We start from the raw sequence: 286,629 nt of genomic DNA on the forward strand, positions 1-286,629 counted from the left end.
TATTGATTTCAGAGAGAGGAAGGAGGAGGGAGAGAGAGAGAGAAACATCAATGATGAGAGTCATTGATCGGCTGCCCGGGGCTCGCCCCCTGCTGGGGATCGTGCCCTGGCCTGGAATCGAACTGTGACCTCCTGGTTCATAGGTCGATGCTCAACCCTGAGCCACGCTGGCCGGGCCTTCCTGATTTTTTTTTTTTTTTTTTTTGCCTACTTGTATAAAGTATTTAGAGAGGTGTGTTGAAATTTGCAACTATATAATTGTGGATTTCTTTATTTCATCTTGAATTTTATCCATTTTTATTTCACATATGCTGAAGCTCAGGTATTAGGAGCAAAACCATTTAAAACTGTTATGTCTTACTGGTCAATGGGCCCGCTTAGAATTATGAGGTGACCTTCATTATTTCTGTAATATTCTTTGCTCTGAAATCTACTTTATTTGATATTAATATCGTCATTCTTTTGAGCCATGTGAACATTCTCCATGTCTTCATCCCTCTGTGTCTTTAGGTTTAAAGTGTGTTTCTTGTTGATAGTATCTAGTCGAGTCTTGGTTGTTGTGGCTTTTTTTCATTCTGACAACCTATGTCATTTAATTGGGATGTTTAAACCATGTATATCCAATGTAGATATTGTTATGGTTAGGTTTATGTCCATCATCTTCCCCTTTATTTGCCTCATCTGTTCTTTGTTCCCTCTGTCCTCTTTTTATGCTTTATTTTGGATTGAGTATTTTATTATTTTTTCCATCTCTTTCTTGGCTTATTAGATATAACTCTTTCATTATCTTAGTAGCTGACTTAGGGCTCATAATCTGCATCGTTAACTTATTACAGTGTACCTTCAAGTGATATTATACCACATCACACGTAGTAAAAGAACATCAAAAGAGTGTATCTCCTCCCCCCGCCCCCTTGGCCTTTACACTGTTACTGCGACATGTTTACTTTCATCATTCATCTAGGAGTTGTCAACGTCAGTCATTTAGATGTTATACATCCCCATAATATGCAACCTGATTACTTTGTTTAAACAGTCAGTTATCTTTAGAGACATTTAAATAATGAGAACAAGGGTTCATATATCTACCTACGTAGTTACCATTTCTAGCCCTCTTCACGCCTTTGTGTAGATCCAGGTTGCCGTCTCGTGGCATTTTCCTTCCCTTTGAAGGACTTCCATAAACATTTTTTATAATGAAGATTTAGTGGTGATTAATTCTTTCAGCTTCTGTGTGTCTGAAAAGACTTGTTTCAATTTCATTTCTGAGAGACATTTTTGCAGGCTATCAAAGTCTAGGTTGATAATTTTTTCTTTCAGCGCTTTAAGGATGCTGCTCCGCTGTCCTCTCGCTGAAATTGTTTCTGATGAGAAACTGGCCATCACTCTTATCTTGGTTCCTCTATGCCTAAAGTGACAGGTAGAATAATGACCCCTTGAAAATATCTGCATCCTGATTCCTGGAACCTGTGCATATCTCAGATTACATGGCAAAGAAGAATTAAGGTCACAGATGGAATTAAGTTTGGTGATCTGCTGGCCTTAAAATAGGGAGACTATCCTGGATCGCCAGGGTGGGCCCAGTGTAATTGTAAGGGTCCTTAAAGGTGGAAGCAGCAGGCAGGAGAAAGTCAGTCAGTCAAGAATATATTACTATGGAAGAAAGGCACAGAGAGACGCTTTGAAGTTGGAGGAAGTGCACATAATCCCAGGAATATGGGGGCCTCCAGAAGCTAGAAAGAGCAAAGAAATGGATCCTCTCCTGGAACCTGCAGAAAGGAGCCCTGCCTGCACCTTGAGTTCAACCCAGTGAGATTCACTTGGACTTCTGAGCCTCTCAGTTTGTGGTAGTTTGTTTTAGCAGCAATACACATAACATGTGTTTTTCCTCAGGTGGTTTTTAAGATTTTTCCCTTTATCACTGGTTTTGAGCAAATTGATCATGATGTACCTTAGTGTAATTTTCTGGGTGTTTTGTGCTTGGAGTTTACTGGGCTTCTCGGATCTGTGGGTTTATAGCTTCATCATGCTTAGAAAATATTTAGTTATTGTTCCTTCAAAAGTTCTTTTTTCTCTCCTGTTCCATTTTGGATAGATTCTATTGCCATGTCTTCAAGTTAGCAAATCTTTTCTCCTAAACTGTCTGTCTGCTGTTAATCCCATTCATTGCACTTTTCATCTCAGATATTGTAGCTTCTATCTCTAGAAGTTCGACTTGGGCCTTTCAAAATACCTTCTATAGCTACTTTTTCCTATGTAACTTTTGCGTATATGAAATACAATAATAACAACTGCTGTGATGTCCCTCTCTGCTGGTTCTTACATCTGTGTTTATTCTGGGCTGGATTAGATTGACTGATTCTTCTCATTACGAATCATGTTTTTCTGTTTTTTCCCCCCATTCCTGGTAATCTTTGATTGTGACTGTTACCTGGTTGGGTACTGGATATTGTTATATTCCTAGAACTCTTCTTGAGCTTTGTTCTGGGACGCAGTTAAGCTACTTCTACACGGTTTAGTCCCGTTGGGCCATTTCCCTTCTGGTGTTAGGTGACTCAGAGATGTGCTCAGGAGCTTCTTAGCCCTTTCCATGAAGGCAGGACCTTCCTGAGCACTCTACCCAATGCCCTAGGAGTGATGAGTTTTTAGGCTTTTTAAAAGTGAGTTTTTCAAGTTTCGCTAGTGAGAACACACACTATTCCCAGCCCGGTGTGAACACCAGGGATTATTCCCTGTAATCCGTTTTGACAGCTCTTTTCCTGGCCTTTGATAGTTTCCTCACCTGCATGTGTGGGTCAGTCCTCTGTTTTTGGGGTGCAGGAGAGACCCTTCGCAGGTCTCTAGGGTTCTTGCTTTGTGAACCTCTTCTTTCTTGCGTTCTCTGTCCTAATAATTCTAACTGCATTGGTCTCCACAGACTCTCAGCTCATTCCGCTCAACTCAGAGAACCCCCACAACTCCACCGTGACGCCTCATCTCTGAGACACAACCTGGAAACTGTCTGAAGGCAATAAGCCGGGGCAACCCTAGGGGTCAGTTTATTGCTTTTGTTTCCCTTCTCTTACAGATCACTATCCTTTGTTGCCTGATGTTGAGTTGTTGTTGTTGTTTTAGAAAACATTGTTTCATATAATGTCTTTTTTCCCCCTAGTGAGAGAGTAAATAATATTTATGTTTCTTTATCTTGACTGAATTATTGCCTGTCTTTGAGTTTATTAATTCTATCTTCTGTTGTGTCCAGTCTTCAGTTAAAACCAGACAGTAAGGTTTTTCTTTGTTAAATAGACGATTTTTAGAGCAGTTTTATGTTCACAGAAAAATTGAGCAGAAAGTACAGAGAGTTCCCACGTACCTCCTGCCCTAACCATGCACAACTTTCCCCACTACCAACATCCTGCCCAGAATGTGCCCCCACGTTGCTCAGTCATTCATCAGGAGCCTCCCAGGAAGAGCAGCAACCAGTAGCTGGAATATCCAGTAGCTGGAGGCCATCACAAACCATGCTCCTCCAAGCCACACATAAAAACCTTTCATGAAAGGAGGTCTGAATGTGTACACATCTTCACATCTGCTGTCTTGTGGCTGACACAGGGCACAGAGGAGCAAGTCCAAGTGCACAAGTGTATTTCAAGCCCCTGCTTATGTTATGTCTGCTAACACCCGACTGGCTGGAGCGAGTCACGTGGGCTAGCCCAACACCAAGGGGCAAGGAAGTCTGCTCTGCCCACAGAGAGACCACGACAAGAGTGGGCATGCTGCAGGCGAGCGAGGAATTGGGACCAATAATTAGACCGACAAAGGATGGAGGCTGTTTGCAAACTCTGGCCACACTAGTGACTCCTGTTCCTGAGACCGGGCGCCACAGACGGCTCTCAGGAAGGACAACCACTTGACTACAAACCAAAAGTCAGATTTGGTACCTGGAAGCCGAAACTGCAGCTTCAGGGTGGGAAAAGCCAAAGCACAAAGCACCCGCCACGCCCTCCCCCCAGAGCCCCTGCCCGGCAGCTCCTGGGCCGGCCAGGCTGCTGGGCGCGCCGGCCTGGTGGATCAATAGTAATTTAGGGTGCTGGGGGCTGTGGAGGCGCCGTCTGAGTAACTCAGATGAACTGAACTTGAGTGCCAGCTGCTCCCTGAGTCCTTGGGGGAAGCGCACGCACCGTCCACTTAGCGCTGGAGCCCAGCCATTCCCGGGCACCCCCACCCCTCCTCCTCCGCTCCTCTCCTCTCACCGGCCTGGGTGATCCTGCCTCTTCCACCGGCACCTCCTGTCCTGCCAGCTCCTGGGAGAATGGAGGCTGCAGGGCCTCCCCAGGCCAGGACGTGCTGCCAGGACGCCCTGGAGAAACTCTTCCCTCGCCTCTGCTTCCTCTGTTCCCTGGTGACCTATGCGCTGGTGGGTGCCCTGCTCTTCTCAGCCATTGAGGGTGGCCGGGACCTGGGGGCAGGTGACCCGGAGTTTGAGGATTTCTTGAAGGAGCTCTGCGGCCTTTTAAAATGCAACAGAACTGGTAGGTGGCTCACCTGGGCAGGAGGCCGGGTCTGGGGTCCCTGTGTGTGTGTGGCCTCCCCACTCCTGGGCAACCTTAGGCCACTGGCCTCTCCTTTCCAAGCCTCAGTTTTCTCCTCTGTAAATTGGTTATTACTGAAGGACATAAGAATGTAGAAGAAGCAATGAACACCCAGTAGCTGCTCTGGGAAGGCTGGCTCCCGGCTCCCTTCCCTTGGCCTCAGCTCCCAGCCCCACCTGGCCAACCCCCCGGAAGGGTGGGTGGTGAGAGAAATGGTGGGGTGCGGTGGACCAGTACTGAGTCGGGGCTAGGAGTGCCTAGTCTGCTCCCCAGAGCTATGCCTGCCCCACCTAGTTCACAGGGATTAGAAATCAAGGAACAATACAAAGTGGGCTTGGACCCCCCACACACAAGATAGCAGCTTGCCCCCTACCCTCCTACTTTCTATTTCAAACAGCCTTTTCTGTTGTTGGACTTGGGGGAGGGGGGAGAGATTGTAAGAAGACTTTGGGGCCTGTTTCTAGTCCCTGTTGCTCTTCAGCTTGCTGTGTGATCCCAGGCAGAGCCATTGCCCTCTCTGGGTCTAGGGCGCCAGACAGAAGGGGGCCCACAATCTCAGGGACACTGTGGGAAGCAGGTGAGATAATAAATAGGGAGACTTTGGAAGACACAAGGCACTTTCTATGTGTCCCTATTGGGTTTCATTTGTATTTAGTCACTTATTTCCACTAGAGGCAGGTCCTTTCAGCTGGGGCTGGCTAGAGGCTGGTCACAGGAGGCAGGGTCTCCCCTTCATGGAGAGGCCTCCCCCCTCCTTCTCTCTCCCTCTGTAGCAGACAGACACACGTCTGCTCAGCCCTGGAGATGGCTTCTGCCAGCTCTGCTGCTTGGATGCTCTGACCCGTCACTGGGCCTAGACTGTCAACAAACTCAGGGCTTTCCAAACCTGGCCACACATCAGGGTCGCCCAGGAGCTTGTCTAAAATGAACATTCCCAGGCTTTGCCCCAAATCTACTTCATCATGATCTCTGGGGCTGGGCATCTTATTTTTAGAAAGTTTCCCAAGTGATCCCAATGCAGAATGGTACACTACACAGAGCTGGTCCAACCCCACCTTCAATGGAGACTAAAATAAATGCTAGCTAAGTGCAGACCCCGTGCCAAACACTTGCTATGCATCAGTGCACTTAATCCTTACACCAGCCCTATGAGGGGGGTGTGAACTGTCCCCATTTTACAGATTAAGAAACGGAGGCGCTAGGAGTTAAGCAGCTTGCCCAAGGTCAGGCACTAGAAAGTGGAGCCAGGGATTCAACCCCAGGCACTTGGACTCCAGAGCTTTTCCCCACGGTGTCATCCTGCCTCCCTGATGGGGAAACTGAGGCTGAGAAAGAGGCTTCCTGCCCGCACCTGTAGGAAATGGTCAGGGTCAGAGCTGGGTCGAGAATGCAGGTGCCTGGACTCCCAGGCTGGTGCCCATTGAAAAGAGTAGTGACTTCCTGCTGTGTCCAGGCTCTGTGACATCCTCTTACCACTCCACCAGAGTCCAGCTGGTGGCTTCTAGGATCCCCAAACCCCCTGGCTGCCAGGCCAAAGGAACTACCCGAAAACCTCCCTGAGAAGCCAGGGCTCCCCAACTTGCTTCTGCCAGGCATCCCAGACACCCCCCAGTGACTGGTGCCCACAGATCCCAGTACAATCACCAAACTCCATCAGTAGTAATGACCTCCAGGAGGGGCGCGGGTTGCAGCCATATGACTTGCAGCTTGTATTTCATAAAAGCCTTTTGCTTTCAGTCTACAAGACCCCGTGAGAGGCAAAGCAGTGTGTCTGCCCCTCTGCAAGGTAGAAGAAACAAGGCTCAGAAAGTTCAGAAAGCACTCTGAGGCTGCATAACTGAGCTCAGGCTGGACCCTGGGCTTCTCCCTTGGGTGCTCTCTGCAGGCCCTGGAGCAGGACCTACCTGCAAAGACATTTAAAAGCAGGGCCCCAGAAACCAAGCTTTGGTGTTGATGGGGCCACAAGACCAGGGCGGGGGGAGGGGGGAGGGCTGCTGGTCCCTGGGGAAGACTCCCCTTTGCCAGAGCAGGGCCAGTCTTGAAGGGTGGAGCCCTCTCCCTCACTCCAATGTCTCTTTCTCTAGCTATGGAAGACAGGAAACCCGACCTCAGGGAGCTGCTGTCCAGGGTGAAGTCCCAGTGGTTTAGCATGTCTGCAGACTGGTCCTTCCTGAGCTCGCTCTTTTTCTGTTGCACAGTTATCAGCACAGTGGGTGAGTTCAAGGGCAAGGTTGGGCCTGGCAGAAAGACCTGGGGGAGGGGGGGAGGGGGGGACCTGGGGGAGAGGGTGGGGACCCTTGGTGGGGATGCTGGGACGTTAAATTCATTAAGTGTGGAGGGCCTACCCTGTGCCAGGCCTACTGTGCACTGGCAGGCACTGTTCCCAGCTCAGGGACACAGCTGTCCCTGCCACTGGCCCATAAGGTGCCTTTGTGGGAATTAGAAAAGAGCGCCCTTTGTTCAGGTGGGCGCGGCCCATGCCTGGGGGTAGCCCCCAGGGATCGAGGTGTGGGCTGGAATTCAGCCCCTTCTTGCCCCTCAGCTGAGTGCTCTGGTACAAAACGCCATCCGCCAGCCACACCTGCCAGCCCTGGCTCCTGGGCCAGAGGGAAGAACTCGGGACAACCACACGTGGTCAGCACGCGATATGCTCAGAATTTTGTGTGAGCAGAGTTGCGGCAGCTGCCCGAGGCTTGGGGAAGGTCCAAGAGGCAGGACCAGTGGGGGTGAGCACGTGTTAAAGGCCCCCTGTAGGGGTGACAGCTGTGAGGAGTAGGGGAGAGGGAGCCGGAGTCACCATCGTGGGGGGAGGCGAGGCATGAAGAGGACACTCCAGGCCCAGAGAACCACCTCCCCGGCCTGTATCCACCAGATGCACTCGCCTGTTCCCCTGCTCTACCCACCAGCTGCAGCAGCCAAAATGTCTCCAGACATTGACAAATGTCTTTGAGGGACAAAACTGCCCCCTGTTGAGACCCACTGAACAAATGCAACAATCATCAAAGCGCAGTCCCTGGACCAGTAGCATGCGCATCACCCAAAAATGTGCTAGAAATTCCAGTTAATTCTCAGGCCCCATCCTAGACCTTCTGAGTCAGAAACTATGGATGTGGGGCCCAGCAACCTGTGTCTTAACAAGTTCTCTAGGTGATTCTGACGCATGTGACGCGTGAGAAGAACTGGCCCGATGCCAGCCGTCTCAGCCCTGGCTGCGCAGCAGTCACCTGGGTGCCTTCTACCGGCTCCCGCACCGCGAGCCTGCCCCACCCAGTCACGTCAGAATCTCTATGGACCGGCCAGGGCATCGGCCTTTCTCAGAGCCCTCCGGGTGATTCTAACAGGAGTCCTGGCTGCGAACCACTGATCTAATGGAAATGCATTAGCTTGGTTTAAATCCCAAGAAAGCAATGCTATTACCCATGGTTTAAGTCAATTAGGACATCAGGCCATCCAGTAATTACAACTGGGAGAGGAAGCGGGGGAAAGTTCTGCTCTGCCCGTAATCAATAATGGTGTTTGAAGGCCCTGCTGGCATTGCCGCTTCCCGCCCTGCGTCTCTGGGTCACCTGAAGTCACCTGGCCTTGGTGCTGGGAAAGGCACACCTGGCAGGTGTGAGGTTGGTCACTCCCCAGCCATTTCCAACTGGGTCAGCCCCCTTGGATTAGAAAGTTAGGTGTCTGGACTATTAGCTACTCGCAGCCTGAGTGGAAAGGGCCCATCATAGCGGGATATATAAATGCGTTGTGAGAAATGATGTAACTTCCCACCATGCACTTCAGCACTCAGTAATCGGGACGGTCAACACAGTCCCTTCGTGGGGCTGGCTGCTCTCTGAGAATTGTTTCCGCAGTGCATTTTCTATAACGCGGCCTCTGTTCTGGGTTGTAAACACATCCCACCCAAGGCAGCCAAAAAGACGGTATTTATAGTTTGCTAAGACCACCCTTGCCGAGGAGAGCGCTCGCTGGGTTGGGCACGGGTGCTGAGGGAGGTCTTCGGGGGAGGGGGGCACTCCCTTGTTGGCTGTGGGTTGAGTGGCCCTGGGTAGGTCACCTGACTTCCCTGTTCTTTGTCCATTAAATGTGGAAATCATGGTGGTTGCCAGCATTAGGGGCTTTGCTATGCAAGGAATTTTGACTCCAAAAGGCACTTGACTGTATAAATCCGTAAGAAATGTGACATTCTTTTCTTAAAAAAAAAAAAAAATCTGATCCTCGGTCCCCATACTTGAAGATGGGGAATAGTTACTGAAGAGCATCTCCTGACTTTCCTTGGGGTGCATGAGAACTGGGGGACTTATGTACTGTGGAAGGCAGGGTGGCCCCTGTCTATGGGCCCTCCAGGCTGCTGCTGATGTCCTTAAGGGTGGGGCCCGTGACGAGCTTGGGCAGGGGATCTCTGCTGACACCCATGGCTGGGCCTCTCTGACCTGCCCCTGCAGGAGAGGCCCGGCTCCCTCTCTTCCCTGCTCGGGAGGCTCTGTCCACCGTCCTCGGTGACTACAGTCAGCTGCCCCTCTGCGCGGGGCTGCCCTGGTTTTAGCACCGGGAGTCCCAAGTTCTGGGAAACCCCTCCATCCTGAGCAAACTGGGCAGTTGGTCATTCTTTCCACGACCCACCTCCGTCCCTTGTCCTCCCTCTCCCTTAGATCCCGCGGCCACCATGGTCTCCTCAGTGGTTCTGGGCTTTCACCGAAGCCCGGATGAGAGGCTGACCTGAGGCCCCTTCTGCAATCTCCTGTCCCTGAGGGGAGGGCGGGAGCTGCTGGAGACCTTCAGGGAACAGGGAAAGGGAACAGAGTTTCCACTGAAACCCTGGGCGCCCCCTCAGCAGCTCCTGCCCCACAGAACAAACCTGGGATCCCGTTGGGAGTTTTAACCAATGTGGTCCCTGCTCCCAGCCCCGGTGCGCATACCCGTTGGGTCCTCACCACGTCCTGCTGGGTTGGAGGAGTGCGGAGCTCAAGGCCAAGCTTCCTAGAGGGCGTGACCTCTGCCTGTTCCTTGTGTACCCCCAACCAGGCTCACAAGAGCCTGGCATATAGTAGGTGCTCAATAAACCAGGCTGGGGGCCTTTGTTCTAATCGATCACCCAACGTTCTGCTCTTTTATGCACTGTCTTTAATCGCCATCTGTACTTCCAAACTCGCTAAGTGGAGTATGGAATTTGACTCATACCTGCCTCCCCCACCAAACCAGAAGCTCGGTGGGGTGAGATCTCATGTTTACTTTGCTCACTGTGACCCCAGCGCCTGCAGTCAGCACTCGATATGCACATACAATACACATACAGTACACATGTTGGCCCAGCCAACATGTGGTGCCTCTGGAACCAGCCAGGGTGGCGTGGGGTGCCCTGGGATGGGTACAGACTGATGAGGCCCATCGAGGGCCACTGCGCTTTCCCAGGACCCTGGGGCAGCGGGCAACCTGAGCATTCCTGGAGGGCAGAGCCTGAGACCAGAGTTTGCCACAAGGAGCTGCAGCCCTGGAGGAGCTGGGGCTCAGCCAGACTAGCAATTACCTTCAAATTAATTTGCATAATTGGGCTGGGTTTTCTGTATTAATCAGCCGTTAGGACATCAAAAATTAAACACAGGCATTACGTCCAAAAGCCTTCCCTCTGTTTGTTGAAGTCACCGAGCCTGCCCATTTGGAAGATCTAACTACCTGCCCTGTGGGGTGTGACGACTCCCTGCTCCTGCCCTGCTGTAGACATGAGGGTGGGGGGAGGGTGGTGGAAGGAAGGGGGCTTCTGGGGAGCATGGAGGCCTCAGCCAACCCCCTTGGTGCTCCTGACCCAGTGGAGACTGAGCCCTGACGGGAGCTGGCAGCCCTGGGGGTTTGACCCCCAACTCCACTCTTTATTGCACGTGTGCTCTTGGCCAGGGGGCTTCATGTCTCCGAGCCTCAGTTTCCCCGTCTGTGAATGGTGATAACAACACCCACCCGTGAAGGTTGGTTGACACCAGCCCACAGCGAGTGCTCAGAGGGCAGCCAGTATTTGCTCCTGAGCTGGACGCCAGCATTCATCTGTCGCCACTGTGTCAGGCCCTGGTCCCGCGCAGTCCTGCCTGCTGGTCAACAGACCAAGCAGGGACCGTCACCCTCAGTGTACGGATAAGAAACCTGAACATGTGAGCAGCCAAGTCACTTTCTAGTAAATGGCAGAGCTGGGTTTTGAAACGAGGTTGGTGAGATTCTAGATGCCAGGACCCGAGCCACTTCCCATCGCTCGTGAACGTGTGTGTCTGGTCCACTAAACCACAGGTGGCTCTGAGAGCAGCAGCTTTCCAACTTCCTCCTGTCCAGAGAACTACGCCCGCTGCTGTGCGCACCGTTGGCCATAACAATCGCCTATTATACAGAAACAAACACACCAAGGGGCCTAGGCGTCCCGGGAGGACGGGGGTGGCTTCTTAAAGCCACTGCCTTCCTGGGGGGCGAGGGAGGTGGTGGGCATGACCGCCACACCACCCGAGCCCTCTGCCCCCGCGCATCCTGTCCGAGGGGGGCTGGCTCGCCTCACACAGACGCTCAGGAACGCCACAGGGAATGACAGGCAACCAGCTCACTCCCACCCCGCGCTTGTCCCCCGCCAAGGACACTTCAGCAGGCCTAACCTTAGACGCGTGGATGAGTGTTTTAAGATGAATATTCGCTAACACATTGTGTCAAGTGTCATGTCGGGGAGGGGAAATGGCAGAAGGCCTCTTGAAGGCTTCTTGGGGATGGCGAAGAGCAGATACAAGCCCCGGCCGTGTGGTCTTTTTCAGGTTACAGCCACGTCTACCCGGTCACCAGGCTCGGCAAGTACTTGTGCATGCTCTACGCTCTCTTCGGCATCCCCCTGATGGTCCTGGTGCTCGCGGACACAGGCGACATCCTGGCAACCGTCTTATCCAGGTCTTACAGTCGGTTCCGAGAGCTCCCATTCCTCCGCCCTCCCCTGGCCAAGTGGTGCTCCCGACTGCTGTGCGGGACAGGGCCTGGCGCCGAGCCCCGGGACCAGGCCGTGCCCAGGATCGTCATCAATGCGCAGGACCCCCCGGGCCCCAAACCTGGCAGCTGTGCCTCTGGCCCGGGCGGCCACGTGGAGCTGCTCGAGAGGCTTCTCGCGGGGGAGAAGCAGGGCGACCTGGCGTCCCCGAGCCCGTCCTACTCCGTCATCAGCAACCTGGGCGAGGTGGGCCGCCAGGCGGAGCGGCTGGACGTGCCCCTGCCCGTGGTGGCCCTCATAGTTTTCGCCTCCATCTCCTGGGCGGCCGCCATCCTCCCGGCCTGGGAGCGGCGCCTGGGCTTCGAGGACGCCTTCTACTTCTGCTTCGTCACGCTGACCACCATCGGCTTGGGGGACACGGCTTTAGAGCACCCGCATTTCTTCTTGTTTTTCTCCCTCTACATCATCGTGGGGATGGAGATCCTCTGCATCGCCTTTGAGCTCATGCAAAACAGGCTGATTCGCATGTACAAGCATCTCCTGCTGTTCTTGGCAAAAGGGAAGTTTTAGGGCCCGCTGCAACGATGCAACGCCAGGCGCCCTGTCTCCTCTCTGCGTGAGGCCTGCGGCCGCTGGTTTGCTTGCCTTGTCCTTGGGGCAGTGCAGTTAAAACACGGCCCTGCCGCCTGTCCTCTCCTCGCGACTCTGGGGCGCTGATTTTAGGCTCCAGGCCCCTTGGGAATGTGGCCGATGCCCTTCGCATCAGGACATTAGACAAAAACCGTCTCCAGTCCCCAAAGTCCAATTTATTTCCCTGTCTTCGTTTTTAAAAACCGCCACCTTATGTAGATGAAACCGCCTAATGGAAGTCACGGGTTTTCTTGCAGCAAGAGAAAAAAAAATAACCTTTGTTCTTGCAATTTGTACTTTGTGCAAAATTAAAATCCTCCTGAGCTGCTCCCCTTGTAGCCTTTGCTGAAACAGAGCAGCCTCTTTTCTTAAATGACTGTGAACATGGGCCAGGTCGGCCGGATTCCAGTCCGGGCAAAGTACGCTGATGGCACTGAGTGGGACTGTCACCCGTGTTCACGGGGGCCTGGGAGGTTTCCTGACGGCCAGGCTCTGTGCAGACCCGTGTTCTCACCCAGCGGCACGTGACTGGCGCCTCCTGAACGAGCAGGCGTGTGAAAGTGTTGACGCCTAGGCGCACGGCTTGGTGCCCGAGAGGGCTGGCGCCACCGGCTCTCGTCCTGGACGAGACTCAGGAGTGAGCTGGCATGTGAATGGGCTGGTCTGTGTGGCAGATGCTGAGGCGCACCACCCAGCTGCCCTGTACTCCAGCCCCCTTTGCCCGATGACTGATGGCACCCAACCAAGGACTGATGGCACCCAGCTTCTTGCCCCTCCCAGGGGGTAACTCTGGGTCACATTCAACACCGTCTCCCCAGTTCCCCAGCTGAATGGAGCCTCGGCGGCTATGAGCACACCCTGGCCTGCCTTCCTTCATCTCCCTGTCTCACTTCCCACTCCCCTTGAGCTCACCCCTAAATGGCCCCCATGCACACGAATCCTTGTCTCGGTCACTCCTGGGGACCCCGGCCTGGGAGGGATGTAACAAGTCGGGGTATGAACTGGTTGGCACACCTAGTACCTAGCAATACAAGAGTCTTACTACTTCCACAGTCAGTTATGAGAGATGTTTGGTTGGAGGGAATCTGACTTTCTTTGAGAGAATCTTGGGAAAAACCAACCTGCGTGCAGTGATGGGCAAGATCAGTCAGCCGCTAGGTAAACGGTGCATTTTGCTCCAGCGTACAGAACAAAAACGGCAAGAACCGATGAAAAACCCCAGGGGCTCCCAGTTTGAAAATAAAGGCAGCACCTATGTTTTCAGGGGCTCTTCAAAGTCCAGTTCCACAGACGCCGAGTGCTCGTGCTTTTCCCGGCTCCAAGACGATCCAGGCTCAGCCTCAGAGAGCGGATGAGCTCCAGGCGGGGTGGCGTCGCTCAGCCAATCCCTTCCGGGGGAAACAGAAAGTCCCGTTCAAACGCACACGTCTATCGGGGACATACATGCAAACTAAGGTCACGGTCTTTGGCTAGCGGGTCCGTATGCTCCTGCAGCTCTGAGGACATGGCTCAGCAGGCCTTCCTGCTCTGCACTTCCCGCCCCTCTGCCCCTTGCGCCCCATATTCCCGCCCCCGATCTACTTCTCATTCCTGTGCAGGAATGTGAATTCATTCGCTCCCAGCCTCGCCTGGTCACCCGAGGACCTTCAAGAATTCAGGTGTCATTGGGCGCAGAAAGGCCCTGTCCCCCATGCACAGCTCCTCTTGGAACTTCGGGGACCTAGACCAAAGACTTTGGTGGTGGCGCTGTCCCAGATGCTGTGGGGGTGGCCCTGTCCAGTTGTCCACCAACCCAGCACGTGGTATTGTTAGCCCCTCCCCCACTTTTCTTTTTTTTTAATCAGAAGAGGCTGAAGTTCAGGGGCATTTAGCCAAAGAGACAGTGGGAGGCAGAGGAGGGAGGTAGTCATTCCCGGAGGCCCCAGATCTGGGGACCACGGGGGCTGCGAGGGGCGCTGTCAAGGGAAGGGCAGCCGACCGCCAGCGCTGCCTTGGGGGCTCAGGGCTTGAGGCTCGTGGGGTGGGGGAGCTGATGGAGGAACCGTTCCTGAACCAACATCTGAACATTGGGTGGGTGAGGCTGCCGGCGGCCCCCAAACCCTGCAGACTGGACTGCGCTTCCCCGAGTGGCCACCAGGTGGAGCCTCCAGACCGCACGGGCCGGCGCTCGGGGCCAGCAGGTGGCGTGTCCTCTGTGGCCACATCCCAGAGGCTCCTGGAAGGGACCTGGGGGAGCGGTGATCTCCGGCCGTGGTCCTCTGAGAGGGGACACCTCGGACTTCTGTCCTCACCACGGTCTTAGAGGACCAGGCTTCTCGGACCTCTGTCCCCCGCCGCGGACACTGGGGGAAGCGGGACGTCGGACCCATGTCCTCTGAGCAGCTTTCACTGGGGACGCTTAGGACTCTTGTCCTCGCCGTGGCTGTTCCCTATTCTTTAAATCACGTGTCCTGCCAAGCTAAGGTCAGGAAATGTGACCACTTGAGTCCCAGCCACTAGACAGCGGGTGTCTAGTCAATAGTCCCCTCTCCCATGGGTCCCTTCCTTCTCTGACCCACCAGCCTCACCCTGGCGGGTGGGGAGGTAGATGGTCTGAAGCTTGCAAGAGACACTTAGAAGTTTCTACAAAGCACAGGTGCCCTGTCCCACCTGAGGTCTGCTGGGCTGGAGGCTCTGGGAGTGACCCCCGAGAATGGCTGTGGTGTTGGGCTGTGGTTTGCTGTTTCTATCGCTGCCAGGTGATTCTCATCAGTCTGGGCTGAGAACCACTGTCTTACCGGAGGGCCAGGGCCAGGGCCAGGGCCAGGCAGGCTCTCACAGGGCCAGGAAGGGGCTTGGGGTGCCTGCTGCTTCCCGGGAGGGCTGTGGGGACACAGCTGGCTGGGTGCCAATCCTGCTATGGCCCTGCCCTGCTGAATGACCCAGACACTGGAGGCCTGCTTCTGGGTCTCTCCAGAGAGGAGAGGATTGGCCTGGGCAGCCCCTGTGGTCCTGCTGACCTCCGGTGTTTGGTGTCCTGCCTGCTGCTTCGATGGGTGGGAAGCTGAGGGACCTGGTCCCCCCCGCCCCGCCCCGGGCACTGGCCTGTGGGCTGCTGGGTGCATTGCTCCGACCTGGGCCCCTCAGTACCGACCAGGAACGGCCGTGTGGCTCAGTGGTGAAGGCCTTTGCCTGTGGAGAGGGGCTACCTTCAATCTTGGGCAGGTTCCTTTATCAGTCAAATCAACATAAAAATGGTACCTACCTCAGAGTTTTGTGAGGATCCAACAAGATAATCCACAGGAAGCGCTGTAGCCCCCAGCTCTGTGAGCTCTTTAAAAAGTCCTAGCCGGCCCCTTTACTGTGATCAGGTATCAAAAGTGGCGCGTTTCAGCTTTCTCTGCTCCGCCTCACCGCCTGGGGTTGGGAGAAGGGGGGTGGACTGGGGTAAGGGCCTGGACACTCAATGAGCCCCCACTGACTCTGGGCCGGTCCAATCACTCGGGCCCAGGGAGCAGGAGCAGTCTCCACCCAGGTGGGGCCCCTTCAGCAGCTAACACCCAGCACGCGTAGGGTGGGGGAGGGGAGCACGCTTTCCCAGCTGCCCACTTAGCACCCTGGGCTTCCCAGGCCCTGCTGTACCCTTCTGCCCAGCCTGCATCTGTCACCTTCTCTCGGCTCCCAAAACAGCACTTTCCCCGCTGAGCTCTCGCTCCAGCTGCCACCTGCGGCCCATTGTTCCTTCCCTGTCTCCTCTGCCTCCCTTTGGTCCCACCAGGTGGCCATTCACGCCATCCCCCGTGCTCCAAACTGAAGGCTGCCTCCCCAGCACCCCCGACTGGCGCGGCCAAGGCTGAGCTCTCATCTCGCCCCTGGGCCTTGCTCCTCAGCATCCCGGGAGCAGCAGCCCCAGCCCTCCTGTCGCTCAGGCCAGGAGCCCGGGGGGCTGCCCGACTGGGCTCGCTCCTCCCTCCTGCTCTGACTTGAGAGGCCCGTGTGCGGCTCTTAAGAATTCTCTCAGCCCTGAGTGTGCCCCCAGAAAGTCCAATTTCTCTGGTGTCAGGTGGGGCCTGGCAAGTGTATATTTTAGAAGCCCCCAGTGACTCTGGCTGCTAATTCATTCATTTATTCGTTCACAGGCCATTGTTCAGTGAGCAGTGTCCCAGGCTAGAGGTACAGCCTTAAGGAGAGCGCTTCGGATGTACAGACAGATAGCCGATGCTCATGCATATTTGCCGGGCAAAGGTGCATCCAGTAGGGTTGGTGACCCAGGCCCCTCTCCCCCTGACAGAGGAGCAGTAAGACAGCTGGATGACAGGGGCCAGGCTGAGGGGTTGTCTCTCCCCGCCCCCACATCCAGCTTCCTGGGAGCCGGGCACGTGCCGTGGCTGGCAGTGGACTGTCCAGGGTCAGAAGGCCCGGGTGGCTGGGCTGTTGCCATGGAGACCGATGTGCACCGGTTTAGCGGAGAACTTTGAAGTGGACTTGGATGCAGGACATCAAAGGGCACCTCCCTCTCAGGTGCAAGTCGTGGCTTCTTTTCACTGCCCTCGGCCCTTACTGCTCTTCTTTTGTTCTTGCCATTTAGATCAGAAAAGAAAACCCTTTCGAATGCTATAAATTCAAAACGTAGGCAACCAAGGGGCCTCTCTGAGGTTCAAGCCCCCCCTTTAGTCTCTTCAAAAAGCAATTGCATGTGTAGAAAAAGAGATGACCCTGCAAAGGTGGTCAGCATCGCCCGTATGTCACTGTCCAGCGAATCCAGTGGAGGGCAAACGTAGGTTTACAGTTAACCCAGCTATTGAAATCATCCTGACTGCATGTCTTTTTCCATATGAACAACTATAAACCCGCTTTTGCCCACCCCTGTGTTTACTGAGGACCTACTATGTGCCAGTGCCCAGGGGACTCAGAGTGGTACAATATGGACCAGGTCTCTGGTCTCCAGAGCTTATGATCAGGAACCGCTCCGTGCCTCAGTTTCCCCAACGTACAGCCCCAGGGGTTTCCATATGGTTTCTAAAGCCCAGGCAAAGTTCCCGCACTCACCCCCATTTTGGCCTGAGTAGATTTGCTTTGCTCTGTTTTATATGTTCTGCTTTCCTATAACATTTGTTTGAGGAAAGAACTCCATAACATTAAAAGGGGGAGGGGGATTGGGAATGAAAACCGCTGGCCAGGGATTCCCTGGGGAAAGCCTGTTGGGCAGTGCCCCCTGTCACCTTCCTTTCCTCCCTGGGCAGCACCACTACCCTCTCTCTTCTCAACAGGTGACCGAGTGACGTCAGGCCCGATTACAAAGGCCACCTGAGTCTTTCCCGAAAGCCACTTACACTGTCCGGGCAGGGAAGCGTGAAGTGGGCCTGGGACAGGGCGCTTTATTGACTGTCTCCTGTCTCGAGGAGCTGCAGGAAGGCTTTATTAACTTGGCAAAACCAATCTCATTTAAGGGCACTGCGCTGCCTGGGCCCACTCAAGGTTCAAGCGATATTTCTACCCCTAGGCCGAGTCTTCTCGTGTTTATGCCTTTAGTATGCACGTTGCCTTTCTCCCTCAAGGCCACACTGATGCAAAGAGCAAAGAGTCTGGGTTGCAGGACAGCTTCTAGCAAAACACCCGAACTGAGCGACATCACCCCACCCACGGGGGCTGCTGCAATGTCCTCTCTTGCCTCAACGTCACGGCGTCCTTCCAGAGATCACAGGCTCCTGGGTGCTCAGGCTGTGCCTCCCACTTCACTGTGCACTGTCCCAGGCACACAGTGGGCCTACAGTAGAGGCCGGAGGATGGGCCACCTGCTGCTGGGTGTGTAGGATCAGTGGCCTCGGTTTCAGCAGCTTTGGGGGACCCCTTCCTTCTGGTGATGTGTGTGTGTGTGCGCGTGTGTCCCTGGGGCACCCAAACACTGGCTTTGCAGAGAGACAACATTTCCTACAAGACAACAGTCAATATAAATCCAATTGGACATAATGACTGGATTTCTCTCCCCCACTCAGAGATGGTGACAGTGATTTCTCAGATGCCTTTTAGTTACAGACAAGTTTCTGAACAAAATAATTAGGTTTGAGTCTTTGCAGCCTGCCCTATTGGACTATTGATTACCCACTAAAATCTTCCCGGCGGATGTCTGGGTGTGCGGTTGGCATGGCAAGTGGGTAAAGACAGCTCTGAACAGGTGTGGGGGCCTCCACGGAGCTGGGTTCTGAGTCCGCGGTCCCTCCCAGAGCTCTCAGCTGCTGAGGATCACCTGTGGGCACCCACCTGTCAGCACCTCCAGTGTCAAACGTCAGCTGTCCCTGAAGCACCGAAGTCCAGGGGGCCAAGTTCCAGAGCTCACTGCCCTGACCTCACACCTGTGTGACCTTGGGCAAGGCTCTGTCCCTCTCTGGGTCTGCTTTCCTCTGTGGAAAAGGCAGCTGTTAAACTCAATAACCCCCAGGGCCCCACCCAGCACTGATGGTCTAGCCCAGTGCTGTCCAATAGAAATACCCCATGAGCCACAAATGGGAACCACACAGGAAATTTTCAACTTGCTAGCAGCCATGTTAAAAAACAGGCAAAAAGTAACTGGCAAAATTCGTTTTAATGATACATTTTATTTAACCCTATGTATCTAAAATATTGTTGTTTCAGCATGTCAACAATATAAAAATTATTAATGAAATGTTTTGCTGATTTTAAGAGGCAAGGGGAATGAAGACAGGCAGTGCGAGGCTGGACTGGGCACGTCCCATTGGGACTCTCTGAAGACATTTGGCATTATCCTAAGTGCAAGGCCACGGGAGGCTTTTAGGCCAGGGTGTGGCATGAGAACACTGAGTTTTTGGCTCTCTCCAGCAGGTGGGCGCGGGGGGCCCGTCGGGCAGCCACCGGGCGCCCCTGCCATGGTGCAGGTGAGCGTGGAGAGCCAGGGCACAGGGCTAATGAAACGCGCTCTTCACAGCGGGTGGCTCCTCTGCGGCCGCCAATTACAGCAAATGTCCTCAGACAGGTTAGTGATTCTATTATAGTGGCCCAACCTGGAGACCTGCATTTTACAGATAATGTTGCATGAAGCCAGTTAATGCAGTGATTGAATTATTAAGTTAGAGCGTCTATGACTTAATTTCATTGGCCGTCAGCGAGGCATCCTTCAAGTAAATTGACATGTGCTCCGCCGTCCCTCTTAAAACCGGTACAGCAGATTCGGTTACATCCTGTATGGAAAATGTTCCGTTACAGTACACAGAACTCAGAAAAGGGGGAAAGTGAAATGCTTTTTTTTTTCTAATTGGAGCTCATTTTTTTGTATGTGTTAAACAATGGACAGAGCTGGCTTCAAAGGGGAAAAAAAATGCTTATTGACTGAGGCAGATCTGGCCGAGACCTTCCAGGAGCACTTGGAAAGAATGTGAAGTGTGCTCCTTTTCAGGGTAAATAAATAGCAATTAGGCCAACGCGGTTGATGGTATTGTTTTGATCTTCTGTGTCTGCTTTTTGTCGAGGTGTTCCATCAGTTGTTGAGAAAGAGGTGTTAAATCCCCCAGTTTGGATTGTACAACCCAAGTTGTTTTCCCTCCCCTTATTTTTATATATTTTGAAGCTCTATCGTTGGGTGCATACATATTATAATTATTATGTCTTCCTATTGAATCGATCACTTTTATCACTGTGAAAACTTCTTTTTTACATCTCTGTTTGGAGTTTGTCTTTAAATCTATTTTATCTGATATTAATATAGCCACGTTAGCCTTCTAATGCTTATGGTTTGCATGGCATATTTTTTTCCATCCATTTACTTTCAACCCACCTGTGTCCTTATAGTTAAAGAATGTCTCTTACGGAGTTTGGACTATTTTTTTAAAAACCCATCCTGACAATTTCTTTTAATTGTGGTATTCATTTAATGCTTAATGTATTTCATCTATCATTTTATTTTTTGTTTTCTACTTGACTCCTCTGACGTTTTCTGCTCATCTGTTCCTCCTTTCTTGCTTTTTGAAATTATTTGAATACTTTATAAAATTATTGATACTTGATAGAAATTTAATTTTACTTTTCCTGTTAGCTGTTGACCCATTCTTTCTTGTATTATTTTTACAGCGATTGCCCAAGAGGTTACAATATCCATCCTTAACGTTTCACACTCAAATGTAGAGTTATAACAATATACCGTTTCGCACAGAATACAGAAATCTGGCCACTTTACAGCCCCATAGCCACCCGCATACTTTAAGGTAGAGTTGTTATAAGTGACACATTTACACGTGTCATAAATTCCTCAAGGCAGCATTATCATTTTAAATAGTTAAAGCTTTATAAAGAAAACAAAGGGGAAAAGACAAAAAACAAAATAAGACACCCCCCCCCCCAAAACCCCTCAAGTCTTGCCTCGTGCCAGACATCTACCTTTCCTGACACTCGCCACACTTCTCTGAGGACCTGGGTTTCCACCTGCTCTCGCTTCCGCTCAGCCTGGCTCAGGGCACAGCCCCAGCCCCGGGAGAAGCGGCCGCGAGTGGCCACAGAGCTCAGCCCTGAAAGCCTGCACCCCCCCCGGCCCCTCTAGGGGGGAGCCCCGGGACACAGAGTGGGGTTGATCACCTGCCTCAGTTCCGAGCAAGGCCTGTTTCTTGGCTTCTTTCCACTTTCCCGCCTCGTCCCACACCCCTTCTCCGGGTCCCTCCCCAACGAAGGCACCTGCTGGGTCCTGGGAATACATGGCCCTGACTAGGAATGAAGACCCCAAAAGGTGGAGGAGTTCTATGTGTTCCTGCTCCAGACTTCATCAAATCTACGCACAGACCGGCGGTGTCCCGCGTGGCCTTCTAGCGGCTACATGGTGCTCCTCCGCCTGTCACTGGTTGATCCCCTCGTGATGGAACCCGAGGCTGCCTCCTGCTCCCCTCTGCTGCAGACAACACGGCAGCGGCTGTCCTCACGCTTGTCCCCCTAAGGCCCCAGCAGAGCTTTCCCCGAGACATGGATGGAGAGTGACGGCTGGACCAGGGGTGCCTGCTGAGACCTGATTCCACCGCCAAGCACTCCTGGTTGCTCCCAGGAAGGCTGCACGGTCCCCGCTCCACCCCAAGGATAGGAGCCCGTTTCCTTCCCTCTTCCCTCGCAAATGGCATTTACCCAGCTTCCTAACTGTTGCCACAATGTAGCGCTTGTATCTCACTGTCGTGTTAATCGGCATCTCTCTGCTTGCTGGAGTGTCTGTCTCTCCGTGAGCCTGGTGGCCCTCCGGGCTTCCCCTTCTGGGAACTGCCTGTCTCACTCCGCTGGCTCTTCGCTGGGCAGCTTACCGCCTTCCCGACTCGTGTGTTAACCAGTGGGTCAGGTTTTGTTAGCCCAGGGACCTCTGAGTCTCTTCAGGATGCCTTTGTTCATTTCTGCTCTGACCCATTCTTCACATTTCACAGCTTAATGCCTGGGCGATACAATTGTTTTCCTTATATCCAAGTTCTCTGCTGCGGGGACACCTGAGGATTTTCCCAATGGACCACCCTACACCTTCCGCCTGCTCAGCACTTTCGTCTCCCCAGAGCCAGAGAACACTACGCTAGGATCACCCCCCTCTTAACCCCTTCGACTCTGTGAGGGGGGCCTCTCACCACGCTGAGTGACAGATGAGAAACTGAGGCACGTAAAAGTTGAGTAACATGCTGGAGTTGGCGTGGCTTCTTGTGTTCACCATTGCAGCCTTGCTACCAGAATGTGTAAGCACCCTGAGGACAGGGATTTTGTCTGTTTGGGCCGTTACTGTCTCTCCAGAATCTAGTGCCTGGCACCTAGACAGCCCTCAACAAATATATGTTGAATGAATGAATGAATGAATGAATGAATGAATGATAGACGCTGAGCTGTCACTCTCTAAGGGAATGCCTGTGCATTCCTATTTAATCCTAAAAACAACACTGCAGCAGGTCCAGTTAGTAGCCCCATTTCAGAGATGGGGAAGCTAAGGCTTGGAGAGGGTACATAACCTGCCCAAGGCCACTGATTAAAGAAGCAGCAGGCCGGGACCCCGGCATCCTGACTGGGGCCCTTAACCAGATGCCTCTGTGCCCCAGGGACGTGGGGGCGGGGCCTGCGTCTTGGGGTTCAGAAACTCCAGGCACTCTGGGGCACTCCACGAGTGTGATCCCCTTCACAGGCATCTGAAATGACTCCCGCCGTGGGCCCTCTCCTCGGAACTGGCTCTCCTCCCTGATTAATATTTAAGTTACACACATCCCGGGACACGCAGGAGTCCCCACGTCGCTGGTTACGTATCCAACCACCTTCCTCACACGCCAGGGGCACAGGGGAGTCTGGGAGGAAGCGAGGGGGTGGAGAGGAGGGCGCGCCCACCCACCCTGCTGCGCTAGGCAGCCTGCGGACACGGGTGAACCGAGCCCGGGCTCCACTGCAGGGGAACATTTATTCTAAGTGGCTTTCCAAGAAAATAGCTCCTGTTCCTCCCGCCCCCTAGATGGGCCTCCAGGGCCCTGGCTACGTCAGGATGGCTGCTTCCCTTCCGTTTGTAGAGTAGAGGGACCTGGAAGCCGAAGCAGACCCTCACCCCTTGGCGGTGCAGGTCACAGCCCCCAACAAGCATCCTCCCTGTCACCCATCTCTCTCTCTTTTCCCATTTCTTTTAAAATTACATTTATTGGGGTAAAGTTGGTTAGTAACATTGTATGTTTCAGGTGTGCAACTTTGTAAGTCATCACCTGCTGTGTGCTCACCACCTGGAGCCTAGCCTCCTTCCCTCACCTGGCACTTGACCCCCCCCCAGCGTCCCCTCTGGGGTGGCTCTGTTGCCTGGATCCGGGAGTTGCTTTTTGCTGAACGTCCCACATGTTAGTGAAATCATTCGGTCCTTGCTCTTTTCTGTCTGACCGACTTCATTTAGCATGATGCTCTCAAGATCCACCCGTGTTGTCGCAAGTGGCCCTAGTTCATCCTTTTTAATGACTAGTATCGGCTGTAAACAGGCACCACCGTCTCCATCACACCGGACAGTCCCCTGTCCCCGTTTCCACACCACCCGCGGGAGGGGACCCGAGGGCCGGGGGCTCAGGCTCGAGGTGGGGGGTGGGGTGGGGTGCAGAGTGGCTTCCCCAGGGAATAAAGATCTGTCCCTGGGTCCCCGCACCCTGCGACCCCCTTCCCTGGCACGGCCACCCCTCATGACCAATTTCAGGGACAGTGGGGATCTAAGAGCGGCTTCAGCTCCTACTCGGGGCCCCAAGAAAGCACTAAACCCTGACTCCTCACCTTGGCTTCTGACTCTTCACCCCGGGACCCCTGACCCTTAGCCCTGGAGCCCCCAATTTCTTTCCTCTGCGCCCCAGCTGCTTCCCCCGGGCGGCCACTGGTTGCCGGGGAGAATCTGCCACCTGAGGTCTGACGGGGAGCCGGGCAGGGCGGCGCGGGGCTGGGCGGGGTGAGGCCCCTCCTTGCAGCGACATTGGCCCCTCCCGCCCCCCCGGCGCCCCAGTCCCGGGCCCGGCCCCCGCCCCCGCCCCGGCTCTGCGCCGGCTGTGACGTCAGAGACGGACCCGCTAAACTGAGCTGCAGCTGCGGGGCGCTCGGGTAGAGACGGCGACCCCGAGGCGCCCAGACGGACGGAGCCGGCAGCGGCCAGGACAGGCAGCCTCCAGGGACCCCGAGGTAAGGCCGGTCCCGCTCCCTGACCGCAGGCTCGATGCCGGGGCGCGGGGCACAGCGGGGCCGGACCCGGGCAGGAAGCCTCCAAAGCGCTGCGCGCGGGGCTCGGGGCTGCGGGGAGAGCCGGGCGCAGGACAGTGCGCGGCGTCCCGGGGCGCGTTCCCAGCGCTCATGGTGGAAGCGGGACCATCGGGGCGGCGGGGGGGAGGGGGCGCATAGCTCCCCGCGGGACCATCGGGGCGGCGGGGGGGAGGGGGCGCATAGCTGCCCGCGGGACCATCGGGGCGGCGGGGGGGAGGGGGCGCATAGCTCCCCGCGGGACCATCGGGGCGGCGGGGGGGAGGGGGCGCATAGCTCCCCGCGGGACCATCGGGGCGGCGGGGGGGAGGGGGCGCATAGCTCCCCGCGGGACCATCGGGGCGGCGGGGGGGAGGGGGCGCATAGCTCCCCGCGGGACCATCGGGGCGGCGGGGGGGAGGGGGCGCATAGCTCCCCGCGGGACCATCGGGGCGGCGGGGGGCGCGTAGCTCCCCGCGGGACCTAGGCGCTCGCGGGGACGGTGCCCGCGGGCGTTACTAACCAGGAGCACAGCCGTGGGTGAGGGCGCAGTCGGAGCAGGGGAGCCACCGGTGGGACTCCGGGGACCCGCCGGCACCAGCCCTTCTGTGGCCCCGGAACAGTGAGCCTTGAGGGTGGGGAGAGCCCCGCGCCCGCCACCGCCCCTCACCTCTCGCCCCGCCCGCAGCCTGCACCCGCCCCCGCCCCCGCACCCGCACCCGCCCCGCAGCCCGCCCCGAGCCATGGCGCTGAGCGAGTTGGCGCCGCTCCGTCGGCTGCTGGACAGCCGTCAATCTCGGAAGCTCATCCTGTTCATCGTGTTTCTCGCGCTGCTTCTGGACAACATGCTGCTCACCGTCGTGAGTACGTACGGACTGCCCCCCCCCGAACCCCCCTGTCCCGGACACCCCTTCCCCCGCGCCCCGCTTACCCGAGCGCGGCCCGGGGCCCCGCTGGACCTGGGAAGGCTGGAGAACATGCTTCGCAAGAACACAGCCCTGGGGACCGCACGGCCCGGCCGGTCAGAGCCGCGTCTGTGGCTTCGCTTTCCTGGCGGCCAGTTAAAAATGGGACATCCGATAAGACCCAGAACTTGTGTTTCCTCCCGATAGTGTCCAGCTTCCCCCGCCCCCTCTCGCCGCAGTGAAAAAGATTTCTGCGAAGGACCAGCAATTCCCAGAGCCCAAAGTAACGCTACAAACCCTGGTGGGCTACCCGGAGAGGGGGCTCATAATCTGGTGCAACATCTGAGGGAACAAAGTAAACACCTGCCCCTCGCAGAAGGGAAGTAACATTTCAATATATTGTATCCTTGGGTCACTCAGGATGGAAACATCTCAAGACCATTTCAAGAGCAATTTGAAAAGTGTTCCTTTGTAGCCTTTGCCCTATAATGGATTTTTAAAAAAAACTAAATAATTTAAAGCCAGGTCTCTTAATTAGCTCCATTAACAGCAAACTATTTGGCTTGCTTTTTCTTAAAAATATCCAATTTTTTAATGAGTGAAAGAAAAGATTTTTTTTATTTCGACTCTCGGGTGGGGTATCTGCCCTCTCCATTTGCAGGTTCTCTCGAGACAGCCTCAGGGCATCCACTAGTCAGGTGGGCACCTCCGGGATCAGCAGAGATGCGAGGTGCACCCAAGTTCAGCGACAGGGGCGAGCTCTCCTTAGCGTTGAAGGTCCTGTTGTCACGCACATGCCCAAAGCTTCTGCTACAGCAAAAAGGTTTTTCTTTTCCTGTGTGAAAGTCTCCGGCATCCTCGAATGTTCCAGATAGGACAAAACTGGCCGATTCCCACTCAAGAAGTGGAGAGATGGAGTGTGGGCCTGTAGCAGAATTTCCAAATGATTACTCCCTGCAGGTTTATTTTTTTCTGAGACACACAACCGCATTTAGGTTTCTATTTCCTTTGCTCATTCAATTAAAGGTCTTTCGAGCCTCTTTCTGAGAAGCCCTGGCTGACCTGGGTCAGCACTGGCTCAGCCTCAGACCAGATCTTGCTTTCCTAAGATAGTCCTGTAAAGGGCCCTGCACCGAGGAACCCCAGAAGGACAGGGTTCCCTGGGGCCGGCCGGCGGTCTGTCCGCACAGCGACTGGCCCTGAGAGCAGGTGGAACTTCTCAGCATCCTGGGCCTTTGTCTCCTCCGGGGAGCTAAGAACTGTGGGGTTGTTCCAGTGTCCCGATGGGGATGGGGGTGCTCCTGGGGTTGACATACCACCTCTCTGCATCTCGCTGGGCATTTGACGTGACCATCACTTTTCCGGCATTTGTCCCAGGGAGGGTGTCAGTGCCATCACCGCCTCCCTGTTCTGCTCTCGTCCCCAGTCCCCATCATCCCGAGTTACTTGTACAGCATCGAGCATCAGAAAAATGCCACCGAAGCTCCGACCACCAGGCCAGCGCTCACCGCCTCCGCCTCAGGCAGCTTCCAGAGTATCTTCTCCTTCTATGACAACTCCACCATGGTCACCGGGAACAGCACCAGAGACCTCCAGGGGCGGCTGCCGCCCGAGGCCACCACGCAGCACATGGTGACCAACACGTCCGCTGGCCCTTCCGACTGTCCCAGGGAAGACGACCTCCTGAACGAAAACGTGCAGGTCGGCCTGCTGTTTGCCTCCAAGGCCACGGTCCAGCTCCTCACCAACCCCTTCATAGGACTGTTGACCAACAGGTAGGTTATATCACTTTGGCCGAAGAGTTCGGTATTTATACTGCTCCGAGCTCATTTCCCCCCCGGGATTCTGTTTCTCAGTCATTCAGCAGAACCTGGAAGCCAGTGGAGAGTGAGTTGGGGAAAAAGAATCCGGTCCCTTCCCCTTATGTTTCTGCCCGTGGTTAATTACAGTTTCCCGTTTGCTCTGCCTTCCGTTGCTACCTCTGTTGCTTAAAAAGCAAGAAAATATTAAAACAGTACGCAGAGGCCCTCCCCGAGTGGGAGAACTTCGATTCTGTCTACATGCCGGGTTTCATGCAGTTTTCTCTTCTCTCCCACCTCTGGTCCTGCGCACCCTCGTGGGAAGCCGAGGTGGCGTCTTTAGGGCTGGCGAGGTGAAGGCTCAGGGAGGTGGGCGGGTGGGGGGTGGGAACAGTCGGTGGTTCTGCTGCAGAGATGAGAGCCTTCGCGGAGGCGGAGGTCGTGGGCAGTGTAACAGGTCCATCCCCTGCTAGGTCCTGAGCCGTGTCCGCTTGCACACAGGGAAGGGAACTGAAGCTGTTTTCTGCATAATTCCAACGAGCTAGTAATGCCCCCAGTAATGCCCAAACTAGCTTTATGGTAACCTAGATGCTCTGGACTTTTTGGGCCCCACTGTTTTGAAAACTTGTTTACATCTCCATTGTTGGTGGCCTCCCAGCAAGTCTCTGTTCTTCTGCAGTGGAGGTGGCCCAGCTCCCTGAGGACTCAAAGCATAGGACCAGGGCTTGCAGTCGAGGGGAGAAGTGTCAGCTGCAAGGAGAGGGAGCCGTGCGGTGCAAGTGGTGGTGGTGGGGGTGGGGGGGCTGCTGTACACACAGTGTAACCCTGAAGGCAGAGATGCCAAAAATGGCAAAGGAGGGAGCACCCAGAGTCCCACCCGTGACAGCCTAGAAGCCTGACCAGAGACGGGGGTGGGGAGGTAGAAGAATATGAACTAGTGAGGGCAGAGCAGGGGGAACCGGGCAGACCCCAAGTGCTAGGCTGAGATAGGAGAGGGGTTTTATTGAGGGGCTACGTAGAAGCCATTAGACGTTCCAAAGGCAAGTTGGAGAGCCAGCAAGCCAAGCCCAGTTTCAAGCAGGTCCGCCCAGCACCCAGTGTAGGCTGGGAACAGGGAGGTCTTTACATCTGCCCAGGCTCTGGCCTTGGGAAGGGGGTGGGGGCAGGACCAGCAGGGTCCTTTGTTTCAATATTATTAAGCATTTTTAAGAGAGTAACAACAAGCGTTAAACCAAGCCTAGGGCTCTCCTCAGAGCGGCGTGTGACTGAGGGAGTGGGGCCGGCTGTGGGGCCCGGGCCAGTGAGAGAGGAGAGAGGGCCCATAGACCTGCCCTCCCCCAGCGCAAGCTGCCCTCGGACACACGGAGGTTGCAGGCACTGTGCCCACGGTGAGCTGGATGGAAGCACATTTTAAACTTTTGCAGTTTGATTTCCTGGACTGAGTAGTGCCATTGAGTCCATTTGGACGATCCTAAGCCATACCCAGCCACCCAGTCTGTGTGAAGCAATGTTATGAAGCTGCCACAGAAACTATGCCAAGCAAACGAACTCAGCGATGACGGCCTGACTGGGAGCCCGCGGAGGGGCACCCCTGGCAAGGCGGCCTTCGGGGGCTCCTCGCTTCTTTAGAGGAAACCCAGACAGTCCTCAGAAGTTGCAGGTGGTTTCCTTCCTTTTTCCAAGACTAAGAGCCCTTTTTAAATTGCCCCTGGTAGCCCTGGCCGGGTGGCTCAGTTGGTTGGAGCGTCACCCTGTGCACCAGAGGGTTTCGGGTTCGATTCCTGGTCAGGGCATGTGCCCAGGTTGCAGGTTTGATTCCTGGCGAGGGTGTTTCTCTCCCTTGCTCTCTCTCTAGAATCAATAGAAACCTATCCTCCTGTGAGGATTTAAAAAAAATGCATCTGGTATAATTACAGAACAGGGCTCAGGGGTTTGTATTGTGAGAAAGCAAACAGCTCCACTGCTATATGGGAAAATTGAGGACATTATTGTAATGATCCTCGCTGTTACCGTGCGCGCCAAGGTCATTAGCCGTATCATGTAATACTTAAACACTCGGCCGAAGGGATGTGAGTATTCCAGTCTTCCAAATGCCAGCGACAAATGAAAAGCTTTTAAAAAAGCCCTGTCCTGGTTTTGAATACTTTGTTTACTCCACGAGGAAGCAGCCTGTTCATGGCCAGTGAGACCTTTCTGTGTATTAAACACACCAAATGCGTCGACTTGCGGCCAACCCAAGGCTCCTGTCTGGGGCTCCGCCAGAAAGGGTCTTCCAAGAGAAAGCGAGCTTTGTTTTGTGACCTGTGAAATTCAGTATATTCTTACGGTGAGTAATCCACGTTGGAATTTATCTACAGTTAAAATGTTAAATCCTAGCTGGTTCCTCCAGCTGCTCAGCAAATTCCCAAATCACCTTCATCTTTTAGCGCTGCCTTGTAATATGGGAAATACAAATACGATCATGATTTGTAATTTTTCCAATATTTTCCAGTATTTAGCTCCCTAGCTCTGAATCTGGGGACTGGCAGCATTTCTGGGCGTTCCACGGTTCTGCTCCGCGGAGGGATAAATACGTTCCACTTTCCTTTACAGCATCTTCCCTTGTGAGCCACTGCAAATAGTCTTTGGTGTAATTTGTGCCAATCACATCCTCAATTACCAACAAGATGTGTGATTCACGTTTTCAGTGTTGTAAACAAGAGTGTTTAGAACAGCATTTTACAGTTGGTTAATATGTTTCTGATTAAAGAGTGGGTAAAAACACAGAGCGTCGGAGCTTGAAGAGACGTCAGCAAAGGCTTTGGGCCAGTCCCAGGAGTTTATAGGTGACGGAGCTGGCCGTTCAGGAGGACGTGTTGGCCCACGTAGCTGTAGGACTAGAGCCAGGGTGCAGCCTCTCTGTGGGGGTGTCTTCCGCCCTTCCTGTTTCCCCCACCTGCTTGCTGGTACACAGTTTGTACATTTGGCTACTAAAAAAATCAACAACGCAGGTCAAAATCTGTCTTTCTTGCATCTACTTGGGCTCTCTCTGGTGGTACCAGGCTGAACTAGTAAAGGCCCAAGCAGTGAGTTGACTGTTATTTGTAAGCAACGGGCAGGGAGTCCAGAAAAAAATCAGCCTGGTTTTTTGGACATGGACCTTCCCTCACCTCCTTGGCCCTAAAAAAATAAATAAATCTCTATTTCCAGCTGCTGATGTGAGCTGGTCTAGCTTCCTAATCTCTGCAGTGCTTTCGACAGTGGGGAAAAGGGAGGCCTCCTGCACCCCCAAAGACATGGGGGGAGCTACCTAGAGACAGGCAGCTTGGAGTCACTCCTTTCCAATGCCTCTTTTTTTAAAAATTCTCACCCAAAGATATTTCCCCCCATTGCTTTTCAGAGAGTGGAAAGTGGGGGGGAGAGAGAGAGAGAGAGATCAATGTGAGAGAGACACATCGATTGGCTGCCTCCTGCAAGCACCCCGACTGGAGTCGGGGATCAAGCCTACAACTGAGGTATGTGCCCTTGGCCGGAACTGAACCCTGGACCCTTCAGTCCTCGGGCCAACGTTCTAACCACTGAGCCAAACTGGCCAGGGCTACAGTGCCTCTTGATGGAAGCAGGGCCCACTCTGAAGTGAGACCCCCACATCACCACCCGACCTGCCCTGTGACATCCAGGACCCCGTGTTCGTGGTCTGGATGCTGCCCTGTGAGTGGCTTTCGTGGGTGGATGATCCGAGAAGCAGGCTGCCTGCCTGTCGTTTTAAATATCAGATCAGATCGCATGCCAAACCCTGAAAATAAAAAATTACAGTTCTTGGGAAGCATGTGAAGTGTTCATCCGGCTGCTAATATAATACAAGTAATTTCTCTTGGACTTACTCTTCTGGTACCATATTTTTACTGAAAAATATGTGACCAGATAGGGAGCAGAGGACCTTGAATTTGGCAAGTGTAGCGACCAATCACAGATCCTGTAGCACTTTCTGACGCCTGCCGGTGCCTTGGGTGCCTCGATTTCCCCCTTTGAGGCTCGTGTGACTTACTTTACAATCCCATTTTATTTATTTCATGATTGCCTTGTGAGTAAAAGGGGGTGGGAGGGTTTATATTAGCAACACCTGTTATCATTTGGCCCAGCCAGCGGATTTGACCCATAAAAGGAACGCTCCAGGCAGGTACACGATATGGAAACACCTTTACGTGTGTCTGTCCGGGAGTCAGGTTAAGAAGAGCGCGGCCTCGTGGCCTTCGCTGGCTTGGCCTAAGGGGTCGGTCGCCGTGGCGCCTGGAGCTGACGTGCTTCCGAATGAACTGCGCGGCGCAGGAAGGGTTAACTCCGGGGGCCGGGGCAGCTCCCGCCACCCTCCTGAGCCTGCCATTGTCTCGGTGGTCTGCTTTTTATCAAGCCAGCGACAGTGGCTTAATTTATTTCCATAGTTACCTAGTATATTTGAAAGCCAGTTATTTCCCCTCACGGATCGCAGCTAACATCTGAGCGACAGGAGGAGGCCGCGGGGCGCAGAGTCCCGACCGCATCTGCTGCTCTTTCCCCCCAGCCTCAGCCAGTTGGTCTCCAGTGGGCTTTGTAGGAAGAGGCAGTGACCTTTTCAGCCGCCCCGAGGACAGGGAGCTGGGGGGGGCACCTCGGAGAGAAAGAAATCCTTGGCTCATTAACCCCCCTGCGCACATCCAGTAGCCAAGAGGGACAGACTCGCCGAGGGCTACACCTGAGAATTTGGGTTTATTTACAAAACGATTGACAACAGACTCCCCGGGGTGTCCTGTGAATTTGAATTACCCCTCCGTTCACTGTGTTGCCCTCTGAGGAGCGTGTTGGGTTAATTCAAAAAGGAGATGTCACCTCTTGTCTCTTCTGGTGACAGTTTGCATCCCACTCTGCGTCCTTGCTTTTGTCACTTACCACGCAGGGGGAGCCACGGTCTGACAGGCCTGAGCGTGGCGCTTGGGTAGTGTCTCTGGCAAAGGTAAACCGGGCAGGAGCTCGTCAGTGATGAATTAGGGGCCGTGAGGTTTCTCCACTGACCCTGTCGGGGTGTATTTATAACAACGACAACTTCCACTGCTCTGCCCTTATTTCTAGGGATTCGGTATGTGATTTTTAGTCTTTTTTCCAATTGGATTACCTGCTCCCTGGTGCTCTGTGGAGGGTGACCGTGGGCTGGGATGACTCACCGGGGGGTGATAATGGGAGATTTGGTTAAAGGTCTGCCTCATCAGCTCCAGCTCCGCTGAGCAGCACTTTAATTGAGACGGCCTTGAATCCAGACAGGAGGCGACTCAGATGTTGATGACGAATGGCAGCCGAGGTTCTGGTCATTTAGGCGACATGGTGGGGAAGGAGGAATGGCCCTGGAGATCTGCCCATCGCTCAGTGGCCCCGGGGCCTCGGAGGACTCTCTTTCTGGGTGCTCGGGGGCCAGAAGAGGCTAAGGGTGGAGATCCGGGAGTGCGTCTTTGCGTTGGGGCTGAGCTGCAGGCAAAGGCTGGCTGCCCAGCACTCAGCGCTGCACCAGCCTTCAGGGCAGGGGGACTAGGAAGCTGCCTTCACTCTCACGCTCCATCCGTAGGGCAGGGACCAAGCTGTCTGCTTAATCGGCAGAAACAGAGAGGAAAGAAGGAAGAAGGCGAGGGAGGAAATGAAGTTTCCGGAGCACCTCTCTGTTCCAGGCACCCTGGTAGCAGAGCAATGTACACCCACATGTCATCACAGTGTCACCCAGTCCTGAGAGGTGGGCAGCGACGGGCACTCCGGGAGGCTGGGGCAAGGCTCGCTGGGTTGAGTGGCAGGGCCGGGTGTCCAGCCAGGGGTGAGATACAGAAAGGCCAAGGTCTTCCCACCATCCCATCCACCTGGTGGCAGAGCCCTGTGTGGGCAACGGTCTTGCGGAGCAATTAGGATGTTGAATTTTTGCCGAGTACACGAGGCCTGTCTTTCTAGGCTGGCCTCGCTGGGCTCAACGCGAAGACAGATTTAAAACATCTTGGCTCCCGATGCTTCTTAGATGCAGTGCCGTCGTCTCTGTGGCCGGTTGTATCCCTTGAGGACCTTTTACTAGAATCGTTTGATTGCAATCATCCCTTTGGTGAAGCTCTAGCAAAGATTATAATTAAAGAAATAATAATAAAATCAGTGACGGAAACAGGAGCCGTCTATTTTGGCCATGCTCTGGGTTACTAGGCAAGGTTGTGTTAACATTTATTCCAGAGACATTTCTGTTCAGAGTGGCAGCCCACGAATGTGTTCACACTCTAAGGCAGTCAAACACGGAAAGGTCACGCAGGAAGCGCCAACCACATGAATTTTTAGGAAAGTTGACTGAACGCTTGCCCGCCGGCTCCCAAGGGTGAGCAGGAGAGACTCGGCGTGAAGCCCTAAGAAAACACGGGGCCGGCGCCAGATTTCCCTCGCGGTTTTGTTTTGCAGAATCGGCTACCCGATTCCAATGTTTGCGGGATTCTGCATCATGTTTGTCTCCACCATTAGTAAGTGTCTCATGTTTGCCTCCTGAATGTGGGCCACGGGATGGGCTCTGATGGCCAGGAGAGGGGGTTGAGAACACGGCCTGGGGTAGGGGTGGGGTATTGGCAACACCTGCAAAGAAGTGGATAGAGAGGGGTCTTCATGGGTGGAAACACAGTGTGGTTAATTTGGAAATAAGCCATTGGGCTAAGGGCCTCGGAGATGCCTGTCTGGCTTGGTTTGGTCTCGGGGCAGCCGGCTGCGCTCACCGGGCCGGCCCTTTCTCTCCGCAGTGTTCGCCTTTTCCAGCAGTTACGCCTTCCTGCTGATCGCCAGGTCGCTGCAGGGCATTGGCTCCTCCTGCTCCTCTGTAGCCGGTAGGTGTGGAGACAGGTGCCTGAGTAAGTCAGTGCCCAGGGGTCTCCATCTGTCACAGGGCCACTAGCATTGCCCTGCTTGCCGGCTGCTCACGTTGTTAGCTGGATAATTCAGGGAATCAAGGGGGTTTGGTGGTGGTGATGGGCTCCTGCAGAAGGTCCCTGCCTCTCCTTGGGTTCTTGGTCTTATGTTTTCACGAATCTGGTGGGTTTGGGAAGCTCCCAGGTCTGGGTTTGGGAGGGAAGGCGAGTCACGGGTAATTCTTTCGGTGCTCCCAGAGCTTGGCTGTCGACGTTTCTTTTCCTGTTTAGGGATGGGCATGCTTGCCAGTGTGTACTCGGATGACGAAGAGAGAGGCAACGCCATGGGGATTGCCCTGGGCGGCCTGGCCATGGGGGTCCTAGGTGGGTAAAGTCCACGTGGAGGTGAACTGGGGGGAGCCTGTCTGGTGCTGGACAGTGACCGTCCTCCCTCTCTGACTCCTGGCTGACAGACTCCCGAGCTGCCCCCTTTTCACTCCCTACCTCCCTGGAGCCTTTGAAAAGCGGTGGAACCTTCCTGACACGGGCAGGCTGGGTCCCCCCGCCTCTACCCCCTAGCTTGCTGGGAACCTTGGGAAACCAGCCCCGGACCTCTTGGGCCCAGATGCAAAGGAAGGCTTGACCGGGATGGTCGGCCGGTACCTCCCTCCCCTCTCACACGTCCTCTGAGTTAACGGGGGACAGGAGCTCCCCTCCTCCGCGCCGCCCCCCCCCCCCCCCCCCGGCTGTCCTCCCAGACCAGGGGCAGGCGTCTTCCCCCGAGGAGATCTGGGCCCTCTCCCTTTCCGCGGTTGCATCCCAGCCTTCTCTTGGGGGCTCGCGGTTCCTGTCCGTCTGACGCAAAAGGATCGAGGGCCTCGCTGACCTAGTGCCCTGTGCTCCTTCACAGCTGGGGCCCTGTTTCCCTCTGACCTTTACTTTGGGGTGGCCCTTAGGGCCTCTTGCCCGTGTCCCAGATGTAAAGCTGCTTAGAGGAAGTGGCCTGGGCAGCTTAAGGCCACTGGATGTAACGTAGGGCGGGCGCCTCAACTGGCTTTTGGAACAAAACAGAGCAGAGTGCAAGAAACAAAAGGGTGGTCCTGGCGGGGTGGGGATGGGGGGCATCGCCCCAGGCCCGGATGGTTCTCTTCTCTTCCTCGCAGTGGGCCCCCCCTTCGGGAGCGTGCTGTACGAGTTTGTGGGGAAGACAGCTCCGTTCCTGGTGCTGGCTGCCCTGGTGCTGCTGGACGGAGGTGAGTCCACGTGGGGACCTTGGCCTGACCCGGGCACCTATGTTGCCAGGGGCTCGGGGCCACGCCTTGTGTTTTTCTCTCGCAGCGATCCAGCTCTGCGTGCTCCAGCCGTCCCGGGTGCAGCCAGAGGTAGGCGGCGGGGAGAGGGGGGCACTGCACGGGCCCCTTGGGTCTCCTAACTCCTGTTTTCTCAACAGAGCCAGAAGGGGACGCCGCTGACCACCCTGCTGAGAGACCCCTACATTCTCATTGCCGCAGGTGGGGCTCCCCCCCCCCCCATCCTTCTCAGTCCAGGGGTGGGGGTGGGGGGTGGCGAGGACCCGCGTTCATTTTGCAGCTGGAAACGCTGGGCTGTAGAAAAGCATAAAAGGCACCGGAGGTTAGATGTCATGAGAGATGGTTTTCTTCTGCCGTTAATTTCGGGCCCTCAGCCAGCCTCCCGGGTGGTTCTTCACTTGGGGCAAAGGGGTCTGCGTCAAGGAGACGCCCTGCCCCAGAGCTTAGTCTTGGGTCCAGCTTGCTCACTGTGTTTGCGGCAGAGGCCATCACTGGCCTTGAACTTCCAGGAGTCGCGGCCTCCCTGCAGGCGTCTCAGCTGGTGGTCTGACTCACCCTGACGCGTCTGAATAGATGGGGCAGCAGAGCCCCGGGGGGCACCTCCTTTCCTGAGAGAGGGCGTCCAGCTCAGCTGCAGCGAGGCCCGGCCGGGAATCACCCTGTGCCTTTGGGTTCCTGGCCTAGATGGACTCAGAGGAAGCCCCGGGTTCCATGGCTCTCGGGGAGGATCATGGCAGCGTCCATCCAAGGGACTGTCCCCTCAAGACCATCCCAGTGACACAGGCCTGGGCTGCCTAATGTGGGACCAGCCTTATGCTGCCTGGGCCTGGATGCTGTGGACAGCACGGCCCTTGGGGTCAGGCCAGGGGAGGGCAGCCCTGAAGTGTGGCTTCAGACCCAGCTGGGGTTCTCTCCAGCTAGGGCTAGGTTTGTCCAAGCAGGAGTCACGAGCACAAGGGGGCGGGGGGACCCCGGGAGCAGTGGGTGCACTCAAATTCAGCCCTTTTCAAAACCCCAGCCTGGTTGTGTTTAAGCTTCTGCTGCAGGATTGGTCAGGGTGGCACCTGTGTATCGCTGGTGTCGGTCCTGTCTGTTGTGCCTGGTGGCCAAAGGGTTGCAACCTGGTGCGGTGACCTCTTCATGCAGGGGACCCTCTCTGTGTCCCCAACAAGATGCAGGGAGCATTGCAGAGCCAGATGCCCTTAGAGCCCTGGCTGTCCCAGGTGGGGGTGAGATGAGTGGTGAGAGATGGGCCCAGAGATGTGACTGCCCACACCTGTGGCAGACACCTGGGCAGGCAGAGCAGCCTGGGCCCCTCTTGCCTCTGCCTTTCTTTGACCCTTACTGTCCCATCCCTGTTCACGGGGGGAGGTGCAGAGCCTCACCCAGCACCGACCGTCAGCCCATCAGCAGGGCCAGGCAGCCTCGACTGGGGACGCTGGGAGACAGGCGGTATCTCATTTGTACCAGTGGAATTTCGATGTATGGAGGTGACCGATGACATGGAGAGGTCAATACCATTCAAAGAAGAATTTATTACTTATGTTTCCCAAAGAAAAGGGGCATTTCATGTCACTTAGGGCCATGTGGGGAAGCACCAGGTTTGGTCAGAGGCAGAAAGGGGCAGGGGGAGGTCTAGGCCAGAGCCTTACTAATGTTTCCATGGGCCATGCAAGGCAGGGCAGGCTAAACTGCCATAGTATTGGCTACTTTAAATAATCCCGGCAGCCTTGGGGGCCTGGGGACTGTCCAGGTTGCCTGGTTCCTGTCCTGAATGGATTTAGGGGATGGGGGATGCTCGTGTGATGTATCAGAGCTAGGTACTGAGGGGTTCAGGGCGTGGGCTCTGGATCTCAGGGGAGATGTAAACAGTGCTGGCAGGTAGTTTGGCTCTATAGTGAATGTGAGTGAAACAGACAAGCCCAGGATCGAAGGAAGCGCAGAACGGGTGGGTGAGGGGAGCCCAGTCGTTGCAGCAGCATTTCTGTGTTCCGCCTTTAAATGTCACAAAGAAGAAAAAAATCTTTCTTCATTACGTGGGCACCTTAATCACGATTGCTCACTGTTCTCTCAGTCGAGATTTTAGCAAATGAGAGGTTCCTCGGCACAGCAAGGAAGCTCCCGGGACGGTGGGAACAGCCCCGTGTGTCTTTTTCCAGATGGCTCTACATTTCCAAAGGGCTGGTTATCACAGTGATCATGGACATTTGACAGAGACCCTATGTGCATAGTTGATTTAAAAAAATAAAATAAAAAATCCCACAACAGCACATCCACACTGAATACACTAGATTTTGGGGCATCATTAGAAATACCTGTGTTCATTGCACAGTAAAACGTAGGTACAGGGGCCTCAGGCTGCCGGAGCCTGTGTGTGGCCTGCAGATGGCCTGTGCTGCTGTGTGACCTCAGACGAGTTACTTCCTTAACGAATTAGAACACCTTTTCTTTGTTAATAAATCAGGAAAGTTAAACCACATGATCTCGAAGGCTCCTTCCAGTTCCAAACTTTATGACTCTGGGAATCTAGTTGTTTAAATAATAATAATAATAGTGATAAACCAACCCTCTTCACTATACCCTTGACCTGTTATTTTTTTCATACAAAAGTAGAAGTGCTGGGTAGCCAAGCCGGTGGTTCTGGCTGTGGGCAGCGGGGTTTAACTGTGTTTGGAAATGGTTAAGGGGCCCTCGAGATCCAAACCAGACGCCCACTAACCTCTTGCTCCCTTGAAGGGTCCCTCTGCTTTGCAAACATGGCGATCGCCATGCTGGAGCCGGCCCTGCCCATCTGGATGATGGAGACCATGTGTTCCCGCAAGTGGCAGCTGGGTAAGGACTGGGCCGGGCTCTCCTGGTTCTAGAACTTTCGTCCCCAGGGCGGGTCTCATCCCTGTGGCCCTGCCGAGCTGCAGGTGCCAGAGCAACAAAGCAAGCGACTGTTTCTGTCTGACACTCTGGGGCCAATGCCTTGGTTTCTGCCGAAGACGAGGCGCTTTATTGCTAACACCGGAAGCCGTTTCTCCCCATCTCCTTCCTCTCCAGCTCCTGTGGTGCTTCAGGCCTCCAGGTGTTTCCAGGAGGTGCCACGGGTTGGGCGGCCCACGGCTGGGAGAATCCCTAGCTGGCCTTCAGCTTCTTGGGCTGAGCTGCTTTGCTGCCATTTGGATGTCTTGGCTTTAACTGAGTCACTGCCCTGATTGAATGCACCAGACCCTGTGCAGCCACTTACGCTGCTCCCCCCCCTTCCTCGGCAGACACAGCCTGAGGCTTTCTTCATAAAGTCTTTGTAGTTAGAGGCCCTGGGCCTTCGGACTAGATTGCAGGCCGCCTGGTTTCCTCGGGAGAGCCCCAGGTGGGGCTCGTCCCCCAAGCCCCATGGTCCCCCTTCCACCAGTGAGGCCACCCCTCCCTCGCCCCAGAGAGAGACCTGGGTTGTTTAAGAGAATCACTTTTCTACACCTGTCCCGTGTCGTTGGCAGTGTGGTCTCTGTAGCATGTGCCCACCTCTGCCAGCGCCTCTCAGGCCCCTCTGAACTGTGGGTGACACAGTTCAAGGACATCCCCCTGAGGCGAGGATCCAGTGCACAGCCCTTCCCCAGAGGTCCCGGCAGCTCAGCCCCTCCCCGGCCAGGGTCCTGTGGGGGCTCAGGGGACGCCGTCTGCCCTGATGCTTCCCCGATCCTTTTTGGAGAAAGACGGTAAGATTGGAAATCAGAGCAGAGCAATTTCGTGAGCCTCATGGGTGACACATGCTGGCTCGTGCTGAACGCTCCTAGAACCAGTCACGATGAGCCCTGACGGCTGGAAGGCTCAGCCTCCTGGAGGTGCGACGGCTCCCGTTAGGCTCAGGAGAAAGGCCAGTGTGTCCTGGGAGCGGCAAGACGAGAGCGGCCCAGGCCCTGTGCATTTTGAGTGCAGCAGGCACCTAATTTTTTATTTTTTTTTTACCCTCACCCGAGGATTTGTTTTTATTGATTTTCGGGAGAGGAAGAAAGAGGGAGAGAGAGAGAAAAAAACCCCCACAGTGATGTAAGAGAGAAACACTGAGCAGCCGCCTCCTGCAGGTACCCAGACCGGGGACTGAACCCTCAGCCCGGGCATGCGCCCCGACCGGGAATCGAACTGTGACCTCCTGGTTCACGGGTCAGTGCTCAACTACTGAGCAACACCGGGGCTGGGCTTTAACTTTTATTTTTTTTCCTTATGTTTACGTTCCCTAATTTTCTCCATGCCTATTGTCCTACCGGATAACAGAGGGGGAGGTGACGGGCACAGAGCCACACGGGCCTGTGGGACAGCAGGTGCCCTGCTCGGACACTCGGGCGCTGCCGGTGGCTGTCCACGTGGAAAGCTCCCCCCAGGCAGAGATGGGCCAAGATGAAGGGGCCGATAGGGAAACGAGTTTCACGTCTGGAGAGTCTCCGCCGCCCTGAGCGTGGACGCGCCGTGCGGGGTCCGGCCTGGCTCCGCAGCCACCGGATATTAGCTGCTCGGGTGCTGGCCCCAGGGCTCCGTCTCCTCGGCTCTCATCGCCACCGTGGGGTCTCTGATGATTAGTTTTCCTAACGGCTGGCGGATATCAGCACTGATAAGGTGTCCTTTTCATAAATTTACAGGCGTCGCTTTCTTGCCAGCTAGTATTTCTTATCTCATTGGAACCAATATTTTTGGGATACTCGCCCACAAAATGGGGAGGTAAGCTGAAAACAACGCTCTCTTCTAATAATGCCATTCTTTAGAAGAATGCTCTGTGTTCCTGCCTTAGCTGTTACAAGCGATTGTTTTGATTTCCATTGAAAATTTGGACGGGGGCGGGGGGGGGGGGAAGGGACATTTATTGACGGCGTGTTTTTGTTTTCGTTTCGTAGGTGGCTGTGTGCCCTCACAGGAATGATCGTTGTTGGGATCAGCATTTTATGTGTGAGTAAAAGACAACATTTAACAAGGGGAAACGGCCTGTAAATAGGACTTTTGCTTTGGGCAGGATTCACCAAGAAATATTCTTTCGCAGTTTGAAGCGTGTTAATAATGAGTTTAATTACATCTTTTCTTTTCTTCCAATTTTTTAGCATCCTAAAATTTTTGGACAAGACTCTCCAAGGGATGTATTTTCATTTGATGTCAGTTGGAAGTTACCGACAATGTTTTATTATATATATTTCACCCCCTCACCCCCACCACCTTAAACATTACAATGTCTTAAACACTTAGGGTGACTGCCCTGAAATAATAGCAAGATGTTTTTCTAGAATAAAATGCCTTCTTCCAATGGCCAATGTTTACCCCAGATGAGGCCTTTGGGTCCTTGTCAGAAATGGCACGTGGACCAGGCTGGTCTTTCGCATCCGGGAGTTGACCAGGTTTTCGTGGTGCTTACAAACCCCGTTTCCGCCTCAACCGGAACGACTTGGAGGCTCTGGTCCTCCCCAAGCCCACCCTCCTTCCTCCTGTTCCCTTCAGAAGCGAACACCCATACCCGGCTGGAGAAAACACACTTTTAAGACTTTCCAAGATGACTCAGAGTCGGCTATCCTGCTATTTTGGCGTAACGTTTATTTCCTCTCACAGGTTCCTTTTGCAAAAAACATCTATGGGCTCATTGTTCCCAACTTCGGAGTTGGTTTTGCAATTGGTAAGTCACGCGAGCCTGATGCCCAAACTTAAAGCCGTTCGCCCCATTGCTGAGAAAGGTTTCCTCGGGCCAGGGCAGACCATAATTACCGAACTTGAGTTTCTGGAAGCTTGAGAGGAGGCCGTGGGCAGCCGAGCTCCGGCACAGCCTGGAGATCGTCCGCAGGAAAACGCCTGCTTCCACGCTCTGCTCGTTTGGTTCCCGAAAGCTGGTCCTTTCAAAAGCCCGCTATTTGCCGATGCCAGCCGGCGCGCCTGTGCCATGCCCGGCAAAGGAGCGAGCCCCCCGCGCGGAGCGGCCGCGCTCAGACCCGCCAGCCGACCTGCTCCGATGAGGCCGGGGCACCAAGGCGTCGCGTGTTTTTCATAAGGGTTGGTCCAGAGAGGGTGGGCTGGTGTAGTGGCGACCACCTGTGCCCGGGACCTTCACGGACGGAGGAGATGAGCCTTTGTAACGTGAGGAACAATCGGTTAATAGTTTGGGTGAACGGTACACTTAGAACATGCGGCTTGATCATGATACAAGCAAAAGCTGAGTCTGCCGCAGGCAGAGGCAGGAATTTAATCTTTGGTCCAGTAGAAAGAAAGAATGGCGCCTTGGGCGACCCCTCGGGCCGGGGTAGGTCCCCCGAGCGGGCCCAGGTCCTCTCTCGTGCCCTCGTAGCGTCGGTCACGATTGTGATTCGACTCTTCGCTTAACGCTCAGCTGTTTTGCCCTCCCGTGTCTCCACGCCTTGCACATATTCGGCGATCGGCAAATAACTGGTTCAAGGGAAGAAATTGCTGTCATCCTCCCGCCCCTGGGACCCGGGGAGGCGAGGGAACCGACGCTCGAGCGCGGCCCTGGGGGTGCCCACAGGCGCTGTCTCCTCGTAGCCGATCGTCGCCACCCCCGTTGGCTAGGTGGGAGAACCGGTGTTCAGAGAGAGAACCTAGCTCACCCAGCCGGGGATTTGAACCCACAACTCTGGACACATGTGCTCTTCCTTTATGCTTCCTGCCCCTGACTAGTCAAGAGACTGGAAACTACCACGTTGACTTTAGTTTCCTGAGTAGGGCCAGATGGTTCTGGTTCCTTCTGATCTTCCCGACTGTGTGAGGCCAAGGTGTGCGTGTGGGTGTGTCCACTGGTTGAGGGAGAGGACGGGTGTTCCAGAAACTGATGCATCGGGGGGCGGGCTAGGGGTCCACACGGCCAGTAAGCAGCAACCCGCTGGACCCGCAGAATGCAGGGGAGTCACCACCCCGTCGGCGGACAGGCCATCCAGACAGGACAAGGTGAGGCAAGGCGGGGAACAGGCAGATGGCGGCCCGGGGTCCAGCCACAGCCTCAGCTCCCGTCCATCGGCCTTCAGCGAGAGGCGTGCTGTAGGGAGTCCGCTCAGGTGGGGGGACAGAAGGGGCGGAGGCAGCAGGGCTGTGAGGTTAGGACACCGTCCTGACATTCGTCCCGTTTTCAGTTCACAACAGTTTCCCATAGACCGTGTCCCCTGACTCCGCAGGCATGGTGGACTCATCGATGATGCCCATCATGGGCTACCTGGTAGACCTGCGGCACGTGTCCGTCTACGGGAGTGTGTACGCCATCGCCGACGTGGCCTTTTGCATGGGATACGCCCTAGGTAAGGACGCCGGCTCCGCCGAACAAGCTCTTACCTCCGCGCAGGACAGAGAACGCGTCCCGCAAGTGATTTAAACCTTCGCATCTTTTTGCGTGCGAGACATCTGCAGAGAGCGTTATCTAATTCTCTGTTTCCTGAAAGGTCCTTCCGCTGGCGGGGCTATCGCGAAGGCAATTGGATTTCCGTGGCTCATGAGAATTATTGGAATAATTGATATTCTTTTTGCTCCTCTCTGCTTTTTTCTTCGAAGTCCACCTGCCAAGGAAGAAAAAATGGTAAGGCGATTTTAGGATGTATCGAAGTGTTTCTTGGTCACTGTAGCACGGTCTTTGGGATGGTTTCTTAATTCTAAAATGTATCCCTGCTCCTTTCTGGCAGAAGTCTCCGAACATCAATGGTAAGAGTTGCCCTTTGAGTTTATATTACACAGGGCAGCTACTTCTTTTACTGTATCCAGCATTATGTTTACAAATTTGAAGAGGAAAATTATTTTGGTACATAGATTAGCAGTCGGTAAGCTCTTTTGTCAATGAAAAGTAAACATGGGATAGTTTAATTTTCTGTGCTTCTTGAAAATCTTAAATAGATGTATATTTTTGCCTCCTGCACTTACTCCTAAGATTAGCCATTTCTGGTGCTGTTTGCCTTTCCCCTCGCAACTTCCAGTAATGATGTCTTAGTCATTACTGCCCAAGATTCTGGAGGTGGTTTGAGTGTAGCTAACAGACTCTATGGAAAAATATCGGATATGCAGCTTTGGGCACATGTGAGCATGGGTAACGTTGAAATTCATAGTTTCCTGGCCAGGATCATATCTGTAGGCAAGACAGAGTATAAAGTGTTCCTCTTCTGAACAAGTTCCAGCTTAGCGATTCTGAATTTGAATCTTGAAATGCGTGAGTCATTTTAACTTTCCTGATAAGCTCTCATAGCAGGAGGGGGTGGGTGTTGCTGATTTTTTAAAACATCAAATGGTGATAGATACCCATCCGGCTAAAAGAAGAGGGCCTCAGATTCGGAATGGGCGAGAGAAAGCAGGCAGGGGAGGTGGCACCTTTGGTTCGTGAATGGACGTGAGGTTCGCCTGCGAGGTGCTCCGGGGATACAGCCCAGGAAGTGGGTCTCGAAGCTTTGGCGATTCTTGAACTGCCCTTTTATGATTTTCTGCAAATAGTGGATTTAAAGACAGATGTGGACCCTGAAGTTAGGCGACACGCAGCCTTCGTTACTTTTGGGCTTTTTTGGCATTTATTAATTTGTTCACTATATCTGAAAAATAGATCCAGCACTGCACGCTTTATTATGTAGGATTCACCCGGTCATTTTGATTTACTCAATACCCTTTAGACTCAAAGAAGGGGCGTGGAAGGTGCTGTGGGAGCTTTCCCGCGGAAGCTGCCCCTTGTCCCTGCCCCCTGCCCGGGTCGCGGCCCCTCCGTGGCGCCCCACTGTGCGTCTCTCGGGGACTTACCTGTTCCTGCCTGGCCGTGTAAGGCCCTTTCCCTCTCGGTTTGCCTGACCCCAGCACACCGCCCTGCCCGAATCAGGGTCAGAAAATTCTCGGTGCGACAACTGGAAACGGTCATCCGGTCGCCGCCGCGTCACCTTGATTAGGGCGAATCGCCCACAAATGCCTCTGTCCCCCGGGAGACTGTTCAAGGCTCTCGGGAGACAGCGGAGGGCTGGCGCGGGCCCCGGAGCAGGACTCTCACGTGGGGACCCGCGACAGCGGCCTCGTAGGGCTGTTGGGGGCACTGAATGAGGATCGCAACAGCGAGCTCAGCCCAAGCCTGGTGCGTGAGAAGTGCTGGGTAGAGCTCTGTCTGCCCGGCGCCCCTCCCGCCTCACCCTCCCTCCCTCCCCGCTGCGAGGTGGGGGCCCCCTTTGCCCTTCAGGCCCCAGCCCTGCGAATGGCTGCCCCGGCCCGGGCAGCGGACGGACGCTGGGCAGCGGCTGCTGGCATCCCGCGGTGGCAGCGTGTGGCCCATCTGAGGGACGGGAGGAGATGGCGGGGTCGGAGGACGCCCAGGAGCCACACCTGAGAGAAACGCGCAGGAAGGGAAGAGACGGTCTGAGAGGCAGAGCAAGGAGGGCTCGGGCTTCCAGAAAGCCCCCTTCGCTGAGAAATGCCAGAGTCCTTAGTAAGTGCCCGGCGGGGTGAATCGTCAGCCGCCGAGAGAAGGGCACCTCGCTGCCCGCAATCGGTGCCGTGGTCGAAGGCACGGCGCGGGTGCCGCCGGGCTGGCAGCGCTGTGGGCGGCGGCCAGCAGTGCCGCCTGCTCCCCGGGGAGCCGAGAGCACCTCAGAAGGGGGCGGGGGCGGGGGCCGCGGCCGAGGAGGAGCTGATGACCGCCCCCCGGGTGGCGGCGCCAGGGCCAGCAGTCCCCGGGCGCAGGGGGACGGGAGAGCCGGAGCGAGAACCTTAGCAAATAATCCTCCCATCAGGCAGCAGTCTGCCGGTGCCGTGTTTGGACTTCGGCGATTTTATATCGAAGGGCCTGATGCTGTTTTCACGGGTCCCGAGTCCCACGGTCCTGAGCCCGTTTGTGGGCGCCCGAGTGTTTCTGCCACCTGGTTTCCTGGGTTTCTTTCTGTTTTTGTTTTATGATCCGTGTTGAGTGAGCAATACAGTGAAGAGGGAAAGAACCTGTTAACGCCAGTGTCTCAGCAAGATGAAGAAATAGCGACACGACCCTTCGAAGAAAACCGTGCTCCTGCCGTTAGACAGTTAACACGCAGCCTGCGGGCCTCGGGCCACCCCGCCCAGAACAGCCGAGGTCCGCTGCGGCGGTTTCCCAGGCGGAAGGACGGGCCTCAGAGACAGGGCACGTGTCTTACACCCGATTGTCGCCCAGACAGGGGAGCAGGTGGTCTGGGGCCTGTAGCTGGCTTTTCCTGGGCGGCTCTGGGCTCTCTCAGCATCTTTCCACCAAGTCCTTCCAGCTGTTTCCTCGAAGCCGCAGGGTGGGCTAGGATGGGGCCGCCAGGGGCCGCGGAGACTGTGTGTACTCTGCGTGTTATAATCTACTTAAAGAAACGTGTCCCTTTGCAGGGCACTTACAATGGATGCAAAACCATCACTTTTTTTTTTTTTTTTTTTTTAAAGATATGGTAGGTAAAATTTTTCTAGCACGCCGGTTTAGTGTTTTTCCAAGTCTTGAATCCTGGAACTCTTACATTTGATGCTTTTATGGTTTCACTCCCAGCTTCATATTTGCATTATGGTCACGCCCTGTTTGGTTCAACATGTTGGCACCTCTTTGGAGATCCTGACTCTGCCGTGTGGCTGGTATGAAACCAGGCATTTGCCAGGGCCTAGGGCTCCATTCTTGGTAACTGGGCTTTGCTCTGAGTCCAAAGCCAGACACCTTCCTCCCGGCAGCAGTGCACTGAGCGCTGATGGAAATGCCCAGGCTGCTCGCGCCCACTCCGCAGCGACCCACGCACTTGACCCACCCCCTTGACCCTGTTCACGCCTCTCTTCGTGGCACTGTTGGAAGGTTCCATGCCATCCAGCTCTTTAATCGTATGTAACTTTTAAAAAAAGTAAAACTATTGCACACAATCTTTTAAAAGAAGTTCAGAAGCCAGGAAGCTAGGTTTTAAAAGCTACATAATATATTTTTCAGGGAAGGAAAGGTCTACCTGAAACAGGCGGTGTAACAAGTGTGGTTTGGCTGACTTGATACATCCTGATCCTGATGGGAGGGTCCTGGTGCACGGTGTCGGTTGCCTCAGTTACTTATTTTTAGAAATGGAGCTCTTAATGAAATACGTGTATCAATCACTTGGCAGGAAGCATACTAAGAGATGGAGCTAAGTTTGCAGCTGGCCGTTGGAGCTGGTAGCCTAACAGAGGGTCAAAGATGTCCTTATCTTACCGTGTCACACAGGCAGATCACTGTGACATGGTCAGATAGAGGACTTGGGAAATGAGAAGTGGGCTAAGCACAGAGTGGAGTCCGAGAAGCTTATCAAATCTGAGGGACAATAACCGGGGGGAGGGGCTCACAAACGCCGAGAGACGCTACAACAGGCCAGTGCAGGATACATTTTAACCCACATAAATGTTTCCATTGAGGTTTTCAAACTGCACAGAGAGGTTATTAGAATAGTTTACACAGAAGAAAACTCGGACACACCCTGATGAGAGAATTCACTTAGTGTCACCCAGCGTCGCCTGCTGTCCTCTGCACTCTGGTGGTGCCACGGAGCTCTGCGCGAGGCGACTTTGGCTTAAGGCTGTCCGGACTCACATCCTCCCCCCTAGCTGTACACCCCTTGGTCAAGTTCTTTAACCTCTGTGTCGACATGGAGGGTTATCAACCCACCACAGGTGATTGTTGTGAAATTGAGGTATTTCATTGAAAATGCTTAGCATGGCCCTGGCGTGATAAGCATCGGCTGTGCTATCCGACTGTGCTTGGTCTGTATGTTTTCGGGAGGAATAGTGACTCCAGTGACGGTCAATTGAGGATCAACTGACTACTTTTTAATTTTCAGTAACAGGGAGGGCACAAGAGGGGTGTATTTTTTAAAAGTTATACATTTGAGCGAGAGTTGGGCAGCCAGGAGTTGGGGAGAGGTGCTCTGAAGGGCTGTTTGTGAAAAGATAAGGGCCCTGGGATGTCCCAGCCTAGGGAAACCTAAGGGGCGGAAGCAGCGGTCTTCAAAGATCCTTAAGGGCAGTCGGTGAAGATGGCGGGAATCAGAACCCGATCCACAAAACGGGAGACAGGTCTAGCCCAGCCTCAGGCGCGTTCCTCACGTGAGCGCGCCTCACTGGGAGAGCTCGTCCTAATTGCTGCGCTGCCGCAGAGAGGTCTGTGAACAGGAGCGGGACTGGGCGACCTCCGGAGACCACCCTCCTCCCAATTCCGATATATAACTCTAAATATAACTCTTCCTAAGTCTAACCTGCACACCCCTTTCTTCGTAGCTTACAGGCTCCCCTGAATTGACTCATGGCCCCTGGCAGGTATAATGAAAATGCTGCGGAGGCCGCTTCTGCTGTATCCTATAGCCTGAAACTTTCACTGAGTGTAGAACTCCAGGTTTTCTGGGCCAGGCACCCGGCAATTGCACCCAATGACTGGTTAACAGTGGGCGGGTGTATCCATCCATCCATCCATCCATCCATCCATCCATCCATCCATCCATCCATCCATCCATCCTTCCATCCTTCCATCCTTCCATCCTCCCATCCTTCCATCCATCCATCCATCCATCCATCCATCCATCCATCCATCCATCCATCCACGCACACACTAGTAACCCTTAAAAAGTCGGTTAAAACCATCTTATCTTTATGAAACAGGAAGTTAATGTATCTGCACTTTGCTCTCTTCTAGGCTATTCTCATGGATCACAACTGCCCCGTTAAAACAAAAATGTACACTCAGAACAATGTCCAGTCGTATCCGCTAGGTGACGAAGAATCTGAAAGTGACTGAGACCCTCAAAAGTCATCACAGTATGTCATCGTATGAAGCAGTGTTTCCAGTGAAATGACTCACCCAGAACCGTCTTAGTCACCCCTTCATCCCAGGTGAAGCAGTAGGACCACCAAAGGTTATCATTTCTTTCCCAAGGTTATGATCGACTGCCAACAGCCTTATAAAGAAAAAGCAGCTTTTCTAGGGGTTTGTATAAAGTGTTGAAAACTTTATTTTATGTATTTGGTTTTATTAAATATTATACAATATATTTTGACGAAATAGATATAGTGTAAATCTATAAATATTTGAATCCAAATCAGATATAATTTTTTAACTTACATTCACGAACACTTGGGCAAAAAAACCTTGTATTTTTTCTGAATACTGGTAATGCGTGTTTAAAACGAAAGCACACATTATCTCCGAGACACTTCCCACAATAAGACACTAGAAGGAAGTCTGAAAAGCAAGACAGCGTATGGTTACATAGTGACACTGAGTGCTGAGTTACTCAACTTGTAATTATCATCAATAGACGCGAGTTAAAAGCTAGTTGTCTCAGATGCAGACGTGGAGAACTTGAGTCAGTTACCTTGTGGATTTCTCCATAAATCCTGGCTGGCACTAGTTACCTATATGTAATCACCTACCTGGAAGCAGCTGGTTGTAAATTATGTGTTTACATGTCATGTGGTTGGCAGCAAGCACTGAAGCCAGTAAGGGAAAAAATAGTACATGTTCTGAAAGCAGAGAAAAGCACCCACATGAACAGTTATGAACTAGCAGCTTTCCCTTTAAGATACGTACTTGACTGTCTTACTGGATGAGAGAAAACGGAGGGTGGATGTACCTTGTCACGGTTGTCGAAGCATGGCAAGAGAGGTCAGCGTCTAGTTCAGGTCTTAGAAAATAAATTTTAAAGGCTAATTAATAGCTGCTAAGACATAGAAGAAAAAAATCAGACTATATCATCTTTGACCTGTTTGGAGGTCATCCAAGTGTTTCCTAGGGATCTATTAATTTTGAGTTGTCTGAAGCTATTATTTCCTAGACTTCTGAAAGGTGTTAACATCAATGTGAACATTTTTAAATGCAGAGGAAGGAACGAAATGATGTCTTGAATCATGTTAGGAAAACAGGTGTAAGCAACAGGGTGGTCAGGACACGCCCCCTTCCAGGCAGGAAGAACCCCAACACCTAAAGCCGTCCCTGTGCTCCCGCCTCTAGTGCTGTGTGCTGTCGCTTCTCCAAGCTGCCGTCCGCGCCCTCGGTGCAGCAGCAAGTACTGTTTGTGAGCGTTGTCGGGTTTTGTACGAGGTGACCGGCGTGCCGAGTGCGTCGGGCCTCAAGTACCTGTTACCTCTGGAACTGTAAACAAACATTACCCACCGCCAGTTCTTTTGTTAAGCTAAAGCTGTTTTAACTCGGGCTGGGAGCAAAGAACCTGGGCAGGGGGACCCCGCCTTTTCGTTCCCGGGGCAGCTAAGGCTTCCCTCCCCTCGTGCAGCTTCCCTGCGGGGCTGGGGCGCAGGGTGCTGGAAGCAAACGCGCCTCTGCTCGCCCCTCGCCCACTCGCGCTGGGCCGCTCCTGCCCGTCGGCTGCCCCGGGGGGCGGCTCGGGAGGTGCGCTCCGTGAATTTGAGGCGGGTTCCCCGCTTCCACGGGGGCCCTCAAAACGGTGGTGCTACACATCAGTTGGTTCTCTTAGAGGGCTCGTGGCTCCCCAGCCCCGGGGCCATAGAACTTACTATTGTATTTTTGCCTTGAAGATTTCAGTATCTTCAAGAATGACTGGCAAAGGCACACCCGCTGCCCCCCCAGGGACGGGTGCCCTGAGAGATGTGGGGCTTCAGAGCCGCTGGAGCGATGGCATCAGCTGTATATGGGGGGGCGGAATTGTAGGGTCTTTCATGTGACTAATATTCTGGGGCAAGCCAAGAGTGGAGAGAGGCTTTAAAAAAAATGATGTGAGAACAAAGAACATGCAGCTCCGAGTTTCCTTGAGCAGAGGTGGTTTTTGTTTGTACCTGGCAAAGATACAAAACCTTAATGAGGTAGCAATGAATATTCAGTTCTTTCTTCTGACTGCTAAGTGTACCTGCTGTCGTGTTTTAGCTAGTCTACTTAATAAATCTTCTGAACACTCCTGTGCCTGTTTGCATTCCTTTCTAAACCAGACATCATTGTTGGAATCAAATACGTAAGGTATTGTTTTGACTGTTGATATTTAATTAAAAACTGTTCTCTGCTTGCAGGCTTCAGGTAAAATCCGCTCCAGGTTAGTGTGAACCATACACTTTGGCTTTGAAAATGTTTTAAATTGAACTAGTCACATGTCATCAATGTGGGAAAACTCAGTAAGTTATCCCTGTATCTCTACAGTTGTATTATTTTCCTGACTGCTGTGAACAAATATATCTGATAAAAATAATGTGGCCATTTGATACAGTGGGCCCTGCCCCCTGGCAGTCCCATGAAACTTGTGGTGTGCATGTGTATCTTTCAGGAGTGAGTCTAGTTTTAATCAGATGTTTAAGCAGATCCATGGCTTAAAAAGGATTAAAGGACCCCCCCCCCCTTTTATAAGGAACACTATTATCTCAATTTAGAAATAAAGACAATACATTTTTAAATTAAAGTGGTTTTAAATTTACTCACTTTTAGGGCATTTAAGATTTTATCTTACTATTAGTAAGAGCCAAATATTTTCAAATTGCCTTTCAAAAAATTCAGATATACTTACATTTACAACCTGGAAGTACCCTCAAATTTTTAGCTGTTTTCTTTTTTCAAAATCACAAATGGCCACATAGTATTCAACTAGTTCTGATATTAAAGAATATAAGGCTTAACACTAAGAAACGAAGCATATTAATTCTGTTCCAAAACAGTGCTAAAATGTTGCTCAGCTTGATTGTCTAACCCAATCATTAAATACCAATGTAGAAAACACACTTTAAATAGTCTAATTACTAACAGGTAGCAGAGGCAAATCCATAAATAAAAAGAGAGTAAACCCAAAATTTAATGCTTAGGCAATTTTCAAAATAGCAATTTTGTTTAACTGGACTGTTGAGCTTGTCTGCATGGCCAAATTATACCAGGCTCTACTTCCACAGAGATGCAGCAACCACTTTTTTCAGATGTCATCAAATGAAGATATTCTTGTTTTCCGTGGTAGTTTTTATTTATTATTTTTTAGCTATTGATAACATAGCATGGCAGCAAGATTACATCAGGAGTTTAATATAATACAACTGTTTTCACTGAAGCCTTGTACCTTCCTCTCCCTTAGGCTATTTGGGGCGTTCCCCTTGCACTGAAGTACAACTGTGATGCCTCTACTGCTTCTCCCACTGTATATATAAAATATTGCACTACAGTAAAGGTATATTTTACAAATATCATGAGCAGCATTACTGAGCTTTCCGTAACTGTGGCTCTACAGATTTAAGTATCTTTGAAGTACAAGTCGATTTTTATGAAACCAAAGCTTTGCATTAATTACTCTGAGGCTCTTTGAAAAGCGTCAGGTTCAGCAGCATGCTTGGATGTCACTAGAACTTCCATGTACGATCCATAAACACCAGCCACTCAGACATTCCACCTTCCAGGTTATCAATGGTAAGTTATGTTTTATAGATGAAAGCTGGTTATTACACTGGGCAGATTGTTTCAAATGTATGTTACAGAACAACATTTTAGCTTTCAGAGAATTTCGTGTATACAGACTTCTATAGCAGGGTTCTTTTAAAATGCAAGCATGCTTAAACAAACAGGGTATACACAGCTATATTTTTGCTATTAACTTGGCCAAGGAAGTACTGTTTCCTAATATTTCATTTAATAGCAGAAATGAGAATTGGCTATTCATTTTTAAAGTGGAGTAAATTTTCTACCCTCAAAAATGTTTTTATCGCCCATATAAGTCATACCTTTTATTTGAATAGCTTTTTACTGTTCAGAGCACTTAGTTTTGCTGTTGCTTCCCTCACAACAATCCTGTGAGGTAGAGTAAATCTTGAGTATTCCTACTTGGGAGCTGGGGAGACTGCGACACGGGGCCGTTTAGTGGCCTGCTGACGGTCATACAGTTCATTCACAGCCAGTGAAGAGCTGGAACTTTCACTCTCGTATCACACTATGCCTTTTTCTGCCAGCCATACAAGCCGTCCCATCTAGTTTTAAATTCACGTCAGTTTTACTATATATCAATGATCATAGTAGTTACCTACAAAAGGGAAAACACATGCGTATCTTTTTATAGGCATATGGAAGGACAAAACTTTCATGGAATACCAACAGAGGTCAGGCTCACGTTTTCCCTCAGCCACGTGTTACTGGAATCCACAGGATGGACCAAGAATCAGAGTAGATCTTCATTTTCAGAGAACGGGTCCCAATTCCTACGTATACTGTCTATTTAGTTAATTTTCCTTTTTTTAATGAATGAAGATAGTCTGAACTACAGAAACATTCAGAACAATCACCATTCCTTTAAGCCAGTAAGATGTCAGACAAAGCAATAAATCTATTTTGCATGATTCTTTCACAACAGTTTCCTGCATGAAAACATTTCTAAAACACAAACAGCCCAAACCAGTATCAACCCGGTCATTTTAAGAACAGTCCTCTGAAACTTTGTGTCCTTGCACATGCTTTATTTCTATGGGAGAACGGAAGATGAAAAATAATCATAAATGTTTAGAACTTCCATTGAAAAGGAAAGCAACATTTTGAAAGATTATATTTCAAAATCCTACTGGTTGCTGTTTTTTAGTAATCTTGTTATCTCTACAAAATTCTTTTTCAACTACATCCTATATTTACTCCTTGTTACATTTTGTTTTTCAGTGCAAGCTCTTCAAGTTATTCATTCACTATATTCTTACTATACTTCAACTCACAGAAACTTTAGAAAAAAATTTCAGAGGCATAGAAAGCAAGCAATATATGTGAAATTTTTTTTACTAAATCAGCATAACTGACTAAAGCCACAGTATCTGCTTTCATGTTGTATTTGGCAAAAACAAAACAAAAAGCACCCCCAAGCCCCAAAATAATAAAAATCTCAAGCAAGTAGGATGACAAACTTCATAACACAAAGTAAGATTCAAAACCTGTTCCCTCAACGATTGCTGCTGTCAATTCGGCATGCAGCAATCTTTATAACCGTGATAGAAATAAAAATATTACAACAATCTGGACAGTATCCTACTTAACACTAATTCAAAAAAGAGGAAGGAAAATAGCATGAGACATCAACATACATAAATATGAAACATCAGCTTACATAATTCCATAATTAGAAAAAGGTAAAAATAAATTAGTAAAAATAAATTCCAAGTATAAACCCAAAAGGCATAGCTATAAATGCAATCTGAAACAACCAATTTAGTGAGCTGGTCATGTTTTTGCTGGAACAACCTTTTCATTCTTGCTCTTTAACACAAGCAAATAACTGGAGAAGCAGGCCAGTGCGTTATAAGAGGGTTTAAATGTGGTTATATCTGTGGTACTTGAGATGCAACTTTCCCCCAATCACTTGGAAGTTTAAATAGACTGTCACACAGATTCAGATGGGCCAAATAAGTCATCTGAAATGCTGCTGAATGGCTGAGAGTCTATTAGTTGGGTTATTTCATTATCAAACTCTTCTTCTGTGTCATCTGTGTACTTGCTTATTTTTTTAGAGTGCTGGTCTAAGGACAGACTTTCTAAAGATTCGATATCTTCAATGCCTGCTCTGTAGTGGATCATAAGAAGTGTCAGAGCTTGTAGTCTTTCACCTGACTTACCCAAAGCAGCAGAAAGAAGTGATTTTTTCCTTGTATCAGTCGTCTCTTTTTCTTCTCTAAGAAGGGAATTGTTATGTTCCAACTCCTGATCAATTTCATTCTGCAGCTTATCCAGCATGAACTCCAGTTTCTGGATCCTCTCCTCTGTGGGCAAGCCCCTGTACAGGTCACGGCCGATTTCTTTAACTGCAATGAAGACACTGTCATCCAGGCCACCCTCCTTTCTCACTAACTTTATTCCTGTGTTGTTTCCCCGTTTAGAAGGACTGTTTGGACCACACACCTCTGTGTCACTGCCTTCATTGTCTGATGTGTTGGGTGTGTGTTTTGGTGAAGGTTCTACTAGATCAGTTCCTGGTTCAGAAAGGCGAGTTTTAGAGACTTGACGCAAATTTAACAAACGAGAGCTAGTATTGATAATGTGCCTTGTCAGGCCTGTTGTTTTATTGACTGACTTGCTAGCTTCGGCATCAGTACGAGCAGGCAGGCCCAGGAGGGTTTCCTGTCCTTCCAGCCTGAGGTTTTTCAGGGTCCGGTCTATCCGCCTCTCAGTTGCTCCACAGAGAGGAATCTCGGCTAAACACTTTTCCTGGCATTTTTTATGGCAAACATAGGCACAGATCATACACTGGGAAGCGGCTTTAGTCCACACTTTTTTCTTGCAGTAATCACACCAAGTTGGGTTCTGGAACTGAGTATCCTGGAAACTATGCTTATTTTCTGTTAAACCCATCTGTCCAACGAAGTGCTCCTCTTTGGGTAAGGCAGAGACTTCTTCGACCAAATGAAATTCTTTTTCTTTCTCCAAGTTACTAACTATATGGTGGTCCATTTCTCCTTCTTTCAAATACTTGAAGTGAATAGTAATGTCACCAAAGCAAAATTTGTCATTGAATCCCTTTTGCATACTCAGGTTGCGGAGTGCGGTTCTCGTGACCATGGCCTTCGGTGACGGGGCTTCCAGTCTGAACTTTGAAAGGTACTCCATGTTTGATGTAGTTAGGCATCCTAAAGCCACCTCTTCAAGCTTTAGGCTAACATGCCCCAAACAGATGAGCCCCCCCAACTTGAAAGGATCCCTGCACCACAGGGCAATGTTTAAGTACCGGTGGCAGGCTTCTATGTCAAAGAAACAGGTTGCTCTGGCTCTTGTCCATTTTCCTAGCTTATTACGATAGGGGATTTCTGAAGATTCCCACGTTTGCGGGTCATCCGAACTGTCCTTAGGAGGGCAGGGGCTTTCTGAAGTCCAGTCCTTCCCTGCTTCCTGCTTTGCTAAAGACTGCTTAGATGCAGCTGCGTCCTCCACGTGATCCGTGTTCTTTGCTTGCTTTTCAGTAGGTTTATCTGCAGGAGGAGGAGGCAGCAGCTTTTCTGGCTTTTCAACAAGACCATCTGGCTCCGCCTGACCTGGGGCATCAGCAGAAGGCAAAGGAACTTTCATTTGCGGTCGTGGTGGCACGGGTGGTTTGAAAGTGGATGGTTGGGTGGGTTTTGACACTTGTGCTGGGTCTGTTGTCTCAGAAGGTTTTAGGGCTAAGGATTTGTTTCCTTCTTTGGATAGAAGTTTGGGTGGTGGTGGTGGGTGACTTCCTGTAACTAATTTACGGTTTAAAACTGGTGATATCGTTCCAAGGGGTCTAACTGAAGGTGTTGTTGGAGTACGTTTGGGACTATGACTTGCTGATTGCGCCTCATCTTTGAACTCATTTTGTGCCCTGACATCACTTGCCAAGTCTTCAAATTCCAAATCCAGGTCTCTATTTTCAGTGTCTACTGCCAACCCAGTTTCCTCTTCATAATTTGGTTGGCATGAGCTTGACAGAAAGTTTTCTTCCAACTGTCCAAAATTATCTTGCAGAACTGCACTCTGATTACTCTGGCCAACAGGCCTCTCATAATACACCAGGACTCGGTCCCCAGCCTGTTTGATGAGCTTCAACACCTGCAGTGTAGATGTGATTTTCACACCTGTGTTAAGATTTTAGAAGAGAAAACATAAATTACTGAAATGAGAATTACCTAAATTGCTAAATATAACAGCCATTAATTCATGATTATTTGATGAGTGAAAAAATAATATGGAAACCTCCAAAATATATTATTGGCTTTTGGAAGCATCTGTGTACTGATTCTCAAACCCTGAGAGCACTGATATGCTAGAACTGTTTACCTTTTTAAACCAAATGATGACACGAAAATCCTTAGGGGGCCCAGCTGGTAACACCTAATTGCTCCCCATTCCATCCCAGGTTTAAATGACACTTTCTCAGTTTAAGTGAGCAGAGTGAGACCTAATGAAAAGGATTTTATTAAGGTTAAATCAGACTTAGAATGATGGGAAACTGATTCTACTGAAGGAAATCCCAAAATATACCAGGGATTATAAGCAATTGGTTCAAATTAAGAGGCTGATGCTTGAAATAAACTTTGAAAAATACTCTTACAGATTCTTTTTGTTAGCTTTACCCATTGAACTAATCCTTTTCAAACCAGAAAAAATAAGGCATAAGTTGCCTCCAAGTTGGTTACTATCTGCATCTACAGTGACAATATCTAAAGTTTTCATTTTAATATTTTCTAATAGGTGCTACATTAACATAGTTCAAAATTCAAAAGGTACAAACGATGTATACTGAAAAATCTCCCTTCCACCTCTGTCTCCTAGCAATACTCTTCCTTCCTTGAGGCTATCAAAGCCAGCAGCTTCTAGTATGTTCTAGAGATTTTCTAGGTATATCATTTACAGGCTCCATTTGTTTCCTGCCCTTTCGCTACCCTCCTCCAAACGGTACTTACCCAAGCTATACCTTTCTGTAGGACTTAGTGAAAGGTGAGACATGTTTTTGCTTTCCAGAGGTCTTAGGACCATCCTAAATAAATCAACGTCACACCAGCCCCATCTAATAACCGGACCTTAGAGCTCCTCAACCTAAAACCTCTCCTGCTGCAGCTGCCCAGGGAAGACCATGCTTCAGACCTGGTAATCACTTGGAGCTTGTCCACATCACTTGGAAATTAATTTCTGGTCACAATCTCCTATTTTACACCTCTGACAATCCTGTCTGCTAACTGGATCTGTTTTGAGGTAATTTCCAGATCTAATAATACCTCCTTTGCTCTCATGGTCCAGCTGGTTCTCCTGATATCACCTGCTCTTCTCCCCGGCCTCAGTCTCAAGACTTCAGTGATGTTCATATCAGGATTTTCTATTCCTTTGCCCTGGCTCTTCCCTCTTCTACATCTACCTGTCTCTCTGATTCCCAGCTCTGCTAGCCCCACCCTCCCCCTTCTCCTGAGACGACTGCCTGATCTAGCACCAAGTTACGCTCTCTATCTTCAGCAAGGCGTTCAGTGCTGCCTTAGCATTCTGTTGAATGGTCTCTGAACAACTGAGTCTCTAAAACACCAGCTTCAAACCTCTCCTAGTCACCTGAAGCCCACTATTCCTGCTCTTCTATTCTGTGGATGACATCACCTAATTTACTGGAAAGGTCAACAAGCAACCACCCTTTCTTCCTGCCAATCATTTTTAGTACTAACCTATCTCAGAAGAGGGAGTATCCCTTTCTCCTTGTACTCTGGGTCCCACTCTCCCCCAAACCATATCCTTCAGCAGTTTGCTCCATCAATTATCCTTGCTCATACTTTTATTCCCTTCCTCCTGCTTTAAAACTGTTTTCATGCCTAGCCAGGCATGGCTCAGAGGTTGAGCATGGACCTAGGATCCAGGAGATCGCAGTTTGATTCCTGGTCAGGTCACATGCCCGGGGTGTGGACTTGATTCCCAGTTGGGGGCATGTAGGAGGCAGCTGATCAATGACACTCATCAGTTATGTTTCTATCTCTCCCCCTCTCCCTTCCTTTCTCTGAAATCAATGAAGATATATTTAAAAAAACACACAAAAAACTGTTTTCATGACACTGTACTAATTTGGTTCAGCTCATCTCTCCTCTGCCTTTTCTCCACCTATACCTGCCTCTTGTATGCAAACATCCCCATGGTTTTGTCTGTCATTGGTTCTCTCTGCCTTTCTGCCCTCTTCCTGCATCACAACCACTTCATTAGTTTCAACTATCAACTCTTCCTTTGTCTCCCCTCTTGTCCTACATTCCCAACTACTTCTGGAAATCACTACCTGGATGTTTCTTTGACACTACAAAGTCAGTGTAGTTAAAAACTCTCTTTGATCTTCTCATGCTCCTGTCCTCATTACTATGTGCATCTACTTGCCACCCTCTCAGTTCAACTGACACGAGTCCCAGAGATGGTGGACCCCCTACTCAGCTGTCAGTTCTGTCAGAGTTCCAGTCCACCGTCATCTCTTCTTCAGACCCTCCGATCACTGCCTTCAACTATAGTAATGAACAGCTTTTTACTATGATCCCCCACTCACACCTTCCCTATTTCAATCACCCAACATATTGCTCCCCAATTTTCCTAAAGCTTAGGCTCAAAAACCTTTGGCCTATAAACTCATCACACAGAAATCCAGAGCTTTCTAACATGGCTCTTCATGATTCATCCAGCTTTGACTTCTACTACTTCCCTCTAACCACACTTCCCAGCAAAATTGCAGTTTGACATACGCATAAATGAAAAATAAGTCCATCTAATGATCTGTAGTAGGCAAATACTTCACCCAATCTAAACCCATTCTTTGTGACTTAACACTTGCCCTTCCCCAGCCACCAGGAGCCACGTGGAGATGGCCACTGTGCCTCTTAGAACTGGTTGGCCAAATTGGGATACCTTTTCTTTTGGAATATTTCTAATATACACAAAAGTAGAGGAAATAGTAAAATGAACTCCATTACTGAGTTTCAAATAAAACAAACATTTTGTTAATCTTATTTCAACTGTCATGAATCCCATTACTAAATACTCAAAAAGTTATTATAGACCCATATAAATGAATTATAGCTATAAAAAAATGAATAGCACACCTGCCCCTTATCTCAATTTTTCAAAAAATGTTAGATATACTTTTCCACTCAGCACACATTTATATTGTTTGGATTTATTTTTTATAATAGATATTTACTACTTGTGTAAAAACAAAAACCTTTCAAAAAAGTACATAAGAAAAAAATTAATTTTATCCTGTAGGCAAAACCAAAACAGGGTATGTGTGCATATTAAAAATTTTATACTGAATTATGGTTTTAAATGGGAAAGAGTAACTCTTATGTTTATGTTAAACAATTAAGTAACTGATGAGGTTTATTTTATGGCTTTGCTATCCTAAGTGTCTATGGCATATGTGTATTTATTTATTACATTTACTGGGGTGACACTGGTTAATAGGATCATACAGGTTTTAGGTGTGGATTTCTGTTACAAAAGCATATGTGTTTTAAATTAAATTTTAAGATTTCCTTCAGATTTTTATTTATAATAAAGTTATTACTTTCTTTCCATTATAAAAATAACATGTGCTTATAAAAATAAAGAAGAGAGGAAAGCTCCCACAGCTTTCTCTGTAAATGTGAAGTATGCTGCATATTAGCAAAATTACCTCCAATTGCAATCAGTCGATCTCCTCGCTGAAGATCAGCAATTGCAGCAGGCGAGTTGGGGGCCACAGTCTCAATGATCACATGCCCAGCGTACCCTTCAGTTGACTGGACAAGGCGAAGTGTAAGTCCGACACTTTGTAAATTCCCCTTAATTAATTCAACCTTTGATAAAGGGGAAAAAAATGAAGACATTCAAAGGATTCATAGTAGTGGAGTGAGAAAACATTAACACACTGAGAACACTACAGTTGATATTGACTTTTGTACCACGATGACTATTATTACAGACAAATAGAGGAAGGAAATTTTTATTGTGACAGTACACACAACACATATAAATCTCAAAGATGTGCTGAGTGAAAGGAGTCAAACACAAAAGACGATATACTCTAGGATTCAATTTGTAGGAAATTCTGGAAAAGGCAAAATTATAGTGACAGAAATATTAATACTTGCCAAGGACTAGGGGTTGAGACTGAATATTGAGAGCAAGTAGCACAAGTAAAGTTTTCAAGGTGAAAGAAATATTCTGTATCTTGATTGGGGTGAAGGTTACATGACTATATACTATTACCAAAATTCACCAACTGCACATTTAGTGATTTTACTGTATTTAAATTGTATCTTATTAAAAGCTATTAAAAATAAAGCAAAAACAAAACCTTTAATAGGCCATTTTTGTCTTAGGACACTTAAAGATACAGATTCCCACTAATTCATTCAGATAGCCCTTGGTTTTCCAATATACTTAAGCCCTCCACCTCAATGCCATAACAACCACCTTTAAACCCTGTTTCTGTTTTTAGTTATTGTAGGGATTACCTTCTTTTCCTCTGGATAATGCATCATTCCTTAATATATCAAATTTTAGAGTACCCATTGCCTTATCATAACAGGTAAGGATGTTAGCCCATTCTCTTTTCCCCAAATTACAGTAGAGTTATGTCACTTTTTTCAGTTTTTCTACATAACCTCTTTATAACTTTAATTAGTACCTAAACACCCTATTTCTTATTTCATTAATTACAGACAATTTCCCTCTTGATATTAGGACTTCTAGCCTTCCCTATCACCTCTTCTCTTTGCACATTCTACCTTCTAAACTCTATCATCAAAGTTAATAGCTATTATATTTATGTTCTAACTCTAATTAAGCCGTCAAGGTTGACTGATTCTAAGGCTAAAAATGAGCAGTGTTTATAATATTATGACTAGATAAATATTATTTATTACTAATCTGGGCATCATTACATTTTCTGTCTTGTATAGCCTTTTGTTTTTCTTGGAGGTTCTGTTTTCTTTCAACAACATAGCTTTCACTTTAAATGTAGGATTTATGTAAGTACAGCTTCTGCAGTTAGCTCTTAAATTCATTTATCCCTTCATTTACATATTAAATTATTTAGGATCCAGTTGAGGGGAAGTTTATCCCACCCCGACTCCTGCCAAAAAGAAGCCAGCTAATAAATGTAGAAAAATGATCAGATTAGAAAAATCACCCATTTATAACACCCACCCTGCCAAAGTTAGAGGAACTGTTTTAGATTTTTAAAAAAGACAAAGTCAACCTAATGTACAAATTTTGATGAGATCCTAGTTTAGGGGAAAAGCTATAAAAAACATTTATGGGACATTGGGAGCATTTTAATAGAGACTGAAAATTAGGCGAAATTAGGGAAATGTTAATTTTATTATGTGTGATAATGATTATGTAAAAGTCCTATTTTTAGAAGGCTCATACTGCAATATTTAGGAGTGAAGGATAATTTTTACAACAATCCTTGCCCATGATTTTAGGCAAATGTTAACTTCTCTAAACATAACTGCTAAAATGAGCTATCTCCACATAGATGTAGAGCTATGAAAACGTTTAGTGTCTATTTACTATTAATGTTATTAGTAAGACTAAGCACTACTAGTCAAAAATGGGGGTGCAAAAGGAAATTTAAAAACCAGTCTATTATGAATGAACTCAATATACAGCTAAAGAAATAAGGCAAACATGAAATAAACATTAAAGACATCAGAATATTTAAACTATCTTATGTCATTCAAATATTAATTTACTTTTATAGGATCAAGACTGAGAAGCTAAAATAATTTTATGATTAAAAAAACTTATTAGAAAAGACAAAGATGGTGACTAATGTCACATTTAGTAAGAGAATAGCCAGCTGAGACACAGTGGAAGGGTAATGAGCTCAAGCATGTCTTTACCTCCAAAGAGCAGAGATAATACTGAGAGTGGTAAATATCTACTTATTCACAAAATAGCTTCCCTAGGCAGGAGACTAAAGACATGTCAAATGAAAGGAAAAAGAAGGGACCATAAAAGGAACTGCAGGGAGAGAAAAATTGTATTTCTCATGGGCAAATAAAAGCATAGTAAAGGAAAAATGAACAGGAAACTGTATTACACTGTCCTCTGGGTTGATCATAAATCTTTATTAAAAAAGCGGCGAGGGGCGAGGGCATGAAAGTGGAGGCAAAATATCTGAGATAATAAATACAGGTATAGACTGTGGAGGGGAGGCTTTCAGTCACCCCCAACCATCACCATGTAGTAACTTCCTTTCTCCTAAGAAGTCCATCAGATGTTTTTAGGTTCTACCAAAATCTGGGTGTTTCCCTCTTCCAGAAGCTAAACTATCATTAAGGAAAAGTTAACATCTACAGAATTTTTGACTCAAAATCTTTTTACGTTTCTGTTAGAGAGTAAAGACAAACTGGTTCCCGAATGTCCCAAGTGAATATATAGACTTCTGCTGCAGGGGAGGTCATAAATGGGGTCATAACATCCCTCCCCTCTGAAATAGTCATCAGGCTACATCCATGGAATTCGCCTGGAAGTTTTAGGCCAAGTCCTTCAAGTCCAAGTCCTTTAAGTCCAAGTCTGTAGCTATATAAGTTATATAAACTCCAGGGTCCTGAGACTGCTCAGAGCAGAAGGACCCTATCTTTGTCAGAGGGTTGGAAGCATGGTGGCCATTATCTAAATATTAGTTAGCATTGTTTCAGAGAGCACCTAAACTATATTCTAAGAATGAAGCACAATGTGCCACAGACATGTACGGATTAGCTGTGATGGGAATTCGGGGGAGTGAAGACTGCCTCTGGGTGAGTGGTCTGGGGAAGGCTTCATCTAAAGGTCACATATAGGTTACATCTTAGAGCATGAGGAGAATCTGAACAGATAATCTTGGAGTTGGAGGAATGGGTATGGGATAGGAGAGAAGAAGCTATCATTTCTAGGCCATGGTAATACTGTAAGAGCAAAGAGATGAAGACAAGAGTTCAGGGCGCATCTGAAAATTAAAACCCTCATGATGATACCAGTTGAAATTTTAATGGGAGAGAAAATTTCTATTACAATTATGACAGAACAGCAGCATTTTCACTGAACATACTAGCATCCTATGTATTCTGATTATCTAATAGATAAAAAGTCCTACAATATGTTGTCTTGCAATAAATGTACAGAGTTTGCAAACATCTATTAATACCTGTTTGCAATAAACATGTTCCTTAAACTTGTATTTTGTGACATGACTGATATTTTATAAAAGAAGAAATGAAGTTGATAATACTTATTCAACACTTACTATATGTTTACTAAAACAGACACTAATGTTTGCCAAGGTCTTCACACTACTCCTCAGTATGGTTATAGTGGGAACAGCCCTGCTTATATGACATGGTTCCACTGCTCTGCTTCCTTAGACGGCCCAGGGGCATACACCCGAGCCAAGCTAGGCCAATCAGAGCTCCTTCCCACATGGTGGGGATTCAGGTTCCGAGGTTCCTTAAACAGAATAAAGATAAATATAGCTGAAGGCACCTGTATATCTTCTTACAAACTGGGAAGTAGAGAAAGGCAGTCTGCAGAGTGAAGAAAGCACTTAAACAGCCAGGAACAGAGAGGAAAGAGAGGCCTGACAGTGGTTTTGTCTTTGGCCCCAGTTTGTTTCTAAGGCCTGGCTGCAGTCCTGCTAAAAGCTATGCAGAGCCTAAGACATGCAACCATGAATAGTGGCCCTGACCCCGCCCGTGGGGCCCATGAAACTACCATGATATCCTCAGAATAAGTACCCCTTTTTGCTTAAGCTAGTTTTAGTATCTGTTTCAAACAGGGTCTAGCTTACCAGGCATTGTGTTAGAAACTGTTACATACAAAATCTCATTAAACTCAAAGTGCTATATTTATCAAACTAGAAAGCTACAAAAATATTATAAAGGTAAAATATATTTTAAAGGATGTGGTTTAGTCTGTGTCAACTGGCCTGAATTTTGTTAAAACCAAAAGGTAGCTTTCTATCAGAGTAGAAATACTATTTCTTGTGTTTTTTGATACAGCATACATAAAAAAGTTTATCAATTGTGAAGAATTTCTGACACATACTAACTGTGCAGCAATTACAAGAGCTAAACCATGAGTCAATACACACAAAATTGGAGACAGCCTGCATTTAACTTCCCCAATAATGTCAGACACAGTTAAAAACTTCTAGCTATATATGCACGTCTATCTTGTGGAGAGCAATTTAGTAAAAACACCAAGATAGCCTTTAAGAGCCCTCACACTCTGGCATCCCTTTTAGTCTTTCTTAAACCCAGGGGGGGATGCCTTATTTTCACCTGGGGAAAAAACAACATTGATTTTTTAATCCCTTCCTAACATGGACATAATTTTATACAATGGACAAAAAGAGGCTATATTTTAATGACATCAATATAACTCTTTTACAAACTGTTCTCTCCTATACAAGCTTGTAACACTGAGGGGGAAAAAAACCGCAAGAAAGAGTAAAAGAATCATTAAGTGAAAGAAATTACTGTGATCAGGTATACTTTAAGCATTCTTTCATTAAATACGTTTCTGAAAAAGACATCATTAGGACTATTTTGGTAGACTAGTGGGGCAGGGAAGAGAGAAATGACACAGTAATCTGTATACATATGTACTGATGCCAGTATAAAACTGAACTTTTAACAGCAGGCTTTTAAATGCAGATGACCATTCCCAGTCTTTCTGGCCCATAATGTAAATCAATACCTATTCTATCAGAATTCTCATTATATTATAATAAAAATAGATGCCCATGACCTTCAGGTGCATAGGTGTGTTCTATAACATCTCTCCCCAAAATGGTGGCAACATTTTCAGAAAGATCAATTTTCAACTAAGAAACACACTTTAACGTAACCTATAGCAAAGCTACTAAGAGAAGTAATGGAAAGAAATGCACTAATTGATTCATTCATTCTAACACTGAGGCACTGTGTGTGGGGTGTGGGAAGTAGAACTGTGAACATCACAGATGAGTGAGCTTCCCTGGCTTTATATAAGCAGGAAAGCTAGCCATGAACAAATAATTACCATAATACTTGTGTGATTTAAAAGGAGTCACCTAACATTTAGAGAGCAAAGAAGATATTCCTAAAACACAAATTTGACACTGGAGGACGAGTAGGAGTTTGCCAGAAGTCAGAAGTGGAGACAATATATCTGACCAAGAGAGCAGCGGGTTTGAAGGGAGGTGAGAACTAGCATGATATATTTGCAGAACTGAAGAAGGTTCAGTATTATAGTTCTTTGACAAGCTCAGTCTGTGAAGAAGGAGAGATTCTGAGTTCATTCAACTTAAAATATCTTTCAAAGGAAAGCATATCAATTTCACTACCAATTTCAGCCCAAGATGGCCAAATAAATGGTAACTATGGTATAAGAAGCATTTGAATGTGGCAATTAATGCTACAATGTGACTGAAAACTTGAATGCAAATAATATTTAATCCATGTTGATCCATTCAAGCCCCCTTTAAAAAACTCCACGCAATTTCATGAATATTAGCATAAGAGGGATTTTTCCTTAAAAAAACTGAAACGTAAAATGTTTAAAAATGTGTTTCAAATTGTTTCAAAAGTTGTTTGATGTAAAACTTACCCCTCACAAAAAGTTTCATAAAGATACATGTATTTGTAAACCATTAATGCTCATCATTGCATAGGCCACTTCTATAATATCTATATTCCCAAAGCTCAAGTGCTCTAAACCTAAAACTCACGTTCATGAAGCACAAACCCAGGGAGTCTGCAAATAGACTTCTCCCATGGATACATTTATTTGCTCAGATTGATCCCAAATGGGTAGTTATAAAAGATACAACACCCAATTTCTGAATGCTTGAACATAATGGGCAAAATGGTGAGAGGTACAGAAATAGGTCTGACTTGGGCAGCACAAGTGCTGACTCCAAGTTCCTGGGGAAGCTTAGCCCAGCCAAGCTGCCTGCCCAGCCCCAGGGCCAGGACCCAAAGGGTAAGGTGTCTGGACTACTTCTTTCCCACCTACACAGGCAAATTGAAACCTAGTTTTCCTTTCTCCCTTCTTTCCTTTTCCAGTGCAGTGGTTGCTGTGTTCATGAGAATATAATAGAGTTTCTTTGGTCAAAGTAACCAAAACTCTACATGCTAAGGATTTCCAGGTGACAAAAAATTTTTGATGGGCCACTGTACAAATCACCTTTACTTGGCTTGCTTTGGGATGTGGCAACTTAATTCTGAATATCAAGGACCCAGGCAGTTATGTCTAGTACATTAAAGATTTTTTCCCCCTAACTTTGAATTACAACTGAGAGGTTAAGATTTCTAAAACTGGAACAACTTTTATATTATATAAGTTACTGAGCTGTTGGAAGAGGAACGTCTATGTACAACATGCTCAGCACAGAGTGTGTTAAAAGATGTAACTGTCTGGCCATTTTATTGAACACCACATGTTGGATCAATTTTATTATGGTTACAGGGCACAAATTACTGCCAGGCTAGGGGACCAACAGCTCACTGTCCATCTCAATTAGAAGCAGCAACAAGGCTGCTGAAGATCTAGGGCCAGATTTCATACCATCCATCACCTTTAAAAAATCAGAGCCATAACTGATGATCCTACTAATTCCATTAGTGCCATGCTAAAACTGACAAGGAGAGCATATTCTTTTTTCTGTATTAATTTTCTCCCCTGCTCCTTTTCTCTTCCTTTCCCTCCTTCCACATACACACAAACACACTTGAGTGTGAAGTAACATTTAGCTCAATTCTGAACTGAATGAGTTAGAACTAGAGCACTATTGCTCAATTTCTGCTTATAACGCACATTTCAATAAATTATAATTTTGAAAGCATTTAAGATCTTGCTTCCTAGCAATGTCAACAGTTTGGCTAAAATAAATAAACTCTTACAAAACTTCAAAAACATTTATAATTCTGAAATGTTAATAAAACAATTTCTAGGTTCTAGAATGAAAAAGGAAACACTTATGAAAAGAAAGTACTGAGTCTCTGAAGGGTCATTCTGTATCAACCTAACCTACTTTTAAGTGCAAGCAGTTTTAACAGCACAGAAGATGCAAACTGAAATATCTCATGGGACTTTCAACTACTGGGTAACTATGTATTGTTGCTTCCATGGGCTCAGCTAAATTCTCAGTATCTTCCATTTAGGTCAGTCATTCTAAGAGAAAAAAGGCAATACTATATTGGTTAGCTATCTTCTTGGAAACTGTCTCTTATCAGTAAAGAGGGCTCACAATTGGACGTACATGACCATACCCCCCTCCCCCCCGGAAGTATAACTCTTGAAACAGACATGGTATCTCTTGGTATAAAAATTACTATCAATTCCTACAGAACTTTTCAAAGAAGTGTCATTAGTTTAATTCGTAAAGGTTTAAGTCAAACAGTTCTTAAACTCGTAAGCCAGATAAATGGGAAAGAATCTGTCAGGTAAAGACAAGTGCTACTACAGAAGGTAAATTTTCATTCTCCTGTCCTAAATGATGGCAAAAATTACATTTTTAAAAAAGAAATCTTAAAGGGACATATTTAAATAGTACATATTAACTATATCTTAAATTCTCTCACATGGATTTTACCTGTAAATATTTGTCAGCAGAATAGCTCAATTTTCAGTAATCACCTCTTAGTGGAAAGTTAAAAACAAAAACAAAAACAAACAAAAACACTGAAATCAGCCCCTTCTAAGCACTAGGGCAGATCCGAAATTCTTTTTTAAAGAAAAACTGCAGTGTCTGGGATGCCTTGTACTTAAGTATTGGGTTTGAATTCTGGCTCTAACGCTGACTAGTTTTGTGTGGTCTCAGGCAAGCGATTTAGAATCTGAGTCTTATTTGTAAAAAGGGGATACTAATATCCTACACCACACTGGGCTGTTGTCAGATTAAATGAAACCAAGGGAATGAAGGTCTAACACAACCCAGGCACTTCCAGTATCTCTCTTCAGGTGGGGTAGGAAGACTTCTGGGGTAAAAACACAAATGATGCCCCTCAATCTTCACACAGAATGCCAGCGTGGCCACCTGATTACCTGGTCTCTACAGCAACTGGATGGTAAATTAAGGCTGCATCTTTTGGTCGCCTCATTTGAGAGACAACAAAGACACGGAAATATGCTGAAAAAGTAAAGTCCATTATACAAATACAACTGACCTAAGAAGTCTAAAGAATAAGATGATCCTCTGTCCAGGTTCAAAGGCTGTGAGGAAAATAATCACAGTCAAATGATTACCCTGCAATACACTTAGGCTTTTTCTCTGTCTCCTTTTACATCTGATTGAAGTCTCCACTAATGTTTTGATTTGAAACTAATTTAAATTTTATACAACTATTCCATGAAATAAAAAGCTCTGAAAAGTATGCAAAGTCTGACGTTGTTATGGAAACAACAGAGTGGAACACTCGCCCTTTTCAATTCCTTTGTCAAATAGAAACAGCTCTGATTCTGAATCACCAAGTCAACCCTCAGCTTTATAGTTATCACTGCACTTCTGCAGGGTGATTTACTTCTTACTAAGGAAGTGTGAGGGCTTAGGGACAGATTGTTTACTTGTTTTTTATAACTTTTTATCTTGAAATAATTTCAAACTTACAGAAAAGTTGCAAAAATAGTACAAAGAATTTCCATTTATCCTGAATCCAGATTTCTCAATTGTTAATGTTTTGCTAATTTGTTTCTCTCTGTCTGCATTGATTTCTGAACCATTTGAAAATAGGTCGCAGACATGATGCCACCTTACCTCTAAATATTTAAGTGTGTATTTCCTAAAAAGGACATTTGCTTATATAACCACAGTACAATGATCAAAGTCAGAAAATTAACATTGACACAATACTATTATCTACTCTGAAGACTTTATTCTAGCTGGAAAGCTATTTTAAAATGTGTACCAATTATTTTTGCAAAATCTTTGACCAAAGAATCACTTAGATCAGGGGTTGGCAAACTACAGCCTGTGGGCTGTTTTTATTTTTTAATTTTATTTATTTAATCCTCACCCAAGGATGTTTTCATTGATTTTTAGAAAGTGAGGAAGGGAGGGAGGGAAAGGGGGGGTGGGGAGGGCAGTGATATGAGAGAGAAACATCGATCAATTGCCTCCTATATGCCCCCCAACTGCGGACTGAACTCGAAACCTAGGCATGTGCCCTGACGGGGAATGGAGCCCAACCTTTTGGTGCGTGATTTGATGCTCCAACCAACAGAGCCACCTTGCCAGGGCTGTGGGCTCTTTTTGAAGAAGTTTTATTGGAAAAGATCCACACTTGTTTATCTGTTGTCTCTGGCTATTTTAGAAGTTAAAACAGCAGAGTTGGGTAACTGTGATACTGACTGGCCCACAAAGTCTAAAATATTTACTATAAAAAGTGTGCCAAATATATAGATGATATAGTATTATACACTTGAAACTTCTATAATCTTACTAACTAATGTTGCCCCAATAATTTAAAAGAATAAATGTGCATGAATGTACATACATACACTGACATAGATTTCTTTACAACATATAAAAATTGCAAAAAATCTACTAAATGTTCATCAATAAGTGATTAGTTAAATAAATTATGATACAGAACGGGCTAGATACCATGCAGACATAAAAACAATGACAAATGTATATGGAGATAGAACTATAAACATACCCTGTGTATAGTATGCATGCTGTGTTTACAAAGTTCTCCTATAAAGATAACAGTGGTCTCTCTGAGTAGTGAGATTATGGTTGACTGCACTTTTCTTTATAGCTTTCTGAAGTTTTCTTTAATTGGGCAAAAAAAATATATAGCTCATGCTTATTTCCAAACATATATCACTTTTATCTTATAGAAAATACCAATTTTGTTAGAATATGTAAGTTTCCTCAAATTTCATAAATGAAATTTCATCACAAAAATTAAAACTCTGCTTCATGATACCTACTTCCCTATGTTCAATGGTTTTTTACTTAGATTTTTAACAATATTCTCAGTGTTGCTCAATTTATGAAAGAGAATTCACAAATTGTTCATTTAGAAAACAAGCCATCTGTCTATACTTTAAGAAATTGCTTGATAGCCCGGCCGGGCGTGGCTCAGCGGTTGAGCATTGACCTAGGATCCAGGAGATCGGGGTTTGATTCCGGTCAGGGCAATGCCCGGGCTGCGGGCTCGATCAATGACTCTCTCATCATTGATGTTTCTATGTCTCTCTCTCCCTCTCCTTTCCTCTCTCTGAAATCAATAAAGATATATTTAGAAAAAAAGAAATTGCTTGATAATCTTTAAAGAAATATAATGAATTAACCAGAAATAGTCTTATTTACAATGATTAATAAAATGTTATCTCTTCCAGTATGGAGCATACTGTTTATATAAAACAGCTTTCAAATATAACCACCTATTTGTTTAGTACAATCCAGTATCAATGTAAATCAACATGTTTACAAATGGGAAACACAGCTGTCCCCAAACCCACTTTAAACTCTATTCATGTTCAATATTTATGTGGAGAAATACTCAACACCTCATGGAAAAAGACTGATTTAATAGGACACATGAATTAAGCGTTGTTGTTGCCCTTTCCACTTGTCTGTTTGAAGACAACAATTTCCACCTACTTTTACATTAGCCTGTTCATTTTAAAGTACCTTCAATTACTTCATTTATAGTAAAATGCAAAGGTGAGTGCTAGAGATCTCAAGCAGTTTAGTATGATGAATTACTTCTTCCTGAATGTTCTAAAACTATGCTATTAGTTACAAATAACTACTTTTTTCCTATGCTATGACATTTACACTCTTTATTCCTAAATTCTTAATTTATCTTAAACCTTTCTGAAATTTAAATGTTTGTTCATGCTTCATACTCAGCTGAAACAGCAGCAGCTAGTTAATCTCCATCCTTCTTATAAAAACCCTTAATAAACTTGCTGATCTTAAAGTCACGATTTGGCCCTCCTGTCTTTATTTATTAAAAAAACCCAACCACACACTATCCCATGATTGAGGAAGCTATTCCTCTGTTCTCCTTTCAGGAAGGATTTAAAAGAAAGTGGGGCCAGGGGATTTATAGAATATACAAAATATCAGCACTAAAAACATAGAAACGTGGCATTTAGGTCAAGTTCAATAATAAGTTTCTATGTGCCAGATACTGTGCTGTTTTACAGAAACTTAACCCTTATACTGTTACTATTATCTCTATTTTAGAGATTATAAAATAACTTGTTCGTAGGCATAGAACTAGAGTAGAAGAACCCAGATTTGAACGTACCATTCATGGAGATCATACAGTAATTAAGAACACCAGCTCTGGAGTCATACTGCCTGGGTTTGCAGACTGTCTTTACCACCTGCTAGCTGGGGATTTGGGTAAGTTACCCTCTCTTTGTGTCTGTGTCCTCCTACATAAAATGGAGATGACAATGGGGGTTGTTATGCCTGTTCTCATGGGGCTGTTATGAGAATTAAATGGTTAATGTACATAAAGTCTTAAAATCATGACTGGCACTGAATACATGTGAGCAGGGAGTTGTATACGACTGCAGGATCTCTGATAACACCTCTTTAACATTTTCCTAAATTGTTTATTTTCTAGTTCTGCATCCGACATCTAAGTGTATGACTCAGAAAATGAGCTATTTGGCTAAGTGGGTTTCTATGGGGAGGGGCTACTGTTCCTTGAATAGGATGTTTAGCTCATGACAATGAATGGATTAAGTAAATCAATTTTACTTGGATCACAGAATACTGGAGAGTCCTAAGAAATATAATCCAAAACTTAAGTTTTATTAATATTATTTCCTTAATTAGTTCTCAAAAGCTCTTTTAAAAGAATATTTAGAATCTTAGTACTTCATTATAAATCCATTCTGGTTCTTCTTAATCTACTCAAAAAAGAGATCTAAAAATAGAGCACATACCCCAAGTAAAGTGTTCAACTTCCTAGATAGGATGTTAAAACTTCAAATAGCAGCACTGAAAATATAACAACAAAAACAAAAACAAAAACCAATAGGTCAGAGCAGCACATGGAAAAGTTCCCCCTCTGGATTGGCTTCTGGTGATCACTGCCTCTAACCTCTAACCCAGTGTGTCCAGAACAAGACCACTCTTCCCCTTTTCTTGGCTCTGATCTCTCTGGCTTCTCTCTCTCTCCAAACCCCTCCATTTCCAGCTGTGTCTAAGCCACAATAGTCTGTTTTCCATGTTCATTGCCACCATTCTGGTTCAGACTTCCACCACCCCTCACCTCTACTATTTCAAATCTTTCCTTTGTCAAATCATTCTTGACTTTACCCATCTGCTACTAGATTTAGTAAACATATTATTTATTACCTACTATATGCTGGGTACTGTGCTAGACATTTTAATACAGGGCATCTCATTTATTCCTTATGTAACCATGTGAAGCATTATTAGTCCCATTTTACACAGGAATAAAGTACTGTATTTATGGAAGAGGCAGGTTCAAGGACTTTAAGATCATGCTGCCAAGGAGTAACCTAGCTAAGACTCAAAATTCAGAGCCAAGTCTGTCTAAAAATAGATTATGATGAGATCACTTTCATTTTAAAAGCCTCCATTATTTCTGCTGTCTTGGAATAACAGCCAAACTTCTCAGCCTGGTACTTAGAGTACTTCTATAATATGGCCCAACTCTTTATTATTCCTGTTTTGCCATCTTCCTCCACGACGGTAGTCTTTAACCAACCTGGACAACTCACTGTATCCTAAACATACTCAAATATTTCCCCCCGTTATTTGGGTTTACCCCATGTCCACCTTGCAATGTCCTGCCTACCATCTCAAAATCCTGCCTATTCTGAGACGCTTGGCTCTTTCCTGACCTTCCCAAATAATGCTCTCCCCCCCCCTTCATTGGCACTCCCTAGCACTTTATTCTGAAACTCTCTTAGAGCACTCACATGCCAAAAGTAATACTGAAGCTCACTGCTCTTCTGTGCAGGAAAGCATATTCACACTGCCTTACACCTCATACTCAGTTTCTTCTTTCTTGTGCTCACAGTGCCTTACGCTGGTTTAATATGGAGAGTTGATGTTTCTGTATTTTAACCTAAGTTCCTACTCTTTATAAAGTATTTCAAGATCATATTAAATACACTTAGAAAATATAAGACAGAGAACTGCATTCCTCATTTTTAACCAAGATAAACTTTAAGAGTGGAAATACTACATACAATTTACTAACTAAAGCTCAAAAGCATTTAATTTATTTAAGAAGTCAAATTATAGAACTTATATGTGGTTAAAATTCATTGAGTCCCTACTGTATTCGCAAATATTATCAAAGTGAACTAAACCAGAGTTTTCATAAAAACTGACATTTTCAAAAAAGCTTTATTTGCTTTAATCTTTCTCTTCCTTTGATGAGATTAAGACTGTAAATGGCAAATGGTTAAATAGAAGCACCAAAATGCTATCTGCAAGGCATCTGGCCTTAAACAAACATGCCAAAATGCCAACTCAGAAGCAGCTTGCCTAATGTATTTATAAATTTCTGTGTCTCAGATGTTCTTACTTGAAACCACAGTTCTTTAGGGAGCTTTCAGACTCTTTGTATGTATATTCAACAATTTGTACACAGATCTGGACACATATTCAGTAAGACTTCTAAAACTCTCCAAAGCTAAAAGGGAAGTAAAATTTTAGATCACACAGTCATTTTATTTAGGCTACATTAAACTATACACATTGAGTTAGAACTTCTTTTCATGCTTTTAATAATGGCATTATTAACATTTTTTAACAAAGGGAATATTGAGCAGTAAATTTCATTCTGTGGACTTCCTTAATCTAAACATTTTTATTTGGTTAAGACATACATCAGAGATAGCTTGAAGGGAGAAAACAGACGGCAATGTGACTAAGTCACACTGAAACCTGAACGTCTGGAAGAAAAAGGGGTGAGGGCGAATGTAGGCTCATGGCCAGACAGACTGCTTCAGTCTTCCCAGAACATTTATTAAATACCCACTAAATGCCAAGTGCTGTGAGCCAAAACAATCATGGTGTATGCTGTAAAGGAAGATATTGGTGGAAATAACACTGATCAAATTTTCATACAAATATAAATGTGAATTCCCTACTGTGATTAGTATTACCAAAGAGTTTTATGCTCATTAGGGAAAGTTTCCCAGAAGAGTGATGACTAGTGAATCAGTCAAGGTCTGATGAAAGAGAAAACACAAGTATTTGAAACAGAGGGACCCGAAAACAGGGAAATGGCTATTCAGTGATAGAAGAACTGAGAACCAAACAGGAGACAGTGAACCAACTCAGATATTAGCAACAGTCAGAAGTCACACCCAACCCTGGGCTGGAAGGACAAAGGGAGGATGTGTATTAGTAAGGCCAGGGGCTGGAGCATCAGGCAGAAGCTGGAAGCATGGTGGGCCCGTCCTGTGAGAAGCACGGAGCCATGGAGGAGAAACAGTGACTGAGAGTCTTGTCCAAGGCGGAGGAGAGGAAAATACCCTGCTTCTCTAGTCCACTCCCATTTCTCACCAGAGCCTCACACTGGTCCAACCCAGCTGAAAGTCAGCTGACAGGAAAGCCCTGGAAATACAGCCAGTAGAGGTAAGCCTTCTCATGACAGTGCAGGGGAGGGCCCAAAATGTCCGAGGGCAAACAAGCTAGGGTCTGGCACCAGCAGAGATCTGAAGAATGGGGGTCGGTATAGGTATGAATGAAATGTGCTGGTGGAAGGAGGCACATGCACAAAGGCTGTGCAGGAGACGAGTACGGCAAGCAGGAAGGAATGAAAGATGGCCAACATAGCTAAAGCGGAATGGGAGGGAAGCAGCGAGGGCTGGAGAGAGAGGCCAGGCCAGAGGAGACTCAGTCGGCCTCATCAAGGGATTTGTCCTTGTTCCAGGAGCTGTAAGGAACCACTGAGATTTAAGGAAGCAGCTGATAGGCTCAGATTTGTATTTCAAAACAATCACACATCTCTTGTCCCAGGTTCAGGACATTCACATAACAACTGCAACTTGCCAGAAATTCTACTAGGTGCGGGACACACAGCATTAAAAGAATACAGCATATTCATGCCCCAGGGAGGTCTACCAGCAAGAATGCAGTGTGCAATGCTATTAAAGACCTTTTAAGCACCCTCCTTTCAGTGTGTATCATCCGATTTTCATCAGGAACGTGAGGTTTATCTTCATAGCCTCATAGACTCAGTTCTTTGCTCAGTAAATTTGTTGATTGTCCTACTGTTCACTTTTTGTATTTATATGCTTCCATTAATCACTCACCCACCTTTGTCTTTTCAGCTGAAGATCACTAATTTTTCCCATCCATTTATCTTTATATGGCTATCTCACTTCCAAGGTAATTTTAGTTCTTTCTCCCCACCCGATCCAGCTGTTATAAATTTCCTGTACTACAGAAACCTGAAATGCACAAATAACTTTGAGAAGAATTTCATGGTTTTTAAACAAGTATATTCATTTTAGGACATCTACTCTCATGAAAAGGTGAATCATTCAGGATATTACACCTGGTCAAATTTACTGTGTCCCAAATTCTAAAGACAGATCTATCAGGTGATTTGGGAAACTTTGCTATGAATCTTCATCAAAAGCTTTCTGAAAGTTGAAAATGCATTTACTATTTCCATTTCTTCTACATACTTGTTTAGCATCTTCATATTCGACAGGAATGATTTCCGTATATTGTGTTTTCTCCCAACTGATTACCTCCCCTCTATCAATTTTTCCTCTCTTCAGCTGCCCTAACCTTTACTCTAGAAGTAAACAGAGACTCACTGGGCTCTATAGTAAGGCAGATTGCCTCCAAATCAGGCTCAGTCTTGGACAATTGAACATGGCTAATCTTACTATGAAGGCCCTTCCATTCAAATCCTATGTCCCCATAGTTTCAGAGCTCTTCTTGACACTGTTTTAAAATGATTCCACTATCACCACTCCAAACTGTCTCCTAATTATCAGAATACCATTCACAGTCCAGTTTTTGTTAGAGGTAGTGAGATTTAATAAAACAAGTATAGATTCTACAAGCAGAAGACTATGGCTCTTTGTATATGGCTCTTTGTATTTCACAGACTCTAGGCATCATCTCCTCAAACAGCTCTTTAATTTTAAGTACATGAAAAAAATTGAAGGAAGCCTGATATAAATTATTTCTCTCTCAGAATCAAATCCTTTAAAAATGAGGGAAGCAACAGTGGAGAGAAAGAGAAGTGCCACTTGAGTCAAACAAAAAGATAAAGTCCAGAATCTAGGAGGTGAATTATTCTGACTTCCTACTTTTGGGTATAGCTGACCCTATCTAAAGCTCTTAGCAGTTGCCAACTGGAAGTTGCCAATTGATACCCTATAACCCTCTGAAAAGAATATACTCATTCTAATGAAGAATTCCAAGTTATCACTTATAGACTCTTCCCAACAGTTAGCTGACTGCTCTTCAGGGATTTATTACTTCTTATTTTTCGAGCAGGTGTGAAATATCATGACATCTAGTGCTTTTCACCACAATTCCCTCTGGTACCTCCCTGTTGGGCTCCACAAGACATGAAGTGCTTCTGCTTCTATTTATACTGAACACGTGGCTGTTCCAGTATCTCTCTTCTGCCCATCTAGTACATACTATGTCCAAAGGACCCAAAATGTTCTTTTCTAATTCCATCTCCATTTCAAAACAGGAAGAAACCCACATTCTTCCTTCCTCTTTGATAGGAACATATTTATGCCAATGTACTAACTTTACAGTTATTTGGATTTTTAACATTCTGTCTCTAATCAAAGAAGGAAAGGCTTGGTTTCTTATAAAAGACTATTGCTTTCAAGTGTCTGCAGAGGAAGTAGGGTCAGGATAAAATGAACATTAAACAGCTTGTTTTTAAACTTAAAACTCATTTCATCCTTTTATTCAAAATGGAGAACACAAGGGAAAGGAGCTGACAGCAGAGCTGGCTACCAGCGGGCCCCCATGCCTTTCCCTCCACCCCAGAACTCCCAGGTTCAGAGGTTCCACAGCTCATTTTCATGGTGCCCTCCCTTCTCCCCAGCTGGCCTCCAGCATTCCAGGCTGCACAAGGATACAGCAATCTGTCTGAAGAGTGGAGTGGCAGCGTGGATGAATGAGAGATGACACAGATGGCACAGCAGGGCAGGTGAAACAGGCAGAGAGGAGGTAAGAGCAAAGAGCATTTACTCGCAACCTAGTGATGTCTAGAACCAAGGGTAAAGCAAGTGGGTGACCAATGGTGAGGAAACTCCAATTCTGGGAAAGTAACACTTGGGATCTCTCTCTTTAAAACTGTGTGTGTTTATGTGATATTTATATGATCTGTTTGCTTTACCACACACACAATAATGATTATGTAGCTTTAATATGCTTAATATGTCAGATTAAATTACTGTGAATTTTATTTGATGAGCACTATAAATTCTAGAAATATATAGGTGTCTTTAGAGTTTCCTACTGAAATATCAATCATTGCCTGGAAGTTTTAAAAAATTTGAACTCCTTAAATTTGTTCATTAGTGAAAGGGAAGCAAATTATCATCGCCAAACCTGCATCACTATGGAATGGAAATAAACTGCCTGGTCTCTTTTGGTGTAGGTGAACATATTTTTAGTACTGACTTTGTCATTTCTTGCAAGATATCCTCTAATTTTTGTATAAGCCTATTGTCTAATTTATTTGCACCTCTGCAATCATATTTAATGGGATCATCATGAGGAATCTCTCATTACTTTTAAAGAACACAAAATACCTCATTTATCCCATGAGCTCTTTTATTCTGCAAGTGAGATAACTGACCTGAGTGTCTGATTTTGCCCCAAACTTCCCTTGGATTTCTAATAAGGTAGAAAGTAGGCTTTTGCAAGCTATTTGTTAAATTATTCTTTTAGATTATTCCCTGATATACCAATTTAAGAAAAATTACCTTAAAAATAAAAAGTCATCAAATAGATTTAAATTTTTTTCTTGTGGCGAGGCTGTGGACTGACCACCGAAAAGGCATTCATAACCCATTTCTCTTACCTTCTACTTCTACAAAGGCTGAAAAATGAAAATGAGTCCCCATACTTCCTTGCTGCTGGGGGAGGCCATGTGAATGTGACTCAGTTCTAACCAATGAGATATAAGTGAAAAATCCCTGGGTGGAGCTCCCAGGAAAGAATTTAAAAAGGACAAGACCTGGCTGGCACGTGCCTGTGGCATGCCTTACGCCTCACCCCTTTTCTTGAAAGGTGGATACCTAGGGGTGCATTAGAGGTTTCGCAACTATGAGAACAAAACCCCCATGGGATAATGAAGTAGAAGAGCCAGGCTCCTTGATTACATACTGAGAGCTTATCACACAAGACAAATAATTCTCTTTTTTGCTTAAGGCACATTCATTAGATTTTGCCAATAATGCATTACAATTGTTCCATTTCCATTCCCAACATTTGTGCAAGTACTACAAATCTAAAGCTTTCCATCTATTATTATTTTTTAAAATATATCTTTATTGATTTCAGAGAGAAGAAGGTAGAGGGAGAGCGAGAGAGAGAAACATCAATGATGAGTCATCGATCGGCTGCCTCCTGCACGCCCCCGCCAGGGATCATGCTCACAACATGGGCATGTGCCCTGACCAGGAATCGAACCCCGATCTCCTGGATCCTAGGTCAATACTCAACTGCTGAGCCACACCCGGCTGGGCTTCCATCTATTATTGATCTTCCCCTATTAATGGCATGATAAAGTACATTATAATGCTTTAAAAACTCAAAGGTATATTTAAAATATGGAAGGAATTAAGTTTCTTTCATTCTGCATATTGACTGAAATTAGTGACTAAATTTCAACATTTAAAAAACTAACTTACACCTGAAGATCGTATTTATAAAAAGATAGCTTCCAAACTCATCAAATACTTTAGCATACTTATTTTTTAATGATACTCTTTTCTATTCAAGTTTACAATATATTCCAAATTTTCAAATCCTATCCTGCAATGTTTTATGTAGTCTTGAAGAGCATTCTAATTCTCCTCCCTAGAGTTATTAAATTCAGACATATGTAATTTAATGCCTGAAGACACTTAACTGCTGCTGACATTTTCGACACCAGATGTAATTAGTAACCTAGAATTATTTCTCCAAAACTACCTATGATATATGCTAAGATCTAAAATGATGACTCAAGATTAAAGTCTTACTAATTTTTGTTATAAAATATTAAAGCTGTCTAATCTTATATAATACGGGGAACTGAAAAGGGCAATAGCAATGCCAAGTTATGACTATTTCATACCCGGACAAAACAATAATGCTTTTTCATGTATTTATATATTTCAGAACAAACTGTAAAGCTGGTTATTTTATTCCTCTGAGGAGTCGCTTCAAATTGGCTGAAATGTAACTTAAGGCATGAACAACCACCAAAAAGAGGGAGAATTTTCTAAAAACCACCATTTTGACCATGTCATACACATATTCAAAATCTTCCATAGCTCCCAACTACTTTCATAAATTTGAGCTCTGTGGGCCAGCACATCCGCCCTTCCAGCTTTACTTCTCCCTATATTCCCACCTGATCAAAATTACTCTATTTGTTCCAAAAGAATTTCACACTGCTCACTTTTTATTTAAAGGTGTACACAACAATTATTACATAAAGACACTGGAACAATGTTGAGAATTGTGACTATTTTTAAAAATGCTATGAAGAATAATAGACTATTCTAGAAATGCCAAAAACCACATTACTACTAGTATAAAACAGCTAGGTAAGTACAGTTCAAAAGTACCTATACACCGGTATATATACTAATGACATAAGAGAGAAATAATTTTCCTAAATATTGGCTATAAATAATAATCATATGATTGGCTATACTGTCACCAAGAGCTAAATGTGATACAAACAGATAAAGACCTAAGTTATGAAATAAATCTTTAAAGAATTCAACTATAATTTATTCCTGCAAAAAACTATTGATGTGCTAAATATATCTTATGTTTAAAAAGACTAGAAGTAACCCCAGAGAGATTTGGGAATTCCAAGAAGCACCCTTATTATAGTTTTATTATTACCAAACCGATAATATTTCAGTATATGCTTAGTATATGGACTATATTTTCTTCAAAATCAAAAAAGGCTGCAGGTTCCTTCATGGCATAAACTTTTTTTCGACTTCAGACATAAAATCCTGAGATTTTACTTCCAATACAAAACTTCATGGGCTCAATAAAGAAATTCAGTAGACAACATTTTGATAAATACTCTAAATCTTTAACAGATTACTAGATTTATGCAAATTCCAAGAAGTATATCATAAATCCTATTAAAACTTCTATGCCGGACATTCAGAAATACCAACTCAAATTTGGGGAAAAATTAACTAATAACTAGTGACAATTTTTGTTTATTTAAGAACTCAAAGAACCCAACAAGCCCAATTAAAACATGTTGAAAATAAAGCAATTTTTGTTTATTTTTAATTCTAGCACTTAAAATATTTTAAAAGCCTTCACATTTTCCCCGCAAAGTCTTACAATTTAGGTGGCAGTCTCTTTTGAGATATAAAAAAGAAACCAGAACGCTGTCTGTCTTTCACATGCCAAAAGTACATCCCAAGTCTATTCTATTCTCTCCATGGTCTTGCCTACCACCTAAAGTAGCCAACACCTCCCCTGAATGCCTCTTAACTGATCTCTCTTTAGGTTTACTCTAGTCCTCCTACAATCCTATCTTTATATAGGCAAAAATTTTTTTATAAAATGTACACAAGGTCTTGTCACTCCTTATCTTAAAACTGTCCCAGCACAAATAATAAAATTCTAACTCCTTGTCATGCTCTATATGATTAAGCATGACTCCACCTCACTTATCATGCTCTAGCTACACGAGCTTTCTTTCTGTTCCTCAAACACACCTGCCTTCACCTCTGCTATTCCCTTTGCTTGAAATGACTTCCACTACCCTCAGTCCTCCAAACTTGCCACATGGCTCACTCCTCCTGAGTCAGGCCTCATCTCCAGTGTAAGGTTTCAGATTTAGCGAATAAAAATAGGGGACATACTTACACTAAAAAAATTATGCAGTTTATCTTAAATTCAAATTTAAGCGGGCATTCTACTCCAGTATCATCTTTTTAGAGAATTTCTTGATTACTGCCAATCTAAAGTCTCCTTTGTCATAATCCTATTTTCTTCATTGTCCTTGTCAATTTCTGGAAATTTCTTTGCTTACTTCTTTGGTTTATTCATTTACTGCTATGTTCTACCTCCATCCTATGACGTGTAGTTCACCTCCCCACTCTTTGAACCCTTACACCAAACCTCTACCCTGTGTTAGCACCACAAAAACTGTTTGGACTGTTTCTTTAGCATCTAACACAGTGCCTAGTACAAAGTAAGCACTCATAAATATCTGTTGACTGAAAGAATGCTCTGAATTTGTATGCTAAGGGGTTTAGAATTATTTCTAATTCCAAACCTGTGAAACAATTTCAAAGTTCTGGAAGGAAAATTAGTCAGACTGGTTTCTTATGCAAGCAAGCAATCTGAATACTATAGTTTTATGTGATTAATTTCATTACTGATGTTGTACTATAACAAGACAAATAAATAAAAGCTGTGCATAATTATCTGCACATGACCAAAAATAACTAGGAATACAGAAATATTCATAAAAGCATGCCTACAGAATACAAATGTAAAACTATGCAAATCAATTTTACCGTCTTAATAGAACTCCTTTGTTTTTCTTCCCAAACACCACTGCTCAACTCAAGTGTGCAATGAATATTTGCCTCTCTGTCATAGGATCCAAAAATGAGTAATCTGCAGTATAAAAATAAAACAAGGAGATTATTATACCAGTTATGTACATTAAAATTTTTCTTTCAGATCATTATACCAAGAAGTAATAAATTACTCCATTACTACTACAATTTTGGTTACAGAAAAAAAATGAAATCAAATATTTGGTAGACCCTCTAGTGGAAAAGTGAAGTAAAGCTAAAATTAGGTGAAATTCCAGGATAAGCTGTTTTTCAGCAGCTAAATCAAAACAGAAAGTAGCATCTACTTATGAGAAAACAAATTGACCAGATGTCTATACATAGTAGCAAGAGTTATAGATCTTCGAATCAAACTGTTCAATTTAAAAAGTTGTAGAATAATGCCTACAGTATAATAGCATCTCTATACAAGTTAAACAGATGTAAAATAGTACAATATAGTTGCCTATGAACACACACACACTTCTCAATCTACTAATGTGACGTTGGCAAATTAATTTCTCTAAGCCCATTTCCTCCTCTGAAAAATTCAGGGGAAACATAGTATTTACTTCTCAGAGCTGTTGTAAGAGCAAAAGAAAATGCATGCAAGGCATTTAGCACAGTGCGTAGCAAACAGTAAGTGCTCAATAAATGTCTGTTATTCCTATTATCTTGAAAACAATTATCAAGGAATAATTGCATCACCTAATTTTACTGCTCAATATCCGGAGTCTAAAAAAAAAATCTCAGTTCTGATCTTGAGACGATAGAAAGCAGTTATTATCATTGAAGGGAAAAATGTTGCCCACATGTCCAACAACTTCTACATTATCTACTTCTAAATCAGAAGGTAAGTCTGTCAATATGTTTTAGTAGTAAGCTTGAGAACAGCTTTAGTACTAATAACATCTCGATTACTACTCCATTACTTTATCTCTACATGACTATCATGGGGGTAGGAGTGCGTAATGAAAGAAAAATGGATAAAACACATTAGAGTAGTATGAGAAAACTGTTTCCTAAGGTTGGAGACCTCAAGCAAATCATGTTTATGCCTCACAAACTGGCTTCATGAACTGAAAAGCCTGAATAAAGTCATGGCAAAAAAACCCCCCAAAACCCTGAATTTAAATAACTTTTAATCTTAAAAGGAAATTTACACAGTGCTTAACAGTCTATTGCCAAAAACATTAAGAAGAGTCATAATTATAAAATACTAAGTTTAGGAAAATGAGAATTTTCATTTACCAAAGCTTTGCTGCCACCATCTGTTCAAAAGAGCGAACTACCTAAGGGACTTTATTTCTATGCAGAGAAGGCTTGTGCATCAGCTAGTAGCTCCCAAATTCCCAATAGATATTAATCTTCAGAATTCAGGAACAAGAAAACACAATTCTTGGATTGTGCAATGGTTCTCTGGATTAGGCAATGTTTTTTTGTTTTGTTTTTTAAAAATATATCTTTATTGATTTCAGAGAGAGGAAGGGAGAGGAAGAGAGAGAGATAGAAACATCAATGATGAGAGAGTCATTGATTGGCTGCAGCCCACAACCTGGGCATGTGCCCTGACCGGGAATAGAACCCCGATCTCCTGGATCCTAGGTCGATGCTCAACCACTGAGCCACGCCCGGCTGGGCAGCAATGTTTTTTAAGATAGGACACCAAAAGCACAAGTACAAATAAGTAAATGGGACTTCACTGGAATTAAGATTTTGTGCTTCAAAGGACACCACCAAGTAATCGAACAGATAATCCACAGAATGGGAGAAAATATTTGCAAATCATGTGGACCTGTGTCCTTGTTCAGGACCTTAAATCTCAACAAAGAATTTAGAGCAACGCACTCTGAAGACCATCAAGCTAGATCGGGGAAGGCTGTAGCCCTCTGAATATGTAGTGATGGGGGTAAGGCTCCTCTGTGCTAAAAGAGGTCAGGGGCTGACTGACTGGGATGTAATTTCTGCACACAAAATTGAGGTGTTCTAAATGAGAGAGAGTCTACTGCCAAGCCTCACAGATATTGCTCCCATCAGAGAAAAAAAATTTCTCCTGAGCCTCATATCCTTCCATTTTTTATAGGAAACTGAGTTCCATCATAATCTTATGAGACCACTGTCATATATGTGGTCCACCATTGACCAAAAAGTCATTATTCAGCATGTGGCTATACAGTAGTTGACCATTCACCCCCAATCTTGGGTAGTGTAGAGGAGACTGCAAATAAATCCTGAATTCCTTTTAGTAAGTATGTTTTCTGTACTTGTATAAATAAAGCAATTCTGAAACTATTTGAGATGTATTACAGAACTAAGCAAATGAATAGAAGTGCTGATGTTACTGGAGCCAGAGTTCAAGGGATAAAAATATGAAAGTGGAAGAAGAAAGAACCAAGGCAAGGAACAAGGAACAACCCTAGGATGAACTGGAATTGGAAGTACTGGGAGAGCTTATGGTTTCTAAATTGTGTATGTGTATATGTATGTGTATACGTATATGTGTAAGTGTCCATACCTATATGTATTTCACAACTCTGTCTGTTGAAGGGAACTATGAATACATGAAGTAGCAGTGAATGACCCAACACCCAGATCTTGATTTTTAATATCATACTCTATTAGAAGGAACCCAGGCTCCTTGGTAAAATAGCTGATTCTAGGACTGTTGCAGAAAAAATACAAAATAACAGCTTGTTATACCAGAGCCAAGTTTGAAGGGGTTCCTAGTGGCCAAATCAGGGACAATTCACACACAAAATAATTAGTACAGTAAAGAATTATAACCACTGAAAAATACAGGACTCTATGAGTCTGTGCTGGTAACAGATAATTGGGGAGTAAGGTAGGACTCTTGGTAACAGAGTAGAACATCAACTGCTATAATTTTCTGTATTTGTGTTAACATTAATTTTTTTTAAAGTGATGTATTTTTGGAACCCAGTAAAATAAAATGACATTCCAAAAGCTGCTGAGAAAACAGAGGCTTTAAGAACAGTGTAAGTCTGACTCAGTGAAGAAGTGACCTTAATTAGAATCTTCTATCTATAATTAGGACAGGCTATATCCTAAATATACACTTTAGAGTACAGAACTCTCAAACCACAAACTTTATAGGCTTTGCCTTCACTGAATATGATCTTAGTTTGTTTTTAAAAATATAACTGGTTGATAAAACCAGGCAAAGAAAATGTATTCATTACTTCATTCAATGTCTTTTACATAAAGATGTATGTGACAAATTCCTCCTAGAATGTGATGCCAAGTTTCTCTCCCCCTGAAGAACATGCACAGTTTATCAGAGAATGAGAGCTAAGTTATCCACTGTTTCCTTTGCTGCCAGAAAATTGATCTTCTCTTCTCTATATGGTTGTTTTGAATCTAATTTATCTTTTCTGCTTAACTGCACATGGGAATATGTTTTCTTTGCAAAATACTTCAAATCCTTTATGACTATAAATTAAAAAATAGTTTTAACAATATGATTGTAACACTAATGTGCATAATTAAGTCTTCTAATAGAAGCACTACAAATACATAATTGAGTTTATCAGTGACTTAAAAAATCAAGTTTAGTTCAATGCAAAAAAATAAAAATGGACTGTTAGAACCAATTTTTACAAACAAAATTGTGTTTCCACCCCCAAACTTTTAATTGGGAAATTCAAAACTCTATTTCAGATCATCGGAAAAGAACCCCCCTTTACAATGTGAGGCTCTTGTAAATTAATAAAACTCAAATTCCAGTTCTCACAACCAAATGTGCAAAAGAGATCAGGTTTGTTTAAAGATTTGCTTTCTTCTTGATGAACACTATGATTACAAATTAAAGCATAATAATAGAAGCTACATCTACTGAAGGCTTTCTATGCGGTCGGCACTGTGGTTTATTTACCTATCTCTTAGGTTAGTTACTGGCAAGGTAGCAGCCTTGCCCATTTTACAGATGTGTAACTTGCCTAAGTACATATATCAGTAAGGGTACACAGCTAGGACGTAGAGACAACACTTTCTGATTAAAAAGTCGGCAGTATTTCCACTTCATGTCGCCTCCTGAAGCATAAAGTTTCCAGTTGTATAGTAACTCCAATATTTTCAATAAACAGTTTGTTTTCTATGAATACTTCTAATTTTTTCCTCATTGGCAAAGGTCACTCTCAAAGCTTTACAATAGGTAAGTTTGATGAATGAATAAATAAATCACCTTCTAGGCTATCTTTGCAGGTTTGGGGATGGGTGGATGAGTAGGTAGATAGGAATTAACAACAGTAGAGTCAAGAAATTTTGTGCAAAGCTGCTCTTCAAATGTTTAGAAGTTGCTATGATTATTTTGGACAAGGAAATCCAGTAAGTATGATTCTGATGCCTGTGGATCTACAATAAAGTTCACTGGACAAAAAAGAAAGCATCAGTTCAAAATTTCCTTTGACATAGGCCACTTGAAAAACGTCTTAAATGTTAACATAATTATATACTTATTTGTTTTCCTTCTTATTGAATTTATTGGGGTGACACAACATAATTGTATATTTAATACTTAGGCTTACCATAGCATATTAGCTTAGCTACTTCATATTCAGACTTGTGCAAGCCAAGTTTTACTGTATATGTTATTTTACTGTACAATGAGGTTCCTTTTTACAAAATTTACAGCATTTTTAGTCTTTCTTTGATAATTCCTTTTCAACCAAATTTCTGACATAATGGTGCACAAAAATGAGTCACTCTAAGAAACAAAAAATATTTATCATATTATTAAGGTATTCAAAATTAACCTAATTATTAGCAAGGACACAAATACACTAGATACAAAAAATATAACTTGTATACTCAAGTACTTGTTTTTATTATGAGTTGGAAATAAAAATAGAAATGAGAAGTACCAATTAAGTGGTATAAACAAGTGTCACAGAAATGTAGCACAAGGAAAGTATCCTTGTACTTGGAATGATTAGGAGACATATTAAGGATGTAGCTTCTGAGGTGAACCAAGAAAGGTTGGTTTCAAGGAGCAGAAAATGGGGTAGGGCTTTCAGTAGAGAAACGGTGGGGATCCACACATGGGGCTTGATACTTTAGAATATCTAAGGCAGGGGACAGTGAACTGTGGTTGTCTATGGGCCAAATCCAGCTCACTGTTTGTTTTTCTATGACCAGTGGGCTATCAGTGGTTTTTACATTATAAAAAAAAAAAGTTTTTATTGATTTTTTTATAGAGAGAGAAACATCAACATTGATTGGCTACCTCCTGCACGCCCCCCACTGGGGAAGTGCCCTGACCCAGAATCAAACTGGTGACCTCTTGAAAGGTCACCCATGCATTGGTGCATGGGTCAATGCTCAGCCACGGAGCTACATGGACCAGGCAAGTGTTTTTTACAGTTTTAAATGGTTGAGGGGAAAAAATTTCATGACACACAAAAACTATGAAATTCACATATATATAAGGTTTTACAAATACACAGCTATGCCACACCCATTGGTTTACCTATGCCTATCTCTGACTGCTCTCACATTACAAGGCAGAGTTGAGTAGTTACAACACAGCCCACGTAAATCGCAAAGCCTAAAATATCTACAGTCTGGCCCTTTAGAGAAAGAGTGTGCCAACAAGACCTATGTGGCTCAAGTGAACTACTGCAAGTGAGGGGTGGACAAAGCAGCTAGAAAGGTAGGAAGGATATGTAGGCCCTGGCGAGGACTTGAGTCTCTATTCTGAGAGATGAGGGCAGGCATTAAAGGGTTTTAAGTAAGAGTCCGGCTAGGTGGCTCAGAGGGCTGGAGCAGCATCCCATAAAGCAAAACGGCTGAGGGTTAGATTCCAGGTCAGGGCACATACCTAGGTTTGGATTCAATCTCTGGTCAGGGCAGGTACAGAGGCAACTGACTGATGTTTCTCTCTCACATTGGTGTTTCTCTCTCTCTTCCTCTCTCTCTAAAAAGCTATAAAAACATATCCTCAGGTGAGGATTAAAAAAAAAGAATATTAAGAGAGTGACAATTAGACTTGCATTCTGAAAAGCTCATTCTGGTTGTTATACTGATAACCAGTGCTAGGAAATAAGTGTGGATCAAGAACGGGCTCTGTAATAAATCTAACCGAAAGTAACCTCACAGAGTGATCTGATCATAGATTCCTAACTGGGCAGGTCATGGTGAGTAGTGAAGCCCTAGACCTATAGAAACGTCTACCTTAGCCTAAGCAAGCCCTGTCCTTTGTTCTTGTGCATTTAGGTTAACACACCTTCAATATACCAGGGTGATTCTCTTTTTTAGACTCTTCAGAGGCATAACCACCCTCAAGGGAGCACATAATCTTGTTAACTATCCCGAACCTAGTTTTCTCCTGCCTTCATGTAATCTTCCTGACATTTCCTCCTTCATTCCAACTGTATGAAAGACACTGCAAAACTGTCACTCTCTGGAAGATCTGAGATCTTGCTTCTGGCATGTCATTAGTTTGGCTCAAATAAACACTTATAAAAAATTCTTTACAGGTTTGGATGTTCTTATGTCGATATAAATAAGAAGGTTAGTATGGTAAGCAATTCAAGAAAGATATAAACACAGCTTAGACTATGGGGCTGGCAAAGTAAAATGAGGAGGCTGGACGAGATTATATTTGAGATCCATCCAGGAAGCTCTAAAATTTCAAGCATCACATGGGTTCCCAAGTCGGATTTTTCAACTTTCTAAGGTATTTTCAATGATCACAAATAATTCTCAAAACTGTTATGCTATGAACAGCTCTCCTATAGGTAGTAAGTCAGATATGCCAACAGAGCATCACGCATCTAAAAAGTTTGGGAATCACTGACAAATAAATGACACCCCCTCACCCCATTAGAATGCTTTCTAAAGCATGGTTTATATTATGTTTGCAAGCTAGAAAGGACTATTTTTATAAAATTTACAATTAAAGAATTTACAGATAATACAATATAAATTAACACAGAGGGGATAAACACAAATACTACTTAAGCATATTTGACTGCACTTTCTTTCCCATAATGTAGTAGCGACAAAACAAAGACCATACCTGCTACATTCTAACAATGTAACTTTAAGACGGCCTTCAGTCAGTGCCCACTGTTGTATATGAATATGCTCTTCTTCATCTTCTTCAAATCCTTGCAGGGTTTGGAATGGAAAAAACGGCTTAAACCTGAAAAAGTAAAGATAAGTCTAAATTTCTGAATAATAAACACCACAGTTTAAAGCACAACAAAGCCTACCTGTAGGAAAACAACACAACACAAAACAAACACCTAATACTGCCCAATAAAACCAATGCTTACTATATGCTCCCAAACTAGCAGCAAATGGTGTCTTCTCTGCGGCGCCAGACCTCCTGGTTTTTTGGTGTGCCCTCACCAACAAGGCAGGACACTTAGAGCAAAGAAAAAGAAAATCTAGAGGTCACCAGGTACCAGGACAATTGGTTCCAGTGAGGCCTCACCTTGGCTTGCAGACAGCCATCCTCCTGGCCTTTTTTCTCTACACACATACTCCCTATGTCTTTCTTCTTCTCATAAGGACACCAGTCCTATTGAATTAGGATTCCATCCTTATGATCTCATTTGAACTTAATTACCTTCTTAAAGGCCCTTTCAAGTACAAGTTACATTAAGGGTTAGGGCTTCAAGATATGAATTTTGGAGGACACAATTCAGTCCACAATAGAACTCAAATGTAACCCCAGAGCCCGGTCTATATTCCCTGGGGCTGATTTGATTACCACCCTGCTTTCTGCCAAAACATATACTCTAAACCCAACCTGAAGGTACCTGACAAGGACACTCATGGTTTCACATAAATTATTGTGCTTGACCCTCATAGTAACATGGAGATGCATGGTTACAAATCAGCTCCTCATTTCACAAAGATAAGGAACAGGTTCAGAGAGAACAAAGAGCCTGCTGGAGACTGCATCCTTTATTAAAAAGTTACAAGACATGTAACATATACACCAGCAACATGAAGTCATAAAGCAAGAAAGAAGAAAGTGATCCAGAAAACAGTGGATCCAAGTCAAGAAAGCTATGATGTCCTAAACCCAAATGATAGGTGTGTGGCAAGCCAAGAGAGAAGCCCACTCTAGGGCAGGTGATGAAAGCTCTGGGAAGATCTCTAGGAAATAAGGGGAATAAATAGAACAGACAGAAGGAATAAGAAGAAGAGGTTAACTTTCCAATTAAATCTTGAAAATTTAATTAAGGTAATTAGGTAAGAGAATAAAAAAATTGCAGCTTGACCCTAGGAACATACTGCTTTGAATGGTACAAAGATTTTGAAATAGGAACATAAAGAAAACATAAATCTGCATTTTAGGTCTGCAATAAAAAATTATATAAGCATAATTATAATGTAAATAATAGACCAATGAATGACCCAACAATCCCACTCCTAGATATACCCAATAGAAATGTACACAATTGTTCACCAAAAGATCTGTATAAGAATATTCCTAACAGCACTAATCCAACAGTCCATCAACAAAGGAAGGAATAAACTGAGGTAGTCACACAGTGGAATACTCTACAGCAAACACAACAAACAACCCACATCTATACACAATGGATTAACCAACTACATCTACACACAAAATACAGGGATTATCTCACAAACATACTATTACGTTAAAGAAGGTAGAAAAACAATGAGTGCATATGATGTGACTCAATTTATATAAAGTTCAAAAACAGACCAAAAAAAAACCACCCCAACAAAACCAAAAGCAATGGTGGTAGACGTCGGGATAGTAGCTACTCTTAGGCAGAGAGGTAACTGAGTAGTGAGTAGGTGGCATATATAAGGGACTTCCTGGTTGCTGGTAATATTCTATTGCTTGTTCTGAATGCTGCTCTGTTTGTAAAAAAAATTCACTGAATTGAATTTTTATGATTAATATACTTTAGTAAAAGTTTAAAACAAAAAAACATTAAATTTAAAAATGTGAATTGCTTTGGTAACATTTGAAAAAATGTATTATTAAATTTTACACCTACAAGAGTAGCTAAGCCTTCTTCTCATCAGTGGACCTGAGAGAATCTTTTTTAACATCTAAAAGATGTTTTTGCTCCAAGATGTTTCAAGATTGCTCTATAAGCACCCTGAATACCAGCTGGTGACAATTCCATCACATGGCAGCAGAAAAACTGTTTGCAAACACTATGATCTTTAGAGAAAAGGGTTTACTACACACCCAATATAAAAATATCCTGAGGTCTAAATCCTCTCTTGACTTCAGCATGGGCTTGTGTGTCCTTGGCAAAGTAATAAATCTGCTAGAACTTTCAGGTCAATAAAAGAGAAAGCTTTCTAACAATTAGAGTTAGTCGCAAAAGGACACAGCTAGCTCTTTGCATTGCATGTCTTCTATCTCTAGAAATATCCAGGCAGAGACTGGATGAGGCTTTGACAAGCAGGGAAGGTGTTGTGAAAAGAGCACAAAATTCAGAATCATACAAATATAGATTATAGTCCCAACTCCTAGAGATTTATTTCAAAATAATCAGGGGAGCGGAGTGTGGAGAGATATAGATAAAAAGTGGCCACAAATTAATCACCTGGCTATGGATAATGGGGGTTCACCGAACTATTCTCTTAACTTTCCATAATGAAGAACGGGAAGAGATCTGAAACACCTGGGTTCTCTCTTCTTGTTTCTCCTCTACGCTTTCCTGAGCAACATCATTTGCTCTTACTGCTTCTTTAAGTTCCATATATTGATGCTTAAAAGTAAATTTAAGTTCCACATATTGATGCTTAAGAGTAAATTAAACACCTTTTCTTCAAATTTGTTCCTCCTCCTGTTTTCTCTTATTGTACCACCAATTACCTAGACACTGGGAAACCTGAAGTTACCTGTTATCTCTCCCCTTCCCACAGCCAGCGAGTTCTACATCCATTCCCCTCCATAATATTTCTAAAATTCTCTTCTGCGGTTCTTCTGGGTTTCCCATTGGCCTGGTTCAGATTTTCATGATTGGTTAGAATGTTGTGATATTTGAAATTACCTTTCTTCTTAAAAATAGTATTTTTTTAAATCAAAAACAAAAGCCTCTTCCTCCTCTCCCCTCCCCTCCCCTCCCCTTCCCTTTTCTCTAATAAAAAGCTACCTCACATGACTTATAAAGATTTAGAGAGTTCACAGATGTGAAGCACTTAGTAGAGATCCTGGCATATAACGGACACACAAATCCTGGTTTTCTTCTTTCCCTATGCTCACCTTTTATCAAACTGGCTTCCTCACTGAAGCTCGAAAGATATGGCACAATACCCTGATCTGTCCCTTTGCTATTTCTTCCACCTACACTGTACTTCCATCCCCTCTCCCTATGTCTAAAGCTAAGCTGTCCTTTAACAGTTAGCTCAAATGTCATTTCATCCCTTCAGTAACTATGCTTACTTGGGAACAGAGAGACCAATCAAAGTGAGGCACTCAAAGACTACAGTCTTACTGCAGGCTCAGAAATACAAACAACACTACATCCTGCCTCAGGAAGAAGGTAGAACAAGCAGCTACAAATGAGCAACTGGGAGTTCTGTGTGGTTTTTGCCTTTTAGTCTCACATAAGAAACTACCAAACATAAGTGTGCTCCAAATTCTCCTAAACCAAATATATAAACTAGATAAAATTGGGTGATCATTTTTAAAATGTTACTTCATTTATTGTTCTTTAGAGACACCTCAGTATTCCTTTAAATGAGTCCCCCTGTTGCATTTAAATATAATTACAAAACCTCAGTTAGCCATAACTTTATGACACACATTATTATGTAAAGTATGGTATACTAATATAAAAGTAGATGTAAACTAGAAAGAAAACAAAGTACAAGTGGTTCAAAATACTCTTAATTTCCTTATGTATTGGTAAATCATGAGTCTAAATTTCAAATTTTCAATTTTATTTATTTCAATTGATATTAAATTAAGAAGACAATTCATACATCAAGCTCCTCCATGCTTACTAAGGTTACTACTGTCACATTATTTCTCCTAAGAGACTGCCTGCTAACCACTGTGATCCCATAACTAGCCCCGCATGGTAAGCTCCTTTTCACTGTTAAGTTCTACTTCACCTTGAAACAGAACTCTCTGTGTAACTTGCCGCCCCTCCTCTGCCATCTGGTAATTGCTTCCTCATCTGTGTTCTAAAAGCACTTCATACACACTTCCATTATGCCACTAATCATCCTGTTTACATGTCTGTCTCTCTCTAGCTCTCCCCAGACCATGCCCTCCTCCCAAATAAATTGTGAGAAGCCCAAGGAAAAGAAACACATGATAGGTAGTACAGAACTGTGGTTAAGAGCAGACTCAGGAACCGAACAGCTGGGCTTAGAATCCCGTTCTGCCGCTTTCCAGAAAGATGACCTTGGAGCAAACTCTGACTTTAAGCCTCAGTTTCTCATATGCAAAAGAGGATCATGATTATACCTCTACCTCACAGTGCTGTGATCAAGATTACATGGAATAATAAAAAGCTCTGAGCATCCTTCACTTCTCAGCTTCTTCCTGACAAGGCAACTTAAAGAAGTGCCAAGCACACAGGTTTTAGAGTCAGTACCTGGTTTTGAATTCTGGCTCTAACACTTACTAGTTCTGAGACCCTGGGCAAGCGACTCTGACTTTGTGAGCCCATTTCTTCATCTGTACAAGATAGTTATTGTAACGGTTAGGTGAGAAAGTTCATATAAGCATTTGGCACAGTGAGGCGCTCTAGAAATATTTCCTATCACACTTTCTATTTATTTATTTTAAGACCGGTCTCCTAGAGACATGTTAGACAGCAAATGCCTTCCCTACTGCAAGGAATCATTTCAGAACTCAGCATTCACCATGTATGATGTTCAAGGTCATAGCTGTTTGTCTTCCTCAGATTTCAGATTCCACATGGCCATAATTTCAGTTACCATACTAGTTTTTTTTAAACTTTGTGTTCTTTGTGAGGATGTCAAATTAACAATAGGCAATATGGCTCCCTACCCTAAGTATCCCTTTCTACCTTTGTGTCATTAAGCTTTATAACCAAGGCTTACATTAAACTGAATATTAAGAAACTGAATTACAGAAATCAATGGTGAATTGTTCTGTTTATGGAATTCCCTGGTGTGTACTATGCTGACAAGGTCCATACTTAGGAAAGTGATTTTAATTTCTGTGCTCCTAAGGAAAAAAAAGTACTTCAGAATAGTTATAAAGCTAAGAACAAGGGCAACAAATACTGTTACAAAAAACCTTACCCCGACTCTTCCACATATCCTCTGGGGAAATGTTCCCTTTCACCCAAACCCCTAATTCTGCATAGAATAATCATTATCTAAAATGCTTCACAATTTTCTGAAGTGGTTTTATATAAACGCTGAACAAAAGAGTGATAATAGAGGCTGCAGGTCCCTCAGAATAGAACTCAATAGCTGGTGACTCAAAGGTGAGTCAATGTTAACTGATATCCTGTGCACCAGAGATAAAGTATCAAATGAGTTGCTCAGGGAACCAAAGTAATTCTCTTGACCATGTCTGATAAATCTCTTTATGTTCATCATGACCCATACAGGAGGGTTTCTTACCATAGCCTATGATCAATTAAATTAAAATTCTCAGTTTTCACAAAGTTTTAAAAAAAAGGGTGGGGGGCAGAACCATGAGAACTGTCCTCAAATCCAAATCGTCCCATTCCTCTTTACCTGCTCCCCCAACACATGCCTTTAAATAAGTGAATATAAAAATTACCACTTTATACGTTTCTAGCACATCTGTAAATTATATACTTTCATATACATCCTTGATTCTCATGACTCATAACAATGTACAGCCCTTTAAATCTTATTTTACATACGAAGAAACTAAAGATGAGGAAGTTCAAGTGGCTTTCCATGGTCACATAGTAAACAGTTCAGTCAATGCACCAATCCACTCAATCCTGTGCTCCTTACAACACCAAGGTGTACAAACAACACTATAAATCAACTGAAAGTTATGTATGTGTCTAACAGCTATTAAAGCTGACTTAGCAAGCGAGGCAACAGGAGCACCTACTTTACATATGGTAAAAATAAGTAAGCTTCAGGTTAGACCAGCAGTTCTCAAATATTTTGTTCACAGAATCCCTATACATTTTTAGAAGTTAGTAAGGACTCCAAAGAGCTACTGTTTATGTGGGTTATATCTATTGATATTTACATTAGAAATTAAAAATAACAGTTCTAAATATAAGAATAACACAAGCTCACATTCCATTAGCTATCAGGGTGATGTCATTACACATCATGTAACCCTTAGAAAACTCCGTCGTACACTTGTGAGAGAATGAGAATGAAAAAGGCAAATAATATTTCTGTATTATTACATGAATAGTTTTGACTTGATAGACACCCTCAGTCCAAGGGTCTTGGAGATCCAACAGAGTCCCCAAGCCACACTTTGGAAACCACTGAGTTAGACAGTAACAACTCTTAGCTATGGCAATTCTTAAGTTCTAAGTTGTAACCCATTATCTTACTTTAAGTACATCATTTCTCACTACTAGATTAAAAGTCAATCTTGAAGAAAGCAAGACTGTTTTATTTATTCCCTCTCAGCACCAATTCTCTTTGCAGTGCACAGTGCCCTGGACAAAGATGGTATCAAACATTTACTGAGTAAAGTGAATCTCTTCTGACATTTAGTGGATGCAGGAAGAGGAAACATCTTAAGGCAAAATTATTACCTCCCTACTATGGTAAAGACAATGAACAATAAAGTATATAATACAGAAGACTGATGTTCTAAAGTGAGTTAGGTGTATCAAATGGACAAAAACTCCATTCCAGGTATGATATAAGGAACAGCAAAAGATCTGAACAAGAGAAATGAGAAAAAGTTAATACTTTAACTATCCAGCTTTCTCATTTTTCTCTATCCCAATAAAGTAGCAAAGTTCCTTCTGATGTATAAATGATTTTTAATTTTATCTGTATCTCTGCTTCTCTTAGTTCATAATTATAAATCGGAATTTATTAAATGAAAATTTTTTAAAGATGATTTGTACTGCATATTTGAGAAAAATTCCTGCATTAGACCTATGCAAAAATAACAGAGACGTGAATAATAATGCTACCTGATATTTACATAATTCTTTTCTCTAAGAACTTCAACAACTTTAGATTTTTATTTCACCAGTCTCAAAAATAACAAGTTGCATGATTTGCCCAAGGACACACTAAATGAACAAATCAACAGTAATCCCAGAAATAATATAGAAATAGAAATTCCTCATGATGTAATCCTACTGTTTCAGGGCAAGAGGCTGCATTACTATGCTTAAGAGCACAAAGTATCCCCAAGATTCCAACAATTATTACCTTAGGGTCTGGCCTAATAAATTCTTGTTGACTGACATGAATCTTGGAATAACTGAGTCCAAATTCTAACTCTATAGTGCTAAAAAATTCACATATTTTTAGTAATTTATCCAAATATTTTAAGAAAGCAATTTACTAAAAAATAGCCTATAATTTAGGTAAATTGTATTTATGGGCACTATTAAAGACTAAAAGTGTCACAAAATTTCTCATTATACTTCATTAATATCAAAAATATCTGAAATAAACTCTGTTATCTACCACTCCAGCATTAGGGGGGGAAAAGCCATATTTTGCTACAAACGTATTTTAAATTCTTCCATGTGAAGAGTGTTCTAGTCCTGATTAAAATCTAAAGTTAAATACTGAGAACTAATAGCCTTTTCAAATATTAAAATAAACCAGACATTATCTGTCCTAAATTTTACAGAAAGCAGTATTATACTTAATGGTAAGAACAAAATAAGATTTTCAATGCATTGTAAAAATACTTATCATACATACAATGAAATTAGCTATAACAGAATGACTTTTACTTCAGCCTCAGCAAGTTTCACAGAACTAAAAGCTTTGAATTATTTACTTGCTTGACCAAATGGGTAAGGTAGCAAGATTGTGTAGTCAGCAACCACAATCATCCCTAGTAATGAGTGTGAGTATAATATAGCATTCATGAAAGACTACTGTGTGCAAGTTGGTATATAACACAAACACCAGATACACTGTTTTGTAGAAACTGTACCTGCATGAAATAGTTGTGTCTAAGAACAGAATACAGTAATTTTTCAAAATACAGAGTCTTGTAGCCAGTTACTAAACAGAAATTACATTGCTCCGTTATTGCTACTTACGATTTTACAGAAAAAAACAGTAGTCACTTATACAGAATATACATGTAGGATATGGAATTGATCCTAGGAGAAACACCAATTTATAAACATACTTAGGTCACAAGTTCCTGCTTCAAATGACATATATACCTTACCAACAAACCAAGTACATATAACATGTACCTAATACAAAGTAATAAACCCAACTAAAACATTTTTACTGTGTTAATCACAGAATTTTTGTGTTTAAGTATATATCATCAAGAACTAATTATGTTGGGAAGTGGGAAATTTTCTAGCTCTTTTACCAATATAATACAAATCAAAGCACAGACATTTCAGTATTCTATCCAGCATATCATCAGCTCCATTCCTCCTACAATACATGAAGAATTCATGGGCATAAATACCCAATGTACCGATTAGAGAAAAAATTCATTCTGCTGATTGCATAAAAATAGGTAATTATGCACTAGACCTGTGAAAATAAGTTTTACTGTTATTCTATAACAATCCAAGGAAAGTATAATCTACAGTTTATCTATATTGACCTTTCCTAGGAATATGGAACTAAAAATCGAGGCTTCTGGAGTGTCAGAGAAGATTGCAAACACATTCATGTTTTTGCTTGTGTATGGAAATGAGAGGAGAAGAGAAGGTGTTCAGAAGATGCCCCACAGACCTTGAAGTTAGCATTGTCAACTGCGGGAGACGTCAATCAGCATAATGCACTAGGGTGCATGTGTGTAAGGGGAGGAACACTCCTTTTTAATACGGATTTTACAATGAGAATTGTATTAAATATCATCAACCTGTGTTTATGACAACCTTCAACCATTAAAAGGTTAAATAAGATATGTTCCATACATTTTAAGAAATTTAAAGAATACAGGTATTCATTAGATCAGCTGAATTAAAAGTCCCAATACTTCAGTTACATGGCTGAGTTTACTCTGTGAAAATTTATCAAGTGTATACCTAGGATTTGGGCAGTTTCTGTACATACACAAACACATGCATACACATATATATTATACATCAAAAATAAGTTTGTGGAAACAAAAACAAAACCACAGCATTTAATGGACTAATGTGCTTTTTTATAGTCAAAAGGTGATATTTAAACAGGGACCTGAAAAATGATGGGGTGAACATTCTGGAAGAAAGACTAGCCCTTGTGATGGGCACATGCCTGGACTGTGAGAACAGCCAGGAGGCCAGAACAGACTAAGTGAGAGGAAGAGTTATAGAAGACAACATCAGAGAATGTAAGAATGGCCAGGAGTAGAGTACGTCAGTGAATGAATTAGACCCATACATACTGCCTGGAGGAATGTCCATATTATACTTACAGCCCAATATGGAGGGTAATACACACATTAACATTATGCTCCCCCACTTTATTATTAAGGAGAAAGGGAGGAGATACAGAGAGAGGCACCTCTTAAGTATAAGAGGTTTGTATATGTGTTTCAGCATAGAGTTAAGTGTACACCTCAAACTCAACATTTTCAGGAGGATGAAATTAAAAGGGAGAGGAATACATTTTTAACTTCTTTATACTCTGAAGTACTATTGCAAAAACCTAGCCCCCCCAAAAAAACTTGAAAAGAAAAAACCTAGTATCTACACAAAGATACAGATAGAAAAATGTTTATGGTGTCATTATTTATACTAGCTAGAAACTGAAAAACAATCATCAAGGAATTGGTTAACTCATGGTACTTCTGATCAATGTAATTCTAAGTACCTGTTAAAACAAATGAAGTAGGTATATTTAGAAAACCCAAGATATAGTAAGAAAAAAAAGCAAGATACTAACATTGGGTACCAACTATGATTCTGTTTTTATAAATTTAATAAATTAGAATACATTTAGAAAAAAATATGGATGCACAGTCCCCAAATTTAACAGTTTTCTTTAAAGATATTAGAGGAGAGTTTTCACTTTGATATTTCATATTTTCTAACTGAACTTTTACAATGAGCTTATCCCTCATTTGAAAGAGAAAAATTTGTAATATGTCACCTAGCGAATGTCTGACATATATCTAATAAAGTGTCTGAAATATCTCTAGCAAAATGTGACAAACGTAGGATAATCAATAAATATGTACATTCAATTAGGTACTAAAGGAAAGATACATTTACTCAGCAGGTATTGTATATGTGACATTTATTACACCCAATTAGACAGGTATTTCCATTTCCAGGTTATAGATATGGACACTGAGACTAAGGAAGATAAGGCCTTCTGTCCAAGGCCTCTTGCTCAGTCTAGTGCTGAAGTCAGGTACACATTATGCCAAAGCTCTATCGACTAGAATAGACAACTTAAGTACTGCTCCATAGCCTCAACCCTAAAGAATGAACCCATTCTCTGGTACTGGAAGTCTCTACTTGGCACCTGCAGTTCTATGCATCTGAAAGTAAGTAAGAACATTCACACCTCCTTCTCTAGTACAAATACAATGAGGATGCGGTTTTACTCAGTCTTAGCAATGTGGCAAGAGACTTTAGAGGTACTCTGTAAAACTTCTGCTAATGACCAGGTAGTTGCTTTATGACTTGCGAATCAAGCGTGATATGCTCTGATGCAATGCTGACTGCTGTTAGGTCCTGTGACTCCAGGAAGGAATAAAGGAATGTTTTAACAGCACTTGTTTCCTGGTGACATTATTCTGAGAAAATGGAGAATGTGATGGGAAGAAACATTAGGTATTTAACTTCTACTTCTAAACAAGGTATTTAGTGGTAGAAACTCTTACTGACCAACTGATTCAAAATGTCTCAGCCTGCTACAGGGAATCTTAATAAGAGGGTGGAAAAAAGAGACAGATTGCACTTTATTGGACAGAGAGTTTTGTGTTGTTTTTTTTACAAATGCCTGAACTATGTATACAAATCCTGTATACATTCCATAAAGGCCAGAAAAATTATGAAGAGCTTAGTACTTATTTTAGCATGCTAGTGTTAGTTATATGTATGGGAACAAAGATGAATCTTCTGTTTGTGTTTACTAGTCAACCTGAAGTCTAAGGACCTTAGACAGATTTTGAGGGGACTATAAATTTCAGGAAATTAAGTGAAAATTTATTTATGCATTTTTCTGCAGATTATCCAGTTTCCATTAGTTGTCTAAAAAGGCAGGACTCTCAAAAAAAGGTTTAAGAGTACCTTTCAACGTATCTGCATATTGTGCTTTCTTTCGTAGGCATTTAAGCAGTTTTTCGTTTTTTAGGGTTTTTGTTTAAAAGTTTAGAGCTGGGGTTAGCAAACTTCTTTCTTAGAAAGGGCTGAATAGTAACTATTTTGGAATCTGTGGGTCCATATGGTCTGTTGCATATTCTTATTTTCTCTTTCTGAACAACTTTAAATGTAAAAACAATTCTTAACTCATGGACCTAATAAAGCTTGCGCGTAAGCCCTATCTCTGCAGAAATAACACAGCATGGGCTTGGGAATCCAGGTGTGTTTTTTGTTTGTTTGTTTTTTTAAGACTTTCAGAAAGTCACTAACCCCATTAAGCCTCAAGTCTGCACATCTGTAAAAATTACCAACCTCTCCTACTGTGATTGGGTGAACATTCCTGAAGAAGGATTAGTAGTTTTAACTACTGAGATAGCAAGTGTATAGAACTGCCCACACAGTACCTGGCATCCAGTTAGCAAACTGATTTTATTATCCTTGCCTCTGCCTTATATGATAGATCATTAGTAATATTTTAAGTCAATATTAAGTGTTTGATCAAGCGTGCTCCTCCAATACAATCTACTTCATAACCACCTCCTTTGGCTATTTCCAGGAACAAACTGGGGTTTTCCTGGAAAGCCAACAGACCTGTATATTACTGATTAGAATCTAACAGTCTTCTCGTAATTACTCTTCTCTCTTCAACGTGCAAATCAAATTTCTAAAGCAAAGATTTACTCGATCAATTCATTATTTTCCATCTAAATGTTTTAAATGCCTAAATCACAATAATTCAAACCAGCTTTAAGAAAACCCAACTTGCAAGAAGTAAAACCAGCAATAAATTGAAGTGTATTTAGGTATTCCAAGGAACCTACGGTCACAAAATATTATACCACACATAGCAAGCAGGTGTCTGCCTTAGCAGAGATACTGATTTCTGCTCTTCCTGTTTCTTACATAACTGAAACGCTTAAATATATCCAAATGTCATTTCCATGAGCTTCGATTGTTGTTTGTTTTCCCGAGAGCATGAAATGTGTCATAACCACTTTTATCACCTTCACCATATTCGCCACACTAGGTACTGGTAGCCTTCAGGAGCAGCTGATGAAAAGAAATGACTTTTTAAAACAGCTTGTCTCCTAATTATCTCAATGATCTTCCAATTCCTTTTATGTAGAGATATTCATCTGAGCCGCAGTACAAGAAAAAGCACAACAGATAAAAAATTAGCTACTACATTACATCATTACTCAGAACAGCTAGAATGCTACACTATGTCCTTGTCTCTATACTCCAAAATAGTTTTTAACACTAGGAAGTAAAATTATAATTCCTATAGTCACTAAGAATTGTAGTAGATATTTTAAAGTATTTCTCAACCTAAGACACTTTTTAAAAGTTGTCGATATATAGAAATAAAAGTGTAAAAGAGTAAGTGAATAAATACAGTATATTACAGTTAACTTTACAAATGATTTTGTCAGCTTCCAGCAATTTACTTGGAAAATTTTTAAGAAGATATGGATTACTCAAAATCATCTTTACCTCAAATAATTAGTAAAATAAAAAAGCAATAATTAACATTAATAAATGTTGTACTTCCCCATCTCAAAAGACTGAAGAAGAAATAACTAAGTTGCAAACCACATTATAGAATGAGACTTTCCAGACCAAACCTAATTTTGTTCTCTGAAATAAATGGTATACTTAGAGAAGATATAAATATAAATATAAATATGAACAAAGCTCTATCTAACTAAATACAATCTTTAGTGAGGATAGCGGTCCTCTTCTATCTCCAGTCACTAATAATATTTAAAAATTTCCAGAAATATTTATCAGAATGTTTTTCAAGAGTCAAAAAGCAGTTCTAACAAAATACTCATGTTCAGAAGACATTCTATCAACCTGAAAAGTGACATTTCCCTCAAATATTTGTTCCATACTCATTCATTAAATTCAAATAGTGTTAATAAGTAGATGCACGCCCTCCCTTCCTTACTTGCAGATTAGAGAAGTGAAAAGTAGCCATTATCTACTTCTTTTAACTATACTGCAGAAAAATGAAAAATGTTTCAAAAAATCTAAAAAATATTTCTGGCAGAATGATTTTTTAAAATTCAACATTATACTGATATTATCTTTTATAAAATAAAATTGCTCAATGAAAGTTCCTTCAAAACTATAATATTTAAAGAATTAAAAATTATCACCCTCTACTATCTAGTTATTAACTCATCTCCTTTTCACTGACTGGCAACAGTAACGCTCCCCATTTAGTAAGGGTCTCAAATTCATATGACAACAGGCCAGGCAAGTACCATAACAAACAGGTGGGAACTATAAACTATGCATAAGAGCTTCCTGCAGCTGCTGCTAGACTCCATCTCTCCATCCTGGTATTGCTAAGAGGAATGCAGCCCTGGTGCCAGAACTTCCCATTTTTCCTAAGAGAAGCCAGAAATTCAAATCATCAATAATCTTCCATTTTTAAATGTTGGCAATTAAGAAACAAACAAACAATAAAACACTGTGCAGTGCAGGCCAAATAAAACATATTAAGCTGAATATGGCCTTTATAGTATGGAACCAGTGCTAGCTACACAGCAATAATACTTCTAGAACCAGAAGCCTCAGTAAAAATCTCAAATATTTGTATCCCTGACCTTAAACTCCTCAGAACTATTATACTCATATTTCATGTTGAAGATGATCCATGTAATCAAGAACATTAGTGGTATCTTTCTCTCTTGAAGACTGATTTTTGGGTTAATTTTTTAAAACTACTACTACTTTAATTTACTATTTTAAAATATATATTTTTAGAAAAAAAATCAAAGCAATTAACAATAAGGTGGCTGAATTTAGAATTACATTAGTAAAATTAGAATTATAATATGTAGAAAATGTATACATACTAAAACTCATTTTAAATAATAATTTGCTTAAACCATGGCTCAGCGGTTGAGCCTCGACTTAGGATCCAGAAGATCTCGGTTAGATCCCTAGTCGGGGGCGTGCGGGAGGCAACTGATCAATAACGACTCTCATCATTGATGTTTCTATCTCTCTTTCTCCCTCTCCCTTCCTCTCTGAAATCAATAAAGATATATTAAAATATATATATGTATGTGTGTACACACACACACAATGCTTTACAAACTGTGCTAGCAGGGTAAAATGAAGTATCAATCAGCTGGGTCCTTAGCAACCACTTGAGCTCCTTCATATCTCTAGATGAGACATCAGGAACTGGCAATCCTGATGGGCCACCTTCACCTTAGCAGCATGAAAATGCAAAAACAAATGAAGGAGGGAAGTGACAACACTGTTAATTGGCAAGTTATTTCTGTTATATAATAACAGTGCCAAAGGATTCTAAGACTCAACACAATTTTCTTTACTGCTTTAGTTCTACTAAGTAGATTAGATGGCTAACAAGGATAAACTAGCAAGACCTTCTATTTGGAAACAAAATCTGCTGGATTAAAAAGAAATGCTATATGGGGCAGCACCCAAATATTTAATCCCTTAAGAACAAGGTGGTATAGTTTAAGAGAAATGCAGCCTAGCTTTATCAGAGCTGGCTTTCACCACTTGACAGCTGTGTGACTTTAAGCAAATTATTTAACTACTCTGAGCATTATTCCCTCATCTATAAAAAAGGAAACACTAGCTACTTTAATTTTCATTATGAGAATTACAATACATCTTAAATGTGTTTTAATTCATTCTTAACTGAAACTTGAATCTGCTCCACAACATCAGTTTAAAACACTTCGGGTAAAACAGCTACACAGACAAGAAACTCAACACTTCCTAAAACAGTCCTGTCCATCCTCACACTTCTATCACTTTCTTTTACTAAACTAAAATCAGCTTCCTAGTTACTTCCACCCCATTGACCACATTCTAGTTTAAATCTTATTAAGTATAGCTAATTCAATTTTCACTAAATTCCAAGTTCCACAGAGGTCGAGGCTGCTCAGTATTAAAACCCCAGCACCTAGAACAATAAGCACATAGTAAGTATACAATAATATTTACAGATTGAGTAATACATTCTGTGCAGTATTTATTGACCTTTGAAATGCCTTCTAATATAAAGAGCACAAATGTGTCCATTTCTGGAGGTGATCATTTAATGTTTGAGGTTTAAAAGTTGAAGAATCACACATAATCAAATGCATGTTTTTTAAAAAGTCCCTTCAGGTAAAGAAAATGAAAGCAATTTGGCTGTATTTCAAATGATGATGCTATTCAATGATAGATGACAAAGATTCTTCAAAGCAATAGACCTATTAATGGCTTCATAACTCCTATTCACAACTTTCTTCAGATTTAACTGAATTCTAAGTCTAAATTTAAAAAAAAACAAAAAACCTCAAAATGAATGCAACCTCACTGCCACTGACTATTCTGCAAATAACCCCCAAACAACAAGCCAGTCAAATTTTATCTGACAGATACCCAGAAAATATCCAAATCGAAGTTATGATAGCAAGTTTTCTCACACTTATGTTCCAGGGCTTAAAGCAGGTTCCCTAAACTATGTCCTACTTGACAGAACAGGAAATCAAACACAGTGAACAGCCAGTTCACCACCTGCAAATCTATGGAAACATTTCCATTATAAAGTAAATTTCTCCTGACACCTGACAGTTTTAGTTTTAAGCTGTTACTCTGGGCTATTAGCCTGAACAAGACATAATTAGTAAGGTAAATCTGCCACATACACAAGTCAATAATCTAACCCAAACGTAAAATATTTCTGGATTATCTGGGTGTCATTGATGCTTAAGATTGATAGAAAATTAGTGATGTAGATAGAAACAGGCAAATTCCACTAAAGAGCTCTAGGTAAGGCAAATACTAGATTGATATAATTTTATAATAAAGAACAAAATCCAAAAGAGCCAAACATTTTAATGAACACAAAATTATAGGACAGAAAGTGAAATGAAATATTCAGCTGTTTTAGAAAAAATAGCCATATATGACCCTTCCTACTCCAACAACAGTCCTTCCCCGGGACCAAAGTCTGGCCCTACAAAACTTCCTTTTCCTTTCCACTTCTCCTGTGGTAATAGAACAAAACAGAAAACCAAAACACACACACACACAGAACAGACAACAAAAACAAAACTTGTACATTAATCAAAACACTACATAAAATTAAGCCACCAGATACAGGAGGGCTTGAAAAAGTTAAAATCACTATCTATCATTACAATACTACCTGCAGGGTGATGTCAGGTGCTGTGGGAGGAACTTACAGCCACAGAGCTGACACATGACGGGCAGTGGGGGTCTGTGCTGGAGAACCTATCCCGCCCGAGGGCCGGTGACATTAAAACAACACGCACAGTGAACGACAGTTTACAACTTGTGGTGGCAAAGTAGTCCTTTACAACAGCTGCTACCTCTGCCCGGGAAAGCTGTCATAGCAAAAGTGGCCTGCAGTGGCAAAACATACCAGTCCTGGGCTACCAGGTATTTTCCCTGCCTGCACTCTGTGACCAGGGAGTTTCTCAACGTGGCTTCGGTGATGCTGCAAAGTGCCCTCAATGCAGCAACCACACACAGAGTTTCTCAACAGCCCCAGAGCCCACTCCTGGGGATTAGGGTGCAACTCCCTTCCTCTTTCAATACGCTGCTTCTACCCACACCGCCCGCACCTGGTGCCCCCAAGGACACGCGAAAAGGTTTCCAGCTGATAGGGACGCCCTTCGAAGAAAAGGTGTGCGCTGCTGGCCTCCACCTAGGGCCCTGTCCAGCGTGGGGAAGATCCCTGGAAAAGCGGGACCTGGGACAAGCCTCTGCCCTTCCCACTGCACGCAGGCAGCAGCCTCCCGCCCAAGCCCGGCTTCCCAGCAGCGAGGCCCCCGCACCTGTGGGATACCTACCCCCGCCCCCCGCCCCTCACCTGATCTTGTAACTCGGGAGGGTGTGCTTGCGCTTGATGACTTTCTTGAGCTGGTTGACGATGATGGAGGTCAGCTGCGGCATCGGCCGCCCTTCAAACTGGGAGCGCACCTCGAAGTCGATCAGCGGGTCCTCCACGAAGGAGAAGAACCAGTGGGTGAACGGCACGCGGGTGAGAACGAAGCGCAGCCTCCCCACCACTCGGGACAGCTTCACGAACAGGTAGGCGGACTTGCCGAAGACCAGGTCCACGTCGATGGCCAGGTGGAACCCCCCGTGGTACTCCACCTCCGCCTCAAAGGCCAGCTCCTCGGGGGAGGTGGCGGGCAGAGCCTCGCCCTCGGGGCCGGCGCCGTCGGGCTCTCCAGAGGCCGAGGGCACCACGGGCCGGAGGAGGCGGATGGTCTTGATGAAGGGCACGGCCTCGCCCAGGAACACGTCCCGCAGGCTCAGCCCCTCCAGCAGGCGTCCGGCCGTCTTGGTCTGCAGCAGCTCCTCGAACTCCACCTTGATTTTCTTGGTGACCCAGCGGCGGGCCAGTGCGGTGTCCCGCAGCTCCCGGAACAGGAACAGGATGGTGGCGTTGAGGAAGTAGCAGGTTTCCCGCGTCGGCGGGGCGGGGGTCTCCGGGGTCGGAGTCGCGCCGCCCTCGGGGGGCCCGCCGGAGGGCTCCTCAGCCCCGCCGACGCCATAAAGGTACTCCCGCAGCGCCAGGCCCGGCACCGGCCTGATGTAGCGGAAGCCGTCGCGCGCGCGGGCGGCCTCGTCCGGCGGCGGCTCGGGCTGCTTGCGGTAAAGCAGCAGGAACTGGGTGAGGAGCGTGAGGAAGGAGCCCAGCACGGCCGACGCCAGGATCATAAGCAGCAGCCCCATCCCGCCAGCGCCGCCGCCTCCGCCCCGCCCGCCCGGGCCACTGCTCCCGCGCCCACAGAGCGGCTTTCTTCACGCCGCCGTCCCCGCTGCCTCCATCTTGAGGACATCGGGCGGCGGGGTCCGGGCGAGCAGCTCCCTGGGCCTCGTCTGGCGGCTCCGGCCGGCGCCGTGCGACGCCCGAGCCTGCGGCCGCCCGCGGCTCCTCAGACGCTCCGGGAGGAGGGTGCTTTGGCGGCGGCGGCGGCGGCGGCCTCTGGGGGCGGGAAGGGGCGGGACGGCGCTTCCCTTCGGCTCCGCTCATTGGCTAGACGTCGCGTGACGTCAGTAGCGTACTCGCTCCAGGCGCCGTCGCCTGGCAGCCGGCGCCCGGGCGCGCGTACGCCGGTCCCTCGCCCCCGCTGGAGCGCCCTTCCAGCCCCGCCCCCCACACCGAGGTTCGGATCCCCGGCGTTCCACGTGGCTGTCACTTCTGAAGCCGCCGTCCACGTCCGAGAAGTTAAGTGGAGGCAGCGGCTGGAGGGTAAGAAAGCCGGGCGGAGGCGGCGTGGCGAGGTGCTGACCCTGGTCGTCCCGTTACCTTCTAGCGCGCCCCTCCCCCGTCGTTGGCCGCGGGCCCTGCGGCCGCCTCAGCTGCGGTTCGCTGCTTCCTCCCGCGCCGCGGAGATGTGGGCTGGCGGCGGCTCCCGCTGCAGGCGGTGCCGCGGCGGCTCCGAACCGGCCGTGCGGAGGCTTCCTCAGCCCAGGACTGCCCGCCTCAGAGCCCGCGGGCGCCGACCCACCGTCCCGCCAGCACACGCTCCGCGTCCGCCGAGGGCGGGCCCTGGGAAGGAGGGACCGAGGAAAACCCGTGTGAGATTCACCTCCTAAGTGGGTGTTCGAGATCGAAACGCGAAGGAAGCAAAAGAGCTGGGACAGGAACGGTGAGTGCGATGCATTTGCCAGATGACTGGGAGATGGATGGGGGCGTACTGGCAAGCTCTTGCAGTGGCTTAAGGCCCTGGTGTATTAATTGCCACCTTTAGTCCCGCCACGAGGCAGCTGTTCACCCCTACCCATTTTACAGATGCAAACACCGAGGCACAGAGGCAAAGAGAGTTGCCCAGGGTGACGCAGTGGAGCCCGGCTTGTGTCACGCTGAGCCCCAAGCCCTGGGTCACGGCTCTGTTCCGTGCCACCGAGACTGCTGGAGTTGGAAGGGGGCCTGTGGGTTCCCGGATGCACAGGAAGGGGGAGCTGTGGGGGGGCTTCAGGGAATTTGCACAGGGTAGCACCCTGCCCGCTGAAGCCAAAGAGGTGACAGAGCCAGGCTGCCCAGCAGCACTGTTAGTCCTTAGGCCTGTGGCTGTTTGCTTGTTGCATCACAAAGGCTTATGTGGCTCCAATCACGTGGACACCACAACAGTTCCACCTCTAGTCCCACAAGGGTCAGATAGGACACACCTAAGAGTCAGACAAGTCCTGGCTGGCCCGGAGGAGCCAGGGCAGGTCTCCCGTCTAGCCCTCCAAGATCTTCAAGCCGGTGTTTTGTCTTAGACGCTGGGTGACTCTCAGACAAAAACAGGAGTTTGGCCGCATTCTGACCCAGGTGCTGAAGCAGGTGCAGAACTTTGGAACCACGCCCATTTTATCTTGCATCCAGGTGTAAGACCAGATGGCTCCTTTACTACAAAAATGTAAGACAGGTGTCTGCTGAAGAACTAGGCCGAACCGCCACATTGCACATCCTAAGCAAGTCCAAGGCCCTCCTGGGATTTCTGGGAAGTTGAGGCAACTTCTGTTCCTATGGTCACCTATGGCTCTTGACCTCTGCTTCTGGGCTGCTGCCTCCGTTCTGCACTGACGCAAATGGAAAATGTAGACCCCTCTTCGATTTCCACCGAACGCCTGATTTATAAACTGTTGTAGAAAATGTCACAGAAGCTGGAGATGGGGTGAAGCAAAGGAATAGTTCCTCAGGTTCCTGCGATACAAAATCCTCAAACTGTATGCCGCCTTGCCCTGCATCTTAAAATAGTATTCAGCCACCTCCTCGCCCACAAGGAAGGTGGCTGTTCTTCCTGGGAGTGAGTCCTCAGTTTCACACTCCATCTCACAGGCTCCTCCCTCTCCTTTTCTCCTCTCACCTCTTTCCTACGCCTCAGATTACCTCTGGGAATCCCAAATCTTTGAAATCCATTATAGATTCATTTGGTTCCCCAGGAAAACTTGTCTCCTGAGGAGCACACTCCAAATCCACAAAGGGACTCAGCACACCTTTTGGGAAGACAAAAAAAAAATATTTTCCCTTGTGTTAAAAATGGGAACGTTAATTGAACACTTACAATAATAATAGTAATATTTATAGAGGACTGACTGTGTGCCAGGCACAGTGCTGAGCATTTTATGTGCCTTATCCCATTTAAAAATCAGAATCTCAGCAAGTGTTGGTCTTGTCCTGCCACCCCACTAGGCCTGAGGTAGCCAGTCCAGCCCCCAGCTGGCTGACCCCATCACAGCCCATCCGGGCAGTCCACTCCATGGTTTCAACCTGCAGATGTCTGCCAGCTTGGGGGCTTTGCTGTTTTTGCCTATCACTAGGTCATCAGCTAACCTAGGATTTCTTAACCTCAGCACTATTGCCATTTGGAGCTGGAAAATTCCTTATAGTTGGGGCTGTCTTGTGCATTGCAGGAGGCGATGCTGTGTTAATAGAAGCTTATTAATTTTCATGGCATTCCCTGGAAGAATATAAGTTCAACCTTTTTTTCCCCTTTAATATTAATGCTGGTTCATAGAAACTCAAGAATCTGAGAACTTTTGCCCCAGCTCTGAAAATCCATGATTCTGAGTAGGTATTTGAAAGAAGAAGGTACTTCGCTTGCCTGCTGACCTTTTGATGAGGTTTCAATGACATCATTGAAATTAAGCTGCCCCAACAGCCTTCCTGGGAAGTATCCATTTCAAGGGTAAAGGCTGTTGAATACTGGAAGATGTAAAACAAGCATTCTCACCAACTAGAGAGAGGCATGGATCACTTCTGCTACTAAACTCTGAGTCCTTCCTGGTGACCAGCAAATAGGATGAGAAAGACAAAGCATGTGAACATGGGGAGTTTGGAAGTAGGGCGAAAACCAACTTGATAAAAATATATTTATATATTCCTGTGAAATAATGTAAAGATAGCAAAATGTGAAAAGCAGAGGAGTTTAGAATGATTGCCTGAAAACGATACATTAAACCATTTTGTGAACTGTCAGAATTCAAATTCATTTTTGAGCATCCAGCATGTGCCAGGTTCTGGGGATACTGAATGAATAGGACAGAATCCCTGCCTTTGGGGGTGCCAGGTCCAGGTGGATGCAAACACATACCTACAGAACTGATGTTAAGAACTCTCCCCTCTCCCCTCTCCCCTCTCCCCTCTCCCCTCTCCCCTCTCCCCTCTCCCCTCTCCCCTCTCCCCTCTCCCCTCTCCCCTCTCCCCTCTCCCCTCTCCCCTCTCCCCTCTCCCCTCTCCCCTCTCCCCTCTCCCCTCTCCCCTCTCCCCTCTCCCCTCTCCCTCTGGCTCCAGCCCCACCCAGTATCTTATCTCTATATCTCTTTGCAAGTCTGTTCCCTTTCCTCCATAAGGCACTTGGTTCCTAGTTCCTCATAGCTTCAGCATGCAGGCAGCTTTGGAAGGCACCAGCACTACACCCAAATCTAGAGGGTCCTATATTTCTGGTGCTACTGTGACCTGTATTTCAATTTCAAGTGCTAAAGGAGATACCTCAGATGAGCTCTACTAATCCTACCATTTATGCACAAGGGTCTTGCCTCTTCTGCGCTGCTGGTGGGTAGAGCAAGTTCTCCAGTGATGGGGAGAGGATTGAGAATGAGCACAGGTGGGCAATTCTAGGTCAATAGGGGATGAAGGATTAATTTTGACTAGGGAAGGTGGGAAGTTTCTTGGAGCAAATGGAATTTGCATTGGCCTTTGGTGATTAGAAGAACATTTTAATCAGAAGAAGGCCAAAGCTCAGGAGTTGGAAATCCAACAGAGTTTAGGGACATTGAGACCAGGATGGCTGGAGGGTACTTTGAGTAGGGTCATTGCAGAAGGAAAAGAGACAGAAATAAGAGAGTAAGTTAGGATTGAGCCAAATTGTGTAGGGTTTGAATGTCAGGGTAAATGTGGCTTCTATTTTGCAGTCTTTGTAAAGTTGCCAAAGGTTTTTAAGCAAGAGCATGGCTTTAACCCTTTTCCTTCCACCATCTAAGTCATCCTGTTGCTAGAGTGATCTTTCTCTAGTACAAGTCTGATCTTGTCACTTTGTGGCTAAAAATTCTTCAGTGGCTCCCTACTGCTGTATTAGTAATAATGGCTATCATACATCAAGAGCATAGTAAATGGGAAGCATTGTGCTTAGCCTTTAGAAGCATTTACATTCTCAAAATTGCCTTTTGGGGTACGTAGCATCATCTCCATTTTATAGATAAGGAAACAGACCTGTACTGCAGGTAAATAACCTGATAAAGGTCACTACCTTAATAAGTGGAGGAGCAGAGATTTGAACAAGCTCTGTCTGACCCCAAAGCCTCTTATTTTAGGGCAATATTCTCTTAGGATACAGTCCAAACTCATTAGCATGGCAAATCACACTCTTTGTGATCTGGGCTTTGCTTATACTTCAGCCTCCCCTCCCACATGCTCTCTGTCAACAAATCCTGTTGGCTCTACCTTCAAAATACATTTGGAATTTCACCACTTCTTACCACATTCACCATCCTGGTTCAAGCACTGTCTTGGGCCTGGATTACTGGAGCAGACTCTTAACTGACCTCTCAGCTTCTGTCCCTACCACCCCTATGTCTGTTCAAACACAGAAGCCAAAGTCACCATGTTAAAGCACAAGTTTGATCATGTCAATCATTTGTTCAAAGACACTAGTGGCTCCTGTGATGGGCAAAATAATCCCCCCATAACCCCCAAAGATGCCTATGTCCTAATCCCTGTGAGAATTTTATGTTACATGACAAAAGGGAATTAATGTTGCAGATAATTGCTAATTAAAGGTTGCTAATCAGTTGACCTTAAAATTGGGCGATTATTCTGGATTATCCAGTTGTGCCCAGTGTGATCACAAGAGCCCTTAAAAGTGGAAGAGGGAAGCAGAGGGAAGATCAGAATGAAATGATGTGGGAAAGACTCAACCCAGCACTGCTGGCTTTGAAGATGGAAAAGGGGCTAGGAGCAAGAAATGTGGACAGCCTCTAGAAGCTGGGGACAGCAAAGAAATAGTTCCCAGAGAGCCCCCAGAAAGGAATGCAGCCCTGCCAACACCTTGATTTCAGGCCAATGAGATCTGCTGGAGGTTGGGCTTTTGACCTCCAGAACTGTAAGACAATTATATCTGTGTTGTTTAAACCCCTACATTTGTGGTAGTTATAGCACCCACAAGAAATGAATACAGTTCCCACCCTCAAGCAAGGTAAAAGCTAAATGACCTTGCTCCTGTAACCTCTGAGGCCTCACCTGCCACTTTCCACCTCATTCGTTCTTTAAGCACACAGGCCTCTTGCTCCAGCCATGCAACTCTGTAGAATGCATGCATGATTTTGAAACTTCAATTTCCAGAAGAAAGAAAGGAGAGGTAACTTGCCCATGATCCCCAGCAAGGACTTGAACCCAGGACTCTTGCCCAGCTACCAGTAGGTTATTATTTCTATTGTACTTAGCTTTCACTTCAGCTTCCTCCCCAGAAAGTCTTGTGACTAAATCTCCTCTGGCCACCTAGTAAAGTGTTTAAATTCCTTTCCAATGAGGGAATCTTTATGTTGCCTGTGATATTCTTTTGCCAGAAGAGTAGTTCATTCCTTTCTTTGTGAAATTCAATGACAGAAACAGTTCTTTAAAAGAGGAAGAAATTTCCAGAGCATCTGATTATACTGACCAAAACAAGCAAATTCCTTAGGAGAAAAGACAAGCCTGGCTTTCCTTCAGCCAAGGAGATTTACTGTGTGGATTTCTATTTATACCCTGGGACATAGAGTGAGCTACATGGAAACCTGGATACGTTTCTAAGTATTGTTGGCAATATCAATCTGAGTGCAAACAGCCCTCCTTTTTTGCTGACCTGGCATTGCTATTTCCAAACAAGAAGGTCTGATTCGTAAGCTTTCGACCACTCAGTGGCGGGCTTCTGCTGGACATTTGTGCCGAGTCACTTCAGAGCTCGCTGATCAGCCTCCCTGTGCCCAGCCAGTAGGTGTTGCAGGCTGTTCCAGGACTGGTCTCTAGTTCAGTTAGCTCTGGCCATGAGAGCAGAAGTACCTTTCCCTACAGAGCTTGTGGGTTCTGGCCTGGCAGATATAGCAGGCCTATCCTGTTGTTTGGATTTTTTTGGGTTTGTTTGTCTAGCATTCCTTTCTCTTGGGAACTTACCCTTCTAGGTTGTGCTCTTGGGGTTCTCATTTCCAGGCCCCTCCCCTGGCCTCAAGGATAGGCATGTGACCCATGTTTGGCCAATTTATAGTACCCAATCCCTTTTGACACTGAGTGTTCTAGGGAGGGTGGACATGGGACTCAAGAATCCCATCAGAATCCAAACCCAAGAAGAATATACAGACTACAGGAAGTAAATTCTTTCCTCCTGCTGGGGTGGCTAACCTTGGGAGAACATGATTCTGGAGTTGCCCAGTGGAAAATGCTTGTTTGTGCAGGGAAGCTAAGCAGAGTCAAGCAAAGATGAAAAGCAAATGGAGAGATGGTTCTTGAGATGGTGAGTCCCTGGTTCAAGTGCTGCAGGCTCTGTTTTCTGTTGCTCTTCTTGCATTCTCTGCGCCTCCCCACTTCCCTTCCCAGTGATGTGAACCGATATATTCCCTTCCTGCTGTATAGAAGGCTTAGATTCTGTTTCTGTCACTTGCCCCCAAAGGACTCTGGCTAATACAACAGGCTGAGGTGGGAAGAATCTGATAGGGCCCCTGCCACAGGTGAGAGCGGGCTGAGAACTCATTCCTGCAGAGAGTAATGCCAGTTTCCTCAAAGGGGTCTTTGGAGGGCCTGGCCTTGGACATTTCAAAATGTAAGTATGTATTTGGCTCCTGAATGTTCCTCATGAAAATCAGATCCTATTGTTTCCTGTCCCCTTCCCCTTTAAAACACATTGACGGCTTCCCACGGCTGTGAGGATAAGGGGCACAATCCTTAAGAGGCCGACAACGCCTGACCTCCATGGTCTGGATCAGGGGTCTGTACATGTTTTCCGTAAAGGGCAGAGAATAAATATTTTGGGCTTAGTGGGCCATAAGGTCTGTGGTGTTTTTTCTAATCCTCACCTGAGGATATTTTTTTTCAGAGAGAGTGGAAGAGAGAGAGAGAAAGAAACATCGATATGAGAGAGACGCATCGATTGGTTGCCTCCTGCATGTGCCCCAACCAGGGCCAGGGATCGAGCCCACAACCGAGGTACATGCCCTTGGCTGGAATCGAACCCAGGACCCCGACGCTCTAACCACTGAGCCAGTCTGGCTAGGGCTGAGGTCCGTATCTTAAGTACTCAAGTCTGCCATTGCAGCCAAAAGCAGCCATAGGCAATAAGTAAAGAAATGAGTGTGGCTATGCTCCAATAAAACTTTATTTATGAAAACAGGCAGTGGGCCATAATTTTGACCATTTTCTCATCTGGAAGGTCTGGAACCTTGCCCTCCATTCATATATCCAGCCTCACAGGCCTCCAGTCAGAACCTTCATGCTCCAACCCACAGGCTCCCTCTCCCACAGGGCTCTCAGCCTGGCATATTCTCCTGAACCTGTAGATTCTTAACCCCTACTGCCACCCAGATCACTGCTCAGATGCTGTTTTCTCAGGTAAGTCTTCCCTGATACCCTGAGACTGGGCCAGATTCCCCTAGTAGGCTTTCCTGGCGCACTCTACCTCTCCTTCATGTTATTTGTGTCATAGCTGTAATTTTCAGTCTTTCACGTTGATTTGCTACCTGTCTCCCCACAAGATAATAATTTCCATATGTACAAGGCCCTGTCTGTTTTGTTCAGTACCTAGCATAGGAATTAATGTATTGTAGTAGCATAATATATGTTTACTAAAAGAAAAGGGCGGGGGAAAGGGTGGAAGGAAGGGAAGGAGGGAGGGGAGGAAGAGAGATAAAGAAAGATGCAAGGAGGAAAGAAGGAATCAGTCCTCTCAACCTGCCTGTTAAATGATGAGCATTCAAGAGCAAAAAAATAAATGGGTATTTGTCTTATCTGCCAGTTGTTGAAATCAGTAGATTGTGAAGACTTGGTGACACTGGTGGTCCTTCTTGTCCATTCAGACATTTGGTAGCATTTGGTGCTGGGGATGTTCCCTGGAGGTCACATTAGATCTCAGCTTAACTGTGGAGTTGGGGACTTTTTTTGCAGCCCTTTCTCCCAAAATCCTGACCCTCCCACATTGCCTTCTGTGTGTCCAAGTTCTCTGTAAGGATTCCAATCCAGGTCAGCTCTCCCAGAGTGCCCTTTCCCAAAGTCACTCAGACCTCCTGGGTCAGATCCCAGCTCCAGGACTTAATGGTTATATGACCTTGAGCAAGTCACTTAAGTCAGCAAACCTCAGTTTCCTCTCTGTAAAGTAAGGATAATAAAATTACCTATGACACAGGGTTATTGAGAGAATTTAATGAGGTAATATGTAGAAATTAATTAACTTAAAGTCTGACATACTTGGTGTCAGTGAGTTAACTAGTAATAGCTAAATTTTAGAAAAAGAACAATCTGATTACCTAATTGAAGCAATTGGGCCCATCCTTAAAACATAGAGTACAAGACTAGAGTACATATGCTCTAAATGTTTAAAAATGATAAATCAAGCTGTTAAATTGAATTTGTCTTCTCCTTCTATATTGACAAATATGGCTTTATAATGGCAAACTTATTTTAAAAATTGATAAACTATAGTTTTAAATGACTGAAAGTTGGAGAAATATCAAAGACAACCGAATTCAATTATTATTGTACATATGCTGTTGATGACCCAGAGATATTTGGCTGAGTGATAAAATAAAGGCATATTTTATGATTTATATGTTATGTACAACTTATTTTTTGCTTCCATGTCAGAAAAAAGTCACTAGTTATATAATTATATTCAAAATAGTCACATAATCTCTGCGCCATTGACACTAGAATCTAAAGGATTAAAATTAACATATGTAATTATATTCAAAGAGTATCAAATTTGAATATATTTCCATCAAAAATGTAAATGAAAATAAATGTTAATAAATTTTCTTCTAAAATGTTCAATTGTTATTTTTTTTTTAATGCATGAAAAATCTCATAATAATGAATAAAAAATCAAAATTGTTTAAATAAAGCTGCAGTTTTTATTTGACGTTCAATATCATTAACTTTTAATAAATATTTTTACAAAAATAAAACTAAATTCTAGTGTTCATTCTTTTAACTTAGTTGCCAATACAAATAATCAGCGTCATATTTCACTCATGTTATCCCTAGATTTACAAATATATTTGAGTAATGTGAATTTTTTTTTAGGGGAAAGCACAAACACAGTCTCCCACTGCCATGCAAATCAGGTTTCTCACATTTTCAGAAATCATAGGGGTCAGCATACCAGGAATGCAGTGGGTGAGCCTCCCCCTGGGAAAACGACCTTGGTGATCATAGTATCTCCCCTACCAGGAATGTAAGACTTGTTTAATATTATGGTATGTTTCTCAACTGCCTGTGGCACTTTTTTTGTGATTATGCTAATTCATCATTCCTTTAGAAACTACAAGTGGAACACAAATAAAAGGAAGAAAAAGATGCTCAGCAGTGGCTAAAACGATACTGTACTACACAAAAATCTATTTAATTCATGCTGTCTGAGAGGAAGGAATTGACAAGTTAATTAATTTGCCTTTTCTGTTGTTAAAGGCTCTTACCACTTAAACCCCCTCTGCCCTCTGAAATACTATCTCAGATGTTGGCAGCAGCAACCCACAAACCTTCATGGCATTGGGGCTCAGTAGCCTTGGTTTTGAGGGACAAAAGGCAAAATGTGGAAAAGTTTTCCTTGAGGCCCGAGAGATGTGTTGATTCCAAGAGTGGATGTTTAGTTTAGGATTAGGGGTACTGATGTGCCAGTTCTGAGCACTAGGACCCAATTGACAGAAGCATACACATGTTCTTTAATGTGTGTGTGAGAGAGATAATGTGGGGTTCTCTAGGACAGGGACCTCTTTTCTCTGCCCAGGTCTTAGATCAGTATGAAAAGGAATTGCATGGGTAGGTCATTTGGGGCGTTTGCATTATAACAAAGATTTGTGCTTAACCCTCAAAGAATTTCTGGGATGAATGGGGCCTTAGAAGGCAATTTTGAGCCAAGGAGATAGGTGTGCAATGCCTCCTGCCCTCACTGTTCTTACTGCCCACTACACATCAGAAGAATGGGGTTCTTCAGCTAAGCATACTCATTCTGACTGCACTCTGTATGCTTTAGCTAAGCAATAGTAGAGCCACAATTAAGTAACAAAATACTTAGCAAGCAAATGTTTCAATTCTTTCCTGATTGATAGCAGAGTTTCAGGGAGGCACTTTGACAAGTAACTTAATAATAAACACATCAAAATAAAATAGAACTAATGAAAGAAGGATAAGATACTGATGTGCAGAAAATGCCAACACTTTTTTTTTTATCAGGAAAAAATTACCAAGACATTTTGCTCGTAAGTGCCTACTAAAAGCCTTTTTAAAATAAAGGTACCGCTAATGGGCACCCTAGTACAAGATAAGCTCTCAAATAAAAATGAAGGTAAATATAGAATTCCCATTTGACAAAGAGGAAATTGAGGCCCAGAGAGGCTAAGCAGCTTGTACAAGGTCATACAGCTACTAAGTGGCAGGGACAGTATTCCAAGCTAGGTTCATCTGTGTCCAGATTCTGACCCGGTGACCACCATGACACACCAGCTCTCCGTTCCTTCTATCCCACAACCAGAGGAACCAAATAATCAACGTTAGCAAAAATTCAGTACAACCCCTGGCTGAGCATCTTTCTTCTACTTACTCTTCAGGTTCCCCCCAAAGACAAAGAAGTCTTATTAGCACTGTGCAAATCGTTAATAGCATGTGTTAAAGTGTTAGCTTAGGTTAGAAGATGTTGTAAAGCAACACTTTCTGACTACCCTATTCCTATTTCCTATTGGGTAAAAACCTGACCACTGAATTTTGAAGTACCTCTTTCCTCTAATTACAAGATGTTGACTTGCTTCAGCTTGCTTTTGAACTTCAACGAACTTTACAAGGTTACTACTACAAGTTGAAAAAGTGCCAGTAGGGCCTTGAGTACAGTTGACCCTTGAACAACAAGGGTTTGAATTGTGAGGGCCCACTTAGATGTGTGTTTTTTTCCAGTAAATACGTACAGTACTGTGAATGTATTTTCTCTTCTTTATAATTTTCTTAATAACATTTTCCTTTCTCTAGTTTACTTTATTGTAAGAATACAGTATATAATACATATAACATACAAATATGTTAATTGACTGTGACTTTTATTATTAAGTTGTACAAGTTCTTTATATTTCTGGATACAAGTCCATTCTTAGATTTATGATTTGCAAATATTTTTTCCCATTCTGTGACTTGTCTTTTCACTATCTTGATAGTGTCCTTGAAGTACAAAGTTTTAAAATTTTGATGAAGTCAAATTTATGGAGTTTTTCTTTGCTTGCTTGTGCTTTTGGTGTCATGCTTCAGAAACCATTGCCTAATCCAAGGTCACCCCTATGTTTTCTTCTAGGAACTTTATAGTTTTAGTTCTTGTATTTAGGTCTAATCCATCTTGAATTAATTTTGTGTGTGGTGTGAGATAGGGGTCCAACTTCATTCGTTTTCATGTAGATATCCAGTTGTCCCAAACCGTTTGTTGAAAAGATTATTATTTCTCTCATTGAATTGTCTTATACCCTTTCCAAAAATCAATTGACCATAAATGTGAGAGTTTATTTCTGGATTCAAATTCAAGACCTCAGGGCCTTTGCATAAATAGTTATTTTATCATGCCTTTTCCTTGCCTTCCTGCCAGACTGCCTCTTTATTCTTAAAGACTCTTTATACTCTCTTCCAGGCATTATGACACCCCTTCCTTGGACCTCATTGTCCTTGGCACATACTTTTATCCTTGACTCTGTCACTCCACAGGGTGCTTAAATTTGCTAATATGTCTATCACTCCAATTAGACTGTGCTTCTTGAAGGCAGGGACTATATTTTATCTGTCCTTATTACTCCAGGCCCAGGAATTCCAAGTGTGTTGAATGAATGCCTTGGATACATTTGGTATATGTAAACTATGGATAGAAGAGTAACTAAAATTTTACAACCATTAACCCTGGAAAGCACATCTGTGGGCATGTTTTTTATACAAATTGAAGAGAAGCTTTGACAATTATTAAATCCATTGAAAGGGTTTGATTAATTAAGAGCCTTGTCAGGCTTTATACATACATATTTAAAAGAAACCCATTTGAGGACCTGAGTGCATTGGGCAAATAAGCCAATGGTTGTCAAAACTTCTCTTTTGCTGGAGCTCTATAGACATTGACCTAGATGCTCATCCAACCCCTAGCAAATTCTCTTTTCATTTGTGCTAAAGCTACTTTCCTCAAGTCACAGTTGGGCTCCTTACATCCTCTGATACCTTTGGATCAGTAGGTGGAAGATGCTCATGAGTTTCAGATGGTTTTACCCTCACTGTCTTACTGCCTGGATCAGATTAAAATGTCTTTGGACTGAAGACAATTTAAGAACTGGCTAAGAACATCGATCCCACCCAATTTAGACCACATGCCTTTTTATAGTCATTCCCACCAGCATGAGAGTGATTAAGACTCTAGATTGATGAGTATACGGTACTTTCCACAGAACTGCTCAGCTAGGCAGACCTTCCATGTTCTTCAGTTATCTCACAGTTCTCTGGGATTGGTGTTGGGACGGATCCCTTTCTTAAAGAAGAGGAGCCAACTTGTCTCTGGCTAAGGATGGTTTCCCATCACAGCATTTACTACTCCATTCATGTATCCTAATGAACAAAACTGACACATACTTCCAATGTAATATGAAGGTTAGGAATCTTCCACTTTGAAACTATTCCACATGTCTCAACTATGCCAAGGATCCTTCAAGGACTTCATCTTACTTTTAACCACAAAGCCACTACAAATGGCTTTGCCTTTGTTTTAGAGTTCAGAGGTCACACGTAAAGCTTGAATAAATTGCACTTGGTTTGTGAAATCAATAATTCTTTTATTACCTTCTACTTTAGTCCCAAACATTTTTATTAAAGCATTCCTAACTGCTTGCTCTATTATCAAAACAGCAAAATTTCAGAAGAGACTTTAGAGCTACGATCTATTAGAAGCAACAAAAATCCACTTAGGAAAACCCGAGTTGAGGAGAGTGGGAGGAAGAGCTTGAGCTGAATGCCCTCCCCTTCCTCCCTTGGGGGCAGAGAGAGGCCAACAGCCTTACTCTCATGGAGTTTCCTTCACATGGAAATCTAGAGACTCACCACTCCCAAAGTTTTTCTTAAAGTCAAATAATTTTGGGAAGCACTGAGCTAACCTCTGCTGAGCAAAGTCAGTCCTGACCGCAGACCAGGAAGCCTCTAATATGTGTGGTTTTCTCTAGAGGCATTTGACCGTGGGACTCTTTCTTCCCACATCATCTCTTTTAAAGGTTAGTGTTCCAGGGAATACACTTTGGGAAATGCTGCCTGACAACTTGCATAAGAGCCTAAGCCCTGGGTTGGCACATAAATTCACACTCCTTTATCCATACAAGTGTTCTTAGAAGAGACAGAAGAGGAGAAGACACAGGAAGAAAGAAGGCCATGTGAAGATGGAGGCAGAGACTGCAGTGACGTGGCCACAAGCCAGGGGATGCCAGGAGGCGCCCGGAGCTGGAGGAAGCAAGGAAAGAGTCTCCCCTAGAGATATAGTGGGAGCATGGCCCTGCTGACACCTTGATCTCAGACGTCTGGTTTCCAGAACTATGAGAGAATAAACTTCTGTTGTTCTAAGCCACCCAGTTTGTGGTGGTTTGTTACAGCAGCCAGAGAGTACTAATACATCAGGAACAGAAATGTACTCTAACTTTGGCAGCAAGAGGGGTGGAAAGGGCATTTTCTAGAAGGGCACCAAGGGCTCCCGTGGATTCCAAGGACAGGAAATTCAGGCTGGCTTCATTACGGACAAGGACCAGGCCTAGAAAGTTGGGAATTGGGTGGTGCTCTCATTTGTGGCCACTTGACCTTTCTCCTCTTGTCATTCTTCTGTCTCTATCTGTGGGATGGTTCTCTGTAGTCCTTCATGCGTGTGGTCAACCTGACTTGCCTTCACATCCTATTTCAAGTGCACAACAGACCAACAAGTAGCTCTGGGGCCTGATTCCAAATTCCAGGGACAGAGAATCCCTCAGCCTTGGTAGAATCAACTCTTGCCTGGGGTTGAGACGCTGTCTGGGGGCCTTCGTTTGGGGGTGAGGAGGCTGCTGGCAGATAATCTTGAAGGTTTCTATTTGAATGCCAAAGACAGTTTGAAGGGCAGACAACATCCATCTACTCACCAACCTGACAGGTTGGGGAGAATCTGACCTTTCCGAACTTCCTCCCTGCATTAGCCTTCTACCCTTCTGTCTCCACGAACTCCTCTCAGGCGCGACCGCATCATATTACTGCAGGTGAAAAGCCGTCCATTAGATCCTCTTCCTGTTCTAACCATGAAGTTCATCTACTGGAACAAAAACATTATTGATTTTTGTCTATTGCAGTCTTCTGAAACAACAAATTTGTGCTACTCTTGGAAAAATATTTATTCGGCTTTTCTTGGACTTAGATCTTAATTTGTAAAAGTATTTTCATGCTGCCTTTGAAGGGCTCCTTTAGGCCACGTGGCACTGGAGATATTTAGAGGTTGAAGGAGGGCCTTTGGCTGTAATGCCTTTGATTAGCAAGGCAAAGCCTCAAACCAACAGAAATCCAAGCCAGGCAGGGCTGTGGTAAAACAAGAGAAACGGGTTCTGGGGAGAGTTCTCTTCTTTGAACTTTATTCTATAATCTAGGAGAATTTGTTGAGTGCATACTAATTGCTGGGCGTTAGGCTAGAGCTAGGATTACTGAGGGCAATGAGATGGACACTGTGGGTCCCACATGGAGCATTTGGCAGTGGGACAGGCAGGCAGAGATAAAAGAAAATGATGCCAAGTGAATGCACAGTTGCAAGCGATAACGAACAGCATGGAGGAAAGGTGCCTAGTGTAGTAAGAGGAAACAAATCAACAATTAGCCCAACGGGTCAGGGAAGGCTTCTCCGGGGAAGGCAGCTTTCCCTGAGATCTGAAGGGCGAGTAGGTGTTTAATGAGATGAAGCTGACAGGAGTGGGGAGGCAAAGGGAATATTGCATGCAGATATTCATTATGCCATCCAGGTAGAAACTCATAAAATGTAAATTAGAGACATGTACACTTACAGGCCCACAGACTTGGGGAAGGATGAGATGTCAGGCAGTCACGCTCTGCTTTTTCACTCTCTGTAGATACAGGGAGCTGCACGAGGTTCCCCACCAGATCTCCGACCTCCCTAGAGCACTTTAAGAGGCTCCCAGAATCCCTGGCCTTGTTGAGTGCCCTCGGGGCTCTGTGTGTGTCATCTAGAGGGTTTCAAGGAGCTCTCAGTCTAAGGGAGCCTGGGCAGACAGAAAATGACAAATTTTGTGAGAAAGGAAATAAATTATGAAAACAGGAGCTATTTGGTTTCCTCTTATCTCTAAAGGGAGGAGATGGGATTCTTGGGGCATGGGGAGATGTCCTCCTGAGATTTTCCCACCTGAGATATGCCCATGTGAGGTGTGCCCACCTGAGGTCTGCCAGTCCTCCTGAGAAGGTCACCTGGAAGAGTAAGTTTCTTACCCTAGGAGCAGGAATCAACGTGGGCGAAAGTAGAGGCCATGAGTAGGGGACACTTAGCTTCTCCCTAGGACACTTTCGTGGTCTTTCCTAATGGCACTCTTCTTCCTGTGTGTCCCTGGAGCCAGGGTGTCCCTCTAGCTCATGGCCTGCTTTATAATGCTTTGCCAACCCATCTGTCTCCCCAGCTGGTTGCTGGGCTACTCAAGGGACTGTGTCTTTTTCAGCTTTTGTTGTACCTGACATTTACATGATAAACATTCAGTACAGATTCGTTAAAGGAATGAATGCATGGATCTTATTAATTGGTACTCTGCTTTAGTCCCAAACATTCTGAGACTGAATCATGGTGCCTAGAAGTAGATGAATGCGATTAAATGAAGGGCATTGTTCACATTGCCTTGTACATTAGTGGGTGTTCAATTGTGACTTATCGAATGGGTACTTATAAATATCTCCATGTTAATGCTTCATTATTTATATGGAGCACAGTTTATTTCTTAATGGCATCGATCTTGGAACAAAGCAGCACTTTGGGGCGGCATTCACACATCCTCAAGCTAGTTATCCCAGTGAGGCAGAGATCTCCCCATTACCACTCTCTTTGTACGTAAGACTACATACTTCTGCCCTTTGATTAAAGATAGGACATAGTGGGGTTTTTTGGGGTTTCTGTTAATCTTATACCTAACTCTTGTAGGTCAGGACATCTGGTTCCCCTAGTGTGTGTGTGCGTGTGTGTGTTCAGGAAACAAAGGCTGAACATCATTCTGCAAAGGCAGTTGAGGTTCCTGTATCTCCTCCTTGCATAATGAGCCCTGGCAGTTAAGGCTGCATGAGGGTTGGCAGGGGTGGCCGCTTGCCAGCATGGTCTGTGGCCTTTGGATAAACAAACATCAATATTTATCAGAGCTGCACCAGTGTGCTTCCTCGGCTACTGGAACAAGGAGACCTCCCTGTGCTTGTATATAGTTTTCTCTGTAGGAGATAAACATTTGGGGCCATTAAAGGGGGGAAAAAAATGTTCGTACTCCACTCCCCAGTTACCTGGGCTAATTTACCTCACTAGGAGGCCACGTAATTCATTAATAAAATACAAATACAAACCAAGGGAAGAAATTGCCTTGTTAATTGACTTTTGCAATACTAATCTAAGGCTCGCTGGCTTTAAACATTACCTAGCAACTGTGCTTGTACCACACACTTTAGAGAAAGCAGAAAGCCACCCAATACAAATGCTTGAAATCATTTGTAAACAGACACTCACCTCCGCTGGTCCTCTCTAGGAATCTGGAGGTGGAGGCGACCAGAAAAAGAGACACAGAGATGGAGATAGATTCAGCTGTCCTAGAATACAGCCAGACATGCTACAAGTGAAGGCTAGACTGCGCTAGGCCATGCTGGGTTGCGCTGGGCTGGGTAGGGTGCTGCCAGGCTCCCCACCCCAGCCCAGATGGCTGCAGAGCTTGATTAGAAACAGAACCGCTGGGCTTCGCTGACTGGTCCAATTAGGAGCAAAGTTCGCTGGTCAAACTAAATCTTGCCCACTGACATCCCTAGGCTAGGCTTCTGTCCCTGGTGCTCTGTGACCATTGCCTATGGAGAAGACCTGGAATTGTTGTCGGTTCGTTAATAATGAACTGGGAGGAAGAGCTGAGTGATGAGGCTTCACAGGCCGGCCTCCATGGCCCAGTGGATCTTGGATTTGGATCCCACTCACCCTCTCTCCCCCTGTGACTGCCAGCCACCCACTCCTACCTGTATGGAGCTGGGATTCCAAGTTCATGAACGTGACCTAGGCGTGAGCACACTCATCATTTCCTTTGAGTCTTCAGTGGGGTCACTTGGATGACAAACCCGGCTCCTCCTTAAAGAAGCCACACACCCGTGGCGTGAGGAGCCATGCAGATGTCACTGGGATTTCATAGGCGAGGCAAAGGGGAGACTACTTGCTTGCCCCACAGCACGCAGCCTAGTCTTCCTGCTTGACTTGTCTGTTCTCCCCAAGGTCCTCCTTGACTGCTTTGCCTCTGGGACTTTCCCTCTCTGATCTTGCCCTTGGGAGTCTTCTAATTTCTCTCATTCTTTTCTTTCTTGATTAAAAGAATAAAAGGGCCCGGCCAGGCGTGGCCCAGCAGTTGAGCGTCGACCTGGGATCCAGGCAATCGGGGTTTGTTTCCAGGTCAGGGCACATGCCCAGGTTGCGGGCTCGATCCCCAGTGGGAGGCATGCAGGAGGCAGCCGATCAATGACTCACTCATTATTGATGTTTCTGTCTCTCCCCCTCTCCTTTCCTCTCTCTGAAATCAATAAAAGATTTTTTTTTTAAAAAAAAAAAAAGAAAAATAAATAAATAAAAGGAAGAATACTGGATCTGTCATAAGAAGCTCGAGATTCCTTTTTCTAGTCTGTAAAATGGAAAGGATAATTCCTACCTCATAAGGTGAAAGGGAGAATTAAGTAACTGTGAGCTCTAAAGCATAGTTTTTCCAACGTGACCTTTGAAGTCAGTTTAATGGGTTCCCATCAGCATTAAACAAATAGGGTGAAATAGGATAGAAAACACCAGAGGGCATTGCTTGTAGTAGGGGTAAGTTTTATTTTGTGAATCTTTTCTTTCAGTTTTATATATGTACTTGCACCACTGTAACATGAATTTTTTTTTTTAATATACCTTTATTGATTTCAGAGAGAGGAAGGAAGAGGGAGAGAGAAACATCGATGATGAGAGAGTCATTGATCGGCTGCCTCCTGCACGCCCCCTACTGGGGGTCGAGCCCACAACCTGGGCATGTGCCCTGACCGGGAATCGAACCGTGATCTTCTGGATCCTAGGTCAGTGCTCAACTGCTGAGCCACGGCTGGCGGGCCTAACATGAATTCTTTACTGTCTGTTATGGTGTAAAAAGAAAGAAAAGAAAAAAGTTTGAAGTATTTGTCATTAAATTCACCTACAGCCTTGAGTTGGAGTTCTCTTGGACTTAGGGAATGAGTCACAAAACCCTAGTGTTGAAAGATCAGGGACCTCTGATTGAGCCCCCTGCCAAGAGGCTATGACATCACACAAAAGGCACATTCTGGCAGCCCAGGGACTTAATTCTGTTCATAAATATTTTTGTTATGCTCACGGAGCCCTTATAAAAAACTTTGAATCAATTACTATCATTTGGAAATCAGGAGATAGGACATGAAAATATAGATTTTCACCTTCTTAGGCAATGTGGAACATTTGGCCATCCCAGGCATCTTTCCTGCTGTCTGTCTCTCACCTGCCGCCTCATTTGTCTGCTGCCTGGGCTCGGGAAGCACTGACGGCTACTCCTTGACCTGGAGTCCTTCCTGCCTAAGGCTCAATATTTGTTTTAAAGAATCACAAAGCTGGAGGGTTTCTTTGGTCCAAACCCTCATTTTCAGGTATAGGAAACAGGCCTGGGGAGGAGGTGACTCAGAAGGTCACAGGGGTCAGTAGTGGTGCGGATGGGAAAAGCTCCCAGGTCTCCATCCTTGTGGGTCAGTGCTCCTGTTCAGCCCTAGCGAGCAGGTGGCCATCATCCTCATAAAAGCTGAGACTTTCTTAATCACCTTGCTGATCGGTCATGAGATAACTCGTGCCTGCACTTACGTTAATTTTAGTGATTTTAAACACCTTGCTGACTGGTCCTGGTGGGGAAAGTAGCTGGCCGCACCGGCAAGTTCTGGCTCGAAACAGCTGGTCAGCAAGGCTTAAGAGATGTGTTTGATTCACCTCAGAGGGCAACAGCCCTCACTTTTTCCCTTTGTCTAGGCCAAGGCAAATGTTTGCAAAAGTAAAATTAGATCCAGAGTGGTTCCTGCTTGTCTTACAGCATACTTACATATCTGTTTTTGCCCTCCGTGACTTTTCCTTGTGGTTTTCTGTGGCTACAGCTACTTTGGGTGTAGCTTCTGCTGGTGGAAGAAATCCAGGAAACAGAGTCACCTGAGTGGGCATTTGGAAAGGACACGTATCCCCCACGTTGTCTGGCTATTTGCTTCACCTGTTGTAGTTGAAGGACAGAGAAAACCAGCGTGGTGTGCATTTTTTGTCAAGTGTGGTCACAGACAATGCCAGCATCAGCAGGCTGATTCCTCGAGAAAGAAGGTGCAGGGTGGCCCAGATGGGACCGTTCTCAGAGAGGGAGGCTACCCTGTGTAGGGCACAGGGCCAGGAACTTGACAGATATTTTGGTCATTTTAAATTTTTAAAAATTTGTTTTGCATTATAAAAATAGTCAAACATACACAAAACTAGAAAGAATAGTATATGAACCTCCATACACCTATCACTCAGAGTCAGCGTTTATCACGATTTTGCTATGTATGCTTCTTAACAGCCCCCCCCTTTTACTTTTACTTTGGTGTATAATTTACACAGAATAAAATGCATAGATCTTAAATGTAAAATCTGATGAGTTTTTAAACCTTTATTATTTTGAAATAATTTCATACTTACCGAAGTCACAAAAATAATAGAAAAAATCCACATACATTCTTCAGTGAGACCCACCAAATATTAACAAATTACCACATTTGCTTTATCATGCATTACACACACGCACACGTTACTATTATTTTTCCAAATCATCCTTGGGCCGATGAGTTTTGCCAAATATTTACTCCCATGTAATTATCACTCAGATCAAGTTACAGAACATTCAGTAGCCCAGAAACTTCCCTGGTGCTCCTTTCCACTTCTCGTTTTTTATTTCTTTTCATTTATTTCATTTAATTTTCATTCTCAGTTTTATCACCATAGATTAGTTTTACCTGTCCTTGAACCTGATGTAAATGAAATCATCCCCACTTTATTTCTGCTTAATTATTTTAAAGCAACCCCCAGATCTCAGGTTATTACATCTCTACATACTGTCTAAATATCTCTAAAAGTTATGGGCATTTTTTTCTTACATAATCACAGTGCCCATGGGATTATGTAAAATGTCTTCATAACAAGCTACTATGATTATCTTTCTTCCAGGTGAGCACACAGCCTCAAGGAGGTGCAAACACTTTCCCAAGGTCACCCAGCAGGTAGCTGGTGGAGAGGCAGTCTTCCTTCAGAGCCTGTACTTTTACACCTTAGTCTCTGCTCTTGGCTCCAGGCAGGGTCCCAGCAGAACTGTGTGTTGCCTGTCAGGAATGGGAAAGGCTGGCACCTGTATAGAACCTTTCTTTCCATTCCCCTCAGCTGGGCCCCTGCAGCACATGACAGTCCCCAAATGCACTCACAGTGACCTTCAGATCACACCTGCCCACAGGCACACTCATCCACACCAGCATGTTTTACGAAGGCTGCCTGCTGCCTCTTATGCCTCTCTGTAACGACTGAAGAAAGAAAACACTTGGCCCCCAGTGGCTGCTGGGCAGACCAGATGGGAGATGTGTTTGAAGGCTGCTGAGACCTTCCCATTCATCAGGATCCAGACCTCAGAAAGGTGCTGAGACAAATTCAATGATCAAAATGCAGAAAAGACACATGCCTTTGATATTTGAGATCGTATTTGCAAACGAGTTTTAAAAATACACAAATCTACATTTATTAGAAAACAATACACACACACACACACACACACAAACTAAACCCACAACAATCTGTTCTTTCAGAAGACAATTAGGTAGAAACAAGTCTAAAAAAGTATCCCCACCTCCAAAAGTCAATCACAGAACTTAACAGGAACAAATAACTTATTGTAGGCCTTAATCAGCTACTAGTAACCACAGTTTTATTCAATCTCGTAAATTGTAGGGTCCTTGTAGCAACTAGGTAAGTCAAACACTTAAATGTATTCACAAATTAAACCTTATACTCTTCCCAGAGGACATATTTGCTTGGTAAAAATATCCTTATTGCTAGTTTCTAAAACAAAGATTGGATAGAGCTATTTAAATGGAAATAGACTTTCAACAAAAATATATTTTCCAATAACTTAGAAATAGAATCCTCCCCACTTCTCCACCATCAGCTTCTTCGTTCTCCACATGGTGGGCCAGTTGAATATTAAAAGAGTTTCAAGAAGCTGTGTTTCCTTTTTAGACAGAGAGATCAAAAGAAGGAGCTCATAGACTGCGTGATGGGGGACAGGAGGACTGAAGGGGATGGTTGAGGTCCCAGCATCCCTCCTTCTCTCCCTTCTAATGCGCTGTCTGGCTCCTTTGTAACCTGTTTTATGCACTAAACTTCTGTATAAGTTTGCCTTGGAAAACCACTGGCCTCCTTGGTCTTTTTCTTTCTAGGAAAGTCCACGCAAGGGTGTGTAATTCCCTGGATTGTCAGTATCCTGCAGTCTTGGGAATTCCAGTCTGATGCCCATGGACTTGTCACCATGGTGCTGTTTCCTCCTCTGCCCTCACCCACCTCCCCAATGACTTCTTGGTATCCCAAGAGGGAAAGTGTGATTTATTATGGGAGCCAGCAACACATGGAGACTTGAGAGGCCTTTAAAAGTTATTTATCTCACCTGGCCGGCATGGCTCAGCGGCTGAGCATTGACCTAGGATCCGGAAGATCGGGATTCGATTCCCAGTCAGGGCACATGCCTGGGTTGCGAACTTGATCCCTAGTGGGGGGGTGCAGGAGGCAGCCCATCGATGACCCTCTCATTATTGGTGTCTCTATCTCCCTCTCCGTCTTCCTGTCTCTGAAATCAATAAAGACATATTTAAAAATTTTTTTTTGTTATTTATCTCCTCCCTTTCTTCCTCCTCGTCATTATTATTGTAAAGATACATGCTCATTGAAAAATTAGTAAAACAGAAAAGTCTTCACCAAAAAAGCCTTCATCATCTATTGCTTAGAGACAAGAAGGTGTATTTTTGTCTTAAACATTTTAAAGTGCATTTCAGCATAGCCTAGATCATACAGTATCGACAACTTTGTACCCTGCTTTTTTCATGCAAGCATTTTTGCTGACTGTATAATATTCCATTATGGGAATGTACCAAAATTTCCATACAAGTGGGGGTTTGCAAGAGGATTTTCCTTTCTATGAAAACTTCTTAAAACTCTTCCTAACCTTTCACTGGGGAACTCATTTCTATGGCATGAATCAAGGAATGTGTCATTTTGCACACAGCCCATGCTCATGAGGACAGGGCACTCAGCCACAAAGAAGCCCAGAGAAGAATGAACTTATAAAGGCGATTCCTATGGAGCGTGGTGAGTGTAGGACTGAGGTCTGTTACCCAGGAAAGTGCTCTAGAGTTCCCCCCAGTTAGTGGAGCTGGAGCACCTTGGCTTCTCTGCAATAAATTACTTCCTTGGAGCAGTTTCCGGAGAGCTTACTGCCCTCTCATTAATCAGACCTGTGCTTCAAGCTCTTGAAGCCTTTCCCAAGCCTTTATTATTCCCGCCAAAGGGCCCAGAAAAAAGTCCCCTCTTCTCCCTGCATCACCAGAAGCCGTGCCCTAATATACAGCACTATAGGGTGTCGTGTCCAAAAGGACTGACAGAAACATTTGTCAGATGCTCTCTCTGCACCGGGCCTGGTGCCAGGGAATTATGAGATTTCATTTAATCCTTATGGTCACCTTATGAGGCAGGGATTGTTGTCTCCACCTTGCAAATGAAGAAAGTGAGACTCAGAGCTCGAATTTCTTACTCAAGGTCACCTCCGTGCCTGAACCTCGTGTCCTGCACCCCAGCCTCTTGGCCATGATCTCAGCTGCATGGCTCCTCGCTTTGTCGATCAGGGATCTCTTCCTCCACCTCACCGTGATCCTGACCTCATTAAACGCTTCCTCCCAGGCCGTCTCAGCACCAAAAGCAGAGAAACACCCTTGCCCCCCGCCCCCAAAAGACCTCATGATCTCCCCAGAACCTGACAGTGTTCAGGGAAATGGAACAGGAAGAACTCTCTAGAGACAGGGCCTTTTTATTTTATTTCATTTCACAAACACAATGAGAAAAAAATTGTGCTAATAGGATTGCCAACTCAGCAGGCCTCGGCAAGCACCAAATAAATATAGAGCACCCTGGCACACCTTGAGATTGATGAAACAACTCAGGAACAATGACAGGCAACCAGAAATTAATCAGGAGAGTTGCCTTGTACTAAAGGGAGGGGTGGGGAGAGCACAAGTGTGGGGCTGCAGCCACGATGACCAACTCCTGTTGATTTGTGCCTCTTGTTCTTGGGGCCCCCACCACTGCCAGGAGCAGAGGACGCGGCTGCGTGGTTCTCTGGGCTGCCTGAGTGCTTGCTGCTCTGACCTCACCAGCTCCTCCTCATACCTGCAAAGGAGGGGTGGCTTTGGTCCAGGGGTGATAAACCCTCTGTGGTCCTGAGCCCTGCCCTCCAGGCCTCACTGGGAAGCACAGCGCCTTCTGGGCCAGCAGCTGTAACTTGGGGCTGAGGGACCACGGCCAGCCTCTGGACTGCTCTCTGCCGTCTCCTGGGTTGGGCTGAGGTCATGTGCATCTTTTCACACATTGCCCTTCCCTTGTCTTATCTCTGTCCTCTGTCAGGCCACTCACTGCGGTCAGGGAGCTGGTGAGTGAGTGGCTGGAGTCTGCTGGGGGTGGCAGAGAACCACAGCCTGGGCCTCACACAGCGCTGCATCTGCAGGTCATCAGTTTCCCCCTGTGGGTCACAAGGCCACAGTCTCATCCTCTCCAGCCAAGTTTATTTTCTAGCCCCATTAGGCTGTCTGGGTGCCTGATTTTCTGGTTGTATGTGGAGAGAGCAGAGGGATGCTCAGGTTTGGCGGGAAAGTTGAGACTGTAGAGAAATTGCCATCCAACAACTGCGGAGGGACAGGAGTTGGCAGGGACCTGAGAGGCCGATCAGCCCATCCTGTCTCACTGCTTAATAATGCTGCAAGTGGGACAGTTTGGTTTTGTGTTCACTTATGAAGAGATTGAGCCTCTTAGCACTGTGAAAGTAATTGAAAAGGCAACGTGGAAGTCAAAATCATCAGGCACCAAACTGCAACAGGTAGGATCAGGTGGGCCAACTGAACAGCGCTTTGAGTAGGGCCAGAATGCCCACCCAGAGCTGGTGTCGCTTCACGTCCTTCCTTTGGCGTTTTCTTTGCTCTGGATAGTATCTTGGAACTATTCCAGGTCAAGGCTAATTTGGCAACAGTTTTCCTCTTGGACAGTTGGGCCCCACTCAGTCCAGGGCCCCACATTTAGAGTTTCCAAATGCTGACATCTTTAGAAAAGACGTTCATAATTAGGCTTTAACATTCTTCTATAATGAGTGCTTAGGCACATGACATCATTAAATCTTAATAGAACTGGGTGTGGAGACGTTGTGGAATCACCCGGGGTCACAACACTAGTTACACACCAATTACGCCTGCCTTGAAGTCCTGGGTTGGTGGCCCCCCCACTTGACTGACCTCTTAGCTTTACCAGTGACTCTGTCCACACATGACAGCAAGCGTGGCATAACAAGCCGTTTTACGGGAGCCTTCTGCACCCAGTGTCTGATCTGCACAGCAGCCACGAGATGGCCTGGACATTTTTATTATGACTTGTCAGCATCCTTTACTCTCTTTCTCAGCTTTGCTCCCCTTTTTCAAGGAACTGCATCTTATTCCAATGAATGGGTCTAGGGCCATAGCCCTAGGTCCCGCCTCCCACCAAAAATCAAATCCAACAAAAAACAAGGAAAGAGGGCCAGTTGTGGTACTTCAGTCCCGTGGCTGCAGTGATTGGTTCAAGGATGTACTGTGACCCTGCTGGGCTAATCAGAGTTGATCTCAGGGATTTTGTACTTTGAGCTGGAGGAATGGCCCTTTTCCTCTTGGGCAGTCACTGTGCACACGTGAGACCAGAGCTGAGGGCAGCCAGTGCTCCAGCCTCATGGAGAAAGCAGGTTGGGGAATGAAGCCAGAGGCCAAGGAGAGAGAGAGTCCTGAACTGTTGGAGGCCCTCATTTTGATTCCTCCGGCTCCTCCTGCCAATATGATTCTCCTTTTCGTCAGAGCCAGGTTGAGTTCACTTTCCAGGACATTCATGCAGAGAGCTCTCAGCGGGAGGCCAGCAGGAGCGAGTCCTGGGGCAGTGGTGAGGTTGCATATAGGCTGTTTTTAGAGGCTATTAAAGGAAATGCCCCTATGGGTGATATGCAAAAAAGTGTCTATCTTTGTATGATGCAAATGACAGAAAACGCCAGCTTAAACTGGCTTAGACAGTGGAGTTAATAGCTAGGGTAATTTAGAAGTCTAGAGAAGAGCCGACCTTCAGGTGATGCTTGCTCCAGGTTCTAATGATATCCCTGAGGTCATTTTTTTAACCCTCTAATCTGCATGCCTCATGGTTCACAGAATGACCCCAGAATCTTCCCCTTATGGTGGCAGCATGCCTCAGTTTGAGGGATGGAGAGGATATTTTTACCACAGATTTTGCACAAGCGCTGGATTTACTGTCCCTGGGTGGTCCAGGCTGTATCAGTCCCATGCTTGACTCAGCTCCTGGCCTAGGAAGGGGGTTATGTCGCCGGGAGGATGGGAGGCGATTCCACCCAGATTCCATGGCAGAGAACAGGGGAGAGAGAATTCTCTAACGGAAAATAGAATACTGTTGGTGAGAGAAGCAGCGACTGGATGTGCGGACAGAGCAGCACATGTCCACTGCCACCCTTAGTACCGAGGGCCACCGTGTTAGACAGACCTAGGCTGGGAATGGCTGAGATCCTCGGGGCAGACAAGCTGAAGTGAAGGTTTTAAAAACAACTGCAGAAGAAGCACACTTGGAGTGATCTGCAGGCCCTTTGCCAAGGGATGTCCTATCACATGGCCTAGGTGGCCATCTGGGGAGCTAGCAGATGATACCCGACCCAGCCTCCTTCCTGACCCCCGGACCCCATGCAGTAGCACAGGATTCTTAACTTTCGCTCTCTATTGCTAACTGGGGTCAAAGCCGTGTCCTCGCTCCAGCTCTCCTAGCCTTCTGCATTTCACCTTCCTGGGCTGGGCCCTAATTAGCTATGCACAGGCCTGTCTGTCTTTGGCGGAGGGCAGGCTCTTTGGAGATAGGAATGGGGGCCATGTTTATGAACCCTTCATGCTGACACCTGAGGCTCCAGCAATGTTTGCTGAATCAACATCGTTAGGGTTTAGGCTAACTTTTTGAGCCTTTACACCCCCATGACAACAGTCATTGGACTCAGCTGCTGTAGGAAGAGGGCGTGACCTTGGGAGGGTTGTCTCTAGCCAAGGGCAAGTCCTGGAGAAAAGCTCAGCAGAAAGCTGATAATGGGCTCAGAGATGTGATGTGACCTACTAATAGTAAGTGACATCAGCGGGGAAGAGCTGAGACTTGAACCGTCTCTTCATTCCACATTCTGTGGCCTTTAGCCTCATAGTTGGCTCCCCAGCTTCAATCGGTCATTGTCAGCCTGTGTTTTCTTACTTGAGGACAGTGGTGGGACCCTAGAGGCTGAGAAAGGACAAGAAGCAGTTTTCAGGGCCACTCGCACTATCAAAGATACGGCTGCGGCTGGCCTGGTATCCTCAGCAATAGGATGGCAGAGGCCATTTGGGGACTAGCGGTTGTCCGTGTTTTTTTCTCTGTCTCTCCTTGAGGGCTCCAGTTGAGCAGTCAAAATGTGTTTTGCAAGTTCCGTAAAAAGCCAGCAGGGTGGGCGTGAGGGGAATCTGCGTGGGTGGCGAGCGTGGGGCAGATGATCGTCAGCCAGCTCGGCCTGCCCTCAGCCATACGTGCAAGCTTTGGCTTGTCTCACCTCGAAATGGAGTTTTCGCAGGGGGAAGTAGGTCAAAGTAGACAGATACTCTGTTTTATGAGATGGCACATGACTATTCTTTCACGCGGAGATTCTTTTAAAATAATCCGTGATGGCAGAGCTCAACACCATGATCAGTTTCTGTTTCCACTATAAATCCGGTGGTGGAGGGCGATGGTGTCTACCATTTTATCTTTTTCAGCGCTTAAAATTGATGTTTTTCTTTTTTTGAAAAAGGAAGTGGTTTTTGTGTATGTTTTACGAAACTAAGGGCCTGGACATTTGGAGGATGGTTTAGCAATAGGAATTTAGGCAGGAACGAAGATATCAAATAGGTGTCAGTTCCTCTGCCAACTTTGACCCGTTAGTAGATGAGCTGAGTGTTAGGTTGAAGACAGTTCTGAGGCCATGTCCAGCATCCGCGGGAAAGAGCTGTGATCGACTAGTGATGTCGGTCTTGAATCCTCATGTGGGAGGGGACAGCTGGGAGGGACCCCTGCAACAGTCACCGATTAACTAGAGTGAGCTTATCTGTTTTCTCCTAACAGGAGCCCTTACCTCTTTGCAGCATTTAGTAGTTTCAAAAGCACTTTTCATGCGTTTTATTTTCATTTAACCATTACAGCAACTGTGTGAACTCAGTAGGGCTAATCTGTTTTCATATTAATTAACTTGTCTGTTAAGTGTGTATTGAGCAATGACTGTCCTAGACTGTGGTAGATTCTCTCTGAGGAGGACCACCACCATTTTCTTCCCTTCCTGTCCATGCATGCTGCCCCCCACCAAGAAGTGGAAACGAATTCCCTTCCCCTCGAATCTGGGCCGTGCTTAGTGATTTGCTTGACACATTGGATGCACCTGAGATAATGTTCCGAGACCTCTAAGGAAAGGTCTTCAGAAGCCTTTCACTTTCAGCCTGTGTCTTCCTGAAATGTTGGCTTTTAGAGCCCTGATCTGCTACATAAGAAATGTGACTGTCCTATGGAGAGGCCGGGAGGCTGGAGAGAGGGGCCCAGCTGAGCCCAGACTTCCAGCTGTCCCACTAAGACACCAGATAGGTGAGAAACCACCCTGGACCCTCCGGCAAACTATAAACCACTGTCTTTGGGGGCTGTGCCCATCTCCAGGTGAAAGAGGTACAAAACACGGTGGACCCTTTGAGGAAAGAGGGTCCGAGAAGAGGCCTGTGAGGAGCAGGACTCCCAAGCTGCCCCCGAAGGGGAAGTGTCCTTGGCAGGCACAGGAATGAGGGCTGGAGTCAGGGCCGAGCTGTACTACTGATTTTCCCTTGCAAATTACAGGCTGTGGCTCTGGACCCGGAATTCCCAGTTTCTAACCGATTGGCCAAATCCAGTAGCCCTGGACCAGGTACACCTAGGGGAGACCACTTTTGAGATGTTAGCATCCAAAAATAAATTCCCTTGGGAAACTCCACGGGCAGCTTGACCCTCAAAAAAGGGACTCATTAGGAGCTGGGGAGCTGCTAATTGCCCTGTGCAGCCAAGATGCGGTGCTGCCTGATGAAAAATAATGAAGTCGCTAGAAGGCACAGCTCCCTGCCTGCCAGGCTCCCTCTGCTCCCTCTTCCTCCCCCTCCCACCCCAGGCGCTGGGGCGCCCCGCTGCCCCCGCCCAGAGACCCTTGCTGTGGTGTTCAGAGACCTGTCCTCGTGCAGTCAGATTCTCAGAAAGAACACACAGAACTCTACTGTTTCGCCGAACTGTAAATGCATTCATCTGAAAGTTATGTTTACAAAGCTATAAAGATTAAATCACACAGAGCTGCCACTCATCTTTTCTTAGAAAAGTCCCAAAGCTCAAGAAACGCATCCAGTCTCAGGAAAGCCCTGACTTGCGGTTGCCGTGGGGACGCCCACCTGCTCTGCCATGGCCCTACCCTGGAATGGGTCGGTTGAGGGCTGGAGGACAGTGCTGCGGGGCAGAAAGCGCTGGAGGGGGGCTGGGAGGCCCGTGCTCTAGTCCCAGCTTCAGTACTAACCAGCTTCTGAAACTGGAGTGTGAAACGATCGATCTCAGAAGACTTTTGTCGCAGGCACATTCCTTCTCAACACAGTGCCTTTAAGGGGTCCGGGCTCTAAGAGTATAAGGGGAGCTGGCATGCGAAGCCCCTTGGTAGTGGGGGCGTCCTCTCACGTGCAGGTTAAGGCGGGAGGCCCCGAGTGGGGCAGAGGCCTTCTCGCTGCTCGTGGCCACCAGGGGGCAGCACCTAACTATGCTCAGGCAGCTGGCTCTGCCTCCTGGGACTGGGAATCTGGAGAGCGACATCCGAGGTGGGCTCCCGGCCCAGGGTTTTCAGGGTGGCAGCCGCTGGGCTGCCAATGCAATGGCCGTGGTGGGGAGTGTCCAGTGGTGCCAACAGTGACGTCTCAATCAAGCTCTCCCTGTGGCACAAACACCACTGCCCTCTCCCTGTTGGCTTCCACGGTCCTGCCTTTTTGTCTCCACTTTTTGTGCAATGTTGTGAGCCACGCGGTACCTTCATCCGTAGCTTCCATCAGCTTCTCAAATGGGCCTCTGAATAGTCAAGTGTTAGAAGTCACAGCTCTGTAATCTTTCTTCCTTTAAGAGCCGAGTTAGCCAAGGCTCTTTGGGTTGCAAGTGACAGAAACCCGATGTAAGCTGACTTGAACCAATGGGAATTTAATGCTGGAGGAGCTCAAAGACCTGGAGGAAGCACAGCAGCTTTGGGGGGCTTGGGGCCTGGGTTCAGGAACACATTGGTCTCAGGATTCTCTTCTCAATGCTGCTCGCCTCTGCCTTTCGTAAATTAGCTTTCTTCACATACTGTAGAAGGTGGCACCTGGCAGCCCTCAGTTCCTCCCCACCTCCAACTCCACATTAAAAATCCTGAGGAAGGATCTTGAGCTCCCTGTGTTGGATTTTACACTCCCCAATGGAGCAGCCACAGGGCCAAGGGAGCTGTGTCCTGGGATCCAGTGGGCTAGGCCGGTGGTCCACCCTTGCGTTCTGTGGGGTGGAGCACAGAGATGGTGCTCCTGCCAGGTGCCCATCATGGGAGCAGAGGAGGAGCAGTTCTTCAAAGGTGTGTGTGTGCGTGTGCACGTGTGTGTGCGAGCTAGACAGTGAAAAATGCCAGACGTCTCCTACCAGTGTTATTGCCATTTTACATGTTAGGAAAGTGAGCCTCTGTACATTCAGAAGGAGGCAGGGTTTGAACTTGGGTCTCCAATTCCAAGTGTAGTGTCTGTTCTGCGTCTCCTCCTCTGCCTTTTTAAGTAGTTGCTGAAAAATTTATGAAAGATTGCGTTATGCATAATCTTACTTTTGGCTCACACAAGCGTCCTCAAAGTGTTGTGGTTTATAAACAAGGGTCCTTAAGCAGCCTTGGGCCCTGCCCGTCACTCACAGAGGAAAGTGCTGCTCAGCTCCCCTGGTCTCTGGGCCGCTCTGAGAGCTGGTGGGCCCCTCTCTCCCACTGGGGTGCAGGAAGAAAGCCTGGTTCTAAGAAGAGTTAAGCAGAAGATTCCTGTGTTAAGCACTTAACACTGGGCACTTGCTAACAAGTAAACATCTGATGAGATTAGTTGTCAGATAGTTATATGACGCGATAGGTATATGATAGTTAATCACAGCTCTGAGTCAGAGTCCAGGGGGTGGGGCCGCAAGGTCCTGGCTGCCCCTGGAGGGGGTGCGGTGCAGCTTCCTCTGGGCGCTTCCACGGGCTCCGCTGTTTGCTTATTTACATGCCTGTTTCAGTCTCTCCCCACTCCCCCCAAATAAGCTCCAAGCAAGGACTTTGCCTGTTTTGGTCTGGACCAGTGCTAGACACCTAAGAGCTCAATAAATGTTTGTTAAATGGATGGATAGACGGAATGGAGGGGTAAGGAAAAGAGTTTCTAGTGAAAGTCCTAGAATGAGATATTTTGAATTATTACATCTGGTAATTCCACTCAAGTGGCAGTTTTATTTTCTCCTGAGTAGACCGAATGTGCCCAAACGGAGCAAATCTGCAAGGACAGGGCCCTAACCAGTTATGGAAGGCTCCCTGATAAAGGCTCTCCCCGCCGCCCCCCCACAGCTAACTTCCTGCCATAGGACGCCCGGCTGCTCTAATTGACCTTGAGTGAGGTGGTGTTTACAGCTGCAACTTAGCAGCATTGATCTTGAATTGATTTAACCGGGGTTTGACAAGGAGAGCTACAAGAACAGAGACAAAGAACCCCTTGCATCGAGGACTTCACACCATCCATTCACCCCCTTTGCTCCACACATTTAATGTGTATGTGCTTTTAAAAAAATAAACAAACAATTAATGAATTACTGTAGAGAGAGAAGAGGAACTGGGCCCAACTTTCTCCCAGCAGGAGGGCAGATTGTCTGCCCAGGGCCCTGAAAGCGCATTCCCTGTCCTCATTAATTTTAACCGGAGGGTCTGTCCATTCCCCCGAGAGTGGGCAGCTGATCTGGGCTTGGTGGGCTGGGGCTTTGTCAGCGATTGTAAACTCTTTGGATCCGATTTTTTGGTGGCAGCTCCAGCACTTGGCAGGGCCCCCGGAAAGAGCGGAAAACTTGGGTTCTCATCTTGGCTCTGCCTGGCCGAGCTTGACTGTGCAAGTGACCTCGCTTTTGCAGCCTCAGATCACTCATCTGTAAAATGAGGGGGTTGGACAAGACCAGCAGTTTCCAAACCTTTTATTTTTTTGCCTTGGAATCTGTTCTTGAAACAAAACACTAACTGGGCCACTTCCCCCCTCTACAATACATGAAAACAACGTTGAAAAAAACAAGCAGGGGTAGGGAGAGGCAGCAAGGCCCCATGCTCCCCCGCCCCCGATTTCCAGCCTGAGAGGGGGGCTCCAGGGAACCTCCCAACCTCTGCAGTACACAGTTTGAAAACCACTTCAGGCTCCCGTCCAGCTCTCATTGCAAGGAGCCTAATGCTTGTAGCAGCTAGTAACAGAAACCTGACATAAAGGGTGTATGCAGATTAAGAGGTTATTTATTCATTGACTTGGTAACAAGAAGTCTGAAGGCAGGCGCTCCAGGGCTAGCGTGGCAGCTCCCTAGCATCACCCGGGAGAAGAGGCCCAGGCTCCTTTTTACCTTTCTGTTGCATCGTTTTGAACACATGGCCGCCATCCTCACATTTGGCTCATGGTCAAAACGTGGCTGCCGAAGCGCCAGACATCACATTCACATTCTATATAAGAAAAAAGGAGGCAGGGGAGAAGGGCAGACAGGCACATACCAATTCAGTACACTCCCTGTGAAAAGCTCTCCTGGGAGCATTACTGGGGGTCCCAGATGACGGCCCCTTGGCAAGAACTGTGTCACGTGACTACTTCTGGCTACAAGGGAAGCCAGAAAACGTTATCATCATTATTTTTTAAAACCCAGGTATATTGGCACAAAGCCTAAAACCGGGGTTCTGCTAATGACAACGGTAGGGTATGGGGTAGGCCACAGGGAAAAACCAGCACAACAGCTAACATCCACTGAGCGCTTACACGGTCCAAGCACCATGCTGAGAATTTTCTATGAATTATCTCATTTAATTCTCCTAACTGCCCCGTGAGGTAAACACTCGCCATTTCCGTTTTATAGCTGAGGATGTTGAAGCTCAGGGAAATTAAGCGACTTGGCCAAGATCCCACAGCAGTAAGCGACGCAGCCAGGATGTGAGCCCAGGCCCTCAGCACCAGATGATGCACTCTGATGAAGACCATGCAGTAAATTACATCCGGGCCTTTCAGTGCCGTGTCAGCATCTTTTAAAGAGGGGGACACAAAGCACGCGCCCCCCAGTGCCAGGGCCCCGCCTCTCCTGCTCCCCTGCGCTTTCTGTCGGTCCTCCTCCGGCTACGAAGGCCGCGGTGACAGACTGAATTGGCTCTGAAGCATTTACCAGAAGGTAAGTATTTTAGATACGGTTTGGAGGGAGTTCAGGGGAAACCTTTTCAGGGACTTGACTTGCAGGAATGATTTATGAAGCAAGATTAAAAGAGCTGAATATATGTGGGCTGGCACGGTATGAAAAGTGAGAAAGGGAGGGAGGAAGGGAGCACAGGAGTGAAAGGCGCAGACAGCCCTGAGCGTTCCAGAAAGCTCGGGGAGGGCGCAGCCCTGAGAGCAGGGGTCAGCGCTCAGGTCCCGTGAGGAGGGGGAGCGCGGCCCTGGCCCTACAGCCAGGCGCTTATTCAGGGCTCACCGCGCTCACGCTGCCATGGGGGGTGGGCCGGGCCCTGCCTTGGTGGCGCTTAGGAGCCAAGGGGCAACATTCGCCTCTTTTAATAGTTGTTCCAATATTATCCCCATTTCGCAGATGAGAAACCTGAGGCAGAGATGGCTCCAGGGGCTTCGGGCCCAGGTGATATCCCACACTGCCAGTCAGTGGCAGGTCCCGGAATGGGGACGGCATCAAAAGTGGCATCTTCACTCAGCACAGCAGTTGGCACACAGTAGGGGCACAGTAAATGCCGTCTCTCCGTATCTAACCAGCTTATAACCAAAGCCGCAGAGACAGCCCCTTGTTAGGATTTCTCTTAAGGGAAGTTTAACTTCGGTTTTAGTTCATTCGTCGGGAATGAAACTTACCGAAGAGAACATGGAAACGTAGGCCTCTAAGACCAAGGGGCCTGCAAACTAAACCCTCCTGGGCCAGCGCGGAGTGAGACGGCTGCTAACCTGTGATTTTATTTTTAATTGAATTTGCTTTTATAAGGGGGGCTTTCTCGGGTGTTGGTAGCATTCTATATCTCCACCTATTCGTGAAAATTCAGTGAGCTTTTTCAGTTGTATACTTTTTATTGAAGTATCCTAAAGAAAGGCTTTAAACAACAAGTGGCTTCTTCAACCGTTTGAGGTCCTAAGCGGGCATTCTGGCTAAGACTGTGATACGGCAGAGACCACTAGGTGTCTCCCAGTGTCACTCTCCCTTTCCTTTTTAGAGGGAGACTGGTGCTTGCTAACAGGGCCCAGCCCCGCTGGAATAAACCCTTTATCTCCCAGCTTCTCCTGCACCTGGGTGTGGCCGGTGACTAAGTGCTGGCCATTGGGATGAAGGGAACTGTGACATGCATCCCTCAAGCAGTTACTTGAGACACCTACCATCCCTTCTTCCCCTTCTCTTCTTGCTGGGTTGAGAGCAGATAAGAGGGCTGGAACTTGGCAACTGTCTTAGTCCAGGAGGTGGGGACCGTGTTGCAGACAGTGGCCCACAGGGCAGCTGGTCCCTGAGTATTATGGGGCATCCACCACAGCCCTGAATTGTTTTCCAACAGATTTCTTTTTACAAAGGTTAATAAACTTCTAGCTCACTTAAGCAAATGTTTTGGGTTTTCTGTTTATTTGTGGCCAAACTTAATCCCAATTGATGTGTGTGGTGGGCCAAATTCAGGTTATTTCAAGGCGGGGAAGAAGAGAGTGTGATCAGCTTCAACTCTGCTGGTAACACCTTTGTTTCTCAAGTGGTACCGGTGGTGGGCATACAGCTGTTAATGATGTTATTTATACCTTTTGTATATCTAAGTAACACATATTAAATCTCTTAAAAAGACACTGGTAAAAGAGGATCAAAGCAAGACCATGAGATACAGAAAGGGAATCAACTTTTGGTGACAACTTATGGCTTCACCCAGGCCCTGTGTCCAGATTAGCTTTGGTGTTAGGGCAGGGGTGGGGAACCTTTTTTCTGCCAAGGACCATTTGGATATTTATAACATCATTCGAGGGCCATACAAAATTATCAACTTAAAAATGAGCTATGAAAAAAGCTCCTAGACGTATTGAATTTTGAGTCTCACCTGCGGTTGCCTCGGCAGGGCCAGACCGAATGATTTCCCGGGCCCTGTGCGGCCCACAGGTCGGACGTTCCCCACCCTGTCTCGGCCTGTGTGCAGCCTCTGGATGAGCCTCATGGGCAGAATAAGCAGGGCTTGGAAGGCAACGGTGGGTCCCGCCTGTGAATGCCAAACCCGGTGTTTGGAAGCGAGAAGAGAAAGAAGAGCCCAAAGGCTGGGCACCACCCCCCTCCCCACGCCGCCGAGCCCCCATCTGGGTTAGGTCGACAGGAAGCTCTCCCTGCACACAAACCAAACACCTACTCACCCCATCCCTCTGTTACCGTCAATCCTCACCTTCATTTTAGGGGGGGGAAAGTATTTCACAAAATATATTTTTATTGCAACAAATTCAACAACCAGATGTGATTAAAGTAAGGCATGGATACAAAGCCTTCCCAGATCTAATCCCACACCTCAGCCAAATTAAAGGCTGGCATTCCAGGGGGACCAGGCTGAAGTCTCCAGCCACTGGTGTCCCCTGCCTGGATAATGCCCGCAGGGACTGTAGGCTGCAGTGGCTGGGGAAGGGCTTCTGCAGCGGAGAGGGGAGGCCTAGGATTTATAACTCTGCTGCGCCCTGGGATCAGCATGCTTCAGAAGAGGCCGACTGACTTCTTACCTTGATCACTTCTCAGCCTATTGGCCACATCCCAGCAGGTGAGGCCCCAGAGCCCAGGAGGCTGCTTCCTCCCAACTTTGTGATTCTTTCAAAAAACAGCAGCAGCACCAAGCACCCCTGAGTGCCATGGTGATAGACATCACAGAGACACACGGACAGATAGGCATCTTTGTGGGACATCTTGAGTCTGATGAATCACATGTCAGGAACTGGCACCCTGAACCTCAGAGCATTCAAAGTTGCAGCAGCGAAAAGAGCTTGTGGCAACACGTATGCCCATGCTGTGCCCAGGTGGCTGTGCAGCGGGCGGCTCACCTCATCTCTGCTTGGGTAAATGATGTAAAACCTACGTTTACTCCATTTCCTGGAGGAGCTATGGAGACCACATTGCTTGAAACAGGAATTAAGACAGAGCCTGCCAACAGCTTTTTCTTGACTTTTACAATGAAAAAAATAGAAAAGTGTTTAGTTTTACTACTGAATTGCTTTACTGAAAAGTTGAGAATTGTCTAGCAAATTCAGACTCCCTGTGTTTGACTCAGTAAAAATGTCTTTGTAGTAATATTTATATGCACCAAGAATGTTGTTAAATGGATTTTTGCATGGATTGTCTCATTAAATTCACAAATTAAACCCCAGATATCTGGTAAATAGGTAATAGGAAATAGGTAAAATTATCCCCAGATTACAGATGAGCAAACTGAGGCTTAGAGAGGGCTTAAACAACTACCAGAAATTACGCGCCTACACTGGTGAAATGTGTAACTGAACGCAGGCAGGCTGACTTCAGTGCCAGCGCTATGGGCTCAGTCAGTGTGGCGTCCTGCCCCTCTGGAGTCCGAGGGGAGCCCGATTCAGTTTAAGTGTGTGGAAGGAAGGTGTGGGCATTCGTTACAGGAAGATCAGCATCATTCTAAGGGCAACTAGAACCAAGAGGTGGCCTCATAGAATTTTTTGTTATCCTTGTGTAACCTAAGATGCTTTTTGCTGGTGAAACAAAACAAAAGAACCCAACTGAAAAACAGCCACAAAAAGACCTAAACAATGATTAACCAATAAGGAACATTTACTATCTGACGTAAACAGAGATCCAGAGATGAGGCCACTCCAGGGTTGATTGACTTAGCGGTTCAATGCCAAATGCAAGGTTCTTGCCATGTTTTTACTGTCATCTTCAGCATTTTGACTTTTGTGAGATTGTCCCCATGGTCACAGGTGGCTGCCATCAATCTCACACAACACTGTCCAAAGGCCAGAAGATCCCTTTTGAAGAATATGGAGCTGATTTCCTTTTATGTCTCTTTTTATACCATAACCATGCCACGTATCCATTCCTAAGTCAATCACTGGCAAGGAGAATAGAATTACCACTATGATTGTACGCACATTAGAATCACTCGGGGAGTTGTTTTAATTTTTTATTATTTTTTTAAAGTATCTAGGCCAAGATCCCAGTCCTAGAGACTCTGCTTTAACTGATCTCGGATAGGATCCATTCATGAGTATCTTTAAAATCTCCCAGACACTCTAATGTGCAGCCAGGGATGAAAACCCCTCATTTAGGTCAATCAAGATTCCTCCCTGGAAAACTAAATTTCATGGCCCAGCCTGCTGTGAAACATATGTTACCTGATTCCTGAACAGAACTGAGGTCCTACTTAGCAAGAAAGAACATGGAGAGGTGGACCAGGGAAAGGGATGGCTGTTGGGCACGTCGCCAACATCTGCCACACCCCTTCACTTCTCCCTGCACATGGAGACTGGGGTTCTGGCGGACTTACAGCACAGTTAGGAAATTTTTTCTTTTCTGGCTCATCAGATGCCTCAATGATGCAATCACTAGCTGAGGTCACACAAGGAAAGGAGAAAACGAGAGAGGAGGGGGAAAGGCCCCTATGGTTCAATACTTTTGCGAGTAACAGGGAAGCCAAACTTTGGTTTTCTCAAAGTGTGGTATCTGACCATCGGGGCTACTTAAAATTCGGATTCATGGGCTCTACTCCAGACTGTGGAACTAGGATATCTGAACCTGGGACCTGGGGACTGGCATTTTAATAGACACCACAAGTGGTTTCCTATATACTTTCGAGCTTAGGAACAATTGAGTTAGATGTAGCAGAAACAAAGAAAAAATGGTCAATGTTTTTAATTTCTCCTGGAGGAGGGAGATTGAATATTAGCTTTTTTATTTTGTTTTGGGTCCCAGTGATTTGGGAAGATGGAAATGCTTGTTTTAAAGTTGGCTCATGGGCCCAAAAAGAATCAATTTTGAAAATGAATGGGGTGATGACCGCTGAGTTGCCTGGAGGTGTCCCCAGCACCAGGCCCGCTTCGCCGTCTGAGAAGACAGCACACAGTGCCCACACTGAGGAGGGCCAGGGCTGGCTTCTGGGTTGCTCTTGGCAGCCTGGTACCGGATCTGCAATGTGTGTGCATGTGGATGTGTGTCTGCGTGTGGGGTGGTCCTTCAAGGTTCTCATGAAATACTGGAAGTACTGTTAATCAATAAGCAGATTTTTATCCTGGAACAAGTGAAATGGAAACAGGTGGCTGAACGCACTGACTTTCTAGGTCAGGCCTGGCCCAGCTGTGGCCCTCCAGGTTCAAGGCCTCCAGCTTCCCCTAGTCTCTGCTGTGGAGGGATGACTCTGATCATGCCATGTCGCTGGGTCCCAGGCTTCCCGTGGCCCAGAACTGCCAGCCACAAGCGCTCCAACATCTGCTCCCTTTGACCTCTGTAGCTGACATCCCTCTGACTGCTCTGCTGCGTCTCCTCACTGAACACCTTGGTCTCCCCTGTAATGCACCATGCTGACCACCTGGGTCTCCCCTCTGCTCCATCACTCTGAACACCTGGGTCTCCCCTGTAACCTACCACAATGAACACCTGGGTCTCCCCTGTAATCCACCATGCTGAACACCTGGGGTTCCCCGAATGCCTCCATGCCATTGCTTTCAGTTCCTCCTCTGCCTGGCCAACCCTGAACTCATTCTTTAATTCTTACAGTGAGGAAGCCAGCCCTGTCCAGGAAGCCAGCCCTGATCTCTTCTCCCCATGAAGGAATACTCACTCCCACCTTTGGGCTGCAATGGCACCTGTGAGGACTTCCATGGGCACACTTGTGGCCCTTTATTGCATGGGTATGGGGGGGGGTGTCTTTCTGGCCTGGAGAGCAGCAAGGGGCCCGTCTAGTGCTTGTTGGTGGACTGATTGATGTTTGGCCCAGACACCTGTTTAGAGCCGTATCTAGGACATCCTGGGTTGCAGAAGAGCCTCTCCACCTCCATGGGAACCAAAGCCCAGGGGAAGTGCGTCTTCCCCAGTCACCACAATCCTCTAACCCTAACAAGTAAAAATAAAAAGCCAACCTCTGTTGGACTTAGCCTTGTAAGAAGCTGGAGAAGCTTCCCGGGCAGGAGCTGGGCTGCGGGGAAGGCTGAAGGCAGCTTCTTCCTTGAGGGCCCAGGAACCAACATGGTGGAGAGGAGGCAGGAAAGAGGCAGGAGGAGAGGGCAGAGCGGGGGGGAAGGCTTCCTAGGAACCGTAATTTTTGCAGCAGTGTCTTCTCTTTCATCATGAAAGCACCTCAAAGTAGGCGTCACTCTTCTTCCCATCTCAGGGAACACCAGCTCCGTGGGTGGACTTGAGCAAGTTCCTCAGCAGGCAAAGGAGGCCTAGCTTGGGCCAGTCTGTGTTTTTAAAATCAACTGGAAGGTTGGGCCCTACTGGTGTGGCTCAGTGGTTGAGCGTCAACACATGAACCAAGAGGTCCCTAGTTCGATTCCCGGTCAGGGCACATGCCCGGGTTACGGGCTCGATCCCCAGTGGCGGGCGTGCAGGAGGCAGCCGATCAGTGACTCTCTCATCATTGATGTTTCTATCTCTCTCTCCCTCTCCCTTCCTCTCTCTAAAAATCAATAAAAACATTTAACAAAATAAAATAAGTGGAAGGCTGGGTCAGGCATGCAGTGACCTCCCCCTGAGGGAGCCACCTGGACAGGGAGGCTGCTCACCTGTCTGGGAGATGGATCCAACCTGAGTGGAAGGATAAGTGAGACACTTCCAGAACCCAGGTCACCTCCTGGCAGGACAGGCCAAGGCTCCCAAGGCTTCATCCCAGGCCTGCCAGGTGAGCGTGTCACCCAGAGGGCAGTGTGGGCAGAAGGCGGGTGGGTCCTGACTGACTTACAGACTCATTGTGTGCAGAAGAGCTGGAGGGAGCCACAGGCCTCCCTGTCCACCCTGATCCTGTGCAGCTCACATTGTGACAGGTACCACAGTGTCACCCTCAGTCCCCTCGCTGTGTATTGTTTCAGTTCTCCTGAACAGAAGAAAGGAAACCGAGATGCACAAAAATGAGATCATGGCCAAAGTCTAGGGTTTGTGTGTTTCCACAGCCCCGTGTTTGTGCCCAGCTTCCTGCCTGGAGCCGGGTGGCTGGTGCCAGACAGGAACAACCTGGAGGGCGTGTCGGATCCGTGTTCCAGGCCCGGGCACCTGGGGCCTCTGGGATGGGTCGGACCGTCGGAGGAATCTGAGTGCCGGAGCCTGCAGCAGCCACGGCCTCAGAGGGGAGGATTCGCATGAACGAACCGCCCAGACGGAGGGCCCTTCCCTCACAGGGGTCCTGCATTTACAGCAGCAGCTGGGCGCCCTCCGCAGGCCCTGCCCTGGCCTCCCTGGCAGGCAGCCTGGTCTCACATGGTAGAAGTGAGCTTTAGTTGGAGCTATAAGGCCACCCCTGGACCCAGGAGTTCAAAAAGAAGAGAGGCAGGAGGAAAAGAGCGAAGAGGAGAGGGATGTTCTGCCGCCTCTTATCTGAATGACCTTGACAAATGACTTCACTCCACTGAGCCTCAGTCTCCGCGTCTGCAGAATGGAAGCAACGCTGCCTGCCTTGCGTAGCTGTCCAAGGACTGAGCATATATAAAGTACTCAGCTCAAGCCGGGGCCACGGCCGGCGCTCAGGCAAGGGGCTGTTATTATTAATGGTGTTCGTGCTATGATTCGAATGCATTTGTCTCCTGCCAGCTTCCAGGAGAGTGCTGGGCTCACGGGGGCAGCAACTGTCTCTCTCCCTCACCTCTGCATCTCTGGTGCCAAGACTGCCTCGCCAGAAGCTGGCATTTGGTAAATGTCTGTTGGGTTGAACCCAAGGCTTATTCTTCATTGTTATGTGGCACCCTGCCCCGTTTCAAAGCCTCTGAGTATGTTACTGTACTTGAGTCTTGCCAAATGCCCGTGGGCCAGGCAGAGCAGGCGATAGGATCATTCCCATTTTATAGCTAAAAGGAATTGAGGCTTAGAGAGGTGAGGCTTCCTGCCCACGTCACGTGGCTGAGCCGAGCTGAGTCAAGTCACAGCCACTGTGTGTGAACACCGTCCACACAAAGCAGGAGGTGCTGCAGTGGGCTGAGTTGGAGATCCCCAGGGAGACAGGCCCTTCACCAAATCCCAAGGTTTCTTGCCCATAGATTCAGCAAGGGCTTCAGAGAATGGCGGAGCCTACGTTATCTGGTCACACTGATCTCGGCCCCTCTTCCTCCCCAGGCTCAGCCCTGCTCTCGATCTGAAGTGGATCCCAGCTGGATGCTCCTGGCCCATCAGAAAGGACCTGGGCAGCCACAGAAACTTGGGAGCTGTGTGGATTCCAGGCAAGGACTCCCTGGGGCAGTCGGAGGGGCTGGAAGCAAGAGGCCTTCCCGGGCTGTAGAAGACACCCAAGGTCTGTGTCCTGGCCTGGCTGACGGCCTCACTGACAGGTTTATTACCAGGTTTTATGCCTTCCAAGCTTAGTCACTGCCTTAGCCAGTCTGCTGAGAAGCAAACACTTAGCAAAGCCGTGACCCAGATGCTAAGGAGGGAAGGGCACACCCTCCCTCAGCAGAGCTGGCCTCCAGAACCAGGTCTGGGGACACAGGAGGCAGCAAGGCTGGGCTCATAGTGTCGTTCTGTGACCCACCCAGCTGTCCTTTATTTTCCCAAAGCCTTCACTACTTAGTCTTTGGGGTGTAGGAAGCAGATGCTTGGTCCCACCAGAGACAGCCTGACATCTGCCTGATGGGTGTCTGAGGCCCTGTCTCCAGGCCTTCCTTGAGAGCTGAGCCTGAAGGAGTGAAGGAGGGAGGGTAGGGACATCTTCTGGCAGATAAACCAAACTCCCTCCTAACTTCCAATTCACATGCTGACGATGGAAGCCCAGACTCTGACCCAAACCAGTTCAACCTCAGATTCGGGTTCCTGTCGTTTCCATCCACGTGGAACCTATTAAAACCAGAAGCCTCTCCAGAACCTCTCTAGTCTCGACTCAGGTCTGCAATCCTTTGTCTGCCTGGGGACTGGCACAGGCCAAGCTGTGCACTGCAGAGTCCTAGGAGAAAGAGGAGCCCTGGCTGCAGAGCTGTCCCTCTGCTGTAAGGATACAGGACCCTGCTGGTGGCCTTCCCTCCAGCTCATTTAGGGTCCCCTCCCCGTGCTGGAGAAGAGGTGAGGTGCCCAGTTAACTTGAAGCTTGCTCCAACCCAGAGTTGGGCTCTGTGGCCCATAACTTTGGTTGGGGAGAAAGAATTTGGAGGATCCCATTGGACTTGAGTTGGTTTACTTGCCCAGGTCCTTTAGAAGGTAGCGTTAGGGTGACTGGGTCACATCATGTGCTTTCATGCTGCAGGTGCTCACTGAACTTTCACCTGGATCAAGTCACCTGCGTCACTCACCTGACTGTGACTGTAGGAGCCTCACACCGATCTCCCTGTTGGAGTGATGGCTCCACTCCAGCCCCTGGGAATGAAAATAGTAATAGTTTTTTTCCTTTGTTCATCTCTCTCTGGGATTTTTATCTTCTTAAATACAATCCAGTTCCTTTATTTCTCTTTCTCTCCCAAACATACACTGACGTTTGTGAAGATTGCTCTTGGTATCTAGCTAATTATAATACTGTAAGACCTGTAATGCTATTGAATGGGGACTGAAAGTTCACACACATGAAATGTGGAAAGGCATCATTAATAAGCTTACAAAATGACTGGGGTGAGCCAGTGTAGCTGTGCAGCCCCGGGCTGCTGGACCCAGTCGTCAATGATGTCACAACTAAATTTCCATCTCACAGGAGCGCCTCATCACAGGATTTTACTAAAGAAGCACCGATACCTACATTTTGGACTTTAGCCCCAGGAAGTCCTAGATTTAAATTTCAACTCTGCCACTTGCTAATTTTATGACATAGTCCCATGTATAAACCCCAATTCTAGTTTCTTCATCTGTAAAATGGTAGAGAATGCTACTTGCCTCATAAAGTTGCTGTGAGGTTGAAGTGCTGTATTAGCTAGCTGCTGCTGAGTAACAACCAACCTCCACATATCAGTGACATACAACAATGAAATATTTATTTTTAATAGTTCTGGCGGTGGGCTGGGCCCAGCTGTTGTTTCTGGGCTTGGCTGGGCATCTCTGCTTCAAGTTGCATGTCTGACTCCTTTATGAATCTCATTGTGGCCTCAGGCCAAAGAGGCAGCAGCTACCTGGGGGACTCTTCCCATAGTAATGGCACAGACACAAAAAGAGGGCAAATCCCAAGTGAGATCAACATTTGAATCAGTAGCCTGAGTAAAGCAGATTGCCCTCCTTACAGTGGGTGGGTTTTATCTAATCAGCTGAAGGCCTTACTAGAACAAAAAGGTTGGCCTTTTCACAAATAAGAAATAATTCCTCCTGCCTGGCTGCTGAGCTGGGACATCAGTCTTTTCCTGCCTTTGGACTCAAACTGAAATGTCAGCTCTTCTTGGGTCTTGAGCCTGCCAGATTTTAGATCAGAACTGACTCCTCTTGGTTGTTTTTCTGGAGAGCCCTGACCAATATAGGCCCCAATTCCCCAGACTCCCTTTTGTTCTGCTCGTTTGGTGTGTGCTGGTGCCCAGGAAGGGCCATGAAGAGGAAAACCTCCCCACCAGGAATCCAGGCCCATTGGTATTAAACCTCTTATTTCTGCTGTGTCATCCCCCCTGGCTGCCTCCCCATCATGTTGCTGAGTCCTGCTCCTGGGTGGGCAGAGTGATCACCAAAAGAGGGTAAACTCGCATGGAGGTGTCAGTCCCCAGAAGCACAACCTGAGTCACAGGGAGACGTCCACAGGGCTGGGCTTGGTGGGTGCTAATTTATGTCACTTTCCCCAAAGCCTAGAGGCTGAATGTCAGGGCTGCTAATCCATCTCCGAATGGCTCCTAGCTCAACTCACATGGAATTAAATCCAGAATTAAAATTCAGCGCTTGTTCTGGACTCGAAAGGCAGACTTAGCTGTTTTCCTTGGGGATAGAGAGACGCCAAGGCTGGCTTGGGAAGTGTGGCCGAGGCAGTCTGCAGCCGAGGGGCCGTTGGGTTGATGGGCGCCTGCTGCGTGTTGAGAGGAGACAGAGGCCCTGTCTCCGCAGGGTTTACAGATGCAGCTGGGGAGCCTGGAGGGGCGCACAGGAAGCTAACGGACCCTCAGACAGGAGAGAGCTTCCCGCCCACCCTGTCAGCTCTCCCCGCAGCTGGGGGCACCCATACTCCTGTCCTCAGAGCTGCCACCTCCCCCTCAGCCTTGCATTAGGTGGCTGCCTCATTTTCTCCTAATTTTCTAGCAGTCGCTTCAGAGGCTGCCTGTGGCCATGGCAGGAGGAAGGTGGAAGCCAGAGGGATCCAGGTGGGAGGCCAGCCTGCTCTTCATCCCACTCAGCTGTGCCCTCAGGCTCGCTTGCCTGGGTGCCCAGTGTATAACCCCAATCCGGGACCCCATGCGGGGGCCTCACTCATGACAGGAGGTGGCCCGGTGAAGTGGTCAGCTCTGGGAGACCTGTTAGGACTCACATCCCAGCTCTCCCCTTGGTAGCTGTGTGAGCCCAGGTCAGTTCACGCCTGTGTGCCTCACTTTCTGCATCAGTAAAATGGGAAGGATAATGGTTTTTACCTTCTGGGGTTGTTCCAGTTAATGTCGTTAATGGATTAAGTGAGTTAAGACCATAAAGCACAGGGTCATGCTTGTAGTAGGAACTCGGTTACGTTAATTGTGATCTAATTAGACCGATTACTCACAGGTGGCCACCATGGCCTCACTCATCTGTTAAATGATATTTGCAAGGTGTTACCCGGTGCAGGGGCCTGAGCAGATTCCCTGAATTCTCATTCCTTCCTTTTCTCTTTGGTGAATGTCCTTTACGCTCATGTTTGGTTGTTTAGAGAGAGATTCAGCATTAACCCATGAAGTCAATGACCTGTAATCAGGAGTGGAGACACCTTGGCCTAGAATGTTGCCTTGTCTTGAGAGGCCCAGCAGCTGGGGGTAGGTTCTGCTTGTTCCCAGGATTGGGAGTTGCCCAAAGGCCTGGCCTCCTACTGGTCCAGGCCCTGTAGGCCCTACTAACTTAGCCATCTGTACGTCACGGTCCCCTCCGCGGTGGGACTCGGGACCACCTCACAGAGGAAAGCCCCAGCCCCGGACACCACCACCAGCCCAAGATGGGACACCAGTTTTCAGCTTTCCCTTGCTTCAGAGCGAGCACCACTGTTTCCCTTCTGATTCAAAGATAATCTTTGTCTCCCTTTTTCTTTGGGTACTTTCGATGATTCATTTTATGTGTGAACTTGACTGGGCTGCAGAGTGCCCCAATATTTGGTCAGACATCATTCTAGGTGCTTCTATGAGGGGATTCTGCATATGAATAACATATTTAAATCGGTAGCTTGAGTAAAGCAAAGTAAAAATTGCCTCCCTTGATGTGAGTGGGCCTCATCCAATCAGACGAAGGCCTTAAGAAAAAGGTTGACCTGCCTCTGAGTACGAGAGAATACCCTGTCTGACTGCCTTCAAACTGGGATTGAAGCATTGACTCTGGGACTAGAACTCACACCGTCCACTCTCCTGGTTCTCAGGCCCTCGGACCCAGACTGGCTCTTCTGAGTCTCCAGCTTGCCCACTGGCCCTGCAGATCCTGGGACTTGTCCGCCTCCATGATCCTGTGAGCTGGTTCCTTACAATAATTTCTCTGTGCACTTCCTATTGGTCCTGTTCCTGGGGACCCTGACTGACACAGTGCCCTGCTCTGGCCGTCCAGGGGCCTTCCTTTCAGGCTGCACAGCCCCTCCCACCATTTCCCCCCAAGGACCAGGGGCCGCCTGTGCGCAGGGCTCCTCCAGTACCCAGCACGCCCATGGGGCATGTCGCCTGACACACCCCTGCTTGGGACCCCTCCTGACCCACAAATGCCTGGGTGACCAGGGACCTCCACTTGGCATCACTGCCAGTCCCCCCCACATCCTGGCTTCCCCGGCTGGGAGGGAACCAGGAGACCTGCCGAGTAAAACCCATCCTAGAGCCCTGACCTGGGTGTTGGCCAGAAGATGGTGCGAGAAGCAGCCCTGTTACAATTAAGGAAACGAATGACCTCGATTGGGAGACGGTGTGTGTCCAGTTGACTCTCCAGCGGGCTGACCTTGCGCGTGAGTAGAGGTGGCCTTTGGGACGCGGTTTTCCTGGTGCGGGCTGCATTACTGGATGTCAGCTTCTGGTCCTCAGAGAGGGGACATAGCTCCGCTGAGGCAGTCTGCGGGGACGGGGACAGCTAGCAGGGCTGACCACCGGGACTGAGGCCAAACACAACTCGTTTCACACGGAGAGTAAGCTGATTTGTTTTTGTTTTTCAATCGGCCTCATTAAAACTGGCTGCGGGACCTGCGGGAGCAGCACACGGCGAGGCTTTCAAGTGCTCCTTCCGCTGCCCACTCGGGTCCAGAGAGCCTCGCAGCTGGCCGGGCCCTGGGGACTGCCCGGGAGGTGACCTGCCCAGGCCTGGGGGCAGTGTCCGGGTCCGGTCCCCCCCTTCTGCAGCTCCCTGGAGCAGGGCCCTTTCCCGGGCCTGTGGCTTCCTTTCAGGGAACCTGTCGTTTTCCATCCTCCGAGCTGGCCACCTCCTCAGCTCTAGAACACACCAGCCGCCCTGAGCGTGTTCCGGGGTGTCTGGGAGGCCCCGGGCCCCCTCAGGAAATCCGCAGGTCACATCTGTTTCCATCATGGACTATTATGACACCACCCTGCCTTCCCCCCCCTCATTCTCTCACCACTGTGCGGTGAAGTTTTCCAGAGGCCGTGTGACCTGTGATGACGTCATTACCCTGATGGCCGATGAAATGGATGCTTGTGGGTTCTTGTTAAGCATTTCTCAGTTTTAATTATGAGTATGGGCAATTTCAATAGATGTGGAGACCAAAAAGTTGGAGCACCTCTGTTCTGGATCTCTCTGTCTTTCTCCGAAGTGAGGTACTGCATTTATTGTAGTATTTTTTCAGCCGTTTAACGTATAAAATTGTGCTACCATGCATGGGATTCGTGTCTTATAAAAGAGACCCTAGGGAGCTCTCCCGCCCTCTGCCCTGTGAGGAGAAGGCCCTTCTGTGAATCAGGGGGCTGCCAGCACCTTGACCTTGAACTCCCCAGCCTCCAGGGCTGTGAGAAATACATTATTGTTGTTTATAAGTGACCCAGTTCAATACTTTTGTTATAACAGCCCCAAGCAGACCAAGACAATGGTACTTCCCACACAATGGGAAGCAACAGAGCTGTTATAAAAGAACAACACAGGTCCACACCTCATGAGCTAGAACAACACCCAGGGCATATTGCTCACTTTTTTAAAAAGCAAGTTTAGGCCTGGCTGGTGTGGCCCAGTGGCTGAGCATTGGCCTAGCATCTGGTTCAATTCCTGGTCAGGGCACATGCCCAGGTTGTGGGCTCGATCCCCAGCAGGGGGCTTGCAGGAGGCAGCCGATCCATGACTCTCATCATTGATGTTTCTCTCTCTCTCTCCCTCTCCCTTCCTCTCTCTGAAGTCAATGAAGACATCTTTAAAAAAAAGCAAGTTTAGGAATAATACGTGTCCCAGTTTTGTCTGGGGAAAAAAAGAAGCCAGTGGGTCAATGTGGTTTTATAAGCATTTAAAAAAAAGTGATACACATCACAATTGTAATCCTCAGAAGGGTTAGAGAGGGGGAGAGACAATGGGCTGAATATTTACGCTATGATCTGCTTCTATATTTACACAATAAAGGAGGAAAAACCCCAACTTACTCTCAGGTGGAGCTGCCATTCTAAGCAGTGGCAATGTGTCCCGGGCTCTCCAGATGCCTAGTATTTTTTTTCGAGTTAAAGCGGACATCCCAATACCTAATTTTCTGCTCCAATCCAAGAAGCGCCTTCAGAACAAGTGTCCGTGCATGTGGACAGGTGGGTGGGGGCAGGGGGAAAGGAGTGTCCCCTCAGCCCACCCCTGTGATCCCTTATCCCACACATCTCCATGCACAAACCCTCCCGAATCACCAGAGGAGTTGCAAAGAGCCAGCGCTGAAGATGGGGATCCTGTGATAGAGGCCGAGTTTCCACTTGCAAAGGGAGTAGGTGGAAAATTTGACAACACCCCGGAGACAGCTGGCAGAGTCCCAGGAAAGCTTAAATTATCTCCAGGCTCAAACTTTTCTGGTAGAAACTTAAATTCTTGCCCCCTTGCGTGGGAGTCCAGCTGGCAGAGGGATGTTCAGTAACATTGGCCCTGATGGCCACGGCCACGGCCCACGGCCACTCCCACGGGCCAAGACCCCCCACTTCCTGTCTCTCTGGGCCCTGCTCCCTCGTTTCCTGTCACCCCACTTCCTTTCTCAGTCTCCGCCTCCTGTCTCTCCTTCTTTCCTGTCTCTCCTCACCTAACCTGTGTCTTAACCTGCCACTCAGTGTCCCAGGAGCCCAAGCCCCTCTTGGCCTCACCCCCACAGAGCTGGCGTCTTAGGGAGAGAATCATGCCCAGGAGGGCCCCCTCTGGTTCCACTAGGCGGCATGGCTTGGAGTTTTATTAGCTGGATTCCTTTCCTGGTTTCGTTCCCCCCGCCCCCCCTTCCAGGGTGAGGTCAGGCTAGGAGCCAGAGGAGGCTTTGAGCAGCTTCTGCACCAGGTGAGCAGGACTTGGACTAAAAGGAAGAGACTAAGGGAGGGCCCAGGCTCCGCAGACGGGCTGGGCCGCGGAGAGCAGATTGCTCAGGTTTCCCAGGCTTCCTCAGCCCTGAGGTTTAACAAGGGGCGATCAGCCAGGGGCTCCTTGAACAATGCCTGCCAGGAAGGTTTCTAAATCCCACTCCCCCAGGGCCCTGGCCGGGGCCCCAGCAGACTGGGACGTGGGTCATTACGCATAAAAAATATTAAATGAACAATGACTCTCTGCACATAAGTGGCAACTTTCCACTGGGCAGAGTTTATTTTCCTCTTGAAAAGCTAATGAAAACCAGTCATGGTGAAAACCCCAGCCAAAGAAGAAGTTGAGGCTTTCACTCCTTCCACAGGAGAACACCAGGTTCCGGGTAGTTCTTCATGGAATCTAGACCCAGGGAGAAGAGGGGGCTGTGTCACTTGGGGTCCCCCAGTCTCCTGTTGGAAACTGGGCCTTGGGGACAGGAAGCTGAGTGGGGTAGCACTGGCTGGGGAGGCAGGGAACATGCTTGTTCTTTGAGGGGGGCGGCGATGCCTACCCAGAGGTGAGTTCCGGAGCATCCAAATATAGCAGGAAAGTCAGGGCTAGAGGACCCCCAAGAGATGGGACTCAGCTCAACACATCTCACTTTCCTAGCTGTTTCTTTCTTAGTTCCCCAGGCTTCAGTGGGTGCAGGGGAAACCTGGGCTGAGTCTAAAATGCTCCAGGATTCACGTGCTCTGTCCATGGCTTAATTTGTCAGCTGCTTTTCCCTTTCACCACGCTGCGTTCCTGGGGGTGCTGGGCCTAGTGGGACCCTCCTTTCCCACAGGGGGCGCTGCCCCCAGGAACCTGCTCTACTCCCTCCACTCAGGACACTGACAATATGGCTCACTTCTACTGGCCTGTGATCTTTTAGATGCTCTCTCCCCTACTTAGCAACCTTCAGTGGCTCCTTGTTGCTTCCAGAAGTTCCACTCTTTTAGGCTGCCTTTCAAAGCTCTTTATTACCTTGCCCTGCCTCTCTTTACAGCTAAAACCTGTGATTCCAGAATTAAACAAAGGACGGGTGCCCCCTAACTGTACCCTTTCCCAGGCTGCCAGATTGGGTCATTTACATCTGCTCTTGTTGGGCAGTAGTTGGGAGGAAGCAGAAGGGTGGCTGAGCCGCAGCAGCATCCTCCACGCCGCCTGACTTACCCCGTGTTTCCACGGACCAGCAAAATCGACCTCAGCTGGGAGCTCGTCAGAAACGCAAACCCCCAGGCCCGACCGATGGAGCCAGGGCAGCATGCACGCGAGAGAGTCAGCTAGGCCGGAGCCGTTTGTACCGAGGGCCCACAGCCTGGTGGCCTCTGGCACAAAGTCCAGCCCTGAGCAGCTGCTGCTTCTCCCGCCCCGGAATGTGCGCCCGGCATCTGACCAAAGGACCAGGCTCCCCGGGCGTGCACCGTGCTCCTGCTCCCCCGGCCCCCTTCTCTCCTCTCTCCTTTCCTGAAACCCTCCCACTGCTCACACTCCGCCTTTCTTCAGCTTGTACTGAGAGACCTCGCTGTTTGCTGATTGAACCAGTGTTTGTTTCCTTGGAAGCGGGTTTTTAATTCAGGGGAGTTGTTTGTGCATCTATACTGTTGGCAGTTTTATCAGCCCTTGTGGCCCTCTGGAGGGAACCAGCCCAGGCCTGGTATGTGCCCTCTGGCACTGCAAGAGCAGAGAGGACGCTTAGGCTTCCAAAGGGTCACGCCTCCCCGCCCCTTCCTCCGGGTCCTTCCTCACCTGCGTAGCTGCGCAGACCAGGCACAAAGGAAGGCCCTCCCGTCACACTCTCCATCTCCTACCTGCTCGGGAGAGACTACAGACATATGTCAATGACAACACAGTACAATCCAGTGACAGCCCAAGAACTCCTAAATCTTCCAAATAGCTGCCTGCGCTTCCTCTGGCTTCACATCCTGGCATGTGAGGGGACCCGCCTCCTGGTCCAGCCCCTGCAGCTGCAACCCAGTGTCTGCTCCTTCCAGCTGCTTTGGGAAATGCTGGGGCTCCAGGTGCCCGCCTCTCCCAGCCTCTTTCCAGGGTGGGTTCCACTAAGGAGCAGGGGTCCTGGGGTGCTGGGGTAGGCAAGGGGCCCAGGGCTTTCCCAAATCCAACTTGCAAAAGTTCCTTTGGCTTTCCACTCGGAAAAACCAACCAGCCAACCAATGAATACATCTAGTGAGTCTGCTGTAGGGGTCCCAAGGCAGGACAAAGAAGGGCTCCCAGTGGTTAGGGCTGTGGCAGAGAGATGGTGTCTCTTTCCCAAGCAGCTCTATATGGGACCTCAAAAAACAAAGATCTAGACCTTTCCTTGAGCACCTAGAAATTTGGCTTCTGCCCTCAGGTTCAAGTTGAAAACAGTGGCTGGAATTCTAGTGTCAACTTTGCCAGAGAAGGGGGTTTGGGGAAGCTCCTCAGAGGACACGACACCCCGGTTGGCTCCTGTGGCCCCAGTGTTTGCAAAGGGCTTTGTGAGCCAGTGGCTCTGTGAGGCCTGTCATTATAGGTGCAGAGAGGCCAAGGCTTTGCCTCTAACCCTTTCCTACTTTAGAGCAGAATCTTTCAGGTTGAGTGGGAGAGGCCAAGTCATTTAATAATTCATTTCTTCGTGAAGCATTAATCATCTTTCAGAGCCTCCTGCCTCTTTTCCCAGCTGACCCTATAATTATACAAAGCAGGACCATTTCCTTTCCATGGCTGGCTCTCCGAAGCGAGCTCCATTAGTCCGGGTCCATCAGAAAACAGATGGCACACTCAAAATAGGATAATTTACAGAGTCCTTAAAAAAGACGTGGGCAGGATATAGGGAAACCAAAAGGCCTAGTGCAGGATACTGGAGCTAAGGACTGGTTATGGGGCTCTCACCAGCCCTGGGCCTGGGAGAGGGAAGGGGAGAAAACCTTAAGGGAAACTGGAAGGAGGCAGTCACGTGGAGAGGGTCACCCCGAGGGGAGGTGGGGCCTTCAGCTGAGGAGTACAGCCAGCCTGAGTGACCCTGCGAATGGGAGCCAGCGATGAAACATTCTAGCCGCGCTCTCCTTCTCTCCAACCTTCTGCCCAGCCCTCCCCTTCCCTCTACTACCACTCACCCAGCCAGACCAGGGGCCAGAGGGAAAGAGCCTGTTCACAGAGTGCACACGGGCCAGCTCGTGGGCAGAGAGCAGGCTGAAGGCTAAAGAGCGAATCTGGACGGCCCCGGAGGAGACACCTGGCACCTGAGCCTCTCTCACACACCAGGACCCCGCCTGACCGACTCCTTCGTGAGGCTGCCGTCCACAACCGTCTTCACTGTCCTGTCGTTATCACTTGGCATCGTCTGGATATGTTACCTGTCAAACCAGATTGTGGGCTCTTCGGGGAAAGAGTCTGCATCTTACCTTGCATTCCACCCTTAGCCCTGGGTCCCCACCCCACCCTGCACACACAGGTACTGTGTGTGTGTGTGTGTGCCCATATCAGTGAGGACAGGTCAGATTATGATGCAATAACAAGCACCAGATCTTAGCGGCTTTACACAATATGTTCACACTACCTGTCCTTCACAGGTCAGCAAGGGCGCTCTGCTTGTCCTTTACTTTGAGACCCAGCATGGCTCTGTCTTCATACACGTGTCCACTATAGACAATCAAGTTCTTTACCAAAAACACCAGATGTAGGATCCTCCATTCTACCCAACCTATGTACAGATATATAGCTCAGTCATGATTAAAACCAATTTCCTATTCTAAAAATATCGACAAAAGGCAGGAAACCTGTGGAAGACAGAAACAAGAACAAAGAACAAAAACAAATAAAAAAACAGTAACATAAATGGCAGATATGAATCCAATGATATCAACAATCTCTTTAAATGTCAATGGTCTAAATATCCCAATGAAAAGACAGAGATTCTCAGAGCAGATCAAAAAACAACAACACACAAAACAAAAGCCCCAAACTGTATGTTGCCTACAAGAAACTCACTTGAAATATAAAGATGCCTATAAGTTAACAGTAAAGGGTTGGAGAAGGCTATAACCTGCTAACATTAATCAAATGAAACCAGGAGTCACTGTACTGATTCCAGACAGAGCAGGCTTCAGAGCAAGGACAGTCTCAGAGAGGGGCTTGCATAATAGGGGTGTCGCTCCAGGAAGACATAACAGCCCTTAATGTGTATGTGCCTAACAACAGAGCATCAATACACATGGGACAAAACAGGATATAACTGTAAGGAGAAGTAGAAGAATCCAATATTAGAGCTGGAGACTTCAACACCCTCTATTAGAGATGGGCAGGTCCAGCAGGCAGAACATCAGTGAGGACACAGCTGAACCCGACAGCACCATCAATCACCCGGATCTAATTGATGTTCAGAGACTAGCTCATCCAACAAGAGCAGAAGACACATTCTTCTCAAGCTCACATGGAACGTTCACCAAGACAGAGCATATTTTGGGCCATAAAACACACTTTAACAAATTAAAAAAATAGAAATCATACCATGTCTGTTTTCAGACAACAGTGGAATTAAACTAGAAATCAATAACAGACAGATAGCTGGAAAATCCCCAAGCACCGAGAGATTAAACAACACACTTGTAAATAACACATGGGTCAAGTAAGGAATCTCAAGAGAAATTAAAAAATGTTTGGAAAACTAAATGAAAATGAAAATGCAATATATCAAAATTTGTGTGGGATGTAGTAAAGCAGCTAGTAGAGGGAAATTTATAACATTGAACACATATTAGAAAAGAGGAAATGTTTAAAGTCAATACTCTACGCTTTAACACTAGGAAACTAGAAAGTTAACAAAGAACTAACATGGGAGAAAACCTAGATAATCTTGGGTATGGCACTGACTTTTAGATACAGCTTCAAAGGCACCATCCACAAAATAAATAATCGATAAACTAGACTTCATTAAAATTAAAAACTTCTGCTCTGTGAAAGACAATGTCACGCTACAGAGTGGGAGAAAATATTTGCAAGAGATTACATTTGATAAAGGACTGTTGCCCAAAATATACAAAGAACTCTTAACACTCAACAATAAACAAACAAACAACAAATATTGGCAAAAGGTCTAAACAGACTTCACCGAAGAAGACACGAAGATGACAGAACAGCTTATTGAAGTGCATCTCACGTCAGATGTCTCCGCGGAAACGCAAATCAACACAACAGTGAGGTTCCACCGCGCACCCATCGGAACGGCCCAGACCCAGCCCCCGGCACCTCCAGATGCCGGCGAGGTGTGGAGCAGCAGCGACAGGAGCTGCGAGCCATGTGCTGCAGGGGATGCAAAACGGCACGGGCACTTAGCAAGAAACTTGGCAGTTTCCTACAAACTAGCTATGGTCCTACCATATGACCCAGCAACTCACGTCCTTGTTATGTACCCAAGTGAACGGAAAACTTATGTCTACACAAAAACGGACGCACAGATATTTGTAGCAGCTTTATTCATAACTGCCCAAATTTGGAAGCAACCAAGATGTCCTTCCGTAAATGAATGCAGCCCACCCAGGCGCTGGAATATTATTCAGCGCTGAAAAAGGAGCGAGCCGTCAAGCCATGAAAAGACGTGGAGGAAACGTAAATGCATATGAGTAAGTGAAAGAAGCCAGTCTGGAAAAGGCTGCGTAGTGTATGATTCCAACTCTATGACATTCCTGAAAAGGCAAAGCTACAAGGAGTAAAAAGATAGGGAGTTTCCAGGGGTTAGGGGAGAGGCAGGGATAATTAGGCAGGGCTCAGGGGATTTTTAGGTCAATAAAACTATCTAGTATGAGACTACAATGGTGAATACATGTCATTATATATTTGTCCAAACCCACAGAATGTGCAAGACCAAGAGTGAGCTCTAAGGTGCACTGTGCCCTTTGGGCAATCCTGAGGTGTCAACGTAGGCTCGTCAGTTGTAACAAATGTACTGCTCCGGTGGGGGTGCTGCTGATGGGGGAGCTTTGGGGGCAAGGGGTATATGGGAACTCTCTGTACATCCTGCTCAATTTTGCGGTGAACCCAAAACTGCTCTAAAAAATAGTTTAATAATAAAAAGATACAACTACAGTCCAATATCTCTCATGAATCTAGATGCATACATCCTCAACAAAATATTAGCAAATAGAATCAGTTATGCATTAACAGACATTCAAGACTTGGATGATTTAATGAGCTAATACTTCAGAGTTAAATACGCAGTACTTAGTTTCAATTGTCAGCTTCCTCTTTGGCCCAATAACTCACTAAGCTTCCGTGTACTGATGTGACACAGAAAGAATCCACGGAGTTTAGGATTAGCATTTGTGTTTAGTAAATGAAATATATATAAAAATATTGCCATCCGTATTTGCTTCAGGTTTTTTCTTAGAGAAATAAAATGGTACAGATGAAGCTAAACATCTAGTTCCATATCTCTTTCCAGGGAACATTACCCTGAAGTTGTTAGTGTATATATTTCTGGTAAGTGTTTTAATAGCATTACTATTAAGATACATGTTAAAAATTTTATAGCATGATTTGTGCTTTTTTAGCAAGCCTAAATGGTATTATGCAGTATCTCAGTTTCATTGGCATCCTCATAGCATGTGTGTGTGCGCACAGAGAGAGACACCCACAATTTTAACAGCTGGGAGCACAGGGGCCATGTGCTTTCAGAAAGTTGAACACCTGCCTTGGAAAGTGGTCCCTACACAATGCCAGCTAGCGGGACATCCTACTAGACTGTACACGGGTGCGGGCTCATAGTCATGCCCAGAGCCTGGACCAGCACCTGGCACGAGGTGCTGAGTAAATATCAGGAGCGTGAAGGGCAGGTCCCTGCAGTCCCCTCACCTACTCCATGAGGCGGGGACTGACCTTCCCGTTGGAGCAGAAGCTCAGCGACGGTCGAGCGCTTGCCTCCAGGCCCGAGCGGGGAGGTGGAAACAGGATGGGGAGCCACACACGGGGCCTCCGAAGTCAGAGGCCTCTTACCTCTCTTGACACTGGGCAACTGAGTGGAGTCGTGACGCTGGGGTTCCAGGAGACGGTCGTCTGCTGCAGGCAGGCCTGTGGCAGGCCTTACCCAACTCTGCACCCTCTGTAGGAGGCTAGGGCAGGGGCGGGCTCCACGCCCAGGAGGGTGTGCAGCAGAAGTGGCAGGAGAAAAGACATCCAGGGGAATTTGTAGGATGAGGGGAGAACAGCCTGAGGCATGTGAAGGGCCAGGAGGACCCTGTCCCGGGCCTGGGGCGGGGCGGGGAGGAGGGAACCTGGGGGACTCTGGCAGGAGGCTCACTTGTCTGGGCAAACAGCCACTTTACTTCGGAAGCAGGCTTGTGGGGCAAGGTGTTTTTCTTTCTGAGGGGCACCGGCATTAAAGAAGGAAGCATCTGATCACTCAGTGAGTGTCCGCTCAGTATAACACATCCTCACACCCACACCCCACACACCCACCTTCATATACTCCCACGAGCACATGCACAGCCCCCCCCATCACCCTCGACACATATGGTTTGACTTAATTTTCCCCATTTTATTACATAGTCACTGAATGAATGAAGAGAATAGCTTGAGTTTTCGAGAGTATTTGCCAGATGTCTTGGCACTGTGCTGCAGCTTGGCTTCTTCTCCGACCCCAGAAGAGCGTCTCTGAACTAAAAGCCAGCGTTAAGGGCTGCGTGTTTGTGCACCCTCCCCACCCCAAAACTTATATGTAGAAGCCCTCACCCCCAGAGTGATGGCATTTGGAGGTGGAGACACTGGGAGGTAATTAGGGTCACATTAGGTCATGAGGATGGGGCTCTCGTGATGGAATTAGTGGCCTTCTAAGAAGAAGACAGAAAGGAATTGAAAAAGGACCATGTGAGCACAGCGACAAATCAGCCCTTTACAAGCCAAGACGTGGGCTCTCACCTGGAACTGAATAGGCTGGTACTTTGATCTTGGACTTCCCAGCCTCCAGAACTGTGAGAAATAAATGTCTGTTGCGTAAGCCACCCAGTCTATGGCATTTTGTTACGGCAGCCCGAGCCGGTCAGGACAGCCAAGATCCTTAAACAACAGCACCCAAGACCCTGTCCTGTCCAGCCCCTCTCCCTCTTTCTGATCGCCTCTCTGATTTCTCTTCCCTGGCTCGCTTTCTCCAGCAGCCCTGGTCTCCTTGGTGTTTCCTGAATGCACAGAGCACATTCCCACCCCAGGGCCTTTGCACTTCTCCCCATTCTGCCAGGTATACTCCTCCTCCTTGGCCAAGTCCTTCGTTTCCTTCCAGTCTTTGTTCAAAAGTCACCTTCTCAATGAGGCTGACCCTGAAAACCACTTAAAACTGCAACTCATTTTTCCCCAGGACTTTCCATTCCCCTTACATGTTCTAATTTTAAATTCCCCCCCCCCCATGCACTTATCACTCTAACATTTGGTGTTCTTTATTTATTAGGTGTATTGTTGATCGCCTGCTATCCCCTGCAAGAATGTAAACTCCAGAAGAACAGAGATATTTGTCTGTTTTATTTGCTGATGACTTCCAAGTGCCCAGAACGACGCCTGGCGCTCAGTTCCTGCCCAGTCAATACTTTTTGGTTGACTGAGTGAGCCTCTTGGCCTCTGGTGAAACAGCCGGCCTGCCGGGGAGACGGTGTCATGCCAGGACCACCCAGCAGATGGCAGCCGACGAACGCCAGAGCCCGCGGGGCCTCTCCTTGGAACTCAAGGTTCCTCCCAGTTAAGCCTAAGATAACCCAGGAGACAAAATCAAGTTCAACTCTCTCTTACGGCCGGCTCGTATCCGTGAGAAACACGTACGCAGGGGGCGAGCCGCGAGCTGAGAAAGCCTTTATCCAGCCCAGGAGGCTGTTTACCCACCATTCGGGGAAAGCAACGAAAACAGCTGCTGAGAAGAAGCGAGGTCAGGGTCTTCCCACGGTGAGGAGGGGGGCGACGGAGCGGCCGCTCGACCTCAAAGGGCCGAGAGTGCCGCCTGACCACTGCCGCTGAGGCAAAGAAGCAGCGCTAAGAGCCGCCACATCCCGGAGGTGGGAGTTCCCCGTCTTCCTCTGAACAGGCAGAAGACGCTGTGTCTCGGGAACCTCGAGTCCCCCGCTGGACGCTCTCTCTGGGCCCCGGCGCTTCTGCTCCCCGCGCAGGCCGGCGTCGAGCTGCAGCTGCATCAAACCCTTCGAAGCCGAGTCCAGGGAACCTACCTTAGATCAGATTCGGCCTGCGGGTGTGTCAGGTTAGGGGAGGCTCCCGGGCAGATACTGCCGGCGAATCGGAGTCTCCTGACCCAGAACTACCCAAGCCAGCTGGTCGACCTGAACACTGCCCCGTGGCGTGAGCTAGCGTTTACTGGGCACTGCCCGTGTGCCAGGCGTGTGCTGAGGGCATCGCCTGCATCGTCTCATTGACACTCAGAGCACCTACGTGCAGTCCACACTGTTCTTGTCCGCATCTCACAGATGACACGGACCGGTGTCACTCGCCCAAGGACCCTGGACGTGGCTCTCAAGCTCCCCCTTAACCACTGGGAGGGAAAAACCTGTGGAGTGCACCACGGATCCTGATGAACCTCTGAGAACACTTTATCCAGCCCCTTCTGTTTGCAGGCGGAGAAGCTGAGGGCCAGAGATGGGAAAAGGCTGGCCCGAGTTTGCACAGAGAGCTGAAAAGCCCACCCAAGCACCATGCACTAAGATTCATTCACCCTGCACCTTAGCGTTCTGGGTGAGTATTGGGAGGACACCCTAATCCCTGAGCCACAGACTCTTATTTAGCATTTTCCAGATTCCAAATTTGCTTCAGTCCCTGTTGGCCCTAAACACTTCTGCATAAGAGCTTGTCAAAACAACAACACATCTCTTGTTTTCAGAGTTTCATCAAATAGGAGACTGTCCAGCTGGGATCACTGGCTGCTCATGATGTGAATTTGGGTTTCTGCAGCTCATTAGCTGGTGTCCTTGGTCAAGACACTCAGTCTCTGAGCTGGTTTGTTCCTTGGTAAAATGGGGATACCAATATTCATGGAAGGGCCTATTATATTCCAGGCCCCCGCCGTCCAACACAAATATAATGGGAGCCACAAATGCAAGCCACGTGTAATTTTACATTTCCTAGTGCTCACACTAAAACTAGATGAGGGAAGCAGGTGAGCCAAAGCACTTGACATGCACACAGCATTATTTTCATAATTTCATTTAACCAGTATATTCAAAATGTCATCATTTAATATCTAATTAATGGGCAATTGTTAATGAGATACTTCATGTTTGATTTTCACACGTCTTCAAAATCCGGTGTGCATTTTGCACTCACAGCACACCTCAGCTTGGAGTAGCCACGTTTTAAATGCTCAATAGCCACACGTGGCCAAGTGGCTACTGTGTTGGACAGCACGTGCCAGGCCTTGATAAACATTCTGAGCACAGAGCTCTGTGATTTCTGAGTGTGTGCATTTGCATCTTGACTGGGACAGGTGGTCTTCATTGCAGCCTGCAGATAATCTGTTGGGACCTGACAGGTCTGGAGGGTTTGAGTTTGGATCCAGCATTGGAAGGTGATCAATCCCCACTCCTCCCTGCTTGGAGCAGGTCCCTGGGTGCCTCCGAGAAACTTCCCTCCCCAGAACCATTTCCTCCAGCTTTACAAATAGGACTTTGGCATCCTCTGCAAATACCCACATCCATTTGGTGCATCAGGAGTGTTTGTAACAACTGCACAACAGGCCGAGATCCAATGAGGGTGAAGAGTGGAGACCAGGGTGAGGTGACAGGAGAGCTGGAGGAACTGTGTTCTCCCTGCCCTGTGGGGCCCTGGGGCCCAGGGGTCTGGTCAGCGTGGCACCTGGACGCTGTCCCTACTTTCCAGTTAGCTAATTTTATAAATTCAAAACACAGCATTCATGTAAATCGGTGCAGCTAGAGAGCAAACTCTGGGATATTTTGTTAAGTGAAAGAAGCGAAGAGCAGAATATGGTGAGCCAGTGTGGAACACGAATGCACGGCCTGTGTCAGGAAGGGTGCAGCAGTGACTGGTGGGGGGCGATTCAGGAGAGGAATTGCAGCAGGGGGCAAGGGAGGCTGACTTCTCATGATCTAACCCCTGGTAATATTCGCATTGCACCAGGAGTATTACCGCTTTTCTTCTTTTATGAGCATGCAGGACATTTTCAATTAAAAATAAACTAATTAAAATATCCTTCCCCCGCTCCATCAATGACAAAGGAATGCATGGTCGTTGTAGATCACTCCCAAACCTGGAAGGAAGAGCAGGAAAATGCTGTGCTGCTTCATTGCTGGGCGTTTGAGGACCCAGAGTCCATACCTAGGGAGATGGTTTGCTCTTAAATTAATTTTCCATGTATCCCCACTTAAGCATCTGTTGGGATTTAATTGGGTGAGAGGAAAAGACCAAAGGGGCTACTAATCCATGTGAACACACATGCACACAATAAACAAAGCGTCCCCCCCACACAAATGAAGGGCTACCCATCACCCTCAGCTTCACACCCACATATAGCAACTGAAGGGTTTCCACCCAACACCTCGCAGCCCTAGCCCAATGCCCAAAGTTTTTCACACCCACAAACACACGTACCAGGAGAACCAAGGCTCTTTACACGCATGTACCCAGCAACTGTGTGCTTCACACACACACACATACACACACACACACACACACATCAAAGCACTTCATATACACACTCCAACAACCAGAGTTCACACCCACACACACGTCCCTAACAACCAAAGCACTTCACACGCACCCCCCAAAATTTTCCTACCTCAACCAGTGCTTCTTACCCTCCCCTACAGACCCCACCAACCAAAGCCCTGCGCCTCCCGAAAGAGAAAACCCCAAGCACTGGGTTGTTCACGCAGCCGCTGGGTACTTGAGCACCAAGGCGTCTGCTGAGACTTTCTTTTCAGATTAATGACAGAGCCCATGGAGGGGGCTCCGATGACGGGAGAGAGCAGTTACCCCGAATCTTTTCTATGCTGATTAGGGATTCCGTCTCCAGCCTGCTTTGGCTCCCGCTAAATCTTTTTCTAATGAGATGTGGCTTAACCAGATCAGAGGGCTGAGAAAAAAGTTGCAATTAACTTTAAGAAGAAAAGGCGTGAAAAAGAGGAGGGGGCAGGGAAAGGGGCTGGGGCTGGCAGCCAGGAGGGCCCGGAGGGCAGGGAGATGCTCCTGGGGTGAGGGGCATCCGACCCTCCTGACACTATGCTCACTGCTCCAGGGGTTGCAGAGTTTAGGGAGGGTCCCCTGCAGTTCCTGCTGGGTCAGGCCTCCCGCCACTGCGGCTGGAGGGGCCTGGAGGGGAGGGCTGGGGGCGCTGGGTGTCCTGGGCTCTGGGCCTTCCCTTCCCTGCTCCGCACACCTGACACCTGGTGGGGATGGTGGGGAGAAGGGACTTCTCAGCTGTGTCTTTCACACTGAGCTCTCCCTTCTTCCTGCTCACTCCTACAAAGATGGGGCGGGGGGGGGGGGGGGGGGCTCGGCCACCTGCCTCGACCCTCCTGGTCCCCCAGGTGGCAAGTCAGCCCTCAGAGTTTTCTCAGGTCTGCTGGGCTCAGCTCTCCCCCGGCAGCCAGAAGATGGCCAGGGCCTGGGCCTGGGGCGCTGAGCTGCAGCTGGGGTCTCCCTAACACCCCTCGCTGTTCCCGGGCGCACGGGGATCCCGAGTTATTTTCACATGAGCTACTTAGAAGGGCGGAGAAGGGTCTGCGATGGAGACATTTCATATTGAAATGGTCAAAATGCCTCACGTTTCTGGAAGCGACAGATTGATCTTCACTTGCGTCTCTATCGATATCCTCAAGCTTAACCCATAGGCACGTCCTCTCTCTGGTGCTCAGATTCTTCGTAGTTTAAGAAAAATGGGGGTGGGGGGGTGGGAATCAATCTCCCGGGTCTCTGCCAAATCCCGATGCTCTGAGATCCAGGGGAAAGCACAGACACAGTCTCCTGGTGTCCCGATTTGAGTGATGACACCCAGTCCCTGACTCCCATGCTCCGCTCTGAGCGCCCCCAGGACACTTACACATCCCTGCCGCTCTTATCCACGTGGAGACCAGTTCTTACCCTAGTTGGCAATAAATATCCAGCAATGCCTGGGGCAGCCTCCACAGATCTCGAGGCTTCTAACCAGCGCTTGTGGTGGCGTCTCAGAGAATAAGTTGCCACCTGCCTGCCAGCCAAGCTGGGACCCCAGGCTCGGGTCGGATGGAGCTGGGATAGGTGGGTGGATAGAAGGCTGTAGGGCATAGTCCCCATTCTCTTTGGTTCCATGAAGTTATATGTGCTCAAGGGGTGCAGGCAGATGACCCAAAGCTTTATTTCTCTTTTGTTTAGTCTGTTTCCCCAGAACTTCCTCTCCCCACGCCGTGGACCTCCACCTGCAAATTGGAAAGGAGTTTTACTGCTCGGCTGGAGACTCATGGGAAAAAGAGAGTCTGGGGCCTCAATCTCGCCCCACCCGATGAGCCTGCTTGGTTTCCAAAGGGTCCTTGTGTGGGCCACCCAGGGACCCGGTCCCCTCGGTGGGGTGTTTTTGGGTGGCCCCTTACCCAATAAGCCCTAGAGATGATACCAGCCAGGGGACAGCTGAGCTAAGCCCATTTGTCCTGTGTCTAAGTTCCAGGGAGGTCAGCCTGTTGCCCAGCCTCGAGGCCCAGGAATTTCCTTAGCACCTGGTTCCCCGGGCCCCCAGTCAGCCCTCGTCTCTGACTCTGCCCTCCCCCTCCCCCTCCCCCTCCACCCCATCTCCACCTCCACCTCCACCTCCACCTCCACCTCCACCTCCACCTCCACTCTACCCCACCTCCCCCTCCACCTCCACCCCACCTCCACCTCCACCTCCACCTCCACCTCCACCTCTACCCCACCTCCACCCCACCTCCACCTCCACCCCCACCCCACCTCCACCCCCACCTCCACCCCACCTCCACCCCCACCTCCACCTCCACCTCCACCCCTACCCCACCTCCACCCCACCTCCACCTCCACCTCCACCTCCACCTCCACCTCCACCTCCACCCCACCTCCACCTCCACCTCCACCTCCACCTCCACCTCCACCTCCACCTCCACCTCCACCTCTACCCCACCTCCACCCCCACCTCCACTCTACCCCACCTCCACCTCCTCCTCCACCTCCACCTCCACCCCACCTCCACCTCCACCTCCACCTCCACCCCCACCTCCACCCCACCTCCACCTCCACCTCCACCTCCACCTCCACCTCCACCTCCGTGTTAGCTGCTGGACACAATCCTGGCTTTCTCCTATCTCTCCCTGCTGTCGCCAACCTAATAAGAGTATGTGCTAGAAATACTAGCTGGAGTGCGAAGTTAGCAATTCTTCTTAAACGTATAGTAAGGTCAGATGAAAGGAGGGGGGGGAGCACAGAAAACAAAACACAAAACCCCCGAAACAGAAATTGGACACAGGAGGGCAGATGTAGGCTGAACAGGAAGTGCTGGCCCTGGGCTAAATGAAACAGCTGTCACCATTGTTCTGGACTGAAACTGCCTTTGCGAGCTCCACCGGCCGGGCTCACAAAGCAGATGTTAATAATTACAGCACATGAAACGAAGGGCACGGGATTAGGCAAGTGACGAAAAAGAAATGGTACCGGTAGATTTATAACTCGCTCAGGCAAATCTGTTTGGGCTTGTGGGGGTGGGCAGGGCGGCCCCACTGCAAACGCCCCCCCTTCCTAGTTTGGCATTTTGGCTCCCGGGATTGCCTCAGAATCGGGGGGATTGTGTAGGATGTTTGAGGGGGATGGCGGTGGAGGCCTTTCCTCGCTGCGTTTCTGGGGACCCTGAACCCACAGGGCCACAGCCCATTGCCTTTGACCTAAGGGAAAAGATCAATTCTCAGTCCCAACACAGGTACCAAGGGGGTCTCTGGGCAGACGAATCCTGGAGCCGATGGCTGCTGGGAAAGGGGCCGGTGGACACCCATCTGGGCGGCCTTCCGTAGAGCTCCTGCTTTTCCGAAGGGCTCACGTTGGAAATCCAGGAGCTCGAGTTCTTTGCAGCTGAAACTGATTCACACTTTACAGCCAGCCAGCCCCCGGCCTCGGAGGAGGCAAGGGAGAGCGGGCACAAAGCTGGGACGGTGGAAAAAAGGCATCGAAGCAGGTTTCTTGGGCTCACAACAGAGCTAGAAGAGGCAGAGGGTCTTCACGTGTTGTCTGAACCGAGCTCGGTGCTTTTCCCTGGGAGCCGGAGTTGTCAAAAGCAAAACAAAACAACACACACCGACTCGCATCCGCCCGAATCCTCCCATCCCACCACCCCCTGGAAAGGACGTCTCCGGGAAAGGTTAGAAAGAAGGTAAGCCATGTGTTTGCCATCTTTACGCCTGATATGGAAACCATATGCTTAAATACACTCACAAACATACTTAATATAACACTCTTTTATTAAATGTGGTTTTATAAACGCTCTCCCCAGCCAGGGCACCTTGGCTGTGCTGGAGGCTGGGACTTGGCAAAATAATCTTCCCGCTGTTACATCTATTGATACACATTTTTGGAAAATGAGTCTGGGACCCTTGGAAAATAGACTGGTTCTGATTATTATTGCAAGCGGGAAGGGGCACACGAGGGCATCTTTTTTCCTCTGATAAATTAAAAGGACTGTAGCGGGTGCTTTCTGCAACCTGTAAAAGGGCAGGGACATCTGTGATTCATTTAGCAGCTCCTTACAGAAGATTTATTTGATTAATTCGGTCAGAAGAGAGAGAATATGGATTTTCCCCCGCTCTGAAAGGCACATACGCACTCACACATGCACACATGCACCCACCCATGGGTAGACATCTCAGGAATGAAAAATGACTAATCGCGTTATTGGAACTGGCCAGCGCCGGGCCTGGTGGAGAGAGAGCTGGCCCCCACCCCACTGGTGGGAGGGCTGGTTGCAAAATAGATTTAATATCCGTAGGCCCGATGTCACCCAAGAGTGATCCTGAAGAGTAATTTTGTGGACACTGGTTGCTCTCATTAAACGCCGGGCACTGGTGCCAGCTCTGTGCTGAGCACTTGGCCTGCGTTGCCTCATTGCACCATCACAGCTGCCCCTCTCGGAGGGGGCACGGCGATCATCTTTTCACAGACGGGAAGGCCTCTCCATTCCCCACAGAACCCTGCTCAAAATTCTTTTCACTTTTTTCAGACGGTATTTGGCTTTCTCAGGCCTCCATGGTGAAAACAAGTGGACAGAGGCCACCTCTTGAGTTGGCCGCACAGTGGGTGATCTCGGAAGGGGTCCTCCGGCTTGGCTGCGCTTTGTGCCCTGAGGGTTTCAGTTCAGTGTTGACAGAGGAAGACTCTCTTCTGGGCTTATGTGTAGTCTCAAGGAGAGCTGGCCTCCTACGGCCTTGGTTGTCTCTAATTTGAATGGCTCAGTCCTAATAGCAGTTGTCCATAGACCACTGTCAATTCATGGTAGGTAGGAAGAGCCCTTGGAATAGGACCTTGGAGAAGGCAAAGAAATCAGTGGTCAAGAGGAATCTTAAAATCATGCAAGATCTGAACCAGAGAGGACTCTGGGTATCAATGTCAGGAGTGGCAAATACAGGGTATCCCCCCAAAATGTATACACAGTTATTAGCTGATAGCTCAACTGATGTTTCTTTCTTCTCAGATTTAACCCATTGGAATTAATAATTATTCAAAGTGTGTATACATTTTTTGGGGGACACCCTGTATATGTCATGGAAATGTGCCACTGCCCTCCCGTGCTTAGAGCAGACATTGCTGATCGGGCCCAGCTTACTCTCTCCCACTAACCCTCAAAATACTTCTCGACACATCTCTCCAGGCAGCTCCACCAAAAGAATGGAATCAGGGCATAAGCTGAAAGCTGTTTGCAGTCCCTTCCAGCCGAACGTTCCATTTTGTGGCAGGAGAAAGGGGCCCAGAGGGGAGGCGTGAGCTGCGCAGCCACGAGGAAGCCAGTTGGGAGCAGCGGTTCTCTGCCTCCCTCCCTGGTTGCTTTGCGTCCACACCAGGGGCTGGTGGAAGCCAAGGTTCAGTGGGTCATACACCTCTGTGTTTTGCTGAGTCTCTGCCCTCCCCTGTCCCCTCCCCTCCCCTCCCCCTAGAATGTCACTGAATCTGCTCTGTGGATGGGATAAAAGGCGTCCCCTGGAAGGCTGCAGAAGATTGCGATCTCTTTGTGACTTTAAAATGATTCACTCCTAAACTGGGACAGAATGGGGCTGCCTGAACCCACAACATTGGACCATCCGACTCCTGAGAGTCTAGAGAGAAGTGGGAAGCTTCCGTTCGGAAGTGCTAGGGTGGGCAGACAGGCCTCACTCCAGCCTTTTCCTCCGCTGGCTCCCTCGCTGGACCACAGGGAATGACTAGAACGAAGGCCACCAGGACCCCTAGGCTGGAGATATGGAGCGATTGTCTCGGTGGCTGCAGGATGTCACCTTGTCCTCAGACTTTGCAGAGAGGCGAATTTCTCTGTGGGACAAATAACAGGGTTTTGTGAAAGGAAGGAGGGGCCTCCGAGTTCAGAGGCCCCTCCGGAGCCCCTTTCCTGGTGGTTCTTTCTGGGACCTGATCTTAAATGTTTCTTAGCCTGGTGTAGCCCAAGAGCGATTTGGAGCTCACTCCCCAGTTCTGCTGAATGTCTGATTGGCGGCAACAAGCTTTGCCATAGAAAAAGCTAAACGGAGGACCAGGGCTGGTTCGGAGACTCAGCAAGTGGGGCTGGAACAGCATGTGCTTGGAAGGAAGGCAGTCACGGCACGTTGACTCCTAAAGTGCTTGTCACTACCCCGTTTAGCCAGGCTGCCTGCCGGGCCTAAGGGGACCTGCCTGAGGAATGGACAGGGGTGAGTGTAACTTGCATCCAGCTGTTGGGTTGCTCCTGGGCGTTTGCGTGATTTTTGAGGAGGCTTGGAAACACTTTGCTGAAACACGCCTTCTACAGTCGTGTTTACACTCTGAATTACAAATGCAGAGTGGAGACAAGTCTGCTAACAGAGTCGCGTTCTAGCCCCGAACGGCCTCTGGAGGAGCGCAAATATTGAGTTAGTGAGCCCCAAATAATGAGGGTTTCCCAGGCCCGAATGATACTCTTTGAAGGCGTTTGTTGACCAAACATATTTGTTGAATAGGTGCTTGTAGTGTGGAAGTGGTTTTCTGGAATGTTCCTGACGGAGGGGGATGATGGAACAGGCTGGAGGAGCTGAGTCTGGGCGGGTGGGGGTGGGTAACAGATTTGGGAGGCTCTCCATGCGCCATTGTGGATTCCACTTAGGGGTGAATGAGCAGGCTGAGGTCTGCTGGACTTGCCCCTGGGGACCCTAATAACTGGAAGGAGGAGTCCTATGCCCCTGGGAATTACAAACGAGCTCAGTGGCCAAGCAGGTGCTCCAGTCCTGGCCTCTCCACCCGCATCTTGCTGGTTCACCTCAGATTGTCATATCTTTCTCGGCCTTCATATCTGCTCTGTCATCCCCCTAAGTCAGGCTTAAAGGAGACATTGCTAGTGGGAAGCCTTTGAAGAGTGGAAAGGTGTCTGCAGAGGTGTTATCAGTACTATGGGAGCACAGTAAAGTTGGCATGGTTTAATGGCACCCATGACATTTCCTATACAGGCTGGTGGTCCTGGGGCAAAATGATTGAAAGTGTCCTGGAGGGAGGGAAGGCCCTTACTTCATTTAATAAACACCTTCAAACAGCACCTGTGTGCCAGGCCGTGTGCTTGGGGTGGGGACAGTAATGCATAGGAAGAGAAAGTCCCTGCTCCCGTGGGGACAGACAGGAAATAGGGAAACAAAAGCGACCTTCCTTAGGCACTTAAACGGTAGTTATTAATTTAAATGTCAACAATAGAGGATTGGTTTAATATATTTGAATATACCACACTTTGGACTCTTTTATAGCCAATATATATGTGGTTTTTGAGGAATATCTAATGACACAGGAAAGTGCCATGGTTCTTTCATTCATTTGACAAACATTAGCTGAGCACCTACTCTGTGCCAGGCTCTGTCCTGGGCCCTGGAGACGGAGCAGGGAGCAGTAGAGGTGAGCAGACAGGCTCCCCGCTGTTCTGGAACTTCTATCCTATCCAGGGAGACAGATATCCAAACAGGGAGAGGTCAGCTGGAGACAACAAACAGGCCATGGGAGAGGTGCCTGGGAGGGGCGGAGGGGCTGCTGTAGCCTGAGTGGTCAGGGAGGGCCTCTCCGAGGAGGTGACCCAGAACTACCAAGAACTACTAAGAAGATGAGGAAGCTTTGTGGAAACTTTAGGACTAGCTAGTCTTTCTTTAGTGCCACAAATGGGGAGACTGAGGTGATGTGGCTTGTTTCGGAGGCCGGTGGCAGAGTTAGGAGAGAACCCGGGACCTGGGTGCCCTGGACAGCGCTTTCCCCCTGGTGTACCACTGTGGCTCTCAGCAAGTGTCCCTTCTGAGGGCTTTTATGGACCCAGGGCCATGCAGAGGATGTGTCTCTCCATCAGGCAGGCCTTAAGGATTTCTGGAGGTCCTACATCATGCCTGGTGCTAGGCCCAGAGCCACGAACAGTGTAACAGACCGAGCCAGAGTGAATCCACACCTACGCAAGAAAGTGAAAGCAGCAACACAAAAGAGCCTGGGTGTGGACACAGGGTCCCGAGATGCCACATGCAGGAACAAAGGGGTCCCGGGAGAAGCGGTCACTGCAGCGGGGCCGGGAGATTGAACCCACTTTTATTGACAGATGACTCCTCAGCCCCCAGCTCCTGGCATGGGAACCCAGGGAAGGGAGGGGATCTTCTGTCTTGCACCCAGGCTGGGGGTGGCCCAGACCTTCAAAGAAGCCCCAGCCCGTGGATGCAGCCACAGGAATGATATGAGACCAGCCTCACCCCTGCTCATTTCTGTTCCTTGTTGCTCTGCTCCACTCCCCCCACCCCGCTGCCTTTGATCTCAGTCCCACTGAGCTTGGCCTGGTTTGAGGTCTCCTGCTGTGACGCCCCAGGCTGGGTCTCCAGCTCACAGGGACTCTCTCTCTGTATCGCAGCCGGATCTGGCCTCCTGCCTGCTGGGCTGTGGCAGTGGGATCCCTCAGGACCCAGCGGGAGGTAACAAAGGGGAAAGGTAACGTTGGGCCAGAGCGGGGAGGGCTTTGCAGGCCCAGGGCAGCTAGGCTGACGCACGCGCACGGATGGGTGATGAGAGCCATCTAGTCCCTGGCCATCGGGGTGGCATGTGAGACCTACGAGGGGTGGTGGTAGGTGGGTAGCCAGGAGCTCAGGCTCTGGGTGGGACCTGTTGGCACTGCGCTCCAAGCCGTTTTCTCCCTGGGTAGCCATGGCCAAGGTCCTTAACTGCTGTTGCCTCAGTTTGCTCATCTGTAAAACAGAGTTAAAAGATGAGCCACGTGCTAAGGTTAGTATGAGGGTAAAGGAGGAAATATATGGCTCATTGCGATCACTCTGCACTGTGGCCGTCACTGATGCCCAAGTCTCAGCTGCCGTTAAGAGGAAGCGGCCGCCTTGGAAGGACGGCCACCGCGGTCCCTGGAGCCTCCTTCCTGGCCTCTGCGTGGAGCCGTCTAACTGCCGCCCGCCCGCGTCGTCTGCCTTTCTCCTCCGGCTCGGGCCCAGGTTGGGGCTGAGGGACCGCCGCCGATTCTTCCTTCTTCCTGCGCCCAGCCTCCTCCTGCCCTGGCTTCTCCTGCTCAGAGCTGTCCCGCGGATCTTCCAGCCCTGCTCAAAGTCCTCGATCGCTCCCCGTGACCGCAGAGGAACCTGCAACCTCCTCAGCTTTCCATTTAAGGCCCTTGGCAATCTGACCTTTTCTCCACTTTCCAGCCTTGGGCGGATCCAGAAGGTTAAGCCTGGCTGTGAATCTGGGCTCCACGGCATCTGAGCTGTGAAACCTTGGGAAATGTACACAACCTCTATGCGCGCTGGGTTTCCTCTCTATAAAATGGAAATAATCACACCTGCCTTACCCACTTCCCGAGGCTGTTTGAAGGTCAGGTGAGTGGGGATGCGTATGCTGTTTGTACCTGGAGAATGCTCGCTGTGTTTGGACCTCACCGTGGTTTCCTTTCTCTGGGCCTGTGTTCTCACCGCGCCCTCCGCCTGGAGTGTCTTCTTCCATCTGAGGAATGTGTGGCCCCAGAAGCAACAGTGGGAGGTGGGTTTTGAGGACAGGCTCTGAGCTCTGAGAGCTCGGTCCTTGGCTCAATAGAGAGAGGGAGCAGCTGGGTCACAAATGTCCCCAGGGCCCTTTGTTTTTTCGTGTGTTGTCTGAATGGGTGCATCGTTCAGAGCCCAGGGCAAGCACCATGTCCTCGGTGAAGCGGCCTCATTTCCTGCCTGAGACGGTCTTTCCCTCTCTTTCCTCTGTCATGCTGCTCAGGCCTCTTCAAGCACCTGTGACGGCCTCACTCAATGCCTGTCTCCTGTACCCGCCTCATCAGCTTAGACCGCAAGCTCCTGGAGGGCAGGACTGCACTGGAGCCAGGCCTGGGTTTCCCACAGCCCCTTATTACCCCCCCAAGAGGGGCTTGGTGAGTCCATATTAAGAGGATAGGTGACTGGGTGGGTGGATGGATGACTGTGGGTGGGGCCGTGGTGCGCTGAAACCACAGAGATGGGCCTGATCCCCACCGGGGCCTGTCCTATGGCCCTGGATGACTTTGCCGTTTCCCATAGGTGGCCCAAATTTCCACAAACATGATGGATCCAGAATGTGTAGGCAGGAGGGACTTAGGGGCAGAAACCTGATTGGAGGTTGGGGAGGGGGCTTATTGGAAAGCTGTTATGCAGAGCACACACTCACACATATACACACACACGCACACACACACTCACACACACACACACACACACACACACACACACACACACGCAGTGCAGGTTAGGGGTGGGGCTAGTTCCACAACTACACCAAGGACTGTGGATGAGTCAGGACCGTGCCTGGCTCTGGTTGGGGGGAGTCTCCCAAGTGCTTTCCTGGGAGGGGGGTGGGGAAGAGTGGGGTTGCCTGGGAGCTAGGGAAGTGACTCCTGGTGACCTGAATGGTGTCCCCCACATGGGAACACCTGATTTATTATCAGGGACTAAAACACACGGAAGAACAAAGGGCCCTGGGGACATTTGTGACCCAGCTGCTCCCTCTCTCTATTGAGCCAAGGACTGCGCTCTCAGCGCTCAGAGCCCCTCCTCAAAACCCGCCCCCCACTGTTACTTCTGGGGCCACACATTCCTCAGATGCTGCTGAATCCAAAGTATTTTAATGCCTGATATCTATCTCCGTATGGGTTTTTGTTTTATCATGAGGCCACTGGGACTTTTTTTGGTATCCCTTTGAAACAGATGTCAGCAAAAGCTTCCAGCACAGATCAAGGGCAGGTTAAGGCCTTTGAGATGGGTCTGAACGTCCCTTTAACATCATACAATCTAATACCCAAATATACCTCGAGTCGTTGCCCTGTTTTTATAAGAAGCTCTGAACCATATGTTCGGGAACTAATTAAGCATACGAATCAAGCCGGGGATCAGGTGGAGCTCTGTTTAAATATCTTAACCTTTTATGATTATCTTAATTTAGAGAAAATTCAAAACACATTCAGAAGTCTTAGAAAACGAACTAACTAGGAATTTACTGGCTGGTTTCTTTTCTTGATGTCGGGATCATTGCTTTATAAGCCTGGCCCGGATTCCTGGGGAAATCCTCTGTGCTCACAGCTTCCCAGGAAATGTAGATATTTGTGGGCCTGGGAAGCTCAGGAGGGGCCGCACCTGACTCCCTTCCACCAGCAGCTCCCCCCCCAAACCCCTCCGCTCCCATGTCGAAGCCCAGATGTCTCCTGTTTGCCAGGAGGAAGGGGGTGGGGGAAAGAGTGAACTCTGAACCTGGAAGTTTTATCTTTTTTAATAAAATAAATGAAGTATGAAATGAATTGGTGTGAAGTGGTCCTATAGCCCATGCTGTGTTGGGGGATGCCGTGGAGGGAGCTCAGGCCAGGGGCTGAGACGTAAACGGCACAGGTCTGGCTCCATATCGGTGGCAGGTGGCCGAGATTTCGAGAAGGCAGGAGCTGGAAGCTGCCCCCCTTTTCCATTCCCGGTTGATTCTGGTGGTGGAGGGTGGGGAGCCTGGCCAGCGGGTCTCTGGCTTCTCTAGCTCAGGTGAAAGAGGTGCTCGGTCCGTAAGGCAGGTTTACAGTATGTGTACTTACCAAATCCGATTGACTTATAACAAGGTCTTGTCTTTTAGCTGTTCATTCAGTGCATCTTTACTGAGCACCTAGGAGCCAGGTTGTTCTGGGCACTGGGGATTCAGTGAGCAAGAAAGACACAGTCTTGCCCTGGCCAGTTTTGCTCAGTGGTTACAGCGCTGGCCCACAGACCAAAGGGTCTTGGGTTCGAATTTAGGTCAAGGGCACATACCTCAGTTGCAGGCTCGATCCCTGGCCCTGGTCGGGGCATGTGCAGGAGGCAGCCAACTGATGTGTCTCTCTCACCTCGGATATTTCTCTCCCCCCCCCCCCAAGACACTGTCTTTACCAGGATATTAAACCACCTCTAACACAGGGGCCCAGGTAGTGTGTACCAAGACCAAATGCATCTCAAAAACTCTTTTTATTAATGATCTTAGAACCATTAACCCATTAGAATAGGGTTTCCAGATAAAATACAGGATGGCTAGTTACATTTTAATTTCAGATAAACAACAAATACTTGTTTATCCTAAGTATGGCCCAAAGATTGCATGAAACATGCTTATACTAAATATTTGTTGTTTATCTGAAGTTCAAATATAACAGGGCATCCTGTATTTTTATTTGATATATTTTGCAACCCTACTTTAGCAAAAAGACAGATCAGTGGGGGTTGTGTCTCCATCTTGGATGTTAAATACTAATTTTGGAGGAAGGCAGCCAGGTAATAACCTTGTACCAGGCCTCTTTACCTGTGTTATTTCATTTGGATCTCACCACAGCTCCATGAAGTCGGTTCTATCGCCATCTCCACTTAGCTTATGAGTACATGGAAGCTCAGAGAGGTTAAGTGACTTGCCCAAGGTTGCCCAGCCTGGGCTCTTTTCATGGCACCCCGACAGCAAGCTGACGATTCTCTCCGCAGAGCTCTTCTGCCCCTGGCTTGCCCTGGCTTCCCGCAGCCTCTTCCCCTTTTTTTCCACAAACGTTCAAGGAGAGATTGGCTCCTGTCAGATCCATGTCACTGCCGTAATGAAAACCACCACCCAAGCCCATGAAGGACGAGGTCTGTCGAACCCTAATGAGAATGGTTCCGATTATGCAAAAAGCAACCTCATGGTTATTCTAATGTTACAAGTAAATATAAAACATTTAGAAATACTTGGCTCGGGCTGTTTTTTTCAAGTACAGATGTCTGACTCCCTGCCAGTTTATTATTAAAAATGCTACGGTGGTTTGGGTACAAAGATTGCTGTAAAAATAAAAGCTGATGCACTCCGAGCACTCCTTCTGACTTTGCAGAAAAAGTCAGCAACCGGGAGGCCGGAGCAGATGGTGGCTAATGGCAGCTCTACGGCGGGTACCCCAATATTCAGTTACTACCCTGCCCCCAAACCTGCAGATGCTTCCCACTGAACTTCAAATCCTAGACCGGCCCCCCCTTTCCCTTGCTTATTGGCTTCGTTAACTGTCCACACATTTGCACTTGGGGTGCCCCCCCACCCCAGCTCTTCATCTGGCTGGTTCTTCCCAGCCTCCAGCCTCCGGGCCTTCTCCGACCAGCTCTCTGGCCGTGGTGTCTTCCCCCCGCCCCTGGCCACTCTCTATCACATCACTCGGCTTATTTCCTTTATTTCCCTTATGACTCTCTGACATTACCTCAACTTTCTTTCCCATCAGAAAGTAAACCCCGTGAGGACAGGGACCCTGTGTGTCTCGTTTCCACACTTTGTCCCCAGCACATACAGCAAAGTTAAGCACATACCTAGTAGTTGCTCAATAAATGTTTGGTGAACAAACAAATGGATTTACCAAAGCCCCTGAAATCTTACATTGTGTTATCCCCTCTGGGTCCATGGGCCAGAAGGAAAGTGGCAGCTTCTTCTACACATTTTAACCAACTCATGGAAAACACCAGAACGTGGGGGCATCGCCTGCGAGCGATGGTTTTGAGGCCAGCAGGAATTTCCAGGATGGCAGGCCGACCTTAGCAGTGGAAACTGCTTTCATTTGCTATAGCATTTGCCTATGTATGAAGGAGAGTGTGAAAGAGCTAAAAGCCTGAGGGGGTTCGGGTGCACCAACGTAAATATTGTCAACCTAATAATCTTCCTATTCCAGGCAAATGCGTTGATGTGGCCAGAATAATCTGGGGTGTGTGGGGGAGGGAGCATTCCCTGGAGGCTTGGGCCTTAGCTGGGCCTTCAGGCTCTTCACACACTTGGTCCAATCGTCCTTGATTTCCTCTCACATCCCTCTTTATGCAGCCTGCGTTCCCGGGCCTGAGCTATTTCTCCGCCGCGCCTCCTGCCCGCTTTCCCACACCCGCCCCTTTACGCTCTCTGTGCCTAGACCTGCCTAGAGCCCTTTCCCCGTCTGGCCAGGTTCAAAGGTCATCATCTTCTTAACCCTGGATCACGTCTACCCCTACCGGGCAGTGGCCTCTCCCTCTCGGAACTCCCTGGGCAGTTTTTCTTTTCCTTATTGTGTTCTGCTTGATACCAAGCCCAACATCAAGCTCCTTAAGGGCAGGAGCTGGGCCTCACTTCTCTGGCCTCCACTGCCCGGCACAGTTCTTTCTGTGATAAACAAGTTGATGACATTTCTTGGGCCCAAACAGCCTCAAGTTGTTAACAGGGGACCATAAGGGGGCAGTGCCAGGACACCATGGCTAAGGCCATAACTGGACTGTCCCATGTTTCCCCAAGACGTGAGGGACTTAGTGATATGACTTATGGAGTGTCTGCAGGAACCCCACGTGTCCAGACGGAAGGTCCAGAAAAACAGGCCCAACTTTCCCTTTTCCATTCAGATGTTTTCCTTTTGGGTGGCCAAAAGCCTGAGACGGCTGAATTCCTGGGCGCTCTACAGGCCTCTCCCATTCCCAACTTTCCCAACTGTTTTCTTCCAAAACCCTGTCCAAATGAACAGTCCCTGAAGAGACTCGAGTGCTAACACCGAACACATGAGTCCCGAGAACAGAGATCTGAGCGGGAACAAATGCCCGTGGTTGCCAGGTGAATGCGGTCAGACACACGGACATGCACATGAAGCGAGCCCAGCGGGTTGTAGGCGGAGTGTGGATTCCGCGCGGGGTCCAAATTCACCTTTAAAAGGATGGCAACTGGTTTCGGAGAATCTCACTCCTGTAAAGTCAAGGATCCCCCTTTCCGCATGATCCAGGAGAACTGGGAATGTTCTGGGAGCAATGTGGTTTCAAAATGAAGCCCAGGACAAGCTTTTGATCTATATGGGGTACTACGCAGGCATGCGCACCCCTGCTCAATCGACAGGCTAAATTTAAACACTCCCCTCGTGTACCGCGTCTGGATTTATGATTTAGCTTTGGGACACACACATCTTTTGAGCTTTCTACATATATAACACATGGAGAGGTGAAGTGGGAAGCCCTGTGATCTTTCTAAGGCTAACACCCAAGTGTGGCCTTGGCAGCTTCAGGCCATTGTCATATTTTCAACAAGTGATCGCTGTTAGCCAGCGAACTAGTAAAAAATGTTTCCCCGAACTCATTGTGAATTGCAACAGGAGGAAACACTCCATCACGGGCAACTGACACTAATGTATTCTATTAGATTTTCTTATCATGTTAAAGAGCATATTAAAAGGAAATGTTTGGGAAAGGGATGCCATAACGCGGTATGATGGATTGAGAATTCCTAATTTGGAAAAAATGTGCTAAGACAACATGATTGATGGGAGTGACCTACTTTATTTTATAGGAAAGTATGAGTTGCCTCGGGCTCATTGGTACACATATTTGGAAAAAGTTGTTTTTTTTCCACATTAAGTTTTTATTAACATTTTCAAAAGAGCAGAAACACCATAGAAGGATATAAGCTGCGACTTGTCAATGCAGATGTGTTTGCAGTCGTTTGCTGCTTAGGAAAACGTACCCCTTGCTGGAAGGGCTCCTGAATCAGGAGCTTCCTGCCGGGGAACACCTGACAGGGAGAAACATGACACCCTCCCCACTGATAAAAAATGACAGGGAAGAGCCGTGTTTTAAAAAGCACAAATGGAGCTTCTGCTACTTGGAGGTAGCAATCTCTTAAGAAAGATTAACATTTCGTGGAGGCTCCCGCCACAGGGAGCCGGGGATGGAGGCCGAGCTAACCGCCGTATTTCCTCACATTTTAGAAGTTGTAGCCCAAAGCTGAGGCTCCCCATCCCACAGAGCCGCTGGGTCTGGAGGCCGGGAACTCTTGGGTTTATCCCAGCAAGAAATGCCTGGGATGATGTTTATTGAAGAAAGTGGACTATGGGGAGGAAATGTGCCTTAAAAAGTGGAGGTGGGAGAATACACTGGCATACGTTTCCTGAAGGGAAATTTGTCCCCAAAGACTTAGATTTCTGCACGCCTTTGGGCCCAGAAATTCCACTTCTAGAAATTTCTCCTAAAGAAACAACCATGAATGTTTGCAAAGATTTAGGTAATAAGATGTTCACGTTTGTAATATTAAAAAGTGGACTCGACCTCCGTGTCTGAAGTAAGGGATTGCTTAAATAAATCCATGCATTTAATAAAGCTGTTAGAATGATAACAGGAACTCATAATGTGGAAAAGGTGGGTTAGAAAACGATGCATATTATGATGCTATTTGAACAGCTGTAAATGCATAGGGTCTACTTCAGTGGATGTTTTATATATGATACTCTTAAATATTTATTAGTATGATACAATGTGTAGCTTTCAAAGTGTTAAGAATGACTATTTCTGAAGAGTACATTTTACAAACACTGTCTCCTTTTGTATGTTTTCACTTTCTACAACAGACACTCTTTACTTCGGTAATAAGTAAAGCAGTTATTAAATGGAAAGTCCGAGAGTTTCGGCTGATTACCTAATAGAAACAGTAACAGAGAGTTCACACAGATTCCCAGACGCAAACTAAATAGTTTTCTCTTCTAACAGCAATAACCAATGGAAAACATAAAATGAAAGATGATTCCATTCCTTATAGCAAAAATAAAACAAAGCATAAATGACTCAGAAATATGAAAATACAATCACTAGTTCATGCAAGAAATAGCTAAGACTTGTTTACAAGCAAATATTGCAGTTTATCAAAGAAAATCTAAACCAAGTAGATTCTTGCAGTTTTGCTTGGGATGACCAAATATCATGACTATTTCAGTTCTCCTCCAACTTCGTTTATAAGTTTTATGCAATGCCAATACAATTTCTGGTGAAAAGAACTGGCACATTTATTCTAAATATTATCTAAGAAAATAGATACGGGAGAATTGACAACTTTTACAAAACAAGAGAAACCAGAGGGCGCGTGCCCTCTTGGCTTTTAAAAGATATTACAAAGTCAGAGTAATTAATCATTATGATAATGCTGCAGGAAGATTGAAGAGATTAACGAATGAAATAGAGTAAAACCGGTTCCCGGGGAAGCGATGAACATGCGGGGACCTAGTATGTGACAGCTCTTCTACTTCTCCTCAGCGGGGAGAGGCCGCTGCTCCCTGGACAGTGTGCGACCAATTTGTCATCCACTTGCCGGGGCCAGGGGTGGGTTTCCCACTCGTGCCTCATTCACAGAAAACAACTGCAAATGCATTGAAGATGCGCACATTTCAAGAATTATAAAAACTGCCAAAGACCCATAATCCCATGATCTTGAGAAAGAGAAAGACCTTTCTTGAAAAGAGATAAACCTCAGACTCCTTAAAGGAAAACGCTTATCAATTTTACCTGCATAATTATTTAAGTCGTTGGTATGGGAAACGCACGCTACACAGATGACAAACTCGGGGTGGTGGTGGGGGATGTAACTCGCGTGACAAGCAATCGACTAAGGTCTTTACTACAGAAGGCGCTATTTTCAGACAAGAAAAAGGCCATCGCTCCAATAGAAAAACTGGGAAGATACAAGCCAGTTTTACACGGAATAAATACAAATAGCCACTGCACGTGCCCCCCCCCCAAAAAAAATGATGTTCAACCTAATCATCAGTTTAACATCAGAAAGATGATTATTTTCATTCATCGCTATTGACATCTGAAAAAGGAACGACAATAGTCAACGTGTTGAGGATGTGAAGAAATATTTTGGATTCAGTCATTTCATTTCGGGGGAGGTACCCTGTGGAGATAGACACAAAGCCACGCGGTGGATGCGGGAATCCCGGGCCATCGAGGGAGGGGGCAGCCTCTACCCCGGGGGGCGCCCGAGAGACCGAGCCTCCTTGGGGTCCCTGGGAGCCCGCGGATCTGTGTATCGGAACCACGCCACGGTGGACTGTCAATGGTGGTGGGACGGGGAGGCACCGTCTTTGATTTTTCCCTCTTTTGTTACCTTTACATCTTTTATGATCATGTGTGACTTTTATAAAAAAAGCAATGCATGTCCTCCCCTCGTGCCTAGAGAAGGGAGGTGTCTTGTCCAAGGCTGACAGCACATGAGGACCAGAGGCTCTGGGTCTCCTGATGCCAACGCTCCTGCAGCCTCCAAAGGAGCCCAAAGGCACCCTGCAAATGCTACCTGCTGCCACCTGTCAGGCTGTGACCACCCCATCTCCCGGCGCTCTTGGCTGGGAGGGGCCTATATACAAGGCATTGGTTTAATGGGTTTCAGGGTGGGGCCTGGACCCGCAGCAGTAGTGGGGCCTCCCCAGCCCCATCTCCAGGGGCTGCTAGCCAGTACCTGCACCAGCTTGCCTGCTTGCCTCGTGAGGGAAATCTTGGGAGAGAATTTACCCACCCACCCTCAGTCCACGGAAGCCAGTTTCCCCTGCTGGAGACCGGCCTTGACCAAGGGCACTGTGGAATTTTCTGCATCGTCGGGACGACTTCCGACCCCTGGCTCCTGACTCGGTGTCTGGCACGTCTGGGCCTCCTCTCTCCAGCAGCTTTCGCTCCTTGGCAGCTAAGACTGGTTGGGCTGATTCTCTGGGGGCCCCTGGGAAGGGCACAGATCTGAGCATTCTCAGAGGGTATCGTCCTGCCCAGGAAAGGCTTCTAACCCCTAAAGCCTTGGTCTGTAAACCCTACGTCTGACTGATCCACACTGTGCTCCCACGGTGTAGCTGAGTGCCTGGCACACAGCAGGTGCTCAGTGAAAGTTTGCAGAATCAGTGGATTGGCTGTGAGAACCCAGGTGCCATCTCCAGTCCTTCTAGAGCTCGCCTTGACCTGGGGCTCTCCCTGTCCCCACCTCAGAGACTTTTTCCCCCTACTGTGGCATGGGGTGGGTTAGTCTCTAGGACTGGAAGCCACCCAGCCTGGGGAGGGGCTCTACCAGCCTTATCTTCAGAACAAAGGAGCTGGAGGAACAGAGGCCAGCTTTACCTAAGAGATTTAGAGCGAGAGGCTGCAGAGAAATTCAGGGGAGTCCCCACACTTCTGTTCTCAGGCCACCTTTCTAGCAGTTTCACTGGCTTCAGCATCCCCAAGAATTTGATTCTGTCATGCTCCTAAGGCCAGGGACCTTGCTTTCACATGGCGGGTGCACGTGAACAGATGCGGTCTCCTCTTGTAACAACTTGCCACAATAAAAATCAGAAGTTCAGGATTGATAATGATGTTCTAGGCCATAAAGTTCCTCCGCTGGAGACCCAGAAGCAGGGAAGACCTGCCCAAGGTCACAGAGAGAGGCAATGGAACAGATTCGGCCAGGGTGCACCGGCTGGATTTCAGAGGTCGGCCAAGGCTAGGGCCAGCTGGCTTGGCTGGGTTTGGGAACCAGAGGTACCCTGTTGGGAGTCACCCATCACATGCCAGAACCCCCGCATTGGCTCGGGCCAGAGCTCAATTACTGCTGGGAGAGGCATGATGCTCTCATAATGAAGTCATATCTATCGCAAAGATCCTGAAGCGACTTAACTGTGAGATAATTACATGTGCCTCAGAACTGGGAGATCAAGGATTTCCATCCAACATCCCATGATGCTCTTAAAAAAAAGGTTTCACTATAAACTGCAGGTGGGGTGGGGAGAGGCAGGATTTCTGAGCCAGGACACCGTGTTTTAATTCCACCTTTTATGCTCTGGCATCATCTCATCTGTGTGTGTATATCTCTCTACAGACATTAAAACATTAAAGGAGATTAAAAGAGCAACAACTGACATCCATACTCATATTGTTATAACTCAATCGTACCCACATGCGTGTGTCTCCTTGTTTAATTACACAAGCAATGCGTAAATGCCCTCTCGTTGTCAGAAATTAACATCACAGTCAGTAAAAGTACGGGGCCCACGCCTCCCGATGAGTTCTGTTCTCCCCTGAAGTAGTTATCCTTCCATAACTTTTCTCTGGTTTAGATCTAAGTATCCACATGTAACTATATATTAGAGTGTGAGTAAAACACACAAACAGGTTGTGTTTATTTTAAACATTAATGGGATAATATTATGTATTGTTCTGGAACTTCCTTTTTCTCCTTTTAACAGGTCTTAGAGATCTTTCCATGACACTACAGATAGCCATCTCCATTTTTTAAATAGCTGGATAGTTTTCTGGAGTATGAAAGCTTCGTAATTTTTTTGTATCAGTCTCCCATTAAGGGACACTTAGATCACTTCCAATATTTCAATATTACACATAGTGTATGTGCGTGTGTGCGTGCGTGCGTGCGTGTGTGTGTGTGTGTGTGTGTGTGTGTGTGTATATATATATATATGGCTTCCTGCCTCTCTCAAGTGGCTGATTAGTCTTTTTATTTATGTCAGCAGATGTCCTACTGGGGAATGTCAGCTCCAGGAGGACAGAGAGTTTGAGTTTCCTTCACTGCTCCGTGCCAGAACAGTGCCTGCTCAGCATGTTACCATAAATATTTGTTGAATGACTACTTGATCAGCAAGAGGAGAACACAGCTGAAAATTAGTTTAACGATGAATGCCTGTCTAAAGCCACCACTTTACAAAGGAGTTTTTATACCCTAAGCACATTCCATCTTCAGAACAATGCTGTGAGGTTATCAGATCCTGCACTGTCATTACCCCTGACTTACCGATGAGAACAGCATCAGGAGGGAAAAACAGGAGGTTTTATGTCTGGGCACATTAAATAATAGTCCTCTAGTTTCCTAACAAGTCCTTGAAGGCAAGGTCCGTAATTCACTAAATCTTTAACCCTGTTAATTGCAGGTCAATTGCAAATTTCCTTATGAATGGTAAGAGCACAATACCGGTTGAAGGAATAAATATGTGGCCGTAAGTGGTCCTATAACTTCTGCAGGCACAGGGCCCCCTAACCCACTCTGCTTCGGAGACAGTCACCAAGCTGTCCCGAGCCAGCTTGCCCACCCGGTGACTGGCGAGGGGAACGGCCTTTTCTTCCTTCCCCAGCGCTGGGGGGTTATGCTCTTTCCTCTCTCACTGCTGGGTCAAAGCCACCTGGGGCAATCCCTCTCCCAGGCTTATGTAGGTTCTAAATGTTCTTTCCTTTTCTCTTTGGAATTGCAAGTCTTGCCTATCTCTACTCCCTTCAAATGATGTGAAAGTAAAAAACACACCACCGCCCCAGTCGGGACTGAGAAGTCAAACTCATGCCCTGATCGCAGTGACAAGGGCAGGGCATTTTGAAGTGGAGTCGGGTCTGGGGCCGTTGCCCTCCCACGGGCCCCACGGGCCCACAGCCCCGCACGGTCTCTCCACAGGCCTCAACCTCACTCCTTAGCCCCTCAGGGCTCCTTGTTTCAAAATGTGTTTTCCTTTGCCAACAAGCATTCACTCTATTTTTCTGTTTTATTATAACAACCTCTATCGCAACACCTATGTGATTTTATTGCACTTATTTATTTACAAGGTAGTCTTCTAAACAGTGAGCTGCTTGAGGGAAAATATCATGAGATTTTTATTTTTTTATTTGAAAATCCCAAATGCCAATAAACTGCCTGGCAGAAAGCTTGTATATTTGGGGTGGGGGGAGCAGATTTAGCTTTCCTCTCATTTTTTTCCATGGCACACAACCACTATAATTCAATACGCTTATGTTCCTACCAAGCTTAAAATTCTGTATTTTAGGAGTAGGCATGTAATAGATTTTTGGGAGGAGAAATCTGGAACCTTGACCACTATTTACAACATTGTTTCTATGAAGTATGACATTCTGAGTCCTAGATGGTAACTAAGAAACTTTTGGAATATCATCTATATGAAAGCTAAGATCTTGGATCTTCCTTCCTGACTCACGTTTAGATTCTTCTTAGGCTTCAAGGGACCCCCACCCCTATCAGAAAATGCAATGCATCAAAGAGAAGAGTCTGGTAGATGGTGAGGCCCAGCAGGATCTTAAGATTGCATCTCCTTTTAAAGGACCCAGCCCCTTGGATTTTTTTTTTTAAATCCTCACCTGAGGATATTTTTCCCATTGCTTTTTTGAGCGTTGGAAGAGAGACAGGGAGAGAGGGAGAGAAACATCAACGTGACAGAAACACATCAATTGGTTGCCTCCCGCACGCATGCACCCCAACCAGGGCAGGCGATAGAGCCTGCAACGGAGGCATGTGCCCTTGGTCAGAATCGAACCTGGGACCTTTCAGTCCTTGGACGGCGCTCTAACCACTGAGCCAAACCGGCCAGGGCCCAGCCCCTTGGGTTTAACTGCAGGCCTGCAAGGGGGTCTGGTGCTGGGAGAAGCTGGTGTATGGGGTGGGGGCCTGGCATCCCTCTCTGAAGAGTTCCAGGTGTTGTATGTGTGGCTTGTCTTTTTCTCTCCTTCTCCACCTCCCCAGTAGGACTTTTGCTATAATATCTGTTCAAGATTCTTTCTTTTTTCTTTATTGAGATATAAAAATTTATAGTAAAATACATAGATCTTAAGTATACATAGATTTTTATAGTAAAATACATAGATGAGTTTTGGCAATTGTATACATCTGTGTACTCTTGGATGAGTTTTGGCAATTGTATACATCTGTGTACTCTTGGATGCATTTTGGCAATTGTATACATCTGTGTTACCATTGCCCACACTGGGACAGAGGGCATTTTTAGCACCCACAAGGCTCCCAGGTACCTCTTCCCAGACAGTCTTCTCCCAGGCAACCTCTGTTCTGAATTGCACATTCAGTCACAAACTTCACGTAAACGGAATCACACATAGCGTGTTTCTTTCCTTCCTGTGTTTACTAGAACAACAACAACAATGTGTAGACATAATCTAATTTCTAATGTGTCAAAAGTTAACATCCCCAAATGTTTGACAGTGGTGGCCTCTGGCTAGTGGGAATTTAAGCGGTTGTTACTTTGTTTTTTCACATCTGGTCTAATATATATATATATATATACACACACATCATTTTATAATAGTGAGAAAAAAATAAAGATTTTTTTCGTGGAATGAGGGGACATGGTTCTTGTGGAGAGGGAGTAGCGAGGTTCAGAATGAGTGTGGGATGGAGCCCTGGCACGGCTCTTGCTAGTGGCAAGGTACTTGGTCCAACATCTCAAGGTCAAAGACTCCTCAAGGCATTTCCTGTCTGGATTCTTGGTTATCCTTCTGGGTATGGAACCATTTGACCAAAAGTTTCCTACAACCTCAAACTCTTTCCTTTGGATCTTAGCAAAGAAGAAACATTGTCTAAAGCAAGGGTTAAACATTCTATTAAAATCATGACAAAATACACACATGTAATTTTAAATGTTTGATCACACATTTGAGTTTTAGCAAGATGCATAAGGCAAATGGTTCTAGAACAACATATATAATTGCAGATAAAATGTATATATACTCTATGGTCTCTGAATATCATGTGAACACAGATAGGGGGCAACTTGTTGTTGTTTCCTTTATGGCCCTGCAACACAGATGGGTGGAGAAAGAATGGGTATAAGAGAGGCATAAATAAAGAGAAAGTTTTGAATCCTGAAATAATATTTGCAGGAACACTTAAAACAAAGAGAAAACAACCTAGCAACTTCACAACAGAGGGCAAGCCTAACTCTGTTGGTTAAATGGTCCCATATGTGGTGTCTGCAGAGCCCGGAGGCTTAGAATGGGCTGGCCCGGGGCTGGTGCCAAGGCTCTGGGTGAGCTGGCTGGGCGGCGAACAAGTTGTTTAACCTCACAGAGCCCGTTTCTGCCTCTCTAAACTGGGGTATTAATGGCAATATCCACCCCACTGGGTTGGTGGGTGAGGTGACTGATGTGAACTGAGCAGGGCCTTTGTAAACCGTATACCCTACCTGTAGGCCAACTGTATATTGTGCCTGCTGGACCTGGAGTAAATGCTCTGAAAGAATGTGAGATCCAGGCTCTGTATCCCATGGTTGTTGACTTTTGGGGGGACTTCACAGCAAAGTTTTATCTCCTTCGCCCTATGGGCTCAGAGCAGGGGCCGAAACATGGAACTGGGATGCTAACACAATTAGAAGAAAGTTTTCCACCACACTGGGCATCGGCAAGATGGATCACCTGGACTGGGAAAATATCACAGACAGGCCAGATGTGCCAAAGCCGATCTGGGGGAGACGCACATCCACATGGTTGGCACGGCGATCAGCTCTTCATCTGAAGGGCTTGGCATCCTGTGTGTGTTCAGATGCCTCCCAGGCAGCCAGGCCAGAAGACTGCAGCCATTGGGTAGGGGGAGGGGCCGGTTGTTTTATTGTCAACAACAGGAGGAAGATCTCCCCCTTCCCCATCCCTAGCTCATCTTAGGGAGCCTGGGAGCCCCATCACTAGACAGGGCAGGGAGGGCACAGCCTGAACTCTTCAAAGCCCACAAAAACCTTTGCCCAAGGCTGAGGATTGCACTAGGTCAGAGGCAGACTCAGGGTCTCCCTGAACCTGGGGTTTTGCTGGAAGTGGGGAGCCCAAGTCCCTTGGTGAGGCTTTAGCCCAGTTTCACTGTTTTGTTCCACTGAGGTTCCCCAGGTAGCCATTGAGAGGGGGTGCTTAAGGAAATAAACAGCCCCCCCCCCCCCCGCACTTGGCGGCCTCTGCCCCCTGTTTCCCCTTCGCTAGGTCTAGGTCTTCCTGCCCAGCCCCCCCTCCAACTTCCCTTCCTGGCTCCCAGGCCTCCGAAGTAGCCGCCTCTGTTATCTGTCGAGTTAGGTTATTTCCCATTTCTGATCCTTTAGTGGGCCCTATCTGACTTCGACTTTTTTTTATTTTTATTTTTCCCTCCGTAAGCTGGATCCCTGGTGCGGTTCTTGACGTTTAAAGCGGCGCTAACATGGGGCATCTGAAATCCCGGCTTTATTTTCCTGGGCCCACCTGGCCCCGGCCCTCCCGCCGGACGGAGCCCCCCGCTGCCCGCTTATTTTAGCTTCTGAATGGGTGTTAGAAGCGGGCGGCGGTGGGGACCGCCTGGTCTGCAGCGCTCGGGGCGCGCGCGGCTCTTCCCGGCGCGGAGCCCGACGCGCGGAGCCCGACGCGCGGAGCCCGACGCGCGGAGCCCGACGCGCGGAGCCCGACGCGCGGAGCCCGACGCGCGGAGCCCGACGCGCGGAGCCCGACGCGCGGAGCCCGAGCGCCGCTGCGCCCCCGTCGGCGCGGAGGCCCCGGCCGGCAGCGCGGCGTCTGGAGCCCAGAGCCGGGGTGAAAGGCCTCGGCTGCGCTCCCAGACGCCTCAGCCGAGCATATGCTGCGCTCCCCAATTCATTTTTAATTCATGACATCAGTTTAGGGGCCGTCGGAGGCTCTAAACAGCCTCTCTCAAAACCAAAGCAACCAGCACAGCGTCAGCGAGGAGCAGAGGCGGCGCCGGGCCCAGGACGCTGTCTCCTCGGTCCCCAGGGGACGGGCATCTGGTAAACCACGTTTCAGAGGGGACCTGCTGCCCCTCACCGCCGAGTTAACATCGCCCCGCCCCCCCCCCCCCCGTGCCGAAATCGGACTCCAGGGTATTTGTTATAAAGACATCGCCGATGTCAAAGTGGTTTCGATTAGGACTTTATAATGTTGCATTAAAGCGATCAAGTGTGTACTTGCAGGGAGATTAAAGGCGCCTCAGATATTTTTACACATATATAAAAGGAGAAATATATAAACATATATATATATATCCGGAACTATATACAACACACAGTACATTAAATATGTAATATAATAATGCCATATAGGAACTAGATGTTAAATACATGTTAAATAGTATATAATATGATGACACCATATAATATACATTAGATGTTAAGTAACATACAATACAAAGGGGCCGTATATATAATATATTATAGATCACACATACAGCAAACTGAATGTCCTTCCTGGAGACAGTCAAGGTGCTGTAGGTGGGTTTCGCGGAGCCTGAGCTCAGTACAGGGCGCCTGCGAAGGAGGGAGGCGCGCAGGACCAGCCCCTCGCCCCTTTGCAGGCCCCCACAAGCCCAGGTGTCCTTGGGGGTGGACCGGCTCCGCTCTGGGGTAGCAGAGTTAACAGATGATCGCTTTCTTACAGAGGTCACTCCACTGGGGAGAGGGGCACCGTGGCGTTTGGAAAGGAGACCCGAGGCCGTCCTTCCCCACGTTCCCGGGAAGGCCCGGCATTTGCCGTTTGGTCCCGGGGACCTTAAACCGAAGGGTCCCGTCTCAGATACATTAAGACAAATTAAAGGGCCATTTTCCAACGTAGGCATTTAGAGGCAATTTGGAAATGGAAACGAATCTTCATATGCAAGGCTTGGGCGTGGCAGGGCCCTTCAAAGCTGCGGTTAGGGCAGCTAGGAAGCCGCGGATGGGCTGCGAGGAGAGGCTTCAAAGCCGAGCAGAACGCGCAGTTAGACGTTTTTATTCCCCGCGCACATGCAAGCACCGCAGCCTAAGGATACCTGCCGCCTGCGTTTACGCTTCTCACGCTGGGGAACCGGGAACAACACCGACAGAGAAGCTACCCTAACGAAGGCCGCCGTTTAAAACGCGAAGGTGTCTCCGTGGCCGGCGCGGGCCTGCGCGCAAACTGAAGCGGCGTGTGAATGCCGCTTCCTCCAGGCGCAGAGCCGCTCTCCAACCAGTTGCCTGGGGAATGGGCGCGCGTGTTAAACGAGGGCTCTTTTCGATGGGAATGCGCAGTGCCCCTCCTCGGGGCGGCTTCCGGACCCCAGGCCCTCCTCCGACCCCCAGTGCCCGGCGAGAGGCTCGGGCACGAGCCCGGGGAGCGCCGGGCCTGAGGCGCCCGCCGCGCGAGCAGCTTTTATTTGCAGTCTCTTTAGCTCTCCAATTCCCCTTCTTCTCCCTCCGAGCGCCCTGCGGCGGAGTGTTAGACAAGCCCTGTCGGCTGTGGGCTCTCACCTCAGAGTCAATATTATCTCAGATGGGCACAATAGACTGGAATGAAAAGCTAATATTGAACCAATGAGGTCCCTGCCCGCGCCGCCGCGGTGCCACCCTTTGTTGCGCAGCCCTGGCCAGCCGCAGGCTGCGGGCTAAGCGGAGGGCGGCCGAGGCCCGGCGTTTTCGGGTCCCCCCACCCCACCCTGCCCCCAGGAGCGGGGAGGGGGAGCACACGCCGACCCTGGCAGAGGTCTCGGAGGCGCAACCTGGCTTCGATCGCCTGCAGGCGCCTGAGTCACTTCGGGCCTCACTCCCGGTCGCTCCTCCAGCCACCACAGGCTGGCCGCGAGGGCTCAGCGGGGCCGTGGGGGAAACGGGGCGCACGGGGTGTCCCGGAGACGAGAGGCAAATTAGGGAGCGGGGCCTGGTGTGTCCCAACTCCGGGCGCTAAGGGCCCGGAATGTGAGTGGCCGGGGAGAGAGGGCGGCTGTGGGCCCAGAACCAGAGGACTTTTTGCTGCTCGCTTTGGGGTGCAGCCTGGCCACCTTCGGTCCCCCAGGGCTGCCCCGTGAGGGAGTCTCCGCAGGAGGGGGCGGTCTGTGGACCCGTGAGAAAGCTCCCAGCTCGCGTCTCCCTAGCTCAGAGCTAGGGACGCAGGGCGCTGGACAAAGCTTTGGGGCCTCGGTGCTGGCTGGGAGGGGAGCTCGGGCGTAGTCCCGTTTTCCATCCGCCTGGCAGGCACCCTTGGTGCGCATCCCCGGAGGTTTCAGGGCTGCTTTGAGTCGCCCACAAGAGCAACGCGGGGGTGCAGAGTGCACGGAGTCCCGGTGGCGGCCTTCCAGCGCCCCCGCCCCCCCCCAGCCCTGCCCTGCCTGCCCCTGAGCTCTCCCTCCGCCCTCTAGTCCTATACCCGGGGCTTGAGTCCGCAAGAAGCGACTGGGGAAGAAAGAGCGCCTGAGGCGAGGCCTGAGCCTGGGAGAAGTGGCCTGGAGGACAGTGGTGGGCAAGTGGGCTCAAGCAAGCCCGGGGGTTACGCTGCAGGGCAGCCTGCCAGAGCCTTGCCACCAGACAGGGTTCGGATGCCCCTGTCCGCCTGTCAGGGCTTCTCCCCCTCTTTTTCTTTGGCTTGAATGCAGGAGTCTGGCAACCAGGGTGGGTGGGGGGCAGAGGGGAGGCGGGGATGTCCCAGGGCTCCTAGATGGTCAGTGCATGTAGGGCCAAAGGAGAGAGTGCTTTGTGCAACCTCTCTGGTCCTCAGTTTTCTCATCTGGAGAGTGGGTACCATAACCCCTTCCACACCACACGGTGAGGTTCACTGCGATTACCGGTGAGCACACGTGCTTCTAAACGCTAAAACTCGACACAGGTGAGTGGAATTGTTCTTTTCAGGCTTCCCCGCATTCTCCCCAGGTTTCACGGAGATCTTCAGCGTCCAAGAGTTAAAAAGCCTCCAGTTTCCTTCTTTCCTCACATGGCCACAGTCCCCTTTCTAAGCCCCAGCCCAGCCACCCCCCCAGTCCAGAAAATGGGGAGGTACTAAGAGAAGTAACAATCAATTTCCTGAAAGAGGGGCCAGTGGGATGCCAGCGTTTCCGAAGCCACCCCTAGCTGCCGAGGAGGACCGCCACTTAGAACTCCAAGAAGCTCCTTAAAGGACTGGACCCCAAGTTACAAAACTGGCGACTAAGAGCAGTTTCAAACGAAAAGATGGGGGAGAAGGCTGCAGAGGCGTGGGAAGGGGCATCCCTCGCCTCCCGGGCTGGACCCTGGCCCTCTGGAGGCCGCCCTCTCTGCCTCTGGGAGCACCTAGCAACAGTGATGCCCTGTGGCCCGTGGGGCCGCAGCTTCTGGGGCTTTGGAAAGGGGAATGTGAGAACCCACACGGGGGGCAGGGAGGGCCGGGGAGTCAGAGCTGTCTCCACCCTTGCCCAGCTCGTCACCCGAGCAAGAGCACCCGTGTTCCCTAATGCGTCTCTCTGTGTCCAGTCAGTCTGTCCCTCCTCTATCCTTGCTTGGCCTTAGACTGTCATTTGAAGGCAGGCAGAGGGAGAGAGACCGGAGCTTTTTAAATTCTGCTTCCTTGCTTTCAGCAGTGAAAGCCGGTGTGCTGAGGGACTGATGAGCTTCCATGCCCTGAAGGAGGTATAAAGTTCCACCGGGAGCCTGCGTGTGGCTCCAGGGGTCAGCGCGGAGCGCCTGGCTCTGAAACCTTGGATCTCAACACGGACAGACCCGGGGAGACCCAGACGCTCAAAGGCTCCTGCTAACGCCCCGAGAAGGACAGCGGGGTTGACTGCCGCTGGGGAGCAGAGGCCGGGACCAGGGTCCGCACTCTCCTGCTAGGGCTCAGCCCCCCAGGTGCACACTCTGAACAGTTATTGGGTTGATGCCGCGCGGGTTGCCAGCGGCCCCATGGCCTCACCTCCCCGGAGGAGCTAGGCTGCCCCGGCACGAACCGGGTCCAGGCGCTGCAGGGGGAAGGGGCGCGATTGCCTGCGCCCCCCCGGAGCCCCGCAGTCAGGTGATCAGAGGCCACATTCGCAATAACAAGAAGGGCCCCGTCTCAGGACGCCCTCGGCCCGCCACGAGGGGGCGTGAAGCTGAGAGAGTCGCCCCCGTCGACCCCAACTCTTCTGACTCCATCCCAGGTGGGGCCGGGGCCGGGGCCAGGGCCAGGGCAGGCCAGTATGGGGCCCATTTTCGGGGCCTCCGTAATCTGGCCGTGGGATCTGGAACCTCGGGCATGGAATTGCGGCCCCATTGGCGCGGTGGCTAGTCATCGCCCCGGCACAGGAGATCTTGACCGCTTCGTCCTTTGTAGAGCAAAACCTGTCCCCCTTTCTGGCATCCCGCGGAAGGAAGCCCGACTCCCCGTGAAGCTGGAATTCTTGCGTGGGTGGCGAACTCTGCAGCGGAGAGCTGGAGCTGCTGGAGGGAGTAGGGCCGCATCTCCAAGTCGTCCTCTCTCCCTTCTGGGGCCTGGGTCCCTCCTCGGGCTTCCTCTCCTGGCTCGGGCTGCCGTCATGCCAAGAGCCTGGCAGTGGGGCGCAGCCCCAGCCCTGCCCGGGTGCCCGCGACTCAGAATCTCGGCGGGTATCCGCGCCCGGCCGTCGCCACTAGGCGCCGCTGCGCGCACGCGGATGCGGGGCCCCGGCCGCCGCGCCCGCCGCGCCCGCGGCCTCTGGGGAGGAGGCCAGATAAGGATACGATGTAACAATTTTCAAACATTTATAAGATATTAATTTTTCTTTTCGTTTCCTTGCCGCTGCCCTACACGCTCGAAGAGGCCGAGTGACTGGAAATCACAACGGGATGAAGGCATTTTTAACCAGCCCCCAGGCCTGCCCACCCCGGGACACCTTTGGAAGGCCCAGGGCCCGGGACAGGGCTCACCCTTCACTGATGCCCGAGCTTCCCGCAGCCTGGGGGCGCACAGGCCCTCGATGTACCAGCTCCCCAGCGGGTCTCAGCGGCTGCGAGCTGGGCGTGGCAGAGGGCGTGGGGGGCTGGACCGCACCAGGCCATAGCCTAACAATAATAATATTCGATGAATAATCACTGCGCCAAGCATTAGCTCACTTAACTCCTCTCAACAACCCTTAAGATACTGGTATTTCCTTTTCACGGATGACAAAACCGAGGCTCAAGAACGTGAAGGTCACACAGACACTGATCTAAGGCAGCACCTGGGCACGCACTCACCCGTTATACCCCACCGGCCACCTAGGAGCGCTGCTGTTTGCTCCACCAAAGACACAGGGGCCTGGCCCGGAAACGCAGAGCAGGAGGTTTTAGGCGATCCCCAGAAACCTTTGCCTTTTGATGCCTCCCACTAACCAGGAACCCAGGCCTCTCTGACCCCTACACCTCCCTAGGGAAATCCTGGCCTTTTGGGGAGCATGAAGAGCTCGGGGCAGGAGTGTGAGACCAGCAATAACTCATGTTTGTACAACTTTATTGTTCAGTCTTGAAGCCCAGCAACAAGCCCTGGAGGTGGGTAGGTAATAATAGTAACAGCAACATCCAGGGCAGGAACTAACTTTTATTGCAGCTCATTGTGTGCTAGAGGCTGCCTAACCGCTTCGCTTGGCTTATCTCATTGGACAGCCCCAAGGGCCACTTCACAGAAGAGGTAACGGAGGCACAGAAAGGTTAGGTAACCTGCCCAAGTTTACCCAGCGTGACCTTTTTTTTGTGAGGGGCAGAATAATAAGGTATATATATATATACATATATATATGGTAAAATTCACCCTTTGTAGTGTACAATTTGTTCTGTGAGTTCTGAAAAACGTGTACAGGCGTGTAATTACCATCCGGAAGTAGAGGGGTCTATCATTCCCCCAAACTAGGCCTGACGCCTACCCCCCACTGCCTTGCAGGTGGCATTGGCTGTATTTTCACAGATGACTAAGCAGAGGTCCCGAGAGGTTGCTGAGTTGCCCAAGATCACTCAGCCAGTGAGTGTCAGATCCAGGATTAGAACCTTCCTATGTGTTTGTTAGTCCAGCTGCCCGCAGACTGTAGATTCCTGAATCTACAGAGCCCAACCCTCGGCTTGGGTCCTGGGGAAAGGGAGTCCCTCACTGTCTCCGGAGCGTCAGAAATCCCCCACTCCCACTGCACACGCAGCCTGCACAAATGTCCCCCATTCTAGGGCAGCCAAGGAACAAAGAGGGGCCGGATTCTGCGGGGCCAGAACCACCAGTAAAGTGAGCACAGCTGCCCAGTCCAAGGACTGGAGGCTAAAGGAGTCCAGAGTGCCCAGGGCCCTGGCTCTCTTCCACCTACCAGTCTGGTTAATGAGTTACTTTCCTACTTTCCTAGTTAATTCCTGCACCCTCCCTCGTGCCACTCCCCACCCCCCAATAGGAGCCGGGGCTGCTCGAACCTACTGGAGCTTCTCCAGTCTGGGCGCTTGAATTAGCATAGATGGCCCAGCTTCCAGGGCTTCCGAGGCCCGGACTCACTGGAAGGCCCACGTTTCCCTCATGGGGGCCCAGGCGAGGCTTGAGGCCAGTGGCTCCGGGGGCAGAGGAACTGGCAAGCCCTGCTCTCCCCTAGGGGGGCGGGTCCTGGAGCCCACAGGTGCCACACCCTTGCCCACCTGCCCAGCAACTAGAGTCCCTGGGGCAAACCTGACCCTCTCAGGCAGGTTTTGTGAGGCGGGCGGTTAGTGGGCAGTGGGCAGAGGATGTTGCTGGAGGAGACCCCTGTCTGTGAGCTGCCTGGGCTCTCTGCCCCTGGAAGGAGAGGCTGAGGCGTCGGGGCTCCAAACTGTCTCTCACTCCCTTGGGACACTCCAGACACATCATGGCCAAAGGGGGCTAAGGGCTTAAAGGGGTACCCACAACACCTTAGAGCTCAGCCTGAGAGTTTTAAAAGAGGGGAAACACCCTCATGTATCACACACTGTAGAGACACTGAGGGATCCCCTCAAGGTCATCTACTCTTATACCCTCAGTCAACTTCACTAACACTAACTGTGCAATAAATGGTCACTGCCAGTCCTGCAGCCAGGGTTTGGCTTTTAGTGCCCCCAGTTTTCAACGTGGAGCCTAAGGTCCAGTTTGCAGGGCCTGGCCTCAGGGTGCGCCTGGCTATTCAGCCCTCCTGGGCAGCCTTCCACGGAGAAGGGGGCTCTCTCTCCCTTTCACCCCAGGATCCTGGATCTACAGCCTGCCTAAGCTGGATGTTTTCTTTCGGGCTTTGGAAATGGAAGGCTGACCTCCCCCTCCCCTCCACCCCAGGCCCACTGGCTGACACAGCTAAAAGACCTCCACCTTTCCAGGTGGCTTGGGGATGGATCCCTGCCAGCCTAGACTGGCCTGGCCTGGTGGGGTGTCTGTCCCTAGAGCCTAATGGGAGGAGAGGTTTGCTGGACATACTATTTTTGGAGGTTGGTGGTGCAGGCCCCAGGGAGGTGGGTCTTCAAATGCACCACACCCCAAGAGGCTGGATCAAACACTTGGCATCCTTGGGTCTGGAAAAGGTTGGGGGTGTGGGAGAGGGCTGCAGAGCAAGGCCGTGAGTGCCCAGTGAGGATGGCAACCCAGTCAGGCCCCCTACCCACAGCTGGCGTCAGAGGTCCGCAGCCTGAGGCAGGGGCAGGGTTTTCTGTGTGAGGGCAAAGCTGAGGCCTACACCCGCCTGGTGTGTGAATGTGCGTGTGTGCGAATTTTCCAGGGAAGGCAAGAGGAGGGGAGGGGGCACCCCATGACCTCCACTGGGCCCTCACTAAGCACACGCCTAACTCGTCTCCTGCCTGGAGAGTTTTCTGAAAGGGCGTTTTGGATGATCTCACCCCCACCCAAACCACTCCGGGAATACAGAAGTGGAGAGACTGACACGGACAGAAATACACAGCAGGTAAAACCAGAGAGGGCCAAGGGAGACCCCAGGGCCGGGAGGCAGGGAGCTGGGGAAGCAGAGAGCCAGTCCCAAGGACGGGGCGCCTCCACGGATAACTCTGGTGGCATTTCAGCCTCCCGCACTCGCCTTCACTGGTCGCCCTTCCCACTCGACTTTTCCGGGGGTCTCAGGGCAGCCTAGTCACCAAACACGGACACGTCTCCATCCCTAAGGGAATCCACGGAACGGTTTAAAGGGCGCCAGATTTCTTTTTTATCGTTAATTGTAAACGTGCAAAATACCTGCTGGTACTTCATTTTTGAAGAATGTAATTGGCAAAAAGGAAAACACACACACACACACACAAAACCAGGAGGAAAAATAGGCGGCTGATGAATAGATAATAGATCTTTAACCACCAATAAACAGAGAGCAGCGCCAGCAGCCCGGGGGATGTGATCATAATTATGCCGCCGCGCGAGCCAATGGGGACGAGGGAACTCGGCCCTAAAATCATCCCAAAACCGAAGGCGAGCTCGAAAATGCGGACACGGCCTGGAACCGGAGACGCGATCTGCACTCCCCAGGCGGGAGCCCTGGGTTTGCCCCGCAGCCCGCCCCTGGGACGACAGAGGGCGGAATAATAGCAGAAATAATAATAATAATAATAGAAATAATAATAGCAGCAATAATAACAATACCACCGCCCAAAACTAACGACGACAACGGAACGACCGTAACAGTCTATCACACAGCCTGTCCCCCGGCCTCGGGCCCCGGCCCCAGGTATTACGCAGGAGCTGCTTTGGGGAGGGCGGCGAGCACCCGCCGCGGCACCGGGGCGCGCGGGGCGCCCTGTGCCCCGCAGAGGCCACGCTCCGTCCGCGCTCGCAGACGGTCAAGCGGGACCCAGGGTCGCAACGCAGCGACCCGGGGACCTCGAGGCCGCGCGTGGCGGGAGGACCCCCGCTCGCAGGCTCCCTCCTCTCTGGGAAGCCGCCCGGAGCTCCGCCAGCCCGCGCGCAGAAGCAGCGCCGCCCGCTTACCCTCGCGGTGCTCCCGGGGCGATCCCAGCTCCCCCGACGCGGGGCCGCGGGGGCGGCGGCGGCGGCAGCGGCGGAGCGCCAGGCGCGAGGAACCCGGGTGCCTCTGTCTGTCCGTCCGTGCGTCCGACCGGCTCGGGCTCCGCGGGCTCGGGATCCCCGGGGCCGCCGCGGAGGCTGCTCCGCCCGGGGACTCTGCAGGGACCCCGGTGCCGCGGAGGGAGTGGCGGCGGCGGCGGGGGCGGCGGCGCGGGCGGAGGTGGGGAGGCGGCGGCGGCGGCGAGGCCGGAGGAAGGAGAGGCGAGGCCGCCGCGGGCGCCGCGGAGAGAGTGAGCTGGGCGCGCGGGGCGAGGGCGCGGGGCCGGGCGGGCGCGGGCGCGGGCGCGGGAGGCGCGGCGGGGCCGCGGCGCCGACTCCGTTCCACTCTCGGCCGGGATCCAGGCCTCCGGGTTCCCGGGCGCTCGCCTCCCTCTGACGCACTTTAAAGAGTCTCCCCCCTTCCACCTCAGGGCGAGTAATAGCGACCAATCATCAAGCCATTTACCAGGCTTCGGAGGAAGCTGTTTATGTGATCCCCGCACTAATTAGGCTCATGAACTAACAAATCGTTTGCACAACTTGTGAAGAAGCGAACACTTCCATGGATTGTCCTTGGACTTAGGGCGCCCTGCCCGCCTTTTGCAGAGGAGAGAAAACTTTTTTTTTTTGCCTCCCCCAAGAAACTGCCCCCTCCTCCCTGTTTCTAACTCCGATCCCCCCCCCCCACGCCATCTCGCCAAAAAAAAAAAAAAAAAAAAAAAAATTACCCCAATCCACGCCTGCAAATTCTTCTGGAAGGATTTTTCCCCCGTCTCTCCAGGTTGGGCGCGTTTGGTGCAAGATTCTCGGGATCCTCGGCGTTGCCTCTCCCTCCCCCCTCCTTTCCTTTTTCCTTTCCTTTCTTTCTTCCTTTCCTCCCCCCACCCCCACCCCAAACAAACAAGTCCCCAATTCTCAGCGGTCCTCGCCGCGGGCAGCGGGCGGCGGAGGCAGCGCGCCACGGTCGCCGCGAGCGGGGAGCCCCGGGCGCCAGCTCCTCGGCGCAGCATGTTCCAGCCGGCGCCCAAGCGCTGCTTCACCATCGAATCGCTGGTGGCCAAGGACAGTCCCCTGCCCGCCTCGCGCTCCGAGGACCCCATCCGTCCCGCGGCGCTCAGCTACGCTAACTCCAGCCCCATCAACCCGTTCCTCAACGGCTTCCACTCGGCCGCCGCCGCCGCCGCCGGCAGGGGCGTCTACTCCAACCCGGACTTGGTGTTCGCCGAGGCGGTCTCGCACCCGCCCAACCCCGCCGTTCCGGTGCACCCCGTGCCGCCGCCGCACGCCCTGGCCGCCCACCCCCTGCCCTCCTCGCACTCGCCACACCCCCTCTTCGCCTCGCAGCAGCGGGACCCGTCCACCTTCTACCCGTGGCTCATCCACCGCTACCGGTATCTGGGCCATCGCTTCCAAGGTACGTGCCACGTCGCGGATCTGCAGCGCGCCGCATCCCGCAGACCCCGGGCCTGCTCGCGGTGGGCGCTTGGCGAGGCCTGCGCGGAGGTTCCTCCCGCTGGCGGGCCGCGCGCCCTGTTCGGAAACTGGGCGGCGAGGGGCCAGGCCTGGTGTTCGTCCCCAGCTGCCAAAGCTGCGGCCAGTTTTGGGGACCGGACTGCGGCCGCAAGTTGTTCCCGAGCGCGCTCGGGTCCAGGCAGGCCGGGGCAGCCGAGGCGTCCCGCAGCCCTCGGGTCCCCAGGCTCTGCGTCTTCTCGGCGATGCAGGCGATGCGCTCGCCGCCTCGGCTCCAAGGGGCGAGGACTGGGCCCGGCCGCTGGGCGCCGTGGGCCGCGTTCCTCCCAGCTCGCCACCCGCTCCGCGTCCCTTCCGCTTAGACCCAGGACTTCCCGGCCTCCGACTTTCTTCGGGCGGCGAGGGGACCCGCGCGCCCCGGGCACAATCACGGGGTTTGTTTTTTCCTGCTGTTTGGAGGCCCCGGAGGGGCGGGAATCCGAGCGGGTTGAAACCTCCGAGGCTCGGCGCTCGGAAGTGGGGCGCCGAACGGCCGCGCCGGGAAAGCAGGTTCGGTCTGTTTTTTTGTTTTGTTTTGTTTTTTATTTATTTTTGTTATAAGAGAAATGAGCCGAGTCTGGAGAAGGACTGGAGAAGATCCTGTTTGGGTGTTTTCCTTTCTTGCCATTTTATTTATTTACTCTGGTTTGTTTGTTGTTTTTCTCTGGGTGAGGGTGGGAAGAAAGTTAGAACTCCAAGGAAAAGCGGCGAGTAATTAGCGGAGCGCGCGGAGCCGCGGAAAGACCTACCTCCCGCGGCCGCGATCGATCCTCCGCCGCGGGTCCGCTCGTTAACCCTTGGCGTTCCTGCCGGAGCCTCACCGGGTGCGCGCCACTCCGCCCCTAATTTAAAAACACGAAACAAAACAAAAACCACCGTTCGCCTGAATTCCCGGATCAGATTTGCCTCGGTTCCCACCCGAACTGTCAGTTAGCTTTTCTTTGTTTGGGCTTTTAGTGAATTTATTTATTTCCCACCCTAATGAGAAAACCCGAAACTCTGGCTCTGCTCGCAAAGTTCGGGGCTTCTTTCCCCCGCTCCCTGCGGGCGCCGCGCGTGGTCCCCGCCCCGGGCCGGGAGGAGCCGGGATCGTCTGGAGCCTCGGACGGCGCCGCGGGGCGCGCGCAGCGCGCTGACTCCGGGTTTCGATCGCTCCGCTCGCGTCCCCAGTTCTCTGGAGCCGGGCAGCGGGGGAGCCGGGTCCTCGGGACGCAGAGGCGGCAGAAGCAGGGCGCGCACCCGTCAGCGACGTTTCGGTCGCAGTCGGGCTTAAAGACCCGCCCGGCCTCTGCAGTTTTCCAGAGGGGAAAAACTTAAAGTACATAATTTGAAAATAAGTTCTCGAGAAAACTCTGGGTATCGGTCCGTGGCCTCTCCACTCCCGCTCAGAGTTCCCGGAGAGGTTGGAAAGAAAAGGAAGCGGTTTCTCTGGGTCATGGGCTCCCATGCCCGGGCCTGTCCCTGATGCCCCGGCCTCTGTCCCCCGTGCTCGGTAGCGAGGCCCGCGCGCTAAGGCGGCTGCGAAGTCCGCTGAGGCCAGGAGCCTGGGGACTGGCCCCCCAGGGGCGGCTGCAGGGCGGGTGCCGCACAGGTAGAGCCCGGCTGTCCAGGCCGGGCAGCCGGGCCGGTATCTTCTGAGCGCGACTCGGGAGGGTGCCCGGCCCCCAGGGGCCGAGCCGCAGGGGCTATGGAAAGGCCCTGAGCGCGGGGTCCCGCGGCCCCGTCTCCTGAGAAGCGCGCGGCCCGGCCAGGGCGGCCCCCTCTGACGGGACTTCTGCTGTGTCCCCCGCAGGGAACGACACAAGCCCGGAGAGCTTCCTTTTGCACAACGCGCTGGCCCGAAAGCCGAAGCGGATCCGAACCGCCTTTTCCCCGTCCCAGCTTCTGAGGCTGGAGCACGCCTTCGAGAAAAACCACTACGTGGTGGGCGCGGAGAGGAAGCAGCTGGCACACAGCCTCAGCCTCACGGAAACTCAGGTGAGCTGGGCCCAGGCGCGGGACCCCCATCCCAGATCTCGGAACCGCGCAGCTGGCACAGGAGCGCAGAGCTCAGAGAGGGCCCTCGGCAAAGAGCCCAGGAGTTGGTTCCACGCCCCCCGCTCAGGGTGTGTAGGGTTCGAGGTGCCAGGCTTCCTTGGCCTCCAGAAGGGGCTGCAGGAGCCTCCCCGCCCCAGGCTCTGGGGGGCGGGAGGGAAGGCCTGGGTCGCTCCTTCTGTCGGCTGGGCTTGCCTTGCAGCTCCTGGCTAAGACACCGTTGCACTTTTGGTGAAACTTTCGGTGAGAGTCTGGGGACCCGGCTGGGATCCCGGAAGAGGGAGAGAGCTACGGGGTGTCGGGTGTTGAAGCTGGAGTCTGGGAATTGGTTAAAGGCAAGTTCTGTGCGACCGCAGGCCCACGCTCACACCAGTTACTCCCCTTGAAGGAATCCGAGAGTCAGAAGGCAGAGGCCATGCATCCTGGGTGTGTCCCTAAAATCGGAGAAACGGAGCTGGAAGGCTGCGGAGAAGGGCCGCCTCTGGGACAGACCCTTGCTGGGCCGTGGGGCCCTGAGGCCGGCCTGGCTCTGGCTCTGGCTCTGGCCTGCCCGGGGCGGGGAGGGGGCTCGGGGCTACCGTAGGCGCCACTGTCCCGAGCCGCAGGGCGGGGTCGGCGTTCCCAGGAAACAGTAACGTTTTCTTGCAGATTAAGTTGTAACACTTTTTCTGGGAGGTGCAGAGAGGTCGAGGCTTTTGTTTTAAAACGTTCCCCGGGACAAAACCGAGGAGGGCCTCGCGGGTTGGTGCGGGGCAGGCACAAGGCGCGGCCCCGGCTGGTTTCTCCCGGAGAGCCGAGGCGGCGGTGGTCTTTGTCCGCCTCGCTGCCCACGCCGCCCGCAGGCTTTGTGTGCGTGTCAAGCCCCGAGCGCACGGAGGCGCGCCTTGGGCGAGCGCCGGGGAGAAATGAACCGTCCTCCCCCTCAATTAGCAAACTCAAAGCAAATTAAACTCAGCCTTGTTCCAGCTCCGCTTTTTCAGGGGGCACTTGGGGGGACTGGGGCCGTCGGGGAGAGCGAGCTGGGCCCTGGGCTGGACTCTCCGACGAGGGAGCGGAGCGGCCTGTGGCGGTGCCCTCGGAACAGGGCTCCCGGGCGCGGGGATGCAGCCACCGCCGTCTCCTCACCTGCACCTCAGCGGTGGAGAAAGTTTGGGCGGCGTTGCTCTCTGGCCTGGTCCCCGAATAGGGACCCGCCGCCCAGGCTCCCCAGGGGGCGATGGGGACTGCGGCCCAGCGATTCCCTTCCTCACCCCCAGACCTGTAGCAGCGGCTCTGGGCAGGCCAGGCTGCCGGGGAGCCCTGGCGTAAGGGATGTGACCAGGGTGGAAGCTTGGCCCTGTGCCGTCTTGGGGCTGGTCAGGAGGGGGCAAGAGAAGACTCTCCCTCTCTTCTCTCCCCTTTCTCAGTTTCTTTCTTCCTCTTTAAACTGAGGTCTTTCAGAAGCTTTCACTTTTGAGAGTCTTGGGTCGGCCCCCAAGGCTCCTGCGCCCCATGTCCCTCCTGGCTTCCTTGGCACAACCCCCTGCCACCCAGGCTTGCTCACCTGCAAGGACCCTGGGCCAGAAGGAAGCGCAGGGAAGTCCCGGCTGCCTACCCGGGCTGGGCTTTGCAGAGGAGGCGCTCCATTTAGGCAACGCCGGAAACCCAAGAGAAGAGGAACACCCTGGGCCCCGCAGGAAGCTGCAGCAGCTGGAGAGACGTCTTTCCTGCTCGGGCTAGGTAGCGGGAGTCAGGGACACGTCTCTTTTTTATTTTTCTGTAGTTATCATGTTTATAGGGTTTTCCCATGCTTTGCGAGGCTTTGGTTCTCAGCGGAAGGTGGGCGCCCGGTTCAGGGCGCGGTGAGAAGGGCTGTGCCCTCCGGACCCGGCCGGTGGCTCGGGAGGGCGCGGGGCAGGGAGCCAGGCCTCCCCCCTCCGCCCGCGCGCTCCGGGAGCTCTGCCCCCCGAAGGGAGGCCTCTGGACGCGCCCCGGGGGGCTGGACGCTCTGTTCTCAGACGGGGTCTGGGCCCCGCGAAGGCCGAAGAGACAGGAGGGCGCTGTGGAGGAACTAACGCGCCCCTTCTGCCTCTGGCCCGCAGGTAAAAGTATGGTTTCAGAACCGAAGGACCAAGTTCAAAAGACAGAAGCTGGAGGAAGAAGGTTCAGACTCGCAGCAAAAGAAAAAAGGGACGCATCACATTAACCGGTGGAGAATCGCCACCAAGCAGGCGAGTCCCGAGGAGATAGATGTAACCTCAGACGATTAAAAACGCAAACCGAGCCCCACAGACGGACGGCACGGAGCAAAATCAGAGACAGGGAGAGGAGGGGAAGACGGGAAACGAAAAACAAAAACAACCCTACAAAACAAAAACAAAGCGCACACACACATTCACCGAGACGGGGAGAGGGAGCCGCGGGCAGCGGGCAGCGAGCGCGGTGCGGACTTTGGGCGGCGAGGGCGCAGGGTCCTGGTCGAGGCCGCGCCAAGTTGTTAGAGGACAGAGGCTCCTTGATCAACTTGCACCCCTTGTCTAAAGAGGCAGCTGAGAGAGGGAGAGGGAGAGAGGGAGAGAGGGATCCCAGTGTGGCGAAGAGGAAGGCGCCCTGACAAGGGGAGCTGTCAGTCAAACGCCAAACCAGCCGGACAAGATGATTGGCAGGTATTCCGTTTATCGCAGTCCGACTTTTTTTTTTTTTTTTTTGGTAAAAAAAAAGATGATAATGATGATAAAAGAGAAAAAAAAAACCCAACCAGGCACAGGACTTTTTATTTTGCACTTCGCAGTGTTTCCCCCCAACCTTTAAAAATAATTAGTAATAATAACGATTGAAATTCCATATCCAGCCCCATCCCACACATGTTCAAAAACTTGAATTGCATGTAGCAGTTGTTGGGCGAATGGTGTCTGAAGACAGAAAATGAATTGTAATTCTCTTTTCCTTTTAAAGGCAGGTTCTGTGTGCTTTTTATTTTGATTTTTTTTTTTTTCGAGAAATGTGCAGTCTGTAAACACTTTTTGATACCTTCTGACGTCAAAGTGATTGTGAAAGCTAAATGGGTAGGCTCAGCGATAGTGGTCCTCTTACAGAGAAATGGGGAGCTGGATGGGGGGGGGTCTGGGAGGGCTGGGGAGGGTGCCCACAAGAGGAGTCAGGAATTGTGTTGGAAAAAAATACCTAAATTAATTGTTTCTTGGACATTCCCTTTCCTAACATCCCAAGGCTTAAAATCATGAAGTAAACTCCTTTTAGTGGTTGGAAATATTGGCTGAGTTCAACCATTCACTGCAAAGGCCATTCCAAACTTTCAATCAATCTATTGCAAAAAAAAACCGAAGGACTGTAGTTAGCGGGGATGATAGTTAAGTGTGGCCAAAGACACGGCGGCAAGTTTTCAAGCACTGAGTTTCTATTCCAAGATCATAGACTTACTAAAGAGAGTGACAAACGCTTCCTTAATGTCTTCTATACCAGAATGTAAATATTTTTGTGTTTTGTGTTAATTTGTTAGAATTCTAACACACTATATACTTCCAAGAAGTATGTCAATGTCAATATTTTGTCAATAAAGATTTATCAATATGCCCTCAGAGTAGTCGTCTTGGGAAACCGAAGTAAATTTTTTCTTAAAAAAGTTATGTCCAGTAATTGGAGTGTGGTCCTTCCCTAACCAGGCTCAAGAAACCCAGCCTCCCCACCCACAAAAGGGCCAGACTGATGGATTCCTGGGCATTTTAAAGAGAGATGAGGGTAGAGAGCAGAGAGGATTAGGAGAATTTAAGTCCCTCAGAAAAGGGATGGGAGATAAGTTTTTCCCAACCAGACCTTTGCCCACTGCAAGGCCTACTGAGGGAGTTTAGCTTCAATTACAGGTTAAAAATGCCAACTTCTTTTAGCCTCTCTCTATCTTTTAAAAATCTAAACATAGTTATGTATCGAAGAACATTCCTCCAGGATTGGGGAAACCATGTAGCAGAATCAGAATCCTGGGACTTTGAAACTGTTTCTGACTTTAAACCCCAAAGTACAAGTCTCGGTCGGTCTGTCTCTCAGTCTCTCTGTCTCTCTGTTGTCTCTCTGTCTCTCTCCTTCCTTCCTTCTTTCTTTCCTTTCCCTCTGTCCCCAATCTGTCTGAGGTGGTGAGGCGGGCCCAAGGGCCTCAGCAGCCTTATAAGGCAAGCGTCCCCGAGAAACCTCCAACTCTTCATTTTAACATTAAAGAAAAAGTTGTAACCGGTCTTGGAGGAAACTTTGCTCCCCCCTCCCCCCTTCTGGGGGTGCGAGGTTGTTTTTGCATGCTTCATTTGCTTTTTATCCTGATAGGCTGCATTAATCAGTTTTATTTCCATTGATAGAGAAACCTCGTCTGTTCTGTTCGAGCTACAAAGCGTCCTGCGAGCTTTTGTGAAAGTGCAAATCAGTTTAAGCAATTATCATACCAGGAATATGAAGGGGGTAGCGGAGGCCTTGCCCAGTGGTCTCCTTTAATCTCTTAATCCACGGATCCAGGGGGGCTGCCTGGACATAATTTAGGACAATCTCCCCACCCTTTACACTGTGATAAGGCCAAGTTACAATGCAGGGCAAAAATACGAGCTTTGTTAACATCCTGCCTTGAAAAGTTAAGATTAGACATTCTGTGCACGTGTGGGGACTATAGGGCACTATGGAAATTTTTCTTTCTTTTACCCCCTCCCCTCCTCTCTTCTAAAGTGGAATTCATTCTCAGTCTTTCTCCCTCTTTTTTCTTTATTTCTGCCTCCCCCCCCCCCCCGTGGTTCTTCCTCTCGAGAACCCTGGCTGTTCAGGGTGCTAATTTTCACGCAGACTCCTCTGGGACTTTGTATATGTTGTGGGGCGACTTTGGTGCAGGAGGTTGCTGGGGTGAGAGGGGGCCGGCCTCAGGAGACCCAGGCTTGTCTCTGGAAGGGACAGGTGCTGCGCTGGGTATCCTGGAAACTCAAGTGGGGTTCCCAGCCGGGTTGACAGCAAGACCTCAGTGCGGGATGGCCGTCCCAGCGGTCTGCACTCAGTATCGCGTCGTCGCATGCCTTTGTCTAAACAAGTTACCTTTTCCTCTACCCACTCGCCCAAACCCAGAGTTCCTCCAACTGGAGCACAGACCTGCTAAAATTCAGACTGACCTTTCCAGAAGAAAATTCCCCAATTTGATAAAAGGTTTATTTCTGCAGAACCATACACTTTTTTTTTTTAAGTGCAAGAAAAGGGGGAGGGTGACAAAGATTTTTTTGTAAACGTCCTATGTAGTGTAACAGCAATAAAATCATCAGAGAATACCATTAGCTTTGGGGGGAAAAAAAACCTAAAAGCTTTATTACAAACCAAGCTTTGAAAATAGGGGGGATTAGGCGGCTGAAAGGGTCCCACAATGGTAAGAAGAAAAGGTTTCATGCTAATGAGGTTAATGCCCTTTGTATCTCAGGCCTCCACATCTTCATTACGCGCTATCTCCGGCTGCACCGAGCGGCTCAGAGGGCCGCAATCCACTCCAACGCCCCCCTTCCCGGCCCAAAGAAGGATTTGATAGCAGCTCTGTTCAAACTAGATAATTATATCTTTTCAAGTCGGAATTAAGATAAAGAAAGTGAAGCAGAGGCGGCTCGCCTTGATCCACTGCAAACAAATTTGGCGCACTTTCGAGTCCTTCCCCCACCTCCAAAAGGCAGGACAGTCAGCTTATTAGCCGCTCGTTTGCTTTATTAATTCATCTATTTAAAGTGGCAGGATTAGAGCGTCTAATGTGGACGCGGGCTGCCGTGGCGCTGAGGAATATAAATATTTGCGAGATGCCATCCCACGATGACTATCTGGGCGCGGGGCGCAGGGCAGGGTGCGGGCGCGCGCGCCTTACCACCGCGTCCCCTTCGCAATGCGCGCGGGCTGGGCTGCAGCCTTTTGGGCAAGGGGTGCGTGGGAGCCGCGTCCCAGGTCTGGGTCCTCTCTCGTGTGTCATGGGTGCCAGGCCTGGATGCCCCTGGCAGGGCTCTGTGGGCATCGAGGGCCAGGCTCTGCGTTCCTCCCTGAACATGGCGAACCGCAGGCGCGCAGCCTTGTGTCCTGCCTTTACCCGGAGCCGGGACGTGGTGTACGTTTCACTCGCGTCCTGCTCGCGTGCTGATTACTTGAGGGCCGTCCCCGTGCGTCCCCGTGTGCCTAGTGGACTTGGGGAGAGGAGAGGTGTGGGTTCTCAGTCTGCATTTCCCTGAGAGAGTCAAGAGGAATGTGTATCGCTGTGTGCCCCGCTACACTCTCCTTCCTGTGAGGCACACGTGGGTTCAGCGTGCATTTCGAGCAGGGGATCCTGTTCCTCCGCGCGCCCCAGGGCCCGGCAGGCGGGCCGGGGGTTCAAGGCACCCGAAACTCCCTGTGTGGGAGAAACCGTGGACCCCCGACCCCGGGGGACATTACCCCTCTCTGCTTTTTGTTCTGCTTGCCCGGTGCCCCTAGCTCCCTCTGACTCTGCTGCTGGCAGCCAAGCCGAGCCGGAGCGGGAGCGTTGGCGGCCGCCCGGAACCTGCCGGGCCACTTTTGTGCTAGGGGCGGATTGTGGCAGGCGGAGCGCCGCGCCAAGCGGGCCAGGCAGAAAGGGGGCGAGGGCCTGCGCGCAGCCCTGGGAACCTCGGCTCCTCCCCGTCCCGCCTCGAGTAGCGAGAAACAAAGTCTGGGACTCGCGGGCCGCCTGGGGAGGGACTGTAGCGGTTGGGAGGCCTGGCCCGGGGCCCTGCTCCGCGGCGGGGTCACCTGGGCCGGGCTGCCCGCGTGTGTGCAGTTGCAAGTGGAAATAAAGGCGCGATGAAGTTAGGGTGAGAGGCTGTGCTTGTGTGTGAGCATAGGTCGAGTGTGTGAGTTAGGTGCACGAAACAGTTGTGTCTGTGTGGAGGTGTAACTGTGTGTCTGAGCCAGGACTTTCGTCAGGTGCAAGCCCTGCTACCTGCGTGAGTGAGCGGCTGGAGGGGCCAGCGCTACTTGTGTCGATTGTGAGTGTCTAGCTGTCTGGCTTTGCTTGTGCATCTAGATTGTATCGAGTTAGGCAGGATCGGGTAGTTGTGCGGCTGTAATGAGAGTGCCTACAAAGGCGTAGAGATACAGTTGTGTATCGAGTGTGTGTGCCCGCGTCTGGCCGCGCAGGGCGCATCTGTGAGTCCGGCTGTAGTGGTAGACCTCAGACCACGGGAATGGCCTCGGCGCGGGTGGCACTCTCGGTAACATTTCTCCGTGTTTGCGCGGGGGTTCCCGTGTGATGGCGCCCATGCCCAGCGCCCGGGCAGCATCTGTGTGTTTGGGGATCTAGGCGTGTGTGTGAGTGTGTGTATGTGAGTGTGTGTCTAGAGAGGAGGCCTGGGTCCGGGTATTGTTCCCGTCGCGCACCACTCGCTCGGGAGTTTGGCAGACACCGCTGGTTTCTTTGTAACTGTATTTTCCTAGGCCGGCCTGGATTGTTGCAGCGATCGATCGGCGTCTGACTGACTTGTTGCCTCCGAGCAGCCGCGGGCCGGGCGGGAGGGGAGGCGGGCCGCCAGCGTTGGCCCGCGGGCCCGGCCGCCGAGCTGCCCGGCCGCGGGCGCGCCTCGTCCGCGCCTCCGCTCACGTGCCCCGCGATTTACTTCCCCAAAGCAGCCGCGGAGCTAGGGGGAAGTGGGAGCTTTGAGAACTCGCTGACCCCAGCCGTGACCCCGCTCCGGGAGGCGGCTTCTCCCGTCGCGACCCCGTACACCAGGAAACCCGAGGCGGTGCCACACTTGAAAGCGAAAGGTCCATTCATCAGCCGCGCCCCGGCGTCTAATTGGCCTTTTGTTCATTAGTGCCTGTTGCCCGACGTGGAGAGGGGGGCACTTGGGAGGGCCCCGGGGCTGTTAGTAGGGGTACCAGGAGCCACGGGCTGGGGTCCGGGTAGGGCAAAGGCACGTCGCACTCCTTCGAGGGGGCGCCAGAGCGCGCCAAAGATCGTGCCCACGTGCAAGGATGCTCCGCGGGAGCCTGGTTTCCAGGGGTGGGGGCCCGGATCCCTCAAGCTGCGGATCCCTCGGGCCTGCTCCCACCTCCACCTGCAGACCGAGCCCACTACTTTCCTCCGCACCCTGGGGGTTTCAGATCTGCCTTCCTGCTTCTCCCAAGTTCCCAGCCCCGGCGCTGGCCTTGGAGCTGGGTTGGGCTCACCTCCCTCCTTTCTTGGTGCTTCGAGTTCATTCACCCCGGCCTCTCCTTCAACCCCAGACAGACTCTGAGTTCCTCCGCCCTGGGCATTAGCCAGACTGTCCGCGGGCCAGCACTCCAGTTTGCTGGGTGGGGGAACTGAGGTAATTGTGGGAGGAGTTGGGAGTTGCCCAACTCATCAGGGATCCCATGGGGGAAAGATCCCAGGTCTCCACCACTCTAAATGCGAAATTTCCGTTGCAGCCAAACCTCCCCTTCCCACTCCAGTCTCCCTTTCTACCCCATAGCTACTACCCCTCGGCACAGGAGCTGGAAGAGCCCGAGAGAAAGCACAGGGGGTGGGTCTTTTCTCCCAGAATAAGCCCAGAGGCCAAGACGCACCTGAAGAGCCTTGGAGGTGCCTGGGTTGGGGATGGGGTAGTTTTGAAAATGGTCGGGGCTCCCCAGCCCCACACCTCTCCTCTCTCTCCGGGAGGACCAGCTTGGCCTGGCAGTGGCCTGGCTGCCCTGTACCTCCAGGCTCCGGGCTCAGCCCAGCCCCAAGCTGCCCCTGCACCCGCCGGCTCCAGCCCTATATATAGCCCGGGTCTCCACAGCCCTCGGCTGGACCCTGACGTCAGGAAGAACTTGATCTTGCCTGCTTTGCTCCTGCTCCTGAAATTGATCCTTGAAATGAGAGAACAGACTCTACACAATTCCCATGGCCTTGACATAAGGTACAGCGATAAATATACACCACTAATGAGCAATTACCATATAATCACCTTCCAATTAGCTCGCATAATGATGAATTAAACATTCTAGCAGGCGGGATTAGGTTTCTTACTTTGTATATTATTTACGAAGGCTATAGCTTCTGCAAAGAACCAAATATCAAATTAGATGGAGAATTTTCACTTGGGGGTCATTATGCATTCAGGCCAGGCTGTGTTCTGGTCACTTGTCAAATGAGGCCTCCGGCAAGGTACTGACCAGTTCATTTGGGCGGTTCTTTCCCCCGTTCCGGTCCTGTTCTCCCTTTAGGTTGAAATTGCCTTTCCTTTCCCCCTTTACCCCCTGGCCCGCAGAGTGAGAGGCTGGGGGGCGGGGTGGTGAGGGGAAATAGGCGGTTTTTGGGGAGGGACCTCGGTCTCCCAGGGAGGATGCCCTGCAGGCATCGAGGCCCTCACAGTGCCTGCCCCTTGGGCCCTGCCCGTCCTGGCCAAGGGTGCCCTTCCTCTCCGGGGCCGAGAAGGACGCCCCGGGGCCTGGGAGCCCTCGGAGCATTCAGAGAACCCCCGTGCGCTGAGCAGTGCTGCGTCCGCGGCTGTCTTCGCGTCCGGGAGCCACCTCCCCTAGGCCTCCCCGGGCCTCAGTGCCGTCTGTCCCGGTTTTTACCCCCACTTCCACCCCAGTGACAAGGAATGAGTGTGTATGGGGGGGGTTAGGGCTGGACTACTGCAACAAACAATAAACCTCCACCCCACCCACAGCCACCTCGCTTGTTCCGAAATGAATTTTGGCAAGAGATTAGCTCCTAATCTGATCTAACGCTGCTGACATTTGGGAAGAAGATGGAAATGGCAGCTCAATTTCATTCAGAAACGGGGTCACTTCTTGAGGCTTCGCTCTGCTCCCCAGAGAACGTCGGTGCCCCGCCTCCTCTCCCTCAAACCAGAGGAGCTGGCATGGAGCTGGGGTGGGGGTGGCAGGGAGGCTACAGAGACTGCTCACCCCAACCCCCGGCCAGCGGTGCTCCTGGGGCCGGACCCTGCCCTGGGTGTGGGAGGGGGCCACAAGAAGGAAGGTGTGGGCTGGAGCTTCTGTCTGTCCCTCCCCCACCTTTCCAGGCAGGGCATCATGCTTGGGCAGAGGTGAGTGCTCCTTGGCCCCTTCTCAGGACTCTTTAGGCTGGAGAGCTTCTTTCGTGTAGGGAGGCCCATGGAAGATAAAGTTTCAGGAGTCACCAGACAGTGGGGTCATTAAAGCTAGGAGTCCCAAGGCCTGCCTCATGGGGGTTGGGTTGTGCTCCCTGGGGCTTGGGTTGTTGAACCCTGCAACCTTATTTAGTGGGTCTGGCTTATTTAGAAATCATGGATGTGATGTGAATGTGGTCTCTCTGCTATTTGGCTCCCAGAGGCTGCAAGGTCCTGACAGGTGGAAGCCAGGACTTCCTGAGGCAGAGCTTTGCTTTAGCCCCAGATACCTACATACTCATTGCAGACACAAGAGGTGGGTGGACCATGTTCTTGGCTACTTAGTGGGCCCCACAGTGCCTGGCCTCTCTCTCCTTAGCTGGGACTGTTTGGTCAGTAGCCTCATCTTGGTGCCAGGCAAGAGGGGATAGGTGAAGTCATTTTGGGGGTGGGGGCCTGCCTGGGCACTAGATCCTGTTCTTAAGGTAGGGTTCCTTGGGGTTCAGGGCCTAGACCAAGGACAAGCCAAGAGAACCCGTGTCTGGGTCCCTGAGGGTGCGCTTGGTAAGGAAGAGAGTCTTGTGCCTGACTTTGGCCATGTACGTTGCTTCATGCTGGTGGTCACAGATGCATGAGTGGTACCCGAACCTGCTTGTGTAGAATGCCACTTCAAGCGTGTGGATCGCACACATGGGTGTGTAGGTGTGCACACTGGCCATGGGGGATGGGGCTGCTGTAGCCCATGGCACCTGCTTAGGAAAAAACATCCTTTCTTCCTGGTGGATGGTTGCCCCGTGACTTAGAGAGTGAAATGTGAGCTGGATTTCAGCGAGCCCCACACCCCCAGGCCTCTTAGGCAGTGCACACTCTGTATTCCACGTGCCAGAGCTCTGGTGGGGAATCTGCGTGTTGGGTGTGATATTATCGAAGGTGCCTTTATTATTAAGAATCAGTTTCATTCTGAGAAGTCTCTGCTTCCCTGGGGTGCACCTATCTGGGGACTGCCTCCTGCCCCCTTCTCACCATGGAGGTTTTGGATGCAGCAGCGACCACTGTCTGCCACCACAAAGAACCTGAACATTATGCAAAAGGCTGGTAACTACAGGGGAGAGTGAGTCTGAGTAACCGGGAGTGCACGCGTGTGTGTGCATGTGCGTGTGCGCGAACGTTTGAGAGTCTGTGGATGTTTGTTTGTGTCTGTGGGTGAGAGCCTGCAAGGGCGTGTGGCAGTGTGGGGGTGAGCGCGGGTGTGGCCGTGGCCGGGGCATGGCTGAGTGTTGGTGGGGGCCGTGTAGAGGGTGGGCGCACAGCTGGCCTCTCCATCCCGGCTCCCCCGTCCCCATGCTCCCCCTTTCCCCGAGCGCCTGCCTCCTGAGGGGCTCTCCCTGCCCTCTCCCTCCCGGCTCTCCTTGTCCCTCACTCTAAATAACGGCAATTATGTCGTCCATGGAAAACAGAAGTGGTGTCTAATACTAGAGATCAGCTCAAGTGGAAGGCCGCTGCTTCGTTAAGTAAACGATGCCGTGTTGATTCAGATGTCCCTTTCCCTCCGTGTCGTCTGGGGGCAGCACAGAGGGGCCTTACTCAGCACAGGAGACCCTGGCATGTGTGGGTCACTGCTCAAGCTGGTGGAAAGCCAGAGGGCTTTAAGGGCCCCTCTTCTCAGCCCACACCCCCTGCCACCCACACAACCTGCTCCCCCACAAATTCTGAGTTTTCCCAGCTGAAAAGGAGATTTTACTTAGAATATGCGACAGTCCTCAGGAGTGTAGAGAAAGAGAAGTGGTTAGACTAGTGTGCACATGCGTGTGTGTGTGTGTGTGCACTGATGACCCAGGTCCTCACCACCCATCAGCTCTCTGATCAGGTTTTGTCTGGGCCACTGCAGACTTGGAAGAACAGTCTAGAGGGGTCACTTGGTTCCTGGCCCTGAGGAAGGTCAGAGGTAGATCCAGGAGTCTCTGGGAACCTGCATCCAGCCTGGTGCGCGTCTCTGAAGCTCCCCCCCTCCCCTGCGCCTGCACTAGGTTGTGGGCCAACCTGTGGGCAGGGGGCAAGTAGCTATTGCTTCTGTTCCAAACACCTCTTATGTGCCAGCGCTTAACAAGCACTATGTCAGTTTGTTCCCTCCCCCTGCCGTGGGTCAGGCCCTTGTCACTACCCTCCCGCCCTCTGCCCCCTCTGGCCTCTCTTTCTAGTGAAGGCTGAGAGGGCGATGGGGACCTGGAGAGGAAGGGGCCTGTTTCCTCTCTTTCCCAGGCAACTGAGTTGCCCTCTCCTACCAGTCAAAGGGATGAAGCTGCTGCCTGTTTCACTGTAGTTTTCACCCAGGTTTCCATATCTGACTCCAGGAGGGTGGAGAGCCATTCATTCCCCCTGAGCCCACCCCTCTCTGGGCATCAATTTCCTCCCTCCCTTCCTTTCTTCTTTTACTTGTATGAATTTATTCCACACATATCCTCGTTTATGTGAAATGACATAGGCATGGGGTTAATTATCAACTATTGTGTGCTGTAGGGAACTATTTGCAGCAACCTAAATGTTCATCAGGGGGGGATTGGTAAAATAAATACCCTAGGGCAGGATGTTATGCAGCAACTAAAAAGATTGAGGCATAATTTTTGTTCTAAAATGATAAAAGCAAAGAGAGTATGTGGGATATCATTAGTGTACTAGAAATGCATAAAAGGTGTGTATAATTTATTTTAACCCTCACCTGAGGATATGATTATTGATTTTGGGGGGGGGGGAGATGGAGAGAGAGAGAAACTTCGATGTGAGAGAGACATAGATCGGTTGCCTCTTATATGCAGCCAAATAGGCGATCAAACCCGCAACCTAGGTAGGTGCCCTGACCGGGAATTGAACTGGCAACACTTTGGGTGCACAGGACAACACTGCAACCAACTGAGCCATGGCAAAGGTGTGTGTAATTTGTTTGAAGTTGCTTATAACCTTTCTAGGAGGATGCAAAAGGAACTGGCAAAAGTGAATCCCACAGTCTTTCTTAGATGCCATGGCATGGTTTCCAGCCCCTTCAGCATCTGGCTGCTCCCCTCCAGATGTAACCCTGTAGTTCTTTAATGCTTAACACCCCCTTTGCAACAGGGCTCCCAGAGTGGAGCACCAGCATGCAGATGGTCCCCTTCAGTTCTAAGTAGAGCATCCCATCCCAGTTCTGGCCACCGGACTTCTGGCAATGCAGTCCCAGACAGCATTGTTTTTTTTGGCGACAAAGTGCTGGGTACAGCCATAGAGGTTTGCCAGGCCAGCTTTCCCCCAGAGAAGGCATCCTGCAGAAGGCCCCACTGGTGGCCATGCAGCCTGGGCTTGGATGTTCTCAGAGCTGGGAAGCTCACTACCTCACAAAATTGCCTTCTGGTCTCTTCTGAAACAGCTGAGTTTTAGGATTTTCTTTGCACCCTGGAGAACAGGTCACATCTCCTTGGAGTTTACCTGGTGACATGGCAATTGTTGCAAGCATTTCCTCCCATGCCCCTTCTCTCCCATTGTTATAAAAAAATGCAAACTTATACAACTGTAAAAAGAGTAGTGTAATCTATATGTTCACCGTCTTCAACAATTATAAGTTGAATTGTGCACCCCCATTCATATGTTGAAAGCCTAAGCCCCAGTACCTCAGAATGTGACATTTGGAGAGAGGCCAATCAAGTTAAAATGAGATCATTTGGGTGGGCCATAATCCATTATGACTGGTGTTCTTATATAAAGAAGAAATTTGGACACAGACATACAGAGGGAAGACGGCTGATGACATAGAGAGAAGGTGGCCAACCACCTACAAGCTGAGGAGAGAGGCCTGGAACTGATGTGTCCTTCATGACCCTCAGAAGGAACCATCCTGGTTGAAACCTTGATCTTGGACTTCTGGTCTCCAGAGCTGTGAGAAAATAAATTTCTGCTGTTTAAACCACCCAGAGTATGATATATTGTTATAGCAGCCATGACAAACTAATACAAACTATTAACTAAATCTTGTTCCTTCTGTCTTTTCCCAGGCATGCCCACTGCATCACTAATTTGAAGCAAATTGCAGGCATTGTATCTTTTCACTAGCGACAAATTTGGGATGTAACTCTAATAGGATTCTTTTAAAAGTTTAGCCACAATATCATGATTCCATAATAATTCTACTTTCCATGTGGCGATGGTGGGCTGATCTGCAAACACAAGTGTCCTCCTCTCATCTGTATGTTTGGGGGCAATGTGGGTGCCTCCCCCCTTCCTTTGTGTGAACCACGGATCTTGATGTTGCCAGACGGCTATCCTGTGGACATTAGCAGGGCTCGAGGGGTCTCAAGAGAGGGGTTTTGCTCCCTTATCTGGGGCCTTGGGGCCTGTGGTCATGCACGTGTCCCCCTTGGGTATCAGCACCTCTAGCCATTACTTCAAGCCTGGTTGTGTCTCAGCCCCTGGGAAACAGGCTCCAGCAGGGGCTACAGGATAGCTGGGGCAGGACCTGGGCAGTGCCACTGTCCCACTCCATAGTCCGCCCCTCAGAGGGGCAGCTGGGGAAGGACCCACCAGGAGGGGCAGCCCAGGAGAGTCCTTCCAGTTGCTCTCTGAACACCTCCAGATGGGCCTTTCTGAGCTTCCAGGGGGCAGCCGGGTGGGGCCCACCTTCCCTTACTCTGGCCTGCCAGGAAACCACAGCCATGGGGCCACTCTGGGCAGAGCTGAGCAGGGCTCCCAGTTTCCCCAGGCTGTGGCTGCATCGGTAAGTAGTGTCCCTGGCAAGTAATTACACCCACGGCAGCTCAGTTGCACCCTAAGCAAATTAGGTGCTGATCTGAAGGTGTAATTAAGCAACAGCAAGTGCAATTTAGTAATTGCAAGCGCCTCTCCTCGCTGGTGCAGCAACTCCAGGCCAAAAAGACCTGTCTTGCTCCCAGACCTCCCTGTTCTAAGTATAGGCAGGGCGATCTCTCGCAGCCAACTTCTGTGTGATTTCTAAATATTGGGGAAGAACCTTAGGATGCGTCAGGGTGCTAAATGTAATTAGCATTCTGTAGGAACAAAATACACAACAAGCCTGCTATTGTTTCCTTAATTATATGTCTTCTGATATGAAACAATCCCTTGGTGGTGGTGATGTGTTGATTAATTATCCCAAACAGTTCCTCTTGAAAGTTGGGAAATGTTTCTCTTGACCCCCTTCTCCGTTTCAAGGAGCCACCCTCTCGAGTTTCCTCAAGAGCGGTGCTGTTACCTGGAGAGGTTGGTGGGGGGCGGAATGGATAGCTCTGGGCTGTGGTGGGGCCCTGCCGGCCTGTGGGCTTTCGGGGGCCTTAGGCACCCGATGAGCGGGGCAGGGTGACATTCTAGGCTCACTCTGGGAGACGGATCTGCAGCTCCTCTGTGGGCCCCGTGGGGGGGACAGGTGCTGGCGAGGATGGAACAGTTGTGGCGTGTGTCTGGAGTTCCTGGGCCCTCCAGGCAGGATGTTCCGATGACTCGCTGAGCAGTCTCTCCCCACTGCCGTCCCCATGAACCACCCCTCACTTTCTTCCAGCCTCGTTTGTGTTTTGAGCCCTCCCAGCAGCCTCTGAGAAGATGCGACGGTCAGGCAGCAGTGGGTACAAGGCCTGGCCTGAGAGGCCCACAGGCTGCAGCCAGGGAAAGGGCCCAGGACTTGGTCAGGTGTGTGGCTGACACTGTGGGTGCCCAGAGGAGGAGGGAGGCTACCTCAGAGAGCCACAGATGCCTGTGTGTGTGAGTGTGTGTATGGGTGTGTGCGTATATGGGCATGAGTTTGTGTGAGTGTGTGTACACATGGGTATGTGCATGTGTATATGGATGTGTGTATATGGGTGTATGAGTGTGAATATGGGTGTGTGTGGATGTGGATGAGTGTGTACATGGGTATGCACGGGTGTGTGTATGTGTACCTGGATGTGTGTATATGGGGGGGTGGGAAAATGGAGTTTTTCTGCTGGGGTTTCCTTTTAAGTTTCTGGTCTCTATATCTTCTCACAAGGGCCTAAAATGCTTCCCTGTGTCCCCTTACTGTCCCATCAAGTCTTTCTTGCCTTTTTAGGGCCACTTCTAGGCCCTCCACCTCCAGGAAGTCTACCCAGATTTCCCAGCCAGCCCTCTGGGGCCTCTTTCCATACAGAGCCTGCCATCATTTCCTTATCCTGTTGCCCAAAGAGCTACCTTTCTCTAAGCAGGTAAATCCAGTCTCTCCAATGGGCTCTTAGAAAGCACGTGGGAGCAACCCGTCCCAGTTGCTCCTCGGTGCCCAGTTCTGGCCAGAGCTGCTCAGTCTTCCCTCCCTTCCTCTCCTACTCTGCTGTTCCCTCTCTCAGCCCCAGCCTTTTTGTGTCTCTCCTTCCCCGTCACTTCTGCCCATCTCTGTGTATCTCCATGTGTCTGTCTTTCCTGCCTCCTTGCAAAAAATATTTGAGGTGACCCACAGGGAATATAATTAAACTTAATTAATGATACATGTGAAATATAACCAAACTACAATGTGAAAATAAAGCAATACCAATAAAAAAGAAAACAATACCAGTAAAAAATCAATACCAGGGAAACCATAAATTAAGAGTCAAGCTGCCCAGGAGGAGGCTGATTTAGAATGTGGATATGTTGTAAGGTCCTGTTACGGTTTCTGTTAGCAGATGGCTATTGCATGTGCGTGGTGCAGGGATCTGAACTTTAAGTGCCTGATTTCACTTAATCCTTTCAACAGTAACCCCAGAGGTGGGGACTCTCACACTCCCATTTTATAGGCAAGGATACTGGGCTCAGAGAGGTTCAGAGTCTTGCCCAAGGACACACAGCCAGTACCTGACAGACCCAGGAATGTCAGGTGGCAGATGAGAAGTGGTGGGGTCATAATGGAGGGCAGGGGGCAAGGCCAGGCAGTAGATCCAGGTTCTCAGAAGGAGGGAGTGGGGAGAACAAGCAGACCCAGCCAGAGGGTCCTCAGAGGTGAGCTCCCATCCGGCAGATTGGCCACGCAGCCCTGACTACAGGAAGCAGAGCCCCTTAGTCACTCCCCCTCCCTCCAGGGCAGGGGGGCCTCCTCCAGGAGGGGAAAAGCAGCCTTGTCTTGGGGCGCACCTGGCTTCCCCACCGGCCTGCGGCCTGCGCGTAGGGTTTCAGGAGCACTGGATAACATGCCCGGGCAGTCCCCTGGGGGGGGCTGTGCACCCCTCTCTGCCCGTATCCAGTCCCCGTTACTGGCTGCCCACCAAAAAGCTACTTACTTCTCTGAAAGCGAGTGAGTACACGGTACACCTGTGTGGGGTCGGGGGCCTGGGACAGACGGCTGCTGAGATAAGTGACTGGTCTGAGCTGAGGGTGGGGGGAGGACAGGGGGGGGGTTAGGGGGGTACATCCAGGAAGAAAGAAGAGAAAGTGTCTCGTCTCCAGGGGCGAGCTGAAGGGCAGGGTTTACCAGGTAGAAACAGGATCACTTCACTCCCCCCCCCCCCCCCCCCCGGGTGTCAGTCTTGGAAAATCTCTCAGCGAGGCGGGTTGAAAAGCCGTAGCTGAAACCGAGGACTTGGGCCGGAGAAGTGGCCAGGAGAGAGAGATGCCCTTGGCGTGGGGAGAAAGGGTTCCGCCCCGGTGATGAATTAGGGCCAGTCCTCAGGGACCCTCGCTCCCGGCAGCGCGCAGGCCGCTGGAGACCCCGGGTCACCGGGCATGAGGCGCCCAGTTTCCTGCCGTGGTCCCAAGCGCCTCTCTGCTTACAGCGGCCACGCACCCAGCTGCGCGTGACTTAGGCGGGCTTCCCGGCCTTTGCTGCTCCATCCTTAGGCGAAGGCGAGAATCAGACTTACAACGTGGAGTTGCCACGTACGTTGAGCGAGCCAGCGCGCAGCAGGAGCTCAGTAAACGCTGGCCACCGCAACAACTGTGAGGGCAGTTGGGGAGCAAAAGTCTGCCCCTGAGCTCTCGAGAGGCCGGCTTTCTCTTGCCTGAGCCCTGCTTTTTAATAGAGGCCATTTCGGCAGTGGGATGAGCCCTGGGCTAGAGCCAGGAGACCCTGTTGCAGTCCCAGCTCCTTCTCTGATGGCTGTGTGACTGGTTAAGCCCCTTTCCCTCTCTGGGCTGCAGTTTTCTCCTTTGGGCAGGGAAGGAGTTGGACAGAGGATCTTCTCAGCCTGGTAGGTCTGTGATGTTGCTTGAACACCACCTATAGAGGGATCCGAGGGGGGCCCTCTGACCAGCCCTCAGAGGCCGGCCTGGCAGGAGGGATCCTCAGCTATAGGCATGATTTCAGTGGGAAAGGCGATTGGAAAATCTTTCCTCTTAGCATAACTGCCCCAGACCCCTGCATGCTTTGTTTAGAGCTGGGTGGAGATGGCTCGTTGCCATGCTCTGAACAGGCTTAACCTGTGCGCACACACACAGAGCACACTCCCAGTGAGCATATGACACGCACACACAGATATACACACATAGCACACACAGAGCACACTCCGGACATGCACATACAGACACACACATACAACACGCACACACACTACACACACACAGCACACTCCCAGTGAGCATAGGACACGCACACTCCGGACATGCACATACAGACACACACATAGAACACACACACACACTACACACACAGAGCACACTCCCAGTGAGCGTGGGGACATGCACACACACACGCACACACATAGCACACATCCACAGAGCTGCTCCCATGATCCATGTGGAAACCACACCCCTGCCCCCACCTGGTGTGCTGTGGTTGGTGGTTTCGGGACACCTGGACTCCGGATGTAGTGTTGCCAGGTACAGCAAATACAAATATAGGATGCCCAGGTAAATGAGCAAAAGAGCCCTAATGGCTGAATTTTTGTAACTGACTGACAAAAGCTGAATATCGGGCATTTGGGGCATCCTGCCAGACCATACAGGATGCAAGACATATCCAGCAAACACAGGATATGCCTTATGTATACAGGATGCTGGCAACCCTATCTGGAGGCCCCCAAGTCGGAGATGAATTGGACTGAAAACTATGGAAAACTTCCTGGCTTGGAAACAGAATGCTCTTGGGGTTCGGGGAAAAAGGGAGCAAGTGGAGGACAAGGCCCAGGGCAGGGCTTAGAGCTTCGGTGGGGAGAGGCGTGGCTGAGCTGCCTTCCAGAGAGCTGACGCTCCTCGTCTCCGCTGACCAGCGCCCAGCGAGCACTGCGTGCTGCTCATTCCCTGGGAGCTGCCGACTGGCTGGGTGACGGGCTGGGTGAAGATATAAGCAAGCCACTGGCAACAGAATTAGTGAGCAAGGTGAGTTGGTGGTGAGTGGAAGCCATGTGGCTCCGTCTTAAAGTGTGTGACGGCTTTTAAAGAAATGGGTGCGGTGGTCAGGGAAGGCTTCCCAGAGGAGGTGACGTTCAGGCTTTGGTCCTGGCTTGCTCCTGATCCAGTGTGTCCGGTTCAGCACCCTGTACTTGAAGGCAGGCCTCACTGGACTGTGCTCTCAGCAAGTGACCCTGGCCATGTACTCAGGGGCTGGACAGAGGCTCCTGGTGGAAGAAGAAGTGAGTGTCCATGGCTGAGTCTGGAAGAGCTGGGGAAGCCTCAGATCTTCACCTGCCCCGGACCTCCTCAGTGCAGCAGAGAGCAGACAGGTAAGACCCTGGGGTTTGCCGTCCTGTGGCCCCGGCTGGGAGGCTGCTCTGCAGAGAAGTGGAGAGCCCGCCCCTTCCTGCCCACAGGGATTCTAGATGCCCAGTGTGGGCTTAGTCCTGCCGCACAGGGAAGGGAAGACCCTCTCCTTGTCGCAGGGATTCCATCTGGTTTTTATTCTCATGTGTAGCAGCGACAAATGTTACTGAAAAACACACACACAGAAGAAGGCAAGAGAACCATAGCTCCTCCCGGAATGAACGTTTCATCACTTCGGGTCCGAGTGGCCTGATGGAATTGACGGTCGGGCTCGTTTGGCAGGGAGTCCCCCGCGGCGAGCAGCTCGCATCAGGGAGGTTGCAAAGGGGCTTTACTTCGGCGTCAGTGAGAAACTCGGCTTCCAGAGAGAAGCTGTCCGGCAGGGCGGACCCCACGCTGAGGCTCCTCCTCCTGCTCAGTGGAGGCCCCACTGGGCTCTGTTTCCCCTTCTCCAGGGAAGAGGTCCTTCCAGGGCCCAGGCACCAGCCATGGGCCACCCTCTCCCTTCCATCTCTCAGGTCAAGACCCTGGATGGTAGGAATTGGAAGAGCTCTCAGCCAGGTCTATTCCAACATGTGGGGAAACCGAGGCACAGGGATGGAGGGGTTTGCTCAAAGTCCCCCAGCATGTCAGGAAGAGAGTGGTTACAGAGTGGGCTCTGAGGGCAGAAAGACGACTGTGTGAACCTGGACAGACAGCAAGTGCCCTCGGCCCGTGAGACCACAGAGGGACTGAGAGAATACTGTATCCCTAAGGTGCCTAGCACTGTGCCTGGCGCAGACAGAGGGCCCAGCACTGGTTATTGATATCCTCCTGTTTGCGGTCCTGATTGGCAGCGCGGCCCGTTAGCCCACGGCGGGGCCTCCTCTCCGCCTTGGCAAGTTGCCCAGCGAAGGTCAAACACAGCAGCTCTGCTCTGGCTTTGTCCTGCGGCCTGGGGCTAAATGGCAGCAGCCTCCGCAGACCAGGCCACAGGGGGGTGGGGCTTCGGCAGGGGGACAATCCTGTGGGCAGGAGCATGTGTCCTCACTGTCGTCACCCAGCGTAGATGGGCTCCAGAACACCCCTACGGGACGAATGAATGAAGACGGGTGTTGGCCTGTTGACTTCCCCGGACCTCGGACCCCTCCCGGCTCGGCCCGAAGGCAGGAAGAGCGCGAGGTTTGGAGCCAGCTGGCCTGTTTCTTCATCTGCGAAAGGGGAGCTGCTACTGAGCCTCATCCCACCTCCACCTGCACAGGCACGCAGCTCCTCCCACCAGGTTCCTTACACCCTTTAAACAGGCAGGAGACACATTCCTACTCCCGCTGAGTGGGCGAGGCAGCTGGGGCCCCGAGAGGGCACGGAGAGGGTAAGTGACTTGCCCAAGTGATCATCAGCAAAGCCAGGGCCTCAGGCCAACCCCAGGCTTCCAGGCCAGTCCTCTTGCTGCTAGCGTGTTTCCTTTCAGCAGGCTGAAATTAAGCAGGCCGGCGGTTTCTCAGCCCTTCTTCCATCTGCCCTGGCTCCGGGAGAAAGGGGAGGGTCCCCAACCGAAGATGCGCGATGTAGGCGTGGGGCTGCAACCCTAGGCCAGGAGGTCCTGTTTAGGCTGCCTTCCGGGTGAGATGTGAGGAGTTTTCCCCCCAGCGCCTCCCACAGCCCTGGACAAACAGCCCTCACCCCCTGGCTGGGTGTCCTGGTGATTAGGATTTAATGAATTGGCTGCAGAGAGCTCAGCAGGCTGGGGCCCTTTTTCCAGGCATAGGGAACGCACCTCTGCCCTTGGTGGTGATGGAGGGGGCTCTGAATTTTGTTTTTGGGTCAACCTGCTCCTTGTATATCTATTTAGAACCAGCAAGCCACCCCCACCCTCCCCAGAGCATTTTATTAGGCTCTTTTGAAATTGGGAGTTTTAACAACTTGCAGTACAAATATAGAAGCCTTTAAGGAGAGTAAATGAAGTTGGCCAGGGGGCATGTGCAGGGAGAAAGGAGGAAATCCCAAGCTGGGTTTCGAGAACTTGTTTATGTTAGTGACAGCAGGCTGCGTCTTCCGGACAGGAACACCCCTGGTTTACAAAATAAACACTTTGCCTGCATAAGTCTGTTGAAACCACAGGACCACACTAAGAGGCGGTGATGGTTTGTTTGTCCTATTATTTTGATTTTACAGATGGTGAAATCGAAGCTCAGAGAGGTATTGAGATTTGCTTAAGATCATACAGCAAAGAACAGGCAGGGCTGGGATTCCTGACACCACAGTATTCCCCCTAAAGTCTTTGCTTTCCACTCGCAAGCTAAGTATCAGTTTAATGCCACATTGAGTGCTAGGGAAGCTCCAGCTGGACCCACAGGCCCCTCTACCCTCTTTGTGTGACCCCCGCCAGCTTCTGTGGGCTTTGGTTCCAATGGCTCTTGACTGCAACCTTCCACCCGAGGCCACCTTTCAGCTACTGGAGCCACTTGCCCAGGCAGAGGGCTGAACGTGCCCGGGAGTCAGTTGGAGTGGTCCCCAGCCAGTGACTGACCGCAGCTGAAGTACATAAGCCCAGCTCCCTTTCCTGGAGGCAGGACGAACTCCGATGTATAATTCATCAGGAGCTCCAGGTGGGACCAGGCTGGCCCTGGGCCTTCACCTGGGATGGCAGCTTGTCCTGCTTTAACTACTCCCTCCCTCTAGCCTCTCCTGGGAGCACTTCCTTAATAAGTCACTGATAAGGTTAAATTCTCATTTCAAGGTTTGCTTCTGAGCCTGGCCTATGACAGGTGCCGAGCAAGGGCTTGAGGGTCAAGACTGTGAAAAGGAACAGCACATTTTTCTCTGTTTTTATAAAAAGGCTCCTAACTTGTAGTGTTTGCCAGTTTCTATGGTGTCAGTATTTCCACCATGTCCCATTCATGCCACCAACGTGATGCCACCGAAGGTGGAGTCGTGAGAGATGCACAGTCGGCTCCGTGGGCCAGTGCGAGCGGCAAGCACTGTCGCGGCAGGTGAGTTACCTCTATGGCTCTGACATCGCTATTGCCGGGCCCGATTGTAAGGCCCAGAGCCTGACTTTCATGGTGTCCGGGAAAGAAATGATTCCCTGGATCCGCTTGGCTGTGGGTGTCATGCTGACAAGCTGAGGCCATGGATGTCATTGTGAAAGTCAGCTGTCCCCACAGAGCGGAGATCTCCCACCCCCTGCCTGGGACATCACGCTGCTCACCCGCCTTCCTCTGTATCTGACCCTTCCCAGTCTGGGATCTGCACGGGGCTATTCCTGTTTTGATGCCACATTCATCCCCCACTCACGGAGAGCACTTTACAGTTTGTAGAGCACTTTTCACAGCCATCTTCTCATATACTCCCAACACCCCCAGGAGGCCGGCTGTGAGGGTGTGATGACCACCACTTTACAGATCATAACCCCAGGCTGTGGGAAGTCTACAGACTCGCTCAAGGTCACGCTGGTGAGTAAATGGCCACGGAGCAGAACCAAAGCCCTGTGGGCTCCACAGCCCAGTTGAGTCCATTTTTGCGTTTCGGGCAGATTGGGTGTCATGAATATTCCCGTGTGCATCATAAACTGAAAGCTGGTTAGAAGCCACATGCCTGGATTTATCCTTTTAACTTAGTAATAGTAACCTTAAAAGTTCTGCCAACTCATATCCAACACTTAAAACTCCATTCGCCTTTTGGTTTTTAGTAGCAGGTGAAAACCAGGAGATTTGGGGGAAGAGGGGAAGTGACTCTGTTCATAGGCGACTCAGTGCCTCCCCAGCCTGTTCACTGTCCCCAGCCTCCCCCAAACCCAGCACCTTCACAGCCCAGGTGACTACGGAGAGGCAGGCCGAGGTAATACTTCAGTCCAGGGGCTTCAGGTCCACAGCTTCTTCAGCCAAGATGACAAAGGTATTTATTACAGGAAATCCCTGGCGAGGACCATCTCCGCTTCTCAAAGAGACAGCAATAAAGGCAGCCTTTTGCCCGGAGCAGTGGACTTCTGAGGATGCCCTGCCAGCATCCCACGGAGGCGGCATCGACATTCCCGCCGGAGGTGGAATCTGAGCTCCTGAGGAGGAAGCTGTGAACAGGACATACCCGGGCCCCGGCCAGCAGATTTATACCTGGGACTTCCCTTGTGATCGGCTGTCCTCTCATCTCAGGGATGGAACAGCTGTAGTGTTTGTCTAGACTCTCAGGGAAGATCAACCTGCCACGGGCTGGACACACCCACCCACCTGCACGCCCGCACCCACTCTTTGGAAAGTCTCATCTTGGTTTTCTTCCAGGGCAGTGTTAAAATGTGAGTCACTCGACGAACGTTTCCAAAGTTTGCCTGCTGGGGGATTTGTTGAAAATAGGTACCCTATTCCCATAACTGCCTCTCAGGCTCACAAGAGTCAGGGATGGCTGATGGAGAATCCGCGTGATTAGGGAAAATGCAAGCTTCCTATCCTGGCGTATAAGGCCCACATACTCAGCCTGATCCTTCCTTTTGGTTTAATGCCCTGTAGTTGTCATCTTGACATTCTTTGAATGAGGTTCCCTGCAGGTTCATTTTGCATTGAGCCCTAAAAACAATGTAGCTGATTCTGGAGGGGAGCACCTTTGCCTGACACACTCGTGTGTCATCCACAGTGCCCAGCATATACAAATTCAACCGAACCATGTTGTACGTGAAACTGTTAAACAAGCAGCAATAGGCCTGAGCTGTGCATGGTCAGTGTGGGGGTGGCTTGGACAAAGGGGGGAGGTGTATATGGGTTACGGAGGAAGAGACCTGGTGGTCAGGGTTCTGTCCCACCATGAACTGGGGTCTCAGTCAGGGAGTTCCTCTTCTCAGCTACAGGAAAGGGAGAAATTTCTCCACTCGTTTCTATACCAGAGACCAACCCCAGAAACAAACACACGGAACCAGACATCTGGCCATAAAACCTTGAAAACAGAGAGAAGCCATCCCCTTGGGTAATAAGTAATTAACAGCAGGTATTTCACTGAAGGGATTGGAGGGATGCAAAGCTCCCTTAGCAAAGCGATCGACAGAGAACTGGCGCTCACAGCGATTCTGAACAAGCACGCGGGCAATGACAATGAATGTTCTGCAAGTCCCAAGGGTCCCACGTACCAGGTGACCAACCATCTGTACAGTCGGGAGCTGACCAGGAAAACAAACACCAAGGCATGTATTTATAACGGAGGGAATGTAATACAAGGAATTTTTCACACAGGTGACGGTGGAGGAGTCTGGAAGACAGAGTTCAATGAAGTCACTCAGAGATTAGGCAGAAAGCCGCTCCCACCGGAAGCTGGAGAAACAAAGGCGAGAGAGGGGGTGTTATGGGGGCCCCACTGTGACCTGGAATCAGGAAGGCCTATGCAGTGAAAGCTGGAGCTCTGCAGGGAGGCAGGAGGAGAAACACCCTGGCTCCCCTGCCCTCCCTCCAGTCTCTCACCAGTGTCTCCCTTTGGCTCACTAGAGTTTGGAAAATGCAGCCTGTTGGGTCATCTTCTGTCAAGTGTCTGTTCAAATATTTTGCCCATGTTTCCCCCACTCATCGGGTTGTCTGCTTTCTAAATGAGTTGGAAAAGTTTTTATCTATTTTAGATGCATGTTCTTTGTGAGGCATATGTATTGTGAATCTTAGAGTCTGTTGCTTGACTGGTTTTTTTTCTTAATAGTGTCCTTTTGAAGAGCACAAGTTTGAAATTGGACAAAATTCTATCATTTCTTCCAGAAATTTTATAATTTTAGCTTTTATGCCCAGGCTTATGATCCATTTTAAGCTTATTTTTTTGTGCATAGTGTGACCTCTAGGTCAAGATTCTTTTATGGATTTCTACTTTCTCAGCACCATTTGTTGGAAAGACTATTCTTTACTTCCTTTCTTATGCCTTTATGACGTCTTAGTGAAAGTCAATTGACCATTATGTGTAGGTCTGTTTCTGGACTCCATATGTTTATTCTTACTCTTATACCACCCTGTTTTAATTATTGTAGTTTTATAGTAAGTCTTGAAATCAAGTAATGCAATTCCTCCAACTTTATTCTCCATGTTCAAAATTCTTTTGACAATTTTAAGTCCTTTGCATTTCCATATAAATTTTAACATCAGCATGTCAATTTCTATAAATATGCCCGTTGGGAGTTTTATTGGGATTGCATTAAATCTATAGATTAATTTGGGATGAATTAACATTGTAACAATAGTGAGTCTTTCAACCTGTGAACATGGTACATTCCTTAATTCATTTCATTTCTTTTGGAAGTTATTCATTTATTTCAGCAGTGTTTTGTAGGTTTCAGTGTAGAGGTCTTACACATATTGAAACTTTTATTCTTACATATTCTATGATTTTTCTGATGCTATTGTACATTAAGCTATTTTTAAATGTAAATTTCTGTTTCCTGCTAATAGAATTGATTTTTGTATATTAATTTTGTATCTTGTGACTTTGATAAATGACTTATTAGTTTTCTAAGTTGTTTTGTTGATTTATTAAGATTTTTCTACCTAAGAAACAATGTTATCTGCAAATAGATACCATTTTACTTCCTTTCTTATGCCTTTATTTATTTTTATTGCTTTATTGCACTGGTTAGGATCTCTAGTGCAATAGAAGTGGTGAGAGAGAGCATTTTGCCTTTTTCTATCTTAAGGAGAAAAAGTTTAACTATCTTACCATTAAGTATGATGTTAGCTGAGAGATTTTTATGGATACCATTTATTAGGTTGAGGAATTTTTTTCCCCTCTAAGCCTGGCTTGCTGAGAATTTCATTTATTATCATAAGTGTGTGTAAAATTTTGTCAAATGGTGTCTTTTTTTTTTTTTTTTGCATCTATGAGATAATTATATTTTTTCTTCTTTATTCTATTAATGTGGTGAATTCTAAATTTTAAACAGACCTTTCAGTCCCACTTGGTTTTAATGTATTACCGTTTTAAAGTAGTGCTGGATTTGGTTTGTTAATATTTATCAAGAATTTTTGTGTCTGTGTTCATGAGGGATATTAGTCTGTTTCTATTCTTGTAATGTCCTTATCTGGTTTTGTTATCAGATAATACTGGCTTCATAGATGAGTTGGTAAGTGTTCCTTACTTCTCAATTTTTTGAGTTTGAGTAAAATTGATATTAGTTGTTCCTTAAATGTTTATTAGAATTGACTAATAAAGTCAGATTTGGGTCTGCAATTTTCTTTAGGAGGTTATGTTCTTATTGTGAATTCAATTTCTTTAATTGATATATATCAAATTTTCTCTTTATTCTTGCCTCAGTTCTGGTAATTTTTGTCTTTTTGGAAATTTTTCCATTTCATGTAGTTTGTTGAATTTATATGCATAAAGTTGTGTATAAAATTCTCTTATTTATTTCCTCATGATTTTTTAAATGTCTATAAGATCTGTATTGATGTCTTTTCTTTCATCTGTCTTGGCAATTCGTCTCCCCCCCTCCCCAATTTTTCTTGTTCAATCTAGATAGAGGTTTATCAACTTTATCGGTCTTTTCAAATAAATAGCTTTTGATTTTCTCCATTATTTAAATTTTTTTATTTTATTGATGTTCACGTCTATGTTTATTTTTCCTTCTTTCTATTGAGTTTATTTAGCTCTTCTTTAATTTGGAAGCTTATAGATCATTTCTTTGAGGCTTTTTTCCTTTCTCATATAGGTACCAAAGTGATGAATTTCCCTTTAAGTGTCATTTTAGCTGCATACTGCTGATTTTGATATGTTGTAGTTTTATTATTATTCAGTTTGAAGTATATTTTGTTACTGCTTATAATTTCTTTTTTAATCCATGGATTATTTAGAAATGTGTTGTTCAATTTCAAATATTTGGAAAATTTTCAGGTATCTTTTTGATTTCTAATTTATCTCTGAGAACATACTCTCTCTAATTTGCAATCCTCTTACATTTTTAAAGACATGCTTTACGACCCAGCATTTGGTCTACCTTAGTGAGTATTCCACGAGCACTTGAAGAGAATGTGAATTCTATAGTCGTTGGGTGGAGTGTTCTATAAATGTCAATTAACTCTAGTGGGCTAACAGCTTGTTCAGATATTCTGTGTAATTACTGAGTCTACTTGTTCTATTAACGAGAGCGGAGTGTTGATTCTCTCTCCTCTCAGTTCTGTTAGCTTTTGCTTTGTGTGATTTGAAGCTGTTGCTTGGTGTGTACACATGTAGTATTGTCCTATCTTATTGATGACCCGGCCCCTTCATCGTCACGAAACGGTCCCCTTTATGTGCAGCAACATTCCGTGCCCTGAAGCCTCGCTTGTCTTACGTTCATATTGCCAGCCCAGCTTTCTTTCGGTTCTTACGGTCATGCTATATCTTTTTCCATGCTTTTACTTTTAATCTCCCTGTGTCTTTATATTTAAAGTACATTTCTTGGACAGAATATAGTTGGGTCTTGACATTTTTAACTTATTCCGACAGCATCTGCCATTGAACTGCTGTGATTATTCTATTAAATTCAATGTAATAATGAGGAGGTTGGATTTAAGTGCCATCTTACTCTTGTTTTCTCTCTGTCTCATTTTTTTCTTCCTTTTTAAAATTTTATTCCTCACCTGAGGGCTTGCTTAGAGAGAGGAAGAAAGAGAGAGAGAGGGGGTAAGGTGAGAGAGCATCGGTCAGTTGCTTTCTCTTCTCTCCCTGACAGGGGGATCAGACCTGCAACCCAGGTCTGGGCGCTGACCGGGCATCGAACCGCCAACTCTTTGTTGCATGGGGGGGGGGCGACGCTCAAACAACTGGGCAACTCCGATGGGGCTCATCGCTTTGTTTCTTATTCCTGATTTCTCTTGGATCAGTTGAATAATTTTTAATAATTTGTTGTTTTCCCTATTGGCTTATTAGCGACACCTCTTCCTTGCCTTTTTCTGTTTTCTTTTTTACATCTAGTGATTGCTCAAGGGTTTATAATAGGCATCGTTACTTTATCAAAATCTACTTTGAAATAATATTATATCACTTCATATAGCGTATGAATCTTATAACCGTATACTTCTATTATACTTCCTGTCGTTGGTGCTATATTGTCAGAGATCCTGCTTGTACATGTTATAAACTCTATAATATGGTTTCATTCTTTTCTTCTAGTCAAATATCTTTTAAGGATTGAAAATGGGAAAAAATATTATATATTTATCCACGTATTTACCATTTCTGGCACTCTTCTCTCCTTTATGTGAATAGATTTGAGTTTATATCTGGTATCAATTCCTTAGCCTCAAGGAATTACTTCATTTTTTCATGGCAGTGAAGATCTGCTGGCTATAAATTTTTATAGCCTTTTTGTTTTGGGGGATGGGGTGGAATGTATGAAAATATCTTTATTTTGTTTTCCATTTTAAAGGTGATTTTTTTTGGATATAGGTTTTTGTTTATCTATCTGTCACCTATTTATCTATACTTATTCATCTATTTATTGTCTATTTTTCAGCACTTAAAAACCGTTTTCCTATTATCTGCTATGTTGTATTTTTCTTATAAGGAGTCAGCAGTCCTTCTTACTTTGTTTCTCTGTAAGTTTGTTTCTCTGCTTTTAAGATTTTTCTTTATTACCTTTGTATCCAGTGATTTGATTATGATGTGGCTTGGTGTGGTTTTCTTGGTATTCATCCTGCTTAGGATTCATTAAGATTCTTGGATCTGTGAATTGAATGTTTCATAAAATCTAGAAAAATTTTAGCCATTTTCTCTTTGCATATTCTCCCCCTTCTGAAATCAGGGCATTCCAATTATATGTATGTTGGACTGCTTAATATTGTTCTGCAGGTCACTGAGTCTCTGTGAATTTTTTTCAGCCCTCTTTTCTCTTTGTGCATCAGATTAGATGGTTTCTGTGGCCCTGTTTTCAAGATTACGTCTTTCCTGCTGTATCTAATTTGCTATTAAGTTTATTGAATGAGTTTTTCATTTCATATATTTTTCAGTTTAAAAGTTTTTTATTCTTTTTATATTCTCAAATTTCCTCCTAATTATAACATGTTTTCCTTTAAGTCCTTGAAACTATTTATAGTAGTTGTTTCAAAGTTTTTGTCTATAATTCTATCATCTAGGTCATTTTTTTGGATCTATTTCTATTGGCTTATTTTTCTCCTAGTTATTGCTGACATTTTCTTGCTTCTTTGCTTGTCTAGTCATATTTATTTGGATACTGGACACATGACTATTACATTGTTGAGTGTATGGGTTTTGTTGTCTTTAAAAAGTGTTGTGTTTTTCCTTGACTTGCTTGGAGGAATAGCTCAATCCTTCAAGACTTTTTTAAATATTTTGTTGGATGTGTCTAGAATAGCCTTTAGTTTGGGACTTCTTTAGCCCTATTCCTAGGGCATGGGCTTTTGGGGCTCCCTTAGATTCTTCGGATGTTGAAGGCAGTCGCTCCAGTCCGGGTAACTGGTACTTGAACACCGCCCAGTCCTGTGTGAGCTCCAGTAAATTTTCTTACCCTCGTAATTGTTCTTTGCCTGGGTTTGTTGAGTTTCATTCTATGCATTCACTGCAAAGACTCAAGGGGTTCACATGGAGATTTCTGGGAATTTTCTCTACACAGGTCCCTCTTTTCTAGTACTGTACTCCCCAAATTTCAGTTATTTTCACCTCTCTGAACTCCAGTCTTTTCCTTCTTATCTCAGCAAGTTCACCATATTCCACTTGGGTTCCTTTTCTTTGTGCCCCAGTATAAAAAGTCCCCCCCCCCCCCCCCGCCAGGAAAAAGGAATCCTCCCATAAATCCCTTTATGGGAGGATTCATCATTTTTAGTTTCTTTCTCTCAGGGAATCACAGTCCTACACTCCTTTCCTTTCAATGTCAGAAAATAATTGTTTCAATCCAGTTTTCTAACAATTATTTTGTTTATGAAGGGAGGACTAGTTTTTCCATTATGGCCATAGGTGGAAATTCCCTCTTTATTAAAACATCTGAATAATATTCCATTGTGTATTGTGCCATAATTTATTTAACCAGTTCCCTATTGGTAGACACTTATGTAGTTTTCAATCTTTTCCTTTTGTAAGCAGTGTTATAATATGTCATTGTACCTGATTAATTTACTACACGTCTGAGTGTACCTATAAAATAAATTCCTAAAAGTGTCAATCAATGACATGTCATTTTTAATATATGTATATATGTTTTGCATTTGAAATTTGGTAGGCATCTTCACAGTGCTCTCACAGAATTTTCTATTTACCTTTTTACCAACAATGTGAGAGCCTGGGTCTTTCCTATACTTTTGGCAACTTTTTGATCTTTACATATTTGGTGGGTCATCTTCATCAGGGTAGCTATCTTTTCATATATTTAAAAGTCATTAGTAGTTCCTTTCCTGTGAAATGTTTAATCATAACTTTTGCTCTACTTTTTGTGATAAAAAAGTCATACACACACAAAAATAGAAATAAGTACAGAAATAAATGAGAGGGTTGGAGTGGTTCTTTTAGGTCTCAACACGCTCTAAAATTTTAAAGGAAAACCATGCCAGTGCAAGTCAAATCAACAAAAAAACAAATAAACTCTAAAAGATACAAATGGGTCTTGACATTCGGAGCAGAGAGTTAAATCAAGGAAGTTGAAGTATAGCAAAGATAAGTGTAAGGTTCAGTGTTTGGATTAACCCAGATGCAGCCACCTAATGAGAAAGCAAGGGAGTGTGGCTTATTAACATGTGTGAAACAGACCTAGTTGTCTGAAAGGAAGTGCAGTATGAGTCTAATGTCTGGGAGGAAATACTGCTCCAATTTCTCTGAGGATAGAAATGCTGTTGCTGGGAAGGCGGGGGGGTGGGGGGGGTGGGATTTCCCTGCTCTGGGCTGGCATGAATAGAAGTAGAAACCTCTCCAGAGAAGAGAGATCACATTGCTAAAGGGACTTGAAACCAGGTCATGTGAGAGTGATGGAAAGAACTGGGGATGTCTGACAGGCAGAAGAGAAGGCTCAGGGCCCCATGAATCAAACCCTCAGAGTAAGGAAGATGTATCCTATGGAAGAGAAAGCCGACAGGTTCTGCCTCTTTCAAAGGAGGAGATCAAAGATCTACTAATAAAGTAAGCAGGGAGATAAATTTCAGCTCACTATAAGTAAGGACTTTCCAATAGAACTGTCCAAAGATGATAAATGCTTCCCCAGAGAGTGGTGAGTTCTCTGTCATCAGAGGTATTCAAGTATAGGCTACATGTCTTCCACTGGGAATGGATTCAAGTATCTTGTGACTGGATGAAATAGATGGCCTGCAAGATCTCTTATAATTCTGGTATTCTCTGATTTTTTTTTTTTTTTATATCCTTTGTACAGCTGAAGAAAATTAGGCTCTAACAGAATGACTTGCTAGGGATTAAATGACTGAAAAGTGCTAAAGTCAGGTCTAGAACCCAGGTTTTGAAGGTCAGTATGGAGTTTATTCAAACCCATCCCCATCTATGTAGCCGTGGACAAGGCTAAGCAAGACATCCTTGCAAAGCGCCACATGGACATGCCTGGAATGCAGATTCAGGAGAACCGAGTTCTAATTCTGGTTCCCATTCCCTCTGTGCCAGTCGTTTCATCTCTCTCATCCTTAGCTCCCTCATCTACCAAACATCGATGACCTCCAGTTCCACTAGCTCTGCTCAGGCCGCCTAGAGGAGCCTCTCTGGCCTCACAACTGAGGCCTCGTCACCTGCACCCGGCATTGCTCCCTCTTCCCTACGATCCCCCCGGTGCGTGCTCTCTGTGGACAAGGACCATGCCTGTGGTGACTTGCACACCCGAAGCTCCCGGCGCAGTCCCTGCCGCTTAACAGGTGCACCCTTAAAACTTCTTGCTTTCTCCCACCCGTCCCCTTGACCTCAGTTCCCGGGGCCCGGGGAAGCTCCACGGGCACAGGCACGGGCTCCCCCTTGACACGTGCTGGGAGGGGGATCCATCAATAAAGGTGCTCTGCCAGGTGGTTGAAATCAGCGTGTTTCCGGAGGAAGCCTTGCCCGGTCACCTCCAAAGGGCTCTGCTGTTTCAACTGCTAGAGGCGGTTTAATGATAAAAATATGCCCCGGACACGCGTCTCTGTCAGACGAGCTCAGCCGGTAGCCCCGTTTCCGCCCTGACTGTAAGATGCCAATGGCTTTGAACACCACGGATGAGAAGTGTCAGGCGACACTGCACACTTCTACCCTGTCGCAGGTAGGTCCATGCCTCAGGCCTTTCCTCTCTGTGGGAGGACGGGACATATCCCCGTGTGATCGTTCTGGCTGCGTCAGCATCACCCCAGTGTCGTCTACTGTGGCCCTGAGCATGGAGAGGCTGCAGGGAAAGCTGGCCGCCCGGGGGGCCGAGGCCGCTGACCCGATGGGAGTAAAGGTAAGGAGGGGTGGGGGTGTTGTGGTAGACTGAAACATCGAGCAGTTCTTCACCTCCGTCTAGGGTTATTCTACACCCACATCCTTGCGTGGCTGCCCTTTGACCTTGGGCTTAGCCATGGGACCTGCTTTGGCCAAGGGGATGCCTGCAGATGGCACGTGAGAGAGAGTTGAATTGTGAAGGTGCAGTTAGGCTCTCTCTCTCTCCCTCTCTTTTTCTCTCTCTTCCTCTCTCTCTCTCTCTCTTTCTCTCTGCTTTGGCTATTGCTCTGAGAAGTGTGTGCCCTGCGTTGCCACTGTCCTTTCAGTCTAAAACCCAGAAGGTGACAGGTGGGAGAGCGCAACCCCAGCTGAGTCACAGACTTGCAAGCAACAGAAAAGAGTGTGCGTTGGAAGTCACTGGCATCCTGAGGTCGTTTGTCATGCAGTGCCGTGTGTCAATGGCTGGCTGATACAGAGGTGGAAGCTGGTGTGAGCGTGGGAGGGTCCAGGTCCTTTCCCAGCGTTCCAGAGGCCTGGCAGCCCTCAGCGAGCTGCTTCCTGATCTCCCGGCCCCCTGTGGTCGGTCTTCAATGCTCTTTTTCCCAGAGGAGTTTATGGAATGTGGGCTCAGTCGAGTCTGTTCTGAATTATCTAGTGTGGTAATTCTTGCAGCAATGCCCCCCAATAAATCTAATTCCTTCTGTGTCAATGTGCTTGTGTGGTCCCTTCTCAGAATGACTCTGGGCTTGGCCGTGTGACTTGGCCGGAAGACATTAGCAATTGTGATGCAAGTAGAATCTTGAAAAATGCATATGCATTGGGCTTGCACCCTCTTGTAGAAATTGTCTGCTCATCAACACCTCTATTCTTAGCCTCACAGAGTGGTGGTGGCCACACCCTGTCCAGGAGGCAGCATGGCCTGCGCAGCTCTGACGCCCTGTCGCTCCTACTCTTTGGCCCTTTGGGCACTGTGTCCCCTGCCTTCTTCATCAATGCTCAGGGGGTGCTGGTCTCAGAGAAATTCTCTTGGGTCACTCAAATGATAAGAACCAGTGTTCTGGGAGCATTGGGAGGGTGGGGTAGTGTGGGGGATAGTTTAGGAAGTCTGAATTATCTTAGTGTTGCTTAAAGGCTTCTGGTGACACCTATGGAATCGTGTGTACCTCAGGACACCACGCCTGCAGGCCATTTCTTGGAGGACACCCTTCACCTTCCTTTGCAGGGACCTGGCCTCTTGGAGCCTCCTTTTGGTGTGAAATTAAGCAGATGGAGTGAAAGCAGAGCCTTGAAGGGTGCGGCAGAACCGAGGCATCCTAACCGGAGCGCGTTCACCCCTTGGTGAGCAGCGGGTCAGTGCTGTATCCGTCATCAGGAGTGCAGCAGTAAGCTTCACATCTACTTGGTTGTCCAAACTGGAGAACTTTGCAGATAACTAAGTGCTTTCGTTCAAGCTCTAAGTCTTAAAATATATTTTTAGTGGAATTATTTTGAGATGCATCCTTCATGTTATTTCCTTATTAAGAAGAACCTGGGGACCCACCTGGTTGTTGAGGGGATGTGACTGATAGGCAATCAGTTGAAGACAGACTTGAATGAATCTTTTTCTGACAACAGCCTTGCCCTCTCCCCATCCCAACATGGGAGTCAACAAGTCCCGATCAAATGTGGCCGGAAGACCGGGGTCCAGTCAACTCTTCAGCAAAGTCTTGGAGACTTTGTCGCCTGCAGGCCACTCTGCACTGAGGCCCAGCATGGCAGCATGTGGCTTGGGAATCACACACGCTTGGTGTGAGCTGTGCTCTGCCCCTTCCTGGGGGTTTGAAGGTTAATACCTTCACATGGTTCAACACTCCAAAGTCCACCGGGAAATCTGATCCATTCTGCCCCCTGGGCACCCAGCCCTCCCTGCTAGAAGGTCCCTGCAGGAGGAGGTAACCACCCTTCATGGTGTCTCATGCACACCAGGGACTCAAACACAGGCACAGGCAACTATAGGTTCTTAATCTTCCCTTGTTTACACAAAAGGCAATAAATTACTTTGTCATTTTTTTTCACTTCAGAGTCTATCTTGGAGACCTTTCCACCCCCATTCAGAGGCACTGCGTATTTGTTTGCTTCTTTATAGCCATATAGTATTTTAGTGTTTAATAGAATCTATATCTGTATCTCTACCTACATCTATATAATTTTTTTTAACTGGTCCCATGAGGTGGACATTGGACTTGCTGGAGTAGGAGTTTAAACATAGCCTGGGAGGGCTCTCCCAGTGGATGCGTCCATGGCAAGCACCTTTCTTGGCAAGCAGCCCGCAGTAATGGAAGGCTGGCCACAGCCCCTGGAGAACCATTAGGGTAAATAGGACGAAGACCAGCCTTGGGGACAATGTCCCCACTCAGGGAAGTGGCCCTGAGCCTCCATCAGTGGCTGGAGACTCATGCGCTTTGAAGGCAAAAGAGAAGGACCTGCTCCTTGCACAGATAGGGAGGCCTTCGCGAGCCTTGAATTCCTGCGCGCACCTGCCGCCTGGAGGCTTGTGGGTGGCAACGGCCCATGTTTGGAGCAGCTGCTCACACATATGTGTCCTTATTTACAGCCCTGAGACGTGTGCTATGCTTTGAAGGGAATGCAGAGCAGTAGACCTGAGGTCCGGGTGGTGGTGTGGTGGTTTATGGGGAGACCTCTCATTGCTAACGTCTCCTCTCTATTGGACGCAGGACTGAGACTGGAATTCCCCATTCCTTCTTCCTAGCCTGCAGCTAAATGTCCATCTGACAGCTAAACTCATAAACTTATTGTCAGTATTGGCATCTTTCTGATTGGCTCATGGGGGTGGACCCAATGGGAGTCCTGGGCAGGGTAAGGAGGTTTTGCTAAAGAGGGATCTGGGGCCCAGGAAGGAGGTTGTCTGTCCTTTTGTCCAAGTCAGCACAATGCAGGAGAAAAGTGTACTGTGGAGATCAGGTGCATTACAAACCCAACAGGTAAGTAAGTGGTGGGAAGGGGGATTCTGCCCTTGCCCTTGACACGAGGCCCGGAAGGATCAGGTCTTCAGAATCGTGCAGACCTAGTTGTGAATCCTGGTGCAGCCACTTCCAAGTTGCGTGGCCTTGAGCAAGCAACAACCTCTCTCAGTTTCTTCATCTATACAATGGGGATGCTAATATCGACCTTGCGGCGTTTCATGAAACTTAAATGTGGGGCTGCCCGAATGCCCAGCCTGGGCAGACATGCCGCATGTAGCAGCATTTTTCATTCCTCCCTCCTTAGAAGACAAACTCTGGCCCACTTCTTCTCTTCCCTCCTCCCCTTCTCTTCTCCTTCCCTTGTCTGCATGTGAGCCATACACATGCAACCTAAGTATCTGTAATTATGAAGCTGGGAAACTGGGCAAGAAACCTGTCATTTCTCTGTAGATCATATGTGTGTGTGTGTCTAACAAGAGATTGGGTGGAGGAGAGTTTAACTTCCCCAATTCTAACCACGATCATACCATAGGTACCATGGCCCCTGTCTCCTCTTTGTGTCCTGAATGATTTAAGGTCTGCTATAAAAGCAAGACATTGCTTAATTGTCCTGCTATAAAATATGTAAAGTATTACACTGTTGGGGCTCATTAGCTGGAGCAGAGCCGCTGCTTAGTAATCCATAAGGTGATACTTGTTAATGAACACTGCAAATGATTCTCCTAACTACCTAAAGAGAAATAATAGATATGTCGGCTGGAACAAACAAGCCCCAGTCCCCAGGGGGCATGGAGACACCGAATCATAATTAGACGGAAGGGCAGAGCAGACTCTCGTGCTTTTGTGGACTTGGCTCTCCGGGTGCGTTCCCACCACCCCTCCCAGGCCTGCAGAGGTGGGGCCCCTTCTGCTCGCATTTTTGTTTGGGTGAAGGATCTTCCACTGCTCATGGTGGAAGCCACTGCTGGGTGTTACTGAGTCAAACAAAGTTCCATTCCTCCAGATGCGGGGCAGTTAGGACCCTTGCTTAGCGACCTTTCTGGCAGGGTGGTGTTTTCAGTGGCTCTCTCGATGCCTTGAGGCTAAAGCTGAAGCTCACTATTATCACTCACTCCATGGCTCTGAGTCTGAAATAAAGCAGAGAGTAGGCGTGAGGGGAGACAGGTCTTCTTGGGCAGGGGTGTGTTAAAGGCCATGTGGTCCTTGGAAAACAACATGGTAGTTTCTCAAAAATTAAGCAAAATTTCATATGACCCGGTAATTCCACTTCTGGGTATATATCCCAAAGAATTGAAACCCAGGACTCAAACATGTATGTGTACACCCATATTCATAACAGCACTATTCTCAATGGCCAAACGTGCAAAAGCCCAAATGTCCATGGAAGACTGAATGGATAAGCCAAATGTGGTGTGTGCATATACTGAAATATTACACAGCCTGAGGAAGAAATGAAATTCTGATACATGTTACAGCATGGGCGAACTTGAAGACATCACGCTAAGTGAAATAAGAATCTCTGGACTCATTCTCATGGTATAAATAAGTAAATGAGTAAATAAAGGGGAAGGGAGCTTTTCATTACAGCAATTTTCAAATAATAGGTGTAGAAAAAATGATGGAGTTGAAAGTTAACATTTGATGTCTACTATAATTAGAATTGTTTCAGGCAACAATCATCAACAAATGCTAAAATTATTGGTTGAACTTAGGATGGAAAACAGAATACTTACAGTTTCCAAGTCTCTCTCCACAAGATGCTTATTAATTACAGAGGGGAAAATGGAAACTACAGTAGTGAAACCTGGCCAACATCATGTGAACTAAGGATCAAGGTCACCACTACAGTGAGAGACAGATCAGCATCGTGATCTCCTGATATGATTCTCAGAGAAGGCATGGCACCCTTGCTGCTAAAAATGTATCCCTGCTAAAAATGGATCATCTGAGCCCGATCATGAGAAAACAGTAGACACTCAAATTGAGAGACATTCCACAAAATAAGGGCTTTTACTCTTCAAAATGGTCAAGACCATGAAAGATGAAAACTGAAGATGGTTCCAGATCCAAGGAGACTAAAGAGACATGACAAGTAAATGGAGCGTGTCATCCTGGGTTGGGTTCTGGACCAGGAAAAGCACAGTAAGTATGACAGTTGGTGAAATCGGAGTCAAGTCTGTAGATTAGATAATGCTATTTTATCAATGTCAGTTTCCTGATTTTGATAACTGCCCTGTGGTTAGATAGGAGAATGTCTTTTTTAAAAAATTATTAAAGGAAATATACACTGAACTATTTAGGAATAAAAGGACATTATGCCTTCACCTTACTCTCAAAAGTTTTAAAGAAAACAATTAAATTTATACACACATAAGTTTGTATATATGAGAGAGAACTATAAAGCAAGTTAGGAAAATGTTAACATTCGGGGAAGCTGGGTAAAGGGTATATGGAAATTTGTTACGCTACTTTGGCAACTTCTGTTAAGTCTGAAATTATTCCCAAAAAAGGAATTTAAAATTTTAAAAAATTACTAGCCGTATTCTAGTATATAACTTTTCTTACCACTGGTCTCATTTAATTCATTTCTCAAGGCCACTTGCTTTTATTTCCCCCATTTTAAAGATGAGACAATGAAGGCTCAGCGAGATTCGTAACTTGCCCAAGTAGCAGGGCTAGTAAATGGCAGAGTGGAGCTCTGGTTATCGTGGTTTCGCTCCAGGGCCTCCTGTTTACACAATTCATAACCAATATTGAGCGTGTCTGTTAGGTGCTCAGTACTCTACTCAGAGTAAACATAGTAACATTTCATTCTCACTGTGACCCTTTGAAGTAGGCAGTGCCGTTCTGTTTTTATGGGAACGTGGCTGTTTGGACAGGTTAAAGGATGGGCCAATGTCCTACAGCTAAGAGATGGTCAATGCAGTTCTTGAACTCAGGTCCTCCTGAGGCCAAAGGGTGTCTCTCCATGATGCCACATGCTTCCAGATTGGGTCCAGGCTGGGAACAATCAGCAGAACACTGGGATCCTGGCCGCCATCCGGGTCGTGGGTGTGCAGCCCTCTTCTTGTGAGAAGCCGCAACCACAGGCTCCGGCTTTTAGATCAGGGGAATAAAGTGCTAGTTGCATAGCAACATGCACTGTCACTGTTAGAGAGCCACACTGTCACTGTGGCTGGGAAGTCCAGAGAGCCCTGGGGGAAGATCCTACAGAGAAAGCCATCGACATGATGACCTGATCCCAAGACGTTGTGCCTGGCTCGGGTCCCAGCCTCAGTGGGAGTGGGCAGGCGGGGGCTCTGCATCTCCCGGGAGGCCTCGGCACCTCCCGGTGGGCCCTGGGCTCCGGGCCTCATCACGAGGGTCTGCGGGATTTCTCCACAGCCTCCAGGCCTCCCTCTCTGAGCCGTGGCTGTGGACAGCTTTTGCTCATAGTTTTTGGCAAGGCAGCTTGATTATGAGTTAGGTATTAAAACATTCAGGGGAAGACAATGACTCATAATTGGGGAATTCAAGGGGACACACATGGTGTAATGTGGTTTTAGCACAAAATCCAAGGGGCCACTACGGTGTGGAAGAGCTCCATCCGCAGAGGAAGAGGCCTGAGGAGGGACTATTGGTCCCTGTAAGCAGGCCGCAGATGTCATTCTGATATTTTCTCAGATTAAAACTATGGATGCTGTTCATGGATGAGGGCCTCGAAATATACTAATACGGCAGCTTCCAGGGCAGAATCTTGGACTGTTAGCACTGGCCGGAGCACGTGGATCACGGAGGTCAGGGCCCACGGTTTGGCCAAAGAAGCCGAGGTCGAGGGAGCCCCAGGATCTACAGTCACCAGCTACACTCTTAAGTGGGGACAGTGTCATCCTTTCCTGAAGCTTTGTCCGGCCCAGTTTGGTGTTTCAGGTCTCACTTTAGGGCTCCCTCCTACCCCACGCCACGCTAGCCTCCTTCAGAGGCAGCTCCTCCCACAAGTCATGGAAACTCTCCACTGGCTGGTGGGACCCCTGGGGGAGACTGCAGGCGACTTGGGGCCCTGACTGATTCATCTTCCTGACCCCAGTCCCGAGTGAGGAACTTTGCACGTGGCAAGCGCTCAGCCCGTGCTTGTGAAATGAATGGAGTGGAAAACATTCGAATAAATCGGTTTTGAACTTCATGTCATTTCCCCCACTTGCCGTGAGCTGACTACGTTTCAAGAAAGCTGCTTAGTTAAATTAAAACCAAATGCCAACCCAGATCTAATGCCTCCCACCCACACTTGTCATTTCGTGTAACAGGAACATCAGACAGCAAAACTTTGAGGATGAAACAGTCAGGGCCCTGCTATCGCAGTTTCTTCTTTTATTCTTAGCACCTTAGCTTAGGGCTTCTGGTCACCCTCTCACCCTGCCTCCCAGGCCACGGAGAGTCACTCACCCTTTGTCCTGATGACCAAGGTAATACATAGTGATCAGGAAGGATCAGACAATACAGGGAAAAGCAAAAGCCAAGGAAGAAAGTCAAAATGACCTCTGGGCCTGCTCCTGAGAGGTGACCCCACCCTCAGATCTGAGTACGTTCTAGACCTTTCTTAAGAGTATGCGGCCCAGATGCACTTTTCAAAACAGACGTCGCATCACTTACATTTGTCAGGTGCTCCGGCCAATGAACATCACACCGTGACGGGTTCCCACATCAGCCAGTATGGCTGTGAGTCCTGCCACCCGATCGCAGAGGCTCCTTCGGGTTCCAGCCATGACTTTACCCCGCTCCCTCGAGCCTGGGCACACAGGTTGTGTCCATTCCCTTCGCTACTGAAAACAGCACTTGCTCTGAACACGTCGAAGACCATTTACGCCCGAATCTGGGTGGAAAATGATATTTTCCTAGGAAAGTCTTGACAATACGACTGGCTGTTTATCCCCCCACTGAGCGGGCTAATTAGCGTGTAGCCAGCCTCAGAGCCAAGATGACAGCCAGCCTCATCAGAAGGACGAGGAGCCTTCGGAGGGAGGCTGGTGATTTCCGAGCCTGGGAGGGAAAGGCCCGCAGCCCTCTCGGCTCAGGGGGTTCGGGGAGAGCAGTTTTCCCCGCGGCCGTCACTCTTAGGGGCTGAAGCGGTCCCTCTACCAGTACACAGATGCGTGTTTTACTCTCCGGCATGACAACCTAATAGGGAAATACAGGCAGAAAGCCCCAGAGAGCACAATAAAATGACATAAACATGCCTATGTCTAAAAGGTGAGAATTAAGACCAAGACCTGAAAATCTCCTATTAACTTCCTTCTTTTTTTATGAAAAAGTGTTCTGTTCCAATGCCCTGAAAGCCAGTGTAAAAGTGGGCACCGTGATACAAAGGCACTTAAATTCGTGAGCTGCGAGAAAAACCCTGGTGATGTAACTTGATTGTGTTGACAAATTAACCTAATGAGAATAGCTTTCCATGATGAATTCATTAAACAAAAATGTGCAAAGTAGGTATTTGCAGCCCGTTAACCCTTAATTGGTGCAACACTGAAAACACTTAATTGTGACGCGTGTCACCAAAATCCCCAATGTAGTTAATCGCCGTTAGACTTACAAAATTATACATTTTAAATGATGATCTTTAATTAAAAATTATTTGGGATTATCTTTAGCCGTGCTTTAAAATGAGCAACTCTGGTACACTTGAGGAAATGGTGGCAAAGATAATAAAATGGGGAGTGTTGCTTTTTGCTCATAATCAAATTTCTCCATATGGGGAATATGGAAATAAGACACAGGCAGTTTTAAAATAAGCTTCAAAGTTTCAAAGTGGTATGGTGGAAAGTGCTGGACCTGAAGAGAGGATAGCACTTGTCACTCTGTCACTGAGTGATCTTGGAGAAATCACATCTCCTCTCTGGGGCTCAGGTTCATGATCAGTACCATGGGGGGGGGGGGTGCATTAGGTTGGATTTGGGAAAGTCTGGTGCACCCAGGAGACAGCTGAAAAGGAATATTTTAACATATCCATGGGCTCAAACAAAAGTCAGGACACAACTGATGAGCTTCTCATTCAATGGATCAATGAGCCCCACTGAACCATGGAAACAAAAAAATGGCATCAACGAAAAAAGGTGGAGCTCAATTAGATCTTTCTGGCCCTTGACACATCTGTTGACATTATCTCACTCAGATATCTAGGTGTGGAGGAAACTTTCATCCTACTCAACAAGCCCCATATTGCAAAGGAAATGCTTCTCCTAAGTTAAAAGCACACACACACACAATTAAATCCTGGAGTTGTGCTAATCTTCCGCTCACTTTCTATATCCTGCACGATCCATTTCAGTGTTCAAATACAAGTTATAGTAGCATCTTTTGGCTCCCTGGTGACCCTTCATCATGTACACAGTTTTAATGATCTTTATTCTAAGGTGGTTGAACAGTGGTCTCCCCCAAGAGACCTGGAAGTCTCCAAGGTGTGTGTTCAAAAAACACAGCTGGTGGCAGCCTTGAAACCTCAGCGGGTTGCATGTGCAGCAGGTGGGAAAGGGAGGAGGCTGGCACGATGACCACGTCCCCCCAGACTTCCGCTGGGCCACGATACAAAGAAGGGTGTTGGGAAGAGGGTGCGTATGGACTGGAGTGGGGCTGAGCTGCCAGAAATATCAATCAAAGGGAACTTGGGGGCTCTCTTTTCTTTGTTGTGATTATAGGCCAGGGGCAAAATATGCCAGGGCCTCTGGGTGGGTCCTAGTGCGGCCCCATGGTAGGTCACTGGAGCTTTACCAGCAGCTCTGAGTGCCTCCTGTGTCCCAGGCTCTATGCCGGGCCCTCCCAGGCCATGTTGAGGGCAGGGGAGCCTCCTTCCATCCCTCCCTCCCAGCAACTCAGTGGCTGATATAAACAGCACAGCCGGTCACTGGCCAGCTGTGGAGCTGTTGCCGGCCTCTTTCCCACGGGCTCTGTGCTCCTCTGCTCTATGGGCTCAGCTCTCCCGCAGATTGTCCTTCTCGTAATAGGTGAACCCCATGGCTTTGGGGCTCACTGCACTTGGACCAGGCTATTTTTCTGGACCTCTTTCTGGCTGAGCAAGCACTGTGGCTGTGGGTGGAGGCGCCTACCTCCACCACCACGGGTTTTCCTGAGGTTGAGTCCCTCTCCCTTCCCAGCATGAGGCGTCACTAGGGGGACACAAAACATGGTCTCTGATCTCATGGGCTTCTAGGCTGGTGGGGGAGGGCTCATATGTCCATGCCACAGGGTGGCATGGGTCCAATGAGGAGTCACACTGAGGAAAGCCAGAGGGAAGTCTTGCAAAAATCAGTGTTAACCAACCTCCCCCCGCCCCATGAAACTGTATATAACCAAGTAAAACAAGTAAAAGCTAAAGGGAGAGCTTCTCTGATTGAAGTGAGGGATGGAGTCTCCATAGAACATTTAAAAAAATTATTAGCCTCTCAACGAATTCATGCTTCTTTTTAAAAATTAGAACATTGAAAGATTAAGCTAAACCCTGTTGGCCCTCCATGCCCAGGCCTGCTTCCCTTGTGCCCTTCCTGGAGGTAACCACAGTAACAAATTGGTGGGTAATCTTCCAGACCCTATTCCACATTTATATGCAAATCTCTAGCTACCTATATAGCATCGCCTTGTGCAAGTCCTCAATACCAGGCTACGAGGTTTCAACAATTTCTTGTGGGCAATGGGGAGCCACTGAAGGTTTCTGAGTATGAGCAGCCAAGTGGTCTGCTATGGAAGTGAAGGGTAGATTGTGGGTCAGAGACAGAGTCCAGTTGGGAGCGATTGGGTTGTGCAGGTGTGAGGGACTAAGAGTTGAATTATGGGATAGTAGGGCAGGAGGCACAGAAAAAAAAGCTGCAGGAGAAATTCTGGAAAAATCAGTAGCTCTTTGCATTGAAAGCAGGGAGGTGATCCACACTCAGTAGGACGGCATGGCCCAGGCCCTGCTGGCCGCATTTTCTTTGGGGGAGCCTTCCTAATTAAGATGACTTTTGTCAGGTGGATGAGTAATTAAAACAGCAGAAGTTCTAACCTGTGAGGCCCTTAGCAGTCCCAGGTCAAAACTAGTGGTTTGGTCTTCAGAGACAATGAATGCCAAGGCGATGGGGAGAGAAGCCTTCTCCCAGGAAGAACGGTTGGCCCAATTTCTAGCTACACCCACTTCTGCCCCCAACTAGCTGTGTGCCCCCGAGCAGGAAAGAAACATCTCTGCATCTTTGTTTCCTCATTTGGAAATGGGCACAGCGATAGTCCCAGGCTCTGTGTTGTGGAGGGATTAACTGAGCTAATGAGCGTGGCATGTGTTGAACTTGGAGCCTGGCACACAGTAAACACTTTGTAGATGGCGGCTGTGGTTCATGACGACCCAGCTAAGAAGGTTCCTCTTACTCCCAGTGCTTCTCAAGAGTCCTGTCTGATTTCAGATTAGTCTTTGCTCTCAGGATACCCACATGTCACTTTGCCCTGTCCCCTCAGGCAGACCTGGATTTCCATGAGAAATTTACAAGAACCTTGAACTTCAGGTGTTCGTGGTTCCGTGGGACTCTCCCAGGCCAGGTGCCTTTACTCAGGTCACCACTTCCACAAGGATGTGTGGACTCCCTGTCTTGCCTGCATGTGAATTTCTTTCCCCTTTCCCTGGCCAGCGATACTGAAGGCAGGCATTTTTCTGGAACCTGGAGTAGGGGAGTTGTGTGCTTTTTTCTGTAACAAGAACCAGCAATTTTGTTGGTCCAACACTGCCAAGTACTTAGGACAATGGTTTTGCCAAAAGCAGTGACATAAAAGGACTTATTAGTACTCCATCCAATTAGCATATAGCGCTGAGTGCAATGCCCTCAAGTGCCCTACTGCTCCTCTTATCACACTGGCTGATTCACCCTGGCCTTAATGGGGTGGGTTGATGCCAAATGTTCAGGTGAGAAAGAAGGGGACTAGCCTTTGGTGCCTCTGGGATGGAGGGATCTCAGATTAAGGAGAGGTTTGGGTCCCAGGAAGCCAAGTTAATACCTTTTGATGAGAAATGCCTTTGTGGAAGTGGCCTGTGGCCTAGAGCTGACGCATAGGAGTTCTCGGAATGTGCCTGGTAGAGAAAGGGGAGAAGCGAGTGTTAGGGTTTCTTCACTTGGCCAAGAATGGAAATTAGCCAAGCACCGAAGTCCACTCAAAGCCTGGTGAGGAATTCCTGGCAGAGAACTGAGCTTCCCCGTGGCTTCAGAAATCAAGGGTATTTTGTTTTGGGAAATAGTCTGCCTCCTCAGCATATCCATTCAGACTCGCGTGTGTCCCTGGATTTGCAGGAATGTGCATGAAAACAGGTGCATTCATTTAAGGCCTAGCCACTTGCCTATGTGTTATGGCTGGAGGACTCCGCTTAGGAATGTAGGAAGGGTTAGTGAGCGTGACATCACAGGGGAGGGGCAAGACGTCTTGCCAAGTAAGTCACAGAGGCTAGTATGGTGGGAGGTAACTGTGGATGATGCTTTGTTTGTTTTGTTTGTACTGGCTCAGCATCTATTTCACCTTCATTAGGAAACATAACCCATTTTCCCCACCCTGGGAGAAAATTGTTCCGTTCTTTCTCAGACCATTAGGTCTGACTGGATTGACATCACTCCCTGACCTAGGGCGAGCACAGGAGCCAGGCCTGGCCAATCAGACCACTCCACACCCCGCTGGCCATGGTGAATGGTTCAGGGAGGGGCAGGTGACCAAAGCCCATGCGATGAGGTTGAATCCAGAGATTTTTCTTGGGAATATTGGGATTGAGGTGTATTTCCTCTACTAGCGTTTAAATCTGGGATTAGTAAAAGTCAGTGGAAAAGCCTGTATGAAAATAAAGCACTCAGAAAGGAAAAATGCTGAGAGATGGAGAGAGGCAGAGTTCTTACAGCTTTGAGTACCTGGATTCAGCCATGCCTGAAGGCCACCAAACCCTCAGTTAAATGAGCATACAAATACCTCATGCACCTTTTCTTTACTTTCTTTCTTCGTCTTTTTTTGTTTGTTTTACTTGTGTTTATGTCACTGCAATCCAAAGGACACGTCTAGTGCAAGGTCTTAGAGGCTCATCCAATGACCAGGTATTGCCATTTCTGGCCCTCACCTGGCCTAGTCTCTGAAACAGACTCTGATTGGCTGCCTTGGGTCACATGCCCTCCCCAATCAAGTGCTAGGAATTGCGCACAGAGGACTCTGATTGGCTGGCCATCCTGGAGGGAGTTAAGCGACCCCTTGACTGACAGGTGTAAGGCACCCACCCCGGAGTGGGCGCGGCTCATTGCGGGCTGGGGGAGGGAGCCCAAGCTGGGGACCCTCCTGCTCCCACGGTGCCCGCAGAGGGCCTCAGACGGCCTCCCCGTGGGAGGAGGGCGTGTCCTGGGCCAGGTGCTTCCTTCTTGCCTCCCACCCTGGATGGAGCGGGAAAAGCAAAACCAAACCAAACCAACAGAGGAAGGAAGGGCAGAGAACTCTGAAGCCATTTGGACCTTTTACTCTGGGCTGTCCCCCCCCACCCCAAGTAACAGCATCAGGGGTGGTGAAGGCAAACGGGCAGCGGCCTGGGTACTGGGTTCAAGAGCCAGCTCTGACTCATGAGTGGGGGTCCGTGGCACCTCCTCTGGGCTCAGTTCCCCATTCGTAAAACAGGAGGTCCGTGCCTTACAGGCTTCTCCAGCCCGACCTTTCTGGGGCTCGGGGGTGATGCTGGAATTAGGAATGAAATCCCACAGTAGTTCTTGTTTCCTCCTCAAAGTGGCTTCTCACACAGGGCAGGGAGAGTGGTCCAGGCCCTCTTACAGGGCAGTGGTTTAACTGACCCCAGTCCCTTTCAGCGGTGACTCTGAAACAGGAATTCAAGTACCAACTCTGTCTTTTTTATTTTGCTGGGTGATCTTGGGCAAATCACTTTGCCTCTCTGAACATTATATTCTTTCTCCATAAAGCCAGGGTGAGGCTACCTATCTTATTGCGTTGTTGAGATGTGCAAATATGATGGTGGGTTTGAAAATCATGAAGAATCATACAGGAGACAGATGAGCTATACCTACTCTCTCACTCAAAACTGGCTTAAGAAGGGCTGGGAATTCCTTTAGGCCTGTTTGTACTGTGCCTTGCACGTAGCGGACACGCGGCAAATATTTGTTGAATGATTGGAATCCAGGGGCTGTTTTTGAGTTACAATGTTCTTTTTTGAGTTATAATGCAACTAGACATAGCACTTGGGCTATGCTACTTTAGGTCCCAGATGCAGGTCTCTGATGGGGCAGCTGGAACGACAGATTTAGGGACAGGATCAGGGCTGTCTGGTACCTGCTTGTTACCAAGGCCACCTACACGCCTGGGTTGAGGCATCTGTCAGCCAAGGTAGGAAGATAGCTTGCTATCCTTCTATCAGGGGAGGGGTGGGTGGCAGGATCGTGTTTTTCTGCTGGAATTGTAGCTGTTTTTCCTTTTGGGAATAAATTACTCTGGCTATATACCCCTTATAGGAATTTCTGGAAAGTTTGACTGGATGAATCCCAAAAATGGAATTCTTTTTTGAGTTTCCAGCTCCCCCAGATCCTCATTTGGTAGGAAAATGGGGCCATCATCCTTGCCTTTGACAGGCAGCCAATCACCCTCCAAACGGGGTCACTTCTTGATCATTCAAAGCCTTCCCCCCCCCCCCAGTGGATTCCAAGACGATGGCTGAGCCACCCAGATGTACAGCCACTTCCTGAGAGTGGAGAGGTGGCTTTGGAAGCCACGTCACCTCCTTGGCCAAGTGCTCAGCCCAATTGGGACAGAGTTTGAGGCTGGTGGAAACTAACCTGCTGCCCACTGTCATGGTCTTGCTCCCCGGAAACATCCATTGACGTCCATCCGATGCTCTTACACCGATGGAGGTTACATGGCTTAATGAGCACTGGCAACACTGTATTGTCAATTCAATTACGGCCCCCGGCCCCCAGGCCCCATCTTAGAAAAATGCTCTGTGCAGCCAAACAGCTGTAGCCCTGGATGTGTCATTTCCCTCCGTCTTGTTTTGCTTCAGACAAAATGGTAGGAAAGCTGAAATTTATGCCTTTGGAATCCAAGGCATTAACTGTTATAAATCAGCCTTTGGTGCCCAAAGGTAACAATTACCGCTCTCATTAATAGATTTCCCCAGCCTCGCTCATAAAACAACTCTGGAAATGTCTCTGGGGACAGGGTGGGGGAAGTGTGCCCGGTATCATTAACAGCCAAGTACCATGGGCGGAGAGCAGGGCCACAGCCCTCTCCCCTGGGTCCCCCGCAGGGCTGGGGGGCTGGGTGCGTGAGGCGGGCATGATGGCAGAGCAGGACCCCCACATCTGTGCAGGAAGGGATGGGCAGGCAGGGGAGAGGAAGGCTTGCATTTCCATTAGGACGGGTGACTTTCTTCTCTTGGGAACACCAGCGGGGGGAGGGATCTTCGAGTCATGGGGTCCACCGCTTTAGTATTCACACAGGGACAGCGGGAGCCTGGGACTGGCTAGGGTGGCCCAGGAGGTCAGTGGCTGAGCTGGGTGCCTCGACAATGAAGAATGCAGAGGACAGCCCAGAGCGCTGAATGTTCCTCAGATGGCTTTGGACCCGCCTTGTCTCTCTTTGGTGGGAACATCAAGTAGATTTGAACCCCAACAATGCTTTCTCTGCTCTGTAGATAGGAGTGACAATTCTGAGGTCACTCCTGTGGCCACTGGACGTGGTCGATCAGGGCTGAGCTTTAGGGAGGGCGGTCGTTTCTGTCCAGGCATCTGTCCAGGCACCGGATCTGGGTGAAAACTGGGCTGTGGGGCAGAAAGGGTGGACTGTTCATTCCCATGATGACCCCCCCCGATTTTATTTTATTTTTATGTTTCTATTTGGGTGGGATTCTTGTCTCTCTTCTCCTGGGATACTGGTTTGTTGAAAGAATCATACGCGATTTGGATGCAGTAAGATCTTTACCACATCATTGGCTAATGAACCTCTCAGCTGCTTGTCTGCGAAGGGCACCGGTTCCTGCCCAAGATGCTGCCGTTGGGGGACTGCCTCGCTGTGCATGTGTGTGTGCCTGGCAGAGTGTTTGGCACATTGCAGGGGCTCAAAAATTAATACCCCGCCCTCCTGGGTCAGTTTAATTCTCCCCAGCAACCTACTCAGACGTAAGGACCCAAAGCCTCCTGGCCTCCGGGAAGACCTGGGCTCTTGGACAGAGCTTGGCCTGAGAGGCCGCCACGCACCTGGGGCGCACAGCACGGGGACTAGCAGGCAGGCGGCTCCCGAGGCTCCATGCCTTCGCCTCCGGGCTCCATTTCCAGCTCGGAGCAGCTCCGCCGGGTCGATTGACAGGGGCAATTACCCCTTGTTTGCTTTCGTTGTGGTAAAATACATGTAACATTGAATTTACCGTTTTAACCGTGTTTAGCTGCACAGTCCAGTGGCATTAAGTACATTTATATTGTGCGCCCGTCACTTCTCTGCGTCTCCCGAACTTTGCCATCAGCCCTGTGCCCGTTCAACAGTAGCCCCCGCCCGCCTCCACCCAGCCCCTGGTGACCTCTCCTGGTGCCTGCTTCTGTGAATTTGCCGACTGTAGGTACTTGGTGTATATGGAATCACAAAATGTTTGTCCTTTAGCGTCTGGCTTATTACATGGAGCGTAACGTCTTCACGGTCATCCTGCTGTCGCGTGTGTCGGTTTGTTTCTGACGCTGGGTCACACTCCGTGGTTTGTACGTACCACATCCTGGGCACCCGCTCACCCGTCCATGTGCATTTGGGCTGTTTGACTACTGTGAACGTGGTGTACAGATATCTGTTTGTGTCCCTACTTTTAATTCTTTCGGGATACACTCAGAAGTGGAATTGCTGGGTCATGGTAATTCTATGTTAAATTTTTTGAGGAACCGACATACTGGCCTGTATTTTAACTTTCCCAGTGGAAAGGCAGTGCCCCAGGGGTGGTGTCTGAAGAGCCCACCCACCACCACATTGGGCCTTTCCTGAGTTGGGGTGGGGGCTGTGGCTGGACTGGGAAGCCCCTGGAGCTGGCCCCGGGAGCCTCTTGAAGGTTCAGCACCCCCTCAATCCTCACCACCAGTTTTAGACTAAGATCTGAGAAAGAAAACACTAGCTCTACACACCGAGGATGAAAGACGTGGTTTTTGTTTTCATGATTCAACAACAACAGCAACATCCCCACCTGCTGCTTGTACACACACACTCCAAACTGGGTTCAGAAAGGCGACTTAGGAGTTCTAAGGTGTCGTGATTGAACACATGGGCTTTGGTGCCAGTTCATATTCTGGTTCAGTCACTTACTAGTTGGGGACCTTGGACAAATCATTGCACCTGTGAGCCTCAGTGTTCACATCTATACAATGGGGGTGGCAGGTTGCTGTGACCTCAGAGAGACATGTGCAAAGAACTGTGCATGCACTTGGGGCACAGGGAGCTCTGTCCGAGGCCTGGGGTTTTCTTCGCAGAGGCCAGTGCCCACACCGTGAGCAAAGGTGGCAGATGTTCCCCCTTGGCAATTTGGCTCTGGCTCTGTCTACCTTGCTTGCTCCAGATGTGGAGGGAGGGCCCTGTGTGGTGGGTGCTCCTGCTCCCCCGGGACCGTGGATGTTACACATTCACTGCAGGGCCTTCCAGGGCCCAGGGCTGGCGTCGCCCATGCGGAACTTGACATGGAAGCCAGCCCACCGTGGGGGGGTTTATTATCTCTGGTCCCGGAGCTTCATGGGTCAGGTGATGGGGCTAATCCTTAATTACACCTAATGTTAAAGGTTAGTCCACCTCTGGGATGTTTCCCAGCTTGAAGGTGCCTATGGAAAATTAGTTCATTCCTAAAACAAAGTGTCAGGTTACAGACTCACAGGCTCCCTCCAGCCCAGTGGCGATGGGGCGGGAGGGGGCTGCTGAGGACCGTCTCCCAGCTCGCCTCCTGACCCATCCGCTGCCTCTCGCGGGGTGTCAGATGAATGTTTCCCCTCCAGAAAGATAGCATCATGCCCAGAGGAAAGGCGACTTAAAAGGGCTTCGGAGCACCGGATGATCACTCAGACGGACAGAGGTCAGCATGGGAAAGGCGAGGCCTGGGAAATTACATGCTGATGGTTCAACCTCGCTGTTGTTCCACAAGTGTCCCCCACCCCCACGGCTGCTGTGCTTTGTGTGATCAATGGAGATGTTGCCAAAATGCTGATAGGTTCCTGAGCCCCTGACTCAACCCTGGGCACTGAGCGCCCCAGTGGGCCCCAAAGTCATCGCAGCCAAGCACCTGATAGGTCCAACTATTTTGTTGGGTGGCAACAGTGGACTCACAGGGATAAGATCTTGGCAAAGGCTTCGGTGATCTTAGTCTCAGTTTTCCTGTCTATTAAATGGGGATAATCATTTATGAAACTAAAGTGAGATAAGGGGCGTGGCCTGTAGGAAGTGCACATTCAATGGAAATTGCTACTTTGATCACCAACCCTACTCTCCATGATCTCCCATGACCCAGGGCATCTGCAAATTCTCAGGACCAAGGAGGAAAGTCCAACATCTGTCCCTATATCTGCAGGCCACTGCCAGGCCTCCGCTCATGGCGCACGCTGCTGGCAGTGCCTGGAAGGAGGGGAGTGCTATTAAAGGCCTCCCTCCCCGCAGCTTGGCATCCAACCTGAACCCACTGCTACCTGAAAGAGGCTCAACCTGTTCAGCACATTTGAATTGGCAAATAATCTTTTGTTTACCATCAGAGTCCACAGAGTTGGCGCTTGTCACGTTGGGGAAGGCCTCTCTTTGCAAAGCCCACTTAGTGTATTTATTCATTAGGCTCTTTTATGACCAGGCAAGAGTAATAACGGGACATCATAGGATTTTGCCCACTGGCCCAAGTTTGAGTATGTATCAATTTGGGGGTGATGGGGGAGGAAGGTGGCAGACAGCAGGAGTTTCGGGGTGGGATGGGGGTCTGGGCTTGGAAAACGTTGACTTTGTGGGACCATGTCGTCATGCCGCTTGGCTGTGATGACAATCCACTCGAGTTACATTGCACTAAAAAAAAAATAATAAAGTGGCGAGAGTCCAGTGGTTGGAATGCAGACGCCCACATGTATTTATATTTGCAACGCCTGGGCCATGTGTGCGGCGATACGGCGGACTAGAAAGTTGTGGGACTGAAAATAACATATGTCTGTCTCAAGTGCCAGAGGAAATTGTAGCTCTGGCGAGAAGGGGAAGGGTACAGCTTCAGGGACGGGGGAAGAAATATGCTCCTTGTTCAATCGTGGTACGGATACAAGGGCCCCCATTTCTCCTCGGTCGTAACGAGCAGCCACAGGATGGATGGGGAAACACAGTGGGGTGAGGGGGGGCTGATTGCTTCTTTGCCAGTTGGTTGGCTTCATGGAGTTCTGGATTGAAAAGAAAGTTCTGGCAGGTTGAACTTTGACCCTCCAGGCCCCCTTGCTGCGGTTTTCGGAGTTCCTTGGGGCCTTGTTCATTATGATGAAGCTGAAAACAGGTGAGGCGGGGATGGTAAGAAAGGGCCTCCTCGTTCACCAGAAAACCCCCTTGATTTAAAAATTATTAAAATAAAACTCTCCAAACCAATTACTTTCAGTCCCCTGAGAGCCAGAGGATTGTCTAGGGTTTTTCTGGACTCAGGGACCCCCAAGATCACATTTCTCTGCTGGGTGGGGTGCTATTTTTAAGGCTTGGTTCCCGCCCTCCAACTCCAATTCCATGTGTCTCTATGTATAAATAGAAGTGACTAAATTAAAAAAGAAATAATAGATGGAATTGACATCTTTAAAAACAATCTTCATGAGAGCACGTAACTGGTATGGCTTTCTCATTGCCCACTTGTCACTTTGCCATTTTGATGGTATCAGACACAGCCTAAGACTCAGAGCCCACTTGGTCTTTGCAAACAAAACTCAAGAAGGAATCCAGCTCTGACACCTCCTGCTGATTCTGTGATTCGTCTCTTTTGGGGCACCTCTGACAACCAGAACCCCAATCCGGAGCCCAGAACCAGCCGCACACCTCCCACCAATGCCCTTGGCTTGAAACTAGATTCCCAAGATTTTAATACACATTGGGTGAGTCGCTTCCCCCAAACTACCCCCTGCCTCAGTTTTTCCATCTGCAGAAAGGGCATAATACTCTTGCCACCTGCCAGGGCCAGGAGAGGACAGGACAAGCTGGGGAAACACGCAGGGCAGGGCTTAGAGGAGCTGGCGAAGTGAAATAGAGTCTGATGGCCTGTTGCGTCCTGCCTCTGCCTCGCCTTACAGGCACAGTATGGCCCACACCTGGTGTTCATGCTCCAATCTACCTTCTGTTCAGGGCTGAATTCAATTTGTGGGGAATACTGGGCCTGAGAGCGTGAGGCCGGGGCTGATCTTCCACAGCCGGAGCTCGTCCCACGGGCCAGCACCCTGCACCAGCTGCTCCCCTTGGTTTGCTCGGTTACTCCTCACGAGAACCCTTGACGGTGCCATTGCTGGTCCCATTTCACAGGTCGAAAGACTGGCGAGCAGCTGTTCCTTTAGCACCAGTTGAAACAGCTGTAACACCCCTAGTTGTATAAAATAGATTTTACAATCAACCAAAGAAAAATTATGCAGCTGCTTATGAAGAAGGATGGGGTGGGAGTGCAGAGCAAGGCATTCAAAGGTTGGGCTCAGGAGGGAGTCACCGGGTCCTTTCACATCCTGTGTTGTGGGTTGCATAGTGCTCCCCCCAAATTTGTGTCTACTCGGAATATTACTTTTTTTTGGAAATAGGGTCTTTATAGGTATAATTAGTTCGAGATCTTGGGGGGAAATCATCCTGGGTTTATTACGGGCAGTAAATCCAAGGAGTGGTATCCTTATAAGAGGAGAGGGCACAGAGACACAGAGGGAAGGAGCTATGTCAGGACTGAGGCCGAGGCTGGAGTGATGCAGCTACGAGCCAAGGGGTGCCAGGTGCCACCAGTTGCTGGAAGAAGCAAACAAGGAGCCTTTGGAGGAAGCGTGACCCTGCTGACATGACACCTTAATTTTCGACTCCCGGCTCCCAGAACGGTGAGAAAATAAATTTCTATTGTTTCAAGTCACCGCATTTGTGGCATAGGGAAGTGTCGGCTCTGTAAAGGGAAATGTTGTTTCTTTGGTAAGACAAGACAAAAGGCAGAATCCCCCTGTTCTTGCCTCGGAGCGCGGCTTACAGATAGGATCCATGAGCCTGCGGGGGAGTCTGGCAGTGGGATCTGTGGGGTCAGGGAATGATGTAAGATGACATGACTTATTGTTTTGTTAAGCAATATTTTCAGCCATGGATCTTGCTTTCAAGCTTAAATGATTGCCGAGGTAACAGGCGGGCCAAGGGAATCTGAACACCCAGAGAGTGTCTCGGGTGAAGGGAGGGCGAGCATGGCTGCTGTTCCTATTGGGGAGGCGGGAGGTAGGAGGTTTGAAGACTTGGCTATGGAAAAGCTGCTCTGGGTGACCAGATGACATCGCCAACAATTTAATGACATCGGGGAGCGGGGAATATTGAAGTCGGCCGGTTGAGCTATATCTCCAAGGGACTGACATGAGAAGTCCTTCAAACTGGGACAAAATTGGGGGCCTCTAACCCCAACAGGTGAGCGGGCGGAGGTAACTGAGAGGCCCTGGAAGGGTCGGCACTAAATGTGAGGCCAAATTTTGAAGAGCACAGATGACCTGATAGATGGAGAGCCAGCCAAGAGCATATTACAGCAGTTCAGCTGGGAGATGACTAAAGCGCAAGCTAGAATCTTGGCAACAGTCATCGCTAAGTATCCAGCCATCCATATGTGAGTGCGCGCGCGCGTGTGTTATATTTTTAAAAAAGAGATAAAATCTCATAATTACAAGACTTTATTAATGCCTCCAGGGGAGTCAGAAATGATCATCCAAAAGGACACCCAAGTTTCTAACCTGGGGCTGAGGGCATGGCTGGGATGACTTAACCTCAGGAAGCTGGCCATCTGCCACCGGGGGGAGGGTGAAGACAGACCAGTTGTGTGGGAAGGGGAATTAATAATCCAGGAGGGGGTGGGAGAGGGTTCCCTGGGGTGAAGGGCTCCTTGGCTCTGTCTCTGACCCGCAGAGGAAAGACCACCTGCCTGCCGCCACCTCTCTGTTGTGTCCAGGGGGCTGGTCTTCCCATCAGGCTCTCAATTGGTGCCCAGATCAGAGAGGTTGATAATTATTCAAGTTGATGGAAATGAAAATGTGGTTTATAATAAAATTATAGCTCCCACATATTGAAGGGGACAATATGGGGCAGTGGCTCAGAGCCTGCTCTCTGAAATTCAATCCTGTCTCTAGCTATATGACGAAAATTAAGAGATCAGCACATTGTACATGATTTTCGGGTTCCCTAATCTCTGCGGAGAAGTGGGTTCTAGAACCGTTAAGTGGCAACGATGAAATGATATGTGTGAAAGAGAGAACGCCTGGCACATAGAAAACCTGAGTGAATGTGAGCTGTTGTTTTCAGGTGCCTATTCTGTGTTGAACTATATTGTCCCATTTAGTCAGCACTACCGCCCTGGGGGAGGGGGAGAGGTAGGTGTTCGTCCCTGATTCATATTTGAGGAAATGGGGACTCAGGGGGCACTTGGGTAATTTGCCCGAGCCTCCTACCTGGTAAGTGGCTGGGCCAGGATTTGAACTTACAACTATGAGCCTTCACCTGTTCTACTACTCTGGCTTTGATATTTTTCTTGTTGAATTACAGGCGTTCTTTATATATTCTGGATATGAGTTTGTTAGGCTTGCTTTCTGACTTTCTTCATGGTGTTTATGTTGAACAGAAACTCTCATTTTTCTTGAGTAAGTTAATTACATTTTTATAGAGGCTAATGGTGATAGAAGACTGAATGTCATTGGAATTATTTCCTGTTGAGTATTATTTAAAAATATTTTTAACTGCAGAGAAATTCTTAATTTTAATGAAGTCCAACTTATCAATTTTTCCTTTATGGCTATTGCTCTTTTGTATCTTGTTAAAATTTTTTTTGTTTATCCTAAGGCTGTGAGGATATCCTCTTATGTTATCTTCTAGCAGCTTCATTGTTTTACTTGCACATATAGGTCTACATTCCACCTGGGGATGACTTTTAGGTATGGTGTGAGGTTGGGGTCACCATCAGCCTCTCCTCCCTCCATGTGGACATCTAGTTTGGCCCTGCAGTCTGCATAGACCATCTTTCCTCCATGCATTGCAGATGCACCTTTATTGTAAAGTAGGCAACCATATATGTAAGCTTCTGTTCCTGAGCTCTTTTCTGCTGGCTCAGTGAGTACATCAGGGATGAGTGGTGGGTGGCCGCCATGTTCCCAAGAAGGATGGAGGTGCTGAGCTCTTGTTTTCTAAGGAGCTACTGTGCTTCCTCTGCACAATCACCTGGCCTGTCCCTGCCCTTGTCTGACTTCTTCCCATAGACACAACTACCTTGCTGACAAAATTATCAAAATAGCAAGGCTTTACATAGCATCGACCCTGTGCTAGGCCCTGTTCTAAATATGCTTTAATTCATTTAATCTTTACTCAAACCGATGATGTTGTTACTATGATTATCTACATTTTCCTGATAGGAAAACTTAGGCGCGCAAGACCACACAGGTGGTATATGCTAGAGCTGGAATTTAAACCCAGGGATTCAGCCTTGGAGACCACGTCCCCTAAGCATGACACTAGGCTTTCTTTCAGCCAAAGGCAGAACGTGGAATGGTGGAAGGCAAAGTCACCCTGGCCTGGGAGTAAAGACATCTGAGTTCTTATTTTAGCTTCTATACCTACTACATGCAAGATTTTGGACACATTGATTACGCTTTTTTGAACCGGTTTCCTCAACTGGAAAGTAAGAGGGTAAAATATTTTTGGCTCTGACATTTTACAGTATCATTTATCTGGAAGATTCCTAAAGAGACTGTGGATTTTTCGGAGAGAAGACAATTAATTGTACAATGGGGACTGAGGTTGTGGCACAGATTGGGGAGGAGCCCACTGAGCATGGTGAGAGCTGGGGTGGGGTTGCAGGGGTAATGAGGTAGGGAGGAGGGAATGGGTCCCTTTCTATCTGCTTGTCCCCTTCCTGGACCCTCAGATCCAGCCTATCAGGTTACATGCTGGGGGAGTGGGTGATTCCTGGGTGGTAAGTTTTCTAACTGACCCCCCTTCTGGGAATTTGTTTGAGAGCATCCCTATTTATTCCCAAGGTTAGGGTTCCTGTGTGAGCCTCCTGGGAGGCTGTTTCTCTGCCCAGAACTGGCTAATTGTTCACCCACCGTGTCCATTCACTGGTGAAAATCACACCAGGCTCTTCCACAAAGACACCAAAGGTTGACAAGGGGCAGTCGAGTGTCCTTGGAGGCCCTTGAAGTCCGAGGCTGGGGGCCTGGGAACAGCCTTTTATCATTAACTCCTGGAAAGGGATATTATTAGTGGTGCTGGAGCCAGTTAAAAAATAATTTAGAATATGTGCTATTGTTAGAAAAACTTAGTAACTTCAGATATACAAAAAGATGAAACAAAAAAGTCACCTGCAATCCCTTAATCCAGAGATAACCGCTACTATCATTTTTGGTGTGATTTTCTTTATAGTTTTCTTTAAATCTCTCTTTGTAGATCTCTCTCTCTCTGCATGTATGATATGCATAAATGTAAATATATAATATGTAACATGCATATAAACATATACACACTCATATATTTACTTATTTTTTTTATAAAAATAGGTTCCACTCTTTTTGGAGCTAGATTTTTAATTTGGCAATATATCGTCAGCAGTTCCTACCTCATTCAGCATATTTTGTCGTCTTTAATAGCCTATGACAAGCCACAGGAGATAGTGTCCCATGTTCACCATTGTATGCTGTGGGCATCCTTGTTCATGCATTTCTGAACGCAATTTTCATTATTTTCTTGCGTTATTTTTGAAAATATCAGATACTGAACCCGTCCCAGTGATCTTTGAAAGATAATTAAGTCCTTAATACTATTCTCATTATCAATAACCATTTATATAGCACCAATAACATTAACAACTACTTTTTAATGGAATGCCTTATATATTACCAACTTTCTCTCTGTGCTATCTCATTTAATTTTCCAGAGAGGTGTAGAACAGTGAGGTCCATTTATTCCCATTTTACAGCTGTGAAAACTGAGGCCTTAGGAGAAAGGCAGGGACAGGAAGCAGGGTGCACAGGGCCTGCCCAGAGCGAGGCCCTGGCTCTCAAATGCTGTGGGTGGGAGGCTGCTATACAGAGACTGACATCGCCAAAGGAGAAACTCGGATAATGCACACGCAGCTCTGTCACGAGAGGTGGGCCGGGGCCTCAGAGCAGCTTTCCTGGGGCTGAGCCAGGAAGGAGGGGGACAGGGAGCCACAGGAGAGTGGAGAGAGCACGCCAGGCAGGGGACCCGGCAAAGCGGTGAAGTCAAGGAAACCCGACCCTCCTCCCTCCAGCTCACTCCAAGTCCCGTGTTGAGCTCAGCTTACAGGAGGTCTGTTCTAGCACCTTCTCCAGACACTGACAGCGAATGTGCAGTGTCACAGGCAACGGTGGTAATAACGGAAATTTAATTTTCTGTTCAGCAGCCGAAATATATTTAAATAATTTCATTCTATAGATAGAAATGGTTTTCGGATTTCTTCTTTGTTCCTCAAAACGGTAATAGCCTTTCGTCCGATTATAAGAATATTATGTATTCAATTGTAAAAGATAAAATCTTACACAGTGTAGACGTGAATAAAGATGGAAGCGGGGCCAGCAGACCCTCCCCCTCCTGAGATAACTCCTCGGCTCCCAGCTCCCAGACTCCCTCAAGGCCTATAGACTCTGGGGGTTTCCTTTCCAGCTTCACATACGTGGGATAGGGCCAGACACACTCTTCTAGGGCATGTTTTCCCACTCAACAATCTGTCTTGGACACCTTCCCGTCATTACGTATGGATTTCCATCATTATTTTTATTTATTTTTGTAAAGTCTGACTTGCGGTAATTGAAAATGGTCGAATTTCCGTTGTATAAAATGTTCATTAAAGTGCGTAGAAATTGGGGTTTGACACTCAGATGAGAGGTCATCTTCTCAAAATGACACCCGCTTTATAAGCTATGGTGGAACAAAGGATCTTCCTGATTATATTTTTTGCATTTACTTTTTTATTTTGCAAATGTTCAAGCTACTTAAAGTGGAGGGGGTCTGGGTACAATGAGCTCTCAGATACCCATCCCCTGGATTCAACAACCATCCAGATTTTGCCACGTTTGCTTGGTGTATCCTTTAGTTATTTTCTTTTCTTCTGCTGCTGAAAGAGTTTAAAGCAAGCCCAGCTACCTGTCACCTTACCCTTGCATCCTTTGGTGTGCAGTGCTTAAAAATAAAAAGGACATTTTCTCTGCAGCCGCGGTGCCAGCCCCGCACCTAACAAAATGAACCTCGATTCCCGGCCATTGGTCTGTCATCAGATTCCCTGGTGGCCCCCAAACGACCCTTCTTACAGTTGTTTTGTTTGGATCAGGAACCAGGCGGGGGGAATACTTTTCGCTTGGCTGTTGTGTTTCTTACATTTGTTTTCTAGAGCCATTCTCAAATGACATTAACTCACGTAGTGAGGTAGTAATTCATGAGTTTCAATCATGCCTCCGCCCTTCTGTTTACGTCGAGGGGGAAGTCTCAGCTTGTTGGGCGCATGTTTTTGGCACTGACTGGAGGACTTCTAATAACTCCCCTGCCTTCCGAGAGTTCCTCTCCCAGCCCCCTCCCTCCATCCCTCCTTTCTTCCTGGCCCCGTCCTCTCAGGCAAGCTTCTCCGGCTCCATTTCAATAACATTATTTTCTTTGCATGTGGTGACTAGCACCGTTACCTTCCATTTATGGTAGCTGACGTGAATATTCTATTTGAGGCAGTATAGTATTTAAAATAAAATAAAATATATTTATTCGTGTAAGACAAATGGTTTCGGTTTAAGGACAAGCCACGGAATGGATGGCATGCGAAGGCAACAACCCTTCAGGAAAGTGCACTTAATTTAACATTTCGTTTCTGTTTTTGCTTTTCGGTGACTCAGGGTCACGTTGGGAACATCACCAGTTGCGCAGGGATGGCCCCAAGCCTCTGCACTGTGGCTCTGTGTCCCCAGCCTAGGATAGCGGCTGCTTTTCCATCTGCTTTTCAGTTTCTGTCTCATGCCTTTCGGTAAGTCTCCCTTTCTCATCCCCCCACCCTCTTCGGATCTGTCACTTCTCAAGTCCTGCGAGCTGGGAGACAGATAAACAAGTTTGCTCTGACTGTACCGAAATTACGAGGAAACAGGCTCTGAGTGAGGGTCGGATGGGACACGCTCGAGGCAGGTTTTCCCTTCGATCCCGCCCAGCCCACCTCCTTTGAGCATCACCCGGTTTCCCGTCCCCAGGGCTGCTTGGAGGGCGGCGGTCGGCCATGGTAATGAAAGTCATTGCGACTCGCGGCAGGTAAAGTGACAGACAAGAGGATCATGGTCCCTTGCGGCCCCACACAGACTTCTCAGGATATAACATCGGTGGCCTCCCTCACCCTTATAGCATTTTGATGTGGAACCAGCATTATGACCTTCGACTGGGGAGAGAGGACCTGTGGTTGTGAGAGGCCAAGTGCTTTTCCAAAGGCCACGCAGCTGGCTCGTGGCAGAGAAGTGGCTCAAGCCAGGTCTTGTCCATGTAAGAAACGTGTCGAATCTTTACAAGCGTTTGTTTGAACCGGGCTGATGACGTGCTGGGAAGCAAGAGCTCAGATGCTCCAGAAAATAAGTTGCGCTGCAGTTTCTTTTATGCATTTGAAGTTAAGGAGGGAACATAACAAAATCTACCCAGAGGGGGGAGAGGGCAAGAGGGGGGACGGATTACAGGAGGGTTTAGCTTCTGTGCAGGTATTAGGAGGGGCCTGAAAGGGGCATTTCAAAGGTGCGCTAACCTAGCGGCACAGAAACAGTGGACAGGGCTCGCCTGAGGCAGCGATGGCCTTTCAGGGATGAAGTTATCTGCCTGGGGTGTGACTACCCGCCGTGACCTGCCCCGTTAGGAATTTACGGTCAGGTCACCCTGTGCGGTTACTTTCTGTAGAACCCCTTTGGGTGTCCATCAGATCCAGTGAGCTCTGCAATCCGTCCTCTTGTCTGCTCACGCAGGGGCCAGATGCATCTGGGGGTCCTGAGCCACAAGTGTCTGCCGGAGGAGGGGTGCCAGAGGGAAGAGTCCTCTAACCGCAGAGCCCGGGGCGCTTACTCAGCCAGAGCAAGGACAGGAGCCAGGGTGTTGGGACAGGCGGATTGAGGGGAGTTCAGCTGCTGGGGGAGAGACTCTTACGTGGCTCAAGAGGGCCTCAGCCAAGAGGACAGCTGGGCCTGAGCGGGGGCCAAGAACGCTAAGTCCTCACTACTCAGCCTCCTGGCTGGGGGGGTGGAGCAGGGTCCCAGGAGTCCCTGAGCTGGGTTCTGGAGCCTTTCTGGCTGTGTGCCCTGGGCCACGAAACAGTCATCGCTGAGCCTCAGCTGAAAAGGGAGGCTGGGATCTGGATCAGGGGCCTTCGGCATGATGCCAGGTTGGGGGCTGTCCACTTCCCTGTGCACCTCTCCAGATACTTCAGTAAGTAAAACAACTGTTTGGGGGTTTTGTTTTTAAATTCTTAAGTCTGAATTGAAAGGACTCTAATGCCAACATATTTCTAAAAAAACTGAACAAAATGATCTTGCATGTTCCGCTCTCACCTCCCCCTGCGATTCTGCCCCTGGGCCCTGGTCCTGTCCCACCTCCACTGATACTACCCAGGTCCCGTCCTGACCCTGCTCAGTTGCCCCCCCTCCTCAGTGGCCTCCCTGCCTTTAGCCTCGCGCCCTGCGCTCTCCACACAGTGTGTTCAGTGGCTCCCACTGCCCAGGAGAAAGCCCCAGATGGGAGGCATTCCAGGCTTTGGGTCCCCCCCTTCTTGGCCTCTTCTTCCCTCTCCTCTGTGGCTCACCCAAGGGACTGTTTTGTTTCTTGTCATCTTGGAACCACTGGACTCATACTGCAAGACTCAGCTCCAATGTCATGTCCTCAGTGAAGCCTCCTGCGAGCACCCGCCCAGAGGATGAGTCACTCTGTGTCCCCTGGCCGCTGCTAGGCTGTGTCACTTCACTCCTCCCAGGTCCCGGTTCCCCGCTGCAGCCAGGCTTCTCAGGGTGTGGAGTGAACAAATGAGTCCCCCCCGCCAGGTACAGGGAGTTTGGACCTCGCCATTTGACACTGTGGACGCGTAGACCCTATCATGGTGACCCCTAGAATTCTGTGACTGTAGCTTTATGAACACTAACTTTAAAAAAAAAGAAATCAGGCCCTGGCCGGTTTGGCTCAGTGGTTAGAGTGTCCGCCCGCAGACCAAAGGGGCCCGGGTTTGATTCCGGACAAGAGCACATGCTCCCTTTGGGGCGTGCGGGAGGCACCCAATCGATGTGTCTCTCTCACTTTGATGTTTCTCTCTCTGAAAAACAATGGAAAAATATCTTGGGGTGAAGACAAAAAATAAAGAAAGAAATTGGAATTTTTTTCTTAAATTCAAATGCATTTACACCGAGAGATCAGAGCAAACTCCTTCAAGCCAATTTAATTGATTGATTCCTTTTCTATAGAACACGGTTCAGCAGGGCCTGGTTTTCTCCCATGTTCATCAGTATCGATTTTTTTCAAGGGAGATTTAACAGTGAAGATTTGTTTCATGGATCAGGTTTTTTGGGCTCTTTTTAAAGTATTATAAATTATAAGTTTCTGTTGGAGTTTTCTGTTATGGGTGTTCTTTCTACCCAATCCAGGTTTTTTGGGACAAATTTTATGGTATATTTTTTTAATTAAGAAAATTCACTCTTTAGAGCCATTTTAGGTGCATAGAAAAATCGGAATGGAAAGCACAGAGAGCCCCCATACACTTTCTGCTCCCCCCCCGACCTCTCCCGCTACGGGCATCATGCACACAGCGGTGCCTGTTACAGTTGATGAGCTTGCATTGACATGTCACCACCCGAAATCCATAGTTTGCATTAAAGCTCACTTTTGGTGTGTATTCTGTGGGTTCGGACAAATGCTCCTATAGGCATTGACATCCAGGCACCCTGGCCTGTTCAAGGCCCCCTCCAACAGAGAGCCCTGGGGCAGAGACTTGGGTGCTTGCAGAAGGGCAGGCTGTGTTGGAAAGGTAGGTGTGGAAGAAATGGGAGGGGCGGCCATGAGGCCCCAGGGCATTTGCACGCACTGTTCCCATTGCAGCAGCCTTCTCCCCAGCTCTTTGAAGGGCTGGCGCCTCATTCTTTAGCTGTCAGCCCAAAGTCTCTTCTGACAGATCGTCTCTAAATTAACGCCACACCCCCGGCGCTCTTCATCACCTCATCTGGTCTGCTCCTTTCACAGTGCATGTCACGGTCAGAAATTAGCTTATGCATTTGTTTGTTCGCAGGCACCACGTACCTCTAGTGCCTTAGAGAAGCACCTGGCTCATGGTAGCACCCCCGTGACTTGCCATCTACACCCCACCTAATGTCGATGTGCCTTCCACTCTACCCCCTGCTTACTGGGGGCACCAGATAGGGGCAGGAAAGACTGAGTTTGAGTTATGGGAACAGGAAGATGCTGCTCAGGGTTTCATGCACCCTGGGCAGACGTTGACTCCTCAGAGAAGTCTGAGGTCTGTAATGTCCACGTGCGTTGGGGGAAAGGTGGTTTTGACCTCACAGCAGGGGGAGGGAGGCGCTGCCCAATATCAACGAAAATAGTTGAGCTTGCCAGGTCCCCGAATGATTGATATTTTTACTTCTGATGTCAAGTACATCCCTCTGACAGCCCACTTGTAGGTATTAAATAGACAAGAGCCCAGTGAATGTCCTTCAGGATAAATTTCATGTCATGTTTTCTGTGGAAAGAGGTTTATTCCATCCCTTCAAAAATCTGTAGAGAATCCTGCTTCAATTTTTCTTAAACTATATTTAGTTTGCTTTGAAGCTGAACAAAACTGAGATGCTATTATGTTCCTTTCCTACTTTGCAACATCCAGAAATTCCTTCGCTATTAATACTCAAGAGAAACAGATTTCTTTGATTTTTTTTCCTCCAGTTTAGAAGATCAAAAGCTTCCAGAAATTGTTTCAAAAGAAAAATAAATCGCTGAGACGTTGAATTTGAAATTCTGTGGGACTAGGGCCTGTGTCCACTGTGTTAGGAGCCAGGTAATGAGAGAGTCGCTCTAATTGTGGTTGGCCTCCTTCCTGCCCTCCCCCTCTCCTAGGAAGCCCTGGCTTAGCCTCTGCCATCTGCTTTCTCTTGTGAAATCTTAGAATACTGGGCCTAAAATTAAATTTATTGTAAATCTGCGTAGGCAGGATCATTTCCTAAAGAGGTGATCAAAATAAATGACAGCTGATCTCTGGAAGGACCCACTCTTTCTTGGAGATGAGCACTCAGATTGTAGGAAGTTTTGAATGAAGGATTCAGGTTTCCTTTTGGGTGTCATCAGAAGCATCACACTGATATTTCAGCACCCCGACTCTACCATAAAGGAAATGCCTGGACCAACGCCTTACGCTGCTGCTTCTCTCTGCTTCGAGAAGGTAGAGGGTTTAGCAAGCACCTGCCCACAGTTTCCTGGGTGCCTTGGGGCCACCGTGCTCTGGGCTGCCACGACGACTTGGGGGTCTTGGAGTGCCGGTGGATGGAATATTTGGGGGGACAGAAAAATCTCACAAACCCCATCGATAGAGGTTGGCCACCTGGTAGGAGGTGGAAATCAGAGAAGGGGAGAGATCCTACATCACCCGACAGGTGCTCTGGGGTAAAACAATAGAGACTGGCCTCCAAGAAGACAGTGATCACAGAATCTCCATGATCATACCCATTGGAGCTGAGTCCTCACAGTGGGTCTCTTCCCAGTTCTGGATTCAGCTTTGTCCTTGGATTACATGTAAACATCAAAATGATAAAAGTTAGGAAATGGATTAATGGCAGAAGAATTAGAGAATAAAAACAAATACAGAAAAAAGGGGAGAAATAGCAACATCTGCAATCCCACCCCCTCTGAAAAACGAATGATTACACTTCGGTATCATTATACTTTGGGCAATGATGTGAGTCTATATACAAATATAATATATAAAAATATGTATGTAGACATGTGAACCATAAACGTATGTATATATACACTTGCTTTGATAAGCAGACACATTTTATATATGGCTATTTTTGTGAAGATCTTTCATGTCCATAAATATGTATTTTCACCTAGCTATTCTTTAAGTTTTATTGGAAATAATTTTAGACTTAGTGGAAAAGTTGCAAAACTAGTAGAGCAAGTTCTTGAATGGCCTTCGCCAAGCTTCCCCTGATGCTAACACCTTGCATAACCATAGGTGGTGATGGAAACTAAGAAATTAACATTATAAACTACAGACTTTATTTGGACTTCCCCAATCTTTCCATTAATGTCCCTTTTCTGTTCCCGGATCCAACCCAGGATCCCAGGTGGCATTTAGTTGTTTCCTCAGTCTCCAGTTGGTGACAGTCCTTCAGCCTTTTCTTGTTTTTTACGACTTTGTCACTTTTGAAGAATATAGGTGAATTATTTTGTGGAATGCCCTCAATTTGTGTGTGTTTTTTTTCTGACAGTCTCTGCCTTTTAATTTGTGTATGTAGACCATTCATATTCATGGAATTATTGATATGCTTGGATTAAAATCTACCACCTTGTTAGCTGTTTGTACTTGTTTCATTTTATCTGAGTAGGATAAACTGCTAGAAACTGGATTGTTGGAAGTGTTAAAAATTCTTTAGAAGGATTTTATTCAACATTGCCAACTTGTTTTCTAGAAAAGCAATGCCCATTAACCCACCGCTTAGTAGACGAGAGTGTTCACGATTACAGTCTAGGGACTCTGGAGAGAGCTCCCTCCATGGCACAGGTTTCTTTCATCACCACAGGCCTGGCATGTGCTTGGAAATGCCTAATCCAGACCCAGGATTTCCTGGTTTCCACCTCTGGCCAGCTCTCACTGCGTGAATCGCCGCCAGCGAGGCCCTGAAGTGACCTAGAAGAAATATTGGCATAGCTCAGGCCAGGTTGGGACTACGGCCTGCTCTCCTGATGTCCGATTAAGATATTGGAAGAGCTTAGCCATATCCTGCCTTCGGAGCTCTAAACCATTTCTAAGGCACAGACCAACTGCATTTATGCGACCCTAACAGCTCCAACTGGACTGATGCAGATGACTTTCTGATCGAGGCAACTTCAAATTATTGTCCTGGCAAATAGAGAACGGAAACAATCTTTTAATATTTTGGTAGTGGGAGGATATTGCGGTTTGGACTTTTAATTCCAATTAAAATATTGAACGCTTTAGAAAGCAGCCGCTACTTCAACTGCCAATAATATTTAACATGAATTTACTCACCATTTCCTATCCGCGCGCTGTATAATTTATAACACTAAGCTCTTTCAATACTCCAAAATGCCAGATAAACTTTTCTCATTTGCTCTTAATTTGGTCACGCAGGATAATACCAACATCTGAAGGCTCTTTAAACTGCCTTTTAAAATGCATTCCTGTGAGCGCCGCCAGTGCCCCCTCTGCTCCTTGTCATGGTCCATAATTATTTCCAATCCAAAGCAGCCCTTAATGCACTTATTAATCTGGCATTCTCCTCAGTGTGAAGCACATTCAGCTCTATTAATTTTTAAAAAACCCCTTTTTTATAGGGGACTGCAGATGCTTGGCTATTACTGAAAAGCTATTAGAAGTTAACACCTTTCTCTCCCCGGAGACTGGCATCGTCCTAGGCCTCCAAATGCCACCCTGTTTTACATTATCAGCTGCTAAGACGAAGTATTAGAGACTTCTTGCTGCAGGACCGGTAATGCTATTATTAGCTAATGGCAGGATTCTGCCGGCCTGCGGACGCAGCTGCAGATTCCCTGGGCCCTGAGCGTGCGTCCTTCTGGCTCAGGGACAACTGTGCCTCCAGGTGAGCGAGAGGGGACTGGCCTCCTGGAAACAGACAGACAGAAGGATTAGCCCTCTCCCCCCCAGGGGTCCCTTCCACTTAGGCAACTCCCGAGGGCCATTCCCATCATCAGGAAAACAGCAGAAAATGGCTCAGGCTCTTGTGTAACAAAGAAGCAGCTTTTTTGTTTTCTCAGAAACCACAACAGGGACACAGCAAAGTGACAGCTCTGGGTTCCCCGGGTCTCGTTGATGCCTCGGGGGCCAGGGTGGGAAACGGGAGAAGATGCTCACAAATGATGTGCCTTGCTTGGCCACTTCCAGGTCACCTGCTGGGAAGCAGGAGGCACAGGGATGCCAAGCTCTCGGAAATGACGGCTTCTTAAGAGATGTCACAGCCTGGGAGCCCCGGAGAGGAGGGCGTTGGGGGAGGGCCATCCTAGGAACCGGACTTGTCACCTGAGGTTCCTGGGCTCTGGACTTGACCTCAAACAGGCAGATCTGGCTGCAAAACCAGCAGCGTCACAGGAGGCTGACAATGCTCGATTGTCCTCATGGTTTCCTCCCCAACCCTCCGCATCTGTATTTGGGAAGCCAGAAGCCAGGAAACACCGGAGATGCTGGAGGGACTGTGGGTGACCTGACTGCGACTCTCCCAGGACCGTCTCTGCTGGGTGCAGACAGCCATGGCGCCCACCCCTGAGCCTGGGCTCCGACCACGAGCCCCCCTCTGCCTTCCTGAGGCTTGGCCGCTGGTCTCACCAGTCTCCCTGGAGGTAGTTTCCTTAGAGAATGTGCCATGGAAACATTCATATCCGCAGTTCCAGGGAAGACATTCTTAGCCCCAGTTTACAGGTGAGGAAACTGAGGGTCTGAGAAGTGAGGTCATTTCCTGAGGTCGCACTCTGAAGGGGACAGGCTCAGCCTGGGCCTTGCTGCTTCTACTCCCACGCCTGCTCAAGGCTCCGCTGGTTCAACTGCCGCCTCGAGTCTCCTCCAGCACAAATAGCCAGGAAAACCCACCCTGGCCAGTTCACGTTGCCATCGCTGGCCACTGTGCGGTCAGCTCAATCACGACTGATTTCCTAAGAAATTTTCAAGGCGCTTTTGTAAAGGGCAAGAGTAGAAAAAAATCTAGGAGGGGGTTAAGATGTGGAACAGTAGCCCAAGAATAGAAATAACTCAGGACAGAACTGCTCTGATATAAGGCTTCTTTTCAAACAATACTATTTTTTGGTAACATTATAAAAACCGTTTTGCTAGCAGTTCTTTCTTGGGGGGGGGGGAATATCACAAATAAACGCAATTTGTTTTAACCTAAACTCTGTAAGTGACTTACAAGATATTGCTTATAATAAACCCTCACTTGACTAATGTCAAAGATTGCAGATTAACTACGATGATGCTAAAAATAACTATAATACCCTTGATAGTTTCCATGCATTGAGTGCCCACAAACCACCGACATGTACATATTATTTCCATTTGGGGGGCTCTGAGAGATGAAGTAACTCTCCCAACATTCCAGAGCACAAGTTGAAAGGATCTAGACCCTTTAATTCATTTCTGATATACTTATTGTTGCAAACTTTATTTTTTGAAGAAAGGAATTTGACAATAGCTATCAAGAATAGATATGCATACAGCCTTGACCCTGCAGTGCTCCTTGAGGGAATCTAATCTACAGGCAGTTTGACCTCTGGATTTTCTGCCTCTGGGGCAGATATATAAGGATGTTTTTCTCCAGTGTTATTTGTCATGGCAAAAACAAACAAACAAACAAAATTGAAGGAAAAGTCCATTAAATTCTACAGTGTTCATCTTCATAGAACTCTTCAGATGGTGGAGCTGGGACTCTCACAAAAGTCCATTAAAACAAGGTTGGACGAATAAGTTAGGGTGTTGATGTGGAGTGGTCTACGATGTATTAAATGTCAAAAGCAAACTCAAGGGTAACATTTATAGTATGATCCTATTTTAGCGAAAACCAGATGAAACCAAACCAAAGGCCATGTGCGTATCTGGTCCAACTTACACGTGTGTGCACAGGGGAGATGCCCTCCCGGCTATTAATATGGGCTGTCACTGTGGCTGCAGGATTATTAACTTTTCCTTCCACACCTTTGGGTGAATTTACTTGTTATAGCAAGCATACATTACTTCGTAATAAAACAAAATGAAGAAAGAAAATAAGAGGAATGAAGTCACCAGGCAAAGTCAAGGCTGAGGATTTACAGTCAGAGATGTCAGAAAGTGGCTGTGCTCCTGTTATGGGAAAGGTGATCCCCACGGCTACTCATTTGGAATAGGTAATGAGATTTTTCCATTTTTAAATTGCTAGCTCCCAGTGTTGTGTTCTTACTCTTGACTTTAAAAAAGAATTTATATGTTAACACAGCTCATCAATAATATAATCACCACAATGGTGAATATTCTTCAGTTTTCAACGAGTGCTTGTCTCTCAAATAGCTTAATTTTTTTCTCATGATTTAAACAGCAGATATGGATGGCAGAATAGATAACAGGTAGCAAAGCAGAGGTTTAAATAAGAAAGTTGTGGCTGAACCAGAATGTGCTATCTTTCAAATAAAAAGTAATGCTGATTTAGTGCCTGATAATGTACTCGATTGAATAATAATTAATAAAAAGCTGCTGAATAGATTGCTTTTCTAAAGGACGTTGCTCAGACTCACCCATGCCTTCGTTGTCCTACAAGGAAGGTCCTTGTTTCAAATTACTGAATAACTGAAATGGATTTCATGCTTAGAGTTTAAAAGTTGTAACAGAACCATCAACCTCTGTTGACAAGAGTGTCTCTGAGCTCTAGGGGCCCTGGGGTGAGATAAGAACCATGTGTGAAACCTGCGACAATGTACAGACTCACTCTTACTCTCCTCATTCCAGTGACTATTTGGTGGCTATCACAAGACCACTTCTCTTCGTGGCTCTCTCTACAGTGTTCATCTTAGTAGAATTCTTCAGATGGTGGAGCTGGGACTCTCATCTATTAATTTTACCATCTGTGTCATTTTGGGGTCTGTTTCTATTGGTTGATTTTTCTTCTTGTTATGGATTATATTTTCCTGCTTCTTTGAATGCCTAAAAATTTTTGATTGGATGCTAGACATTGTGAATTTGACCTTGTTGGGTGCTTGATATTTTTGCATTGCTTTAAGTATTCTTGAGCTTGTTCTGGGACACCGATAAGTTTTTCAGGAACCATTTGATCCTTTGGGGGCTTGTTTTTAAGCTTTTTTGGGTGGACACAGAGCAGTCTTTAGTCCAGGGCGAATTTTTCTCTAGCACTGAGATAATGCCCTTCTAGTATTCTACCTGATGTCCACGTATTATGAGGTATTCCAGTCTGGCTGGTGGGAAGAGTCAAATGTGAACTCTGGTGACTGTTCTGCTTAGTCCTTTCTGGTATTTCCCCCCACTTTTCTACAGTAGTTTTCTCACATGTGCACACTGACCCATATTCAGTTTAAGACTCAAAGGAAGCAGATCTGTGACTCTTTTTCTGTGCAACTCTCCTCACAAGTACTCTACCCTTGGCCTCCCCAAATTCTTAACTGGGTCTCTTCAACTTAGGGAGGCAGTTGGGCTCTGAGTTTCTCCACCCTGCCCTATTATCTGGAAACTCTCCACAACAATAAGCTGAGCCAATCATAAGGCTCATCTCATTTATTTTCCTTTATTTAGGGACCATTGGCTATGCTACCTATTGTCCAATGTCTGAAAAATGTTTTTTTTCATATCTTCTCCATTTTTTTTTGGTTAATGTGAGAGGGTAACAGTTCCTGTTACTTCATCATGGTTAGAAGTGGAAGTCCTGGAGCAGAGACTCTCAACCTCAAAATGTCAGCTGAGTCCCTCAGTCTCAGTGGGTTTTCTCACCATTGTCTTATAAATCTTCAGTGAGCAGTGTCTTAGGAAGGGACAAGATGCGTGGGAGGCTCCTGCTAGTGACAAGAAGTAAGATTGTACCTGCCATGTGGTACCCACAATAGCTTCTTTAAATCATAAATCTGTCACCTTCCTGATCAAAACTCTACTCATTTCTTTTATGATGAAAAACAACATCCTGGTCCCTGCCTATATCTGCAAACTCATCTCCTGTCCCTGCCCCAAACTTCCTGCCTCCAGCCAGGCTGGCTTTCTTTCAGTTCTTTCACTGTGCCAACCTGCCCCTGGACCCACTCCCGGGCACGTTTTCACCTCTGGTTCCCTCTCAAGTCTCAAGTGTGGTACCACTTCCCTAGACCAGCTAGGTCCCCACAGGGGTTTGCGTAGCCCTCTGTACTCTCCTTTATAACTGTTACACCAGTGTGACGACAGGAGATCTTGTCATCCACAGGTGATCATACCTGCAAAGGCCACTTTAGACCAAGTCTGCTTAATATGGGAGCCAATATTTCATGGGAAATAGATGGGTTTAAAAAAAAAGGGTTTGATTTACAAAGTTCAAAAAACCAATACTAGAAACTATAAAAACAAGTTTATTTTTTATCTTATCCTTACCCAATTTTTTGATTCCCATTGCCACCACACACTAAACTTTAAGGATGAACAAAAAAATAAATAAGGTGTTGATAATTTTGAGGGCCGTAATTTTTATGAGAAAATTAAAGGTAGCATGATATAGCTTCTCTTGTTCATGGTTTTATATCTTTGCAACACAAGCATCACAAAGAAAGCTGTTTATTGCAAAAGGAGTTCAGGGCTTCATGAGTTTCCCCTAAGGCTTTTCTTAACCACCTGATGGTCCAATCATTTTGTTTGGACCATCAGTTTGTCACCTCGGTCAAACCCCCCTCTTCCTGCTGTTACCTGATTGAACTGTCAGAGGCTCATCTGTCACTGGCTTGGCCTGGGGTTTAAGTAGTTCTCTCATTGACCTCATAAAACCCTACAACTTTGGTAAAGTCTTCCATTTCTCTTTGCAATTTGTTTGCATGACAATTGCATCCTACTGTCAGATAATCCAAAACGAAGAGAGGTGGATCAAGCTTGATGACAACTCTAAGGGCCATGATAGATGCTGATGTCACCCGGGTTGTTTGAATGGAAACTGATCTTACAAGTTGTTGGTTCACTGATTTTTATTATTATTATTATGATAATTTTTGTTTTGCTGTATGTGCTCAAGAGTTTGAGGTCCCTGTAAGTACAAATATCCACATACTTACTTGTGTACTGTTGTTTCCCCAGCTGGACATCAGCTCCACCAGAGAGGGACCTCTTAGCAGCAGGTGCCCAGAACAGGCCTGGACCAGAGTCGGGGTTGTTCAAATGCTAGCTGAAAAAAATAAACTATAGAAGAGCCAAGAGGAAAAGGGCCTTGGAAGAGGGGTCTCAGCTCATCAAATCATTCCATCATCAGTAACCTGAACTTCTTAAGATCAGAAACCTACACGTTGGTGACAACTATTGTGCAGATTTGTTGAAATTCTTTCCATGTTCTTCAGTAGTGTTTAGTAAGATGAATGCATGGCCCAGGTTACTGCTCTGCAGAGAAAGGCAGCCGAGCCGTGTTTGTGCCCCCGAGGGCAGGAGTTTGAGAGAGGACTCTCACCCTGAATGCAGTGTGTGAGGTGAGGTGCTGGGAACTCAGGGGAAGGAGAAGCTCTGGGAGACCCCCTTTGAGAGTTCTGCTCTGCTCTGACCTGGGAGGGGTGTGTGTGTGTGTGTGTGTGTGTGTGTGTGTTTAACAAGCTCCTTGCATGGCTTTGGGAGACTCAGGTCTGCTTCTAAGAGACTTGCTTCTCCAGCCCAGGAAAATATATTTGTGTAAGGAACAAATGATTTAGCCTCAGACCATCTCAGAGAAAATGCAATGTTTTTTATGATTTTCTTTACTCAGGAAAATGTCACTTGAAAATGGCTTGCTTCTGGGATGTTTTAGCCCTCGGATTGCCTAATGTTGGGCTTTCATCAGTGGCAACATAAGTAACCCTGATGCCAGAGGAGAGCAGACACGTGCTGGGAGAAGGGCATTTTTGGATATTTTATTTGAAAATGAATGTAAATTTTGTATTTGATTTCAAGATGGACCTGTGTTTTGTAGGGTTGATTTGTGTTCATCTGGTGGACACCATGCATGGTTAGACAATAACTGTAGATCCTTTTTTGCTTTGTCTGCCAGGAATCTTAGGAGATAACTTTTCCTAACATATTTTAAAAAGTAAGTGTCAGATTTTGATTTTTATAAACATAATAATTTTAAAATTTCAATAGTACGGCCATGTACAAAAAAGAAAGTTTAAATATCACTCCAAATATTATCAGTAGGTAAAAAAATCCAAAATATTATTCTGTGCTTGTGTGTGTATATTTATCCATATATATCCACCAGTGGACTTCCGTACACCTACATATTATCTACTTATCTACGAATCTAGATGTATGGGAGTCTACTCATGAGAAAGAGACTATATTACTTGCGCATATTATTTTTAACATAAAACCTTAAAACTGATATTTCTTGAATTTAAGGAAAAGATCAAGAGGCTAAAAGGAAGCAGAAGAAATTGTTGAACATGAAATAAAAAGTTTTTTCACCACAAGAGATATTCTTTTCTGAAAAAGCTTTCTAAGGTTAAGAGATTATGAAAAAAACATTGAAGATGGAGTGATTATGTTTTTCTAACTGCAGATTTCAATTGTAGACACGATCAGTTACCTCCCTGCCAAGAAAGATGAGACTGAGCATATTTGTATCCTCCTCTCCCTCCCTCCCACCCCGTGACTTGATTTTTGTTAGTTTTATCATTAGCCTTTGAGAACTTATAAATGTCCACAGTTTACACAATGGCTTAGTATTAATTCTAGATATTTAAACAGATTCTATGAGTCACCTTGCCTATTCTACCACACCTCCCTGGCTCTAGTCTAGATTTTTATTTATTTATCTCTTAATTCGCTAGATTTCACCACCCGTAGTTTTTGTCAAGAAGACACTGTATTCCCTGAATTTTAAAAATGTCTGCCTTTTAATTCTGTTAATGTCTAACAATGTCTGTCTGTTGCCTTTGGACCTGACCAGCGCCTTGGCTGGGTATCATACTCCGGGTCTCCCTTCCTTTCCTTTTGAACTGAGTGTCCTTGCTCCATTGTGACAGTGACCGTTGCCTTGGAGAGGCCTGAGAGCAGCCTGACCCTTTTGCTCCTTGACAGTCACTTGCTTTTTATGCCTGGATTCTTGAGGAATTGTTACTGCTTTATTGAAGTTGAACTGCTTGATCAGGACGTATTGTGGTGTTGAACATTCTGAATGAATTTTTTTCTTTCTGGAACGTGATGTACTGTGGATTCAGTTCTTCCTGCGTTTCAGACAATGCTGTATTCTATCACTCTATACTTTTCCATTCGATATTTTTTCCACTCCATTTTTGGGGTTCTCTATATCAGGGACACAAATTGCTCTTGTGTTGGTTTCTCTTTGCTCTGATTCCATCTTTTTCAGCTGTGTGCTTTGTAATTATCCAGGCTTTTCCTCTTTGACAATAATTTGGTTTTCATATCAGGCAACCAATGTTGTGATTTTTTCTACCATGGATTAGTTTTGCCTGCTCTAGGACGCCCTGTAAATGGAAACGCAGAGTACGTGCCCTTTTGAGTGGGGCTCCTTTCACTCAGCACGCTGCTTTTGAGATGCACCGTTAGGGCTGCTCGCTCAGCCACTTTGCCTGGTAGGTTCCCGCTGTAGGATGGGTTACGGTTCCTCCGTCCATTCTCTTGCTCGTGGACACCTGGGCCGTCTCCAGGTTTTGACTGTTGTGAATAAAGCTGCTACGTACATTCGCCTTCTTTCTTTTGTATTGTAACCCTCACCCTAGGATTTTTTTCCATGGCTTTTTCAGAGAGTGGAAGGGAGACAGAGAGGGAGAGAGAGAGATATCGATCGGTTGCCTCCTGCAGGAGCCCCGACCAGGGCTGGGATCGAGCCGGCAACCGAGGTCCGTGCCCTTGGCCAGAATCGAGCCTGGGACCCTTCAGTCCTCGGCAAACGCTCTCACCACTGGGCCGAACCGGCTGGGGTGCCCTACATTCTCCGGTAGCCTTTTTGTAACACAGACTTTCCTTTATCTGGATAAACACCGAGGGTCGGAGGCGTTGGGGCGCAGGACAGGCGTGTGCTTAGTTTGATGAGGTTCCCAGAGCCTTCCCTGGGCCATCCCGCTGTCTCACACCAGCAGCGGCGGCTGCAGCTGCTCCGCGCCCTGGTGGCCTTCGGTGCTGCCCTGGAGCTGCTCCGCGCCCTGGCGGCCTTCGGTGTTGCGCTGCAGTTGCTCTGCGCCCTGGCGGCCTTCGGTGCTGCCCTGGCTCTGCTCCGCGCCCTGGCGGCCTTCGGTGCTGCCCTGGAGCTGCTCCGCGCCCTGGCGGCCTTCGGTGCTGCCCTGGCTCTGCTCCGCGCCCTGGCGGCCTTCGGTGCTGCGCTGGAGCTGCTCTGCACCCTGGCGCCCTTCGGTGCTGCCCTGGAGCTGCTCCGCGCCCTGGCGGCCTTCGGTGCTGCCGCCCGTCTCATCTCTGCGGCGCCCACGCGGGCCTCTCTGTAAAGCTGCATCCCGCGCTCAGCGCATCTTCCTGCAGCTGCGAGCCTGCAGAGACCTCCCTCCTTTGCCCCGCGGGTCCTCCCTGGTGCACTCGAGCCTGCCCTCTGTTTGCCGGGGTGTCTCGACCCGCTGCAGGAGCAACGGCCACCAGCTGGACGGACAGTCCTCCTTGCCCGGTAGCCGCACCATTTTTTTCACGTGGCTGGTGCTTGTGCAGCTCCGCCCAGGCATCTGTTTTGACCTCATGGAGTGCGGTTGGCTTCTTGACCTTTGTGCTTGAGGATGGTTGGGTTCCCCCCTTCGCTACATTGTTGTTTTTAAAGTCAGGTTTTCGGAGGTGCGGCCACCTGCGGCAGCACCCGCCCTCCGCCGGGCACGCAGCTCCCTGAAGGGCGGGCGTGTGGGTGTGTAACCGCCGCGGCCAGCAGGATGCCCGGGTTCCGTCGTCTCACCAAGTTCCCTCGTGCCCTTTGCAGTCAGCCCCCCTCGCCACCCCAGCCCTGGCAACCGCTGGCCTGCTTCCTGTCCCTGTAGCTTTGCCTTTTCCAGAAAGTTACACAGATAGGCCATACGATGTGTAACCTTTGGGATGTAGCCTCTTTCACGTAGCAAGAAGCTTTGAGATGCATCCGTTTCTTGTGTGATTCAATCGTTTTGCTTTTTATTGCTTTATTGTTATTTATTCATTGCTCGGCTTTTTATTGAGCATTAGTCTGTAGTCTGGATGACGCGCCCCTTGTTTATCCATTCGCCAGTTAATAAACATTGAGTTATTTCCAACGTGGGGCGATTGTGGATAAAGTGTCTGTGCGTCGGCCTGACGTTTTTTCATCTCCTTCAAGGGCGTTCTTACCCTCCGCTGCGTTTGAGGAATGGTGTTTCATATCAGAGTCACATGTTTTTGTTCTGAATGACTCCAGTAAGGAGGCATCTGCGATAGACGCCGCTTCTGAAATTTTGCTGAGTACCCTCCCTTGGGCTCACCACACCCAGGTGGGGGGCTCTACACCATTCCTGGGGGATACTCTTGGCTTTGGATTGTCTCCCCACATCACAGGGAGCCCCGGGACCCTCACGTCCATCAGAGAGTCAGGGCCCTGATCACTTTCCCTGTGTTTCCCCAGCAGCATTTTCTCGTCTCCCCAGTCGATGGAGGGGAAGCTGTGGGCCGCCCCTTGGTGGGCTTCCCTCCGGGTCTGATGGTGGGAGGAGGACTGGGGTTGTGCTGGCTCCTTGAATGAGTCAGGGTTCCCCAGAGAAACAGAACCAATAGGAGACATTTAGAAGTCTATGTTTATGAATATTGATCATCAGGTATTGGATCACATGATCATGGAAGCTCAGAAGTCCCACAACTGCCTTCTGCAAGCTGGAGACCCGGGAAGGCGGGTGGTGAAGTTCAAAGGCCCGAGGGATGGGGAGCTGATGGCGTAGATGCCAGTTCCAGTCTGGAGGCCTGAGAACCAGGTGCCCTGGGGGCAGGAGAAGATGGATGTCCCGGCGCACAGGAAGGCAGAGAGGAAGCCAGTCCGCACTTCCTCCGCCTTTTAAAAATATTTTTCTATTTTAGGCCCTCAAAGGACGGGATGATGCCCACCCACAGTGGGGAGAGCCATCCACCTTACTCAGTCTGTGGATTCAAATGCTAATTTCTTCTGGAAACACTTTCACAGACACACCCAGAAATAATGTTTAAGCCCAAATCAGGCTTTCCCGGGATCCAGTCAAGCTGACACGTGAAATTAACTATCAGAACACCCTAAATGGCTTCTGGTGTCGGGAGTGGGGTTGGACACCTTGCCGCACTGAATCGTTTTGCTCTGCTCCATAATTTTTTATTTCGTTCCTTGGTTGACACGTTTGAAGTTCAAGGCTTTGGGCTGAGGCTCTTTCCTTGATCACTTTAAAAAAAATAAATAAATTTCTTCAGCTATTAGGGGAGGGCGGTTCCATATGCTTCCATGAGCCATCCTAACTCAAAAATCTCTGCTTGCATTTTCCTGTCCTAACTTTTCCTCGGCCTCACCCTGCTATTCTAGTCTGCTTTTCCTTCTCTCAGATGTCTTTGTCTATTTTTAAATTTTATTGTGCTATATGTATATTTACAAGCTGCCTCAAATACTTTTTGCAATGTAATGGGATATAAATAAATCCAAAAGATGAAGGAAATATCAGGACCAGTCAAGAGTTTCCTAAGACCTGTCGGATCCAGCAGCTGTTGGCTAGGTCAGCGTTTTGGATCTAGTGGTGACTTTGCTAAACTAACTAGAATTATTGCTCACGAAGCAGTTGCATATTATGGCAGCTGAGACAGTGTTGAGTAGGAGTCGCAAACTCCAAGGCCTCTGGGACCAGGCAGGTTTTATTACTTAGTGAAACAAGGTGGTATAAGGCAATAGGGAGTGGCGGAGATTGTAGCAAACCAGAGAGCACCTGTCCTGGGTAATGACAGCTGCTTCTCCTCAACTTCAATGGATAGGCAAGCATGTAGGCTAATCTTGCCAGAACTTTTAGAGGGGCCAGATAAGAAGTAACTGCCGAGGCACTCATCACTCCCTTTGGCCATGAAATCCTACCTTTAGATGAAATTATAGTGGAAATGCAGTACCTACAAGAGTAAAAGCGAGGCAGTTTAGTTGGTTTGAGTGTGTCAGTCTGAGGCCATGGCCTCCAAGGCCTCTCCTTAAAAACTTCAGGGCTCTGAGGAACAGTTTGGAGACCTTCAAGACTAGATCCCTGGCAAGGCCCTTGCTCCCTGCTCTGAACTCTTCTAGTGCCTTATGTACCCATGGGAATAGTCACAGCATTTCAAGCCTGGGCACAGTGGCTCTGCACATTATGTATTGACCCTGAATTAACTTTAGGGCACGTGTGGGCTTGGCAAATTTGGGGATTATTTTTAAAGAATGTGTTTCTGTTTAATGGACAAAACACTGAGTCTGTGTGAATATGTGTGTCCATGTGTATGAGGACAAGGGCACATATGCTTCTGGGGTGTCTCTAGTCCCATCAAGGCCAAGTTTGTTTGTAGGGGAACACCTTGAGTCATGGGATTCTAGATCAGGGGTCAACAAACTACTGCCTGTGGGCCAAGTTCAACCTGCGACCTGTATTTGTACCTACAGGATGTGCGCTAAGAATGGTTTTTACATTTTTAAAAGGTTATTTTTTAAAAAAAGAAAAGAAAAGGTATGCTACAGAAACTGCATGTAGTCTACAAAGTCTAAAATATTTACTATCTAGCTTGTTACTGAAAAAGTTTACCATCCCTGTTTTGGAACAGCTCTTATATTTTCGTTTCGTCTGGACCAACCAGTCCCATGCATTGAAAGTGCGCCCTGGATCAGCGCCCTATAAGCATGTGCTTTCCGAGAAGCTGCCGCTGTGGGCTTGCTCACTGCTTCTAACTGTCCAGAGGGATCCTCCCCAGGGCAGAGGAAGGCTGACCAAGGCTTTACCAGCCTCAAGAACAGGGGCTGCCAAGCCTGTGGCCAGGTCGAGCGGCTCACACGTCCCTCTCTAGGCCGGACCCCCTAGGAGCTGGATTCCCCCAGCGACTGAAATGCTGCCATAAGCATGTTGGGGATCTGCTGGCCTCCAGCAGACCGGGTGGCAGCCATATGATCCCTTTGCATGAGCAATTTTCCAGGGCAGTGAGGACTTGGCTTAACTTCTGAGCTCAGATGCTCCAGCCTTCTCTGAGCCCAGGTGGGTCCTGCTAACACTCCGTGGGGTACGGAAGAGGCCTGTGCCGCTGCAGGGCCCCATCGCTGTTGCCTCCACTTCCAAAGCTCTGGGAGGGGCCCCTGGATGCCATTCCAGCCAGCCCGTAGCCAGTGGGCCCTCTGTGCCTCTGGGGTGCTGGCTTCAGTGTCGTTCATGCTTCTTGGAGGAGGCAGCCTCCTCCCCCACTCCAGAGGAAGTCATTGACATTATACTCAGTGGCTCCAGCTGATGCCACCCCTCCGGGACCCAGTGGGTGAAATTCAGCTCCGGTCAGCTGTCCTCACGGGCCCATCCTTGAGCTGAGAAGGAGAGCCCTGCGCAGAGAGTCAGCATATCTCCCCACCCAAATCTGGCTTCAGCCCCAGCCCCCACCGTGCTCTTGGCAAGTCACAGTCCTTCGGTGGGACTCAGTTTCCCTATTTGGAAAAGGTGAAGGGTAGGCTAGAGCTCTGCTTTTCAAGCTGCGATCTCCAAACCAGTGGACAAACCCTCTAAGAGGTATTTTAAAATATCCTATTTTTATTTTACTGACAATTCAAATACTCTGAGTAAATAATGTATTTATTGTGTAAACACATGTAAATATAAAAATGTTTTATTCAATATGTAAATATTTTCTGGCTCCCATACCTGGGTATGGCCGTGAGATTCTAGTGGCTGAGTTTTAATTGTGTCGTAGAGGACATGAGGTCAATCCGAAGTACAGCCTTTAATTCTCAGGAGCTAATGAGAGAAAACGCAGATGTGGCTGAGGATTTGTATCCACCAAAGGCCCATGATGTCATGGCTTTCTGTGTGAATGAAAGTTTCTGCAATGGTTAGAAGAGAAAAACTCAGCGGGGGAATTGAGTCATCACGTAGCACTTAGCATCCGCCCTGCCAAACGCCAACAAATGTGCGCCCGGCAGCCCGGCCGCCAGGCCACGCACACCGCGCAGCGGGGCCGCTGCAGCAAGAACAGAGTCGGCTGCGTGATTTTAATGCTGTTCTTTTCATTGTAATGTTCTTGTCATTTTAATCGAAGGATGTTGTTTGGTTTTCTAGTTGTGTAAAAGCTAAAAGCCTACAACGTTTATGCCTCACTATGTGCATGTGTATGTATGTGTGTACTTAAGTCACACTATAATAAAAATAACGGAAGTCAAAGTCGGGGCCCTGTGGACACTTCTTCCCTTTCTAAGTGACATGCCCGTTACCCGAGGGTCTGTGGTCTAACACAGGGGCTCGCACTGTGCCTGTGTTTCAACTGCTCAGCTGGGGAGTTGTAGGGCCCAGCAGCCTTAGAGAATATGGTAATATGTAAACAAATGGGCAGGGCTGTGTTCCAATAAAACTTTATTTACACAAACAGGCAGTGGGCCGGATTTAGCCCTCAGGCTACAGTTTGTCAGCCTGTGGTCTGCAAGGTGGCTGAAGCGTCTTCCTTCTCAGATACTTGGCAAAGCGATTGTATTGAGAAGACAGTTTTCTCCTGTGTTTCTCAAAAGAACTTCTTGCTCTCTCCCGCAGAAAGTCCCCAGGCACTTGAGGGCAGCTGCTGACTGCCGAGGGAGGGGCGAGGAGGAGAGGTTCTCCTGAGTCTGGGGGGCTCCTTGCTGGGCCCTGGGTGCCTGCTCCCGCTCAGGACCACAGGGTCATCTGGGATTCCCTTGTGTGTCCCGATGACCGCCTCTGCGCCTTCGTGGGGAATTACCCTCGCTCCCCTGGCGCACACACCTCGCCAACATTTGGAGGCTGTTATCGAAATAATCCTGCAGCCCAGCCTTATGAAGCTGGGCCCTTTTATCTTTCTCTATAAATCACCCTCTCCCTCCACTTAATCCTGCCTGGCCCGCTCCTCTGAACTCCCTCCAATTTGTCTCTGGTGAGCCGGTTCTGAGCTCTGCTGGCTGCAGGCAGCCAGGTGCGGCCTTGCTGAGGCTTCTGGGAAAGGGAGGGGTCCCCTTCCATCTGCCTGGGATGGGGCTTGGCCTGCAAATCCCCACACCTTTTCTCTGCTCTTGCCGAATGGAGCCCAAATAGGTTATTTATTCAACATGTACTCAACATTTATTTAAGGAGCTCCCCTTAAATAAATGGCACTGAGGGCACAGCAGTGAGCACAATGACAGTGACACACCACCTTGGGCCTGACATGCAGTGGATGAGCAAATGCACAAAATCCTTACAGATTTTGAGCTGCTATGGAAGAAACCCACCAGGGTTGAATTGAAACAATGGGGGTAGAGATGACAGGGACACTGGCTCAGCTAGAGTGGCTGAGAAAGTCCCGGAAGGAGTGGACATCCATGGTGAGGCCTAAAAAATGAGAAGGAGCCTGACGTGAAAACAATGGAGGGAGGAACACCCCACACAGAGGAATGGCATATGCAAAGGTACTGTGGTAGGAAAGGCTTCTGGGCTTGACTGTGTGAGGAGAGAAAGGAGAGTGTCTGCTCAGAGACTCCTGCCTAGGAGGTTTCAGGGCTGTTAGGGAAGATGGCTCAGGAGTGCCTCGGTGAGGGCAGGAAAGCACGTGCACATGTAGATGTAAGTTGCAGGTACATATTATTCACATAATTGCCAAATAATCACATAATGAGCTAATCATCATCATCATACTAGCTTCTACTTAATGGAAAGGACTATCTGCTTAACACTTCATTAAATTTATTGCATTTAATATTCAGGGCGACCCTTTGGAGGAGTTGTGCCCTCCCCTGCATTTTACAGATGAAGAAACTGAGGCTCAGAGAAGGTAAGTAGTTTGTCCAACATCACACAGCTAAACAGTGATGGAGCTGGGATTCTAATCTAGAGCAGCTGGATCCAGAGCCCCTGTTTCATTATCACTTTGATTCAAAATTCTTCTATTACATTTGGAAATAAGTAAAGTGTCATGCTCATTCATTCACACCCTATGCAAGATGCAGGCAATACAGAGATAAAAAGACATAATACTTACTCTTGAGAGCTCATACTTTAATGGA

At 48.2% G+C, this 286,629-nt stretch overlaps 4 protein-coding genes, 1 long non-coding RNA gene, 1 other non-coding gene and 1 pseudogene across 6 annotated transcripts; 4 read left to right on the forward strand and 3 right to left on the reverse strand.

Moving 5' to 3' along the window:
* The first annotated feature begins 4,291 nt into the window (after positions 1-4,291).
* KCNK18 (potassium two pore domain channel subfamily K member 18) lies at positions 4,292-12,081 on the forward strand. The gene is made up of 3 exons (XM_016212109.2): positions 4,292-4,511; positions 6,656-6,784; positions 11,348-12,081. The coding sequence occupies exons 1-3, from the start codon at positions 4,292-4,294 to the stop codon at positions 12,079-12,081; spliced, it is 1,083 nt and encodes a 360-aa protein (XP_016067595.2).
* Positions 12,082-24,557: 12,476 nt separating this feature from the next.
* On the forward strand, positions 24,558-48,100 carry SLC18A2 (solute carrier family 18 member A2). Its single transcript, XM_087824181.1, has 15 exons — positions 24,558-24,678; positions 26,146-26,494; positions 32,948-33,006; positions 33,277-33,360; positions 33,673-33,765; positions 34,545-34,634; positions 34,720-34,763; positions 34,832-34,892; positions 37,428-37,523; positions 39,311-39,389; positions 39,563-39,614; positions 40,263-40,326; positions 41,828-41,947; positions 42,089-42,222; positions 47,299-48,100. The coding sequence occupies exons 1-15, from the start codon at positions 24,558-24,560 to the stop codon at positions 47,398-47,400; spliced, it is 1,548 nt and encodes a 515-aa protein (XP_087680307.1). The 3' UTR covers positions 47,401-48,100.
* A 2,893-nt stretch (positions 48,101-50,993) lies between these two features.
* On the reverse strand, positions 50,994-105,981 carry PDZD8 (PDZ domain containing 8). The gene is made up of 5 exons (XM_016212177.2): positions 105,106-105,981; positions 87,842-87,967; positions 80,764-80,866; positions 58,703-58,865; positions 50,994-55,154 (listed from the first exon to the last, which is right to left on the reverse strand). The coding sequence occupies exons 1-5, from the start codon at positions 105,975-105,977 to the stop codon at positions 52,951-52,953; spliced, it is 3,468 nt and encodes a 1,155-aa protein (XP_016067663.2). The 5' UTR covers positions 105,978-105,981; the 3' UTR covers positions 50,994-52,950.
* Positions 105,982-115,491: 9,510 nt separating this feature from the next.
* Positions 115,492-115,649, reverse strand: LOC148091573 (U1 spliceosomal RNA). Its single transcript, XR_015715660.1, has one exon. It is a non-coding gene; the product is annotated as a U1 spliceosomal RNA (small nuclear RNA).
* Positions 115,650-139,216: 23,567 nt separating this feature from the next.
* Positions 139,217-163,837, forward strand: LOC148091574 (uncharacterized). The gene is made up of 3 exons (XR_015715628.1): positions 139,217-139,507; positions 147,608-147,711; positions 163,482-163,837. It is a non-coding gene; the product is annotated as an uncharacterized LOC148091574 (long non-coding RNA).
* Positions 163,838-189,489: 25,652 nt separating this feature from the next.
* LOC148091575 (uncharacterized) lies at positions 189,490-201,591 on the reverse strand (annotated as a pseudogene).
* Positions 201,592-201,906: 315 nt separating this feature from the next.
* On the forward strand, positions 201,907-208,016 carry EMX2 (empty spiracles homeobox 2). The gene is made up of 3 exons (XM_016206333.2): positions 201,907-202,312; positions 204,200-204,384; positions 206,523-208,016. The coding sequence occupies exons 1-3, from the start codon at positions 201,907-201,909 to the stop codon at positions 206,688-206,690; spliced, it is 759 nt and encodes a 252-aa protein (XP_016061819.2). The 3' UTR covers positions 206,691-208,016.
* The last annotated feature ends 78,613 nt before the right edge of the window (positions 208,017-286,629 follow it).

The sequence above is a fragment of the Miniopterus natalensis genome, chromosome 14 (assembly GCF_054644295.1).
Source record: "Miniopterus natalensis isolate mMinNat1 chromosome 14, mMinNat1.hap1, whole genome shotgun sequence".
NCBI lineage: Eukaryota > Metazoa > Chordata > Mammalia > Chiroptera > Miniopteridae > Miniopterus > Miniopterus natalensis.

Bases quoted from the DNA above. Each gene is read 5' to 3' on its own strand.
- PDZD8 (XM_016212177.2), bottom strand. From the start codon at position 105,977: ATGGGGCTGCTGCTTATGATCCTGGCGTCGGCCGTGCTGGGCTCCTTC. The intron at 87,968-105,105 runs GTGAGGGGCGGG...TTACTTTTTCAG, and splicing joins CTCCCGAGTTACAAGATCAG to GTTTAAGCCGTTTTTTCCAT. The intron at 80,867-87,841 runs GTATGGTCTTTG...TTTATACTGCAG, and splicing joins ACATTGTTAGAATGTAGCAG to ATTACTCATTTTTGGATCCT.
- SLC18A2 (XM_087824181.1), top strand. From the start codon at position 24,558: ATGGCGCTGAGCGAGTTGGCGCCGCTCCGTCGGCTGCTGGACAGCCGT. The intron at 39,615-40,262 runs GTGAGTAAAAGA...TTCCTCTCACAG, and splicing joins TTGGGATCAGCATTTTATGT to GTTCCTTTTGCAAAAAACAT. The intron at 40,327-41,827 runs GTAAGTCACGCG...CTGACTCCGCAG, and splicing joins CGGAGTTGGTTTTGCAATTG to GCATGGTGGACTCATCGATG.
- EMX2 (XM_016206333.2), top strand. From the start codon at position 201,907: ATGTTCCAGCCGGCGCCCAAGCGCTGCTTCACCATCGAATCGCTGGTG. The intron at 202,313-204,199 runs GTACGTGCCACG...TGTCCCCCGCAG, and splicing joins TCTGGGCCATCGCTTCCAAG to GGAACGACACAAGCCCGGAG. The intron at 204,385-206,522 runs GTGAGCTGGGCC...TCTGGCCCGCAG, and splicing joins TCAGCCTCACGGAAACTCAG to GTAAAAGTATGGTTTCAGAA.
- KCNK18 (XM_016212109.2), top strand. From the start codon at position 4,292: ATGGAGGCTGCAGGGCCTCCCCAGGCCAGGACGTGCTGCCAGGACGCC. The intron at 4,512-6,655 runs GTAGGTGGCTCA...CTCTTTCTCTAG, and splicing joins TTTAAAATGCAACAGAACTG to CTATGGAAGACAGGAAACCC. The intron at 6,785-11,347 runs GTGAGTTCAAGG...GGTCTTTTTCAG, and splicing joins CACAGTTATCAGCACAGTGG to GTTACAGCCACGTCTACCCG.